This window comes from Schistocerca americana, chromosome 4 (assembly GCF_021461395.2).
Source record: "Schistocerca americana isolate TAMUIC-IGC-003095 chromosome 4, iqSchAmer2.1, whole genome shotgun sequence".
In the NCBI taxonomy this organism is placed as follows: Eukaryota; Metazoa; Arthropoda; class Insecta; order Orthoptera; family Acrididae; genus Schistocerca; species Schistocerca americana.
Window position 1 is genome coordinate 437,797,268 of NC_060122.1, and position 271,486 is coordinate 438,068,753.

Below are 271,486 nucleotides of genomic sequence, written 5' to 3' on the forward strand. Positions count from 1 at the left end.
TCACCTGTGAAGAACTGTTTGGAAACGCTCCACAATACAGCAAACTCTTCCAGTTTCCATATTTTGCGATGTCCTCCACATTTTTGTCAATATGAAACATCGCCTCTGTCTTTTATTTCAGTCATGTTGTGGGTGTAACTTACGTTCCACAATGCGATGTCCAGCTTTCAAAGAGAGCCAATGGATCCAAACGTATTAATGTCAGTTTAGCACTGGACACAGACCTCAAAATTATGATAGAAAAACCAAATGTATGGCGGTGTACAAAGCTGTAGTCATATACATGTTGCAGAAAAAAAAGAAGTAGTCCAGTAAAATCTGATCGAGTTCCCTGCAAAGTGACGTTAGTGAAGTTTTTATAGTCTGTAGTTTTACTCCGTTGGATGTTATAAAAAATAACGATGAGAGAGAGAGAGAGAGGGAGAGAGAGAGAGACCGCGCTGTCAGCATTACATTGACGCACTTCTAGCGTAGTAATCACAGGAATACTGTATAAGAGATCAGGACATGTACAGGGGTATATTTATTTACGGTCATTTGATATCGATGAATTGTAGGTATAACGCTGATGAATTTCTATGTGCAGTCCGCATACACTCTGCATGGTTGTGAATTTCCTCCTGTACGTTAGTGTACTCTATTTGTCGTTATGACAGCTCTCCACCTAGTCAGTGACATGTGCATGACTAGACAGCTTTCCAACTAATGGAACAGTGCTGTCGGAACGTGATGGAATTTCTAGAGAATTAGCAAGGGTCTATGACCTGGCGGGGGCACCTCTTACTCGTAGAAATCATGTGTATTTAAACTGTCTATATCGAAGACTGGACGAGCCGTGACGCTCGGAGTGACCGCGTGGTTAGAAGTGTTATCTCATGGATTACGTGGTCCCTTCAGCCGGAGGTTCGAGTCCTTCCTGGAGCATGGGTGTGTGTGTTGTTCTTAGCCACAGAGTAACACATCTTTGTCTGTGTCTTAGCATAAGTTAGTTTAAGTAGTGCGTAAGTCTAGGGACCGATGACCTCAGCAGTTTGGACCCTTAGGAATTCACACACATTTGAACATTTTTTGAAGATCCGTGAGAACTCGAGAGGTAAATGAAACTCTGACGAAAATGGAGTTGGAAAGTCAGCTCTATACCGCTTTCTCTAAGTATTGTGGGCAAACACATTACAACCTCTCACTTACATCTCGTGAAGTGATTGCAATGAGAAAATTAGGGGCTAATACGAAGATTTTTAACGACTGACAATCAGCAACAGAAGTCCTATTTGTTGTTTTCTTGATAAATAAGAGACATCATTCTTCCATGAGTTGGCCTGTAATTGGATGGAGTGACATCTTAATAGGTAGACTAAATTTACATTTAAATCTATATGCATACTTCGAAAGTCATCGTATGGAGTGTGGCGGAGGGTACTCTGCACCACTACTTGTTATTTCCTTTCCTATTTCACTCGCAAGTAGAGCGAGGGGGGAAAGGCTATCTATATGCCTATATATGAGTGCTAATTTCTCATAAATTATCTTTCTGGTCCTTACACATGATATATGATGACGGCAGCAGAAACCTTCTGCTGTCGGTTCCAAACGTCGGTTTTCAATAATGTTCATCGAAAAGAACATCATCTTCCCTCCAAGGATTCCAATTTGAGTTACCTATCAAGTGTAATCCGACTGCAGGAAAAAAATTAGTCACTATATAGAGTGACTCTCGTGATCAGTTTAATGAATTAGTCAATCAGTTTGACATCACTGACGTGCTGCTGAGTGAGTGGAAGCGAGGGCGAGAGTACCACGGATATGATTCGCGAGTTGGAGCAGTAATCAGGTGCTTTCCGTTGCAGCGAGATCTTTTAACGAAATTTAAGTCTCCCACATACACAGGAAGAGATGACCATCGTAATAAAATCAGCTATATTACCGAATTTATAAAGTGGTGTATAGTATAAACTTGATATCTACAACTCCTCTGTACTGCTATCTTAAGAGACTTCGTATGTGACAAAGCATTTGGTTACTTTGAGAGTTCGAAAGAGAGGGGGCATTCTGTGACAGAGATAGAGCATGCTCTTAGCAGTCCGTCATGGGCCAAAAATGTTTTTCCACATTAAAAAGAGACATTTGTCTAATACTTTCTGGCCCATTTTGCACAGGTAAAATGATCATTGGATATAGTAGATAAGCCACCTCTGTTTCTTCTGTTCAAAATATCTGTACTAGAAATTTTAGAACATGGTGAAATTTGTCAATGTGGCACTCCAGTGGTTTGTTCAGATCCCTATCCGAATACAAAGTGTAAGAAACTGGATAAGGAACGTAATCATAGTCATTATCTATTACAATGGCAAGGCAATTAGCATTAGTATGTGTACCAATCTGAATGTGTACCAAAAATCTCTTGGAAGCAGCTTCAGTGGGTCTTGAGTGAGTTTACATGCTATTATGAAAATCCTCCATGGTACAGAACTGCTTCTGATAGCTTCATGCACAATTAAAAATGAATGTAGACTATTAATTATACGTATAAAATCTGTTATTGTTGAGTGGACCAGTTAAGTTCCCTCAGGGAAATCGTTTACTTGCTTTATGTACCAGCATCACTAAGTAGGGAAAGTCGTAAAATATAAACGCTTATTTTGTGTAAAAACCGGAACTTATGGTTGAAAATGGGTTACATTTCTTATAAGAGCATAACAAAACATTTCGCACGTTTTGTTGAGGAATCGCCACAAAAGTAATGCTGCCTGCCAGACTAATATTTTGTGTTCCACTCCTGTGGAAACGGTGGACTAAAAGACTCATCGTGCTACAAAAGAAATATTCATTGAAGAACTGTAATTTTGTTCCTTGTAAACAGAACTGTCAGTACGTTTCACTCGGTCACTTGTAAAAACGGTAATCATCGCAGCTATATTAGGAATTTCGGAGAAATCGGGTGTAATAGCAAAAGGCAAATTGTTTTCTTGTTAAAACCAATGCTTAATTTCAGCTATAAATGAGAAAAAATGTAATTGTCAACTCCACTCCACACAATGCGTAATAACAGAAACTCAGAGTACTGCCCTGAGTCACGTGACTTAGATCTTAGTTTCAGTGTAATGACGTCATGTGCAGTCTATGTTAGCCATTGTCTATGGCGCAAACTATGGCGTTAGAGCTGTATAAGAGTTAGATACAAGGAAGACGAGACCCAAATGTTGGATCCGAAAATAAATTTCGCACAGGGATAAATCAGGGGCCACAAACACGTTTATAAAAGAAATAACACTCGGAGACGAAGATGCTGTCTGGAATGGCAAACTGACCAACAGCTAAGGTGCGCGTCATTTATGTTGGCGGCCGAGTTTAGGTTCGTTCTGCGCATCTGACATCACAAAACGCAGTCAGCCAATGAACAGAGAATGACGTTGCCAGATCTCGACTGCAGTGCAGAGCATGGACGAGTGTCTTCAGTTTTAGAAACGTTCAGTCATAAATAAAGTAATAGAACAAAAGCAATGTCTTGACAGCAGACTTTCTTTTATAGAAAGTTTGGAAAAAGCATTGTTTGTACCAATTGCTTCATATTCTATTAATTAATTAAACCAAACAAGCAATAAGACTCCTAATTCAGGCGATAGCAAGGAAAGGTGTTTGTATCAATCTCACGAACCGCTTTTTCGCAATAAAGAACAGCGGTAATTGTTTATTTCCTATTGTACTTCGACAAAGTGTGAGTAATTCATAGTCATACCAACAGTGTTTGTCAGTATTTTGCGTGACGCCTTAGAGTCCTCATGGCGTGTCCAGTCAGACGAGCTGCGCTAGCGCAACAGTTCAGGTGTTGGGCTTCTACACGAAAGGTTATGAGTTCAAACCTATGTGCGGTGCTTAATATTTTCATTATTCAAAAACAATATCGAAGTGCCTTACTTCACAAATTATATTCGTTTGAATGCAATTTTTTGAAATTTCTAGTGCTTTGTCTCTTCATTAACCCTTTCGCTGCTGCAGACATGTACTCCCCGCATTCCGCGCTGTGCGCGATTTTGTCATCACTGCACTGCTCGCCTGTGCAGACACATGGTGTTCCCACTGCTTTAACACACTTATCATTCGATTTCACAAAAACTATTTGGCCCAAAAATTTGATTTTTACAAGTCTTCTTGAGTGATACCTTCCCCCCCATAAATGACTTAATTTTGTTTCGATGTTTAACACAGTTATTATGCAGCATTAAATGGAGTAAACCATTGCACGAAATTTTGAAGAGTTTGCAGAGGTAGAAATCCATAGCGCATACTTTCCGTATGGTCGATTTTAGTTGCCACAATGTTGAGAATGAAATGTGGACAAGATACCTAAATTTAATATAAAATTTACTGTATAACAATATCTCACTTAATTTAAGTACCACATAGGTGTCGTATGTAATATTGAGAAATATTCCGTCTTTCGCGACTGTAATAAAAGTTTTATTTACACCAGACGCATTTGGCTTTATTTTAAAGCACTTCAATCAATGAAAGGTATGGCACACACACAATGGTACTCATGTTCTCTTTCTTATTTTTGTTCCACAGTCGCAGTTTTACCAATGGTACTGAAATATATTCCTCTTCTGCTACTGTAATAAACGACTTATTTAGACCAGACGCGTTTCTCTCTTTTGAAGCATCTTCAGTGGACAGTATTTTGTCTCCTCCATTGCCAAGTCACCTTTCGTAGTTTTGTGCTGCGGTAACACAATATTCAACGTTTGTGTTGGCTGATCAGTGTTTTAGCAAATAAATTACGTTCGTGTGTGCCACACACAAAAATTATATTTGACATAGCTCAGAGCACTTCACTGATGGACGGTATATTCAAGTCCTAATGTTTTTGTAAGTCCACAGTTTTGTTTAATGTATTTTGTCTACTTCCTTTTGATTGATTGAAGTGCTTTAAAATAAAGCCAAACGTGCTCAGTGTAAATAAAACTTTTGTTACAGTCGCGAAAGACGGAATATTTCTCGATGTTACATTCGACACCTTTGTGGTACTTAAATGAGATATTGTTATACAGTAAATTTAAAATGAAATTTAGGTATCTTGTCTACATTTCATTCTCAACATTGTGGCAACTAAAATCGACCATACGGAAAGTATACTCTATGGACTTTTACCTCTGCAAACTCTTCAAAATTTCGTGCAATGGTTTACAATATTTAATGCTACATAATAACTGCGTTGAACATCGAAACAAAATTAAGTCATTTATGGGGGGAAGGTATCAGTCAAGAAGATGTGTAAAAATCAAATTTTTGGGCCAAATAGTTTTTGTGGAATCGAATGATAAGGGTGTCAAAGCAGTCGGAACACGATGTGTCTGCACAGGCGAGCAGTGCAGTGACAAAATTGCGCACGGCGCGGGTTGCAGGGAGCACGTCTTTGTAGCAGCGAAAGGGTTAATGCGGCCGTGGTGGCTTTACTTCATGAACTGCGCGCTTCCCCCTAAACGTAAGCTTGCGAACTATGCTATACTATGGTGCTGCTTCTATTGGCGCGTGTGTCGTGTGCAACTGGCAACGCAGCAATCTCCCGCGTCTGGGCGGGCATGCGCGAGCCGCCAAGATAAAAGAATTGAACTTTTTTTTATAGCATATAAGTATCATCTGCATACACGCCACTCTTCCAAGATTTTAGAATCTTTTTGTATTCATTAATATAGGCACTTCGAATAATTAATTTTTAGTTTAGCGGCTGCCACACCATACTCTGGAGCTATTTTCTGTATATAATCCACAACTGATACAATGTTTCGTCTCGCAAATCACGAAGTTTATACGACTCACTTTTTTTGGTTTGCGTGTATTAAGTTTATTCCTTTATTCATCCAAAAATCTTTTAAGATTGTGGAATACGTCACTGGTTTACACACTCCGCTGCAGAAAATCAAACATACGTTGCTGTTCTTGTAGTTCCAGAAGCCGTGAAAGTGTACCTGTCGACCACTGTTTTCACTTGTTTCAGTAATAAAACGAACACATACCGAGACCGAATGGAGTACAGCAGCAAAATTACTCCACGAAAGCTGCGACAGAATGCTTGTGTTTCGAAATACTGCCGCCAGGGAGCAGTGGCTGAAGGACAGTGGCACAACGAAGTACAATCGAGTTGAACTTTTTGTGCCATGACAAATGTGGCGTCTGTTAAGTTGACCACTAAAACTGGGAGTTCACACATGTAAATGCACTGCGACCGCAGTATGCCGCTAGCTGTGTAGCTGTGGCGACACTTTTGTTGCGTGTGTGAACCTGGCTTGTAGAGAAATCTATTGTGTTTTGTGTTTGCAGCTAGACTTAGAAAAATATTATCAGTGTGTCAGAGGAGGATAGGACGGTCTAAATGACCAAGGCAGTGGCTCCTTAAGCGACGACAGTTTTCGTATATTAATTTACTTCATGAGGTACACGGCGACCGGTGAAATTATTGGCGAACGGACATGGGGACATATTAATACGTATACTCTCATAGTTCATCATAAAACATGGCTAAATATTGATTTCACCACATGAACAGCTCATAACAGTATTGCGATTTCTGATAATAGGAATAAGTTGCAAAGAATTAAAACTTCTTACAGCATTGTTCAAATAAGCACTGAGCAAAATAGTACCTGATGCATGCGAAGCCATATGGCCTATATACTGTTCTGAAAAGTAATTTCATGAATTGAAATACGTATGTATTCAGTAGCAGCGATGGCGAGGCATGACAGAATATCTGACCAGAGAGTTATTTATCGTGGCTAGTCTGCGCTTGACGGCGCGAGTGTTCTGTTGCGAGACAGTAGTTGTACGTAGCGAGTCGCGAGAGCGTGTAGTTCAGTTGCGAGTTAGCAGTTGCCTGTCGGAGTTGTGTGTGAGGAGTCGGCGGGCGTCGACATAGGTCTCTGGTCACGATTCAGGACGAGGTATATTGTTAAATAAGGTAATGAAGCAGCATTGCGCACATCGGATAATGTAATGTATGTTAATTGTAACTAATTTGTTCAAGAAATGTCCCAATAATAATTTTGTTTTCAAAGCAATCGTTTTTAAGAAAAGACTCATTACAATTGAAACAATATTTCCTATGCTTTTCCTCCCAGAATCAATTTATCAGATTAATTATTGCACAGGGCCTAAGGTCAGCGATGCTGCCCCTCAATTTATCAGATTAATTATTGCACAGGGCCTAAGGTCAGCGCAGCTGCCCTTATAAAATTTATCAGGTTCATGTTAACGTTAATTTTGTGGGGACTTAACATTTTGCACATTTTTATTATCATTGACTTTTATTACTGTGGGAAGCTAACATTTGGCACTATTTGCAATTCTATTCAATTCTTTTCATTTTCATATTTTTACGGGGAGGTTACACTTAGCACGATGTCCAATTCACATTTAAACTTTTTTTTTATAAATTTTTGTGGGGAGGTTACACTAGGCGACATCCGGACCAGGATCGTATTTCTTTGAGAATCTTCTGAAAAGTAGTCAGATATCTGCTCTTATTAACTAAAATAAAATTAGCATTTGGCACAACGCTTTTACTAATTTTATGACTTTCTTTCCACAGATCATCGGCAATTCGTTGCTCTCTGTTGTATTTGTGTTTGTTGCTTTTTGCATTGTGCTTATTTCTTTTATGAATAATTGTGACTATTGTAAAAATGCCGCGAAAGACTGTGAATAGTGCATCGCCAAGTATAATGAATGAAATTACCGACTTAAACAAGTTCACTGATAGTACTTGTGACATGCAGTGTAATGATGACAATCCTGCGTTCACTGACAATCTGTGCGTTCCAACCACTAATGATGATTTTTATCTTAATGATGAACAAACGAACTCAATTGTCTCCTTAGTTAATTTGACGACAATTGATGACGCGGGGCGTTCTGTTGCAATGAGCGCTGCCCAGCTTAACACAACCAGTTCGCAAAATTCAGGTGACGAACGGACAAATTTTTCTAATGAAAATGAACAGGATAGTCAAAGTAGGACAGATTTACTTGATTCCGAAATAGTGACTAACTGTGCACATCCGACTAGCAAATCACAGAATATCCTAATGGATACAGAAAACGTGACAAATGCATATACAGCATCACACGGCACATAGAATGCAGCGGTTACTTTTGGCTTGAATCAAATTATGGCTGTATTGCTACAGTTTAAGACAGAACAAAACGAGATTACCAAACAACAGAGTGAAGACAACAAACAAAACAACAAAAAACTCAAACAATACTTTAATGAAAAATTAGACAACAATTCCAGACAGCTTAGTGAACAAATTAGAGACGTTGCCGCGCAGTGTCATGATACTAAGGAACAGTTACGCGAGGAAATTGAGGCTTGTTCATGAAAATGTAGCGAAGAAATTAGGTCTGTTGCTCAGGAATTAAGGGATACGCAAACAGCCACAACAGAAACACTTAGAGACGAAATAAGTGCAGTCGGTAAACAATGCTCTGAAAAAGCTACACAATTACGCGACGAGCTTAAGTTAATGACAGCAGAACTTTCGCGCACAATGGATGCAAACATTGACGCGAAATTCGACCAACAGAACACTCAAATTGACGAACGTTTTAATCTTCACCTACAAAACAGTAATACGCGTTTCCGCAAATTTATACAGGATCAAAATAAAGTAAAGCGTCAGGTCATGGAAACAATCACTGCCCAGAGACAAGAAGATAAACGTAAAATGTTTGCGAATGCAAAAACATATGTAGACAACAATATTGCTACAGTATCGGACGAAATTAATACTATTTAACAGTTGAACATAGAATTACGTGATGAAATTTCTGTTCTTAAATCAAAAACAGATACACACACAGCAGATATTCAGACAGTGACAGATTGATTCGAACAATTAGAACTAACACAGGATTCCGATGTGGTCAAAGCTGACGTTAAAAAACTGAACGAAACCACACGTAAAATGCAAAAACAGATTAATGCCTCTGACACTAAAACCGATGATCAGGTAAAAATACTGACTGAAAAATGTGATGAATTGGCCAGTCGTATTGATATTATTGAAAGTAATAATGACAGCAAATCAGACGATACTGCACCGATTTCGTTTAACCAAACACCTGAATTCCAAAATTTACAACAGACAATTAATGAGATAGATTCATCTAATAACACATTACGTAGAAAGTTGTCAAGTTTACAGCAAGAAGTAACAGAGATAAAAAATATTTCAGTTAATAACACATCACAGCAGACGCCACTTTTCGAACATTTGTCAGACTCACGCAGCACGTATAATTTGGGTAATCTACAGAGAGTACGGGACTTAGATTCCGAACAGACACAGACAAATAGATTCTCTTACAATCCTGAACCTATTCCATCATACAGAGACGATAATTTTGATTACAAACATTTTCTGTCAGTGAGAAAATTTAAAGTGTTTAAAAATGACAGAACACAGATTCACCCACTGGATTGGATACAACAATTTAGCTTTGCTTTTCCACTGACTTGGCCCGTAACGCATAAACTTGAATTTATTTTTAGTTTTTTGGAAGGCGAACCGGCAACTCGTATGAGACCAATCGCGAGACAATGCTATTCGGTAGAAGAGTTTCAGAATGCTTTTCTATCAGCGTATTGGTCGAAGACGACACAGCGTGGAATTAAAGATCAACTAATCAGTTTACCAAATTATGAGAACACAAATTTTCCTAGTGTCACGCAATTTTTTGAGCATATGGTCCAACAAAACCAGTACTTAAGTGAACCATATAGTGAATCTGCACTCATTCAATTATGTATTTATAAATTGCCACGATCATTAAGAGTGTCACTTTTAACGGGTCAGCAAAAAGAAAATATTTCTGCATTTAGGGATCTGTTGGAGCTTTTAGAAGTGCAGCAATCAGATTATTCCTTCGTAAAAAATTTTCATATAACAACCAAGGCCAACAAACTTACAGTAATTACGGTCAACCACGTAATTTCAATAGCAAAGGTAACAGACGCTTTAGGAACGACAACCACCACAACTTTAATAGCAGACAAAATTTTGATTATCAGTATCGAGAAAATTATCAGCAAGAAGAACCACATTTTAGTAACAGTAGAGATTTTTCACAACAACAGCAACAAAATCAGCCGGTTAGCATACCTAACCAACAATGTAATGCACAAGGTCAACCAAACTTTAATGTTTCGCCGCGTGGATGTATAGTCCCTGGTACAAATAGTAACGCACGGCAGCAAAGGAACAACTACGTACAGAAAATACAGTATTTCAATTCCTATCGCAATGCACCATATAGGAATGACTATTACGACAGACATAAAAACAATGTGCACAATTATCAGCGTATGTATAATAACAGTCGGTCTTACGAGCAGCAAAATGATCAGCAACAACATATTCTCATGAATGAACCCGACAGTAGGTATCATCCAGAGCGTAATACGTCTAGAAGAAATAATAGAACAGTTCAAATAGTCGAAATGGCACAGAATCGTCCTGACAATAATAACAGGTCAGATAGAATTTGACTAGATACTGTACAGATCGCATCTTCCAGTAACACAAGCACTACTTTTGACACGCAGAATGTTGTTCACGAAAATGTTATTACTTTTGACGACATCCGAGACACTCTTTTGCAGGAAAGACCAGTTGTTCAGAAAACCATTTCACACCCTGTCATCGAAATTAAAATTGATTCATCGAAATTTTCAGCAGTAATCGATTCCGGATCACCTATGTCAGTAATAAATGAAGAAACTTTTAACAAGTGTAACAAAGAGAATACCTATCCTACATTATCATTAGGCAAAACGAAAGTAAAAGGAGCAGTATCGAGTAAAGGAGTAGACGTTAAATTACAGACACATTTATCATTTTGCATTGCAGGTCACACATTTCACTCAAATTTTTGGATTATTCCGTTATTGACGACAGACATTATTTTAGGAACGAATTTTCTGGTACAGCACGATGCCATTATTGACTTTCAAAATTCCTATTTAATGTTGAAGGATGGAAATGTACAATTGGCTTTAGAATTTCAGCACTCACTATCTGCGGAAGAACAGACAATTAATCGCACAGAGGTCATTTCCGTATCACGTAGCATAGACTGTAATTCCACATTGTTCACAGAAACGTACGTACATAACTATAACACTCCAGACGAAGCTGACTACGACGTAATGCAGATGATTTCTGATAAAGTTAAACAAAGCAGTGCAAATACAGACGACGAACGCACGCAACTACACAAAATTCTTTTACAGCAAGCTCCAGTTTTTGACAACATTCCTGGTACTACGTCCGGTTTTATGTATGAATTTCAAGTCAAACAGCATGACACATTTAAAGCAAAGCATTATCCCATTCCATATATCCACAGAGAACAAGTTAAAAAAGAATTGCAAGATATGTTCGACCAAGGAATTATTGAACCAGCAGTTAGTCCGTACATAAACCCGCTACATATTGTTAAGAAAAAGGATGGCTCACTTCGGCTCGTACTTGATTCACGTCACATCAATGACATAATTATTAATGAAACAGATCGACCACAGACATTAGAGGAACTTCTACAGAAATTTCACGGTACGGCTATTTATTCTACACTAGATCTGATATCGGAATTTTGGCAAATTCAGCTCCATCCGAATTGCAGAAAATACACAGCATTTCTCTGTTTTGGTGACTGTTATCAATTTTGCAAATTACCATTCGGTTTAACTATTTCTTCTGCAGCTTTTATTCGCGGTTTGAACACAATACTTCCGACAGAACTTAAAGACAGAATTACAACGTACGTAGATGACATTCTTATTGCAGAAGCTAACTGGTCTGAACACAATGTGATTTTAGAACGACTGTTGCAAACTTTTCATGCACAAGGACTCACAGTTAATCTCAGTAAATCGCATTTTGGTAAAACTTCTATAAAATTTCTTGGACACGTAATTTCAGCAGAAGGCATTGTGCCTGATCCGGAAAAACTTCAAGCTCTACGTGACATTACTGTTCCTACGACGAAGAAACAACTACGCAGTTTTTTGGGTTTAATTAACTTTTTTCATAAATTTATTCATTGTTCTGCTTTAGACACCCCTGGATTATGTCAATTGACAGGAAACACAGTATTTGGTCCTGGGATAAGCAAGCACATTCTGAATTTGTGAACCTGAAAGAAGCCTTCTTGAATGCTCCACTTTTATCGCAGCCAGATCTTACCAGAAATTTTTCCATTGCCACCGACAGTTCTAACACCGCTTTAGGCGTACATATTTTCCAGGAAATTGAAGAAGATGGGTCTACAGTAATTAAAAACATCGCATTTGCAAGTCGCATTCTGTCACCTGCTGAACGAAATTATTCCGTTACCGAGCTGGAAACATTATGTGTTGTATGGGCATTTACGAGATTTAGGCACTTTCTTTACGGCAGACACACCACCGTATACACAGACCACAGAGCGATACAGTTTTTACTTTCAGCTAAATTTTCACACGACAGATTAAGTAGATGGAAGCTTTATTTACAAGAATTTAATTTCACAATTGTTCACATTCCTGGCACACAAAATGTTGTAGCAGACGCACTATCTCGTTCTCTCAGCAACAATCAGCAAGACATTGCAACCAACTTCTGTAAGGCAAATTTCGGCGTGGTGTACATTCAACAAGTTGCATTTGAAAATTTTATTTCGTCGTCATTACAGGACATAGCACACGAGCAGAATAAGGACAACGTATGGAAAGAGATTAAACACCTCTGGCTAGATAGGAATAATGTTACGATTAGAAACCATTACACTGTACGCAATGACATTCTATTTCGCCGCTCTCATCCTGACAGCAACAGTTGGTTATTATGCATTCCTGACGAGCTTGTTAACAAATTAATCTGGTATACTCATTTAAGTTATGCACATTACGGAGCTAGAAAATGTTTTCTTATACTGAGACAGAACTGTTATTTTACCAACATGGAAAAACGTATACGACGAGTTTTAGCGCCATGTAAAATTTGCCAGAAAGCTAAGTCAGACACGACTTCACGTATTCCTCCATTATATCCCATTGTACCTGTTAAATTGAGACATATGGCCGCTGTAGACATTTTTGGTCCAATTCCGAGAACTAATAGAGGTTTTTGCTACATCTTTGTCGCTGTTGAACTCACTTCAAAATTTGTTACTTTCACTCCGTTACGCAAAGCTACTGCTAAAACTGTTTCGAAAGCATTTGTAAAACATTTTTTATTTCATGTAGGGCATGTATTGAAAGTAATTTCCGACAATGGACCACAATTTCGATCTGCTATATGGACACGTATGTTATGAGCTAGAAACATTTCTCCGATATATATATCCAGGTACCATGCTTCTTCGAACCCTTGTGAACAATTAATGAAAGAAATTGGTAAACTGTGTAGAATACACTGCCACAAAAGACATATTGATTGGGACACACACATATTCTCATTCCAAGATGTAATTAATTCCATACCAAATGAATCCACTATGCTATCTCCGTCTGTTATACTGAAAAATGTTGAACCACCTAACAAAATTACAGAATTAATAAACTTTCCTACATCTCGTCGACTACGACACCATGAAATAATCGACATTGCGCTGAACTACATCAATCGTGCCGCAGAGCGCCGGAGAAGACAGCAAAAACAGGTTTGTACACGCCGTGACTTTCACATTGGACAGAAGATATTAGTACGTACACACTATTTATCCAGCAGAATAAAAGGTAAGTGCAGTAAATTTGAACTTCTATACGCAGGTCCATATTGGATTCGCAGCATTCCTCACCCCAATGTAGTACACGTCGAAACTCTGAGAACCAGAAAAAGTAAAGGCAACCATCATGTCTCCAATATTAAACCCTTTATTGAATGAAGGCACTTTGTGATTTAACATGCTATGATGCCATTTACTAATTTTTATGATCACTTATGCAATTATATTCACATGACTAATTACTGATGATTATTGTATTTTTTCTTAGCAAGTGCCCGGCAAGGTAAGGTTAGCAAGTCGCTTTTCTTGTCGTTACACATCAGACCGTGCATATTTTTCCAGATGAATTTACACATTTATGACCACTTATGCAATTATATTTATGTGACTACTTATTGATGATTATTGTATTTTTTCTTGGCAAGTTCCTGGCAAGGTAAGGTTAGCAGGTCGCTCTTCTTGTCGTTACATATCAGACTGTGCACATTTTTTTCAGAGAAACTTATGTATCTTATGAATAATTATGCAATTTTATCTAGTGACATATTAATTTTATTAAATTCTCTCTTCATTAAAGTCTTTAATTCTCGCCTCTACTAACTACACAACATACAAGGTGAACTCAAAGAAGGTCACATTTCTTGTCATCATTTTTTTTTATGTATGTACGATTGTTTTCATATTTTGTTTATATGCACTGTGAAATAATTGAGATATAACACACACCAGTTGACTTTGACATTTTGCCTTATGATATCTCAACATCGTGACTACTTTACTGTTACATTGTGATACACTGAGTACATTTTTGCCTCTGAATACTACAAAAGTTTTTCACATATTCTGTCATGGTATGCTGTATGCTCAATTATGTTATCATAAACCAGTCATTATTTAGTGAGTAAATGATATAAATGCAAGACATTAATCTTTGTTCATCAATTTCAGAAAGAAATGATGCGTGAAAGAAATAAATTAAACAGAAATGGGAATTTCACCTTCGGAATGAATGAAAGAAGATGCAAACCTCGTGAGGAAGAGTAAATGGATCAGGATTAACAAGCATTAACAAGAATATACTATACACATCGCAGAATAGCAGTCTTAACTAATTTTTTCTTTCAGAATACAAGGCGATTGATGCAGGCTGTCAGACAGAACTACACATCTTAGTTTTAGTGATGAAATATGCTAGAGATAAGGAATAGTTATGTAATGAGTAATGAAGTGATCTTTTTTGCAGATGATAATGAATGCTGATGAATAATGCTGACGAATATGCTACTATGGATAATGAAGTTTTTCTTTACAGGTGATGATAATAATGGAGTTATGATAATGAAGTGATGGATAATGAAGTTTTTTCTTTACAGATGAGGATATTGTTGAAGTTATGTATTTATGCTATGTAGTTATTTAAGTATTTGTTGCAGTTTGCTTTGACAGCAGGTGTTATATTGCATAGTATAATGACGGAAGGTTTTGGAAAGGATAGCTATGGAACACATTTTTATACACACTTCACTACCTGTTAATTCGAAGTTCACTACTTTTCAGCATAAAATGCATTTCTTCTTTCAGCTTAATAATCCATTTTTTGTATATTTTTGCAGGAGAAATTATTTATGAAATTAATGTGCTATAAGCAGTTGTTCATTAAATCTATGCCTTTATGAATGTGATTACATATACTCTACTTGTTTCATAATCTTGCAACAGCGGACTCATGACGGATGACGTTACACATTTTCATTTACAGCAACAACCCAGAAGCAAATTTTATTTCTTGCTTTCCCCTATAATTACCCAAAGCAATGGATTGCTAACAAAAAATGTATTACCAGTCTCAAATAATGATACCAGTTTAAGAGAGTTCTGAGTAATGCTGATCAGCTATGAATAATATGTCACTTGAATAATGAATGCTACTGATTACGGTATTGAAATGACCAATGATTAATAATGCTTTGTAACTAGGAAATGAATGCTACTAATTATGCTTTGTAACAAGGAAATGAATGCTACTGATTATGCTTTGTAACTGAGAAAAGAATGCTACTGATTACTGTATTTAGATGATTACTGTATTTAAATGACCAATGATTAATTAATAATGCTTTGTAACAAGAAAATGAATGCTACTGATTATGCTTTGTGACTGGGAAAAGAATGCTACTGATTACTGTATTGAGATGATTACTGTATTTAAATGACCAATGATTAATTAACAATGCTTTGTAACTAGGAAATGAATGCTACTAATTATGCTTTGTAACTAGGAAATGAATGCTACTAATAATGCTTTGTAACTAGGAAATGAATGTTACTAATTATGCTTTGTATCAAGGAAATGAATGCTACTGATTATGCTTTGTAACTGGGAAATGAACGCTACTGATTACAGTATTGAAATGACCAATAACAATGTTGTCTGTAAATCAATTAATGAACATTTTTCTGTAATACTACATACATGGTACAGAAATGTTCAATAACTGGGCTATGAATGCCGCAAACTACTAATGTAATTCCCAATGAAGACTAGTATGTGACTTAATGTCCTTCACTTTCTGACCTAACTACCCTGAATTACTGTAATATCCATTTGTCCTGTATATCCTCTTGATCATGGAGCAATATATTTGTTTTTTGCACTAATTCTACGTTGGTGTGCCTTGTAAGAGTGTGGTGTTGACACGACATGCTGTCCACCACCGTGATAGATGGAGACGTTATTATGGTTGCACTGTTTGGTGTACCTGATGTACTGCCAAAATGATAACATGGAATATTACTACGACATTTCAGTGTCTTGGGTACGCTGATAAATACTTCTGGGAAAAGAACTTCAGATTGTCTGACTTCGTGTTGTACTTCTGTGAAAAGATATGGACTTTCAGTGCAGCTGCTTGCAACCTAAAGTGCTACAACCATGATGCAATCCTTCCCTTTCCTATCCTAATTCTTGCAACATAGTGAAAATCATTTTTTTGCTAACATAATTTGTATTCATGGCCTATACATTTTTTTTCGAACTACAGTGCGTGTGCATTTTTGTCATTTTTCTAACATGATTTCTACTTATTGTATATACATTTTGTGATTTGCTGATATATTCTGAATTTCAGTGAGTGTGCACTTTTGTCATTTTTCTAACATGATTTCTACTTATTGTATATACATTTTGTGATTTGCTGATATATTCTGAATTTCAGTGCGCGTGCATTTCTGTTATTTTCTAACATGATTACTACTCATTGTATGTACATTTCGATTTGCTGATATATTCTGAATTTCAGTGCGTGTGCATTTTTGTCATTTTTCTAACATGATTTCTACTTATTGTATATACATTTTGTGATTTGCTGATATATTCTGAATTTCAGTGCGTGTGCAATTTCGTCATTTTCTAACATGATTGCTACTCATTGTATGTACATTTTGATTTGCTCATATATTCTGAACTACAGTGCATGTGCACTTATGTCACTTGTCAACACGATTTTTTGACATTATGTTTATTTGTTGTGAAAATACTAAAGAGTTTTTCAGTGCATGTGCACTTATGTAATTTGTTTTGTACTCATTGTATATATATATATATTGTACTTGGTGCATGTGCACCACATTTACTTCATGACCTACTTCTGAATATTCTGTGATTGTAAAGTTAATTAGTTAAGAAAAAAATTTGTTGCTCATGGCAAGTCCAAATGACGCACCATCGCTGCCAAATTTCCCCCCCCCCCCCAGTGGAGGGTTATGAAACACGTATGTATTCAGTAGCAGCGATGGCGAGGCATGACAGAATCTCTGACCAGAGAGTTATTTATCGTGGCTAGTCTGCACTTGACCGCGCGAGTGTTCTGTTGCGACACAGTGGTTGTACGTAGCGAGTCGCGAGAGCATGTAGTTCAGTTGCGAGTTAGCAGTTGCCTGTCGGAGTTGTGTGTCAGGAGTCGGCGGGCGTCGACATGGGTCTCTGGTCACGATTCAGGACGAGGTATATTGTTAAATAAGGTAATGAAGCAGCATTGCGCACATCGGATAATGTAATGTATGTTAATTGTAATTAATTTGTTCAAGAAATGCCCCAATCATAATTTTGTTTTCAAAGCAATCGTTTTTAAGAAAAGAATCATTACAATTGAAACAATATTTCCTATGCTTTTCCTCCCAGAATCAATTTATCAGATTAATTATTGCACAGGGCCTAAGGTCAGCGATGCTGCCCCTCAATTTATCAGATTAATTATTGCACAGGGCCTAAGGTCAGCGCAGCTGCCCTTATAAAATTTATCAGGTTCATGTTAACGTTAATTTTGTGGGGACTTAACATTTTGCACATTTTTATTATCATTGACTTTTATTACTGTGGGAAGCTAACATTTGGCACTATTTGCAATTTTTATAAATTTTTGTGGGGAGGTTACAGAATACAAGTCAAGTTTCTGAATTATATAATTATGTAACACTGTGACAAGGTCCAGAGCGAACTTTTACATTTTAGCTGCATTTTGAGGTCCATATATTCCAATATATTATAGGAGTGGCCAGCAAGAAGTCTTACATTTTGACTGAGATTTTCTATTCCCTGTCTGAAGTCTGCCAGCAAACGTTTGTACCAGCATATAAAATTCCATTTATTCTAGATACCAGATATTACATGAGAGAATATGTGTATTGACACACAAATATAAGAAGTTCTATGTTCCTGAAGACATTGCTGCTAAATGTTCATTTTTTTATTTTATTTACACCATTATTTACATCAACTCTGTGTTCTGACTGGTCTTTTCTGTAGAATACTTTTATCTTTATTTTATCTGCAATACCACAAAAGATTATGGCATAGAGCATTATTGAATGAATATTAATTTTAACTCCACAGCGATTTTCTTTTTAATTTCAGTTTTCCTGTATGTCGTGGGGTCAACTGCTCTTGTTTCTTCTATTAAGTAATAATAATCAACAGCTTTCTTATTTCAGTACAATATAACACAAACGTTTTATTCCACCTTTGAGCATATTTACATGCAACTGGTGTTGTCAGTCTTAACACAATAATAATAATAATAATAATATAAATTTGGACAAATGTCTACAGTATAATAATCCAAGATGTATACAATACATACTGTAAACTGGGGTGAATACGGACTCAGGTCTAAATAGGGACAGCAGTTCAGGAAAAAGTTTTATGTGTTATTAACGCAACGAAAAGTAATTTGTCTGCAGTGAGATCTGATGTCCGAAACACCTTATGAGTTTGTTTCTCTGAAGTACTTGGTTACTATCATCTTTGACTTATTTCAAAAATTGGCAGCCTTGTTCTAACTTCGTCATCTGTTTGTGTTGTTTTTGTTTTGGCGGTAAAACTTCAGCTGTAAGTGCTACATACTTTTGAGGAATCTTTTCAAAAGTTTCCAGGTAAATATTATCACTATGCACAAGAGACACGCTCAGAGATTTATGATACAATCATTTTTTAGTAGGTACTGTAATATATTTTCTATTATACTGTAACTTTTATTTTAACTTTCAGAGGTGAATAGGGACAGCATGGTTAGGAAATATCAGCATGATCCTAGAGGTCATCGCCACAAACATGTTACACAAGAGGACCTGGAAAGGACCATAGAAGCCATTAGAAAAGGGATGTCACTCCGAAAAGCTTCAGAAAATTTTAAAACTGCGAAATTTGCATTGCAAAGGTACAGCAAAATGTCTAAGCAGGAAATTGAAAACAGAAATAAGAAGCGAGGACAAACAGCTCTTGGTATGCCAACTGAAGTGAAGATTATGGAAAGTGTTGTTACTTGTGGAAGATGGGGGACATCCACTAAGCATGTTTGATGTACAGTGTTTTGTGAAGTACTATTTGGACACAGAAGGAAGAATAATAAAGGAATTTAAAAACAATCTTCCAGGTCCAGATTGGGCACAATCTATCATCGAGAGACACAAAGCTATTTCTCCACAAATACATCAAAATATATCCCAAAGCTGGGCTAAAATTACCTCACAGGATATTGTTCGTTATTTTGAATAGTTGAAAATAACTCTTAATGTTATTCACCCAGAACAAATATTAAATTATGATGAGACAAACCTGGTGGACAACCCTGGAAGGAAAAAACTTCTGTGCAAAAGACGCTGCAAATATCCTGACAGGATTATAAATCAAACAAAATCCAATGTAGCCTAAGCGTGTTGTTTGCTGCTACAGGCGATGGCACACTATTGCCACCTTACGTGATATATAAAGCTAAACACCTATACGATCTGTGGAGTGAAGGTGGTCCTGCTGGGGCAAGGTTTAACATAAGTAAATCAGGCTGGATGGATGGCAGCTGTTTCTTAGATTGGTTTGAGTCTATAATGATACCTTATTTCCGTTGTTTTGGGGGAAGAAAAGCCATTATTGGTGACAACTTGAGCTCTAATGTGTCTCCAGATGTCATTGATTTGTGCAAAAAACATGACATTGAGTGTGTTTTCTTACCATCAAACTCAACTCATCTTACACAACCTCTAGATGTCGCAATTTTTAGGGCATTGAAACAGGCTTGGCGAAAGGTTCTGGAGAACTGGAAAAGCAGAAATAACAAGTGTTCAAGAATTGATAAGAAGTACTTTCCTCGACTTTTGAAAGAAACCCTTGACATGTTATAACAAACTATAGGATTTGTTCAGGTTTCAAGAAGACTGCTGTTTATCCTTTCAATGAGGACCAAGTTCTTGGAATGTTGCCATCTGAAGAAAGTGGAGAAGGCAGCGCTGGCACTATTAATGACAGCCTGGTTGAATTTTTAAAGAATCAAAGGGGGCTTGATGATAATTTGCCAAAACGAGGTAAAAAAAGGAAACTGAACGTACCACCTGGCAGGAGTGTTCATGTTCATGACTTGTCGAATTCAGTGAATGAATCTGAAGAAGATAGTGGTGGTGACAACAGTGATCACAGTTATGAAAAGAGAGAAGACTCCCCACCTACTCAGAAGCCAGAAGAACTGTCTACTGGTAGGGTATTACACAATGGGAATTGGGTGAAAGTGAAATTTGAGAGCGTAAAGGGGGCTCCAAAATATTTTATTAGTAGAATTACTGAAGTTGTGCTTGAAGGAAAAACATATGTGGAATAGTAATCAATATGGTTTTCGTGCAAAGCGAAGCACAGAAACTGCAGTCATAGACTACACCCAACAAAATAATTAAAAATTTGGAGAAAATCAAAAGTGTAGTAGGAATCAATTTAGATCTATCGAAAGCTTTCGATACGGTCTGCCATGAAATCCTCCTTGATAAGCTGGAAGCGGTAGGTATTAGAGGAAGAGTTAAAATGTGGTTTGAGTCATATCTCAAAAACAGATATCACATTGTAGAGCTCACCACTGTAAATTCAAATAAAAAAAGAAGACTAGTTTCAGAAGCAAAAGAAGTTCCTTTAGGAGTACCCCAGGGCAGCATCTTAGGGCCACTACTCTTTCTCATATATCTCAATGATTTACAGTTGTAATATGATCCAACCAAAATTGTACTATATACAGATGACAGAAGTCTGATAGTGAGCGACTTCAAAAACTCGTTACAGTCAACTACTGACAAAACCCTAAAAAGTATTGAGACTTGGTTCAGTGCTAATAAACTTACACTCAATGCAAAGAAAACAAATTACATACAGTTTGGTAAAATGATTCAGGGTGAAGACATTAATCTAGAACTGGATAACAGACTAATAGAGAGAGTGCACTTTGCAAAAGTGTTAAGAATGCATATAGATGAAGTTATGAATTGGTAACACCATGTAAAATTTCTTACACACAGACATAACTCAGCCTGCTTTGCACTGAGAGTTATTGCAGATGTTTGCACTCTAGAAGGCATCAGAATGGCATACTTTGAATACTTTCATTCTGTTGCCTCATTTGGAATAGTGTTCTGGGCTGGCTCAAAATCTAATTTGAAAGACATTTTAATTTTACAAAAACGGGCTGTTCGAATAATTACCCACAGTCCGACACAAGCTCACTGCAGACCTCTTTTCAAAAAGTTAGGAATACTTACTCTGCCATCAGCCGATATACTTAAATGTGTACTCTTAACCAAAGCTAATCTAAGCAATCTCCACACAAATGCAGACTGTCACAACTGTAACACAAGGAACAAGAATGATCTCCACATACAACAAGTAAGAAGAACACGAACTCAGAAGCATGGAAGCCACATGGGCATTAACCTCTATAATGCACTGCCTCAGTACATTAAAGATTTAAAGAACAATACAAATTTTAAATTGGAACTGAGAACATTTTTAATTAATAAATGTTGCTACTCAATAAATGAATATCTTGAAGACCAAGAAAATGACTTTACAAACTAACTCCAAAATTTTTTATCATTGTTTGTTTCAGCTTTTATTATACTTTACCATCTATAGAACTAGTTATATATTGTTATTGAGGAACAAATTACTATAAACCATTTATGTGGAAAGAAACTGTAAGTTTGCTGTCATTTATTACAGACAATTTAATTTTGTACATTCTATATTTTAATTTCTATGTATGACAAATCCAATTTTAGACAATTTAATTTTCTATATTCTATATTGTCAATTTCTATGTATCACAAGTCCAATATCGTTTGTATGATGACATGGATGCTAAATAAATAAATCATTTTTGAGACAAAACTCCAAAGACGATAGTGTTTATGTTTTCCCAGTTGTAGAAGATGTATCTGAATTTGGCTCTATTCAAGTCATGAAAGAACCGTTAATAAGACGAGGCAAACATATGTTTAAATAATGTTTTAATATTCTAAAGTATTAAAGGTTAATTTTTATTTTTAAAAACCTTTTTATGTGTCGCTTTTGCCCCCTGTGCCTGTTGCAATAGGGTTCTGTGGGTTATATTTATCACTGTCCCGATTGACCCCTACCAAGTGGTAAATAGGGACACTTTATAATTGCTAATAACTACAAATTATGTTGTTGTTGTTGCTGTGGTCTTCAGTCCTGAGACTGGTTTTATGCAGCTCTCCATGCTACTCTATCCTGTGCAAGCTTCTTCATCTCCCAGTACATGCTGCAGACTACATCCTTCTGAATCTGCTTAGTGTACTCATCTCTTGGTCTCCCTCTATGATTTTTACCCTCCACGCTGCCCTCCAATGCTAAATTGGTGATCCCGTGAAGCCTCAGAACATGTCCTACCAACCGAACCCTTCTTCTAGTCAAGTTGTGCCATAAACTTCTCTTCTCCCCAATCCTATTCAATACCTCCTCATTAGTTATATGATCTACCCATCTAATCTTCAGCATTCTTCTGTAGCACCACATGTCGAAAACTTCTATTCTCTTCTTGTCTAAACTATTTATCGTCCACATTTCACTTCCGTACATGGCTACACTCCATACAAATACTTTCAGAAACGACTTCCTAACACTTAAATCAATTCTCAATGTTAACAAATTTCTCTTCTTCAGAAACGCTTTCCTTGCCATTGCTAGTGTACATTTTATATCCTCTCTACTTCGACCATCATCAGTTATTTTACTACCCAAATAGCAAAACTCCTTTACTACTTTAAGTGTCTCATTTCCTAATCTAATTCCCTCAGCATCACCCGACTTAATTCGACTACATTCCATTATCCTTGTTTTGCTTTTGTTGATGTTCATCTTATACCCTCCTTTCAAGACACTGTCCATTCCGTTCAACTGATCTTCCAAGTCCTTTGCTGTCAAATTATATTAAACAATACCAAATATACCTAGTTTCCAAGTTGAATGACTATACCATCTTCCGCTTTAATTATTAAAAACTCATAATCAGATCGCATTTTCGGATTTATTATTTAAAAACCTGAAATTCTGCCCCTATTCACCCCAGTTTATGATATTTATGCCATCCCTGGCCTTAATTTTCCACAGACTTTTGCGACTCCTACATATTTCAATAAATTCATTTATGAACGCGCTAAAGCACTGACTTCAGCAACCGTTTTATGTTTCACTGTATACGCAAGTACGAAAGAAATTAGACTGAACAAACAGCTAATTCAAACATATTTCGCCCGACATATTTGCGGCGATCTCTCGTCCACACGTAGCAATTTGTCGCGCAGTCATAATTCAGTATGGATCCAGTTTTGCGCACTTTTCATGTCATTCTCACTCCACATTCTACGATATGTCTACGCATATTTTATTAGAGCCAGACATTTGCGAGGGGACTGCCGTTTACACAAAATAATTTATTGAAGGAAATTATTTTCCAAGACAGGAAAAAGATTTCCTTCAAAATTCACAGCGGCTGTCGATCCTTAAAAACACAAAATAATGTTGGTAACATCTGTGCTGTGCGGTGTGTGGAAGTTGTTGTGTCATTTTCCCACTGTGGTTTATCTTTGTTACTGAACATTTTTTTCCAGGGTAGCCAACATAAACAATTGAAGTTGTGCTACAGATTTCAAACATTGCATGGAACCACCGTACCGAGTGTAGGAGGAACTTTCAGTTCGCAGTGAAGGAATATGTTTTCAAATATTGTTTGACCCTCATATTTTAGTTAATTGTCTTGTTTCTGTTATATTATTCGATGAATATGTGGTAGTGCCCAATATTGGTGGTTAAGTGTTTGTATTTTAAAGGTGAACCCGTGACTAGCACACGCGTGTGGTTTGTTTCCAAAAGATTTTTATAAATATAAAAGGACATTATTTGCGAAAACTGACAATGAAGATAAAAATTAACGCAGATTTACTCCCTGTCAAAGGGCAGTACTTTCTGTTCAACGCCGGTAAGTTATATTTACAAAAGTCAGTTTTTGAAGCACCATTAATGTCATCTTTTTATAGCTGACAGAATGCATAAAAAGTGACATTTTTGTTATGGTTAGTGCTCTACAGATGCATTTCCTGGTTATTCAGGTACAGCTCCAGTGGTGCCTTACTTACCAACGTATGCCCGACAGCTTGGATTCTCCAGTGTAGTTGTTGGTTTAATCTACACGATACTGCCAATTATGGGAATGCTCGCCAAGCCATTACTTGGTGCTGTTGCGGACCATTTTCGACGTCAGAAAATGATGTTCATTCTCTGTGAAGTACTTGTTTTAGTAACGTTTTTTACTATACAGTTCATACCAGAAGTACCTGTCGAATCAAAATCTGTAGCAATATTTGACTGTGGAGAAGGGGAATCATTCATTAATGTGTGTGGTAACAAATCTTCAGACCAGTGTGATGCAGAACGAATTACAGAAGATGGTAGCTCAGGTGCTCTTCATTGTGAGGTTTGTAGAATATACAACCGCCTTTTGCATTTCTTACTTTGTTGTGTACAGTTCTGCTACGTTCTTTCTTTATGAGATAATCTCTTGCTCTTATATGCATACTTAGTGTTTGGAATTTAATGTAACTAATGTATACGATACCCCCCATGAACCATGGACCTTGCCGTTGGTGGGGAGGCTTGCGTGCCTCAGCGATACAGATAGCCGTAACGTAGGTACAACCACAACGGAGGGGTATCTGTTGAGAGGCCAGAGAAACGTGTGGTTCCTGAAGAGGGGCAGCAGCCTTTTCAGTAGTTGCAAGGGCAACAGTCTGGATGATTGACTGATCTGGCCTTGTAACAATAACCAAAATGGCCTTGCTGTGCTGGTACTGCGAACGGCTGAAAGCAAGGGGAAACTACGGCCATAATTTTTCCTGAGGGCATGCAGCTTTACTGTATGATTAAATGATGATGGCGTCCTCTTGGGTAAAATATTCCGGAGGTAAAATAGTCCCCCATTCGGATCTCCGGGCGGGGGCTACTCAAGAGGATGTCGTTATCAGGAGAAAGAAAACTGGCGTTCTACGGATCGGAGCGTGGAATGTCAGATCCCTTAATTGGGCAGGTAGGTTAGAAAATTTGTATACATGGAAGAACCCTGGAGATACTAAAAGGTATCAGATAGATTATATAATGGTAAGACAGAGATTTATGAACCAGGTTTGAAATTGTAAGACATTTCCAGGGCCAGATGTGGACTCTGACCACAATCTATTGGTTATGAACTGTAGATTAAAACTGAAGAACCTGCAAAAAGGTGGGAATTTAAGGAGATGGGACCTGGATAAACTGAAAGAACCAGAGGTTGTACAGAGTTTCAGGGAGAGCATAAGGGAACAATTGACAGGAATGGGGGAAAGAAATACAGTAGAAGAAGAATGGGTAGCTTTGAGGGATGAAGTAGTGAAGGCAGCAGAGGATCAAGTAGGTAAAAAGACGAGGGTTAGTAGAAATCCTTGGGTAAAAGAAGTAATACTGAATTTAATTGATGAAAGGAGAAAATATAAAAATGCAGTAAATGAAGCAGGCAAAAAGGAATACAAACGTCTTAAAAATGAGATCGACAGGAAGTGCAAAATGGCTAAGCAGGGATGGCTAGAGGACAAATGTAAGGATGTAGAGGCTTATCTCACTAGGGGTAAGATAGATACTGCCTACAGGAAAATTAAAGAGACCTTTGGAGAGAAGAGAACGACTTGTATGAATATCAAGAGCTCAGATGGCAACCCAGTTCTAAGCAAAGAAGGGAAGGCAGAAAGGTGGAAGGAGTATATAGAGGGTTTATACAAGAGCGATGTACTTGAGGATAATATTATGGAAATGGAAGAGGATGTAGATGAAGATGAAATGGGATACGATGCTGCGTGAAGAGTTTGACAGAGCGCTGAAAGACCTGAGTCTAAACAAGGCCCCCGGAGTAGACAACATTCCATTGGAACTACTGACGGCCTTGGGAGAGGCAGTCCTGACAAAACTCTACCATCTGGTGAGCAAGATGTATGAAACAGGCGAAATACCCTCAGACTTCAAGAAGAATATAATAATTCCAATCGCAAAGAAAGCAGGTGTTGACAGATGTGAAAATTACCGAACTATCAGTTTAATAAGTCACAGCTGCAAAACACTAACGCGAATTCTTTACAGACGAATGGAAAAACTAGTAGAAGCCGACCTCGGGGAAGATCAGTTTGGTTTCCGTAGAAATACTGGAACACGTGAGGCAATACTGACCTTACGACTTATCTTAGAAGAAAGATTAAGGAAAGGCAAACCTACGTTTCTAGCATTTGTAGACTTAGAGAAAGCTTTTGACAATGTTGACTGGAATACTCTCTTTCAAATTCTGAAGGTAGCAGGGGTAAAATACAGGGAGCGAAAGGCTATTTACAATTTGTACAGAAGGCAGATGGCAGTTATAAGAGTCGAGGGACATGAAAGGGAAGCAGTGGTTGGGAGGGGAGTAAGACAGGGTTGTAGCCTCTCCCCGATGTTATTCAATCTGTATATTGAGCATGCAGTAAAGGAAACAAAAGAAAAATTCTGAGTAGGTATTAAAATCCAAGGAGAAGAAATAGAAACTTTGAGGTTTGCCGATGACATTGTAATTCTGTCAGAGACAGCAAAGGACTTGTAAGAGCAGTTGAACGGAATGGACGGTGTCTTGAAAGGAGGATATAAGATGAACATCAACAAAAGCAAAACGAGGATCATGGAATGTAGTCGAATTAAGTCTGGTGATGCTGAGGGAATTGGATTAGGATATGAGACGCTTAAAGTAGGAAAGGAGATCTGCTATTTGGGGAGCAAAATAACTGATGATGGTTGAAGTAGAGAGGATATAAGATGTAGACTGGCAATGGCAAGGAAAGCGTTTCTGAAGAAGAGAAATTTGTTAACATCCAGTATAGATTTAAGTGTCAGGAAGTCATTTCTGAAAGTATTTGTATGAGTGTAGCCATGTATGGTAGTGAAACATGGACGATAAATAGTTTGGACAAAAAGAGAATAGAAGCTTTCGAAATGTGGTGCTACAGAAGAATGCTGAAGATTAGATGGGTAGATCACATAACTAATGAGGAAGTATTGAATAGGATTGGGGAGAAGAGAAGTTTGTGGCACAACTTGACCAGAAGAAGGGATCGGTTGGTAGGACATGTTCTGAGGCATCAAGGGATCACCAATTTACTATTGGAGGGCAGTGTGGAGGGTAAAAATCGTAGGGGGAGACCAAGAGATGAATACACTAAGCAGATTCAGAAGGATGTAGGTTGCAGTAGGTACTGGGAGATGAAGAAGCTTGCACAGGACAGAGTAGGATGGAGAGCTGCATCAAACCAGTCTCAGGACTGAAGACCACAACAACAACAACAATGTATAAAATACCATTTTTATGAAGGTATTCGTTATATCTCAGGCCATTTGACCAATTAATGTTGGAGACTTGTTATCAGAATTCTTTTATGTGAAGTTTGAGGTTACAGTGCAGATTATTGGTGCATTATTAGTGTTGGTTCAGGGGTTACAATGCTGCTATGGTTTCAGTGGATAATACTGGTACATTAATTAGTATTGGTATTGGCACTTTATTATTTATCAGACAACCCTTCCAGGTTGTAGAAGCAATGGTTAAGATATGCCTTCATTGCAGTATTGAATCCTGTAATACTGTTTACTGACTGTGTATTATTTTGGAATTTTCTAAATATCTTTTTTACTAGATGCAGAAAACCATTTGACAAAGCTTAGTTTATGTTCTGTGCATATGGAGATACATTTATTGTGTTGTGGATGTGTACATTTTTGGGGAAGAATGTGTTATTTTGAGTTGCATAATGCTTTGTGAAAATTGCAGTTTGTGTGTCGTATCTTCCACGATTGTGTTTTGGATACTGAATAGCTTAATAATGTTAGGGGAAGCTCCACAGAAAGTGACTCTGTACTTCAGAAGCAACTGAATGTTTACATAGTACACAATTTTGAGGCAGTCTGCTGGTGCAGTTTTCATGAATGCTCATCGCATAGTAGAATGTGCTCAATTTTTTAATGAGTTTGCCAATATGAATTTGCCACCTGACACTGCCCTGGATCCACAACCTGAGAAACTTTGTTATGTCAACTCTATGTACAACTATGTTTGACAAGTGGATATTTATAGTTTGTGGGACCTTTTCGTTGACATTATGGAAGTCCATTTCTACAGTTTTTTCTTCAATTGTGATTATCTGATAGTGTGCAAATCATCTTGCTATGCTATCTTCTTTGTTATATATTCATGTGGTAAGTTTTTTGTTTTTGCACTGATGAGAAAGCTTGTGTCATGAGCAAACTGATAATCATTTTGACTATATGTATTGGAGTGTGGGTCATTTACATATAGGAACAACAGCACTGATCCCTTTGCTGATCCATGGGGAACACCATATTTCACTTCTTGGTATTCTGGGTAATGGTTTGTAATTCTGTTACGTTCAGTATGTTATATTTCCACTATTTGTTTACGTTTGCAAAGGTTAGCTATGCCTCTGGCTTCATGGTCTGTAATTCAAATGTCTTTGAACACAAGGCATACACCAGTGATATATTGTCAATTGTCCCCTTTCTGGTAAATTTCGCTCAAGAATTCATAAATAGCAGGGCTGGTTGAGTGGTTCTTCCTAAACTACTAGTGTGCTATGGACAGAATTTGCTAAAACCTATAAGTCTTTCATGGAAAAATGCCTGTAAAATTATTGAGAAGCCAGACAACGAGAGTGACTGGCCTGTTATTGCCAACTTCTTCTATATTTCCTTTGTGGTATACTGGTTTCAATTTTTAGACAAGAAGGGAAAGTCCCTGATTCAAGTGAACTGTTGTGTAACTGTGTCAGTGATATTTTACAGGGACTTCGCTACACCATTTTACTGTTTTGTCAGGTATACCACCTGCACCCGAAGACTGTTGTTGTTCTTCTTCATTCATTGGGTATAGACACAATGAGGCATTGGCCCCTAACCTAGCTTGCGTTAATCATGAATGTCTCACACAGCACAAAGTCCCAAGTGACTGGAAAAAAAGCACAGGAGACTCCAGTACATAAGAAAGGTAAAAAAAAAAAAAAAAAAAAAAAAACAGACCCACATAATTACAGACCAATATCCCCAACTTCTGTTCTCTGCAGAATCCTTGAACATATTCTCAGTTTGAATATAATAATCTTCTTGAGACTGAGAAACTTATGTGCACAAATCGGCATGGTTCTAGAAAGCATTGCTTGGAAAAACTCAGCTTGCCCTTTTCTCATTATATGTTGAGAATTATAGATGAAGGGCAGCAGGCAGATTCCATATTTTTAGAGTTCTGGAAAGCATTTGACACGTTGCAGGCTGTTAACGAAGGTATGAGCATATGAAATTGGAACATAGATATGTGAGTGGCTTGAAGACTCCTTAAATAACAGAACTCACTATGTTGCCCTCAATGGTGAGTATTCATCAGAGAAAGGATATCATAAGGAGTGCTCCAGGGAAGTGTGATGAGCACGTCAAAAAAAGTTTTGCATCACCCCAGTTCCCATAACTCCTGAAGATAAGCATTTACTGTTTACATTGTATCACAGACACAGGCCCTTTGACTGTTCAGAGGTGCCACTAAACCTGCCCAAAGATGAAAACAACCACACACGAGCAACGCCTATTAGATGGAGGCATTCCAACAGCCGATCAGTTCCAGTCATTCCACCAGGAAGGAGGTACACAGTTCACGTTGTCTGTAGTTCAACCGTGCCTCGATGGTCAATACTGTGGTTTGATCGCGTCTGCATTGTTACTTTGTGCCAGGAAGGGCTCTCAACAAGGGAAGTATCCAGGCGTCTCAGAGTGAACCGAAGTTATGTTATTCAGACATGGAAGAGATATACAGAGACAGGAACTGTTGATGACATGCCTTGCTCAGGCTGCCCAAGGGCTACTACTGCAGTGGATGACCGCTGCCTACAGATTATGGCTTGGATGAATCCTGACAGCAATGCCACCATGTTGAATAATGCTTTCTGTGCAGCCACAGGACGTTGTGTTACGTCTCAAACTGTGCGCATTAGGCTGCATGATGCGCAACTTCACTTCTGACACCCATGGCGAGATCCATCTTTGCAGCCACAACACCATGCAGCGCGGTACAGATGGGCCCAACAACATGCCGAATGGACCGCTCAGGATTGGAATCACGTTCTCTTCACCGATGAGTGTCGCATATGCCTTCAACCAGACAATTGTGGGAGACCTGTTTGGAGGCAACCCTTTAAGGCTGAATGCCTTAGACACACTGTCTTGCGACTGCAGCAAGGTGGAGGTTCCCTGATGTTTTGAGGTGGCACTATGTGGGCCCGACATACACCACTGGTGGTCATGGAAGGTACCGTAATGGCTGTATGATACGTGAATGCCATCCTCCGACTGATAGTGCCACCATATTTGGTGAGGCATTCATCTTCAAGGACGACAATTTGCGTCCCCATCCTGTGCATCTTGTGAATGACTTCCTTCAGGATAACGACATCGCTCCACTAGAGTGGCCAGCACGGTCTCCAGACATGAACCCTTTTGAACATGACCGAGAAAAATTTGAAACAGTGGCTTACTGTTTACATGTCAGAAACTTTCTTTACGTCAGGCCCATTTCCAAATTTGCAATGCATTCCCATTGTATATCATTAATTCACATTTGTTATTACTTCTAAAATCCAGAGAGACTGTAGGGAAAAAAAATGTCGACCTCATTAAACAATTGAAGAAGCGTGCGTTTCTGCCCCTTTGGTAAAAATAACTTTGACTTTTGCGGATGACAGCTCTTCCTTATAGCCAACTACTTGGCTTTCATTGATAACAGCTGACCATGAATTTTCCACGTACTGAGTCTATCTTACATTTGCAGTGGCTTCAGTTTCCTTGCCCCTTACTTATCTACAACATAACATGTATACGTACTTAAAACATTATTGCTAAGAAAATACAAATTTATCCTTTACTGTTGTTCGGTACTGGATATTGGGCGATAATATTATACTAATGACCATCATTATCCCTGACAACAGGAAGACTGCACTTTGGCCCTTCACAGAACACCCTAAGTTGATTTCATTATCAACCACCTCCATTCCTATAATTATTATCACTTTTTATTATATCATTGTTATAAAAAATCCTCCCTTTGATACTTTTTAAGTATTCTTTCCAATCGTTCCCAACTGAAGAAATGGTGTAGAATTTTTCTGATGTTTAATTTTAAATTTCACTGACAGGGTCACCTTATACGAGGGTTTTCTAGAAAGTAAGTTCCGATCAGTCGCGAAATGGAAACCACAGTGAAAACCAGAAATATTTTATTTGCAACAGTTAGGTACACCTTCCACTAACTTCCCTGCATAGTTGCCGCTCCGACTTCTAGTCAACTTTCCAATATCCTCGTCATAGAAAGCAGCCGCCTGTGCTTTTGGACAGTTATCTGCACTGGTCTGCAGCTTGTCGTCTGTGGAAAAGTTTTGCCTTCATAGCCAGCGGTTCTTGTGAATAGAGATGAGACTCTTGGGGTGGGGGGGGGAGCCAATTACGGACTGTACTGTGGGTGATCAAACACTTTTCATCAAGAATGCTGCAGGAGCATCTTCATTGCCCCTGCAGTGTGCAGCCGAGAATTGGCATGAAGAAGGAACTGCTCGACAGTTGTGTTATTTTGGCTGCATGACACAGGCAAAATCTCTAACCAGGCCCTCATACTTGGTGGGAGACGATATTCCCTACACATCTTTATGTGCTCACTGTTCACTCAAAACTGAAAAGATCGACAGGCATACTAGAGACACTGCCCAACACATCTGTGCAAAGCTTTACCGGATTTTCCCAGTGGTTTCCATTTCGCGGCCGATCTGAACTTATTTTCTGGACAACCCTCGTACAAACTGAAAAAATTCCTGTAAAAAAGTTATAGTACATTCTCTTCGCATCATGATTGTTTCTGCCTCCTCCAGTTTCTTGTAGCAAATTATTGCAGGTTTTCTTTCATTTAGAACAGTTCTTCATAATTATTAATTCTAAACATATAGATTATTAACTTAGCACTGATATTGTACTCGTAGATAATATATTATTATATGGCTGTAACACTAGATTGATAGATTGGTGAACACATTACCATCTACTTCATGTATATCTAAATTCCCACAGTTGAATCTAGGATTCTCAATTTTCTTGGCATTGTAACTATGAAACATTATTGTATTTGCTTTTTGTTATGTTGAATTTATTCTTGAACTATATAATATGACACACACATGTTGTTGTTGTTGTTGTTGTTGTTGTTGTGGTGGTGGTCTTCAGTCCAAAGACTGGTTTGATGCAGTGCTCCATTTTACATACAGTAGATCTGCATGCCCTCAGGAAAAATTACAGCTGTAGATTCCTCTTGCTTCCAGCCATTTGCAGTACCAGCAAAGCAAGGCCACTTTTGTTGATGTTAAAAGGCCAGATCAGTCAATTATCCGGACTGTTGCCACTGCAACTACTGAAAAGGCTGCTGCCCCTCTTCAGGAACCATGTGTTTGTCTCCCCTCTCAGTGGATACCCCTCCGTTGTGGTTGCACCTATGGTACAGCTGTTTGTATCGCTGAGGCACGCAAGCCTCCCCACAAACGCCAAGGTCCATGGTTTAGGAGGTGTGGGGGGGATTACCCACATACAGATCTCAAAACTAAATATACTCAAGTGTGGGAGTATTATTGAGAAAATCAAATTAGCTTTTTGTGTCTATTACTATTTCCAGTCTTGATATCTGTACTCGAGAGCAATACTAGTTTTCCAGCCGATAACCCCATATACACAATTCACTTGTAAATACTTCTGTCCCAGAAACCTGTAAAGTTATCTCTTTTTATGCTCCACTCATGAACCAGATTTGAACTGATTCTGGGATCCATATGTCACTCAATTCTCACTGTGTACACCACATTATTTTGTCAGGCTTCCCACCTTTAACCAGAACAACTCACCTCCTGAATGTTATGTGCTTTACAGATCCTAGAAACACCATGCTCATTTCCTGAAGTGCAAACATCTCATACTATATCAAGACTTTCATCTTTCTGTGTAAACTGTTACTACAGCTACTTAAGTTGCCGGCACGGTAGCTCAGCTCAGAGGGCTGGCAACGCTCTGTAATAAAAAAACTGAGTGAACGGATCACCGAACAACCGGAACAGGTGTAATCAGACGTCCGCCACGAACAAAATTTCAACGAACAATATAGAACAAAATTAGATAAAAAAAAAAAACATTCGTTCTAATCCGTAATCAATCTCCCTTCCATGAACATCGAAATATTGGAGAGGCCAGGCCAATATTTTATGTATGCCTATAGAATTCCTTCCCAACTCTCCAGACTCTCCTGTGGTTAGACCTGCCTATTGGTATTTAGGAAATTCGCCTTCAAAAGTTTCATCCTTAGTTCCACTGCAGAACAATTCCCATTTCTTCTGGCACTTCCTCCAGAGATAGCTCCCTGCATCCATGAATTCCATCCAAGATTCTCTTATATTCCATGAATTATTGTAATACAGGGTGCAGCAGCGTTCATGGTAGGATATTAAAAACACACCAACAGGCAGGTAATTCATTTATTACCTCTTATGTCAATTAATAGTTAAAGGTATGCCATTTACCAGTGTGTAAGTCATTGTCCATTTATTTTTTGAGTGTGCCTCCTGTCAAATGATGCCCCCTCTGCACAACACATTAATCTAGGCGGCATTGGAAGCTTCCCATAACTTGGCGTAACATATTCCCTGGGACATTGCCGACTGCAGTTCTGATGCGATCCTTCAACACAGGAATGGTGGCCAGAATTTGCATGGATTTCTTGGGACAGACATTTCCTGGTATAGTAATTTCCCGTTTTGGTGACGTTTCCTGGCCGCCTCCCTCACCTGACCTTTCATGTTCAGACTTTTTCCTTTGGGACTACCTGAAGCAATAAGTGTTCTGAACATGTTGTGCCACCATTCCTGAGTTGAAGGATCACATCAGAACCACAGGCGGTGGTGTGGTTGCCTCCCATTTATGGTCAGGTCGGGTGTCGCCTCATTGTCTCATATGGGTTGACATCAATGCTGCATTTGTCTTCTCTCACTTGTGATCAAGTCAGGGGTTTCATCACCGCATTCTCATTCTTGTACTACACATTCCTAAATTTATATTGATCAGAAATAGTCTCCTTAACATAATTTCCAGTGATCCTTTGACAGTGTCACCAGTTTTGTAACTTCCCTATGTAATCCTTTTGCGCTTGATTTTTGCATTAGAAAGATTGGTCACAAAAAATCCCCTTGCCATGCACTCTATTACAGTTACTGCCTCGCTGATCTGCACTTCTCTTATTTGATTGAAAGATTTTAGTCTGACTAGTGCTCAATGATATTGACCATTTATCTGAGAGCTCTGGTCTCAAGAAAATTTCCAGTGACCACAAGTCACAAGCATGAATGCCATGCGATATTTCTTACTCTACAACAGGCACATGTATGAGAACGTAAATCCTCCAGTCTTACCCTTTCTGATGAACATTTTTTAAATATTTACCTCTTAACCGCATCTACTAGGTGTCTTTCTTGCAATTTCATTCAGTTTATTTAAGTAGAAGATGTTCACAAAATTTTGACTAGTTCTTTGATTTGTTATCTACTCACACTGAAAGGCAGTGATGTTCACCATTCCATAGTCAATGATATAATGTCCTCCCTCCATCTTTTTCATCATCAACAAGTTTCTTCCCAATAGCTTTTAGTTAGTAAGATGTATTTCTGAGCATGTAAATACATACACTATGTGATCAAAAGTATATGGACACCCCCAAAAACATATGTTTTTCATGTTAGGTGCATTGTGATGCCACCTACTGCCAGGTACTCCATATCAGCGACCTCAGTAGTCATTAGACATTGTGAGAGAGCAGAATCAGGCACTTCGCGGAACTCGTGGACTTCGAACGTGGTCAGGTGATTGAGTGTTGCTTGTGTCATACATCTGTACACGAGATTTCAACACTCCTAAACATCCCTAGGTCCACTGTTTCCGATGTGATAGTGAAGTGGAAACGTGAAGGGACACACAGCACAAAAGCATATAGGCCGACCTCATCTGCTGACCGACAGAGACCTCTGACAGGTAAATGACAAATGACACCTCGATTGGTGTAAGGTGTGTAAACATTGGACGATTGAACAGTGGAAAAATGTTGTGTGGAGTGAACAATCATGGTACACAATGTGGCGATGCGATGGCAGGGCGTGGGTATGGCGAATGCCCAGTGAACAACACCTGCCAGCGTGTGTAGTGCCAACAGTAAAATTCAGAGGCGGTGCTGTTATGGTGTGGTTATGTTTTCCATGTTTTTTTGCATGGCACTATCACAGCACAGGCCTACATTGATGTTTTAAGCACTTTCTTGCTTCCCATTGTTGAAGAGCAATTTGGGGGTGGTGATTGCAACTTTCAACACGATTGAGCACCTGTGCATAATGCACAGCCTGTAGCGGAGTGGTTACAGGCCAATAACATCTCTGTAATGGACTGACCTGCACATAGTCCTGACCTGAATCCTGTAGAACACCTTTGGGATGTTTTGGAATGCCATCTTCATGCCAGGCCTCACCGACTGACATCGATACTTCTCCTCAGTGCAGCACTCCGTGAAGAAAGGGCTGCTATTCCCAAGAAACCTTCCCGCATCTGACTGAACCTATGCCTGCGAGAGTGGAAGCTGTCATCAAGGCTAAGGGTGGGCCAACACCATATTGAATTCCAGCATTACCAATGGAGGGTACCACGAACTTGTAATGTCATTTTCCTCCTGGTGTCCGGATCACCAAGCAAATATAAATTTATGCTTTCTTGTGGCTCAGCACTGGATATTATTTGATACTCGTGACTGTCATTCCTGGTAAAAGGAGCATTCCGCTTTGGCCCATCAAAAACTCTTGGCCTGCCTTACACTGGCTGTGGCTGACCCCTAATCTGCCAGCGATTCATGATGCAGAATGTTGTCCAGCTATGTTCTTTGTGCTATCTTGTTTTTGAGCAACTTGAATACTCTTTGCCAAATGCATGCAGTAGGCAGAATGCCTAAGACCTCTGCCCACTGAGATTGTTACATACATACTCAGAGGCATCTCTGCTGCCCTACTACAATTTAGTCGTCACAATTTCACTTTGACACATTGTTTTTTGTGGATCGTGAAGATCCCTTAAATTAAAGACATAAATGTTATACACATTATTGCATTACCTTTTTTTTAGGCTAACCACGGCAACTGAAGCTCTCTTGGGACACATTTCTGTATTCTTTGTGTAGTTGCCTTTCATTGTTTCTGTTGCTTCCTTTAGGAAACAACATGTTTGTTACACCCCTTTTATTTTTCCTTTCTTTGATGTGTGTTATTCCTTCCTTCCTTGCCTAGTAGGTAACGTTGTCATTTGTACCATTATTCTCATATGATTTCTTTCAACTTTGATTACATTTTTAGTATGTGTGTTCAAAAATGAAATTATCCAAAACATTTACTATCCAGGATTACTTGTAATCTAACTTCTAGAGTCTGAGAATTCATACTATTAACTTGTTCTGTTAAGATTACTTCCTCTCACAGATTTGTATTACTGAATCTTATTTCTAAATTGCCGTTGCACTTGTGTAAACAATTTGAGATTAAAGACATATCTTCTCAACCCTTCTGTCACTCTCCAACTGTGTACATACTGTTTTGAAACATCAGTAATTTTACTGACAAAGGAGAGCTTTAATTTGTACAGATTGGAAACAGAAAATATTAATCAGTTGGTACAAAGGAATAGCATAGCATGAATGACTGTGTGTCTTACAAGGAATGCTAAGAAAAGTATATTTTTGTTTAACAAGGTGATAGGAAATTAAGTGTAGAGTAAGTGGGCAGTCAAAGCCTACAACATTCAGCTTGGAGGATGAAGATGTGGAACACAAATGGATTAAACCAGAGGCATTTCACAGTACACCATAAGCCCCCTCGAAACTACACAGATGGAAGCAGATACAAGCAAATACATCTTATGTCCATTGTTCTGGGAGTTTGAGCAATGTAAGACATACCGTATCTGCAAGGTATAAGGTAAATACCAGGTTTTCTTAACACCAGATATCCTTGACTATTTCAAAGAGCTCCCTGATCTTGCTGGGTGTGCAGAACAAACTGTTGATTTTGTGTTTTTCCAGGATTCTACTGATCTTAGCAGGAATAGGCCCTGCATATAGTAGAAAGGCTACCTTCCTAGTGTATTTTTCTTGTTCCTTCTCCATTGTGAGAAAGGCTACCTTCCTAGTCTCTTCTTCTTATTCATCTTCTGTTGTTAGTAACACTAAAGACATACCAGGCTATGACAGGCCACAAAATCAGCAATAGCAGAGCATTGTCTGGAACTTGAACACACCATGAATTATGACAGAACCAGGATCCTGGGTCAGACCCCCAGATTCTGGGACAGTATCATCAATGAATCTATTGAAATCAAGGTGGCGGAGAACCTGATCAACTGGGAAGCAGGATACCAGATCAGTACAACATGGAATCTGGCTTTGGAACTACTACAGAAATGCCGGAAAAAAATTCCCTTGTCTGAGAATGAACCTCAGATGACTGGGAGCATAATCACAGGAATCAGACCTCATATGGAGCACGAGGTGGCAACTACCTCCATGGGAGACAGCCACAGTTGTCACAGACAAGATAGGGAACAGCACCAACCACTCAAAACCCCAGGCACCGCACAACCAGGGAGCAGACATAATACGCAACACCAGGTGGCGGCTACCACCATAAGAGATTGCTGCAGCAGTGCGCAGACAACATAATATGCGACGCCAGCTGCAGCGTGATGTCACAGGAAGCACACCTTACAAGGGCGTACTGAATTCAGAATGCCAGGAGGATGACATGACCATGAGAGAAAGGTGCAGTAGTTGTGAATAGCTTAAGGAAGTTTTACAGTGATCAGCATCATTGTAGTGCTAGGGACACTTGGCGGGCACATACCTAATACAGAATGCCATGGGATGGCTGGCACCATGGGAGACAGCTGCAAGGGGTGCAGACAAAAGAGGAAATGCCTGAAGTCGAATACCACTGCAAGAAACAGCCCCAGCGGGTGTGGATGGCATAGCGGGCACTATCTAAGCATGAATATGCAACCCAGTCAGCAAAGTGACCAGTCTCACGAAACACTAGATGAAGATGCTGAGTTACAGTGTCTGGCAGTACACCCAATTCTGCGAGATGTCCGTAAATCACTTGGAAAGTCTTGTAAATTATTCACACTTATTTACTCTCGTGGAAATTTATTGTGCTTTCCCTTTTTAATAAAAAAAATTAAAAAGCTTGTGCTTTCACTTTGATCCTGCCTGAAGCAAGCATCTAATGAATTTACTGTATTTCTCTTGGCTCCAGTAGAACCTTTAGGTGCGTTGGCAGTTTTGTACTAGTCGTACCTCTTTTGGCTTGGCATTTGTGCTGAAATCCCTTCAATCTCAAAAGCACTTGTATATTCTTCTCTCAGCAACATTACATTCTTCCAGACCACTCCACCACTTATGCAACTCATGTCAACAACAACCAAATCGATCTGTATTGCTAACCCCGAAGACAAGAGAAACCAACGTCCATTTTATAATTTGCTAAAAGACTGACAACCAGTGGAATTCAAGCTAACACAAGGGAATGCAAAGCAAACACAATCTGTGGCATTTTCACTTGTGTTCACTTCAGTGAAAAAGAGCTTTAGACCAGATGGGACAATGAGGTCATGAGGGATAGGAAAGATCCAATGTGATCAGTACTCTTGTTAGTAAATTGCAAAGGAAGGAAAGGGAGCTTTGTCACAGATTTAAGCAAAGTTGAGGTCTTGGTGACACAAAAGCTGAATGGGGGAAAATGAGCTTTAGAAGAGCAATGTGAGGAGCTGTCAGTGCCAACTAATCTGACCAGAAGACTTGAGAGATATTGGTCTTACATAAAGTGGATCAAGATCATATGTTCACTCACTCACAAGGGGACCACATGGAAACTGGATTTTGTACCTTTGTTTTTGCATTTATGGTATGTGGAGTTCATAAATCAAATATCAGTTAGCAAAATCAGTTTGATGCAGGTCTCAAAAATTCTATAAAAAATCGGCTCTAAAGTTGGAAGCTTACCAACAATCATTAATATGCAAAAGCAAGGTTGATTTTTCTTGACAGGCCATGCAGATGTGTGGTAGAATGCTTGCCTATCACATATGTGCCATGGATTCAATTCTCATTCCTGGCAAAATTTTCAACTAAGGTTCCACGAACATTTCCCTAAAATGTAAAATATGTAAGAATGAAAAAGAATTTACTAATTTGTAATTTTTTTTATTCAAACAATCTTATATAAAGACTCAGTAATTAAGGATTTATATTTGCAATGAAAACTGGATTTTTCTGTTGTGTGATATATAATTAGAAATAAAAACCACATACACTTTTCATAAAAAAAGCAACTTGATATCTGTTAATTAGCCTATATTTGGAGAATTTTATGTTTAAATGACGTAGGTATTCAAACTAACGGGGAAGGGGGGGGGCGGGGGGGGGGGGGGGGGGAATGAGTGAAATGAGACTCAAAGCAGTGGTTATTAGTCTTGAACACTACTGATTTGTTTCCATCTTTAAGTATTTTAAACTTCGTGAAATTGTCAATAGAACATGCACCTCTATTTAAAAATTTGTGTTGGCCAGTAATCTAATCTAAAAAACCCAACATGGCAAGTGAGCCTTCTGCCACAAAGCCAAGTGGCCTGTCAAGAAAACTTGACCTTGCTTTAGCTTATTAATCATGGTTGGAAAACTTCAAAGTCAATTTCCTGGAGAATTTTTTTAGAGTTGCATTGAATTGTTTTGGGAGATTAATATTTGAGTTCTGAACTTCACATAACACAAATATAAAAAATTACAAAAATCCAATTGTCATGCGGTCCACTTGTCAGAGGCAATAATGACACCAGAACGGAGGGTGGCTGATAGGAGGTTAAAATATCGGATACAGTCTTCCAAAATTCTTTTACTGCATGTTCACAAGTTCATAAAACTTTAGTTTCACTCAGTCACTGTATGGATCCCAAAATGCCAGATATTGAGACAAATGATTGCAGGATAAAAAATCAACTGTAATCACTCAACAGTAGAAAGATACCTTGATCTAATGTGGTAACTGTAAGATTCTACACAAATGGTGCAGAAGAACCCTCCTCTCCTCCTAACAAAAATTTTATCATAGGACGTAGGGCAATGAGGTGTATCAAGTTATTGGGAAAAAAGTGCAAGACATGACCAGAACAGCCTAAAGTGAAATGACCACATGAAACTAGCTGTAGGAAAAACAGATGCCAGACTGAGATTCACTGGAAGAACCTTAAAGAAATGTAATTCATCCATGAAAGAAGTGACTTTGAAAACACATGCTCAGCCAATTTTTGAGTATTGGCTGACAGTTTAAGATCACCAGATTGGATTAGTGGAAGAGAGAGAGGAATCAATTGAAGTCTGGCATATTTTGTCATGAATTTGTTTACTGAGTGTGAGATAATTACAGCACACAACAAACTACAGTGGCATACTTTTCAAGAGAAGTGTTTTGCATTATGGAGAGGTTTGCTGTTAACATTCCACGGGAAGTGTGGTCCAAGAAGAGTTACTCAACGAATTTCTTCTTCTCTCATACATTTCTCTTAAGTGTCCTCAACAAGAAATTAAAACTCTTATGGAGGCTTACCAACAGTCATACTTTGTCTGCACCATCCACAGTTGGAACTGTGGTGTGGGAAATTGTATTGATACCAGAACCTTTTTAAGGTGATGGGGTGTAGATATACAAATTTTCTGACAAATTTAAAATATGTGGTATACTTGAACTTTAATGCAGAACCTTGAATTTTGCACACAGTGCTTTTACCTAACGAGTGATCCAGACAAGATTAATTTCCCTGCGGAGTAAAGATTGATTCTGTGAATGAAGATTGACTGATTGACTGACTGTTAAGTGACAGTTGAGACTGGATATATGAGGGCCCTGCTGAAAAGTGATTAGCATGCAAGCTGTCTGTGTTGATCTTGGGCTCTGAGATTCAGAAGCACTGAGACTGCTGTGGGTTTAGCTCAAGACAAGATTAAGTACTAGTTTTGCCATAGCCTTCAAGCCATGACAGGCTAGTGTATCGTGCATAGAGTGGTTGCAGATGCTAATGCCATGTGCAGATTCAAGGCATTGTGTTATTCCAGCCTAAATGAACATACGTTGTAAGTAGTTGTGGAGGGAAGGAACGCTGACAATGGCTTCAGGCTATGAGGCAAACCGCTCACTTCTACATCTGTACCTTACTACAGCAAATTGGGCTACACTGACAATTAAATGACCTTGGAAATCCATTTGTCTTATGCCTACAGTTAAGAAATTACAGACTTTTAAAATCCAAAGATAGGTTTGTGGAATTGGAAGGAATGTTAAATAAGATCAAATGGGATATAATAAGTTTATCAGGATTGTGGCAAAAAATTAAAAGTGAACATAATTTAAGTCAAGACATATGTCTTATTATAGAGAAACAAATCCCACTACAAGATTATGATGGAAGATTTTAATAAATGCAGATGTAGGACGAAAACTGAAAAAAATTCTCCGTTGGGAAACTACAGATGCTGCTGCTGATGTTGTCTTCAGTCCAAAGACTAGTTTGATGCAGCTCTCCATGCTACTCTATCCTGTGCAAGCCTCTTCATCTCTGAATAACTACTGCAACCTACATCCCTCTGAATTTGCTTACTATATTAATCTCTTGATCTCCCTCTATAATTTTTATCTCCCATGCTTCCCTCCAATACTAATTTGGTGATCCCTTGATGCCTCAGAATGTGTCCTACCAACTGATCCCTTCTTTTAGTCAGGTTGTACCACAACTTGCTCTTCTCCCCAATTCTATTCAGTACCTCCACATTAGTTATGTGATCTACCCATCTAATCTTCAGCAATTCTTCTGTAGCACCACATTTCATAAGCTTCTATTCTCTTCTTGTCTAAACTGTTCGTCATCCATGTTACACTTCCATACATGGCTACACTCATACAAATACTTTCAGGAATGACTTTGCACTTAAATCTAAACTCGATGTTAGCAAGTTTCTCTTCTTCAGAAAAGCTTTTCTTGCCATTGCCGTCTACAGTTTATGTCCTCCCTAATTCGACCATCATCAGTTATTTTGCTTCCCAAATAGCAGAACTAATGTACTACTTGAAGTGCCTTATTTCCTAATCTGATCCCCTCAGCTTCACTTGATTTAATTCGTCTACATTCCATTACTCTTGTTTTGCTTTTGTGGATTTCGTCTTATATCCTCCTTTCAAGATATTGTCCATTCTGTTCAACTGCTATTTCAAGTCCTTTGCTGTCCCTTGACAGAATTACAATGTCATCAGCAATCTTCGAAGTTTTTATTTCTTCTCCCTGGGACTTCAATTCCTACTCCGAGTTTTTCTTTTGTTTCCTTTACTGCTTTCTCAATATACAGATTGAATAACATTGGGGATAGGCTGCAACCCAGTCTCGCTCCCTTCTCAACTACTGCTTCCCTTCCATGCTCGTTGACTTTTATATCTGCCATCTGGTTTCTGTACAAATTATAAATAGCCTTTTGCTCACTTTATTTACCCCTCCCACCTCTAGAATTTGAAAGAGACTATTCCAGTCAACATTATCTCAAAGTCTACAAATGCTATAAACATAGGTTTCCCTTAAGGGTCAATATTGCCCCCTATGTTCCTACATTTCTCTGGAATCCAAACTGATCTTCCCCAAGGTCATCTTCTATCAGTTTTTCCATACTTCTGTAAAGGATTTGTGTTAGCATTTTGCAGCTGTGACTTATTAAACCGATAGTTTGGTAATTTTCTCACCTGTCAGCACCTGCTTTCCTGGGAATTTGGATTATTATTTTGTTCTTGAAGTCTGAGGATACTTCGCCTGTGTAATACATCTTGCTCACCGGATGCAAGAGTTTTGTCATCGCTGGCTCTCCCAAGGCTGTCAGAAGCTCTAACAAAATGTTGTATACTCCCCGGGCCTTGGTTTGACTTACGTCATTCAGTGCTTCATCAAATTCTTCACACAGTATCACCCCTTCTCATCTTCCTCTACACCCTCTTCCATTTCCATAACATTGCCCGCAAGTACATCTCCCTTGTGTAGCCCCTCTATATACTCCTTCCACCTTTCTGCTTTCCCTTCTTTGCTTATGACTGGTTTTCCCTCTGAGCTCTTGAGATTCATACAGGTGGTTCTTTTTTCTCCAAAGGTCTCTTTAATTTTCCTGTAGGCATTATCTATCTTACCGCTGGTGATGTATGCTTCTACATCCTTACATTTGTCCTCTAGCCATTCCTGCTTTGCCATTTTGCACTTCTTGGTAATATCATGTTTTTGACATTTATATTCCTTTTCACATACTTCATTTATTGCATTTTTATATTTTCTTCTTTCCTCAATTAAATTCAGTCTCTCTTGTGTTACCCAATGAATTCTTCTAGTCCTTGTCTACAGATATAATAACAGAAATGCCATGTCATTCGTTAGCAGATATGCCTAGAACAACAAAATTTATGTCCTTAACAAATTCTTGCAGAAGAAAACGAAATAAAATACAACTATTAGTGACAATGACTATATTTTTTTCTAACAAAGATACTTTACAGGCTGTTAAATGCTAAATCAATTTTGTACAGCTGATGATCATAGAGTCCATTGTAAGATGCAGAGTAAAAGTGTATACAGAGCTAAAAGAAACAAACTAGGCCCTAAACTTATCAGGCAAGAAGTAAGAACTGTAGGAAGTGAAAATAAAGTGAAAATTTATTTTAAAAAATAAGATATACAGGGTGTATATGCCGCAGGACAACCAGGAAATCTGGGTAGAATTCCAGGAGTTTTTCGCTGTTTTTCTTTTCAATAAAATTTTTGTTATTTTGACTGGTAAGAACTGATACTCTAACGAAGAATTATACTTTAGCCCACTACAACAGAATAATACTGCAGAAATAAAACATGAACGAGAGAATAACAGCAAAATAAAAATGTAGTTGCTAAGAAATTGCACCATTCACAACAACAAAACACAATGCACACGCAATTGTCTACCAACAGCAAAATGTGTCAAAGACTATGCAATACTTCGTAACAACAAACTGTTGTCAGTGCGTCTTTCTCTTGGGCTTCATTTTGATTAACATGGCATCACAACTGTTTACATAACTGTAATGGTCACGGAAAAAATATTGCGAATGGTGGTGGTTTGAGAAGTACTGCTTTCGAAGTAAATTTCCTTTTACGCAAGGTGAATTATTTGGTGTGTGAGAATGTGTGATGAATTTCTTAAATCAGTGAGCATTAGACTATTAGCCAATACTTAACATTGAGAACCAGCCACTTGAAGAATTTCAACTCCAGAAGGCCAGTCATTTATGTCATTATTTAAAATTTTACAGGCTCATTTGTGTTACTCTTAAAGAGTAACACATGGTGAAGAAGACCAAGTTTTGACATTAGTTTTTAATATTTATTTTAGTTTTTTCGCAGATTAAAAATCATACAATAATGATAGCTTAAAGTATAACTAGCCTTAAAAAATATATGAAGTGAGTTCTTGAGCAAATTCACACATAATTGACTTTTCTATGGAGAAGTCAAAGTGCTCGATGAAACATGTATTCAGGCAGGTAGCCCATGAAATGTTGGGTGCTCAGCAGTGAATTTATAACCACACTTGTGAGAAATATTCAGCTGCTGCAAGTTAAGCTGTGCTCTTAGGACCCTGCGTAACCACACCCTTGGAGGAGAGGGGGGCTCTTGTAGCTGTGCTGTTTGTATATTGATTTAAATCGTTAACTTTTCCTGTTTGTGTGTTCATGCTACCTAACAGTCATATTACTGTTGATCAATTACATCATGTGTCCTATGCTCTGAATAACTGCTGTCATTAGCTGGAAAAACCAAGTGACACGAGCTATGATAGGCATCATAATCTTGATTTCAGTGCTTCAGAAGGAATCGTGCTGTGTTTGGTGGACTCTCTGTTTATTCTTTTATGATACGAAAATATGCAGTTTAAATGTTGCCGTGCATCAAAGATCTTTCCAAAACGCATTTCATTTCCAAAAGTGCCGGGTAGTTCTAAGCTGGTGTATAAAACTCATGCCATTCACAGGTGTGATAAGTTTTACAGCTGCAAGGCTGTTACTTAACGTGAAAAAAAAGTACTTTCACCACACTGACATTGTAGTATATAGTGTATAGCGTAATTTTTTTCCTGTCTGTATATATACACTCTGGTTACATTAGACTGAATTAAGTAACAAGTTTAGCGTCATAGAAAACGTGGGTTGTGAGGGGTGAAGAAAGAGGTAAAATTACTTATCAAGTAGCAAAAGATGTTAAAGATATAAAGAAAGCAAAAGCAATTTCAACAGTGCAACATGTCAAAGCAATGAGGTAGGTGCAGTGTTTCTTGATTTCCAAAAGCATTTGACGCAGTACACACCTATGCTCATTGTCAAAAGTATAGTCATACGGGGCATCACATGAGATGTGTGACTGGATTGAGGATTTCTTGGTAGAGAAGAGTGTTTCAGACGAGCAATAATAGGAACACAATAACTGACTTAAACAAAAGTATTTGTAAGTGCCATGTAGAGCATTTGATACATTACATGAAAATTAAATAAGTGAAACAACTGAAAATGATAAATAATATGAAGAAAACAAAATGCCAGAAGTATTGGAGATGGTGCTGCCCACTGTCGAGTGTTTACTGCGAAATATTGCAGCCCGGCTATTGCTAGCCAGTTTCTTGTTAGTCATTGAAGCCTTTGTTACACGCCATTGAATATTTAGGTTTAGACCTTGCCTAATTTATGTTTGTGATTTGGATTGCTCTCTGGATTGTTGTACATACTTAAGATGACTTTGCTATGCTATGTGCTTGGTATGGTTATTCAATCACTTCGTGGACTCCACTGTCATTTACCTCCAGAACTGCCTGTTTCCTCCATGTTACTACCAGAGCAAGTTATCATTAACTATGTTCTACCTATGTGGAGAAGGATAGAAGACTGACCATCTTGAGTTTATAAAGAGATGTGGAACAAATGGTTTAAGCAAAAAGAAAAAGAAAAGACAAGGTAAAAAGGTTAAAAGAAAAAACACAAATTTTATAAATCAAGGAAAAAATTGAAAAAAATCTAAAAAAATTATGAAACTTAGTCAAAATGACAGACACATGATAGTGTGTAACTAGACCATTGAGAGACTGTTCCAGACAGAGAATTTATGTTTATGTAGAACATATTTAAGATGTACAAAATGATTTCAGGTTGAGATAGTTCAAGTAATGTCATTGTGAAGTGTGATTACACTGGACAACAATACAGCACGTACAGTGTTGTGCTGCTACCTGTTGCACCAACATGAAGATATACATAAATGCCAAGGTTCTCTTTAGACATACTGAGTCATCAATCAAGAACAAATATAGTGATATAAGTCATAACAGTAGCAAAGTGAGTCAGAAATCTTCAAACTGTTCAACAGTAGTTTTCTGTTTTCTGACTACACTACTACAGATTATATGGATTATTGACTGTGTCTGAGGAAACCATCCAGCCTTTCAAGAAGAATAGTCCTTGAGCTGAAAAGAAGTTGTGATGGAAAAAGGAAAAATACTGCCAAATTGACTCCCACAGTCCTGTGACCCAAGAGGATTGACTGAAATTTCTGGCATATGTCTTTGTCTCTTGCTCATGAGAGATTAGTTACCACTTTTTGAATTGGTGAGTGCTTCCACAACCAATGATTGTGTGTTTATTGAAATCAAATTATCCAGTTGCTAATTATGTTGCAGTTTTGTTAACTGATTGAGATTCAGTAAAAAGTTGTTCTCAAGAGTGATGAGTATTTTACTCCAGCTGGCAATGACATGCCATCTGAATTTAAACATTTTATTGTGTGCCCTTGCTGTCCTTGCATATACACTCAACACACTTGAGATTCATCTGTAATTAAGCTGAAATCGATTGTATGTATAAAACTACAAAATAACTGGCAACTGGTGCATTTGATTTCGGTATATGTATGTCTTTAAGGGAAAAACATTTCACACTTATTATCATTCGATACAAGATTGTAGCCTTCAAGAAAAGACAAACACATTAGGAGATGTCTAATAGTAAGGTGGATGTATTTGTTGGGTTTCATCTTTTCTCTCCTAATCATGATTAACTTGCCAGTAAATATTGTGCCTGGGCATGTGCCTAGTAATGCCATCACAAGAATTACATCATAGATACTGGTTAGAGAGAGGCAGCCACTGAGTTGTGTTTCCTTGATTTCCTCCCTATCTGGCTTTGCCTGTCAGATGGAAAGCAATCATCCAAAGTGGATGGTCCGTGGATCACGAAATGTGTTAGTGCTGGTGAATAGTCACACAGTAGTTATTTTGTACAAAACATTCGCAGTGCAGTAACTATGCCCACTGCTAACTGGATACATATTTCTGTCAGTTTCTTCACTATATGTAATGTATGCCTCTGTCATGAGAAATGTATTGCTTGTTTATAGAACTTTGTATACCTGATATACTTGTGGATTTAAAAAAAAAAAAAAAAAAAAAAAAAAAAAAACCTGTTCTTTATAACATGTTTTGTTCTACCATTACTACCAGCATATAGGATGGTGAATTTGGGTGTTGAGTGCTGGATAATTTTAAGAACAGATTATGATGTGCACTGTACTTTGAAACTTCTTAACCATACTCTTTTTAAATTATTGTTGTTAATAAACCTTCTGTTTCATGTCAGTGTAAAGTCATTACCATTTTTAAAAACAATAATTCTCTTATATGCTCATTTTCTAGCAAACATATACTGCTTTTATCTTTTCAAATTTAAAATATTTCCATGTTTGAAACTATTGATGTTTCCTTTACAGATGGCGTGTAGTGTAACAAACCCTGCAATATTTTCAGATATCTGTATGTACTGGAATGTGTCAGACTATTGCAAGAGTCAAAGGCCAAGAAGTGGTGTACTTGCTAATGACACTCTCCATATAACAGCTGTGGCAAGCTTAAATCACACAACTTCTGTGTATTCTTGTTTTTACTTCCCTGTGCATAAAGTAAAAACCATGAACAGTGATGTGTTAAATCCCTCGTGCAGTGCTGTGAGACATTTGACATGTAACACATATTGTAACAATACTGTGATTAATAATATGATAACTGTAAATGAAGAAATTGCAGATGTTGCTGGTCTTTACCAGTTTTGGCTGTTTTTCCTCCTCATGATTTTGAGTTGGGTCGGCATGGCAGTTGTAGTAAGTGTTGGAGATGCCATATGCTTTGGAATGCTGGGTAAGTTTTAATATGTTTGTAATTGAATAGAAAGTTTAAAAGAAAAGCTTTTAGTATTTATAAAATCTGTTGTAGATTTTCAGTCCAGGTCAAGCTTCCGCATAAATGCAGTGAGCCACATTATTTTTCTATTTATGTTATTCATATTACTTTTTTACAAATGTGTGGATATCTTTCACTGAATTTTGTAATTGTTCTTAGAAGAAGTCAGTTGTTTTGGTTTTCTTTTTTATTAAAATTACTGGTAATGGTTCATCACCCTATTCGACTATTCTCCTGGAGTATTGCTCGGTCATAATTCTTGTAGAAAATTAGTGAAATAGATATTAGTGTCAGTAGCATTGAGAAACAGTGGAAATTGTTAAAATTGAACAAAACGCCAGGGCCCCATGGAATTCCTATCCGATTCTGTAACCAGTTCGCAGCTGAGAGTTGGTGCTTGTGTTAACTGTAATCTGTTGTGGATCCCTTGAGCAGGAGAAAGGCCCTAGTAGTTGGAAGAAAGCTTAGGCCACACCTATCTACAAGAAGGGTAGCAGAAGTGATTCACAAAACTACCATCCAATGTCCCTGACATCCTTTTGTTGTAGAATCTTAGAACATATTCTGAGCTTAAAAAGAATCAGGTGTCTTGAATGAACAGAACTACGTCCACCACGTCAACCATTTTGGATTTTGAAAACATAGATCATGTGAAACCCAATTTTCACTTTTCTCACTTGACATCCTTGAAGCAAAGGATCAAAGCAATGAAGTAGGTGCAGTGTTTCTTGATTTCCAAAAAGCATTTGACGCAGTACACACCTATGCTTATTGTCAACAGTACAGTCATACGGGGCATCACATGGAATGTGTGACTGGATTGAGGATTTCTTGGTAGGGATGATGCAGCATGTTGTCTTGGATGGAATGCCATCATCAGACATAGGAGTAATTTCGGGTGTACCCCAAGGAAGCGTGTTGGGTCTCTTGCTGTTCTTGTTGTATATTAATGACCTTGGGGACAAAATTGTTAGTAGCCTCAGACTTTACCCAGATGATGCAGTTATTTACAACAAAATGTGGTCTGAACGAAGCTGCTCAAATATTTAGTCAGTCACCAATAAGATTTCAGAGCAGTGCAGTGACAAGCGGCTTGCTTTAAATGTTCATAAAATTAAAATTGTCCACTTCACAAAACAAAACAAATATAGTATCTTATTAATATAATATTAGTGAGTCACAATTGGAATATGTAAACGCGTATAAATACTAGGGTGTAATACCCATGGTCTTACTCATCTATGGCAGTGCAGAATTTTCTTGTTAAATCTGGGTGCCCAAGAACATTAGATTCAATGAGTGCTTCTGTACTAGTATTGAACTAATTAAAATACTTAGGAGACTGCTGCTGTGGCCGGCCGCTGGTGGCAGAGCGGTTCTGGCGCTACAGTCTGGAACCGCCCGACCGCTATGGCCGCAGGTTCGAATCCTGCCTCGGGCATGGATGTGTGTGTTGTCCTTAGGTTAGTTAGGTTTAAGTAGTTCTAAGTTCTAGGGGACTTATGACCTCAGCAGTTGAGTCCCATAGTGCTCAGAGCCATTTGACTGCTGCTGTGCTACTTTCTTTTTTAACAGGTTAGCTGCAGTTACACTGTTTAATGCTTGCTCTTTTACTAATTACCCACAACATTGTAATCAGCCTAGGAAAGATTTTAGTTCTTTGTGGGTTCTGGAAATTTCATTATTGCCTCAATTTGAGTTTGATTAGGTTGGATTTGTCAACTATTAACATATGACACAAAATGTTTATTCTCCTCTTCTGAATCTTATGTTTAAGAAGTTAATAGTTATGATACTGCAATACATGCATGTCTGAAGGAACATGAGGATCAGGCACTGTAGTGATTACAGCTATTATGAAATACATGAAATGTGTACGTAGTTGTGAATATAGACAACCTTCAGCTGTATAGTGGAATGATGACGTTGAAAATTTTTGCTGGACCGGCGCTTGAACCTGGGTGCTACTTTCTTTTTTAACAGGTTAGTTGCAGTTACACTGTTTAATGCTTGCTCTTTTACTAATTACCCTTATTTCGAGGCCAGACCCAAATTTCCACATATCATCATCCAAATGTCTGTAAGACAACCACTTGTGACAAAGGCTTCAAGTCTCTGCCCGGCACAAATTTACAATATTGTTGTTCGATTATGCAGCTGAAGATGGTCCATATTCACAATTGTGAATATGTTTCAAGTAACAGCTCTACTCGCTGCAATACAGTATTTATACGCCGGTACCGGGCAAGCAACTATCAATTAAAATGTCTCCCTGTATAGGGATAAACGTAATGAATGTATGAGCACAGGTTGAAGACACATGGACAGTGACATATGGAAGTTTGTGTCTGGCTCGGATAGCCAAAGCAGTTAAGGCAGTTGCTTGTGACAAATGGTAAATCTGGGTTCGAGTCTGGTCCGGCACAAATTTGCGATATTGTCTTTCCATTATACAGGTGAAGGTTGTTGATACTCACAACTGTGAATACATTTCATGTAGTTAATAGCTGTGTTGTTCTCTAAGAATTGGCTCATCCCTATGGGATGGTTCTCAGTTATTGCTTCAGATTCACAACATGTAAAATAACTTTTCCAGAAGCTCTTTTTCCGAAGAATTGATCTATAGCACTTGTAAACTGAGACATAAATACTTTCACCGAACCTTATGGGCACAACAAATGCATATGTAGTGGAAAAAATACGGAAGGTGACTCCACTGACAAAACATTTTGTGTGGTACTCATGAAAAGATGTGGTGTCAAAAGAAATTAAGGCATTCCTTCGTGTTATGAAAAAGGCTTTGAATTTGGAGACAGAATAATATGACTATTTTACTGAAAATTGCCTGGACCAAGCTCTATTTTTCAAATCGATTTTGGTGGCACAATGGATAGCACACTGGACTCGCATTTGGAATTATGGTTAAAATCCGTGTCTGCAGGTTTTCCGTGATTTCCCTGAAGAGCTTCAGGCCAATGCCAAGATGGTTCCTTTGAAATGGCATGGCACCCTTTCTCATCCTTGAAACAATCTGATTTTGTGCTCTATCTCTAATGACCTCAATGTCCTTCCTTCCATTCTTCAAGGATATTTTCTCTCATCCCCAACTTTTCTGCATATTGTGGAAGTTTCATTTAGTTTCTCCTATTGCAGCTCGAGAGAGGTGTACTAGAAAGGATGAAGTGAATAATTGCTAATAAATGTAAAATATTTTATGTACCAGGAAGGAATATGGCTATAGATGAGAGCACAGTTGGTTTTGGAGGTGGGATTTGGTCAAGTATTATAACTGAAGGAAGCCTGCAAAGTGTGGCCATTGAATTTTTTTGCCTCTGTGGTTTAGAAAATGATTACATGTTTTCTCACATTCCATATTATGGCAAGGCAATGACTGACAGCCATTTGATTTGCCATTTACTGTTTCAGTAGTGATTCATTTGGCACAAGATCTGCAAGCATACACAGCTGATACAGATTTTCACATTTACACTGAATGGTTCCACACTAAGCCTAAATTTGCTCAAGAACAACATAAAATGAAAATGCATACAGCAGGGACTGTTACGAGATCTAGAAAAGGTTTCCACCAGATCTCGAGAAGCAGTAGCTCCAGCAATATCATGTGTTGTTTCTGCCAATTTAATATACAAATTTTGTGTGTGTGTGTGTGTGTGTGTGTGTGTGTGTGTGTGTGCGTGCGCGTGAAGTTAGTGTATATGTGGAGTACATTCTTTGGTCCTGAAACACAGTTGATCACGGGTATAGAAAGAAGCAGAAACCTACAGTTTAAAAGTTTATATGAAGAGGCGACAGAACTCTCCAGTATTGTGCGTGTTACAGATTTACAAAGAGGTCATATGAATGGTGGACAAAATTACTCGTCTGGCTTGTTGAAATTGTAGTTGTAAACAGCTACATCCTGCAACAGATAAGAAGGAGAAAGGAGAGAAGATGCAGTGACTTCTTTCCTGTAGGAGAATTATCACATTGCTTATGGGCACTGTTAGGAATAAAATTCCAGGAAGAGAGGAAGGTCATCCTCTTCTGATGCTGAAGAGAGGCTGAATGGGGAAAATGCATTTTATAATGCAAAACAAAAAGAAATCTACAAAGGATTGTATGGTCTACATCAAAAGAAATGAAAAAGGTGGGAGGGAAGAAACTACACTACTGTTTGGAAAAAGTGAAACACCAAGACCGAGAGATGTAATCACAGTGAAATTTATTCCAATGATTAGGGACATGACACTACACAAATAGTTAGCATTACAGACCTGTACATCCTCTGTAACTGTGGAAATTCAGTACACTGTAGCATCATCACGTACTACTGTCGGAGCCACTAGATCATATCATGGAATCAAAGAGCGTCTGGTGAATACTCTGCCTTGTGATTTGTAGGTGCACCCCCTTTCTTTCATTAATACATCTCCATCATGTTCATTATTCCAGTACTGAATGAATCTGGCAGTGTAAGCTACTTCCTTACCTCTGAGAGATCATATTATATTTTTGTGATTTTGCTTTTCTTTCCCATTACAACAGGTACTTGTGATTCTTTCCTTCTGCCTAACCTGTTATCGTGTACTCCTCTCATGACCTATAAAATATTGCCTCCCTTGACATGCAATTTTGCATTCTGCACGTGGGTAGTTCTTCTCTAAAAGTTGCTGCCAAATCTAAGCCTTTCTCTTATTTTGTCACCTCTCATAACAGCTGGGCAGTTGCACGAGTAATGGAATGACAGTCAGTATTATTTTTGCACGTTAAGGATAAAAAAGGCCAAGCATCATCATAAAAGATGAAAGTTTTTGTTGTACTTTCTACATAAACAGAGAAATATGATTTTCTTATTGTAACAGTTAATGTTTCATTCATATAATGAGACTTCTGTAAAACATAAAAGTTCTGGTAATGGAATGATATAATTCACATATGCTTATTTTTTTCATTTATAATACACTAATTGAGGTCACATATTTCCTATAAAAATTCACAAAAATTCTGTTATGGAGAGGAATAAATGGGAAACAAGATGATACAGAAGATAAATGCATTAAACAAATATTTTATTAATGAAATTTAAAAAAAAAATCTCTGGCAATGGAATGACATTTAATAGTAATGGTATGTCACTTCACTTGAAAATTTCCAGTTTCCTTCTGCATTGTTGTTGCATGGGAAAAATGGTACCACACCACACTCTGAGTTACATTTAAACAGTCATGTTGATAAAAAAAAAACTGAAATAAATGTTGAGCACTTACCCACTTGTGTCCAACAACCTTTTTACATACAGTCACTGGCAGTCTAGTAATAAGAATTTCCAATAAATAACATTCATCTATGTACATTTAAATATTGAGATAATTATGAATATAATAGAGGGAAACATTCCACGTGGGAAAAATATATCTAAAAACAAAGATGATGTGACTTACCAAACGAAAGCTCTGGCAGGTCGATAGACACACAAACAAACACAAACATACACACAAAATTCAAGCTTTCGCAACAAACGGTTGCTTCATTAGGAAAGAGGGAAGGAGAGGGAAAGACGAAAGGATGTGGGTTTTAAGGGAGAGGGTAAGGAGTCATCCCAATCCCAGGAGCGGAAAGACTCACCTTAGGGGGAAAAAAGGACAGGTATACACTCTCACACACACACATATCCATCCGTACATACACAGACATAAGCAGACATTTGTAAAGGCAAAGAGTTTGGGCGGAGATGTCAGTCGAGGCGGAAGTACAGAGGCAAAGATGTTATTGAAAGACAGGTGAGGTATGAGCGGCGGCAACTTGAAATTAGCGGGGGTTGAGGCCTGGCAGATAACGAGAAGAGAGGATATACTGAAGGGCAAGTTCCCGTCTCCGGAGTTCTGACAGGTTGGTGTTAGTGGGAAGTATCCAGATAACCCGGACGGTGTAACACTGTGCCAAGATGGGGGTGATCCTCATTACCAACAAACACTGTCTGCCTGTGTCCATTCATGCGAATGGACAGTTTGTTGCTGGTCATTCCCACATAGAAAGCTTCACAGTGTAGGCAGCTCAGTTGGTAAATCACGTGGGTGCTTTCACACGTGGCTCTGCCTTTGATCGTGTACACCTTCCGGGTTACAGGACTGGAGTAGGTGGTGGTGGGAGGGTGCGTGGGACAGGTTTTACACCGGGGGCGGTTACAAGGGTAGGAGCCAGAGGGTAGGGAAGGTGGTTTGGGGATTTCATAGGGATGAACTAAGAGGTTACGAAGGTTAGGTGGACGGCGGAAAGACACTCTTGGTGGAGTGGGGAGGATTTCATGAAGGATGGATCTCATTTCAGGGCAGGATTTGAGGAAGTCGTATCCCTGCTGGAGAGCCACATTCAGAGTCTGATCCAGTCCCGGAAAGTATCCTGTCACAAGTGGGGCACTTTTGTGGTTCTTCTGTGGGAGGTTCTGAGTTTGAGGGGATGAGGAAGTGGCTCTGGTTATTTGCTTCTGTACCAGGTCGGAAGGGTGGTTGTGGGATGCGAAAGCTGTTTTCAGGTTGTTGGTGTAATGGTTCAGGGATTCCGGACTGGAGCAGATTCGTTTGCCACGAAGGCCTAGGCTGTAGGGAAGGGACCGTTTGATGTGGAATGGGTGGCAGCTGTCATAATGGAGGTACTGTTGCTTGTTGGTGTGTTTGATGTGGACGGACGAGTGAAGCTGGTCATTGGACCGATGGAGGTCAACGTCAAGGAAAGTGGCATGGGATTTGGAGTAGAACCAGGTGAATCTGATGGAACCAAAGGAGTTGAGGTAGGAGAGGAAGTTCTGGAGTTCTTCTTCACTGTGAGTCCAGATCATGAAGATGTCACCAATAAATCTGTACCAAACTTTGGGTTGGCAGGCCTGGGTAACCAAGAAGGCTTCCTCTAAGCAACCCATGAATAGGTTGGCGTACGAGGGTGCCATCCTGGTACCCATGGCTGTTCCCTTTAATTGTTGGTATGTCTGGCCTTCAAAAGTGAAGAAGTTGTGGGTCAGGATGAAGCTGGCTAAGGTAATGAGGAAAGAGGTTTTAGGTAGGGTGGCAGGTGGTTGGCGTGAAAGGAAGTGTTCCATCGCAGCGAGGCCCTGGACGTACATGTACACGATCAAAGGCAGAGCCACGTGTGAAAGCACCCACGTGATTTACCAACTGACCTGCCTACACTATGAAGCTTTCTATGTGGGAATGACCAGCAACAAACTGTCCATTCGCATGACTGGACACAGGCAGACAGTGTTTGTTGGTAATGAGGATCACCCTCATCTTGGCACAGTGTTACACCGTCCGGGTTATCTGGATACTTCCCACTAACACCAACCTGTCAGAACTCCGGAGATGGGAACTTGCCCTTCAGTATATCCTCTCTTCTCGTTATCTGCCAGGCCTCAACCCCCGCTAATTTCAAGTTGCCGCCGCTCATACCTCACCTGTCTTTCAATAACATCTTTGCCTCTGTACTTCCGCCTCGACTGACATCTCCGCCCAAACTCTTTGCCTTTACAAATGTCTGCTTATGTCTGTGTATGTACGGATGGATATGTGTGTGTGTGAGAGTGTATACCTGTCCTTTTTTCCCCCTAAGGTGAGTCTTTCCGCTCCTGGGATTGGGATGAATCCGTACCCTCTCCCTTAAAACCCACATCCTTTCGTCTTTCCCTCTCCTTCCCTCTTTCCTAATGAAGCAACCGTTTGTTGCGAAAGCTTGAATTTTGTGTGTATGTTTGTGTTTGTTTGTGTGTCTATCGACCTGCCAGTGCTTTCGTTTGGTAAGTTACGTCATCTTTGTTTTTAGATATATTGAGATAATTAGATTGATCCAGTTGCCACTTGATAAAATTCCCTAAACATCACCACAAATTCTTGTACAATTTTGATCATAAATGCTGTAAATGGAGTATTTTTGTGCTTCTCTAGGCTGAAATTTGGTTTGATTTCGTTTTGAGAGTGTATGAAATAAATTTATCAATGTTCAATAATCTTCACTAACATGCATTTCCTTCTAGATGGTTAAATATGAAATGAATTTTCTGTAACTCGTTGCAGGGCTTGGGTGATGTACCATAGAATTTCTTTAGGAGCAACACTGGATGTGTTGTTCCTTGTTGCTCAAGAATAATATATTTCTGTACAACATTATTGTTCATTTCAAATCTGGAATCCTGTCAAAGTTGGTTGCCGTTTATTTTGACAATATGTTTCTGCCCTGTAACATCACTAGAGATACTAAGTAACCTGTAACAGATAAATCACATTCACAAAATTCTCACAACCGAAAATTCTGGCAATTTACCTGCCTGTTTTATTACTGAAAGATTAAAGTGATTTCCGTAAAGCAGCTTTCTCACTTCAGTTCTTGGTTTCTGTCTGTGTACATTTGTTTCCACTTATTTGAACTGAGACCACTGCAATAACATGCCTAAAATTATTTTGCAATCCATGTCACTTATCAAGTTGAGCTTGCAGTTCTGTTCTTAAGAGTGTAGCCATCCGCATATTGCCCTTATTTGTTGTTTTCTTTGGATTCTGGCCTCCTCTTTAAAGATACATAATTACTAACCAATTCAGTCATTGAGCCAAGTGATCCAGTCCTTCAAAGTTGGAAGATAATTATGCTTTTTTCATTTTCTATTGCTTCTCCTCATTCAGATTCTATAAAAAGTTTTCTCTTTCCTTACCTCCTCGCTCCTTTTCCTCCACTAAAAAATGACATATAAACTCCATAATGTCTTCCATTTCACTCATTTTGAATCTAAATATGTTAACCCACTTATCCATTTGAAATAAATCATATACTGCTTAAAGATGTTGAATGAAACTTACGCTTTTAGAACAACCAATGGCCCATTTTGCTTTAACACCAATAAAAAACTTCATAATCTTTGTTAAACTGCTGTTAATGTTCATAAAACTGTAAAATACATCTGTCTCGCCCAACAGTTGATCCGAATCTCACTTCTGTGTTTTCAGAGGAATAATTTTCCTCTGTCAGTATAGTTTACAAATATAAAATTGATCTAACGCAGCAATATTTTGCTGTAAGTTCTTACTAAATTAATACATATGCTTGATAATAACTAGTCACTGCTGAGAAAATTTGTAACTTCAAATAATAATCGAAAGATATGACACTGGAATCTGTCTTCCAAACTTGCAGGTAATGAGAGGACAATGCCTTTGTATAGTATTTACTTTATGTGTATATAAGTGACAACTTCTGTAATCTTCCATACATTAGCCATAGCTAGAAAATTGTATTATTAGGATACTGCTAAAACTATACTTATATAAATGGTGATTTCTTCATGTTTGGGTCCACTGTCTTGATTTGATTTCTGAATAATGAAACTATTTTTAAAATATGTCCGTAACATGTCATTTCTATTATGCAAGATGCCTTTATTGCATCATGTATACGAATGACATTACTGGCAAGTTGTAGTCTGTGGGTGAGATTTTAACACAAATTTTAAAGAACACATCAGACAGAGTGAGAATTATCTGTCAACATTCAGTACACATCAGAAAGAAAACAGCCTCTCTGCATTAGATATAAACAAAACCTTGACAATTTTGCTTCGAGCTGATAAAGGGAAAAAGCTTACACATCTTGGAGGAGATATATGAACATCTCAAAAAGCAGTCACGATAAATGTTAAATGAGCAAACAGACTTGTGAAACAGAAAATTTTTACCCAATTTTAGTCATATTTTAAAGTTTATATAAATCAGTGATAATGAAGGACTACATTTATTGTCATGAAATGTGGTGGTGTTACAGGGCTGCATTTTGTTTTTGTGTGGGTGTGTTTTTTGTTGTTACCGTGGGACTGCTACGGTCGCAGGTTCGAATCCTGCCTTGGGCATGGATGTGTGTGATGTCCTTAGGTTGGTTAGGTTTAAGTAGTTCTAAGTTCTAGGGGACTGATGACCACAGATGTTAAGTCCCATAGTGCTCAGAGCCATTTGAGCCATTTGTTTTTTGTTTTATATTAATAGTGACACAAATGTTAATTTTAATTTACCATTTTAGTAAAATGACTGCAAGCGTCCATTATAGTAGAATATTAACAAAATGACTATATACTTTATGCATCAATAACAAATGTAAATGATTTTAGTATTGACAGTATTGTAAATAATTTTATGAGTTTACAGATTTGTGTGACATAAGATTTTTGGTCAGTGTAGGGACTGTTTTACCATAGCAGTGCAGTACAGGGATGTTGGGCCACTTTGTTTTGTGCGCTGGCAACCAGTGTAGAGACTTAAATATCCGCAGGATGGACACAGGTGGGCTGGCATGGATGCTGCAGCGGAATAAAATATAATGCCATCACAGAGTGTGCATGTGAAGTGCAGCATTGGCAGAGTCACTGACTCGAAGTGTTTACCTGTTGGCAGCGATAAGCCTGCCCAAGCTGATTTCAACTACCTTGGACCAGTCTCTCACTTCCCACTATGCTAGTGACAGTCGTGATCACGTTTATCTTTGTGCTAGTTTCCATGTGGTGTTGGGACACACTGCTCTCCCATAGATTGGCTGGCATATTGAGTTTTGTTCCCCCTTCTGGAGTTCAGCTCCTGGCCTTTCTTTTGCTCCATCATCGGCTCATATAGTTTATATTTCCACTGATAGTGACAGTTCATGGTGTTGCCACAGCCTGTGCAGATATAAATCTGAGGACATTGGACGTTCTTGCGCATGTGACAATTTTTTTTTCCCATAGTGTTTGATTGTGGCCACCATTGACATGGCATTTTTGCAATACTAGAAGGAGGAGTCATTCGTCCAATAGCAGCAACAAAATTTGCAGCAGGAACAGATCATGAACTACTCAAACAGAATGCAAAATTAGTCCATACCCACTCTGCACTGATAGTGAGTTGTTGATGGCAGAGAAGCTCCCTCCCTCACTACCCTCAATGGCATTTACTGTCTTCTACAAGTCTACGGAAAGGGGGAGAATTACCTGGGCTGGTTCTTGCTGCATTGCCAGGTAAGGCGTATTGTTGATCCAATTTATAAGGCTGCCTTGTTGTTATCCAGCAGTGTGGGATTATATGAATTTGTACAGGATTTGAATCCCTCTGTCGAACTTGAGAAACTTAACTGTGATGAACTTTGTCAGTTGCTCCTGCAGTATTTTGGTCATTGAATCCTTGGCTACACGGTTACATTTTAACCCACACCACAAGTGCTCTGGACAGCTATATGCGGTGTGGATTGCTGACCTGCAAGGACTCTCACCCAAGTGTTGTTTTGAGTGTGACTAACTAATTACGAATGTGCTCATCCAATTAACACCTGACCCGGAGATCCAAACAAGTGCATTGGCCTTGTCCACCCCCTTCTGTAGCTGAAGTGACAAAGCTTTTGCAATCACATGAACTTTTATAACAGTGGCAAGGGGTGTACTTTCTGATAACTGGCAGTTGGCAAAAGTTAGATGTGCATGGTAAACAGACCTGGGTGCCCTGTATGGTGAGCCAGGTGCCTTTTCCTTCTGCTGAGTCACCATGTATTAACATCATTGATGATTTGAGTGCGGTGATACGGCGCTGCCTGTCATTGTCCGCAGCAGGCTCAATGAGTACACATCAGTCGAGCTTCATAATCCATACTGAGCTTCATAATCCATACTTGTGAAATTTTTCATGTTCTCTGTGTTTCCACTCATTGGGCAAGCCTGCGATTGAGCCGCAATTGTCATGTGGTGCAATAGAGGCCATGTGTGAAATATCCCACAGAATAAGTGATTTTGGCAGCAGTCTTCAGAGGCCCTGTTGTTTTCTCTGGAACTAGAGTTTGTCTCCATGCCCTGAAAGCATCTCTCTGGCATATACTGCTAATGTCGGTAGTGTATAGATGACTGAATATCAGGTAGATAAAGGAGTGTCAGTCAGCGTAGTTAACTTTGATACATATAGGCTCTTAGGCTGCCCTGCTTTGCAATGGCCGCTATTTCGAGTTGTGTCTCTCAGTAAAGTGTATTCCTGTGAGAGGGCAATTCTACATCTCTGCACGTTTTAAGACTGTGGTAAATGCTCCATTGGCACAAAATATTTTTGACTGACGCCTTTCCTGTTTTTGGCTTCCAGATAGTTAACAACGGACAGAAAATTTTGAGGCACGCATGTCCCATAAGCAGTCAGTCAGTCGTTCAGAGCCAGATGGCACCATGTGTCTTTACAGCAATTTTAAACAGATGATCAGTGCCCACTGTGTTGCGGATTTGTATCCAATTCCACTACCAGAGGCATTATTGGTGAAGTTGTGATGGGGCCAGTATTTTTACGTGTTTCGACTTACACAATATGTATCTGCAACTGACATTGGATGCAGCTTCTGGAATTTCTTGGTACTCAACGCCCTCTTTGGGCTTTTCCAGTTTGATTGCTCGTGTTTTAGAGGCTTGTCTGCACCAGGAATTTATCAACGATATTTGTGGCTTTTGATTCAGGGCTTTCCTATTGGGTTAACTACCTCGATGACATGCAGATAGCCTAATTTGTTCTGCACGAGAGGAGGATTTACGAAATCTGCAGTCAGTCTTCCAGCGCCCTGTGGAGAAAGGTCTTTGTGGCAAATTGGAAAAATGCAGTTTTTTCTTGCCAAAGGCGTATTTCATGGGACATGGATTTAGCAAAGATTGTCTCATCCCTACGGATGAGCACGTCTGAGCCATTGTCAACTTGTCATTGCCCAAGAACCTGAAGGAGCTCTAGACCTTTTTGGGCAAGATTTCTTATTATGCTAAGTTCTGCCCTGTCCATGCACATTTGCCATCCTCTTAACAGCCCTCGCTGAAAGAGCTTCAAATTCATGTTGTCTGTGAACCGGGCCTCTCAGTCCCTCAAGCAATGTTTGTGCTCTACTCTTTGTTTGACTTTACACCAGGTAAATCATTGTCTGTGGCTGCCAATGCTTCTTAGTATGGCGCTGGTGGAGTTCTTTCTCATGGGAACCCAGATAGCTCCAAGCAGCCTATTGCTTATGCATTGAAGAAAATTTCTGCAGGGCAAAGTAACTACTCAGATGTGGAAAATTAGGTGCTGGCTATAATTTTCACCATAAAAGAATTTCACATATTCTTGTGTGGAACAAAGTTCTTACTCATCAGTTACCACAAGCCCATGGTTTCATTATTTGGCTCTCACTCTAAGCCAGATTGGACTGCCCACCAGTTGCACAGGTGACTCCTCTTTCTCAGCAACTATAGTTACAGTATTCGATATCAGCTTACTGCCCAGCCTGCTAAGGCAGAGATGCTATCATGGTTGCCAGCCAGTTATGATCCAGAGTGTGATCGACAGGAGGCTCTACTTTTTGCTTTGGATAATACCTTGCAGCAGATGTTGCTGGATTTTCCTATGTTTAGGGAGCAGGAGATTGCAGCCGCCAACCTGCTTTCTTGGAAAATCATTTCAGTAGTTCAGACAGGATGACTCAAGTGCACTCCTTCAGGAACAGCTTCAGTGTGGCGTATGTGTTTTCTGCTGTGGGCTCAGCTCAGCATTGTTCCATGGGGTCCTCATGCTTGCAAAGGAGAAGCGAAGTTACTGAATGGTCATATCTGTGACATCATGTCCTCACATATGTCAGTTGCTGTGTGCATCGCACTGGGATACATCTCACAATGAAGGCTTTGGCACAGTGTTACATATGCCTACTAGTGATTGTTCACGATGTTGAACACCTTGTGCGGCTTTCCTGACCTGTACACAGAATTGTTCCAATTAGTTGTGCCTGCGGCCCAGGGAGCCCCTGCTGCCATTGTCTCCCAAGCCCACCAGGCAGTGTGGTCAGTCACAGTGTCGGTCCTGTGGGATGCACTCAGTTGTGGCAGCATGTGCTCTCACTGCCATCCCCCTCTGTGCCTTCCAGCATTCTATCTTTGACTGCAGACTGGGGCACTAGTGGAGATGGCTCCCACAGTTGCAAGTGTGGAGCCCTGTGGAATTTGACCCATTGCCCTCCTCCCATAATTCGCCAAGGGTCAAGTCCTCACACCCACTGTTGCTGGTGGATCAATGTCACAGCAGCGTCAGCAATCTTTCAGCCCTTGAGAAGAGCTAGCTGCATTGGCATCACCTTCTATGGTGTTCGATCCACTGCTGGGGAGACTCTCACTCTCACCAGTCTTATGACGGAGATCACAGCAGAAGCCAGCTCATTTTTGACTGTGTGTGGCCTTTTCAGGGTGGAGAGATTTAGTATCCCCGCCAGTGGACATCAAGATAGGTGCAGGTGAGCTGATGTGGATATCACAGCAGAATAGTACTGAACACCATCATGGAGGGTACAGACGAAGTGTGGCATGGCTAGAGCCACAGGGTCTGTTCTTACCTCTCAGGACCGATAAACCTGCCCCATCAGTTCTTACACTGATTTCAAGTGTCTCAGACCAGCCCCTCACCTTGCACTGTGCTCTGTTTCTGCATTCTTGTGACTGCTGGTCGCATTTGTATTATCTCCATGCATTTCTCAATGCAGTGCTCAGAACCTGCTTTCCCGTAGATTGACTGGGTTGTTGTGTTTCATTGCAGCTTCCAGGGTTCAGCTCGCAGCTTTAGTGTCGAGCCACTGTCAACTTATATAGTTTACATTTTTCTTGACAGTGATGATTTAGGGCATTGACTCGCCTTGTGTAGATGAGGAGGAGACCATTTGTAGTAGCGGCATAAAAAACAGAAGTTTTAAAAGAGAGTTAATAAAACCTCAAAGCATCTCAGTAGTAGTTATGAGAGTCCACAAGTGCTGAACGCGAATGCTTCTCTATTCGGTAAAAGTCAACAAATTCCCCAACAGGTGCTACTCAGTTATTCATATGTTAGCAAATCTACTAAACAAGTAGTCCAATAACATGAGGATAAGGCTAGGTTTAATATGCTTCCATCATACAATGACTGACTTGTAGTGTGTCTAACATTTAAGTGATAAAATTGAATGTCATTGAAAGCATCAATGCATTTGACACTATTGTCTGTTGGATGCAAGAATCATTGATATTCCTTTGAATGGCATACGGTGCAGAAGTCTCTTTGCTGCACTTGTGATGACATCAGGAGCAGCTGAACTAAACTCAGCCCAAAAGGAATATCTCAGACAGGCATACAGAACAACAACAGAATTTAATCTAAAGAAACGGTGATTGCTAATAGAGATATCTTTAAACCTTCTGCTGTTGTGAACAGGGGTGCATGTCCTGCTCCACCCTTCCCCCGGTCCTATGTATGTTTTCACATGCACTGCTTGGGTTTTTCTACAGTGCTGTTAATAACTGTATGTGTACTGAACCACCAACCTCTCACTGCTGCTGACCAGTTACTTCTGTGTCTCGGAGCATAAAAAATTTTTGAGTATTTGTCAAACGACATATGTGCTTCTTTGCGTGCTATCACTCAGATATAGAAAAAAACAATAACTTGAGAATGGAAAGGGATATTGTTCTGCTCTCAACTTTAAATAAAATATCTTTATCTTATCTACATTTCATATATTGCAATGCATGAACTAAAATCAACAATACACAATGCATTTTTATCTCTACAAACTGTAAAATTTTGTGCAATGTTTTCCTTCATTTGATGCAGCGCGCTATCTATAATGGATAATATCGAACAACAATATCAGACTGTAGGATGTGCAAAAATAAATTTTTTTTCAGTGAATAGTTTCCTTAAAATTAGATGATAAGTATTTCATAGTAGCCAGCAAGTCCTCACGGACAGAACTGGGCACACCACACGCGACTGTTGCATCTGATATAAAAATCAGTAACTCAAGAATGAAGTGAGATATCTTTCTGCTTTCAATTTTAAATAAAACTTTCATATCTAATGTACATATCATTCACTGCAATGTATGAGCTAAAATCAATTGTATGCAAAGTTTACACAATGCTTTTTATCTTTGAAAACTTTTTAAAATAGTATGCAATGTTTTTCTTGAATTTCATGCAGTGCAGCAACTGTGATGAATAACGAAAATAAATTCAGTTCTTTATCAAATGAGGATATCTGACTGTAAGATGTGCAAAAATCTTTTTTTTTTTTTTTTCAACAAATAGTTTTCTTAAAATCAGATGAAAGTATTTCATGGCAGCCAGTCACCTCCCCTCACCACAGGTAGCAGCATTTGGTGAGCAGTACAGCCACAACAAATCCACACTCAGCACAGATCGCAGAGAGCATGCCTATAACAGTGAAAGGTTTAATTCTCTAGAAGCTGATAGTATCCCTCTTCCCACTAATGCGAAATTACAGCTGTACATTTATTTACTACTACAGTACAGGAGTTTCTTATCAGTCCACTAACTCTGATCAGAATTATTACTGACAAAATCTTGTTCCCTTTCACGCAGTAATGAATACTGATTATAGTAATAATGCTGTGAGTAATTTTAAATTCCATTATGTAATACTTTTATTGAGAATGGTGAAAGGTACGCAGTGCTGTGGTCACATGACTTTAGGTCCCTTTGCCGTTGTAGTTCAGCCGTCTGCAAAGTGTAATGTCTAAGCGTATTCTTTGGGAGCTGCGTGTTCCCGTGGTTTTGTAATGTTTGTGTATATGTATTACAAACCAAAAGGACAAGTTGTGCCATTAAATATATTTGACAAGGACCAGGAAGCCAGTTGTTAAAAGAATCTTTGCTTACCTGACATATTGCAAAATGTGTGCTTGGAAGCAGTTTCTGATGTGCAAGGCAATATATATAGACTTCCAGCACGCGTGCGCGCCTGTGCATGCTTGCTTGCTTGCGTGCGTGTGTGTGTGTGTGTGTGTGTGTGTGTGTGTGAGAGAGAGAGAGAGAGAGAGAGAGAGAGAGAGAGAGAGAGAGAGAGAGAGAGAGAGACCTAGGTATCCATGATGCAATTGATGCAATAAAGGCATCTTGCGTAGTATTGACAGCCTACAGTGGTTTTTAGAAAATGATGTCATCATTCAGAAGCTATATATGTACACGGTGAAATCCACTGCAGGATATAGAGTACCTAAATGGAAAAACAACTCCAATATTCTAAGTTCCACTGTGAACTGGGTCAAAGCAAACAGATAAGCACTGTACCAGCTGCATTCCAGCAATGATACAAGGACAGCGTGAGTAACAAAATATGGATATATATATATATAGAGATAGAGAGAGAAAGAAAGAGAGAGAGAGAGAGAGAGAGAGAGATGAGAAGTCAAATCTGAATACTGCGTTTACGACTTATCTTAGAAGCTAGATTAAGGAAAGGCAAACCTACGTTTCTAGCATTTGTAGACTTAGAGAAAGCTTTTGACAATGTTGACTGGAATACTCTCTTTCAAATTCTGAAGGTGGCAGGGGTAAAATACAGGGAGCGAAAGGCTATTTACAATTTGTGCAGAAACCAGATGGCAGTTATAAGAGTCGAGGGGCATGAAAGGGAAGCAGTGGTTGGGAAGGTAGCGAGACAGGGTTGTAGCCTATCCCTGATGTTATTCAATCTGTATATTGAGCAAGCAGTAAAGGAAACGAAAGAAAAATTTGGAGTAGGTATTAAAAGCCATGGAGAAGAAATAAAAACTTTGAGGTTCGCCGATGACATTGTAATTCTGTCAGAGACAGCAAAGGACTTGTAAGAGCAGTTGACCGGAATGGACAGTGTCTTGAGGATATAAGATGAACATCAACAGAAGCAAAACGAGGATAACGGAATGTAGTCGAATTAAATCGGGTGATGCTGAGGGAATTAGATTAGGAAATGAGACACTTAAAGTAGTAAAGGAGTTTTGCTATTTGGGGAGCAAAATAACTGATGATGGTCGAAGTAGAGAGGATATAAAATGTAGACTGGCAATGGCAAGAAAAGCGTTTCTGAAGAAGATAATTTTGTTAACATCGAGTATAGATTTAAGTGTCAGGAAGTCATTTCTGAAAGTATTTGTATGAGTGTAGCCATGTATGGAAGTGAAACATGGACGATAAATAGTTTGGACAAGAAGAGAATAGAAGCTTTCGAAATATGGTGCTACAGAAGAATGCTGAAGATTAGATGGGTAGATCACATAACAAATTATGAAGTATTGAATAGAGTTGGGGAGAAGAGGAGTTTGAGGTACAACTTGACAAAAAGAAGGGACCGGTTAGTAGGACATGTTCTGAGGCATCAAGGGATCACAAATTTAGCATTGGAGGGCAGCGTGGAGGGCAAAAATCATAGAGGGAGACCAAGAGATGAATACACTAAGCAGATTCAGAAGGATGTAGGTTTCAGTAGGTACTGGGAGATGAAGGAGCTTGCACAGGATAGAGTAGCATGGAGAGCTGCATCAGACCAGTCTCTGCACTGAAGACCACCACAACAACAACAACAACAACAACAACAACAACAGTGTTTAAAAACTGATAAAGAGTTTGAGAAAATAATAAATAGAAAGTAAAAATAATGATAATTACAATAATAAATGAGTGAGGGATTTTATGTTCAGAACATTGAGTTCAGGAGATGACTCCAATGTATCCCAGGATGGCACTATCTTCCTGGACTGCATTAACACCACTTTTTTTAATTGTAATACATATTTTCTTTATTTATTTACTCAAATATTTTCATTTTGTGTGTAAAGTAACTCTCTCTCTCTCTCTCTCTCTTCTCTTCCTCTGTTTTTTCACTGTCTCCTTTTCAAATTTTGATTTACCGTTGTGACCTCCTACGGTAAGATGCTCCCTCTTCATCTTTGTTTTTCCACCTCTTCACAGATGGTGTGCAATTCTCATACTGGGGTCTGAGTGACCTGCCAGTCCTTTCTAACATTTCCCAACCTGTCCTCTCTGAGGGAAAAAGCTAATTGTTCTGAAAGCTAGAATTAGTATTTTTCCTTTTAAAAGTGTATATTCACAATACTGGAATTTTTTCTCGTGTAGGTTAATATTGATGAAGTATATTTTCTGCCATACATCTTGTGCATAGATAGAATTGATTTATTATGCAACTCTTGAGATTTGTCTGCTCTGTGGGCTATATAGTGTGTAGGTGGTTCAATCACCGGGGTGGGGGGGCCTGTTATCCTTGATTGTCTTCCGTACTGCAAGAAAATGAAATCGACATAAGAAAATTTTTCTTGTATACTTAAAAGTCTGTCTCCTTGAAAAAAGTAATTATCATTTCACATTCCGTAACAATCAGATTTCTTCGGGGGGGGGGGGGGTGGGGGGTGGAGGGGAGGGGGTGGAGGGGGGGGGAGGATGGCTCTATATTATCAAATAATTTACACAAATTGATCGTGAAAAGTGTAGAGCATATACAGTCAGAACCTCACTCCAGAAATGTAGCTAGTCCTGTATAATATGTCACCTTTCTCATATCATGCTTCATATATCACAATGTTCTTATTACTATACAAATTTATTGTGAAGTATGCAAATATAGTTTAATATTTTCTTATAATTTTAATGATATGTGTCTCTTAGCCCATCTTTACGAATCTTTCCTTCATTTATTTGTTAAGAAACTAGATCCTACTTGCACAAACAATTCAGTACTGAACATTAAGAGACAAGTTACAGGCATACATCAAATATTGTTGAACAAGTGACAGAGAGAAAAATATTAAATATCTACTGTCTACACAAAAATTACACGTACTCATTAACTTATTGTTGTATCTGGTTGATAATTTTCTCTCTCTCTCTCTCTCTCTCTCTCTCTCTCTCTCTCTCGACCTCTGTCTCTCCAAAGATCTCATTTCTCAGGGTCACTCAGAAGTAATCCTTTGTCTTAAGTAATGTGTTTTTTTGGCTTAAGCTTATTTTCCATATTTTTATTCTGCAGGAGTCACATACACAATAGATACACCATTTCTCACTTGTTAAAAGAGTCTATAATGTTACACAACTACTGCCTGTCCGTTGACAGTTGATGTTAGTTATATATTGTTCACTAGAATGTGCCTACATAGAGTTCTTTTCCGCCATAAGAAAAAATATCTGTTTTCTTCATGTTACCATGGAAAATGAAATAAAAACATTCTGTTATAAGTTTTTGTTCCTTTGGGGCAAGCCCTCAAATGAGAAAGTAACATGTATTCTTCTCTTTGTAACATTAGTTCGGATTAGTCGAAATGCACACAAATACTTGTGAAGATACCCAGAAAAGTGAGAAAGATACTTAAAATAAGCTACAAAGCAAAGTGGAACCTCAAAATAGCTTGTGTTCATAGAATTCATTTGGTGCTACAAGGTGGGATGTATCTCTCAAAAGCCCCTCCCATGTGTCTTCTTGGGCTGAATACCATTACAGATGTATATGATTTACTTTAGAGATTTGTCATATGTAGGTCAGCAATGTTGACTAGCATTGTGAAATAATCTGGTATAAGAGAATGAAAGGTTGTCTAAATTATATGCAGAAACCAGACTACAGTTATGAGTTTAAGGGCATGAAAAGGGGCCAATATTGAAGAAGAGAGTGATACAAGGATTTCTAACCTGTCCACAATGTTATTCATTGAGCAAACAGTAAATAAAACCAAGAAGAAACTGAGAAAAGAAATTTATGTTCTGGAGAGCAAATAAATCTCTAAGGTTTGCTGGTGATAATGTAATTCTGTCTCAGAGTTGATTGGAATGGATTTTGCAACAGCAGTTACATTTGAAACCATACTGTCTGCAGCTCATGTAACAATTAGAACAGGAAGATTATGGCCAGTGCATTCAGTTTTGCATCATAATGCAGGAAGCACTTTAATATGAACACTTCACCTCCAAGCTTATGTTCATTGATGAAGCAACCTTCCATTTATCTGAAAAGGATAATCATGACAAGCTGAGTCTGTGGGCCACTGAAAATCCTCATAAAATAGTGGCAGATCAACAAGGCTCATCGGAGGTTGATATTTTCTGTGCAATGTCACAGAGAAAGCTGTCTGGGCTGTTCTTCTTCTTTGATAAGACTGTGAGGGTTACCTCTTGCCTGATATGTTGCAATTGTGGTAGATTCCACAACTGACTGCTGATTCCAAGAATTTCATCTTCCAACAAGATGGGGCACCGTGTCATTGGAGCATTGGTGTGCGTCACTACGTAATAGACAAACTTCTGCGTCGCTGGAGTGTGTGGTATGGTGCAGATGGTGTGGATCTGTTCCCTTGGCCCCTTAGGTCACCCTAACACCTTGTGATTTTTCCTTTTGGGGGTACTAAGGACTGTGTTTACATGCTCCCACTACCAAGAACATTGTGATAACTCAGAGAACACTTCAGTGCTACTGTGATGACCATTGACAGGATGTTGCTATATAAGGTATGGAACAAAATTGACTAATGTTTGGATGTATGTTGTGTGACCAAAGGGACACTCGTAGAACATTTGTAGAGTGCAAAATGCAAACTTGATGAGTTTGCAGTTTTATTTGTGCATCAATTTATTGTATTAATGAGTTTACAGTTTTACTTGTGCATCAATTGTATTTTTATAGGTAATAACAGGAAACATAGAGCTTTGAAAACGAATGAATCATTTGTAGTAGCCTTGTATATATCTTTTTTAATATGATTCTGCTTGTTTTCTCTTCTGTGAAATTTACATGAAATTTCTTCACTGTAACATTTCCAAATTTGATTGTGATTTTAAAATATCATTTTCTTTCTTTTTTCCCTTTGTTCATAATGATTACATCTGTAAGAGTAAAATATTGATTTATTTGCACTTTCTGATGTTGATGTGCACACAAAATTTAAAGTGGTATTTTGAAATCTAGGTTTTCATATGGGTGGACATTGATTTAATCAGCTTCTGAATTTATCTCTTTCAGGTGATCAACCATCAAACTTTGGTCAGCAGCGTTTATGGGGAGCTGTTGGTTGGGGAACGTTTTCAATCTTAGCTGGCATTTTAGTTGATGAATTTAGCAGGGGTCAAACGAAGAAAGATTATACAGTTGTGTTTTATATATTGCTTGTGATGATGGCACTGGATATTTTGGTCTCCTCACGCCTTAAGGTGAATTGTGGGCATTTTATTTGCAATATGACATTCTGCTTTTTACAGTTTCTAAATTGTTCTTTAATTTATTTCGCTGTTAATGTTCTGGGTAGAGAACAGTTTTTCATTTTTTGTTTTAGGAAGTGTAAAGTATGCTACTCCTCCTACATGTGGTGATTCCTATTTTCTACCTAGGGTAGTGTCATTTTGTTTCTGCATAGGGTAGTGTTATTATGATTGAAGGGATGAAAGAGTTATGTATTTAATATAGTAATAAACCTATGTGACATCATCAGTGTAGCCATTTGCATGAAATGCAAACAGAAAATGTTTGTTGTTGTTGTGGTCTTCAGTCCTAAGACTGGTTTGATGCAGCTCTCCATGCTACTCTATCCAGTGCAAGCTTCTTCATCTCCCAGTACCTACTGCAACTTATGTCCTTCTGAATCTGTTTAGTGTATTCATCTCTTGGTCTCCCTCTACAATTTTTACGCTCCACACTGCCCTCCAGTACGAAATTGGTGATCCCTTAATGCCTCAGAATATGCCCCACCAACCGATCCCTTCTCCTTGTCAAGTTGTGCCACAAATTTCTCTTCTCTCCAATTCTGTTCAGTACCTCCTCATTAGTTGTGATCTACCCATCTAATCTTCAGCATTCTTCTGTAGCACCACATTTCGAAAGCTTGTATTCTCTTCTTGTCTAAACTATTTATCGTCCACGTTTCACTTCCATACATGGCTACACTCATACAAATACTTTCAGAAATGACTTCCTGACACTTAAATCTATACTCGATGTTAACAAATTTCTCTTCTTCAGAAACGCTTTTCTTGCCATTGCCAGTCTACATTTTATATCCTCTCTACTTTGACCATCATCAGTTTTTTGCCCCCCAAATAGCAAAACTCCTTTACTACTTTAAGTGTCTCATTTCCTAATCTAATTCCCTCAGCATCACCCGATTTAATTCGACTACATTCCATGATCCTCGTTTTGCTTCTGTTGATGTTCATCTTATACCCTCCTTTCAAGACACTGTCCATTCCATTCAGCTGCTCTTACAAGTCCTTTGCTGTCTCTGACAGAATTACAATGTCATCGGCAAACCTCAAAGTTTTTATTTCTTCTCCATGGATTTTAATACCTACTCCGAACTTTTCTTTTGTTTCCTTTACTGCTTGCTCAATATACAGATTGAATAACATCGGGGAGAGACTACAACCCTGCCTCACTCCCTTCCCTAAATAGCCTTTCGCTCCCTGTATTTTACCCCTGCCACCTTCAGAATTTGAAAGAGAGTATTCCAGTCAACATTGTCAAAAGCTTTCTCTAAGTCTACAAATGCTAGAAATGTAGGCTTGTCTTTCCTTAATATTTCTTCTAAGATAAGTTGTAGGGTCAGTATTGCCTCACGTGTTCCAACATTTCTACAGAATCCAAACTGATCTTCCCCGAGGTCGGCTTCTACCAGTGTTTCTGTTCGTCTGTAAAGAATTCGTGTTAGTATTTTGCAGCTGTAACTTATTAAACTGATAGTTCGGTAATTTTCACATCTGTCAACACCTGCTTTTTTTGGAATTGGAATTATTATATTCTTCTTGAAGTCTGAAGGTATTTCGCCTGTCTCATACAGCTTGCTCACCAGATGGTAGAGTTTTGTGAGGCCTGGCTCTCCCAAGGCTGTCAGTAGTTCTAATGGAATGTTGTCTACTCCCGGGGCCTTGTTTCGACTTAGGTCTTTCAGTGCTCTGTCAAACTCAAACATGCAGTATCATATCTCCCATTTCATCTTCATCTACCTCCTCTTCCATTTCCATAATATTGTCCTCAAGAACATCGCCCCTGTAGAGACCCTCTATATACACCTTCCACCTTTCTGCTTTCCCTTCTTTGCTTAGAACTAGGTTTCCATCTGAGCTCTTGATATTCATGCAAGTGGTTCTCTTTTATCCAAAGGTCTCTTTAATTTCCCTGTAGGCGGTATCTATCTTACCCCTAGTGATATGCACCTCTGCATCCTCACATTTGTCCTCTAGCCATCCCTGCTTACCCAATTTGCACTTCCTGTCAATCTCATTTTTGAGACGTTTGTATTCCTTTTTGCCTGCTTCATTTACTTCATTTTTATATTATTTCCTTTCATCAGTTAAATTCAACATCTCTTCTGTTACCCAAGGCTTTCTATTAGCCCTCATCTTTTTACCTACTTGATCCTCTGCTACCTTCACTATTTCATCTTTCAAAGCTACCCATTCTTCTTCTACTGTATTTCTTTCCCCCATTCTTGTCAATCGTTCCCTAATGCTCTCCCTGAAGCTCTCTACAACCTCTGGTTCTTTCAGTTTATCCAGGTCCCGTCTCCTCAAATTCCCACCTTTTTGCAGTTTCTTCAGTTTTAATCTACAGTTCATAACCAATAGATTGTGGTCAGAGTCCACATCTGCCCCTGGAAATGTCTTACAATTTAAAACCTGGTTCCTGAATCTCTGTCTTACCATTATATAATCTATCTGTGACCTTCCAGTATCTCCAGGCATCTTCCATATATACAACCTTCTTTTATGATTCTTGAACCAAGTGTTAGCTATGATTAAGTTATGCTCTGTGCAAAATTCTGCCAGGCGACTTCCTCTTTCATTCCTTAATCCCATTCCATATCCACCTACTACGTTTCCTTCTCTTCCTTTTCCTACTATCGAGTTCCAGTCACCCATGACAATTAAAATTTCGACTCCCTTCACTATCTGAATAATTTCTTTTATCCCATCATACATTTCATCAATCTGTTCGTCATCTGCAGAGCTAGTTGGCATATAAACTTGTACTACTGTGGTAGCCATGGGCTTCATATCTATCTTGGCCACAATAATGCGTTCATTATGCTGTTTGTAGTGGCTTACTCGAATTCCTGTTTTCCTATTCATTATTAAACCTACTCCTGCATTACCCCTATTTGATTTTGTGTTTATAACCCTTGTACAGAAACCAGATGGCAGTTATAAGAGTCGAGGGACATGAAAGGGAAGCAGTGGTTGGGAAGGGAGTAAGACAGGGTTGTAGCCTCTCCCCGATGTTGTTCAATCTGTATATTGAGCAAGCAGTAAAGGAAACAAAAGAAAAATTAGGAGTAGGTATTAAAATTCATGGAGAAGAAATAAAAACTTTGAGGTTCGCCGATGACATTGTAATTCTGTCAGAGAAAGCAAAGGACTTGGAAGAGCAGTTGAATGGAATGGACAGTGTCTTGAAAGGAGGATATAAGATGAACATCAACAAAAGCAAAACAAGGATAATGGAATGTAGTCTAATTAAGTCGGGTGATGCTGAGGGAATTAGATTAGGAAATGAGGCACTTAAAGTAGTAAAGGAGTTTTGCTATTTGGGGAGCAAAATAACTGATGATGGTCGAAGTAGAGAGGATATAAAATGTAGGCTGGCAATGGCAAGGAAAGCGTTTCTGAAGAAGAGAAATTTGTTAACATCCAGTATTGATTTAAGTGTCAGGAAGTCATTTCTGAAAGTATTCGTATGGAGTGTAGCCATGTATGGAAGTGAAACATGGACGATAAATAGTTTGGACAAGAAGAGAATAGAAGCGTTCGAAATGTGGTGCTACAGAAGAATGCTGAAGGTTAGATGGGTAGATCACATAAGTAATGAGGAAGTATTGAATAGGATTGGGGAGAAGAGAAGTTTGTGGCACAACTTGACCAGAAGAAGGGATCGGTTGGTAGGACATGTTCTGAGGCATCAAGGGATCACCAATTTAGTATTGGAGGGCAGCGTGGAGGGTAAAAATCGTAGAGGGAGACCAAGAGATGAATACACTAAGCAGATTCAGAAGGATGTAGGTTGCAGTAGGTACTGGGAGATGAAAAAGCTTGCACAGGATAGAGTAGCATGGAGAGCTGCATCAAACCAGTCTCAGGACTGAAGACCACAACAACAACAAACCCTATAGTCACCTGACCAGAAGTCTTGTTCCTCCTGCCACCGGACTTCACTAATTCCCACTATATCTAACTTTAACCTAACCATTTCCCTTTTTAAATTTTCTAACCTGCCTGCCTGATTAAGGGATCTGCCATTCCACGCTCCGGTCCATAGAATGCCAGTTTTCTTTCTCCTGTTAACAACGTCCTCCTGAGTAGTCCCCCCCCCCCTCCTCCCCCCCTCCTCCCCCCCTCCTCCCCCTCCTCCCTGCCCCCTCCCCCCAGAGATCACAATGGGGGACTATTTTACCTCCGGAATATTTTACCCAAGAGGACGCCATCATCGTTTAACCATACAGTAAAGCTGCATGCCCTCGGGAAAAATTACAGCTGAAGTTTACCCTTGCTTTCAGCCATTCACAGTATCAGCACAGCAAGGCCGTTTTGGTTAGTGTTAAAAGGCCAGGTCAGTCAATCATCTAGAGTGTTGCCCCTGCAACTACTGAAAAGGCTGCTGCCCCTCTTCAGGAACCACACGTTTGTCTGGCCTCTCAACAGATACCCCTCCATTGTGGTTGCACCTACGGTATGGCTATCTGTATCGCTGAGGCACGCAAGCCTCTCCACCAATGGCAAGGTCCATGGTTCATGGTAGAAAATGTATGTCATTACATACGAAGGGCGTCTACATCACGAGACTTCAAGTTTTTAGACCAATACACCGATGTCACTTGACCAGACTTACTATCGTTTAATTTCAGCTAATCACATTGAATAAAACTTGTGATAAATCACTGTAAGGCTGTCAAGCTCTTCTGAATCAAATGGGCTACATCTAAAAACGAAAGTACTCAAAACAACTACATAGTTAAAAATAAGCAAGATTTGAAGCACATTGAAATCAGTTACTTTTAAAAAAGAAAACGTGTTTACAGAGTTGCCTTTAGCAACTTGTAATTCTCATTAGAAATACAAAAACTGTGAAGCTGCAAATTCACCAATGCAAACAGAAGCAGTTTACTGTCATATTTATTATTGGTGTGGCCTTTATTCCACTGACTAGTTTTATGCACTTCTCCAGATTAGTCTCCCCTGTGCAAGCCTCTTCATGTCTGCATAACTACAGCAGCCTACATCCATTTGAACTTACTTGTTGTGTTGAAACTTTGGTCTCTGTTATCTCCCATATTTCATTCCATCAATAATTCCTTTGACACCTCAGGATGTGTCCTATCAACTGGTCACATCTTTTATATGAGACTGTTCAATGCTAAGGCTTCCCACCAACTGGAGCTGTAGAGAAGAGGCTATGGATTAAGCCAGTACCTTCCTCATACTAATGCTGCCAACTGTTGAGAAGAGTTACAAAGGTGGAGGCATTTCTTTTCAGTCAACTAGGGGCGGTGGCAAGGGGAGGGGGGGCTTTAGCCCCCCCTCCCCCATAGAGTATCATATTACACTGGATAAAATTACTTTCAGGAATCAGCAAATATATTACTCAAACAGATTCAATCTTTTTTTTTATAATTACGTAGCAATATAGGTTGCAGTGTATTACAAACACATTTTAACAAAAGAATAAGAGTGCAAACAGCTTACTACCTAAACCAGTAAATATCATTTAACTTAAAATAGGTGTCTTATTATTTATTAATACACATTTCTTACCCTGAACTCCAAAACAGTTACCAAAAACGACTTTAAGCAACACCAAATTTTACCAATTTGTCGGTAGAGGACCCCAACTCTCCTTTTGTTAAGCCATATTCCATTCCCCCAACCCCCCCCCCCCCCCCCCACCTGTCCCCATTAACACCCCCCCCCCCTCCCCAGACCAACTTCTAGAATCGCCCATGCAGTCAACCCTCGTAGATATATGCCTTACACTTTTCAGCTTTTTCTTCTTTGCTTGGTACTGGCTTGCCTCCTGAGCTGTTGATGCTCATATAGCTGCTTCTCTTTTCTCCAAACGGCTTCAATTGCTGCATTGTTATGTGTGGTGTCACCGCCAGACATCACACGTGCTAGGTGGTAGCCTTTAAATCAGCCGCAGCCCGTTAGCATACGTCGGACCCGCGTGTCGCCACTATCAGTGATTGCAGACTGAGTGCCGCCAAACGGCAGGTCTAGTCTAGAGAGACTCCCTAGCACTCGCCCCAGTTGTACAGCCAACTTTGGTAGCGATGGTTCACTGTATACATAAACTTTCATTTGCAGAGATGACAGTTTAGCGTAGCCTTCAGCTATGTCATTTGCTACGACCTAGCAAGGCGCCATATTCAGTTACTATGTCTTCTGAACAGATAATATTGTGACTCATGTACCGTCAAGAGCGACGTTCATCATTAATTGATTAAAGTTAAGTATCAAACTAATTACGTCCGCTTTCTGAATTCTAATTCCTTGTCATGTTTCAGACCTCACGTCAGCATAGTTCTTCCCTCCTGACGCCAGCCTGCGTGAGCTAAAACGCGTGCATTTCGGCCTCCACTAGTAACACGGTGTTGGCTCTTCTGCCAACACAACATTATGTTTTCTCCTTTCATCAGTTAAATTCAGTAAAACCTGGGTTATACAGGGATGTCTATGAGGCCTTGTCTTTTTACTTCTGTGATTCTCTGCCGCCTTTCCTGTTTCATCTATCAAAGCTACCCATGTGTCTTCAGTTATATTCCTTTTCCTCTTTCAGTATTGCCCAATGATGCCTGTGAAACTGTCCACAAGCTGTGGTTCCTACAGTGTATTTGGGTCCCATCTACTTAATTTCCTGCCTTCTTGTCGTTCTTCAGCTCTAATCTGCAATTCATAACAAATAAATTATGGTGAATGTCAACATCTGCCCCTAGAAATGTATCGTAGTTGAAAATCTAGTTTCAAAATCTTGTCTTACCCTTACATAATCAGTCTGAAGTGATCTACTGTCTCCATGCCTGTTACACATATTCACTTCTTTCATGATTCTTAAACCAAGTGTGATTGAATGTTAAATTATGCAAGTGACTTCCTCTTTAATTCCTTTCCCCCAAACTACATTGTACTAGTTTTCCTTCTGTTGGTTTTCCTACTACCAAATTTCAGTCATCCATCACAGTTAAATTTTCATCTCCCTTAAGTACCAAATAATTTTGTTTATCTCATCATCTCATTACAATTTCTTCATCACCTGCAGAACTAATTGGCATATAAACTTGTACTGCTGTGGTGGGTACTGGTTTTGTGTTATTTGGCTACAATAATGTGTCCATTGTGCTGTAGCTTACTTGCATCCCTGTTCTCTTAATCGTCATTAGGTCTACCCCTGCACTCTTTTTTGATTTTGCGTTGATAATCCTGTACTGTCCTAACCAGAAGTTGTTTTCTTCCTGCCACTGCACTTAATGTCATTACACATAATGCATACTTGCAAGGCAGGATAGATACGTAAATCAATTATATTGCTCAAAGGTTCATTTAAAAAATTCATAGCTGGGGGATAATGTCATACCACTGTGGCTCTTACTTGAAAACCATCATTTCTATTATGGCAGTTATGAGTGTTTTCAGGTACCAGGTACAATAATGGATGAGCATGAGTTCTGCTGTCTGTGTTTTAGTAAAATCAGTTCATACTAACACTGAAAGAGCAGCTTGTGATGCAATGGAAAATGTAGGGGAAGAAAGTAGTCATTAACATGTTAACTGCAAATGATGCATTGTTTAAAAATCAGGGGTTGCCTTTGTTATCTTCAGAACATTCCTTTACATCTTATTTCGTAGTTTAGGTAAGCTTGGATATTTTTGTTTTAGTAATAGTTGGTAAATATTAACAGCATTGTCTTTCATGAATGATTAAAGTAAAATTTGCAAACATTTTTCAGTGTGTAACTTTTTTATTGAATTAGTTAGTGTCTGTATACATTTTTTCATTTAATTTTTGTCTGTATGGAAAGAATAAAGTCTAATGTGGTTTTCTGTTTGTTTAGTACACCCAGACTAAGCTGTCTGCTAGTATTATTCGAGATGTTGGGAGGCTTTTCACGGAAATCCGAATTGTTGTCTTCTTGATATGGACTATTGCTGTTGGTCTGTGCACTGCTATGGTGTGGCAGTTTTTGTTTTGGTGAGTGTGTAATTTTCTGTTATCAAACACAAATTAAATAGTAGTAGCTGACTAATGGCTATGAATTAAATAATTCTGAAAACTAATGGAAAGCCTATTTTATTATAATTCCATTTGCAGACCACCAGTCTTCATCAATGAGGTTATTAATTTCAGTCAATGATGATCACCTTCAAACCCATAGATATACAATACAGAAGTAGATTGATGCCCAAATATATTCAGATTACACAAATACAGAATCAAAAATCAATTTAACAAACGTGGAAACATTCCTGTAGCTGGATAGATGTGGTATACCAAACATATTGTGTCATTATGTTTATAGATGGTACAGTGAAAATGGTTACCCCCATAAGCATCATCACAAAGCCACAGAATCTGAGTATGTAAACCCCTCTACAACATACATGTTGACACTCTGAGGAAACAAGTTAGACTGCCATGCAACGACAAGTAACACATCTTGAATATAAACTGAATCTAAGCTTGTGTTAACACTCCTGTTGATCGACTTGGTCTCTTGAGTTTATGTTTTGATGCTAACTTTCTTTCTTTTTAGCCAAACACACATGTTATCAGTTGGTAATAACATGTACTGTGCAGAAAGTCTCCCATCATTAAATGTAAATAAGACAGTGACAGTTCTCCCGTATTAAGAGGTCACGAGGCATATATAAAGTTTTTACAATGACTTTTGTTGACAACAAATTTCATATTTATTTTTCACTATTATGTTGTATGGTGCTTTTATATTTTACAGCATGCCTGTGTGTCCTTCCTCAATATGTTTTTGTTTTTCATGTTGCTATTTGATGGCCTATATATTTCATGTGAGCTTTGTGTTGTAACAGTCCATTCATTTTTATATTTTACTCGGTTTTGACCACTGTATTTGACATTATTGGTGTGTGTTTTAGCTACATTTGCATAGCTTTTCTGATATACACAGTACATACATACTGAGGTTTTGATTGATCCTTAATTGGGCACATTTGCATGCCATATCAGATATTTTTTGGAGCCATAACCTACAATTTGTGATTGGCAAGTGGATTGTACGGTTTCGGAGTGTACAATCTAGTTTTGTTGTACTTTATGTATTAACAAACTTCAGAGCTTGTGTTTCAGTTGTCATTTGTATTGTAATGTAATATAAGTGTTGTGTAATTTTTGCAACATAGTTAATATTACATTTTATTAAAGCATACTTCCTCTTTTTAATTTTGAAGTATGTAAGCATAGTTGCACTAACTCCTGTCGGAAGTATATTGTACACTTAGTTCAAGAGAATACTGCTATTTAAATCTTGTTATCTGAGATGTAGCAGTGATATCTATTGTAACAATATCGGAGAAGGAAAGTTGCTACTCACCATATAGCGGAGATGCTGAGTCACGATAGGCACAACAAAAAGATTCACACAATTATAGATTTCGGCTTAAGGCCTTTGTCGGCAGCGCGCGCGCGCGCGCGCGCACACACACACACACACACACACACACACACACACACACACACAAACGCAACTTGCACACACGTCTGCAGTCTCAGAGAGCTGAAACCACACAGCGAGCAGCAGCACCAGTGCATGATGGGAGTGGCGACTGGGTGGGGGTAAGGATGAGGCTGGGGTGGGGAGGGGGAGGGATAGTATGGTGGGAGTGGCAGACAGTTGAAGTGTTGCAGTTTAGATGGAGGGCAGGAGAGAAGGTGGGGAGGGTGGAGGGGGTAAGTTGCGGAAAGGAGAGAAATAAAGAGAAATTAAAAGACTGGGTGTGGTGGTGAAATTATGGCTGTGTAGTGCCGGAATGGGAACAGGGAGAGGGCGGGATGGATGAGGACAGTGACTAACGAAGGTTGAGGCCAGGAGGGTTACGGAAACATAGGATGTATTGCAGGGAAAGTTCCCACCTGCGCAGTTCAGAAAAGCTGGTGTTGGTGGGAAGGATCCTTATGGCACAGACTGTGAAGCAGTCATTGAGATGAGGGATATTATGTTTGGCAGTGTGTTCATATATCTATTGTGCCAGATTGCAGATAAGGCACTTGTCGCTTTATGACAGTCTGATGTGTTTCCTCAAAGTGTCAACATAGATGTTGCAGTGGTGCTTAGATACTCAAATTTTATAGCTTTGTGGTGAAGCTTGCACAGCCAATCATTTTCATTGTAACATTGTAACTGTACTCCACTGCCCACTAATTCCTATGTGCACTGGCTAACTTGAAAACCATCCATTCACTCATCATATTGGCGCAAATTATTCAACATACTGCAGGTAGGGATTTGCGTAATAAAGTCACAACTGTCAAGGATCCAAGTTTCATAAAATTATTAGATTTATTTTCCTTATGACCGGCAGTAACGAGTTTAACCAACTTCCAAGGATGATGTGTATCCTATGCAAGAATGTAAGTAACCAGGCAGTATCTCAGCTATGTCCCCACTTACTCCAAAATCGTGAAAAATTGTGAAGTCCAGCCTGGTTCCAATTCAAATTAAAGTTCTCAGATGCTAACTGGCAAAAATCACAAGTCCAAATCCAGATTTATGGTAAAATTTCAGAGTTCCCAATCATTCCCTGGTGTCCACAGTTCAAAAATATTGCTGAATGTTCACTGGTGACATACATGTGAAAATTTTCTAATTCCACAACTCGACACTTAGAAAACTCTCAATACTTTCACAAGATGACATAATCGCTGCCCATACAAGTCACACGGAGACTGCTTGTGAATACAGCCCAAACCAGCCTGCACTGAGGCAAGATGGCGGCTGGGTATTTATACTATCGCATGGGTCACGTGTTAAATCAGGTATATTTGCTTCCAAAAATATAAATTTATTGCTGTATCAAGTGTTGTATGTGAAATCACTTCCAAATTTTACCAGCTTTTCAGTGCTGGTATGATTTTTAGTAAATGCACACTGGTTTTTGCATATAAATTACACTTTTAACATGAAAAACCTTACTTTTGGTGATAATATTGTTAACAAATGTAAACAATTAATTACAAACCTATTTCTACTGCCCTAACTATTTTTATTCTGTAATGCTGCTGTTAATTTTATGGTATAAATTAATCATGTGGCTAAATTTGCCGATTTTCAGCACGGAATACACGTTCCGGCCTATAGTTCAGAAATGTTAATGTTTTTTGCAATTTTGGTTTAATTCTCTAATAGGTCTCTACCAGATCTATCTATTGATTGACACTTTATTTATGAGTGTAGTTGTCACCAAGTTAAAATTTTGTAAGGTTCATACAGTTTATAAGTTGTTTAACACAGAATAAGTTAAAAACTATTCATCAAACCGAGGACGCACTTATGCCCTCATACTCGCTATAATTTTCCCTTTATTTCTGTTGTACTGGCTTTCCGGTATCTTACTGGGTTCACATTTTGTTAGAAGTTATCTGATTTTTCAGTCTTTAACATGACGCTTTAGTCTCACATTTTTCTCCCCAATAGCTTTTGAGCACTGAAAATACCGGCCAAGTACTTTTAGAGTGAGCAAGTCATCATCTAGTATCAGAATTTCTGATACATGATATCCAATCCAGTAGCAGAGCTCGAAGAGTGTCGACATCTAGCGGGCAAACTACAAAGCTGTTGCTGTTGTGGGCAGCCACACTCAGCCACCACATGGCTTGCTACCATCCCTCTTATCTCTCAAACATGAGCTTGCATGCCGACAACAGTCACATAGGGCATAACAAACTTCGTGTTCATGGCTGTGTGCACTCCTGAAGTTTAAAAGTTGCTTTCTTGGGGCCTGTACTGTCACACCATCTCTACATGTAACGGTGTGGTATGTTTAGTATACTACATCTCTCCACCTATGGGAATGTTTCCGCAATACTTAAATTTATTTCTGATTCTGTATTTGTGGAATATAGATATATTTATGTATCTCTGTACATATAATTTATAGGTCCGAAGATGGTCGTCATTGAAGTTAATAACCTCATTGGTGAACAACTTTTCTGTGGCTGGAATTGTAATAAAATAAATATTTCCTGGGTCGTGGGAGAACTCTACAGTGACCATGTCACAACTCATGGATGCTAAAAGTGGCAAAAGACGTTGAAGTTTTTCATAGTGGCTTCCTCGTATAAAATTTTCTTGATGTTCAGAACACAATCATATTGGAGCGAAGCTGTAAACTTTTGAAGATTTACAGTCTTTTTCATCAGGAGATGACAATCTACAGAGAGTAAAGTCTGCTTGCTTAATAGTGGGTGTCCAAGCTTGTCATTGTTCTGGTGATATCACAAGGAACTCTAGCTCCTCTTTTGGCAGGATTCTTCTGTGCAAATGCAGTAAATGGGCAATGTAACAATATGTCCTCCTTCCTCACTGGGCTGTAATTGAAGAGCGGAAAGTGAAAGAAGACCACCCCCAGCTTCACCTATTCACTTAACATTTACAATTTTGTTGGGAAGTGCCCTAAATCTACATCTACATCTACATCTACATTTATACTCCGCAAGCCACCCAACAGTGTGTGGCGGAGGGCACTTTACGTGCCACTGTCATTACCTCCCTTTCCTGTTCCAGTCGCGTATGGTTCGCGGGAAGAACGACTGTCTGAAAGCCTCCGTGCGTGCTCTAATCTCTCTAATTTTACATTCGTGATCTCCTTGGGAGGTATAAGTAGGGGGAAGCAATATATTCGACACCTCATCCAGAAACGCACCCTCTCGAAACCTGGCGAGCAAGCTACACCGCGATGCAAAGCGCCTCTTTTGCAGAGTCTGCCACTTGAGTTTGCTAAACATCTCCGTAACGCTATCACGGTTACCAAATAATCCTGTGACGAAACGCACCGCTCTTCTTTGGATCTTCTCTATCTCCTCCGTCAAACCGATCTGGTACGGATCCCACACTGATGAGCAATACTCAAGTATAGGTCGAACGAGTGTTTTGTAAGCCACCTCCTTTGTTGATGGACTACATTTTGTAAGCACTCTCCCAATGAATCTCAACCTGGTACCCGCCTTACCAACAATTAATTTTATATGATCATTCCAGTTCAAATCGTTCCGCATGCATACTCTCAGATATTTTACAGAAGTAACTGCTACCAGTGTTTGTTACGCTACCATATAATCGTACAATAAAGGATCCTTCTTTCTATGTATTCGCAATACATTGCATTTGTCTATTTTAAGGGTCAGTTGCCACTCCCTGCACCAAGTGCCTATCTGCTGCAGATCTTCCTGCATTTCGCTACAATTTTCTAATGCTACAACTTCTCTGTATACTACAGCATCATCCGCGAAAAGCCGCATGGAACTTCCGACACTATCTACTAGGTCATTTATATATATTGTGAAAAGCAATGATCCCATAACACTCCCCTGTGGCACGCCAGAGGTTACTTTAACGTCTGTAGACGTCTCTCCATTGATAACAACATGCTGTGTTCTGTTTGCTAAAAACTCTTCAATCCAGCCACACAGCTGGTCTGATATTCCGTAGGCTCTTACTTTGTTTATCAGGCGACAGTGCGGAACTGTATTGAACGCCTTCCGGAAGTCAAGAAAAATAGCATCTACCTGGGAGCCTGTATCTAATATTTTCTGGGTCTCATGAACAAATAAAGCGAGTTGGGTCTCACACGATCGCTGTTTCCGGAATCCATGTTGATTCCTACATAGTAGATTCTGGGTTTCCAAAAACGACATGATACTCGAGCAAAAAACATGTTCTAAAATTCTACAACAGATCGACGTCAGAGATATAGGTCTATAGTTTTGCGCATCTGCTCGACGACCCTTCTTGAAGACTGGGACTACCTGTGCTCTTTTCCAATCATTTGGAACCCTCCGTTCTTCTAGAGACTTGCGGTACACAGCTCTGTTAGAAGGGGGGCAAGTTCTTTCGCGTACTCTGTGTAGAATCGAATTGGTATCCCGTCAGGTCCAGTGGACTTTCCTCTATTGAGTGATTCCAGTTGCTTTTCTGTTCCTTGGACACTTATTTCGATGTCAGCCATTTTTTCGTTTGTGCGAGGATTTAGAGAAGGAACTGCAGTGCGGTCTTCCTCTGTGAAACAGCTTTGGAAAAAGGTGTTTAGTATTTCAGCTTTACGCGTGTCATCTTCTGTTTCAATGCCATCATCATCCCGGAGTGTCTGGATATGCTGTTTCGAGCCACTTACTGATTTAACGTAAGATCAGAACTTCCTAGGATTTGCTGTCAAGTCGGTGCATAGAATTTTACTTTCGAATTCACTGAACACTTCACGCATAGCCCTCCATACGATAACTTTGACATCGTTTAGCTTCTGTTTGTCTGAGAGGTTTTGGCTGCGTTTAAACTTGGAGTGGAGCTCTCTTTGCTTTCGCAGTAGTTTCCTAACTTTGTTGTTGTACCACGGTGGGTTTTTCCCGTCCCTCACAGTTTTACTCGGCACATACCTGTCTAAAACGCATTTTACGATTGCCTTGAACTTTTTCCATAAACACTCAACATTGTCAGTGTCGGAACAAAAATTTTCGTTTTGATCTGTTAGGTAGTCTGAAATCTGCCTTCTATTACTCTTGCTAAACAGATAAACCTTCCTCCCTTTTATTATATTCCTATTAACTTCCATATTCAGGGATGCTGCAACGGCCTTATGATCACTGATTCCCTGTTCTGCACTTAAAGAGTCGAAAAGTTCGGGTCTGTTTGTTATCAGTAGGTCCAAGATGTTATCTCCACGAGTCGGTTCTCTGTTTAATTGCTTGAGGTAATTTTTGGATAGTGCACTCAGTATAATGTCACTCGATGCTCTGTCCCTACCACCCGTCCTAAACATCTGAGTGTCCCAGTCTATATCTGGTAAATTGAAATCTCCACCTAAGATTATAACATGCTGAGAAAATTTATGTGAAATGTATTCCAAATTTTCTCTCAGTTGTTCTGCCACTAATGCTGCTGAGTCGGGAGGTCGGTAAAAGGAGCCAATTATTAACCTAGCTCGGTTGTTGAGTGTAACCTCCACCCATAATAATTCACAGGAACTATCCACTTCTACTTCACTACAGGATAAACTACTACTAACAGCGACGAACACTCCACCACCGGTTGCATGCAATCTATCCTTTCTAAACACCGTCTGTACCTTTGTAAAAATTTTGGCAGAAATTATCTCTGGCTTAAGCCAGCTTTCTGTACCTATAACGATTTCAGCTTCGGTGCTTTCTACCAGCGCTTGAAGTTCTGGTACTTTAACAACGCAGCTTCGACAGATGACAATTACAATACCGATTGCTGCTTGGTCCCCGCATGTCCTGACTTTGCCCCGCACCCGTTGAGCCTGTTGCCCTTTCTGTACTTTCCCAAGGCCATCTAACCTAAAAAACCGCCCAACCCACGCCACACAACCCCTGCTACCCGTGTAGCCGCTTGTTGCGTGTAGTGGACTCCTGACCTATCCAGCGGAACCCGAAACCCCACCACCCTATGGCGCAAGTCGAGGAATCTGCAGCCCACACGGTCGCAGAACCGTCTCAGCCTCTGATTCAGACCCTCCACTCGGCTCTGTACCAAAGGTCCGCAGTCAGTCCTGTCGACGATGCTGCAGATGGTGAGCTCTGCTTTCATCCCGCTAGCGAGACTGGCAGTCTTCACCAAATCAGATAGCCGCCAGAAGCCAGAGAGGATTTCCTCCGATCCATAGCGACACACATAATTGGTGCCGACATGAGCTACCACCTGCAGATGGGTGCACCCTGTACCCTTCATGGCATCCGGAAGGACCCTTTCCACATCTGGAATGACTCCCCCCGGTATGCACACAGAGTGCACATTGGTTTTCTTCCCCTCTCTTGCTGCCATTTCCCTAAGGGGCCCCATTACGCGCCTCACCCAAATTCTGCACGTTTATCAGCAGGCTTAAAACTCTGAGGCTCAGCTGTCAAATTTGTATGGGTGGCTGTGACATTGTGTCACTATTTACTTGCTAAGTTCTTGTCCTTGATTGTAAAATATTTAAAAAAAACATATCCTTACATCAACATGTACTCTCCCCCAACTTAACTTCTTTTGTTTAGTAATAAATTTCATCAAGAAATTGATGGGTTTGTCATAGAAGGCCCTTCATCTCTCTTGGTGGCCAACCATTTTACAGAAGATTTTGAGATGATGTTGGGCTGTGCAAGTTTTAAACCCGTCATCTTTTGGGACTATATGGAGGACACTTCCGTAGTGTGACCCAGTGGTGAGGAGAAAACTAATCAATTCTTGGACCGTTTAAATTCCATTTGTGGAAACATCCACTTTACCATGGAGCTGAAAAAGGACATGTTCCACTGTAGTATGGAAGCCATCTTTCATGTGGAACATGAATGGGTTCATGACTCATGTGGAGGAACTGAAACTCTTGGCAGGGCACAGCCCCTGTGCTTTTGTTTATAGGAAACACATTTCAAAGCCACTGTGTTATTGGGCTATGCCCTCCAGCGAAAGGGTGACTTGACTGGGGATGGAGCCAAGGGATGTGTTGCTGTGTTTGTCAATAACACACCACTCATCTGTTCTCTCCTTGGTTACGTACATACAAGCTGTAGCCATTGCATTTCAAGTGGCTGAGAAGATTGCTTTCTGCTCCCTGTGTTTACCTCTGCAGTATGCAATAGACTGGCCTCAACATAGAGACTGGGTATGGGGCTGGTCCTATGAGCACCCACGCCCAGCCAAATCCCACCATGACGGACAGCGTCAGTGATCTTCAAATAAGACAGCCTTGCTCACGCATACACCGTGCACCCATAATCTAACTGTGAGCAACGAAAGCCCTGCAAAACTGGAGCAGATTCACCCTTTCTGCCTTGCAAAATGTGTGCCTAAGGCATTTTATGATGTTCAGTGCCTTGAGAGTTCTGGCTTTGAGGGTGTGGGAACCACAAAAATTTGGAATAAAAAATGAGATCCAGAAACTTCACTGACATTCTAAAATGCAGAATGTTGTCTCTCACATACAAGTCAAGTAAATTAAAAATATGACAATAATGATTAAAATGAACATATGTACACTTATCTGCAGAAAACTGAAAACCTGTCTTTGCAGCCCACTCCTCTAATATCCACAATGTAAGATACAACTGATGGCTCACTGTTGTAGCTCTACAGAAGGAACAGAAAACAGCAAAATTGTCTACAAATAAGGAGCACAGTACAGTTTTCCTTACCGTAGATGTGATGTTGTTTATGGTAATGAGGGTAACACGTAAAACACTGCCCTGAGGGATACCATTCTCCTGCTCAACATGGTGGACAGCATATCACCAACTTGGATCCTAAAATACCGCCAAGACAGGGAAGACTGTAGGAAGATGGAGAAGTGCCCACAAAAGCTCCACTGATGCAGCTGTATGAGACTACTGTGTCTCCAAGTAGTACCGTATGCCTTACTGACATCAAATGATATGATGATACAGTTATGGTCACATAGGAAAGCCTGCTGAATAGCTGCCTCTGGCAGGGTTGGAGTGTCGACAGAGGACTGAGATCTCCAGAATCTACACTTAGAATGGCTAAGGAATTGCCTGTTCGTTAACAAGGCCAGACGGCAGTTAACCATTTGGTGCAGAGTTTTTCCTACATACCTCGTTAAGACGATACTCCTTACTACTGGGACACATGCAGTCCTTTCCTGGTTTGAAGAGAGGTATAAGAATTGCCTCGCTCCTTGAGTTGGGAGGTTGTCCATCTACCGCATAGGATTAAAACATTCGAGGTGGTTTTCTTTTGCTGCAACTGGTAAATGCAGTACCAGATTTGGTCATAACCGGTTGCAGTGTTACGAGTCTTAAACAGTGTTGATTCCAGCTCCCACATGGAGAAAGGAGGCTGTACGACTCAGAATTGTTGGATCTGAAATCCAACGGGCCCCTCTCGATAGCCGCACAGTAGTGACAAGACACCGGATCCTGGCTTGCATTGGCAGTAGTTTTGCACAGTGCTCAGCCACTGTCTGAGCAATGTGTCTGGGTGTTGTTCAGAGACGCCTGTTTCAGCACTCCTGGTACTGGTAAACAACTTTGTTAACTGGAAATCCTCCAGGTGGCTTCCCATTCTTAAGCAGAACAAGTGGAATGGTTGATAAAGGCCAGGAACGCTTGCCAAGATTGTTTCCTGCTCTCCTTAATGACACATTGAGCTTTGGCCCTCATGACTCAAAAGGCTCTGAGGTTGTCTGCTGTTGCCTGGCATTTAAACACGCCTGTTCTGGATTGCCAAATGGCACTCATCTGCCCACCAAGGTCACCTAGATGACCTGAGGGTACTGGAAGAGATAGGTCAGCAGCACAATGGATTACTCATGTGAGGCAGTCCACCATTTCCTGTACACTTTGGGGTGTTCAAGCACAGCACGCCGTCTGAACAATACCCAGTTAGCCTCACTGATTATCCCTTCCAGTGGCTTCTGTTTAACCAATCCTTCATCCGGTAGGTGGATCCACAGTGGGAAGTGCTCACCTGAATGAAGGTCATCAGCTTCTTCCACTGTGGTTAGTCTGCAAGGGATGGAGAGCAGGAAGAGAGGTCGATGCCTGAGGATGACCCAGTAGCAGCCGAGAAATGAGTGGGATTGCCTGTGTTGAGGATGCACAGCTCCTGAGACATCATGAGGTTCTCTAAGACTTGACTTCCAGGGGAATTCCAGTTTGAGACTCGTAATACATTACAGGCATTGAAATCACCCAGTGGGAGAAACAGATGGGGGAGTTGTTCAATAACACCTGCAACAGCTGTTATGTAAACACTATTTGGCCTTTTACATCAGCATGACTATGACCAAATTATCGGCTAGGATTAATGGGCATAGGCAGAAGGTGTAAACTGGCAACATGCAGTATCATGTTGCAGAGCATGCTCTACAACATGACAATCGTGACTTCTGTGCCTGTTTCACCACATGCACCATCTGGATTCTTCCTCCAGATACCTTGGTTCTCGCCACCCACCTGGCCTTAATTTACATTTTTTTTTCTTTTTCTGTCTCAGTATTTCTTCACAGTAACTACTCTTTTCTTTACTCCATTTTAGTTTTCTACATCTTTCATTGCCTTACCTGTCTGTTTTTTCACTGCCCCCCTCCCACCTCTGTTACGTACAATGCACTCAACTTTTCATTGTTATCATTGTTACTAACTCGTGCCTGATGTTTAAGCAGTAATCTCTGTCTTGCATATTACCCTGTCATCCACCTTCAAGCTCTCAGGTTTTCAAATCTCACCTGATTTAATTCTCTGTGATAGGTAGAATGACACTAGAGTGCATTAGTGTTGTCCCTGTTTATGTTGTTAACAATGTAGGTAGAGTATATAAGAAGTGTGAGTGGGGTCAGACGTTGAGTAATCACTGCAAGGAATTCAAAGATTCCTTGTACTCAAATGAGACGATGTTACCAACACCTGACAATATTTGAAAGGGGTCTCTTTGTGGTCCTGTACTTGGCTGGCAGGTTAAATTGTTTTGTGGGGCATTCAGATGTGTCACTGGCCCAATGGACTGCATGGGAACTGGAGGGCAGACAGACTCATCATCAAGGTTTTGGTCAGCACCTGCCACTAGAGAACAAATAATGGATCCCTGCAGCATTCTGTGTCATCCCACACCGTTGATCAGGGATTAGCAGTAGCCGTACTAGGGAATTACCATTGCGTGCGTAAGCTGACATTAACAGCTCAACACAAATGGCTACATCTGTAGTGATGCCTATGAATGGCTTTGCATTGTGTTCAGCAGTGAATCATGGTTCTGCACCAACTCGGATGACCATCGTCTTTGAAATTGGAGCAACCTGGAGAGAGGTCCCATTTTTCCAAATTTTGGAGAGTCACAGCAGTGTTACTCCTAGTATGGTGGTGTGAGGAGCCCTCAGGTACACCTTCAGATCATGGCTGGTGGTGATTGAGGGAACTATGATGGCACAACTGTACATCATGGACAACCCGCATCCTCATATATTACGTCTCATGCAACAGTATCACAGTGGCATTCTTCAACAGAATAATGCTCATCCACACATGACAGATTGAACAGTCTGCATGATGTTGAAGTACACCTGTGGCCAGCAAGATCTCCAGACCTGTCCCTGATAGAACATATGTGAAACTAGCTTCGACTCCAGCTCTGTTCCAGTGCCAGTATTAAGGACCAATTACAACAGTTGAGGGTCAGCTTGCCTCAGGAGAGGGCACAGTGGTGTTATGACACCTTCCCAATCAAATCAGTGTGTATTCGAGACCAGAGCAGGTGCAGTGTCATTCTGATAAATGGGCTCTTACTGCTAAGTTCTTTGTAAATTTTTGTAAATTTGGTTCAGTTTTGTAATACCTGAAATAACTCACAATCTCTGTCATCTGGTGAAGTTTCATTTTATTTTCTCCTCCACTTCTGGATGCTTCACTTTTTTGTCAGGCAGTACAATTACATTGTGTGATAATAATTATTGTTGTTATCACTGATTATATTAACTTGACCTATATCCAATTATGATGCCATGGAAGCTAATTTATTTATTATTCTGGCAAGTATGACCTTGTGTCATTGATACATAAGTTCTTTAATGGTGGTCTGTTTCATAGGCATATAGAAGATCTGGCAAAAAGTAGTGGTTGTGAGACGTATGAATGGGTCAAAACACTACAAGGTTTAATAAATGGAGTCCAGAGTTTTGGTGGAGAGCTACCATTTTTCTTCCTCTCAGGTAAGTATGTTTGGTTTCACTCTTTACATTGCATGATGTGTCTGCATGACTCAAATGGAGCCTTAGAAGAAATTTGAGTTTCTGATATACATACCTCATCTTTGGAGCAGTTTTCTGGCTTGTCAGTGGTGTCATGATCATGTTAAGTTATTTTCCTCTGGGACTCTAGTACCTGTGGCAGTGTTCTGAGTGACTGGTACATCTTTGATGAATGTGGCATTATGTTGATACGCCATCATATTATATTTGACAAAGTTACACTAGAGGCAGATTGTGCAGTGATGAATCAAAAGGTACAACCACATCCCACTGCGAGACTGGATGGTTCCTGGTGGTGTTGCAGGCCTACTGTGCAGTAAGAAAAGTGTATGAGTGGTGCAGAGATGATGTGAAATGCAAAGGGAGAAATCCACTGACCTAAGAAACTTACAGAGGACAAATTGTTATTGCCCAGCACCTGGCAATGAGCATCTTGGGAACAGCAAAGCTGGTCAGCTGTTCACAAGATACTGTCATAATCATTCGTAGAAAGTGGTTGAAGGATGATGAAACTGTGAGAGGGTGATAATGTATTGGACATTCGCGCCTCAGCACGAAATGTGGAGGTCAAAGGCTGATCCACTTTGTAAAGCAGGATAGCTGGTGAGTTGTGGCTGGTCTGACAGTTTACAATGCTGGCGCAAGTACAGATGTTTTGAAGCATACTTTTCAGCACGCATTGTGAAAAAGTGTCTCCACAGTGGATGACATCCGTGTGTTCCCATTTTGACCCAGTGGTATATTCAGTTACATTTGTGGTGTGTGCAAGATTGCCAAGATTGGTTCATGGACCAGTGGAAATTTGCCACCTGGTCAAATGAATTAAGTTTCTTGTTGCATGTTTTGTCCAGATATGCTGTGGTTCAGGTAAATGGATCCTCAAAACATGCACTGCACCATGGATGCAAGCCAGTGAGGGCAATTTTATGATATGGGGACATTCATCTTGGCTTCCTTGATACCTGTGGTAGTAATTGACAGCTGTGAACTCATCAGCTGATACTCGTATAAGAGTTTTCATTTTTCTCCTGTGTTTCCATTATTGCTTGGCAGTTCAGGCTTGGAGATGGCTATGATGGCATGAAACATGCATCCACATACATTACACATAATAGAGAGGGTGGAGGGTGTGGCTGTACCTACCAAAGTTTGCATCTCTTGGTGTTTTTAGTTTTGCTGTCTCCGATGTTCCTGTTCAAAATGTAAGACAGCAGCTGAAGTAGGTGTGGGTCAATTTTTACAATTTTCTGCTGAGGCGCTCCAATTACTTGGGTCAGTATTAAGACTAAGTCCTCCTTGAATTGGTCCTTATAACGCTTCAGAGGAGCACCACAGGGCTTTTTACCTGTGCTCATTTCACTATATAAAATTTGTCAAGGAAGTCACTTACCTCTCATCTGCTGGTCATGTCAAATCCATGTGAATTGGTGACCAATAATGGTGGCTTCTATACTACTCATCTTTACCTTCTCAAGAACTGTAATGTTTGATATGAAGTCACCCGATTTGATGTTCAAAATGTATCTAAGTTTCTGTTGGTTGAAGCATTCTAGTTTCTTAAGATCACAGCAGTATAGTTTCTAGGTTTCACAGCCATAGATCAGAAATGACAACTGCTCGATACACCATCAGTTTGGTGCATAGTGTCAGACTTTTATTTAGGAAGATCAATTGAATTGGTTTGAACATGTGCAGCATGTGTCCTATTCTCCACATCCTTTACCGACGAGCAGTTAGTTGATAATATACTGCCGAAATAGAGGAAGTGATCTACTTGTTCCAAATGTCTGCTGGAAATAGAGATACTGAGATTCTCAAAGGCAGTTCCAGGGTTTGGCTGTGCTATTACCTGCGTTTTTGAATGTTAATGGTCAGGCCAAACCATTTGTATGCAGTATTGAAACAATTTACAGAGAGTTGCAGCTCTGCGGGTGTATGAGCTGAAGAAGCTTTGTGATCAGTGTACTGTAGTTCAGTTACCTGAGTGATGCTTGTAAAGCCATTAAAGTGCAGTCTGGACTGATTAAATAGCCCTCCATCAAATCTGTATTTAAGTTCTACTCCTGCTTTGTTTACAGGCGACGCCTCATAAAGCATGGCTTGTAGGTACAGAGCAAACAACATTGGCATGAGGACACATCCTTGTTTGAGCCCGTTAGTAATAGGGAATTTGTCAGATGTTTCATGCTGGTATATCACTTACTCAGACATGTCATCATGGAAAGCTTGAATCAGTTTAACACAAGTGTTCAGGGCAGCCAAAATGTTTTAAGACCTTCCACATAGTTTTTCTGGGCACTGTGGGCTATGTGAATTTTAGTATAGACTACTTGCATCTCTTCATGCTGTACGTCTTCCGTGAAGCCAATAGCCACATTCAATCTGTGTCAGAAGGCCAGAATCATGCTACAGTGGTTTGAGAAGCACAATGATGCACTCTAGTTGGTTGCTTGGCCATCAAATCTGATTGGTTTGAATCTCATGGAGCACATCTGTGATGCCATCAGGTGTGAGCTCTAGGCCCACAAACAACCTTTTGTTAATTTACGGGAATTGCATGACCAGTATGTAGACACATGTTTCTAGGTACCTGTGGGAAACTACCATGGATCCCTTGCCAAATAGAATCACTACTGTATTGTGTTCCAAAGGTGGACCAATGCACTATTAAACAAGTGGTCACAATGTTTTGACTCATCAGTGTATACTCTCGTGTAACTGCTGCTTCTGTGACAATAACTGCAGGGATATCTGATGTCATGACAGCACAATGTGTTCAGAAAAGCTTCAGCTTCTGTACTCAGTATTAGAAGAAATACTGAAGTTATTCATGAAGGAGGTCATTAAAGAAAATAGTTAGTCTCAACAAAAAGTAACAGAAACAACATAAATAAAACCTTCATGGCAGATTTGTTATTTCAGATATCTTTCAAACTAACTGAATGCTAGGAGTGCTCTTAAGTGGTGGACAATAGCCTGTCTCTGAACCATTATCTGAAGCTTGCTGGAAATTCTGTAATAGTTTGAACAGTCTTACCATAGTTTTCAGTATTCCCTGCATTTAAACCGAAAAAGGAATAAGTGATAAGGTTTAACAGATGTATGGAAAAGGATTTTACTACTTTGAAAACACACATTGATTTTGTGTAATTATAGTCCCAAATACGCTGCTAAGTTTGATTGATTTTATTTTTACGAGAGGCCTATTTTGGCCAAATTGCCAACACCAGATTATCTGTAAGTAAATGGTACACAATTTTGGTACATTATTTCTAATTTTATAGTTAGTTATTAAATATATTTCATTATTGTACATTTTCATGTATTTCTGGTGATCTTGACACCTATGCAACATCAATGGTTATGTTTCCAGGGCTCTTGTGTGTCCAGCCGGATGCGATATTGAAGTCCCACGATATTTCGGCAAATAAACTTTCTGCTATTGTCAGCTGGTTCTGGCGGAATGGTCTGTCTGCTCATTGTCAGAGTTATTTATCTCCGTCAGCCCGACTGACCGGCTGGACACCCGAGAGCCCTGGAAACAACACATATGCTGGGAAAGCCTCCAATCACATATCAGTGGTTATGTCACTATTTGCTTGTTAATTATATTCCTTTGGTACTAATAATGGTTGGCTATCATCTTAACAGTTTTATTACTTTATGTAGTTGTCAGTTTATGTTCATTATCCCTTTCCACCCTGAACACCTTTTTTTTGAAAATGGTGAATAAAGTTGAATTCTCTGTATATTTGAGCATAGTAGACACTGGGAAAAATAATAAAAAAACTCTTCCATAAAAAATGTAGCGGGAAACAAAGCACAATCATGAGGGTCAGGTTTTATTTCACCAAAATTATCCTCTGCATTCCTGCTATTTGTTTGATATTATAAGTTACCTGAGGAACAGTTATGAATAAAAAATTATTCTTTCATTACTTTTATTTACTAGTTATTATAAAAAATGTTACATAGGTTGCAAATCATATTCCGTGGCAAAAAAATTAATAATAAATTTTATTTATTTTATTTTGTAACACAAAATCATGGTTCAGACTGCTTCACTTTTTGTGAAATAATTTGAAACAATTCTTTCCTTTTGCAAGATATAAGTACTGATTGCATTTTATGCTCTTTGTCTTTGTTCTGGAACTGCAGCGCTCATACTTACATTTTCATGGTGACAAAATATCATCCACTGTCGGCCATTGATCGTACCCATCATATCGCTTGTCCAAACCTGGTTTCGGATGGGGTTTGTAAACTTTTGCCTTTTGTGGAGATACTTAGCGTATCATCCAATGGTGTTTCAAACTCTTCAGCTCTCCTCTTTCTGTCTGGACTTGACAGAAGAGCCTCAGCTAGACACATTCTAAATTTCGACAGATCCATAATGTTCTTTTTGGCAGTCTGGTTTTCATGACAGTGCTCTCCGTAGAGAAACCAGCAGTTGACCACTGAAAGGTCTGTGAAATGCAGCAAGCACTTGAGTATCCATTTTCTGGTTCTGAACCATGTTCGGTAACACTCAACCTGCTGGTCATGAATGTCTACGCCACCCATATTGGCATTGTACTGCTGAATTACAGAAGGGCAGTCAACATCAAGATAGTGACCCTCCTGCTTACACCACCTTTGAACTTTACATTTTGACTCAATTCCAGCACAGGTGGATGCTATCACGACCCTCTGACTGTCCTGACACTCAGTAATTACTACAGCTTCATCTGCTCTAACATACGAATGATACTCTCCTCTTTTCATTCTTCCCACTTTCAAATTAACATTCTTAATTCTGTTTACCATTATTGTGCCAGTAGCCTCAATTCCTTTCTCCTTCAGCTTTGCTAAGAGAGGAATTGTGGTAAAGTACCTATCAAAATAAACAAAACTTCCTTGTGGGAGAGTCTGTGTTAGTCGTAAAATAACAGAAGGGCCTAATCCTAATGACTTATCACCCAGAGGTGTAGTAGCCCCCTGATAAATTTCAAAATCCAACACTATACCTGATGCTGAGGTCATGATAAAGTTTTTAAGACCTAAAGGCCTTGGTTTTCCTTTAACATATTGCTTCATTTTGCAACACCCAGTAAAAGGGATCATTTGCTCATCAATACTGTAGTAGTTAAAGCTACGAGGCAAACTGTAACATCACCTTCTTACTGTGTCGATCACTGGCTGAACTTTACACAGTCTATTAGTTTTAGCCTCTTCAGGTGGTTTTATAGTATCAACAAAGTGCACATTATTCCTGAGTGCAAGGAACCGGTCCCTAGACATAGTGTCACTAATAGCTGATAAAGAAATAGATTTCTTCCAGTACATGGGTAGTGTAGGATACCTTACGCACCCTATCATTAAATTTAATCCAAAAAACACCTTCAGTTCATTAGCTGTAGTCCCTAGGGATTTCCCTGTCTTTGCAACACTATACATATTTGTATATTTCGCTGCCTCTTCAAAAACTTTTCACTGAAATATTCACAGAAATATTCAGCAGCAGTTCCAATTGGTGAAGGACTCTAGAATTAAAAAGAAGACTTTTAGTAAGAAAATGGGAATGATACACGAAATAGATAACTCAGATCGCACCTCTTTGTCACTGACCTCAACAGCACTGTAATTAATGTATGGTGGATGAAACTTCTGAACAAAATTTGATCTCCGAAAAAGCAGTGGTCTGACACCTTCTGTGACACTGTGTGAACTCCTGCACTCTTCAGGAACTTCTTTGGCACTCAAATCATCATCAGACAAGTCATCTGCCTGCTGAATATTTGAAGGAGAAGGAACAAACTCGAATCCGAATCCTCTAATTGAGAACGGATTTGATTGTCTGATAAACCTGCATACAATAACGTGAACGTGCAAAAAACTTTCCCGTTCAAAACTGTATGAAAAGCAGTAATATAGGGAGGCCAATGACACAATCTACAACACCCACGCGAGGATGAAGTTACACAGTCAACACCTAACCCGCACAATCGTGCTAGTACAAATTTAACGCACAATTACTGTGCAAAGATATGAAGTTACTAATAATTATCAATATCACAACGTTGTACACACTATTACAAATAACCAGATCCAGCAAATCTCCAAAACAATTCAATTTAACTTAATTATGAGCTACTAACCAGGCGCCGGCATAATGCTCACTTCTCGAGCAACTTAAACAACATGTGCTGCAATCTGTTGGCGCCGAATGGCAACATAAACATGAGAAACGCGTAGCGCACAACCTGCAAGATCGTTGCAGGTCAGTAGGAAGCAAGGCAAGAGATTCAGTTTGTCGTAAAAAAATAAAAACCGAACCCGCAAGATCATGTGGGTTCGGGTGGAAACGGATATATCAGTAGTTTCGTAGCAGCTTATTTGACAGATAATCCAGTGATATTATATGCTTACAGGCAGTTCTGTTTATCATTGTTGGTCTTCTGGTATTAATCTTTGCTACAGTTATACTTTTTTTGTTTCTGTACATCATTTTTTTTTCTTTTTTAAAATTTCATCTATTTTTTAACTTCTGGTATTATTCACATATTTTGAAGATCCTATTACTTATTTTACTTGTTATTTATGTATCCATATAACATTGCTGGATACTGTCATTGTAATCTATTTTTTCAGATGAATTTTGGTATGGGCTGTGGTTAGTCCTGTGCATTTGTTTGTTATAAATGGAATTAAACATTTCTTTCTTGTTATTTTTTGTGCTATAATTTCTTTTTAATTTTCATAGGTATGTCTTTCTATCTGCTTGTTAACGGGTTTTCGAGTGATGCTTATTGTTACAGTATTGTTTGTTCAGATCTAAATGCTTTTGTGAATGCGTACTAATATTATAAATGCGAAAGTAAGTCTGTCTGTTATGCTTTCACAACCAAACAACTGAACCAATTTTGATAAAATTTGGTATGGAGATAGCCTGAATGCTGAGGAAGAACGTAGGCTACTTTAGAAAGTATACAGTACAGCATATTTGTTAATTTGAAGAATATAACACAAAATATGGAGCAATAATTACTCATTGAAAAAGCTATTTACTCTTTGACTTTTGAACTTTACTGTTTTTGTGAAAATACTTTTATTGTTATATGTCCTACATAATTCAATTCAGTGTAATGAGTATAATGTTTATACAGTCCTCTGTGTGTTTAATCCATACTTCCATGCTAATATTAGTCACAAACGCATCACATTTTAGCTGTTGAGCATCATGCATCACTCATAACTTCTTTGTTGCAGTAAAATTTGTATGAATCAAACAACGGAAAATCCAGGATAGAATGTAACAATATTAGAGAAGGAAAGTTGCTACTCACCATATAGCGGAGATACAGAGCCACGATAGGCACAACAAAAAGATTCACACAATTATAGCTTTCGGCCATTAAGGCATTTGTCAGCAATAGACACGCATACACACATGCGTGCACACACACACACTCATCAAACTCAACTTGCACACACGTCTGCAGTCTGACAACTGAAACCACACTGTGAGCAGAAGCACCAGTGCATGATGGGGGTGGGTACTGGGTGGGGGTAAGGAGGAGGCTGGGGTGGGGAAGGTGAGGGATAGTATGGTGGGGGTGGCAGACAGTTGAAGTGCTGCAGTTTAGACGGAGGGCAGGATTGAGAAAGGGGGGGGGGGGGGGGGGAAGTAGTGATAAAATAAACCTCTAGTCATGCTCTGAAATGAGAAATGTGCTGCCCACTAGCCTTCCCACCCCTCCTACAGTGACATTCCGCTGTCCATCAAACCTACACAATATACCGTATTTACGCGAATCTAAGCCGCACTTTTTTTCCGTTTTTTGTAATCCAAAAAACCACCTGCGGCTTAGAATCAAATGCAAAGCCAGCGAAAATTCTGGAAAAAGTTGGTGGGTGCCGCCACAACTTACTTCTGCCCATGAATATATGTAGCGCTACACAGGCATGCTTTGTAGGCACAAAGATAAATACTGGCGCCAAAACCTCTGCGTCAGTAAATAAATTAAAAAAAAAAAAAGGTGGCAGACGAGCTATTTTCTCCGCCCCGAGTTTCGACCACTGCATTTTCATACATTATCCAACGAAGTAAATACAAATTCCGCATGGTTCATCTTCGAACGTAGCAGCATTTCAATGTACTACGAAAATCCGACTGGAAAGACTGTTTGGGATGTTTGTCAATATGGCCAACTCGTTCTGAATTTTTTCCTATCTGTGAGAAGAGATGGTTGCTATAATAGGATCTTTTATAAGTTGTGAATCACATGCAGTATTCTTGTCACCATAAGAATAATACGCAAATAAACATTTTGCCATGTATTGTTTCATGTTTGCTGCTATCTCATTTAAATCCGGTCTGCCTAATAAACTACGAAACTAGAGTGAGACAACAGCAAACGCAGAAGAATATACATATCATGTCATGTTTATATTCGTATTATTCTTATGCTTAATAGTGATACAGTCAGAAATGAAGCACAGCAATTGACTAGATTTTTAAATTTAAGATGACTCTAATTTCTGTGTAGAATGTAATGTACTAAAGAGGCGCCTGCAAAGATTTTCAAACGGAGAAAAATTTTCGCTAAACTCTCATTCAGAACATCTTCTATCATACGCAGTCTATTATTTGGTTCTTGTTGATCATCATCAAAGAAAGCAGCAGTGTAAGTAACAACAAATAGCAGTTTCTTGCCATTGTTTCGCTAATTAGATGATTCCTCAAAAAAAAAAAAAAGCGGCGGTAGCGCGCACAAAAGCAAGCCATGCCGCGAGCGGCGACAGGCCGTAAACACGCACTATCAGAATGCGACAAACAATGCATGACACAGTACATTAACGCATTTTCAGCTTAGAATGATGTAAACACCTTTAACAAAGAAAACTGCACTTATCAGATCAAAGAAAAATAAGCTATCAATTCAAACCAGACGAAGCACGTGGAAAAGGAAGGGTACCCGTATAAATACGGACGGAGCGCCTGACGCATAGCAATGGCTACCTCGTAAAGCTTAACGGCTAACTTACGACTCGAACCAAACTACTGTAGCTGTATCGTCATTCATTCAACCTAAATTGTGTCTCCTATTACAATGGACCAACTTTGTTTCGATTTGGAGATGCAGCCTATAATTTTTCTCTCCCCTTGAATTTCGAGTCTGAAATTTCAGGTGTGGCTTAGATTCGGGAAAATATTTTTTCCTTGATTTCGAGTCTCATTTTTCAGGTGCGGCTTAGATTCGAGTGCGGCTTAGATTCGAGTAAATACGGTACTCATCCATCCTTACACAACCACTGCTCCCAATCCCTTACCTCATGGCTCATACCCCTGTAGTAGACCTAGATGCGAGACCTGTCCCATACATCCTCCTGCCACCACCTACTCCAGTCTGGTCACTAACATTACCTATCCCATCAAAGGCAGGGCTACCTGTGAAAGCAGTCGTGATTTACAAGCTAAGCTGCAACCACTGTGCTGCATTCTATGTAGGCATGACAACCAACAAGCTGTCTGTCTGAATGTATAGCTACTGACAAACTGTGGCCAAAAAACAAGTGGACCACTCTGTTGCTGAACATGGTGCCAAACATGATATCCCTCATCTCAGTGACTGCTTCACAGCCTGTGCCATAAGGATCCTTCCCACAAACACCAGCTTTTCTGAATTGCGCGTTTGGGAACTTTCCCTGCAATACATTCTACGTTCCGTAACCCTCCTGGCCCCAACTTTCGTTAGTCACTGTCCTCACCCATCCAGCCCCCTCCTTGTTACCCTGTTCCCATTCCAGCACTACACAGCCGTCATTTCACTGCCACACCCAGTCTTTTAATTTCTTTTTTTTCTCTGCTTTCCACTACTTACCACCCCCCCCCCCTTCCACCTTCTCTCCTGCCCTCCATCTAAACTGCAACACTTCAACTGTCTGCCACCCCCACCATACTATCCCTCCCCCTCCCCACCTAGGCCTCCTCCTCACCCTCGCCACTCTCATCATGCACTGATGCTGCTACTCGCAGTGCGGTTTCGGTTGTCTGAGACTGCAGACGTGTGTGTGTGTGTGTGTGTGTGTGTGTGTGTGTGTGTGTGTGTGTGCGTGCGTGCGTGCGTGCGTGTGCACGCGCGCGCTTGTGTGTATGTGTGTCTATTACTGATAAAGACCTTAATGGCTGAAAGCTATAATTGTGTGAATCTTTTTGTTGTGCCTATCACGACTCAGCATCTCTGCTATATGGTGAGTAGCAACTTTCCTTCACTAATATTGTTATAATTTGTATGAACAGCTTGTGGTCATGCTGTTACGGTTGCTGTATTACACTCATGGATTTCCAGGTTCAGTTCCCTCCCAGATCGGTTTTTTTCTGCTCGCGTCAGAATGTGTGCATTGTCCGCATCATCATTTTATCATCATTGATGTGCAAGTCATCGAAGTGGCATCAAATAAAAAAACTTACACCAAGCTCCCAAACATCCAAAGCAAGGTCTCCTAGCCAATAAAGCCATATGCACACCTAATTTCATTTTGTGGATATGCAAGCATAGCCATGGGTAACGGCTAGAATACAAAAACTACACAATCCTCCATCGTGTTTAATTCATGCCAATCCATACTTCGATACTATTATTATAAATTTGAAAGTAACTCTTGTTATGTTTTGACGATTAAATCGTTGAACTGATATCCATGAAATTTGGCGTGAGATAGTTTGAACCCAGATGAAGAAGACAATTTACTATCCAAAGTGTTTAGTACATCATATTTATTGATTTGAAGAATATAATGCTAAACATGGAACAATAATTACTCTTTGAAAAAGCTCTTTACTCTTTCACTTTTGAACTTTATTATATTTTTGAAAATACTTCTATTGATTGATGTGTTGTATGTAATACAATTCCACATAATCAATACAATGCTTGTTCAATTCCCGATGTTTTTAATCCATACTTCCATACTAATACCAGTATTATTAATTGAGAAAGTAACTCACTCTGTTACGTTCTCACAAGTCTACTGCTGAACAGATTCTGATGGTATTTTTTATGGAGGTAGCTTGAATACTGAGGAAGATCATAGGCTACTTTGTAAAGTTGTGTTTTTGAGTATTATTAACGTTTTAAAATATGATATATGTGTGTGGTGTGCAGACTGACACTATGATTAGTGACTATTAGTGTTTATAGATTGTTTTGTGACAGTGCAAATCCATTGTTATTGTGCATGTGGCTTGTAATATTGAGTTCCTACACCACTTGGCCGAGCCGGAGAGTTTTGGTGGAGATACAACAATAAAATTGGATGGTATGCCCGAGAACCATATTTAAAATTATTACTAGAAGCCTCGCAAACATAAGTCTGATTTAGCGCTTAGTTCTAAGACAACTGAAACTGCTAATCCAACAAACCTTGGACCAGTCTCATGCCCACTGGAACTTGGATGCAGAACGTCATTCAGCCTAAGAGCTACAGAGTAGAACAGTCACAAGCCTGTTGAATTTTAGATGCTGAGCGTCATATGTATCTTATAGCTTCCGAGACACTTGAAGACTCAGAACAGTGGTGTTATTTAAAGGCTGTATGACAGACAGAGAGATGTACCTTTACGTGTGGAATGAGGGAGACTTTTGGTGAGGATGCATTTCATTATGATCTATTAACTGTCTACATTAATCATAAATTAGTCATCACGGTGGGATAGATTAAAACTGTAGCACCATAACACATTAAAATGGATGAGAGAAAAGGTTGGTGTGTTTTGCTCCGGTGGCAAAATCTCACATCCGTACTATATGAACCAGAGAAACTCCTAAAAATGCTATTTCTGCAAGAATGCAATGAATTGAGGCATTTTTAAATACAATTAGAAAACATAACACATGATTTCAAATGAGACATAAATAAAATAATAGAAACATATTCGTTATGTACCTACGTAGCGGCACTGCATTCTTTGTTTATACATGAATCTCTACACCACTACATACACAGACATATCGCAAAATTCCTAGCTTATTTACTCACCCTCACTTATCATAACAAAAGTACTGATATCCAAGCGAAGCAGTGGGTAAGAGATAGTTTAGCTATAGTTAGACACCTGTGCGTGGTGAAAATTTTTGCCTGATCTCATCATTTTTAAAGAGCTATTTTGGCAGATTTTTTCCGATTTTTGTGTCATTTTGTCAATAATTTTGTTAAATTTTATTTCAAGTTTTCAGCAATAAAAGCTAAATAAAAAATAACACAGTATATTTGTTGTGAAACATCTTTCATTTAGGTAAATATTCCACAAAACTCTCAGAAAGACTAGGAATAAGAATAAGAATCTTTATTAGCCGTTCAGTATTTTCTTATACAATGGGCTTTGTCAACATGTTCAGTTATAGTATAAAGATGGTTATATTCTCATAACAATGTATATATAAATCATATGAATGTTAGTGTAGTACAATAGCACATGTTTGGAATTTTATATATTGTTAATTTTACAATAAAAAAGGAAACATTATACAAATTTATATTAAGTGGGGAGTATTCATGTTGATGACATTATGTCATTATCATATACATGTTGATAACACTATGTCATTATCCTAAGATATTGATGCAAATATAGAGCACTCGAAATAGGTCTATTATGCCTATATGTTAGGTATTGTTTTTCCAAATTTAGGTCCTACTACAGGCAGAGGTACCTTTCTCTATGTTAAAACAGCAAATCTGCCATATTACAATCTTTATATTCATCAACTGAGTAAAATGCTTTACCTTTGAGCCATTGACCCAGTGTTGTCTCAAATTTATTTTTAGATACTGTTTGTACAATTTTTGGGAGCATATTAAAGAGTTTGAGGCCTACGTATTTATAACTATTATGTATCTTGGACAATCTAGAGCAGGCTGTTCCAGCTTGTTGGCTCCGTTGTGAGCGCTCCCTGCTCCAGGGAGCCGTGTCGCTCGCTGTGACCATTCAAGTGGGTCGGCACGTGGCACCGCTGGCTGAGGCAGGCGGCAAGGCAAGTGCTTTGATGTGCCAGCTGCGTCTTAAAAGATCGACAACCTCATACTCTTAGCTGCTAAGACGTGGTGACATGCTACACCAGGAAATATGATGTTCAGGAAATAAATAAGAAACAACTGTTTCACAAGAAATTGCTTACTACATTTATTGGGCCTCTCTAGCTTGACATTTTCTTTTCATTAAAAGATCAGAAATATCGGGCCTCAAAGTGTTCGCAGTGTTAATGCGGAGGATGGCCTTCATTGTTGCATCCTGAAGAAATGATCGTTCCTTACTTTTTACTCTTGATTGCTGAGAAAAGCTGCTCACAACAATACATAGATCCAAACATGCACAAGATCTGAGCAGCATTGTTGTGAAGCTTGGGAAATGTTTTTGCTGTAATGAACGATACCATCAAGACAAATCCAACGTGTTGCAGTACCTCTCTTTCAACAAAGTTGAATTTTGCAAATCAATAATCTCCAATTGAAGTGACAATGACAAGTCGTCGGGGGAAACTGAAAAAGGAGTGCTCAACACCTTAAGTTCCATTTCCAAACTAGTGAGGTCTCGGAATTATGTTTCAAATGACATGATGAGCTGCTTTAACTTTGCTTGGTAGTCACTGAAAGTAGTACCTTCAGGTAGTTTTAAAGAACCAAGATGATTGAAGAACGTTAATGTCCATTACTCATCTGCCTCTCAAATAAACGTAACTTTTCCATGAACGCTTTGATCTGGTTGTGCATGTCAACGATTAGCTGCTCTTTCCCCTGCAATGACAGATTTAAATTATTCAGATGCATAGTTTTGTCAGATAGGAACACCAGGTGTGATATCAATTTTATATCTTTCAGACAATGCATTTCTTCGCCTTTCATTTCGAGAAGAAGGGATACTTCCTCACAAATGGCAAAGAAAACATGAAGAACTTTTCCCCGACTCAGCCAACGAACTGTACTGTGGTAAGGTATATCCCCATACTCCACCTCAATATCTTTCAGGAATCCTTTGAATTGGCGAAGATTCATACCGTGACGCCACACAAAATTCACACACTTCACGACATCTTTCATTACGCCACCTAGCTCTACTGTTTCAGCACACAGTGCCTCTTGGTGAATAAAACAATGAAGAGTCAGCATGTCTTCCCCAAATTCGTCCCTGAGTTTATTTTTCAAACGAGAAGCAAAACCTTGGTGATGCCCGATCATTTGTGGTGCACCGTGTGTCGCTACAGAATGGAGCTTATCCCATGGCAAATTCATATTGTCCACTGATTCACAAACGGCTTCAAAAATGTCACGTCCTGTTGCGGTGTAATCGAGTGGTACCACATCCAAGAGTTCTTCAGTTACTTACAGCTCTATGTCGACACCACGCACAAAGGCTGCAAGCTGATCACAGTCCGATATGTCAGTGCTTTCGTCAAGCGCTAGCGAAAATGCAACAAAGCTCTCCGCCTTTTTCCTGAGCTGTGTCTCTAAATTTGCTGTCATGTCTAGTATTCGATGAGACATTGTTCGCTTCGACAGGCAAACCCCTTCTATTGCCAGCACCTCCCTTGGAAACAAACATTCTGCAACTGCTACCATGCTCGATTTTATGAGTGGTCCCACCGAAATCGGCTTGTCACTCGTCGCAATGATGTGAGCAACCCTGTAGCTTGCTCGAATTGCAGATTCAGTAGTGTTTTTTTCCGCTCTCATTCACCTGAAAATTATAAACGCATTACAGAACACGAACTATGTTGCATGTTTTGATACCCTCTGTATTACGAAACCATTTTCAGACTTAGGTCTCTGGGTATGTTGTTCTTAAGCCTGGCTACCAGTTCTCTGTGTGCAACGCCTTCTACCTGATCGTAGTTCGCTGCGTGAAGACGTGTATAATGTCGTATATTGTACCTCTTCACTGAATTAAATACTTTATGACATACAAGACACTGCGGACGACCATCCCTGTCAATGAATAGAAAGGTATCCTCCAATAGAGGTACAGGGCTCCCACGGCTAGTCATAGCTGTCATTGAACACGGATTATTGCGTCAGTTGCGGCCAGGGGGCAGTGATTCGCTTTCCCCCTCCAAGCGCGCTCCGAGCTGCCGCAGTGAGTGCTCCGGAACGCTCCGGCTCCCTGGAGCTCGGTTGGAACAGCCTGATCTGGAGTATGGCAGATCAATTGTGTGGTTTCATCTTGTATTATGGGTGTGGATAGGTGACCTAAGAAGATATTGAGCTATGTTTTCTTTTACGTTTAATAAGCAATAATAGATGTACAAACAAGGAACTGTCATGATGTTAAGTTTTTTGAAATGTTCCCTGCATGTATCCCTAGGAGATAAACCCACTATACATCGAAGAGCTTTTTTTTTTTTTGCCATATAAAAATTGATACTGAATTGGGAGAATTTCCCCAGAGCAGAATACCATATGAAAGATGGATTCAAATTAATGATATCAATATAATGGAAGGAAACATTCCACGTGGGAAAAATTAAATATAAAAACAAAGATGAGGTGACTTACCGAACAAAAACGCTGGCAGGTCGATAGACACACAAACAAACACAAACATACACACAAAATTCAAGCTTTCGCAACAAATTGTTGCCTCATCAGGAAAGAGGGAAGGAGAGGGGAAGACGAAAGGAAGTGGGTTTTAAAGGAGAGGGTAAGGAGTCATTCCAATCCCGGGAGCGGAAAGACTTACCTTAGGGGGAAAAAAGGACAGGTATACACTCGCACACACGCACATATCCATCCACACATACAGACACAAGCAGACATATTTCTGCTTGTGTCTGTATGTGTGGATGGATATGTGCGTGTGTGCGAGTGTATACCTGTCCTTTTTTCCCCCTAAGGTAAGTCTTTCCACTCCCGGGATTGGAATGACTCCTTACCCTCTCCTTTAAAACCCACTTCCTTTCGTCTTCCCCTCTCCTTCCCTCTTTCCTGATGAGGCAACAATTTGTTGCGAAAGCTTGAATTTTGTGTGTATGTTTGTGTTTGTTTGTGTGTCTATCGACCTGCCAGCGTTTTTGTTCGGTAAGTCACCTCATCTTTGTTTTTATATTTAATATGAAAGATGGAGGTGGATATAAGCAAAATATGAATGCAGCAGTAAGTTTTGGCTGACATTATTCCTAAGCTTATAAAATAGGAACATAGCACGTGCAAGTTTAGAACAGATGTATGTAATATGTTTATCCCAGCTAAGTTTCTGGTCAATCATCATTCCTAACAGTTTAACAGACTTATTTTCTTTGTTTGATACCTTCAAATTAAAGAATATTTCCTCAGTTTTTATTTCATTTATGTATAGGGAGTTTGCACTAAACCAATGAACTGATTTTTCAAATATTATATTATTTTTTTCTCGTACAGATTCAAGAGTCTGTCCTGAATTGATAAAAGTTGTATCGTCCGCATAGAGGACTGTTTTACAGGATAAATACTGTGGCATATCATTAACATACACTACAAACAGGAAAGGCCCAAGTATGGAGCCCTGTGGCACACCCCTCTTTATTGTTTGTGGGTTTGACAGCTGCCCATTTACACTAACAAATTGTACTCTGTTGCTTAAGTAGGATTCTAATAATTTCAAGGTGTCCTCTTCCATGCTGTAGTGTCTTAATTTCATGATCAAAGCACTATCAGATACAGTGTCAAATGCTTTACTCAGGTCTAGGAGAGTAGCACAAGAGATTAATTAATTTTCAAAGCCGTCATACATATCACTAACAATATTTTCAGCCGCTTTAACTGTGGATAGTTTAGACCTGAATCCATACAGTGAGTTACTTAACAAGTTATTCCCCTCAAAATAGTGATTCATTTGTTGGTGAACACAGTCTTCGATTATTTTAGATATTATTGGGATTAATGAGATAGGGTGATAGTTACTTGGATTTGATTTATCTCCTTTCGTAAATATGGGAATAGTTACTGCTATTTCCAAACAGTCGGGAACAATCCCTTGCTGTAATATACGGTTAATGAGAGTTGTTAGAGGGGACAGAAGATCTCTTGATATCTTCTTTATGACAAAGTTTGACAGACCATAGAAGTCCTCTGCTCTGGAACTGCTTAGTTTGCCTATTGCTTTGCTAACATCATTTTCAGTTACTGTTGCCCAGCAGAATTTATGAACCAAATTCTTATTTGAACCTAAAAGAGGATACTATGCCTTCCACATTGCTGGGAGTCACAGTTGTTCTCGTGTCAGAAATTATATTACAAAATGTTGAAAATAACTTCTCACTATCTACATCACTGACTGGGGTCCACAAAGCCTTCATTGCAGAATCCACAAAATGGCCATGCTCTGATTTCAGGGAAAGGAGAATAGCAATCACATCAACATCTTTACCTGCTCTACAACAACAACTAGCAACTAAATCCCTAAACACTGTGTATGGTACTAGGTATTCTGACATTGAAAGTACTTGTAGAATGGTAAACTGCTTCATTAGCTGAGAGATTTCGACACTATCTAAATCACTTCTCATTATGTTTCTTGGGTCAAACAATTTGACGATAGAAGAATGGCAGTCTTTCCTGTGTCACACTCCATTAAGTGGTTCAGTTTCATCAGGTTTGCTCTACCCACAAATTTTGCCATGGATGTTAAATGTGCTTGCATTTGCTTTGGCAGTTTGAAGTGTGTGTGAGGTTGTCTCGAAAAAAATGTGTCCTCTAGTAATTTAAAGCTCTTTAAAAGGGCACAAAGTTTAGATAGTAGATCATGAATCAGTGGTATCTTGGTGCTCTCTAATGTCAGCAGCAAATTGCTCAACAAGAAAAATAACTAGGCACTGAATTTCTTTTCTTTGTTAGAGGTCAAGGCTTTAAAATAGTACAAAGCAACACTATTGTCTTAAACAGTTTCAGTGAATTCTACTATATCATTTAGATATTCTCCAAGGTACTGAAACCACAAGTTCCACTTGGTGATGACAGTAATAGGGAAAAGTTTATCTTTTGTGTGTTCACCTTCATATTTCTGAAAGAACTGAATGTATATGTTGTTCCTCTTTAAGCTATTAAGGAAGACGTGTTTTGCCTTTATTACACAATGGTTCAAATCACCGAGTTCCATGGCTCACATATTACCCGACAAATTTAATTTAAGGATCCAGCATTGCATGTGTACTAACCCTTCTGAAAGTAAAACCCAAATTGCATTTATACACTTGCCCACATAATGGGCTGAATGTGAAGTTATAGAAACTACAATTTGGTACTGAATTTCAAGTTTCAGAATTACCTGAACTGTACCAGCACTACAACTAAGTATTTTCATCAGAAACATGAACACACACTGTCCTTTTGTGTTTGTTGTTTCATCACAAAGAATTGAAACTCATTTTTTCACAGCTTCTTTTAATCTTTCCTCCTCCTCCTCCTCCTCCTCCTCCTCCACCTCCTCAATGATTCAGGTTACAGAATCTTCCCACTATCTTCCAGCTAAGGGCAAGACTACAGCACTTTAAAAATGTCAATAGACCTGATAGTAGAATAATATTTAACACCATTTAAGGAATTAAATTATTAACTTCCTTGTCTTTAATATGAATGACAGATCCAGCATGCATTACCTGTGCTAAACATCATTGAATGAGAAAAAGATTATAATGTCACAGTTACTTATTTTCCATGGGTTACTGAAATCGAATTGAAAAAACTTCTGCAGATATTCAATCATTATTTGTGCTGCATGTATTGTGCATGCAACTACATTTGTGTTCAGTGATTTCAGCTCACTAGTCTACATATTTTGCCACACCTATTAACCAAAAAAGTTATTAGTGTACTGCATATGGAACGCATATTCAGTTCAATTCAAATTTGCACGTAAATGTAGTAAGTGATATTACAAAGAGTTAAGGCTATTTGTTCAACTGTGGGGCTTCCGATTGCCAATGTAGTGACCATGCGGTATTCACGAGTCTTTGCAGCCAACCCGCACATGTGTGAATAGAGGGTTGCCAACTTTGATCCATCATCCCAAAAATTTTATGTTGTAAACATTATAAAAGCCTGACATGACAGTTTGGTTAGGTTGAGTAGATCACTCTGTTTCTACATTTTAAAATTCATGCCGTGTGACAGTTGGCAGCACAAAAAAGTGTATATTGCTGATTCACAAGGTGTCAGTCTCATTCTTGCTATAAAAGGAAGGGTAGTTTTTGGGGTAGGATGGTGGAATCTAGGCAAGTGTGAAAAAATTATCTTCACTTCCAGTTACATTTTGTTACACAAAACAATGTCTGTCTATTTTTAATAACACTAGGAAAATTGCTGCTCTAAAGGCCCGCAATTGAGCTGGCACCAATATAAGTTGAATTCACCTTTCTTCCCCTCCAAAAATGTGTAATATTACACAAACCTGGTATGTATTTGTACAGCCATTCTCTCCGCTTCGGATGATCAACTTTTTCCAATTGTGTATTAGCCTTGAGGAAAGATCGATTTATTGATAAAATAAATTTTTCTTTATCAGTTTTTACTCATTTTGCTACCGCGCTGATGTCTATGAGAGTAATTTATCTTTTGACACCTATTGCTGTTGGTACCTTCTCCTTGTTCTTCTTACGAAGAGGACTGGTATTAATATGTTTGAGGCATGTGTTCTTTTTCTGGCCCTCAATTAGCATATTGCAGTATTTGCACATAAGTATCTTTGCAGTTTTGTCAAAAATGTAAAATCTTTCTGATGAAAATTCTTTTTCTCAAGCAAAAACTGTTGCTACCTTATTAATATAGTGAAGTACAAAAACAAATCACAGAATATCAGAGTGAATGCACTGGCAGTTGGCAACAATTTTTCACATACAATACACGGCTACATCAAATAATGAGCCAGACATTGTTGAATATCATCCTTCCCTGTGCAGGAAATGAACTTAGCTATACTTGTTATGATGTCAGATATGGGTGATTCGGGAGGAACGTCACATAATTTGTGAAGCGATTCTACATGTTGGGGGAGAAGGGGGGGGGGGGGAGGGGGGAATTCAGTGAATATGTGTCTGATTTTCAGTTGTTACGGGAATGGAGATTACATACATCCATGAATGAATATGAAGACAAATGTGAATATTACTTAGCAAAATGCTGTGTAGGTGCTGTGAGTATTATTTAATTGAGCAAATCCATTGTGTCCGGGAATACCAACATGCCACCTACATTCGTACATTCATCCATGCAGAATATGTAGAGATGTTGTTTGTTTACGGTTAGCATAATGGCAGTGCCTATGCAGCTGTGACAGAATACAAGAGATATTTCCCTGATCAATTAACCCCCTGTGCCAGGGTATTTTCCAGGGTTTTTCAAATATCACTTGGGTGTGGAACACTACCCAGTGTACCCGTAACATCAGAACGTGAGGCCATCCAGTCAGTTGAGGAAAGAGAAGACATTATTGGAATGGTACAGTGAAGTCCCACTAACAGTACACTGCGCTTTAGCTGTCAGCTTGATATTCCACAAATACGAGTGTGGTGTACATTATGTTCGGAGGGTTTGTACCCATTCCATGTGCAGCCTGAGCAACATCTGCATCCAGGTGACTCAGTAAGTAAACAACAGCTATGTGAATGGTACTGTACAAAGAGATATCAGCAATACACTTTATTTACAGATGAGGCTACATTTACATGCAGAAGTATCAGGAACACCAGCAATTCTCGTACATGGGCGATGGAGAATCCACATGACATTAGGGAAACAAGATTCAAAGCTAAACAATGGAAAATCCAGGATGGAATATAACAATATTATGACTACGTCTTGTCGTGTTCTGAAATGAGAAATGTCCTGCGCACTATCCTTCTCACCCCTCCCACAGTGGTATTCCACCATTCACTGAACTTGCATGCCCTGTAATAGATCTAGATTTAAGACCTGTCCTATGAATCTTCCAACCACCAACTACTCCAGTCCAGTCACTAACATCACCTATCCCATCAGAGGCAGAGCTACCTGTGAAACCAGTCATGTGATCTACAAGCTAAGCTGCAACCACTGTGATGCATTCTATGTGGGTATGACAACCATCAACATGTCTGTCCGCATGAATGGCCACTGACAAACTGTGGCCAAGAAACAAGTGGACCACCTTGTTGCTGAACATGCTGCCAAACATGAACTCCTACATTTCAATGACTGCTTCACAGCTTGTGCCATATGGATCCTTCCCACCAACACCAGCTTTTCTGAATTGCACAGATGGGAACTTGTCCTGCAATACATCCTATGTTCCCGTAACCCTCCTGTCCTCAACCTTCGTTAGTCATTGTCCTCACCCATCCAGCCCCTTGTCTGTTCCCATTCCAGCACTACACAGCCCTCATTTCACCATCGCACCCAGTCTTTTTACTTCTCTCCTTTTCCACTACCCTCGTCCCTCGACCCCTCCCCTGCCCTCCATCTAACCTGCAGCACTTCACTATCTGCCACCCCTACCCTATTATGTTTCCCTCGCCCCAGCTTCCTCCTTACCCCCACCCAGTCGCCACTTCCATCATGCACTGGTGCTGCTGCTTGCATGTGTGTGTGTGTGTGTGTGTGTGTGTGTGTGTGTGTGTGTGTGTGTGTGTGATCTGTTTTTGATGAAGGCCTTACTGGCCAAAAGCTTTATTTGTGACAGTCTTTTTGTTGTGCCTATCTGCAACTCAGCATATCCACTATATGGAGGGTAGCAGCTTTCCTTTTCATTATAAGATTCAAAGTAAGGTTCTCAGTAAAGGTCTGGTGTCATATGATTGATGACCTGTTGATAAGCCATGTGTTCCTGCCAAATCACAAGACAGCTGTAGCATACGCACATTGCCTACAAGACCTTGCACAGACATGAGATTAGAAAAATGACAGCAAATGTACCTGCAGCATAATGGATTACTGATTCACTATACCAGACAAGTATCCCAGTATCTGAATAACACTTTTCCTCAACACTGGATTGGCTGTGGAAGACCCATTAACTGGCCTTCTGGATCACTCGACCTAACCGCAATTAGACTTCTGTTTATGGGGCTGTTTAAAGGGGGATGTGTATGCTACAAAGGTAGATACACGTGAAGAAATTGCCACTTGCATCACAGGTGCTGTTGCCCACATTAAAGCCCACCGAGATGATGTTCATCTACATCTACATGACTACTCTGCAATTCACATTTAAGTGCTTGGCAGAGGGTTCATCGAACCACAATCATACTATCTCTCTACCATTCCACTCCCGAACAGTGCGCGGGAAAAACGAACACCTTAACCTTTCTGTTCGAGCTCTGATTTCTCTTATTTTATTTTGATGATCATTCCTACCTATGTAGGTTGGGCTCAACAAAATATTTTCGCATTCGGAAGAGAAAGTTGGTGACTGAAATTTCGTAAATAGATCTCACCGCGACGAAAAACGTCTTTGCTTTAATGACTTCCATTCCAATTCGCGTATCATATCTGCCACACTCTCTCCCCTATTACGTGATAATACAAAACGAGCTGCCCTTTTTTGTACGCTTTCGATGTCCTCCCTCAATCCCATCTGGTAAGGATCCCACACTGCGCAGCAATATTCTAACAGAGGACGAACGAGTGTAGTATAAGCTGTCTCTTTTAGTGGACTTGTTGCATCTTCTAAGTGTCCTGCCAATGAAATGCAACCTTTGGCTCGGCTTCCCCACAATATTATCTGTGTGGTCTTTCCAACTGAAGTTGTTCATAATTTTAACACCCAGGTACTTAGTTGAATTGACAGCTTTGAGAATTGTACTATTTATCAAGTAATCGAATTCCAACGGATTTCTTTTGGAACTCGTGTGGATCACCTCACACTTTTCGTTATTTATTGTCAACTGCCACCTGCCACACCATACAGCAATCTTTTCTAAATCGCTTTGCAACTGATACTGGTCTTCGGATGACCTTACTAGACGGTAAACTACAGCATCATCTGCGAACAACCTAAGAGAACTGCTCACATTGTCACCCAGGTCATTTGTATACATCAGGAACAGCAGAGGTCCCAGGATGCTTCCCTGGGGAACACCTGATATCACTTCAGTTTTACTCGATGATTTGCCGTCTATTACTACGAACTGCAACCTTCCTGACAGGAAATCACGAATCCAGTCGCAGAACTGAGACGATACCCCATAGGCCCGCAGCTTGATTAGAAGTGTCTTGTGAGGAACGGTGTCAAAAGCTTTCCGGAAATCTAGAAATACGGAATCAACTTGAGATCCCCTGTTGATAGCGGCCATTACTTCGTGCGAATAAAGAGCTAGCTGCATTGCACAAGAATGATGTTTTCTGAAACCATGCTGATTACGTATCAATAGATCGTTCCCTTCTAGGTGATTCATAATGTTTGAATACAGTATATGCTCCAAAACCCTACTGCAAACCGACGTCAATGAAATAGGTCTGTAGTTCGATGGATTACTCCTACTACCCTTCTTAAACACTGGGGCGTCCTGCGCAATTTTCCAATCTGTAGGTACAGATCTATCGGTCAGCGAGCGGTTGTATACGATTGCTAAGTAGGGAGCTATTGTATCAGCGTAATCTGAAAGGAACCTAATCGGTATACAATCTGGACCTGAAGACTTGCCCGTATCAAGCGATTTGAGTTGCTTCGCAACCCCTAAGGTATCTACTTCTAAGAAACTCATGCTAGCAGCTGTTTGTGTTTCAAATTCTGGAATATTCCATTCGTCTTCCCTGGTGAAGGAATTTCGGAAAACTGCGTTCAATGTACAACACAGCATACCCTCCAACACATTTGACAAGTACATTGAGATGGCTTGGGGACTTCTTTAACACCTCTTGTAGGATGAATCAGTCATCGGTTCCACCATTGTCCTGTCCACCACAGTGCCTACATAGCATTTCAGTAAGTAATATTCACACTTTTCTTCATATCATTCGTGGATATGTGTATTCTTCAACCCACTCCAGTTCCATAATAATTGAAAATTATACACATATTTATAGGACTTTTTTGGTTTACTTTCACATGCAGAATCACATCACAAATTATGTGACATTCCTTCTGATTCACCTTGTATATCGAAGTGGTGTAGATTCAATTGTTATTGATATCCAGAGTTCATTGCCATCACTGAAATCGAATTTCTACCGTTAACCTCAGCTTCAGATGGTGTGATTCCACACAATGTCGTTGAATATTTTGTTATTTTGCTTTAAGGTAAATAGCTTTGCATTTTGAGCAAAATTTGTAAAATTTCATGATTTCATGCTTTTTGAAAAACGGGTGCCTCTAGCTATGATGTAACCTCTAGTAGTCTCATATCATATATATATATATATATATCCATTGTCCTCGTGTATAATTTTAAAAAAGTTTTCAATGCATTGTTTCTGTTTCAGGTCGGTTTGCTCAATTAGTGTTTTGGGTATTAATGTGTATGTAGATAGATATCTATCTCTTCCAGAATGTTCATTAGTGGTCCTTTTGGTGTTATATGTAAAATTTAAGTATCTTGTTCTGCATTATTTACTGTGCTGTTCGGTCTTTAGGTGGTGGGAAAAAGTAAATGGATTGTTGTCACTGTCTTTAACATGCCCTTGGTATCGAATGGTGAGGTGTCTACTCATCTTGATATGTGTAATATTTATTTCAGTCTTAGCGTTCACAACAAGCTATAGATTCCAAGAAACAATACCATAACCATATAGCATCAATGGAAAACCTGTCAAAAAGCAGATAGAAAGACACAACAATGAAAATTAATTTAAAAAATATAGCCCAAAAATAACCAGATAGAAATGTTTAATTACATTTATAATTGCATACAAACAAATGTGGGACTAAAGACTGACTACAATGAAATTTGTGTATGAAAAAAGATTACAGTCACAGTTTCCAGTGATGTCATATGGATAAGCAAATAATAAGTAAAATAAATAATAACTAAGAAAATATATGCAGTTATAAAAAGGAAAATATATTGATGTACGTTTAACACATGGAAAAAGAAAAAGTAGCAGAGATCAACAGCTACATAACAGCAGTGACAAACAGAACTGCCTGTAATCACACAATATCACTGTGTCAAATAAGATGTCATGAAAATACTGATATAAAGAATATAATCTGATAACTACATAAACTAATAAGTTGATAAGATGATCAACCATTACTATGAACAAAGGAATGTAATTAACAAGCAAATAGACAGTGACACAACTACTGTTATCACATGGATGTCAAAAACCATCAGACTTATGTAAAGCGGAGATGCTGAGTTGCCGATAGGCGCAACTAAAAGAATGTCACAAAATAAATGCCGAGTGAAGTGGCACACTGGACTCGCATTTGGGAGAACAGCGCAAACCTTCATCTGCCCATTCTGATTTAGGTTTTCCATTATTTCCCTAAATTGCTTCAGTCAAATGTTTGGATTGTTCCTTTGAAAGAGCACAGCCTACTTCCTACCCCATCCTTCCCTGCTCCGATGGGACTGATGACCTCGATATTTGGTCTCCTCCCCCAAACTAACCACAAAATAAGCTTTTGGCCAACAAGGCCTTTGTCAAAAATAGGCAACACACACACACACACACACACACACACACACACACACACACACACACACACACACACAAAATTGCAGCTCATATACACATGACCACAGTCTCTGGCAGCTGAAGCCAGACCAGGTCTGTTGTCTATTTTTGACAAAGGCCTTGTTGGCCGAAAGCTGATTTTGTGACAATCTTTTAATTGTGCCTATCTGCAACTCAGCATCTCCACTATATGCTGAGTAGCAACTATCCTTTAAAAATCCTGGATTTTCCATTGTTAGGCTTATGTAAAAATCCACAATAATGAAGCCCATTTAATAATTACCTACAAAATTAGAAATAAGTACCAAAATTATTTACGGTTTACTTACAGATAACCTGATGATGCAGTTCAGCCAAAGTAGGCCTATTGTAAAAATAAAACCAATCAAACACAGTATCCTTAAAAGACATATATTATGCAGTGGGCCCAGAAGAACATAAACTATTGACTCATATTCAGTTAACGTACCAAGGTCGTTTTGATGTCATTTTATAACAAGATACACCAAAGCTTTCACCTACAAGGATTGTTCGTAAAGTAAAGTTCCAATTATTTTTCACAATGAAAAACATGTTTATTGGCACTGAAAAATACATGTGTGAAAAGCTTAGACTTTTACCTATTTTTGAACACAATCGCCATTGAGATCAATCATGTTTGCATGCGGTGTGCCATCTTCTGTATGCCTGCATTGTAGAATCTCCCACCCATCACGAAGCTAGCTTAAAACCTCTTCTTTCAGCTCCTCTTTGGTTGTGAAATGCGTCCCTTTGAGGTAGTTTCCCATCCACATTTGTTGATTATATTTGTTGTGACACATGGAATGTGCAGACAAGCATTGTTCTGATGGAAAGTCACATGCTTCTTGAGCGTGCCTGTCCTCTTGTTTTGGATCATACGATGAAGTTTCTTCAACATTTCACAGTAGCGGTCCACATTGGTTGTTATACCAGTAGAAAGGAATTCACACAAGAGTAATCCCTTCCTGTCCCAAAATATGATCACCATCACTTTGCTGGCTGACGATGTTTCCTCAGACTTCTCTGGCTTCAGTGATGCTAGATGTTTCCACTGCAAGGATTGTTGTTTCGTTTCCAGTGTTGTGTAGTGGACCCAGGTCTCCTCCAAAGTGACAAGAGTCCAAGATTCCTTGCCATCAGTTGCATAAGCCTTAAGAAATTCCAGTTGAAAGAAAAGCAGCACTCAGTCACTATTTTTAAGAAATTAACCTGGTATCAACACTGCTAGGAGTGTCTTCCTCAGAATTTAAAACAGAGAATGGTCTATATTCTATAACATGGTCACAGAATTATGACTGAAAACGTATGATAGGGTATAAGTACGGAATCATCGTTAAAGACTGGTAGTACTTATATGTCGTTTTTAAAATAATAAATATGCCAAAATGGCATTAGTCACAAAGATATTTAAGATAAAGAAAACTATGATGGCGAGCCACTAAGGGCTGCTCGTTATTTGCTTGGTGCAGGTTGCAAAATGCACTGAGGTGCCTGCATTAACAAATGAGGCCAGGTGAACACGGAACTGCAATGAGCGCGCCATCTAGTAGCCGTAGATACAATTAGGCTACTTCACATTGAAATATAGGCAGAAATGATTATAAATAATAGTATTTGGTACATAACGGAAAACAATGGTTGTTTGATAGTGGCATACAACATAACATTTTGTCTACATCAAAGCTTATAACAGTAAGATAAAACATCATTATGAAAATGTAGATAGGACTGAATGACAACTTGAAGCAAGCAACATTGACGTGAAATGCAGCCAAGAAACATTTGATAACTGAAAAACATAGGACTACCTTAGAAGGAAAAGAACATTTCGGCAAACTGCACAAGGAGACCTGAAGTCAGATATCGAGTAATGGCTTTATACCTTTGAAAAATTTTTTGTTACATAGCTGTAGCTGTTAGTTAAGGATGAGGGTATCATTTTGAGTAAAATGCTTGAAAATCTCTAATTCTTCTAGAATATCTAGTCTATGCCCTTTCTTTTCGGTCTGCAAAATGTTGCTATGCAGATGGCGTTAGGTGAATGACCTGTAATTAGAAGATGGTTGGCAAAAGACGAATTTTGGGGGCTCGTGTCATTTTTTTTCTTAGCAAGTGTTCTTTATATCTGGTAGTGAAGGCATGTCCTGTTTGTCCTATATAGTAAGAGGGGCAAGTATTACAGACAATTTTGTAGACACCAGAATTTTGTAAAGAGAAACACATAGAAACTAAATTATGAATGAAGTTTTTTTTCGAATTGTTATTAGTAGAAAAAGCAAAGTTGCAATCGTATTTCTTTCGAAGAATGCGTTGAATCTGATAAGAGATAGGCCCCACGAAACGAATAGAGAAATATCATTTTGAGTTAGTCTCAATAACAGAAGTGCCTAGCATAGTAAGTCTTTTAGCATTTTTCTTTTTAAGGACGTCATCTACTATGTTGGGTCTATACTCGTTGTTAACTGCTATTGTTTTAAGTAAATTGATTTTGTCGTTGAAGTTTTCTTTAGAAAGTGGGATGGAAACAGCTCGGTGAACAGCAGAATGAAAGAAGACTTTTTTATGCGAATGTGGATGAGTAGAAGATGCAGGAACGATCTGGTTGGTATGTGTTACTTTACAAAAAATATTGAAAGAAATTTTATTTGTTTCTGAAGTATGCATCGAGTCAAGGAAATTTAATTGACAAGCCTCATTTTCAAATTCGATAGTGAAAGAAATTTTCTCATGAAGATCATTGAATAGATTAAAGATACGATCAACACCATCAGCGGGTCCTTTGTAGATGATTATAATATCATCAACATATCTGGAATAAGAAAGAATGCATAGTGACGCAGCTGGAAAACAATTAAAACATTTTTTTTCTGGGGAGTTGATGAAAATATCAGCAAGGATACCAGCCGACAGATTTCCCATAGCGAGACCGTCGGATTTCTCGTACAAATGTCCATTAAATTCGAAATAGTTGTACTTGACTACAACTGAGATGAGATTCATGAAGTCTGTGATTTGTTCATCTGAAATATCTTTTTTGAACCGACATAAATTTTTTTCTACAATTAGCAGCGTTTGCTGTACGGGGACTTTAGGATAAAAATTTTTGATACTGAAAGAAATTAACTTGGTGTCTGAACTGCATTCTAAATCTTTTATTTTTTGGACTAAGGTGTGATTATTTGGGATGGAAAAATTGTTCACAAAAACAAATGATTTTCTCAGAGTTTCATGTAGAAATTTGGCCAGATCATGGTATACACTATTTATACTATTAGATATCATGCGTATTGGATGATTAGGTTTGTAGATTTTAAATTGAGACTGAAGTTTTGGGGGCTGAGGGTTCATTTTAATGAGCATTTTCTTCCGAAACGGTCTGAGTAGGAAATTTGCGCTGTTGATGGCTGTCCTGACCTCTTTTTGTAAAACTGGAGTCGGATCCTCGTGTAGTCTCGAAATATTATTTTCATTAAAGAAATCTACGGTTTTGGAAATATATTCAGAGTTATAAGCAATAACTAAAGAGCACCCTTTGTCTGACTTAGTAATTAGGGCTTCTGCTTATTTAAGTTTATTATTAATGGAAACGACCAATTTTCTATCATTATGTGTAATGTTATAAATAGGGGCTGTATTTTTCATGAAAATGCTAGCTACGTCGTAAGCAATACGAGTTTGACAAGCATTATCTATTTTTTTTACTATGGGGACCAACTTTAAGATCTAAAAGCACTTTTTCAATCACATTTCTATCTGACAAGTTGGGCAAGAAATTATACTTCAGCCCTTTTTCCAGCAGGATAGTTTCATTTTGTGTAAAAATAATGTTAGTTTTCTTCAGAAATCTTTTGTAAAAAGTGTGACGGTTTTTTATTTTTTTTTATTTAGTGTACGCTGAGGACTCTTTTCGCTAGGAAACAGTCAGAAAAGCTTGCTGAGATTCTTTTCATGCTTCTGTATTATGCCTAGTTAATAAGTTTCTAAATGTTCATTAATTATCGTCCAGAAATCGTCAATATTAAAATTGTAATTAATATGAAAAATGTTTGTCAGTTCTAAGTACAGGTAATAAGCTTCTTCGTTAAGAAGATCTTTTTTGGCATATAGCCTTTTAATTCCATCAGATAAGAGGTTTTTCATGAAAGGTCTGAAGGATTTAGGATTTTTCTGACAAACTGCAAATTTAATATAAGCTTTCGCATAGGTAGGGACTAAACCCCTATTTTCACATTGTTTATTAAAATTAATGGCCACACTTCTATTTATTATTTTCTTTTTTAAAACTTTATATTTGGTGGCAGCATTGGATGCTTGGGCAGGCAAGAATCGCAAAATTTTGGACGCAGCTGCACGTTCAGAGACCGTGAGTGGTTACGATTGAAACTAACACCGCCCTCAGTCACTATTTTTAAAAAGTTTGTTAAACTTATATTAACTTTGCTGTTTGTAAGAAAAATACTAAATCCTTCAGACCTTTCGAGAAAAATCTCATATCTGATAGAATTAAAAGGCTATATGCCAAAAAAGATCATCTTAACGAAGACGCTTATTACCTGTACTTAGAACTGACAAACATTTTTCATATTAATTACAATTTTAATATTGACGATTTCTAGATGATAATTAATGAACATTTAGAAACTTATTAACTAGGCGTAATACAGAAGCATGAAAAGAAACTCAGCAAGCTTTTCTGTCTGTTTCGTAGCGAAAAGAGTCCTCAGCGTACACTAAATAAAAAAAAAGGTCACACTTTTTACAAAAGAATTCTGAAGAAAACTAACATTATTTTTACACAAAATGAAACTATCCTGCTGGAAAAAGGGTTGAAGTATAATGTCTCGCCCAACTTGTCAGATAGAAATGTGATTGAAAAAGTGCTTGTAGATCTTAAGGCTGGTCTCGATAGTAAAAAAAATAGATAATGCTTGTCAAACTCGTATTGCTTACGATGTAGCTAACATTTTCATGAAAAATACAGCCCCTATTTATAACGTTACACATAATGATAGAAAATTTGTCGTTTCCATTAATAATAAACTTAAAGAAGCAGAAGCCCTAATTACTAAGTCAAGCAAAGGGTGCTCTTTAGTTATTGCTTATAACTCTGAATATATTTCCAAAACCGTAGATTTCTTTAATGAAAATAATATTTCGAGACTACACGAGGATCCGACTCCAGTTTTACAAAAAGAGGTCAGGACAGCCATCAACAGCGCAAATTTCCTACTCAAACCGTTTCAGAAGAAAATGCTCATTAACATGAACCCTCAGCCCCCGAAACTTCAGTCTCAATTTAAAATTCACAAACCTAATCATCCGATATGCCCGATATCTAATAGTATGAATAGTGCATACCATGATCTGTCCAAATTTCTACATGAAACTCTGAGAAAATCATTTGTCTTTGTGAACAATTTTTCCATCCCAAATAGTCACACCTTAGTCCAAAAAATAAAACATATAGAATGCAGTTCAGACACCAAGTTAATTTCTTTCAATATCAAAAATCTTTATACTAACGCCCCTGTACAGGAAATGCTGCTACTTGTAGAAAAAAATTTACGCCGGTTCAAAAAAGATATTTCAGATGAACAAATCACAGACTTCACGAATCTCATCTCAGTTGTAGTCAAGTACAACTATTTCGAATTTAATGGACATTTGTACGTGAAATCCGACGGTCTCGCTATGGGAAATCCGTTAGCTGGTATCCTTGCTGATATTTTCATCAACTCCCTAGAAGAAAAATGTTTTAATTGTTTTCCAGCTTCTTTCTTTCTTATTTCAGATATGTTGATGATATTATAATCATCTACAGAGGACCCGCTGATGGTGTTCATCATATCTTTAACCTATTCAATGATCTTCATGAGAAAATTTCTTTCACTATTGGATTTGAAAATGAGGCCCGTCAGTTATATTTCCTTGACTTGATGCTTACTATAGAAACAAATAAAATTTATTTCAATATTTTTCATAAAGTAACACATACCAACCAGATCGTTCCTGCATCTTCTACTCATCCACATTCGCATAAAAAAGTCTTCTTTCATTCTGCTGTTCACCGAGCTGTTTCCATCCCACTTCCTAAAGAAAACTTCAACAACGAAATCAATTTACTTAAAACAATAGCAGTTAACGAGTATAAACCCAACATAGTAGATGACGCCCTTAAAAAGAAAAATGCTAAAAGACTTACTATGCTAGGCACTTCTGCTATCATGTCTAACTCAAAATAATATTTCTCTATTCCTTTCATGGGGCCTATCTCTTATCAGATCCAACGCATTCTTCGAAAGAAGTATGATTGCAACTTTGCTTTTTCTAATAATAACAATGTGAAAAAAAACTTCATTCGTAATTTAGATTCTATGTGTTCCTCTTTACAAAATTCTGGTGCCTACAAAATTGTCTGTGATACTTGCTCCTTTTACTATATAAGACAAACAGGTCATTCACCTAAAGCCATCTGCAATAGCAACATCTTGCATACCGAATAGAAAGAGCGTAGACTAGATATTCTAGAAGAATTAGAGATTTTCAAGCATTTTGCTCAAAATGATACCCTCATCCTTAACGAACAGCTACAGCTATGTAACAAAAATTTTTTAAAGGTATAAAGCCGTTACTTGATATCTGATTGCGGGTCTCCTTGTGCGGGTTGCCGAAATGTTCTTTTCCTTCTAAGGTAGTCCTATGTTTTTCAATTATAAAATGTCTCTTGGCTGCATTTCACGTCAATATTGTTTTGTACAAGTTGTCATTCAGTCCAATCTACATTTTCATAATGATGTTTTCATGTGTTATCTTACTGTTATAAGCTTTGATGTAGACAAAATGTTATGTTGTATGCCACTGTCAAACAAACATTGCTTTCCGTTATGTGCCAAATACTGTTATTTATAATCATTTCTGCCTATATTTCAATGTGAAGTAGCCTAATTGTATCTACGGCTACTAGATGGCGCGCTCATTGCAGTGCCATGTTCACCTGGCCTCATTTGTTAACGCAGGCACCTCAGTGCATTTTGCAACCTGCACCAAGCAAGTAACGAGCAGCCCTTACTGGCTTGCCATCATAGTTTTCTTTATCTTAAGTATCTTTGTGACTATATTTTATAAATGACACATAAGTACTGTCAGTCTCTGATTATGATTCCGTACTTATACCCTATCATACATTTTTAGTCATAATTCTGTTCCATGTTATAGAATATAGACCATTCTCTGTTTTAAATTCTGAGGAAGACACTCCTAGCAGTGGTGAAACAAGGTTAATTTGTTAAAAATAGTGGCCAAGGGCTGTTTTTCTTTCAGTTGTAACTATTCGCAGTCTCTGAACGTGCAGCCATGTACAAAATTTTGCTTAAGAAATTCATTGGCTACTTCCACATGTTTATGTTTGTGGTCTTCCTTAAGCATTCTTGAGACCCTCTTACACAAATCTTTTCATTCCCCAAATGTTCTGTCAAAATTTTGTCTGTGCTCGTCTCACTAATACCAGGGATTCCCCAAATGTTCTGTCAAAATTTTGTCTGTGCTCGTCTCACTAATACCAGGGATCATCTCGCAGATCTCCCAAATTGTCAGCATTGCTTCTTCCACTTTTGCAATCGTTTCATCTGAAACTGATGGCCGTCTTTGAATTCTCTGCACAATTTGCAACCATGTTGTATGCTCATACATGTTTCTCTATAGAATTTAAACAGTTGGGAATGAATGTTCACCGGCGCAGTTATTTTTGCACAAAAAGCGTAATTCACACCTGGCGTGAGAGGCTTTTCAGTATAGTCCATCTCTTCATCACTGCAAATGTTGGGACTCCCCAGAATCCTAGGTTCCAATGCATTACAAGATGTAATGATGGACTCCTCATCAGAGTTACCACCTCTGTATCCATTGTACAAATTTTCCATTTTGAGATTTGAAGTTGTAAGTTGAGAGCAGGAAATCCAGGGTCGTCCTTGAATTCCTAAAATGAGACCAAGGAAGAACTTTACAGTTTTTTTTCAAAAAACTTGATGGGGAGTTTGTTCTCACCTAAACTAAGAGAACCTAGTTTGAGGGGATAGGATTGGGATTAACAGTGAAGTATCTAATCTCTTATGTGAATATACTGCTGGTCCTGTAATGAGATCAATCTACCTCATAGCTGTTAACTATTGTGCAGCAACTGTGTTTCATATTGTTACATATGTATATTATTTGACCAAAATTTTATTTCTCGCAATTCTTTTCAGAGCATTTGTCAATAAACTCTTAAGCTCATCTGGGAAAGTAGTTTTCTAAATCCAGTCTGCTGTGTCAAAGAGCATGTTCTGTGACTGTGGCACAATTTTGTAGAACAAGTAATAATGATCCTTATGATAAAATGCCATGTATACTCTATCTATCTGTGGTTAATGACTAATGTGTAATTTTTATTTCACTGCTTTAATATTGTTCCTAAATAAAAGGTATATTTTCCTTTACCTAACTGAACAGTAAACTGAGTGTAACAAATATCAATTGGTGACTTAATTGTTTCAGGGCATATATTACGCAAGATTGGTCACATACATGCAATGTCTCTTGTTTTACTGGCATTTGGAGTGCGCTTTATTCTGTATTATTTTCTTACAAATCCATGGTGGTGCTTGCCAATTGAACTTTTCCAAGGTCTTACATTTGGAATATTTTACTCAGCCATGACTTCATATGCAAGTATTGTTTCACCACCTGGAACAGAAGCAACAGTGCAAGGTCTTGTTGGTGCATCATTTGAAGGAATAGGTAAGTCATGTATAGTTACAAACAATTAATATTTGCACGTTCATAATACAGTGTTATCTCTGTGCGTCTTTATATCCAGTATATATTCTACACCTGTTTCTTTGATGGTATATAGTATTGTACATATTAGCATTGCTTCATTACTTTTCTCAACATTGGACGGTTTCTGTTACTGAACATACTCCGAAACATTATAGTAATGACAGATGTAGGTTCCCCCCCCGGATCAAGCAGTCCGATTTCTCACTGCCCACTCCTGCGCACCTATAACAGGCCTGTGCCTGCATTGCCACATCTCTTCTGTGATCCTCTTTGAAAGCCTGTACAACATACGGTGAAGATAATGTTATACTATTAATCATTGGTGTCTCTTCTTTTCCAATCATAATGTCTGCCTACTTTGGTGCACGCTCTAGTTTCTGATTTCTCCCTTCAGGACTACTCCAAGGGTCTTGGGTTGTTATCTATGGTCTCCCTTTCTGATAAATGTACAGTCCCCAGAATTTTCCCAGTTAACTGAAATCATGTGTTCACTCTTAGTACATCTGGTTTTGTTTGTCTACTGCATAGTAATTGCCCTAGATGCAATTAGTTGATGTGACCAAATCCAGAGGTGTGTTATTTATTCTTTGTCCAAGTAACACAATATTTATTTTACTATTGACAAATATTGTCATGGTTTGATCTGCTATCCAATATGCAACGTGGAAATTCCATTTGCGTCATTCTGAATTTCCTATATAGTTCAGTCTTATTTACTTGAAGATAGCAGTGCTGTTGGTAAATATTCTAAGTGTGCATCTTTCACTGATAATATTAATCAGTGTGTACAGAGTGCAACAGTTAAACTGGAACAAGAGTAAGTTCTTACTTTCTCCAATGGCCCCCACAGCTCCTTTGTCTTTACTGTTTGGTGCTGTACTTGCCATTGTTGTTTTTGACTGATGCCATTGTTGTTTTTGACTGATGCCACTCCACGTCCCCAGGATACACGGTTTTACCATCACAAGACATTACCTTTTCCATAGCCAAGTTGGCTGAAAACCAACCACATTCTTCCTGGTAGTTACATCTAACAATATCCTCTTCCAGAACAACTGCTACATAAAAAAATCACTCATAAATAAACCTGCAAAGTTGGTATTGTTAGATTCATTGATATGATATCTTTATAATCTGAATTCAAAGTGAGACCAGGCTATGGCTTTTCTCTAATTCTATTTTCATATTGCTCTTTGACTCTGGATGATTGGCTACAACCTCACAGCCCACTCAATGAATACCTCTCCCTTGAGAAATAGTGGAGTGGTAAGATGCTGAACTCACATTTGAATAGGTGGCAATTTAAATCCTCACTTGGCCACCCAGATTTAGGTTTTCCTAACCACTTTAAGGGAAATGTTGGGATCATTCCTTTGAAAATAACATGGAAGATGTGGCCAAATTCCTTACCCATCTATCCTCAGTCTAAGCTTGTGCTTTGTCTCTCTTAATTTTGTCCACAGCTCGTAGTTTAGTCTCTCTTAATTTTGTCCACAGCTCGTAGTTTAGTGGGTAGCGTTGCTGCCTCTGGATCACGGGGTCTCGGGTTCGATACCTGGCCAGGTTGGCGATTTATCTCTGCCCGGGGACTGGATGTTTGTGCTGTCCTCATCATTTCATGATCATGATGATGATATCATCATCATCATCATTCGTCCCAGTGGCTAGATTGGATTGTGAAGAAATTGGACTGCGTAAAAATAGGGACTTTGTATGGGTGCAGATGACTGCTCGGTTGACGCCACAAATCGATCATCATCATCTCTTAATTTCCTTCTCAATGTATGTGTGAGCCCTAATCTTCCTTCTTTTTCTGTTCACATTGAACATGTCAGTCAGTAAAAGTAATTCCATTTTGACAGCTGTCACCCATTATATGCCAAAAAGTCACTCCTATATTGCCAGATCGCTTGTGGTGCCTCATCTGCGCTGAGAAACAATCACTCTTCAAGCATCGGTTAGGCTTCTGCAGACTGACACTTTTGTCACAATGTTCAAAAATGGATCTCCCACATGATTGCACACCTGAGATGTGACACAAAGGATCAGAGATGAGACACAAAGGATCACCCTCATTTTCACAGAATATTACACGTGACTGTAATGACTGTACAGCATGCTCTGTCAAAGCTTTGTCTCTCACTTGCTGAGTCCTAAAATGAGGAAGCTCCTTTTAATTACCCTTGCCATCTGTTCCTAAGCAAAATTACCCTTCCCGCCCTACTTAAATTATGACCTCCCTCTCTCTCTCTCACTCCTGAACCTATACATCTGCCCATGGATCATACCATCAATGAAGACACGGAGGTCAAAAGTGTCCCATAAACCTCTCCCTATTCCATCTCTGTCACTAGCATACCATCTCTGTTACTAGCATTTTAGAAAAGGACTTCATTTGAAGGAAATTATATCACCTGTTTAGTTTACAGCTGCTGTACAACATTTTAAGGGAGTATGGCCGGGAACAAACTAAGTCACCCAGTTGTGGATCACACTGCGGAGCATTGTGTGGTGTGGTGTAGCTGTTGCTTCAAACATGGTTGCTGTTAGATATGTACAATAGTAGTTTCATCATGAAATTATAATGAAATCCAGACCTTTAGCTGCTTGCAGGCATTGATAAATGTCAACGGGGACAGTTGATCTGGCAGCTCTCGAAGAATGAAATTATAATGAAATCCAGACCTTAAGCTGCTTACAGGCGATGATGTTATGCTTCCTATGTTTATGTTCTGTGTTCCATCACCAGAGCACCGTCTGCTTAAAATTTCGGAGGTATTGCTTTATTTAATGAGAAATTCGATTATAATAGCAGTTTAAACCTCTTTCCTGTCACTTGATTGCATGTGGAGAGGGAGAGTGGTCGATCCCCCATTACTTTGTGTTGTGATGTGGCTGTATGTCGAGTAGCACATCAGCTCAGTACAACTGGGCCAGTGCAGTATTGGAGACAACGATACAAATAAATAATCTGAGTATAATAACAGCGTTTAGTTGAACACTCAGACAGAACTCTGGTACAAATGGACACAAACAGCACTTCTTGGAGCAGGTGACCTCCAATAACTAAGTCAGTACAAGCCTGATAGTGCTTCTTAAAAGTTCATATCTACCAAGTTATATTCTGAGATGACTTCCTGGAGGTCTACTGTACTGGTGGTGGTTCCACTCTCCATTGACTGCTGTAGATGGTAGCTCACTGGTTTCTTAGTGTGATCTCCATCCATGGACTGGTCATGTTGTGGATTGAGCATAGATTGGCTGTAGAAGCCTGGCAGCACTGGTTATTTTATAACACTGATGAATAAACTCAGTCCTCACAATTGGCAGCTGTCAGCCAGGATAACTAGATGCTTGCTCATTGTCCTTCCATGTAATGTGGTGTCCTCCACTGGGCAATTTGCATACATGGAAGATGTGGCAACATAGTGCCCCCTTGGGGCAGCTGTTTGTAGCAGTCTTGCTGAATGGCTATGCGTGCTGATTATGCAACCAGTGACACTGCTCTGTACAAAGGAATATTGTCTGGTGGGCACTGGAGGACGTAACATGTTGCTTCTTAACCTTTTTTGGTGTAGTCTGCACACACACGTGTGTGTGTGTGCGTGCGTGCGTGCGTGCGTGCGTGCGTGTGCGTGTGCACAGACTACACCAAAAAGGTTAAGAAACACACGTGTGTGTGTGTGTGTGTGTGTGTGTGTGTGTGTGTGTGTGTGTGTGTGTGTGTGTGTGTGTGTGTGTGTGTGTGCGCGTGCGTGCGTGCGTGCGTGCGTGTGGGTGTTGTGCGCGTGTGGGCGTGCGCGTGTGGGCGTGCGCGTGTGGGCGTGGGCATGGGTGTGCGCGTGCGTGTGGGTGTGCGTGTGCGCAGACTACACCAAAAAAGGTTAAGAAGCACACGTGTGTGTGTGTGTGTGTGTGTGTGTGTGTGTGTGTGTGTGTGTGTGCGCGCGGGCGTGTGTGTTGTGCGTGTGCCTGTGGGTGTGCGTGTGGCCGTGGGCGTGTGGCCGCGTGGGCGTGGGCGTACGCGTGCGGGTGCGTGTGTGCGCAGACTACACCAAAAAAGGTTAAGAAGCACACGTGTGTGTGTGGGGGGGGGGGGGGGGGGGGTGTCTGGGCGTGGGCGTGGGCGTGGGCGTGTGTGTGGGTGTGAGTGTGCGTGTGCGCAGACTACACCAAATAAGGTTAAGAAGCAACATGTTATGTCCTCCGTTGCCCAATAGACAATATCCCTTTGTACAGGGCAGTGTCACTGGTTGCATAATCAGCACGCATAGCCATTCAGCGAGACTGCTACAAACAGCTGCCCCAAGGGGGCACTATGTTACCACGTCTTCCGTGTGTGTGTGTGTGTGTGTGTGTGTGTGTGTGTGTGTGATAATAATAATTACTATTTGATGTGTGATCTCGGTGGATTTTTCTTGTTCAGAACTAGGTTCAGCACATATGCATGTTGTTTCTGTGCCATATTATATGTTGTATCACTTTGTTTTAGCTCCTCAACAGAAATTGCACCATATGGTGGCTACGTATGATGTTGACGTGATTGATTACTGTCAGTGTATTTTTTTCTGTGCACACTTGGAAAAAAGTAATTACCTTTGCAGATGAAGTATGAAAACATATAAATTGCAAAAGTATTTTTGATAAAATCTTCGCTCTAATATATACAGAAGACCAGAATTAGAAAACTTCTGATGTTGTATTTTGCCTACATTTGCAGTAAAATAAAATATTTTATGGAAATTGAATTTCATTTTGGTTCTGTTGCAGGAGTGTCCATTGGAAGTTTAATTGGAGGTGTACTGATAGATCAGTATGGTGGAGCAGATACTTTCCTTATATTTGGTATAGGTTCACTGATATGCTTCGTTTTGCATGTAATAGTTCAGTTCTGGCTGGGAGGAAAGTCAGACAAACTCCCTGAAGTTGGAGGTGAGTGACATGTTGATATGTGATACCAGTTACAGTAGAAAATAAGTAATCATTTAAAAAAATTCCTTGGTGACTTTTTGTCATCCTTTAATGGAGCCTTCCAAAATGATTACAGGTAGTATTTGCATCAGAGTGGCACTAAATATTTCAGTTGTGTGAAATACCATGAAGTAGAGCTTTATTTGAAGGAAAATATATTGATTTATAACAATGTAATATATGTCATGATTTATGTAACCATTGGTTCTTGTTGATTAGAATTTAAGTCAATCTATGCAAGTGTAATGTAGCATCAACATTTTGTACTGCTGGATGTCTTTCATATCGAAAAATCCCTCTCTTATTCTGATATTAATCAAGGTTCTTTTCTTACTAAAGGATTTAATTACTTCCTTTTCAAGGGAGCCCAACAGTATTGCATACATTTGTCCCTGTTACTAATGTTTTGTTATAAAAATGTACTGAATTGATTCATCTTGTCCTAGCCATGGAATACATAGCTACATTCAAAAAGCAGATATGTCACCTATGGTAGCCAAATAATTTCAATTTGGGGGATCTTCTTAAATGCTATCATCAGGAACACATTATGTATGAAATTCCTTTTGAACTAATAATTTTACTTTATTCTAGTAACTGTTTTTGTGCAGCTGTGTTTTACTTACTTCCAACTGCAAGCTTTATCTTTTATTGCTCTGTGTCGTCAGTTTTTTAATGTTTTGGTAAAATAGCTCCTACTTTTTTCTATCCATTGTATTATTGGCCAAGATCCCATTATTATATAATATTTTTGTGTCCAGCAAGTAAAAGTGTGTGTGTCTACTCCCTTAATTTCATATTTTTAAGGGAAAAGTCATTTGTGAATTTATAGCTACAGTAATGACAACCTCTGTTCAGTACCTTATATTCATCACCTGCAACTTGTATGCAACATCTGTCTGATACATAGTAGTTCTATGGCTTTGTCTAGTTCTTTTTTAACCATCTTTTTGTCCTTTAAGTAAAATGTGTAATATGTAATGTATTACTTAATGGATATTTTGCAGTTTTTAAAAGTACTGAAATGCTTAAATACACGGGTAGCTCTGAAGATTGCTCCCTGTACTACAATTCAAGATGTGCAGTTACATGACAATATATATATATATTTTTTTCCACATGATTTTACTTTTACATGACCTTCACTGTATCTGAAGGATAATATTCCTACAAAAAACTGTCTTCAGTTTGAAGGTTGGTTTGAACGATACAATGCATTGCTAGATATTATCCAATTGGTCATGACATGCTGTTGCCCTCATGCAACCAGCCGGTTATACACACAGTTTTACATAGAGTCCGAACCACAGTGAAACTTGGAATTTTTTAAGCAAATCATTGTTGGAAGGGGAAGAAATGATAAGTGATGGAAAAAAAATCCCAGGACTTAATAAATATTGCTCTGGATCTTTGGATTTGTAGTTTGACTCTTAGCCACTTAGCCATCAATCGACATGGTGAAAACAAGCTACATGGAAAAATTTTAATTGTAAATGGGTTTTCATTCAAATGGAATTCTGCACGTACTGACACATTCCTAAATTACACAAATGAAAAATTAGCACTCCTTTATAGTTGTCCCACATGAATAAAGTTTTATTCATATGTTGTATTGATTATAGAATGACATGTCATATTTACAGGATAATGCACCATTAGAGAGATTATCTTGAAGAGTATTTCTTACATAGCCTCCTCTAGCAGCAATGCAGTCCTGTAATCATGCATAGACAGGGTGTATACTCGTCTGGAGAAATGTGGGAATTTTTTGCATCTGAGAAAATCCTGAGATTTTCAGGAATTTTATATTGGTTTAGTTTTCAGTTAAATTTTTGTGATTCCAGCCATTAAGAACTGATATTCCAACAAAGAATTTTACTTTATCCACCTACTGCAGAATAATATTACAGCAGTGAAACATAAATGAGAGAATAACACCAAAATAAAATGTTAGCTGCAAAGAAATGTGACATTTACAAAACAAAACACAATTGTCAGTCAACAGCAAAGTGTTTCAGAGGCTTTAAGACAAAGACTACACAGTACTTCATAACAACAAACTGCTTTCAATGAATGTGATGTCACAACTGTTTACATTTCTAACAGGTTACAGGAAAGTATTGTGAATGGTGGTTTGAGAAGCATTATTTTAAAGTAAATTTCCTTTTACAAGAGGTGAATTATGTTGTGTGTGAGAGTATCCGATGACTGTCTTAAATCACAGAGTGTTTGACTGTGTTTAAAAACTTAACACTTTGAGGATCAAACACTTAGAAAAATTTTAGACCCAGAAAACCAGCCATTTATGCCAGTATTTAAAATTTTACTGGCACATCTGTGTTTGATACATCTTAAAGGGTAACACACACTGAAAAAGACCAGACTTCAAGGTTATTTTTTCGTATTTATTTTGGTTCTTTCATACAGTACAGATTATGCAGTAATGATGGCAAAAAATAATAGTTTGGTGCATAAGTTCAGTGTTTTTGTTTTTCATGTTGATGTTCCCATTGCTATGGGTTTATTTATGGATTCTCATTTTTTTTTTATTTGTGGTTCGCTGTTGCTAATTTGAGTTTGCATATTGTCATTTTGTCTCTTGGAGATAGTGAGTGGAGCTGTAAACACTAGAAAATGGAGTGCCTAGTGGAGAAATTGGAACATTTCTGACATATTGTTCTGTTTGAGTTCAGTGGAGGCACGACAGCAGCATAGGCTGCCAAAAACATTTGCACCATGTATAGGGATAATTCATTGGACAGAGCACGGTGAGAAAATGGTTTTCTTACATTAAGGAGGATTTTTTTTTACATAAGTGACTCTCCACTTGCAGGAAGACATTCAAGGTTTGATGAAGATCGTTTAAATGCATTAATCCACAATGATGCACGTCAGTGTACTCGACAAGTGACAAATATGGTGAACAGTGAGCATTCCATCTTCGTGAACATTTGCATGCATTGGGGAAGATTCAAAAATTAGGTCTGTGGGTACCACATGCTCTAAGCCAAAATCACAAAAGTCAGCTGGTGGCCATATGCGCATCTCTAATTATTCGAACATAATAAAAGGAAACATTCCACGCGGGAAAAATATATTTAAAAACAAAGATGATGTGACTTACCATACAAAAGCGCTGACAGGTCGATAGAAACACAAACACACACATACATACACACAAAATTCAAGCTTTTGCAACAAACTGTTGCCTCATCAGGAAAGAGGGAAGGAGAGGGAAAGACGAAAGGATGTGGGTTTTAAGGGAGAGGGTAAGGAGTCATTCCAATCCCGGGAGCGGAAAGACTTACCTTAGGGGGAAAGAAGGGGTATACACTCGCGCGCACACACACACACACACACACACACACACACACACACACACACACACACACACACACATATCCATCCACACATACACAGACACAAGCAGACATTTTTGGTGGAGAAATTCAGGAAAATTTCGAAAAACTACGTGTAAATGTATTAAAAGGAGTGGTTTTGTGGTGGCAGATTATGAGAATGAGGCTAACAATTGTCTGACGAAGAAATAATGACGTTAAAACCTGTGGGAAGCGGCTAAAAATGATCAATGATGTGGGAAAAATGGAAATGGAAATAAAGCAAAAGTTATTAGAACTAGCCGAAATGGTTGTTTAATAGGTGAAAGGAACTGTTTGTGAACTAGAAACAGTGGATTTTATAGCGGCGGTAGTGTTGAAAGCGTAAAAAAAATTTTTTGGTTATGGTTTGGAAGTGGGTTACGTATTATTGAGTATATGTAGGCGGGATAAAATTGTATAGTAGATTACGGTTAAAAGGAGAAGGTGAATACAAAGTGAACCTACTGGCAAAAACAGAAAGAGAAAATAAGACGACAGAAAAGATTTCGAAATGCAACAGTGACAATAACAAACGTGATTGTTGGGTTCAAATTAATGATATGAATATAATAGAGGGAAATATTCCACGCGGGAAAAATATATTTAAAAACAAAGATGATGTGACTTACTATACAAAAGCGCTGGCAGGTCGATAGAAACACAAACAAACACATACATACACACAAAATTCAAGCTTTCGCAACAAACTGTTGCCTCATCAGGAAAGAGGGAAGGAGAGGGAAAGACGAAAGGATGTGGGTTTTAAGGGAGAGGGTAAGGAGTCATTCCAATCCCGGGAGTGTAAAGACTTACCTTAGGGGGAAAGAAGGGGTATACACTCGCGCGCGCACACACACACACACACACACACACACACACATCCATCCGCACACACACAGACACAAGCAGACCGTTATCAATTGGCTTCTCACTCCCCATTAAAAGACCTTCATGCATCTGCAAAAGATAATGTTATACATCTGATGGAACACCAGTGATGCGGTAAACTACAATTTGCTTCCCTGAGGTGTAACTGTCACTACTCTCATTTATTGTCAACAACTGTCTTGTAGATGAAATATGAGAATGACAACAAGAAACACTGTGTGAAGTGGTGCTACTCCATGATATCACCTGTGTTCTGCTAGACTGACAAAAAATGCTATATGGGAGTTGGGTTGAGAAGTTATTCAGAACCCACCTTATTCACTTGACCTTGCATCCTCAAATTTTCACCTTTTGTGTTCTCTGTTGAACAACCTTCAAGGAACTTCTTTTCCAGACGAAAATGCATTCTGAACATGGTTCTGTGAGTTCTTTGCCTACTCTCACGGACTCTATAAGTTACTCCGGCATTGGCAGCCTATTCTAAATAGTGAAGGAGAATATACTATAGATAACTAAAGTGTGTGTTATGTGCATCTGTTGTGTTTATTAAACTTACGGAAAGCACTGTGAACTTAGGCAGAAACCTGACATAATTATCCTTCAAAAAAGGTATGAGGTGAGTTCTTGAGCAATTTAACATGTAATTGGCGTTTCTATAGAAAAAGTTGAAGTGCTCAATGGAACATGTATTCAGCCAGGTAGCCTATGAAATGTTGGTACACAGCAGTGAAATTTATTATTGTACCTGTCAGAAATATTCAGCTGCTGTAATGTAAGCCGTGCCCTTAGGATCTTGCTTAACCACACCCTCGGAGGAAAAAACCATCAAAAAATTTTTGACAGGGAAAATTTTATGTGAAAGCTCATCTTTTCTTGTAACGCTACTGTATGTATATTAACTGAAACCATTAACTTGTGTGTTCACACTACCTAACAGTGATATTACTGTTGGCTGACTACATCATGTGTAATAGCTGAATAATTGCTGTAATTAGATGGAAAGATCAAGTGACACGAATTATGATCTGTTGCTAAAGGCATGTCACACAGCACAGTCTTGATTTCAGTGCTTTGAAAACTATCATGCTGTATTTGGTAGAATTCAGATTTATTCTTTTGTAATGTTGCAATGCATCAAAGATATATCTGAAATGCATTACTTTTTGCTGGGTTTCATTCCCAAAATTACCGGGAATTTCTACACTGATGTATAAAACCTTTGCCATACAAAGTATTGATAGATAAGTTTGACACCTCCAAGGGAAAGTATTTTATCACTAGACATGGTAAAAATGTACTTTCACCCAGGGTCATGGACAGCAAAGGACTTGGAAGAGCAGTTGAATGGAATGGATAGTGTCTTGAAAGGAGGATATAAGATGAACGTCAACAAAAGCAAAACGAGGATAATGGAATGTAGTCGAATTAAGTCGGGTGATGCTGAGGGAATTAGATTAGGAAATGAGACACTTAAAGTAGTAAAAGAGGTTTGCTATTTGGGGAGCAAAATAACTGATGATGGTCGAAGTACAGAGGATATAAAATGTAGACTGGCAATAGCAAGGAAAGCGTTTCTGAAGAAGAGAAATTTGTTAACATCGAGTATAGATTTAAGTGTCAGGAAGTCATTTCTGAAAGTATTTGTATGGAGTGTAGCCATGTATGGAAGTGAAACATGGATGATAAATAGTTTGGACAAGAAGAGAATAGAAGCTTTCGAAATATGGTGCTACAGAAGAATGCTGAAGATTAGATGGGTAGATCACATAACTAATGAGGAAGTATTGAATAGGATTGGGGAGAAGGGGAGTTTGTGGCACAACTTTACCAGAAGAAGGGACCGGTTGGTAGGACATGTTCTGAGGCATTAAGGGATCACCAATTTAGTGTTGGAGGGCAGCGTGGAGGGTAAAAATTGTAGAGGGAGACCAAGAGATGAATACACTAAACAGATTCAGAAGGATGTAGGTTGCAGTAGGTACTGGGAGATGAAGAAGCTTGCACAGGATAGAGTAGCATGGAGAGCTGCATCAAACCAGTCTCGGGACTGAAAACCACAACAACAACATGGTAAAAATGTACTTTCACCCAGGGTGTAGTGTATTTTCACCATGGAAAAAGTGTATTTTCACCTGAGAGGAAGTTTATTTTTAAGCAAGAAATATGGGGAAAACCCGGGATGTCCTTTTTTTTCCCCCCCGCCCTCACATATACATCTTCACAGAGACAGTCATTCAGATGTCGTATGTCAGCTTGAGACATACGGTCTCCACTACTTCCACATGTTGTCACAATTAAGTAAGGGATTAAAGTGAGTCAGCTCACCGTGTCCCACATAAACTGAACAGGGCATTGTGCTGGCCAAATGAGTTGACAAATATCATCATCATTCATCCCCATTACAGTCAGAGGAAGGCAGTGGCAAACCACCTCCACTAGGGCCTTGCCTAGTACGCCGGTACGGGTCTCCCGCATGATCCCCTATGCTCTTCGGAGTATGGGACCTCATCATTGTCATCATCGTCTTATGCATCGAGTAATGGGTTAAGTGTGTGCACAAGCATCTTCCTGCTTGAAAACACACCACTCTGACTTTGCAGGAATGGCAGTGGAGTTAGTTGGAATGTGTTTTGAATGTGTTTTGCATTGTTCTGTTTCCCTGACATGTGACAATTAAGGGTAGGGTCATTGTTGCATATTGCTTGCCACACTATGATGCCCAGAGTTAGTTTTCGATTTTGTTCCCTGACTCCACTATTTGCCACTCTTGTGGACAACACCACACTCAAACACAACCATTGCTGCTACCAGAGCAGACCTACTCATATTACTGAAAGCAAGCTTCATGGTGGTAATATGTCATAAGAAATTTGTATGCCATTGCTTCTTCTCCAGCTTCTAGTGAACAATTCCTGGTATTGGAGCTGAGGCTCCCAATTTGTGCTTTTGTCTCTGTGCAAGTCAGCAGTGGCTACTCATCTGATGTGGTGGACGAACTTACCTACTAAATTAAGGGTTCTAACATTCCTTGAGCCAACCCTTAGAAAGCCAGATTTGTTTTTTCTGATGGCATTATCTTTCTGAGTAGTCCCCACCCAGAGGTTTGAGCAGGGGACTATTTTACCTCCAGAATGTTTTACCCTCTAGGGTGCCATAACCATTAAAGCACATAGAAGAACTGCATGAGCTCATGAAAAATAGTGACTGTAGTTTCCTCTTGCTTTCAGCAGTCCACAGTACCATCATGTTAATTTGGCCTCTCTATAGACACCTCTCCAACCTGGTTACTTCCACAGCACACCTATTATATTAGGGACTGCACCTAATGTAGATTTGAATTTGACAGTTTCAAGCTGAAGCCTGCCTCATCACTGAAGTTGAACAACAGTATACATAGTGACATTTCATGTAACTTCTTCTTTTTCCTCACCTTTATTCCATATCTCCACAGGCTTGACATGTTATTTATTGGATTCCGTAATGTTAGTGCTAGAGAGGAGTCTTTGCCACCTCTTACCCCGCACCCACGCCCCCTTCCCCTCCCCACCCCCTGTGTGTGATAGAATTTGTGTACCACAACTGCCTACATTTAGTGTTATCCCATATGAAATTTTGCAAACTTTTTAAAATGTTTGTTTGTTATGTATCTGAGACATGATGTTGTACCAGCCTAGTATTCACCTATTAAGACGTGGGAAACTGCCTAAAAAGCACATCCAGACTGGCCACCACACTGACCCTCATTGTTAACCCACCGGGCTGATTCAGTCTAGTGGAACTGTGCCTCCCTGAATCCCGGTAGTGGCTTGCTAAAGCACGTGGTTCTTGTAACGTTACCATATGATGTTTCAAGGTTCTAAGATATTATTATGTTACGTGGAGTTGTATTTCAGTACCCTGATCTCTCTCTCTCTCTCTCTCTCTCTCTCTCTCTCTCTCTCTCTCTCTCTCTCTCTCTCGGCACTCGGTAACTTTTGCGGGCAAGTGCTCTGCAGATTGAACTACCCATGTAAGATTCACAACCCATCCTTACCGTCTCACTTGCGCCAGCACCTTGTCTCATACCTGCCAAACTTCAAAGAAATTCACAAGAGAACTTCTGTGAAGTTTGCAAGGTTGTAGATGAGGTAATGGGGAAGAGAGGCTGTGAGGATGAATCGGCAGATGTAGCTCTGTCCATAGAACACTTATGAAATGCTAAGCGCCTGAGTGTGAGCCTTGATCCAGCACACATTTTTAATCTGCCAGGTTGTTTCGTATCAGTGCACTCTGCTGCAGAGTGAAAATTTCACTCTGGAAACATCCTCCAAGCTGTAGCTAAGCCATGTCTCTGCAATATCCTTTGTACCAAGAGTGCTAGTCCTGCATGTTTCGCAGGAGAATTTCTGTGAAGTTTGGAAGGTGCAAGAACAGGTACTGGAGGAAGTAAATCTTCGAGTGTGGGTCATGAGTTGTGCTTGTGTAGGTCAGTAGGTAGAGCACATGCCTTTAAAAGGCAAAGGTCCCAAGTTTGAGTTTCGGTCAAGTACACAGTTTTAATCTGCCAGGAAGTTCCATATCAGTGTGCACTCCATTGCAGAGTGGAAAATTCATTCGGGAAACATGCCCCATCCTTTCTTCCAGGAATGTTAGCCTTGCAAGTTTTGCAGAACAACTTCTGTCAAGTTTGAAAGGTAGGAAATGAGGTATCGTACATTGGTACATAGGGCGCACATCATTTGTGACAAAGAAAGCCTCTCAGATGAATTACACCACCTAAGAGAGGTATTTCGGAAAAACGGGTACAGTGAAACACAGATTAGCAGGGCCTTCAAGAGGAGACAGGCTGACAAATTTCAGGAAGACAAAGAGGAAGTTAACAAGAGACTCGCCTTTCTTCCATATTTGGGGCCCACATCAGCCAAAATCGGGAGGCTATTAAGAAAAACATAAATACCGTCTTCCGACCACCGCCGAAGACGAAAGAGCTGCTGGGCTCAGCTAAAGACCCACTCAAACTAAACACACCTGGTATATACAGCATTGCATGCGAATGTGGTGTGCAGTACATTGGTCAAACGCAGCGCTGCATCTCTAAAAGGTGCGAGGAACACATCAGGCATGTTCGACTTGGACAGATGGAGAAATCTGCTATAGCTGAACATAGCATCAAAGAAAACCACACCTTTGATTTCGAAAACACCAGGGTGCTGTGCCGAGCCGGGAGCTATTGGGATAGCGTCATTAAAGAATCAATAGAAATACGGGTCCACAAGAATCTTGTGAACAGGGACGAAGGCTATCAACTGAGCGCGGCCTGGAATCCAGCATTAGCCGCAATACGCCAGGAACGCAACAAGAACCGTCCAGCTCACGAGACGTGATCAGAATGCTCTGACGGAGGCACACATGGCGCACACGCTTCCCCCTCCACCCCTCCCGCCGGCTCCTCTGGACCCAGCCTCCCGCGGCCAGGTGGTGGGGGGCACACGGCAGGTATAAAGGGACCGGCATCCGCAAAGTCTCGGCACTTCGCCAGAAGATGATGAGTATGTCACTCGTCGAAACGTCGCAGTTTGAAGACACCGCCACCCGGCTGGAGGCCCGAGAACTCTTCGCCAGCTGTATACGCCGGGAAAGCATACATTCACAATTATACTTAGACATTTATTGACAAGTGGCACTTGCCATTGCAAATTTTGTTTTCCTCTCAGACGTTAAGTCTCATTTGATGCAATTTATCTTAGCTTTCATATGCTTCAGTTGTGAATCTGATTGTGCTAAGCATCAATGCTGGTTAGTACTGCCATCCAAGAAAACCTGTGTTAAGTTGATGTTGAACTTTAGCAGTTGTGTGGAGAGAAAGTTTAGCAGGTGCGAAATGGCTAGTTCTTCACATAGCAGTCCTTTCTGAGGAAGGGGTTGTTGAGTTTTTACGGGAGTCTCTTGAGTGAACATGAGAGTGACAATGATTTTGATGAAGATGGTAATTCATTTGTAAACAATTCGAGTGAAAATGGTGATGAAAATTGTGAAAGTCATGTGATTCAGCAGAAGATTGATGGAGAATGTGGAGCAACAATGACCGAATATACATATTTTTCTGGTTTTATCACTGAAACTAGTAATGTACTATCATAAGTAAATGGTTTCTTTCAGTTAATATTTACACACAACCTATTTCAACAAATAGCAGACAAAATGAATAGGTATGCTACAGTAAAAGTAGGGAAAGTGACACTACTTCCACAACATTCTGTGTGGAGAAACATTACCATGGAAGGAATGGAATGCTTCCATTGTGTGTTATTGAATATGGCATCACAAAAGTGTAAAAACTTGCAGGACTATTTTTCAAGAGAATTGTTACAGCTGCCTTCTTTTCAGACTGCTTTAGCCATAGACAATTTATGGAAATTTTTTGGGTCCTTCATGTTTCTAATCTGGAGAACGCTACACTGTCTACTCAGGTTCAGTCACATCTGAGTAAAGTGAAAAATGTGTTGGCTTATTTTCTGGCAAGTTTCTCAAAATTTAAAGACCTTATAAGTATTAAGCTGCTGATGAACCTACAGTATCATTCAAGGGTTGTGCAGTGCTCAAAATTTACAATCCTCAAAAATTAACAAAATGGGGACTCAGAATTTATGTAATTTTGGATACATCAAACAGTTATATTTGCAGTTTTGTATATTATTTTGGTGCATTGATTTGTCCAGACTTGAATTTTTCTGAATGCGTAATTCTTGAGTTCCTAGATATCAGAAATTCTGCAGGGCAGTCAGGGCATCTGTTGTAAACTGAGTGTTTTTGTACAAGTGTCACATTAGCTGCAGAACAGTTGAAACAGAATGTGCATCTCACAAGAAAGGAGTTCTTTGTCTAAAGAAGCATGAAGTAAAATGCCGCTGGAATAACAAAATCATGGTTCTGGCATGGCAGGATAAATGAACTGTTCTCATGGTTTCTAGAAGAATAAATAACTCAGTGTCACTTATAGAAAGGAGAAATGGAAAGGAAAGGGAAGGGAAGGGAAGGGAAGGGAAGGGAAGGGAAGGGAAGGGAAGGGAAGAAATAATGAAACCAAATGTGATTATTGATTATGCGTGGATGATGGGCAAAGTTGATTGATCTGACCATTTTATTTCCAGTTACAATCTTGTAATGGAAGAGTCTCAAGTAGTGGCAAAAACTGTACTTGTGGTGGTTGGAGGTAGGACTTGTAAACAGCTATTTGTTTCACAAGAATCAGTGAAAAAACAACTACTTTACAGTACTGTCCACAAAGAATCCCATAAAAATATTGTAACAGACTTAATTGATGAAAAAAGAAGACAAGGACAGAAACAGGGAAGTCATTCAACTTCTGATGATGAGGAACAATTATATGAAAAGTTGCACATTATCAATAAACACAGAAATTGTGCAATGTATTTTGGCAGAAAAAATAAAGGTGGCTGGTGAGAAACCATGTAGTACTGTGAAATATGCACATGAAACCCAACTTTCTTCTGTGAAGAGTGTTGCAAAAAATGTCAGACAAGGAAAACTTTAGTTTTTTGATGCTTATGTAAATATATTTGAATGTAAGAGCACATTTATGTTTTAATGTATAACCTAATTGTTGGTCAATGGTTTCATTGTTTCAACAAAGAGGCTCATGCAAGTCTCTGAGGTGCGCTTGCTGCCCAGACGCGGCAATTTAGATACACTAGACTCTTGCTAATCCGACCATTCCTTGCACATATGAGTGCTGGATTGGCGGAAGTGCCAGATTGTTGAGAGTCTCGTAAATGTAGTTTAAAACATAGGAATTGTACTCCATTAACTCCAAAGATACATTCATTCTCACAGAAAACTTAGCCATTGAGTGTGTACATGTACAGGTATTATCACTATGAAACATGTCCTAAAATTTTAGTTGTTGCAATGATGATGTGCAATCACAGTATGCTTTACCACACAACAGGTTTACAAGCATTACAATGGTACTGCATGTTTCTGAGTGTTGCATAATGTACTCCAGGAAGATGTCTACAGCTTCAGCACCAATTATGTGAAATATATTTATGTTCTCTGCTCCTTTATCATCTTCATTGCTTTCATCCTAACTTTCATGTAAGCTTTTGTTCATCTCTTTGTCTGTTAAAATTTGGTCATAAGTAATTGCTCATCCAACATTGTACTCAACAGCAGTGGCTTTCTGCATAGAACCTCAGTTCAACCTATGTCTAATTTAGGATTTTTTGAGTTTATGCTTGCTTTAGCATAATGTGTTTCCTTTCAGATTATATAATACTGAACCGTAAAGAAAGCCACAATTGCATACATGTGTAGTATTGTTTAACATTGTAATTAATTAACAACATTTTTTACATAAGAATTCATTATTGCAAGTGTCATTTCTGCTTGAACAACTTTGAGGCTGAATGTGGCCTGGACTACTGAGAGCCAGATTAGTGAGGGTTTAGTGTAAGAGCACACAGAGATGCCCTTTGTCTGCAGTACAAAGTGCAAAGGGTTAATCAGTCTGACTGAGTCAAGCAGTGTACTATTAATACAGTATTCAAACATTGCAGGACTGTCTCTTTTACTCATCTGCATGAACTTATATTAACCCACATTTAAAGCAAGCTGTCATTCATTTGGCCAAAATTCTGTCAAAGTCATCCTGAATTCCCCTAAAGTCACTCAAATGACTTTTTCTCCAAAACAGGATAGACCAACCTTGCTTCTAATAATATCCAGATGATCACTTACTGTCGTTGTTGTAGTCTTCAGTCCGAAGACACTACTACATCCAGTGCAAGCCCCTTCATCTCCATATAACTACAGCAGCCTAAGTACTTTCAAACCGGCTTGCTGTATTCATCTCTTGGTCTCCCTCTCCCTACACTTCCGTCCTATATTAAACTGGTGATATCTTTATGTCTCAGAATGTGTTCCATCAAGCAGTCCCTTCTTTAGTCATGTTATGCCACAAATTTCTTTTCTCCCCAATTGTATTTATTTCATACTCATTGGTTAAAAGACCTACCCATCTTATCTTCAGCACTCTTTAAGTAGCACCACATTTCAAAAGCTCTGTTCTCTTCTTGTCTGAACTGTTTATAATCCACATTTCACTTCCATACAAGGCTACACTCCATACAAATACCTTCAGAAAACACTTCATAACACTTAAGTTTATATTTGATGATGTTAACAAATTTCTCGTCTTCTGTAAAGCTTTTCTTACCCTTGCCAGTCTACATTTTATATTATCTCTACTTTGGCCATCATCAATTATTTTACTGCCCAAATAGCAAAATTCATCTACTACTTTTAGTGTTTTGTTTCCGAAGATAATTCCATCATTTAATTCCCTGATTTAATTCTACTACATTCCATTACCCTCGTTTTGTGTGTCTTAATTTTCATCTTACATCATACTTTCAAGATGCAGTCAGTTCTCTTCAGCTGCTCTAGTAAGTCCTTTGCTGCCCCTGACAGAATTACATTGTCATCAACAAATCTCAAAGTTTCTGTTTTTTCTCCCTGAACTGTAATTATTTCTCCAAATTTTTCTTTGGTTTCTTTTACTGCTTGCCCACAAACAGATTGAATAACATTGGAGATTGTAACCACAACCCTGTCTCAATTCCTTCCCAGCCGCTGCTTCCCTTTTTACGCACCTTGACACTTATAACTACTGTCTGGTTTCCGTTCAAGTTTTGTAAAACATTTTGCTCCCTGTATTTTACTCCTGCTACCTTCAGAATTTCAAAGAGAATATTCCAGTCAACATTGTCAAAAGCTTTCGTTAAATCTACAAATGCTATAAATGTAGGTTTGCCTTTCCGTCACATAACTTCTAAGATAAGTCATAATATTTTTACATTTCTGTGGAATCCAAACTGATCTTCCCCAAGGTCAGTTTCTACCAGTTTTTCCATTCTCTTATAAATAATCTGTGTTGGAATTTTCCAACCATGGTGTATTAGGCTGCTAGTTCAGTAATATTCACACCTGTCAGCAAGTGCTTTCTTTAAAATTAGAATTATTACATTTTTCTTAGAGTCTGAGGGCATTTCAATTGTTTTGTACATGTTGCACACTATGTGGATAGTTTTGTTATGGCTGGCTCTCCCAAGGACGTTAGCAATTCTGAGGGAATGTCCTCTACTCCTGAGGCCTTGTTTCAACTTAGGTCTTTCACTGCTCTGTCAGATTCTTCTCACAGTATCATATCTCCTATCTCTGTTGCTCTACTTTCTCTTTCCTTTCTATAATATTGGCTTTAAGTTCATCTTTCTTGCATAGACCATCAATAGACTTTCCACCTTTCAGCTTTCCCTTCTTTGCTTATTAATGGTTTTGCCATCCGAGCTCTTGATATTCATGTAGCTGTTTTCACTTCTCTATACATATTTTTAATTTTCTTGTAGGTGGTAGGTATCTATCTTTCCATTACTTAAATATATTTCTGTGTCCTTACATTTGCCCTCTAACCATTTGTGCTTGGCTGTTTTGTATTGGATCCTCTACTGTCTTCACTGTTTCATCTGTCAAAGTTACCCATTCACCTTATACCGAATTCCTTTCTCCTCTGTCAACTAATGCCTAATGCCCCCTTCAAAACTCTCAACAAACTCTTGATTCTTTCAACTTACTCAGGTACCATTTCATTAATGTCCTACTTTTTTGCCATTTCTTCTGTTTTAAAGTACTGCTCATAACCAATAAATTGTGGTCAGAGTCCACATTTACTGCTGCAGATGTCTTGCAGATCAATTCCACGTATATAGTCTTCTTCTATGAATCTTAAACCAAATTCCTACTGTTGAATATCAATCCTCCATCATAATTAAAATTTCCTTTACCTTACCTATCTGAATAATTTCTTTTATCTTATCATATATTTTTTCAATCTCTTCATCATATGCAGAGCTAGTTGGCATACAAACTTTTACTACTCTACTTTGTGTATTTTCTTGGCTAAGATAATGCATTCATGATGCTGATCATAGAAGCCAACCCTGATTCCTATTTTCTTATTCATTATTAGACCTGCTTCTGTGTTACTCATATTTCATTTTGTATTTATAACCCTGTACTCACCTGACCAGAAGTCCTGTTCATCCTACCACAGAACTTCACTAATCTCACTATCCATTTTCCTTTTTTCGTGATGATGACATACCCTTAGTCCCACCTAGAGATCTGAATGGGGAACTATTTTACCTTCAGGGAATTTTCCTGAAAGAGCATGCCATCATCATTTAATCAATTTCTGACTCCCATGATGAAGTCTAATGGAAGCTGTAGCAGAGATGTAAATGCTAGTGTGCACACACTGCTGAATCATTAAACCTTTATAGGTGGTGCAGCGGTCAAGTCACATGTTGAACCACATGTGCACTGCCTCAGTGTGAGCAATTAGGCAGTAGCAATCAGTGAGATGTTTTTGTTTCAAGCTGACATTGTTGTAAGGATGTGACAGAGTTGCAGAAAGGTGCAGTAGTGTTTGGCTATGCCCATAGACATATGCTATTTGAAGTTGTTGGATTTTTTGGTGTTTCATGGCAGGACTGTTCAACATGTCTACAAGCAGTGGCTATCAAACACAACATTAGAATTGTGTTCCAGAAAAGATTCTGACTAACAGGGATCGGTGATATGTTTCATGGGTTGTGGCTCAAAATTGCTTCCAAACTAGGCAGGAATTGCTGCAGGCTGTGAATTAATGCCCATCCCAAGCTGTTAGTGAGAGAACATTGGGACAAAAGTGCATGCCTCGAACATTTGGAATCTGTCACCTTGCCAGAGGCAATTGTTCACACAGGCACATAAAGACGATAAAAGCAAAGTTCATCAGTCTGGAAGAATATGACCTTAACACTCCAGTATCTTGTTACATCTTGGTTGGCCTGCAAAGTAACCTGACTCGAATCCCATAAAAAATCTGTGCGACATGTTGGAACAATGGGCAAAAGGTCAACATCAACACCCCTGCAATTTAGTGGAATTGGATGTGATGCACCTGAACAATCTTGTGGATTCACTCCCTAACTGAATCCAGGTGGTTATCAAGTTCCAGAGTGGAATGTTATTAAATGATGCTTGTAATGAATCCTCTAGGGCTGACCATTTTTTTGTCTGGTGAGCTTATATTCTTCAGTATACTAATATAGGTTGAATCAAGTCTTGTTTTTTTTTTTTTTTTTTTTTTTTTTTTTTTTTTTTTTTTTGAGTTGTTAATACAAATTTTGTTGAAGCCAAGTCAAAAGCTCCCTCAAAATACATATGTCCCACACAGAATGGTCATTCTTACCTTATGCTCTGTTCTATTGTTTTACTTGCCTTGCGAAAGGCAGTTTGTTTTTTTTGTCTGGTTAAAGTGAGTTTCTTTCTATGCAGTTGGTGATACTTTGAGTGAATATCGTGTTCATTATTTAAAAGAAGGTGATAATTCTGTAGTTATTTGTCTTATCTTTTTTGTTTCACATAATGAAGAATAAATTCACACTGTTGCAATTTTGGAGAATTGTCATGTTCTGGAGATATTCAATAAACAATTTTGTAAGTTTCTTTGTTACCAACTTTAACCATTTCTATTGAAATACCATCATCTTTAGGCACATTTCCTTTCTTCATATCTCCTAAATGATATGTTTTCCCAAAATATTTCAGAATTAATGCCCTTATTAATTAAATATTATAATATCTTATTAATAACTGTTATATAATTTATTGTATTTTAATAGAAACCATGTACCTGGTGCATCACATTTTAATTGCAGAAGGGTTGCTTGTCTGAAACTGCTGTTCAGACATTAACTCGCCAAAAGTGGCAAACCTTAAACAACAAAAATGTTGCTGGTTATTATTTTTTGTGTTGTGTCCAAAATATTTGATTGTGCAGATTATGATACTCCCATAGAAAAGATTAAATTCTATGGTATCAAAGGCACTACAAGCAACTGATTTGAAAAGTTCTTGACAGAAAGGTGCTGAAAGTGGTGTGATGAATATTCAAGCAATTACAATGGAATAAAAAATTGGTGACTGGAGAAAAACAACTTATGAAATCCCATTGTGTTTGGATTCACTCTTATTCCTTATAATTGTGAATGACCCTTTACTTAACATATACCTAGAAGAGTTGGCACATTTTTTTGGAGATAACACATGTTATAAATAACTCTCGGAAAGAGACAGCATCAGAAAAATTTTAACAATGCTGTACTAAAAATCAAAGGAAAGTGATGATCAGAAAGTGAAAGCTAAAAATATAGACTACATCCCTAGAATTGTCTTCGTATGCATGATGGAGAGGGTCAGACACTACGTCATTGCTTAAACTGCACAGTAATTACATTCAGGGAGTGGAATATTGAGCCATGGTGCACCCCTTATGAGCATCTTTGGCTGCTTTATTAGCCACTTCTGAATTCACATCCACATATGTTAATTCTGAAGATGGCAGGAAATGATTTTAAGTTTCTTGATATAAGTCTTTCACCAATGTCACAGAGCTTTCTACCCTTACTCCAGGAACCAATAATACACAAACCATTTAATAACTTTTTCTATTTTATCTTGAAATATGTTAATAAATAATTTTTGGTGACAGAGTTCAGTCTTATGGCCAACTTATGTATTTTTACGATGTTCTGCAGCACTGACTAGATGAAAGGCATGGGATTATTAACAACAGTTTTGTACATCGAGTTGTCTGACAGCTGCAGAAAATTCTGTAAAACCTGGACTCCTTGCAGACATTCTCAAATGCCTCTATGGAACCCCACCTGCACTTTACAACCCCACCTTCTATCTACTTTCCAAAATACACAAGACAATCAAACCAACCATCCAATTGCAACAGGCTTCAAACCATGTACCATACATATCTCAGCTGCAGTGGACCATTGTCCTATCCTACGTTGGAGATACAATCCACTTCTAGGACACCTCAAATAAATCACCATCCTTTCCTTCAGAACCTACCTTGTCACCAACAAGGGGGTTGTGCTCTACAGCAACATCCCACATACACTTGAGGTCTAAACCCTAAAACACTCTCTCTCCAAACATCCATCTGAAAGTCACAAAAACCTGATGTATAGTCAACCCAATTAACTTCATCTTTATCCATAATAATTCACATCTGACGGCTGAACCTACAAATAAATTAAGGGGGACATATATGGAAACCAATATACCAGCCTTTTCATGAGCCTCATGGGAAAGGCATTCCTCAATGCTCACAAGTTGCCACTTCCCTGGCTCGGTACAGATTTGTTGCTGATAACTTTATATTCTGGAGTCATGGTTAATGACAACTTAACAGCAACTTCTTAACTCTTCTTCCCAGCTCAGATTCACCTACTCCTTTCCCAGGTGCAAAGCCACATTCCTGGACACTGAACACCATCTCACTGTAAATTATATCTGAAAATCAGCCCATACAAAAAAGCTATAAGCAACGATCTCTCTCTTTTGAGAGCTGCCACCCCTCCACGCCAGACAGTGTCTTCCACACAGCCTGGGCACCCATGGTAAATGTATCCCTCTACACCTGTCCCAGCAACCTCTTTCAGGCTGCCCTCTGTCCTTGCTGACTCAAAGAGCCTGCTCACAAACAAATCTCCTAGATAGCCCCCACCTCACAGCAACCACCTCTCAGCTCATCACTTCTCAGTCCCACAGCATCGAAGTTCCCCTGCTCTTGGTCCCTCATCCTTTCAGTAACCCCCGGTGCTCTCATCCCCCCCCCTCCCCCTGACCCATCCTCTCAGTCCCCCCCTCCCCCTGTCCCAACCTCTCAGTCCCCCCGCATCACCTGTCCCAACCTCTCAGTCCCCCCGCATCACCTGTCCCAACCTCACGGTCCCCCCCTCCCCCTGTCCCAACCTCACGGTCCCCCCCTCCCCCTGTCCCAACCTCACGGTCCCCCCCTCCCCCTGTCCCAACCTCTCGGTCCCCCCCCCTCCCCGTGTCCCAACGCCTCGGTCCCCCCCTCCCCCTGTCCTGTCCTCTCGGTCCCCCCCCTCCCCCTGTCCTGTCCTCTCGGTCCGCCCCTCCCCCTGTCCTGTCCTCTCGGTCCGCCCCTCCCCCTGTCCTGTCCTCTCGGTCCCCCCCTCCCCCTGTCCTGTCCTCTCGGTTTCCCCCCTCCCCCTGTCCTGTCCTCTCGGTTTCCCCCCTCCCCCTGTCCTGTCCTCTCGGTCCCCCCCTCCCCCTGTCCTGTCCTCTCGGTCCCCCCTCCCCCTGTCCTGTCCTTTCGGTCCCCCCTCCCCCTGTCCCGTCCTCTCGGTCCCCCCCTCCCCCTGTCCCGTCCTCTCGGTCCCCCCCTCCCCCGTCCCGTCCTCTCGGTCCCCCCCTCCCCCTGTCCCGTCCTCTCGGTCCCCCCCTCCCCCTGTCCCGTCCTCTCGGTCCCCCCCTCCCCCTGTCCCGTCCTCTCGGTCCCCCCCTCCCCCTGTCCCGTCCTCTCGGTCCCCCCCTCCCCCTGTCCCGTCCTCTCGGTCCCCCCCTCCCCCTGTCCCGTCCTCTCGGTCCCCCCCTCCCCCTGTCCCGTCCTCTCGGTCACCCCCTCCCCCTGTCCCGTCCACTCGGTCCCCCCCTCCCCCTCCCCCTGTCCCGTCCACTCGGTCCCCCCCCTCCCCCGCCCCCTGTCCCGTCCTCTCGGTCCCCCCCCTCCCCCTGTCCCGTCCTCTCGGTCCCCCCCCTCCCCCTGTCCCGACCTCTCGGTCCCCCCCCTCCCCCTGTCCCGTCCTCTCGGTCCCCCCCCTCCCCCTGTCCCGTCCTCTCGGTCCCCCCCCCTCCCCCTGTCCCGTCCTCTCGGTCCCCCCCCTCCCCCTGTCCCGTCCTCTCGGTCGCCCCCTCCCCCCCGTCCTGTCGGTGCCCGCCCCGTCCTGTCGGTGCCCCCCCCCCCCCCCGTCCTGTCGGTGCCCCCCCTTCTCTCGGTGTACCCCGCCCCCCGTCCTCTCGGTGTCCCCCATCCTCTCGGTGTCCGCCGTCCTCTCGGTGTCCACCGTCCTCTTCGGTGTTCCCCCACCGTCTCGGTCCCCCATCCCCCTGTACTGCCATCTCGGTCCGCCGTCCCCCTGTACCTTCCCCCTGTACCTTGCCTCATTTGCATGAAAAATTATTTGAGCAATGATTCCTGCTACATCCATTAGAGCACAGAGTACAACCATTGGCCATCTTCTTGTCACCCGTGCAACAGAATACACACTTCCCAGTTGATCGACTGTATTGACTCCTCCCTTTGTTATATTCTAATCCAAAACTATCTCTGGTTTACCTGTAGTTTCGTCAGTGAGTCCAAAATTGTGCATAGTTGAAAGGAATATACTGGCCTTGTTTTGTTTCAGCACATACAAAACTAGCATCATAACATTTTGAAAAGCAAATAAAGAGAAGTGAATAGCCCTACATTTCCCAGGTAAAATTCTTGTGGGGTCTCATGTTGTTTTTGTCAATGTAAAATGCATGTTAGCCACCATATACTTCAATATTATTATTGAAAAAGGTTTTAGCATCTGTTAAAAGAAAAATCTTTATCCTGTACTTCGATGGTTTGTTCAGGATATACTGAACAAAAGAACGGTGACCCCGGAAAGCTTTCAACTTTTTGTCTGCTGTCACAAATTGTCCCACACTATAAGTGTTCCTGCAGTTTACCAAACAGGCATCCAATATTTGCCTTATTGCAGCAAGTTTATAAGTTACTCTTCTTCTTGCTTTGTACTCTTGTTGTAAAAATGGATACATCAAAAAAGGAACAGAAACCTTCTGTAGCTCATAACAGCTCTCATAATCTCCATACCAGTACCATCAATGACATATGTTTGGTTTGCTTTCTTAGTCCCCATGAGATACAGCAATCCCAGCAATGCTGTTATTTCACACCATGTAGTTTCCTTAGCATCCCTTTTTCTGGAATATTGTTCACATTCGCTCTTAGATTGAATGTATAGGTTCGTGTATTTTACGATTTCTCAGTCATTTCCAGCATGAGTATTGTCCATAAAGCCTCTGTTTCACTTGTGACCCCTCTGGCAACACGTGTAGGCCCAGGGAATATTTTAACAATATTCTTTCTTTTTGTTTTCGAAGTCACATTGGGGCACATTTTATTCCATTTACATGTTTTGACCCTCCCAATAACAATACCATCAGTGGAGACGCTTTTCACATTCATCACCTGAATCGTGGACTTGATCAGGATCTGAATCGTGGTCACTTCGTGTGATAAATTCCTCTTCGCCTTCAGAGTCATCAACGTTTTCATTGTATGATACAGTGTTGAACTCTGGATCTTCATTGAGTAACAAATCATGCTCGTTTTCTGTCAGCTTTGATCTTGTCCTGCACAGGGATATACCGCTTATTACGTGTTATCTTTGCTGTTAAAAAGGAATGAAATAAAAGTAAAAGAAAAATTACTTACATGACCGGACGCATGGTGTGCTTTGTACCAATAAGGTGACACACTCGCAGTTTATTTTAAATTACTGTAGCTCACGTGAACATATGACAACACAATTTCTCACTGTTCTAGCTGAAACAGTACTGCAGGAATAGGTAAGGCCTGCTATTGTAAAACAGCAATGGAACTGTGCACGACAATGTTATTTGCGCTTGGCACACTCTATACACAGGCACGCCTGCTCAAGGTTCAAATGGTGAAATTTTCAGTTGCATATTTCTTGCATGACTACTGTAATGTTATTAAATGAAACCATAATTCTATTTACAGTCAAATTATTCACCTATCAGAGTTACCCAATGCAATCTGAATCTTTTTGTTTTATTTACTACCGGTCTTTGTCCTTTGTTATCTACCAACACACAAGTGTCTTCAAGATATTGTATTTGCAAATTTGCTTTTGTTATTTGTATGATATATTTAAAAATGTGTTTTAAGAAAATATAATTTCTTTAATGAGGTGTTATATCAAGAAGTGGAGTAACAGCAGATAGTCCATCATCACCAGAAAGAATATTGAAGTGGTATGTACTCTTAGTTGTCAGAGCAAGATGGCATGAACATATAGTGTAGCAGGCATGCTGCATGGTAAAACCATTAACCTACTATCAGTCTATCATAGCAGTTGTTTGTATATCAAGGTTTTGCTCAACTTGTTCTTGCATTTAACACAGTTTGCTAAAGAAATTCCAAGGCACATTCTTTTCAGAGCAGTTTATGGATTAGGCCATTTATAAGTTTACTGACTTCCTATTCTGGGTTGTGTTCTGTAATTCCATTTGAACCATACATTTTATGGAATCTCATGGCCACTGTGTTTGTGTCAGTAGGGAGAGGAGTTGTTCCAACTTATCAACAAGAAATATATTTCTATAGAAATAATGGAATGAGTGAAACTAACCACTCACCATGAAGTGGAGGTGTTATACAGTAAATTGGCACATACCCAATAACTGGAATGAGGTAGCTCAGCTTAAATTCCTTTATTCTTCAGGGCACATACAACTATAATGTCAGAGAGCAATAGAAATGAAAATTTTTAAGATTAGCTACAAAGTTCTAGTTCTTGATATATGCCCATCTGTCATTCTAAGCCTCCATTATGTAGTGAATGTTTATCTTTATGTACTCTGTTGCCTTTCTTGTAAAGGCAGCATAGTGCCTTGTATAGTAAATGATGCAAGGTGGCTAGAGAGTAAGAAACTGTGTTTATAACTGAACATGGAAGAATAAATATTGTCATAAAATAATTAAGGAAGAATGACAAGAGGACAGAAAGAATGGTGGAAAATAACCTTCAGTAAGAAAATTCAGTGGTAAGGCTAACATAGTGTTCTCAGATGTAAAACTTACATTCAGGTAAGCAGCTAAGATTTTGATGACTACAAGGCTTGAAGAAGAATATTCTGCAAAGAATGGAAATATTATACATTTATATGGTTGAGTAAAGTCAGGTAATTCAGTGTATCCGGTCTGTCTTTAGAAAATATTGCAGCTGCAGTTCAGCTTCTTTATCTTTTTCATTTTTATACAAGAACTATGTACAGCTATTAAAGAGAATGGAAAGTGAAAATATTCTGTTAGGACCATCCTCCGTTCATATAAGCACAACCGTTGAAAAGAGGTATACCGTATTTACTCGAATCTAAGCCGTACTTTTTTTCCAGTTTTTGTAATCCAAAAAACCGCCTGCGACTTTTAGAATCGAGTGCAAAGTAAGCGGAAGTTCTGAAAAATGTTGGTAGGTGCCACCACAACTAACTTCTGCCCTCGAATATATGTAGCGCTACACAGGCATGCTTTGCAGGCACAAAGATAAATACTGGCGCCAAAACCTCTTCGTCAGTAAATAAATTAAAAGAAAAGGTAGAAGAATGTAAACATTATGCCATGTATTCTTTCGTGTTTGCTGCCATCTCATTTAAATCCTGTCTGCCTAATAAACTACGAAACTAGAGTGGGACAGCAGCAAACACGGAAGAATATATATATCGTGTCATGTTTATGTTCATATTATTCTTATGCTGAATAGTTATTCAGTCAGAAATGAAGCACGGCAACTGACTAGATTTTTAAATCTAAGATGACTCTAATTTCTGTGCAGAATGTAATGTATTAAAGAGGTGTCTGGGAAGATTTTCAAATGGAGAAACATTTTCGCTAAACTCTCGTTCAGAACATCTTCTATCATATGCAGTCTATGTTCAGAACATCTTCTATCATACACAGTCTATTATTTGGTTCTTGTTGATCATTATCAAAGAAAGCAACAGTGTAAGTAACAACAAATGGCAGTCTCTTGCCATTGTGTTGCTAATAAGACAATTCCTCTATATTTTTAATTGTAAGCCGTGGTAGCGCGCACAAAAGCAAACCATTCGGGAGTGGTGACAGGTCGTAAACACACATTATCAGAATGCAACAAACAATGCATGACACATTACAATAATGCATTTTCAGCCTAGAGTGATGTAAATACCTATAACCAAAGAGAACGTCACTTATCAGATCAAAGCAAAATAAGCAATCGATTCAAACCAGAGGAAGCATGTAAAAAAGGAAGGGTACCCGTATAAATACAGACGGAGCACCTGACACACAGCAATGGCCACTTGGTAAAGCTTAACTGTTAAGCTTATGACTCAAACCGAACTACTGTAGCTGTATATTCATCCATGCGACGTCGATTGTCTCTCATGTTAGAAGGGACCAACTTTGTTTCGATTTGGAGGGTCAGTCTAAAACTTTTCTCGCCCCTTGAATTTGAGTCTCAAATTTCAGGTGCGGCTTAGATTTGGGAAAATTTTTTCTCCTTGATTTTGAGTCTCATTTTTCAGGTGTGGCTTAGATTTGAGTGCAGCTTAGATTCGAGTAAATATGGTATGTATGCAAGTTTATGAGTGGTGTTTTTGGGGTGTAAGTGTAGCAGGTTACTTGCAGTCCTCCAGCACAGAGACAGTACCACTGTTGTTGAGAGCTGTAAGATGCATTACAACCATTTGTATAAAATGCGGTGTGCTCAGCAGCCATGTGTTGCATAGGAGGAGCCTTTTCCATACACTTCTTCAACATGTGCATTGCTTTTTACTATCATGTTTTGTGTGAGTCAAAAGTCCATGATAGGACGTATCCATTTAACTTGCTATTGATTATTCTACTGCCTGAACTTGCACACACACTCGTATTCCATACTTTGACTTTCACAGATAATTCACTCATTTTTGTCTTTCCGCATCGTTTGAGAGCTGTTCACCATGTGAGCATCTCATAACCAACTTTTCTGGTCACTTGTGCATGCAAGTGATCTCTCTGTGATGTTACTCCCTTGTTGCTAGTACAGTGCCCTGTTTGGATTATTTCAGGTGTTGTAATTTTCAGCAATGATTGTGCGCTGTTTTGACATAGGTACGCATATGTTTCACATTTTGTCCTCCAAAAACTTACACTCATGTTGTAATTACTGTAGTTTGTCTATGTTGTACTCACTACATGTACATTGGGGAACTGAAAAGTACTTTTTTGTGATATTGGCATAGAAGATTGATACTTTTTGCCATTTAATAGATCCTGTACATCAGTCAGTAAAGGAAATATTCTGGTATGTAATTTTATTTCTGGTCTCTTCCTGATTTTCTGTACGAAGTTCTGTACACTTCTTTTTACAGGACACACACAACCCATCATCAAAAAGTGGGTAGTGTGTGTTCACACTTGAATCATTTGTGCCTGTTCACATTAGTGATCGAAACTGGTTTTCTCAGTGTTCACTCTTATCAACCACCAGCATTTTGACAGTAATTTTTGTCACTCTTTGTTTTTCTTTGCTGTACTACTTTTTTATCTTCTACCAATACCATATGTTTCCTTAAGTAGTAGTGACAAATGTTAAGTGCCTCAGGGAGACGAGCATGCATCACTGTGGTACAGATTCACCAGATCGGGGCTTTAGAATTGTCACCAAACACCTGTTATCATAACCTTGTAACACACTTCAGCAATCATTGTTGGATGTGATAATGTAACAAAGAGGCACAAAATTTTATAAAAAAACAAAATTTTATGAAAAATAAACTGAATGTCAAAGTGTTCAGCTGCAACGCTAACTGTCAACCTTGGAGGCACTTACCACACCCTTCTTGTATAAGAGTTGCCCTATAAGCTTTTACAAGTGACCTCTAAATGACACTCCTAAGATGTCACATTGCCATTGTTGTAAAATTTGTTTTTATTGAAACAATGACAGCTCAGAAGTTGAATAAGAAATATGTTTACAGTGAGCATTTAAAGAAACAGCATTGTGAAGGAAATAGAATTTTCGCTTCAAGAGTTTCATAGTATGACTATTTTACAGTTTGCGTTAAAGACGTAACTCAATAACAATGTCTCAAATTGCTTTGCTCAGCTTTTGGTTATCAGCTACCTTCAGAAAAGATTATGTACAGTTGGTTTGTAGAATTTTTTCACGGTTGTACTTCTATCAGTGATGAATGCTGTCCAAAATTGTTTTTTTGCTCCAACATTTCAATGGTAGGTACAACATGGTGGAGGAGGATTAGCATTTGACTTACCATGAGATTAGGATGCCCTTAAGTATATTGCTAACTGAACAACATTTGATTTTGCTGACTGAAGCTCAAAAATGGGCTGTAGCCAATTGATGTAAGGAAATGCCTAAAAATTTAGACGGAGTTAATATGAAATCTGTACACAGCATCATAATTGGAGATGAAACATAGATGTGCTCATATGAATAAGACACCATGCAGTAATCAGTTGTTTGTATGTTCCTAGATGAACCAAAACCAACAAAAGTAGTTTTTACTGCAGCAACTGCTTTGGAGGATATAAGAACAGTTAATGCTAAATGGTATACAACAATTTGTTTGCCACAAGTAATGGATGAAATTGAGAAAAACAACAGAAAATGTCACATCATTCTTCGCAGTGGCAATGCCAGTTGTCACCATTGCATATCAACCAAGTGATTTTTTGATGAAGAAAAATGTGGAATTATCATCTCATTGCTCCATATTCACCTGACCAACTTTTTTAAGACTGATTTTCTCCACATCAAGAAGCTGTTGAATCCTTTCAAAATAATGTTTTTTAGGCATCAACATCAGAGAGGAAAGCAGCTTCCAGTATTGGCTACAGTGCATGCAAAAGCATGTAAATTTTAATTATGAGTATTCTGAGAAACAAGGAAGTAATTTGAATCAAAATAATGTTGTTCATTCATTGCATTTTTTAAACTGTTAAGTATGGGACCACAGTTATAAGTATGAGGTATGGTTTCTTCATTATACAGCTTCTCAAGGGCAAAGATTGACAAATTTTTTTATATCAAAATTTACTATGAGTGGACATTCACAGGTGTATCTATACCTAGCAACCAAAATCACTGAAATAGATAGATCTCTGGTATCTGGCACATCAAAATATGAGGAGCACTCAGTAATTCATCACAAAACTGTGTTAGTAAGAAAAATACTGAAAAGTATTAGATGAAACATTTTGTGAATTGAAGTTGATAACCTTGGTTACAAATTCAGTCCACTATATGAAACAAATAAAATCAAGCCTTAACCTGTTTTGATAATTTTAAAATGTCAGCTCTTCTTATAATATGTATACTAGAAGAACAGGACTTTGTCATTTTGTTTCAAATTCCTGTTAGTGAACCCTTGTTTCATCACTGGTTATAACAGAATTTGATTAGTTAAAACTTTCCATTACAAACTGTTTCATCAGTTTAGGACAAACAAGAAGCAGTGTATCAATGGACTGAGTCAACTGTTTTGGAACCATTCTCAAATAACTTGTCATGAATAATTGAATGTACAGACACAAATCAGTAATTGTCATAATTCTTGTATGACTGTCTTCTATCTCTTTTAAACTGTTCAGTCTACTGAGCCTTTACACATTTTCACTGTGCTGAACTGACCCATGTCCACAAGAGTAGGCCACCCACCTGCTCTTATGGACATGAGTCAGTTGTTACTTAACAGCGTAATAAACTGAAAACTGTTTTGAAACCAAACAAACATTAGTGGAACAAAATGCAATTTGTTTGCTTTACAGTCTGAAATAAAAATTCAGTGATGCAATTCTCAAATAAATATTACTTTATGTCAAACCTTCAGATAAGAAAAATCTTATCGCTGAACATTTCTCTCTTGGTCTACATATTTTGAGAGGAGCTGACGTTTTGAAGTGAACAGAGGTCATGTTTGCTTTCATTTCTTTCAAATAGCTGACTAAATTTGTCCCCAAGATTGTCAACTTGCCCAACAGAAAGTTTCATCCAGTTATAATAATCAGTAGTTTTTCCATAATGGTCTTGTTAATTAGTGTATTCCATTACATATTTATTGTAATAAAAATGGAAGAAAATTTAATGAATAACAAATCATCTTATTCAAGATTAGCAAAATAAAACTGATCACAGCCAGTTCTTGTGTTTGAACTCTTTTTGGGTCAGTACGGTTTTTATTTGCTATTGAGCCCTTTTCGTGCCATCTTTTCCACTAAGTTTTGCATTGGAGACTTTGCTGGAGGATTTGTCAAAACACTTCCAACTGTAAACTCTTCCAAAAGCAGTTACATATATTTCTCACAAGTTACACTTTGCATAACATTCAACAGTAAACACACATTGTTTTATTATGAGCACTGTTTGGTGTTGCATTCGGCTGGTCACTAAACACATCTGCTACTCTCACTCACTCATGTGTAACAACAAAGTGGGATATTCGGGAAAGAGTGTGCAGATGAGGATGGGCAATCATGACAGCAGTCGATTGGTGTACTGAATTCAGCATTTCCTGTGATGGATGGTTCTATGCTCCATTGCAAGGGTCATATATAAATATTTTTTGGACTAGTTATATTTTGCGCCCCCCCTCCCCCCCCCCCCCCCCCCCCCTCCTGGTTGTACACATTGAACTTGAGAGCCTGATGGTGATTCTGAAGTTCGTAAAATAGATTTATATGACCACCCTGTGAAAAAAAAAAAAATTGGAAAACCCAGTTACAATACAGTTGCACAACACACTGATTTCCAGAAAATATGTTGTGACACGCAAGCATATAGTGAACATAGGAACAGTGCATGAACAAATGGTGTGATTGGGTGAAATAGTCTGTAGTTCCGAGAACGACATCTGTGAAAATGTCAGAACCCTTCCATATTAAATTACCTGTGAAATTCAGTTTATCTCTACAAATATATTAAGAGTGGATTTTTCTATCTAAAGTTTAACACTATTTTGACAACCCTGTGAGATGTTTTAATTGCTAAAGGTTTGGGTGCACCTCTAAGAATGTGGAGGGGCTGTGGGTAGCAGTATGTCAGTACAAAAATAAGGTACACCATGTCCATGCCCTCAAATGTGCATCAGCTTGTCAGGACACCTTCCCTTTTAGAGCAGAATTATCTAATCTTTCTGAAGTACAAAAATACTGAAGTTGAGGATGACAGAATACATATTGTATACTGAAACCAGAAAACAATAACATTTACATAGTGGCTCGAACTAAAACTACATTCTAGATGCTTAATTTATTATGTTTAAATTAATTGTGGAATTGCTGGAGCAGGTTAGATATGAAATTCATGAAGTCTGGCTTTGCTACTACCATGCAGCTGTTGTCAAGCTCTTAACCAGTCTATTCAAGACTTGATTTTTACCAGTTATTGTATCATAAAAATAATCCCTTCTGGTATGCACTGATGTTATTGAAAAAATGGAGTATCTGATAAAGAAGTAATGAAGGTTTATGGGAAACATTGTGGCCAGTTGTGTAATTTGTGTGCTTGCTATTAGCTCATTAAAGTAAAAAGATTCATGTCCCAATCCATCTAAATGTGGGATACAATAAGCTCCAGCTGATGACACCACAACAGAGTCAAGTATATCTTCTGGAGACATGGAAGCAAATTATATTTTTCCCATTCATACAGAGGATTATTTTTTCATGTGCATGTGTACAGGATATACATGCCTGACAGGAGGCCTCTTATTCCAGTCTGTGTTGTGATGCTTTTTCTTAACTGTATTTTAAAATAATTTAAAAAAAAAAAGGCAACCTACAAGATATGTGGACATACACAAACTATTTTATGTGGTAAGGAGGGGGGGGGGGGGGCTGTGGAAGTTTAAAATTATGTGTCGTATCGGGATTTTACACTAAATTTTGATGTTAGCCATTTGATTATGTTGCTGAGTGAAGACACACCATTCTTTATTTTGAATGATTTTCTTTTAGGAGACTATGGATGTACAATATGCTAATTTATGCCTTGCATGTGGTTGGTTTTTCCTTTATGTTAGATTATTTTTAAACACTGGTACTATAGATGTAGCAGAGTATTTCTGATCTTTCTCAACCACCACCACCCCTCCCGGCCTGTTCATTTGAATTGTGATTTATTTGTTGAAGAGTCTGAAATTACCCAAAATCTATTAATGTGGAGGAATTCAGTTGATACAGAATGGATTTGGAGGCAACACGGTTAAAACACTGGTCTCCCTTTTGTGAAAAACAGTGTTCCAGTACTGAGTGGTTTGTACAGATTTAGGGTTTACATTGTTCTCATAAATTAAATGAGGTGAATCTGAAAGATTCCTATGAAAAGATGGTGTATTTTGAACAATCCCAAAATATTCCAGTCAATATATTTTTATTTGTGTGCCTATTTCCTCCTAGCTACTTAGCAAAAAATAATTCTGCCCTGTGTGTGTGTGTGTGTGTGTGTGTGTGTGTGTGTGTGTGTGTGTGTGTGTGTTTTCCAACAAGTTTCATTTCAGTGTATCTCAGCATACTGGTATGTCAGGGGTTTCCTCTAATCTTTAATCAGCTGCATGTTTTCACTACTTTATTTACAGAGTCTAATTTGATATGTTCTGTGTGTGTGTGTGTGTGTGTGTGTGTGTGTGTGTGTGTGTGTGTTTTTATTTTTTTTATTTTTTATCTCTTTTGAGCAGTTGCCATTTGTGGCTTGTCCTCTCCTGTGCTACCATAATCACCATTGTAAATCATATCTGATTTTTACCTCAGTTATAAATATTCCTTGTGTCCCTGTATGAAGTAAGCCACAGTTACACAACCACAAGATTGTTAAACATACACACAAAATTCAAGCTTTCGCAACCAACGGTTGCTTCATCAGGAAAGAGGGAAGGAGAGGGAAAGACGAAAGGATGTGGGTTTTAAGGGAGAGGGTAAGGAGTCATTCCAATCCCGGGAGCGGAAAGACTTACCTTAGGGGGGAAAAAAGGACAGGTATACACTCGCACACACACCCATATCCAACCGCACATACACCATGGTGTATACCTGTCCTTTTTTCCCCCCTAAGGTAAGTCTTTCCGCTCCCGGGATTGGAATGACTCCTTACCCTCTCCCTTAAAACCCACATCCTTTCGTCTTTCCCTCTCCTTCCCTCTTTCCTGATGATGCAACCGTTGTTTGCGAAAGCTTGAATTTTGTGTGTATGTTTGTGTTTGTTTGTGTGTCTATCGACCTGCCAGCGCTTTCGTTTGGTAAGTCACATCATCTTTGTTTTTAGATATATTTTTCCCACGTGGAATGTTTCCCTCTATTATATCCATGACTTACCAAACGGGAAAGCATTGGTAGATAGGCACAATAAAATAAAATAAATAAAAAAAAAAAAAAAAAAAAAATGCGCACACGCACACACACACAATTTCAAGCTTTCGCAACCCACGGTTGTTTCATCAGGAAAGAGGGAAGGAGAGGGAAAGATGAAAGGATGTGGGTTTTAAGGGAGAGGGTAAGGAGTCATTCCAATCCCGGGAGTGGAAAGACTTACCTTAGGGGGGAAAAGGACAGGTATACACTCGCACACACACACATTTCCATCCACACATATACAGACACAAGCAGACATGTTTAAAGGCAAAGAGTTTGGGCAGAGATGTCAGTCGAGGCGGAAGTGTAGAGGCAAAGATGATGTTGAATGACAGGTGAGGTATGAGTGGCGGCAACTTGAAATTAGCGGAGATTGAGGCCTGGTGGATAATGGGAAGAGAGGATATATTGAAGGGCAAGTTCCCATCTCTGGAGTTCGGATAGGTTGGTGTTAGTGGGAAGTATCCAGATAACCCGGACGGTGTAACACTGTGCCAAGGTGTGCTGGCCGTGCACCAAGGCATGTTTAGCCACAGGGTGATCCTCATTACCATCAAACACTGTCTGCCTGTGTCTATTCATGCGAATGGACAGTTTGTTGCTGGTCATTCCCACATAGAAAGTGTCACAGTGTAGGCAGGTCAGTTGGTAAATCACGTGGGTGCTTTCGCACGTGGCTCTGCCTTTGATCGTGTACACCTTCCGGGTTACAGAACTTGAGTAGGTGGTGGTGGGAGGTGCATGGGACAGGTTTTACCCCGGGGGCGGTTACAAGGGTAGGAGCCAGAGGGTAGGGAAGGTGGTTTGGGGATTTCATAGGAATGAACCAAGAGATTATGAAGGTTAGGCGGAAAGACACTCTTGGTGGAGTATATATAAAGATGATGTAACTTACCAAACGAAAGTGTTGGTATGTTAATAGACACACACACACACACAAAATTCAAGCTTTCGCAACCCACGGTTGCTTCATCAGGAAAGAGGGAATATGAAAGGATGTGGGTTTTAAGGGTGAGGGCAAGGAGTCATTCCAATCCCGGGAGTGGTAAGATGTCATTATTTTCTTTCCTCCCTAATGTTGCAATTTTAATGGCCAGCATTGTATATGCGGCATGTAAAATGAATCATTACACAAGAATTCTAGAAAAGTTTTGCAAGCAACCTGTAAAAATAGGATTAACTAACTAGCAAATGAAGCATTTGATACTCTATTCATAGACATTATGATCTTACAGGAAAACAACATCTTTACTAATTATAAATTCTTTGTTGACTTGGGAGCAAATGTGAAGATGAAAAGATTACATTATAAACTGGCATTTCATTATTGTGACTTGCATTTTGGATGGATTCGTGTCAATAATAGTGACATTTGTTAATTTCCAAATATAACATTTTCATGGTTGTAAGTTTCAGAGATGTATGGTAATATTGTAGGATAACTGACCTTGGTATCTTTTTATTGTCATAAAATGTATGTAATAAATCTAATGTACAACTGCTGAGACCAAAACCAAAACTGACAACAAGTGAAGCTGTTACTGGAATTAGTTGCTTCTTTCCGAAACCAGCAGTTATGGGATCACCTGACACAAATGGGATCAGATGGGAGTGAGCTTGATTCTCTTTGTGAACATGCAGGTGAATGGAAAACGATGGTATTTTCGTGAGAACCAAATCGTGATTTTCTTGAAAACTGTAACATTCTCCAAGTGCAGGAAAGAAGGTTGCAAAAAAGGAAATTCAAATTAATACATATATGTCTTATACTGTTGATCCATTAAAAGGTTTCTGATATTAATAGCGGAATGACAATAATAATGACATGGTATAGATTATAACATTTACTTAGCTTCAGTGATTAAGAAATATGATTTGAACACTGAAGAATGAGGGGCAGTCATGCCTTTTATCACAGAAGACCATCATCAATGGGAAAGAAACATATAATATTTGAAACCTAAAACCTTATGAGACTTAAAAGCAGGACTTGCATAGAAACCCAGACCCTTGAAATGCTCCTACTGGTGTCCTGCCCAACTCATAGCAATCCAGTAGTGCCTCTCTCAGATCATATTTATCTTAACTGCATAATCGGAAGTAACTTACAATTTTTGCAACTGCTCTTTACTAATAGACTGTAGTAATCATAATTGTTCTCTGCTTTTCATTTCCTGTGAGACTGTGCAGGTTGAAATTTTGCCCATGACATTTTAGTGTTAAATTAACACACATTTTTAATAAAGAGAAGAGGCACAGTCTAAGTTCAGAGTTGTGAGGAAAAATGATGAAATATATTGATAATTCAGCATAACAATAAATCCTCAGGTCATAGGAAGAACAGAGGAAACAAGGTGGTAATTATCACTAGGAATGGATGGGAATAGTAGCAAAGCTACAGAAGAAAATTGAATAGTCAACTCAAGTGAAAGACTGATCTTATGAGGAAACATCAGTGCTAATTGTACTTTGTTTACACACACACACACACACACACACACACACACACACACACACACACACACACACACACATACTTTTCATTATTATTTCATAGGTAAACTGAATGTAAGTAAAAGAATCTTTCATTTTGTTTGTATTAGAAATAGTTAACAAATGTAGTTATTAACTGGTACTTACAAACAACATAAATGTTGACTTGGATTATGAGCATTCAGCAGAAATATTGAGCTACATAGTTTGTCTGTGTATAACATGCATCCTCCCGTAAATAAATTTCTACTAGAAGCAGTAAGTTGGCCAAAATGAAAGGAAGGTCCTAACTACAGTTAGAGACAATTGATTGTTATCATGTAATCTCATTTATCCAGGAGCTCAACTTTTATCACTGCTGAATACAGATTAGATAACAGTTGGCATAATAAATTACTTAACTTGCAACAGTTTCTGACATAGTAGTGTTTTAGTGCACATGTTTATGTGTTTATTCCACTTTAATAAATACATTTGTGTATGAAACTTAGAATAAGGACTTTCTGTTTATGATTAATGAATAGCCATTTGTGCTGTGGAATAAATAAAAATGTATTCCTCAGTGTTCTTTACCTTTTCACCTTTGTTTATCACATCTTATATTAGTTATTTTGTTATATCCTTTCTGTAATTTTTACTTGCCTTACTTTATTATAATATGCCTTCCATACTGATAATGATATGAGGTGAGAATGCACCTCCCTTGTTTATTAGGTAGTGTAATCCACAAAGTAATGAACTGTTTTCGTCTGAGTACTGTTTGTGCTCTCTCTCTCTCTCTCTCTCTCTCTCTCTCTCTCTCTCTCTCACACACACACACACACACACACACACACACACACACGAATGTGGCTAGAGAATTTTAATACAGTCCCTTGGATATGCCATCACAGTATTTAAGATAACTCAGTCAGACACAGAATCCTGACCAGTGGACGCATTAAAAGTAGAAAAAGGAGCGATTCCTACTTTCAGAACTGTCAGTTCTTTTAACAGAGAGACAAAAGGGTTATGTTGGGGGAGAGAGGTTGAGATGAACCCATCAGTTGTCAGAAAGAGGACTAGTTCTTAATGTGTGTATCATCAGTACTGAAATTTTACCTTTTATAGGTAAGTATTGGCTAGCAATTATTTCTCCTTGTAATATTACAGTTTTGTCAGGTGAATTCTCCTTTGATATAGAGGGATATTTGAAGAGTAAGGGCCATTATGTTATAAAAAATATTAACTAGAAAGAGTTTTTATTGCCAGTTTTAGTTTGCTACAAACATTCAATTTTCCATGTGATCGCAGTTCACTTCTAAGCTCTTTCTGTAACAGTGCATTAGTTTCATCAATGTCCTGTGCATACAAGTTCTCCATCTGGGAATGGAACCAGTTGATGATAGCAGTCACGAGTTTGGGTCATCTTCAAATCATTATCCACCAATCTATTGTTTCAAATGCAGGATGAAGTAATAGTCATTGGTTACAAGGTTGGGACTGTAGGATAGGTGGCCAAAAAGTTCCCAGAGACAACATTAAATTGTTTCATTGGTATGGGCAGTGGTGTGTACAGAAGCACCCTTGAGGATGTGACAGTTTCCCACGTTGACAACTTTGCCTTACCTCCTCCGTTTGGTGACTATTTTGCAGTACAATTTTTGACCCACATTCCATGAAATCAATCAGAGGGCTGTCCTTTTTGTGCCAGAAACAGTAGCCATCATTTTTCAAATTGAATAAGGAGATTACTGGAATGTTTGCCATTTTGAGAAGTTGGTGCCACTGGACTCAACGCTGTTTTGATTCTGTATTGGTGTAGGATATCCATGTCTCAATTCCCATAACAGTGTGACAGAACAAAGAAGTTCCATCTTGTCAGCAGTTTCCCCGCTTGACAGCTCTGGATATTTGTCTTTGTTTGTAAGCTTATTTGGTACCCACCTTGTACACAGTTTGTGATATCTCAGCTTTTCCATGATAGTGGTGTGAGTAGTGGTGCATCCAACATGAGGAAATTCTTCACCTATAACACTGAGCATCAATTGTTGATCAAATCACAGTTTCTGGTCCACATACTGCTCAGCTTCACCCATCTGGATGTTGCGCGCCAATTTGCCCTTTATCACATCCATTTTTAGAGTCTTGATACCATTTCATCTCTCATTTCTGTTGGCTAATTTACTAAACTCGAATTCAGACTAAGCTCAGCAGCTGTAGATTGTCCTGCATACAAAATCAAAATACATTATGCTCCTTGGAATTGACAGGAGCAATGATTTTCAAAGCTGCTGCTGTTTGCTCTTACCCACAGTCAACTATCTTCTGAATCAAAACATTGATTCCTGTGGTCTCATAAATGATCATGGATAACACTACATCTGTGCAACTTTATTCTGAGGCTGACAATGTTTAAATATACTTTTGAAATATGCATCATTCTAAATATTCTTAGCCATTTTATAGTGATGATTTCATGTTGTTCTTTATTTTCTGCATCTTTACTTCACATTTATCTGCATCTTTATTCCATGTTTACTTCAGCTTGCCTCTGTCATCCATACACTTAAGAAGCACCGTCTCACATTGTTTCATTATTTACAACCATGATGGCCATATAATACTCACATCACATCTATGTTATTCCATTAAGCCTGCTTGTCCACATACTCTTGCTCCATCTGTGATGGGTAATTCATATTCTGGTTTTACATTACTTAAGACAGCCTGTATTCATTACAGTACAAATACATTCACTTTATACACCATATGTACTTGTAAAAACAAAACAAAAAAATAAAATTTGCAGTTCTTTCTAAATTATTGACTCAATTCTTATTTTTTGTGAATGGTAGTTTTGGTACAATAACAATGAAATCAGTAGCAGGTAAATAAAAAAAAATTGTTAACCTTTGTTTTGATGATTTTAGATTCTGAAAGCCCAAGATACGCTGCACCAAGTGAGGCAGTGATGATGCTGAGTGATCAGCAGGAAGCACCAGTTTCATGAGTGATGAGTGCTGCGCTGTGTGTTGAGAAGATATGGAGCCTACTTTTATAAGCTTGAGGCAGCTTATTGTGCTACTGTCTGTTGTCTCTGAACAGTTTATTTTTATATGGATAATTCCAGATGATGATGGACATCACATTATAGACAGTGAGATGCCAACGACTTGTAATGGGTATTTATTTCAAGTCAGGACTGTAAGTTCATTAACGGTGAAACATTTTATAATAGCTGTTGTTTCTGCAACAACAACAAAAATTTTATCTTGACTAGCGGTATAGATGAAAGATGATCCAAAGAATGCACTGTGTGTGGTATCATAGTTTTTGTATATACCTTCAGGTTCAGTATGAAAATAAGAACTTTAAATTTTTCTTGACATATAACAGAAATGTCAGCATTAAACATAAATGAAGAAAAGAAAATCTACTCATGTTCTACATCATATATTTTTCACAACATGAACAATGTCCCAAAAAATGGATGGATGTTTCCATAAATTCTAGACAAGAACATAGTGCATGTGCTGACACCAACTGTTTTTAAAGAAACAAAACGGGTAATAGTTTGTCAACTGTCCTTGTCATTCTCATAGTCATTCACCTTGTCATGACTGAAAAATGCATTGTCCTTATTTTTAACATGAACATTGGAATATGTGGGTACAATTGTACTTAATTGAAGCAGTATGTTCTTCATGGAAATTGATTTGGTTGCTACTTGTGATATTCATGTGTAAAAACTGTTTTAAAGTACAGGAATTAAGCTCTCTTGCACACTGCACCCAGTTATATGTGCATAATATTCTTTTGTTTTCTTCTTTGTTGTAAATTTTTGTCAGTTCTTATGTGTGCAGTATAGCACATAGGTCTGGTGATACCTTGTCATATTGGCCAGTAGTTATGAGAAAAAGGTTGCTCAGATTTTCCAAGCTTTTGTTTGTCTAACCTTCACAAACATGCAAATCATCCAGTGTAATATAATATAGATAAAAAATCTACTTACCAATCAACAACAACAAAGAGTGTCTTGTATAAGCAACAGTTCTCTTTTGTGCCTTTTTATCCCTAACCCAGTGTCTAGGCAATCTTCTTTGCTGTATGATTGTCACCGCCATCATTCAACCCTTTGCTCCCTCGTGGGAAATGAAGAATATTCTATGTACAAATGTGTAGTTTCATGACAAAGTATACTGATAAAATTTTCATGAGATTTCAGCTGTGTCAGGTGGTTGAATATCTATAAGATTTCAGCTTAGTGCTCCTTGGCCAAAAGATTGTGGATATTCAATCACTCAGTGTGACTGAAAGTCAGAGAAAATTTTATCAGAAGACTACTGGCACTCTCTATGTGAAAGCTGACGTTTCTTTGTAACAGTTTGTCTGAAACTTTCTGTTGCCACGTGGTAAGACTTTTTGTGGATAATGAGTTCAGTTATATTTCAAGTCATCATTATAACCAAGTTCCAAATTGCATGAATGTTGACAGTGATAAGGAGCTGGAGAAGAGCAATTGTAAGCAACCTCCTTTAGAAAAGTGGTAACTTTTATCCAGTGTTAAAACAGGGTGTTGCTGTCATGTGTAATGGATAATACAACTAATGTATTTATAATATTTGTGATTTTTCAGTTGAGTTCATTTAGTTTTGCTCATATGCAAATTCTTAAGACATTTCCCCTATTAGCTCTGCAAAATTCAGTGTCAGTTTAAGGATTCCAAAAAATAAAAAACTATGTGGCTGTCCCTTGTGTATGGTCAGTTTTCAATTCATCTCTACATGACCATTCAATCCAATTGACACAATACAAAAACGTAAAAATTTGGAAGTTTAATAAAGTCTTATTCCTTAACGTAATGAGGTGTTCAGAGAAGGATGGTATGGGCTATAATGACTGAAGGGATGTGGCTTCACTCATGAGAAACTGTAAGTAAAAAGAAATAGTAACCATACCATGAGATTAAACTGACCTGATATGTTAGTGAATTCAAAAAACATTTTCTGTAAATGAAGTTGTAATTGTTTCTCCAAGCATAAGGAAGAGCCAGTCCAGTACCTGTGATGTACCAAAAATTGCTTTATCACTCATTCGCCTTTAAAAAAAAAATGACATTTCTCAAAATAAATAGAATAGAGCATTCAGCAATGACTCTAAGTTGCAGTTATGTTATAGCCTGTCATAACAGGACAAGAAAATGCACATAATTAGTAAAACAGTCAGAATCTTTTCACCCTTCACTTGGCTCTCTGTGTTTGAAGGAACACTTTTTTAAGATTTTAATGAGTTAAAATTTTGTTGTTATTTGTACCTACGTAAGCAAAAGCAATTTGCTGCTGATAGCAGGATGTCGAGGAATTCGTAAGTGAAAAATGCTTCAGTCAAGAATAATTTTAGTGAGCTTTTATACAAGTCATGCAGAATGCACATAGACTACAATTAGTTTCTTGCCATAGATGAAGTACTGTGTCAGATTTAATGCTGTCTGTGAACATGAAAAAATATCTGTTCATGAACAAGAAAAAATATTTGTGTCTTATTGCTGTTATAAGTCATTAGCAATTATACACCGTTTACATATATTGAATCTAAATGGAGTTTGTTAAATTGCACTGACATCCATTGTTGGCCATAGGTTTCGCTACTATATTTTGTTCAGTTACAAACAAATATGCATGTAAACTATAGAGATCTAATAGTAATACATTTCATTAAGCTTTTATTCCTTTTTTTACACAGATGTGGGCCATATGAAAGTAAGAGTAACAGTTTTTAAAATGTTAATTTTTAGAAAAACCAAGTACATAATTTTAATTTACACACTTTCTGCCACTTGTCAACAGTCTCCATACCTGTCCACAGATTTTTCCATCATGCAAGTTTGAAAGTACTCTTGTCATAGAACTGTTCCAATTTCTCAAAGACTAACAAACAAAATACAAAATATAGTGGTAGTCAGTGGGTGCCAAGTCATGACTGTAGGGAGGATGTAGAAGAGTTTCTTCACCCAAATATCCTGACGTTCTCCACAGCGAAAGAGCAAAATGAGAAAGTGTGTTATCTTGGTGCAGGATGATCTTCTCAGAGCTCTTACCACAGAATGCACGATGGAGCTTCAAAAGTCTTGATACAGTGGGCAACATTTATGATTTGGCCACATTCAAGAAACTGAATCAGAATGCAACCCTGTTCATTCCAGATGACAGTGCCCGTTACTTTCCCAGCAGAAGTCACTGTCTTCAGTTTTTTCTTCAAAAATCCAAGGGGGCCTGGTGTTTTGTTTCAGGTAATAATGATAGAATGAGCTTTCATTACATCCACAACATTAATTAAAAAATTACCACCTTCATTTTGATATCTCTGAAGATTTTGGGTAATAGTTCTTTTCTGAATTTTGTGGTCCTCTGTCAGTAAATGTAAGACACAACAGGCACAAACTTTTCGACAACCTAAGCTTTGAATCATTTCTTTCTCTGCTCTGTGTCCTACTGCAAGATTTGGCATGATTTCATTCACGTAACACACCTGTCTTCTCTACCGCACCCATCAACCCTTTCCTTGCGTCCCATGGAGGTAGTTCAAGGATGAGTGCTACATGGCTCATCTTGGATGCTTATGTTTCCAACTTGGAAATGTTTCATCCATCTCCTAACACTGTTGGCTTACACCCATGCAGACATCTCCATACATAAATTGATGTCTGATAAGAATTTCAGCAACAAATTTTCCCATTTTAATGAGGAATTCAGTGACAGCAAGTTGTTGAAACAAAACATTGATGTCAGCCATTTTAGAAGTACTTCCCCTGGTTGCTCGATAGATCCTAATGATATGCAACGTGTGGTGTAAAATCTGTGGAATTCAATCCTGTTGTCATTTTGGTTACTTTTTTTACAGATGCTAATGATATCACAATATGGCAGCATGTGGTGTAAAATCTGTAGAATACGATCCTGTAGTCATTTTGGTTACTTTGTTTGCAGATCAGCATAAGTCACTAGTGCTTACAGAAAATTTTTGGTTATGTAGCATGAGTCCAAGAAAACATGTTTACAAAATTGGAACTGTCATATTAAGTATGGCAGAAGGCCTGTAATAAGTGGATTTTTGTCATCACTCAATGGATATAACAAAATGCAAGTGTTTGCAAAAGCTAATGTATGATGCCTACCTATCTCTGAACCCTCTTTCACAGAGACGATAATGAAAATAAATAAATATGTTTATGACTCGTGTCTCTTTCTACAAACTGTGTGTCTCTGGACTTATTATGTTTTAAAACATTATAACTGTAAATTTATGTTATAACTACTTACTGAAAAATTTAATGATGCAATACTTCGTCAGTAGTTTGTCCTTATTTCACAATGAAGTGGATGATTTTGCTTGTAGAGTATCTGAAGGTTGCTTCCATGAGATGGTTACACACAATTGAAAACCATAAATCACCAGATTTCTTTTCATGTTTTTCATAAAGTAGACCTATCCACTCTATCAAGAACCTATTCTGTACACATGATACTCAATGGAAAAAAAAGTAGAATAGATATACCTTCTTGCCAACTGAATATAAAATATTCTGTTTTTATTTTGTAATAGTTTAAAGTAGCTGTGATATCCTTTTTTAAGTGTACCTACTTCAGTGAACAAAGAACGTGGTGGCAATTAGTATGTGATGCCGTAGTATTATCAGTAGTTAACAGACTTGAAGAAGTAGTTGGTGTAATTTTAGTGGAAAACATTAAACACCTTTACTCACTGATCCTGTGATATTGCCAAAGAAGCAAAAAGATCAGAGACGGGCTCTAATAGAAAAATTATAATTTAATAATTGGTTGTCAATGTTCCTGTTGTCACACACTAAATGTTAAAATATTTATATTTTGAATTAGATGTTTTGTATTTTTGCAAATAAATTGTTTTTCAAACAGCTACTGGGATTAAAAAGTCTCTTCACCATTTCACTTCTGCATACATTTTTCCTTTGTATCTTTATCTATTGACAATAACTGTCCCAGAAAATTGTTGAATTGTTTTGACATAGTGTGCTGCTTTACAAAGTCCTGTAAACTTTATGAGTGAATATTTTTAATAAACAGTTCTACGCATTGGACACAAATTTAGGCATTAATTGCAAAAGAATTTAGAGGTTTATGAGGTAACAATAGAAATGGCAAAGAAAAAACATGCTGAGAGTTATTGTTAGGTTTATATATTAAAAAGTACTGACTCTATTATTGTAACGCCTAACATAAATGGTCTGTCATAATTAAAGCAAATAAAAAAAACATCAGCACCATAAATAAAGTAGCAGTAAGGAGATATTAAGACCATTACAAACAATTGGAAAGGAGTAAATGGTTAGTGAAACATCTAACAGACCTGACAAGTTTTACAAACATTGTATGAGGAAGTTAAAAGTACAGGGTTATTACAAATGATTGAAGCGATTTCACAGCTCTACAATAACTTTATTATTTGAGATATTTTCACAGTGCTTTGCACACACATACAAAAACTCAAAAAGTTTTTTTAGGCATTCACAAATGTTCGATATGTGCCCCTTTAGTGATTCGGCAGACATCAAGCCAATAATCAAGTTCCTCCCACACTCGGCGCAGCATGTCCCCATCAATGAGTTCGAAAGCATCGTTGATGCGAGCTCGCAGTTCTGGCACATTTCTTGGTAGAGGAGGTTTAAACACTGAATCTTTCACATAACCCCACAGAAAGAAATTGCATGGGGTTAAGTCGGGAGAGCGTGGAGGCCGTGACATGAATTGCTGATCATGATCTCCACCACGACCGATCCATCGGTTTTCCAATCTCCTGTTTAAGAAATGCCGAACATCATGATGGAAGTGCGGTGGAGCACCATCCTGTGGTACATTTAGCTCCCTGCTTGCTTTATTCGTCGACTTCCGCGAGCTACGCGTGAAACTTGCCCGCACGCGTCCAACCAATTCTTCGCTCACTGCAGGCCAACCCGTTGATTTCCCCTTACAGAGGCATCCAGAAGCTTTAAACTGCGCATACCATCGCCGAATGGAGTTAGCAGTTGGTGGATCTTGGTTGAACTTCGTCCTGAAGTGTCGTTGCACTGTTATGACTGACTGATGTGAGTGCATTTCAAGCACGGCATACGCTTTCTCGGCTCCTGTCGCCATTTTGTCTCACTGCGCTCTCGAGCGCTCTGGCGACAGAAACCTGAAGTGCGGCTTCAGCCGAACAAAACTTTATGAGTTTTTCTACGTATCTGTAGTGTGTCGTGACCGTATGTCAATGAATGGAGCTACAGTGAATTTATGAAATCGCTTCAATCATTTGTAATAGCCCTGTATTTATTGGAATATGTACCTTCTTGTACACTGACAGAACAGATGTGAAAATCAGTCACATTTTAAAAAATTGTTGCTAGCAAGGAAGCAGTAGTTTCTTTATTAAATAAATAAAGATAGAAAGGAAGAAATCATGTAGAATTTATGCTGTCTGGCAACAAACTGACCAATAGAAGTTATATATAACAAAGGTTAAATGAAAAAAATACAACACTTTTCTTCCATAAACTCATTGGTCCATTATTATTATTATTATTATTATTATTATTATTGCTTCTATTACTGTTAGCAGCATCCCTGAATATGGAAGTTAATAGGAATATAAAAAAAGGGAGGAAGGTTTATCTGTTTAGCAAGAGTAATAGAAGACAGATTTCAGACTACCTAACAGATCAAAACGAAAATTTCTGTTATGACACTGACAATGTTGAGTGTTTATGGAAAAAGTTCAAGGCAATCGTAAAATGCGTTTTAGACAGGTAAGTGCCGAGTAAAACTGTGAGGGACGGGAAAAACCCACCGTGGTACAACAACAAAGTTAGGAAACTACTGCGAAAGCAAAGAGAGCTTCACTCCAAGTTTAAACGCAGCCAAAACCACTCAGACAAACAGAAGCTAAATGATGTCAAAGTTAGCGTAAGGAGGGCTATGCGTGAAGCGTTCAGTGAATTCGAAAGTAAAATTCTATGTACCGACTTGACAGAAAATCTTAGGAAGTTCTGGTCTTACGTTAAATCAGTAAATGGCTCGAAACAGCATGTCCAGACACTCCGGGATGATGATGGCATTGAAACAGAGGATGACATGCGTAAAGCTGAAATACTAAACACCTTTTTCCAAAGCTGTTTCACAGAGGAAGACCGCACTGCAGTTCCTTCTCTAAATCCTCGCACAAATGAAAAAATGGCTGACTTCGAAATAAGTGTCCAAGAAATAGAAAAGCAACTGGAATCACTCAACAGAGGAAAGTCCACTGGACCTGACAGGATACCAATTCGATTCTACACAGAGTACATGAAAGAACTTGCCCCCCTTCTAACAGCCGTGTACTGTAAGTCTCTAGAGGAACGGAGGGTTCCAAATGATTGGAAAAGAGCACAGGTAGTCCCAGACTTCAAGAAGGGTCGTCGAGTAGATGCGCAAAACTATAGCCCTATATCTCTGACGTCGATCTGTTGTAGTATTTTAGAACATGTTTTTTGCTCGAGTATCATGTCGTTTTTGGAAACCCAGCATCTACTATGTAGGAATCAACATGGATTCCGGAAACAGCGATCGTGTGAGACCCAACTCGCTTTATTTGTTCATGACACCCAGAAAATATTAGATACAGGCTCCCAGATAGATGCTATTTTCCTTGACTTCCAGAAGGCATTCGATACAGTTCCGCTCTGTCACCTGATAAACAAAGTAAGAGCCTATGGAATATCAGACCAGCTGTGTGGCTGGATTGAAGAGTTTTTAGCAAACAGAACACAGCATGTTGTTATCAATGGAGAGACGTCTACAGACCTTAAAGTAACCTCTGGCGTGCCACGGGAGTGTTATGGCACCATTACTTTTCACAATATATATAAATGACCTAGTAGATATTGTCGGAAGTTCCATGCGGCTTTTCGCGGATGATGCTGTAGTATACAGAGAAGTTGCAGCATTAGAAAATCGTAGCGAAATGCAGGAAGATCTGCAGCGGATAGGCACTTGGTGCAGGGAGTGGCAACTGACGCTTAACATAGACAAATGTGATGTATTGCGAATACATAGAAAGAAGGATCCTTTATTGTATGATTATATGATAGCGGAACAAACACTGGTAGCAGTTACTTCTGTAAAATATCTGGGAGTATGCGTGTGGAATGATTTGAAGTGGAATGATCATATAAAATTAATTGTTGGTAAGGCGGGTACCAGGTTGAGATTCATTGGGAGAGTCCTTAGAAACTGTAGTCCATCAACAAAGGAGGTGGCTTACAAAACACTCGTTCGACCTATACTTGAGTATTGCTCATCAGTGTGGGATCCGTACCATATCGGGTTGACAGAGGAGATAGAGAAGATCCAAAGAAGAGCAGCGCGTTTCGTCACAGGGTTATTTGGTAGCCGTGATAGTGTTACGGAGATGTTTAGCAAACTCAAGTGGCAGACTCTGCAAGAGAGGCGCTCTGCATCGCGGTGTAGCTTGCTGTCCAGGTTTTGAGAGGGTGCGTTTCTGGATGAGTTATCGAATATATTGCTTCCCCCTACTTATACCTCCCGAGGAGATAATGAATGTAAAATTAGAGAGATTCGAGCGCGCACAGAGGCTTTCAGACAGTCGTTCTTCCCGCGAACCATATGCAACTGGAACAGAAAAGGGAGGTAATGACAGTGGCACGCAAAGTGCCCTCCGCCACACACCGTTGGGTGGCTTGCAGAGTATAAATGTAGATGTAGATGTATTACTGTCGCAGTCTGTTGCTAGACTTACAAAACTTAATACATGCTGAGATCTGATACAGTGAGAACAGATGTGAAGCATAATGCAGTACCTTGAGACAGTGTTTTTATTTAGAACAATCGCACATTTCATGGATAGAACAAGTTAGATCAGTTCAAGCAAGCTGCTGTGTAACTAGCTAACATAAAGCGAGTACTGTCAAGTTTGTTTGGTAACCAAATGAGAATTAATACACAGAAATTAATAGTCACAGAACTTCACTCTGCTGCAAGAAGAAATCGATGACAGCACTCCTAGCAGCCAGTGTACGAACCTTGTTAACAGCTCGTCGACCTGTCATCACTGTGACCTGCATCTCACTACACGATCCTCGTTGGGGAAAATGGGATGTCATTCTCAATCTGCACTGGGAACCTCGTCCAGGAATTGTGCCACCCGGAATATGTATGGCTTTGTGTTTGAGCCAGCGATGGTTCCAGTTGAGGTTGTTGAACTTCAAGCATAGGTTGCGGCTGGTTGCATTGAGCATTTGGTGTGACATTTCTTGCAAAATGAAAGCTGTCTTCACTCTATCAATTGAGACAGTGTTAAGCTAGCCATTGATGGGATTTTCTAATGTTCGTCCACTTTGGCTAAGGATACGATTCAGGATGTACTCGGAGGCATCAGTGCAGGTTTCACCCCATCTCTGCCCAACATTACATACTGACAGGTTTGAGTCTTGATGCACAAAGATTTGTGGAGTTCTGTGACGTGATGCTTGACATGGCCAGATTTGTGACATTCATTATCAAGTGAGTAATGAAACCTGATTCTTTTGAGATATCCAACATGATTGTACATAGGTTGATGACTTTATCAGGTAGTTGTAGAACTTCTCAGCCAGAGAAGCATCTTGGTTTGGCTCACAAATGTTATGTAGGCCGAGTAAGACTAATGGTAACACAGATGACCAATTTGACTCATGGCACAGTAGTGCAGCTTTTAACAGCTGGTGCCACCATTCAATCATACCATTGGGTAGCACTCGAACTGACATCCTCGGTCTGTTGCGATGTGGAGTAGGCAACCAACACGGGATACCCACTATGAAACAAAGACAATGGCCAATGTCTTGGGTGAAATTTTTCCACTGGGATGGCCTCTGGCCCGCCATTGGGTAAAACAGTCAGTCATTTCAAAAGATATCGTTGACCATCTGAAGGGGGTAATGGTTCTACCACATCATTGTGAACATTTGCAAATCGTGCTATTAAGTCATGAAAATCCCCTACTGGGGCATGTATATAGCGAGAAATCCTGCTGGATTGGCTTTGTGAACATACACGAGCTCAGGTTTGACAATCTTTTTGTATTCCTGACCATACAAGATGGCTAGTTATTATCTTTTCTGTTGCCTCAATGTCGGGGTGACATGGGTTGTGTAAGCTTTTGAAAACATGAAGATGCAAAAGAGCAAATGGTACAATTCAGAACTTCACAGTACAGTTTGACATTCATGCCTGGAACATCAGTAATTCTCAGTTCAAGACCGGATGCTGTGTCTTTTAAACATTTCTGTAGCTCCTGATCAGATTACTGCAACTTGGCTAGCTGCGTAAAGTCTACCATCACCATGATATCGCTCACTTGGGGAAGGCAGTGTGCCACTACGCAATCCATTCCTGACATGTAATGCACATCTATGGTAAATTGTGTGACAAACTCCAATTGATTATATTATCTTAGCCAGCTTTTGTCAGTATTTTGCCAAAAGGCATAGATGAGGGGTTCATGGTCTGTATAAATTGCAGATTCCCTCACTTCCAAATACATACAAAAACATCTTATGGACTCATAAACAGTGAGTAATTCGCGGTTGTACACACTCCATTTTTGTTGTGCTGGAGAGAGTTTATGTGAGCAAAACACAAGGGGGCTGCCAGGCATTGTGTACTTATTGATGTAGCAGAGCACTGATTGTGATTTGGCTTGTATCAACTGCAAGTGTGATAGTTGTTTCTAATTCTGAATGTGCAAGAAGTGCTGCATTTGCTATGCTTTGTTTAGCTGGAGTGAAAGCTGTGTTCATTGCGTATGTCCACTTTATCAGTGTTCTTCCTTTAACTTTAGGACCAGGCAATGCCATGGTAAGAAGCTCTTGAAGTTCTGCTAAATGAAGTAGGTGGCACCAATAAAGACTGAGAATTCCTAAGAATCTGGGCAGTTTTTAGTAGTCTGTGGGAATGGAATACGTAATATGGCTTCAACTTTTCTGGTAATCGCAAAGATCCCACTGGTTATATAAGGTGGGCCTGAAAATTCACTTCACAAAGTTAAACATGATGCTGTGTTTGTTTAGGTTTCTAAAACCTAGAGTAAGTCTTGCTAGTGTTTCTCTGCTGTTGCTGAAAAATGAGAAAATCATCGAGATATGCAAAACAATATGACAGCCATGTAGCACTGATTCTATGAATCTTTGCCATATCTGGGCAGCATTTCTTAATCCAAATATCATGAACAGGCTTTCGAAGAGGCCAAACAGCATGATGATAGTTGTCTTTGAAATATGTTTCTCAGTTACAGGAATTTGAGTATAGGCTTTCGCACACTCTATTGTACTAAATACTGTTGCACCAAGTAATGCTTGGTTATAGTCTCTCAATAGCAATATGGAGTAATGATCTGGTATTGTCCTAGTATTAAGAGCATGGTAATTCCCGCATGGGCACCATGCGCCACTCTTCTTTGGGACCAGGTGAAGAGGCAATAACCATAAGCTGCTAGGTGGACGAATGGTGCCTTCTTTCAGCATGGAATTAAATTTGGCTTTTGCAGTGGCATAACAGTTTGGAGCTAAGCATCTGGGTCTGCTTGAAATCGGTGGGCTTGCGTTAATATAATATATGGTGCTGTGATATACATCTTTTGGGGCACCTGGAGGATGCATGATACTTGGGAACAGCTCCAGTATCTCAGCGTATATACTGACTTTCAGCCAGTTCAGCTTGGCATTGTGTTCCATTGTGCTGCATCAAAACCCATTGGCAGAAAGGCTGATGATGCTGTCGACGAGGCATGTGTTGGCAGTAGGTGATAGTGCATTAAAAAGTCAGCCCCGGTGATTGGCTCCTTCACATCTGCCACAGTAGAATTCCACACAAACTCATGACTTAGTTGCAGACATAATGCCATGTGTTTCATTCCATAAGTCATGATGGTGGAGTTGTTAGCTGCAGAGAAGTGTAACAAGGTCGGTGGTCAATAGTTGTGTATCAGGCTTTGCTGCAAAATACATAGATCAGAACCAAAGCCCACTAAAATTTTCATCCTGCTTCGCAGTCTGTTATGAAGAGTGGCAGAGATGGCGACAAAGTCAGGTGCTCGCTACTTCAAGCTTGTTTACAATTAAGGAAAGAGCATGGTGAATTGCACTTGTGCACTTGGTCTCCGAACTTTTGATGATACCAGCAAGTGTCTAGCTGGGTGGTGTCATATGCTGCTGAGAAGTTTGTGGGGGAACAGCTTCTTGATCATTTCTGGAAATGCCCCCTAGCGTGCTCATGAGAGAGTAGTTCACTGCTTTGTTTATACAGTGCATTGACCTGGTTTGTGAGGCTGTTGTAATCTGCATGCATCACTACTGATATGCTGTACCATGTCATTGTAATGTAGTTACAATGCAGGAGGTCGGCACAGTTGCATGCTGAATGCTGTTCTCCACGATGTTTAGTGGCGTTTCCATTTTGGGAGCTATAATGGCTGTGCTGGCTGGTGACTACTACATAATGTGCAAAACAATGTATCTGGCACTGTGCACATGCCCACTTTGCTTCGTAAATGGCAGAGGTATTCAGATGGTTTTCTATCTCCAATGTGCTCCTGCATCAGTACCTGTCTCACTCATTCTTCTTGTGAAGCTGATTCTCTACAAAGTAACTCAACCTTTAGCTTTGTGTATGCTTCTGGTGTTGCGGTTATTACGTCTTGCACATCTGCTGTATAACGATGATCTAATTGGCTGACCATCAGTATGAATTTGGTGGAATCTGTAGTCACTCCAGTACAGAGAAAACTTGCCTCTACCTGTGTGAACCATAATGCTGGGTTGTGTAGCCAAAATGATGGTAGCCACACACTGCAAGTCTGGATACTGCAGGGTCACCAGTGTCGCAGTCTGTTGCTAGTCTTATGAACTTAGTACTTATACTGCAGCAAGAACAGATATGAAACATAATGGAGTATTCTGAGACAGTGTTTTTATTTAGGACAATCATATACTACCTGTATAGAACAAATTAGATCAATTTATAGAAAGCTGTTGTGTAACATCAAATGTAAAGTGAATGCCATCAAGTTTGTTTGGCAGCTAAGTGAGAATTAATGCACAGAAATTAATCTGATCACAGCACTCCTGGTAGCCAATGTGTGAACCCTGTTGGCAGCTTGTCGAGTGAATCAGGTGTCCACCTGACGTTGCTGTGATCTGCTGCATATTGCTACATTATTATTTCCTTTTTTTTGCGCCCTGCCATCCTTTCACTGTCCTTCATATGTTGCTGCATTTGTGTCTGTAGAGGTTTCAACACAGCTGAGCTATCAGGAACAAGGTGATCTTAAATAATGTATACAATAAAGTATGTGAAAACAATAAATTATGAGATGAAATGTGTAAAGAAGAATAAGCTACCATCACTCACATTGAAAGGAATATGTCACTGTATGATTCTAATTTATTCTCAATTAATCCCATTGTTATCTAGTAACTGGTATTTTTTTTTTTTTATCTTTGTAGGAACGTGGTACTGTTAAGACTGTGCATGCAGAGGAACTGCCTTAGACTGTGTGTTGGCTAAGTAATTCAAGTAAAAAGAAAGGAGCTGTATGAAATCAACAACACAACACTAAGATGAGATGATGATTGAGCATGTACAGAAGTCTACAATCTAGTCATTGTCAATCCCATGTTACATATACATGTATAAATGTAATTTTTTACTAGACTGAGTATGGAATTGTAGTATGTAGAAAATACATAATGGTTTGAGGTAACGGGAAAGATGAAAAGAAAAATTTAGAGATAGTTTTCGCAGCAGAAAGCAGAAGTGCTATTTGTGCAGCTTGTTTCTTAATGTATACCTTGACTTGTTCTACATTCCTGAGCATACTATATTTAGATGAATAAATGAATTAAACTTGAAACAGACATTTTCCAAGAAATTAGGCACTCAGAATACATTGATACCTATAATTGATTTGTATGATTTACTGGATGCATATATTCTTAAATTATTCTGAGTAGAGTTACATTCTCCTTCAGTTGACTTTGTTGCTTTGTTCCATGGTTATATATTAGATGCAATAAAGCTCACCGTACCTGGAGTATTCCTTACACGTGACCACTGGGTAAAGCCAAATCAGACCTGTCTTTTCCAGACATGGGCTGGTCGGTGCAACCAGTCTTCAATTAACACATGTTCCGTGCACTTTTAAGCAACCCCCGTCGAACACAGTGACAAGACACTGTGTGTTGCAGGAAATGGAGGTCTGACTTCACTGGCAGGATTACAAGGAAAGAAATGTCTATGAAAAATTGGGTGGGCAAAAAATTGCAGTGTCTGTCACCTTTCTAAGCCACATGTGACCCCGAGCGTGGCTGCTGAGCACTTTACGGAACTCATCCAGCAGTGGTTGAATTCAGTTTTGGGTACCCACAGTTCTTGTCCTAGTGATTGTTCAGTTTCATTAGTTTCCTGCTGTTATAAATTCTGCATTTGTTTGCGTGACCACTCTTGGCTGTTGCAGCAGAATGTTGCGTTTCATAAACTACAGATGTTTCATTAACTAAATCGTTCACAAGAGTTGGAGGTACCTCTTTATGGGAAAAAAAACCTTGACCTAAAATTGAGATATTTGTCAGCTATACGGACAGCTTTTGAGGCAATTAGTAGTCAGCAATCTGTGGCTCCTGCCACACCATATTTGTATTAGTCCTACCAAGGCCTTTGGGACATGTTTCTGTGCACTTTATAGTAACTTAGCTTTTTTGATGGAGACTCCTTCAGTTATTCTTTTAAAACTCTTAGTGGGATGGCGGGAATATGTGGAAAAACATACTGAAAACCGACAAGAAAACACAAGTGGTAAGTTCTCCCTATGAAGTCCCATCTGAACAGAAAGTCTGAGAATATTCAAGTTTATCATAGTAAAACCAGTAACCTAAATTTAATGATCTTAATAATGTCCTCAGCATAGATGAAGAGAGGGAAAAAAATCAGAATCGTGGTTGCTCCATCATGTAACACCAGCAACTTCAATGTGTGTAACTCTTATATGGAATTTTTTATATATTCCCAAAACAAACTTTCAGTCCTACTGTGGCTGAAAGTCCCTCTCCATTGATTACAAAGGAGGAATGGAGAACCAAGGCAATAAATAACTCCCATACCCCAATGAAATCTTGTGCAGGGCGTCAAGCTTCTGGCACAGAGAAACATTTATGTCTATTTGCAAGAAACACATTTCAAAGAAACTGACATTTCTTTACTAGAAGACTCCAGTAACCAATGGCAGAATGACCTTGGTGGTAGCAGCACTGAGAGTGGAATGGGTCACCTTTTCAGAGACAGGAACCTCAAGCAATTGCTTTAGCAATCCATGTCCTCCCTATGATTATTATGTATTCCATTTATCTCCATATCAAGCATTGAAAGAAAGCCTCTTGTGGACATGATAGAAGGATGAATTTATGCAGTGGCTGTGAATACGTTGTCTTTCCCTGAGTGTCCTTGCAATGTGTCCCATATTCTAGTAAGAACAAAGCAATTCATGAGAATAGAGAACTCTTTTTCAAGATTGGCTCTGTCTCTTTCTAATGGTGCATTCAGTTTTGACATCACAGTACACAAACCACCCAGAGCTGCCCGGATAGCCAAACAAGTTAAAGTGCTGCCTCTAGAGTGGGGAGGTGCACCAGTCCTGGTTCGAATCTGCCTGGTGGATTGATGATGGGAGTCATTGTACCAGCCAGCTTGAATGTGGTTTTTAGGCAGTTTCTCATGTCCCATTAGGTGAATACTGGAATGGTACCCAAGTCCCACCTCAGCTACACCTCCATCATCTTTTTCTGAACTTGACACTATTTTGTTGGAAAAATGATAAAAGAGTCTCTTGAAAACTGTACAGGGCCTATATTTATCCATTCTGAGTTGACTGGAAGCTGTATTGAATACCAACAAGGTATTTACACTGTATTGGGCAGTGTACTGTGTTTTTTTTTTTGGTGTTTCCAAATTTTTGCCTTTCTCATGTACCTGCAGATGCAACTTCATGAATGGTTATTTGTTCCCAATCCCTCATTTCCTATTCTGATTGCTTGGTTCAACAAAGGGAAATTTGCTTTTTCATTATTTGCTCCATGAAAATAGCATGAACAAAGGGGGAATTATGTGCAAGCAGTCAGCAGTATAGTGTTCACTGTCAAAAAGGCAATAAGTTACTGGTTCTTTGTGCATCATTTTTCTGTACACTCTTCATCTTCTAGTACTATCACAGTTTTATATGAATTGTAGGTAGCAGTCTGTATGAGATATATGGGTTTAAATTTTCTTATTAGTAATTTTGTGTTTATTTTTATTGTCCATTTCACCTTTCATCTTAAAACTGCAAACAGGAGACATTATTCGTAACTTAAAAATGTTTTATGGTTTTTGAGCTCTGATTTTGACAGTAAATTGACCTGAATGCAACACCTCCATAGCTGCCTCAGCAGATTGGGCATAGGGAACTGACAGTGCTTTACATGGCCTTCATGTGGGGCTGACAAGACTAACTGTGCTGTTTGTGGTTCAACAAGGAAATTCTATGTAATATATTTTATGCTGTCCATTGTAAGGGATCATGGCTGGCCACAAGTACTGAACACTGCAAATTGCAGGCAGTTCTCAGTAGCACATAACTGTATATGGAACAGTTCCTTAGAGAAAGTCTACAGTTTGTAACAAGAACAATCCAAACATGTCTGGCAGTATTAATCTGCACCATGCATTTGTAAAAGAAATATTTAATACTTTCCATTCTTATAAATATACTGGTTACAGTGAACCCAGAAGTAAAATCAAGTGTTTTTTTTATCTGAATTTTGTAATATATTCTATTACTTACAGTGAAATGTGTTTCACATAAAATGAGCTGTATGTAAAAAGGTGGTAGTGTGTGTGTTTGGGGGGGGGGGGGGGGGGGGAGCAGGAGGGGGTCGAATGTGTGCTGGACTGGGACTTAAATCCAGAACTTTGTCTTACCAGTGGAGATCCTGGTATCTGAGGGTGACTGACATCTTGCCCTCACAGATTCAATTTTGCCAGTACCTCTACTGTCCAAACTTCACACAGCTCTCTTGCACACCTTGCTGGAGTGGCACTCCCAGTTGAAGGTGTGTCATGGAGAAATGGTTTAGTCACAGCCTTGGGGTGGAACTCAGAACACTAAACCTTGTCTTTGTGGGCACTATTCTTACTCAGCAAGATTGATTAATTGTGTGCTTTCAGGTGTTCCGCTAAGTTCTTACTTTTTATGTACAATATTGTCACATCATAACCACAAGTTCAAAAGCAGGATCATGAGCGAAGTATAACGCACAACACTGAAAGCACATTTACTATGGACACAAACATACAAACAGAACGGGAACTGCCTCCTGGAAGGAGACTGCTGTTATGTTTTGAATCATTAAATATTTCAGAATAGGCAAACAAAAAATTTCAAGAAACTTCCAGAAATAATAAATACTGAATAACAAATATTTGTTGGTGGTTGGATTTGAGGTGGCAGCATGCCAAGCTAGTACACTAACCAGTACTCCACACTGCATGCGACGTTGCTCCTTCCTCTGGAGAAACAGCTACTCACTGTTCCAGAAGTCCTCATTGAAGTCAATTACAGCATCCTAAATCTAGATCTCTGTAGTGTTCCTCTGTATGGCAATGTTGGAGGGTCTTCTTATTTGCGTTGTGTTATCACAGCCTCTTCACTATATCGCTGCACTTTTGTCTTCTTGGTGAAGGGTCATAATCCTCGTCGGCATATGTGGTCTCGGGCAAGTGATGGAGGGTACAATACAGCCCAAAGCAATTTTCTTGTATCTTTACCAATTGCTCCACTTTCCATACAGGCATAAAAGTCCATACTAAGTCTTTCAGGCTGTATCTCACTGGCCGGTACTTGGCATTATAGTGCTCGCTCCTTCTCCTGGGCGTCCGAGGACCATATGCAAGCCAGCTGTCTTGCTTCTTCAGTCCTGGTGATGAGGTATTTCATGCAATCATCCAGAGTATCGTCTGGCTCAAACAGGACCAGTGTATCCATTGTTGTTTCGGCATTGTGACCATAATGGGAAAAGAACAGCATGTACATAACTAGGTCTACTTTGGGTCTTGGGATCTATTCCACAATGCCAGGTCTTGTAGGCAATGACATCTCGATCAGCGAAAGATTCAAGTCCAGGAAGGGAGGCGTGTCTTTCTTCCTTATGCTACAAGCAAGGGTTATGACATTCAGTACTGTATCCTAATCTTTCTGTTTGACATCTGTGTAGATTGGCAACATATCTCATAATGTCTTTTAAAGTATTTTGCGAAGCCATTCATATGTGGTTGTTATGCAGCTGTCATCCTATGGGTGATGTCAGTGTGAGATTATCTGTGATACTAGTTTCAACTGGAAAACCTCACCACGATCAGAGGTCATCACACAAGGTGCTCCATGCTTCAAATTGTCAGCTTCTACTAGGAACCTTGCAGATTCTGGGGCTTCAGCAGTCAGTGCAGTTAAAATGACACTTAGCAGGTGAGGTAGTAAATGCAAACTATTATCCGTTGGACCCCTTTTGTCGACTTTTGGGACCCCAGTGAGAGGTCGATTCCAGCTCAGCAGTATGGCACTGCTGCAACTGGAATTGGTATCAGATGTACCAGAGGCACTTGCGGCATGTGATTCAATCACTTTGCATTCCTTACGGTGGCTCACACAATGTCAAACAAATCAGCAGAGAAACTTCCTGGCAGATTAAAACTGTGTGCCCGACCGAGACTCGAACTCGGGACCTTTGCCTAAAGCTGTGAGTACGGGGCGTGAGTCGTGCTTCGGTAGCTCAGTTGGTAGAGCACTTGCCCGCGAAAGGCAAAGGTCCCGAGTTCGAGTCTCGGTCGGGCACACAGTTTTAATCTGCCAGGAAGTTTCATATCAGCGCACACTCCGCTGCAGAGTGAAAATCTCATTCTGGAAATCAGCAGAGACTTGGCCTGTGGTACATGCATCATCCTGAATCACAAGTGAGCAGATATTGGAGCACCTCGGGAGTAGGTGAGCTGGGATGATGGGCAACCATTTCTACCTCACGGCATCTTAGTTCCTCTTATACAATATTCCATTTAACTGGAATTCTCTTTTGTTGGTTCCTCCTCCTTCAAGGCTTTATGGTTTTTAGCACTGCTGGGTATTCAGTAGCAGTCTCATTTAATACTGTGATAAAAAGAGGTGTGCCACAGGGCTCCATACTTGGGCCCTTCCTGTTGTAGTGTATGTTAATGATATGCTACAGAATTTACCCCATAAAACAGTCATCTATGCAAACAATACAACTTTTATCAATTCAAGACAGACTCTTGAATCTGTACGAGAAAAAAAAATAATATTTGAAAAATCAGTTCATTGGTTATTGCAAACTCCCTATACATAAATGAAACAAAAACTGAGGAAATATTCTTTAATTTGAAGGTATCAAACAAAGAAAATAAGTCTGTTAAACTGTTAGGAGCAATGATTGACCAGAAACTTAGCTGGGATAAACATATCACATGTCTGTTATAAACTTGCACATGCTATGTTCCTATTTTATAAGCTTAGGAATAATGTCAGCCAAAACTTGCTGCTGCATTCATATTTTGCTTATATCCATCCCCATCTTTCATATGGTATTCTGCTCTGGGGAAATCTTCCCAGTTCAGTATCAATTTTTAGATGTCAAAAAAAAGTTCTTCGATGTATAGTGGGTTTATCTCCTAGGGTATATGCAGGGAAAATTTCAAAAAACTTAACATCATGACAGTTCTTTGTTTGTATATCTATTATTGCTTATTAAACGTAAAAGAAAACATAGCTCAATATTTCCTTCTTATTTCATCTGTCCACACCCATAATACAAGACGAAACCACACAATTGATCTGCCATACTCTAGATTGTCCAAGATACATAGTAGTTATAAATGTGTAGGCCTCAAACTGTTTAATATGCTCCCTAAAATGGTACAAACAGTATTTAAAAATAAATTTAAGACAAGATTGTAATATGGCAGATTTGCTTTTTTAACATAGAAGAAGGTACCTCTACCTGTAGTAGGACCTAAATTTGGAAAAAACAATATCTAACCTATGTCGAGTGCTCTATATTTGTATCAATATCTTAGGATAATGACATAGTGTTATCAACATGTATTTGATAATGACATAGTGTCACCAACATGAATACTCCCCACTTAATATAAATTTGTATAATGTTTTCTTTTTTATTGTGAATTTAACTCTATATAAAATTCCAAATGTTTGTTATTGTACTATGCTAACATTCATATGATTTATATATTGAATTGAATTGAACTGAATTTTATTTGATCCTGTAAGATTACATTGTTATGAGAATATAACCATCTTTATACTGTAATTGAAGTTGTTGACGAGGCCATTGTATAAGAAAATACTGAATGGCTAATAAAGATTCTTATTCTTATTCTTATGCTTATTCTTCAAACTTACCTGGTGTCCTTGTGTTTGTGTTCCCTTTTGTCTCTCACAATGACTCTGTACTCCTGAAGTCTCAGTGCCCATCTCACCATTTAGATTACGATAGATTAGATTCAATACTTGAATTGAATTGAATTGAACTGAATTTTATTTGATCCTGTAAGATTACATTGTGTACAGTAAATGTACGTGTAATATAGGACATGTCAAAGTATTAACATTCTTTATCAGTTATTTTTCTACACCTGTAGCTTACATTTTTACATCACTGATAATGAGTAACAATATATACAATTTTAATGGCATAAGTATTCTGCAACTCTGTAAAACTCTTTTTCAATGAGATAGTCTTTAAGTTTCTTTGGAAAGTCATTATGAAGTACACACTATCTTGCAGGTTTTTGGGCGTACTTCTTAGTAGTCTGATATCAAAGTACTGGGGTCCTTTTTCTAGCATTGTCAGTCGGTGGGGTATGCTCCATACTTCATTCTTCCTTCTTGTATTGTGGGTGTGTACACTAGCATTTGTAATCCAGTCCTCACTACCTTTGCCGGCCGAAGTGGCCGTGTGGTTAAAGGCGCTGCAGTCTGGAACCGCAAGACCGCTACGGTCGCAGGTTCGAATCCTGCCTCGGGCATGGATGTTTGTGATGTCCTTAGGTTAGATAGGTTTAACTAGATCTAAGTTCTAGGGGACTAATGACCTCAGAAGTTGAGTCCCATAGTGCTCAGAGCCATTTGAACCTCACTACCTTTTGTGATGTACATTATTGTTTTGTATATATACAACGATGAAAAAGTTAAGATACCTAAATTCTTGAAACAGTTTCTGCACGTTTCAGAGGTCTTTCTTCTTAAAATGGTCCTAATTGCTTTTTTTTGTAATGTGAACACTCGTTTTGTCTCTTGTTTGTTTGAGTTTCCCCACACAGTCACTCCATACTGTAAGTATGGTTCGAAAATTCCATGATGCACTGTACACAGAAGGTTCTTGTCTGAATACTGTGATAGCTGTATCATTAAGAATATGACAGAGCTCAGTTTCTTACAGACATTATTAATATGTTTTTTTCCATTTCAGTTTATTATCCATAAGAATACCTAAGAATCTAGCAGATTCTACTTCTTCCAGCCTTGTTCCATCAACCTCTAAATCCATGTCTACAGCCTTTTCCTTGTTTTTAAACGCTGCATACATAGTCTTTTTTAGATTTATAACCAGTTCATTTTCCAACAGCCATTGAGCTGTGACATTTGCAGATATGTATGCTCTTCTCTCAAGCTGTTCCATATTTTGGTCACTATTTAGTATTGTCATGTCATCAGCATACAATATTTTCTTTTCTTCCTCCTCAACACCTATATCATTAACAAACACATTAAATAACAATGGCCCCATTACCGAACCCTGCGGCACTCCATATTTGATGGATTTGGTTTCCGATTGGTACGAGTTTCCTGATGATACATACTGCTTGCGGTTGCACAAGTATGATTTTATCCATTCACCTGGTTGCCCCCGAATGCCATAGTTGCTTAATTTTTGTATCAGCATTTCATGGTCAATGGTGTCAAATGCCTTTGAAAGATCCAGAAACATTGCAGAGACAACCTTTTTCTCATCTAAGGACTGTAAAATGTATTCTGTTAGACTGGCAATTGCTGATTCTGTAGATTTACCCTTTCTGAAACCATGTTGTGAGGGTATGAGAATGTTATGTTTGTCCAAATAGTTAACTAATCTGGTATACATAAGCATTTCTCGGATTTTTGAGAAACCTGATATCACTGAAACTGGTCTGTAGTTGGTGGGATCATCCTTACTCCCTTTCTTGTATACTGGCACTACCTTCGTTATCTTCAGTTTTTCTGGAAAAATTGCATCTCTGAAAGAACAGTTTGCTATGTTCAGCAGTGGTGTTATTATCTCCTCACATACCAGCTTTATTACATGATTTGATATTTCATCATCACTAGCTGATTTCTTGGACTTCAGTTTCTGTATAGTTTTCCGGAATTCATCTTCTGTGACTGGTCTTAAGAACATAGTACTGCGTTATCTTTTTGGTACCTTAATACCCTTCTCTTTTTTACTATTTCTTTCCAATTTTAAGTTTTCTACTACACTGATATAGTTATTATTCAGTATGTTTGCTATTACATTGTACTAAAGATGTTGATATTTTGTTCACTGATGATCCTAATTTCTTTGGTTGTTTCTTTTGGTTCTGATACTGTGTCATTACTTCTGCAAAAGCTGATTACTTGTCGATGATGATCAGATATTTCTGTCTGAACTACATGTGACTCATAGTTACACATACTAGTAATTATGTTGTCAATAACTGTCTCACTTTGTGAAGTCACTCTTGTTGGCGCAGTTATTGTCACTTTCAGGTTATGCTGTATTAACAGTTCTTCAAAATTCTATCTTATTTTTGTGTCTTTTCCCATGTCAGTGTTGAAGTCTCCACATATAATAAGATTTCTCTTCATATTCATTCTCAATAAGCTAGCAATTTTTGTTCCATGGACCAAAAATGAGATGATTCTCATGAGTATGGAGCATGTCAGTAAGTATAACATGAAAAACATAGAACATTTCAAAATAATACTCACTTCTCTGATCATTTGTCAGGATATTGTCAAAATTTGTGAATACATTACAGTAAACTGGAACTGCTAATATTTACAGAATTAATACATTGTCAGAATGAAACACAGTTATGCACTTTTAATAAATTTATCATACACAAAATACCTAAGCTTGACAGTTGTGATCAGGTGATGTCAAAATTAAAATGTAACAGATATTCTTACTTAAGCTGGTGTAATAGTCTCTGTTAATACATCTATAGAGTAGACCCAGTGAATGTGCGGATCTCTTTGTTTATATATATATACACACCTAAAAACAAAGATGATGTGACTTACCAAACGAAAGCGCTGGCACGTCGATAGACACACAAACATACACACAAAATTCAAGCTTTCGCAACAAACTGTTGCCTCATCAGGAAAGAGGGAAGGAGAGGGAAAGATGAAAGGATGTGGGTTTTAAGGGAGAGGGTAAGGAGTCATTCCAATCCCGGGAGCGGAAAGACTTACCTTAGGGGGAAAAAAGGACAGGTATACACTCGCACACACACTCATATCCATCCGCACATACACAGACACAAGCAGACATTTGTATGACAAATGGACTGGATCAGACTCTGAATGTGGCTCTCCAGCAGGGATATGACTTCCTCAAATCCTGCCCTGAAATGAGATCCATCCTTCATGAAATCCTCCCCACTCCACCAAGAGTGTCTTTCTGCCCACCAACAAGCAACAGTACCTCCATTATGACAGCTGCCACCCATTCCACATCAAACGGTCCCTTCCGTACAGCCTAGGTCTTCATGGCAAACGAATCTGCTCCAGTCCGGAATCCCTGAACCATTACACCAACAACCTGAAAACAGCTTTCGCATCCCGCAACTACCCTTCCGACCTGGTACAGAAGCAAATAACCAGAGCCACTTCCTCATCCTCTCAAACCCAGAACCTCCCACAGAAGAACCACAAAAGTGCCCCACTTGTGACAGGATACTTTCCGGGACTGGACCAGACTCTGAATGTGGCTCTCCAGCAGGTATACGACTTCCTCAAATCTCGCCCTGAAATGAGATCCATCCTTCATGAAATCCTCCCCACTCCACCAAGAGTGTCTTTCCGCCGTCCACCAAACCTTTGTAACCTCTTAGTTCATCCCTATGAAATCCCCAAACCACCTTCCCTACCCTCTGGCTCCTACCCTTGTAACTGCCCCCCGGTGTAAAACCTGTCCCATGCACCCTCCCACCACCACCTACTCCAGTCCTGTAACCCGGAAGGTGTACACGATCAAAGGCAGAGCCACGTGTGAGAACACCCACGTGATTCACCAACTGACCTGCCTACACTGTGAAGCTTTCTATGTGGGAATGACCAGCAACAAACTGTCCATTCGCATGAATGGACACAGGCAGACAGTGTTTGTTGGTAATGAGGATCTCCCTGTGGGTAAACATGCCTTGGTGCACGGCCAGCACATCTTCGCACAGTGTTACACCGTCCAGGTTATCTGGATACTTCCCACTAACACCAACCTGTCAGAACTCCGGAGATGGGAACTTGTCCTTCAGTATATCCCCTCTTCTCGTTATCCACCAGGCCTCAATCTCCGCTAATTTCAATTTGTCGCCACTCATACCTCACCTGTCTTTCAACAATATTTTTGCCTCTGTACTTCTGCCTCGACTGACATCTCTGCCCAAACTCTTTGCCTTTACAAATGTCTGCTTTTGTCTGTGTATGGGCGGATGGATATGTGTGTGTTTGCGAGTGTATACCTGTCCTCTTTTCCCCCTAAGGTAAGTCTTTCCGCTCCCGGGATTGGAATGTCTCCTTACCCTCTCCCTTAAAACCCACATCCTTTCGTCTTTCCCTCTCCTTCCCTCTTTCCTGATGAAGCAACTGTTGGTTGCGAAAGCTTGAATTTTGTGTGTATGTTTGTGTGTCTATCAACCTGCCAGCACTTTCGTTTGGTAAGTCACATCACCTTTCTTTTTTTATATATATATATATATATATATAGGGAAACATTCCACGTGGGAAAAATATATTTAAAAACAAAGATGATGTGACTTACCATACGAAAGCGCTGGCAGGTCGATAGAAACACAAACAAACACATACATACACACAAAATTCTAGCTTTCGCCACCAATGGTTGCTTCGTCAGGAAAGAGGGAAGGAGAGGGAAAGATGAAAGGATGTGGGCTTTAAGGGAGAGGGTAAGGAGTCATTCCAATCCCGGGAGCAGAAAGACTTACCTTAGCGGGAAAAAAGGACAGATATACACTCGCACACACACACATATCCATCCACACATACAGACACAAGCAGACATATTTAAAGATCACGTATTATTGAGTATATATAGGTGGGATAAAATAGTATAGCAGATTACGGTAAAAAGGAGAAGGTGAATACAAAGTGAAACTACTGGCAAAAACAGAAAGAGGAAAATAAGACGACAGAAAATATTTCGAAATGCAACAGTGACAATAACAAACGTAATTGTTGGATTCAAATTAATGATATGAATATAATAGAGGGCAACATTCCACGTGGTAAAAATTATATATAAAAACAAAGATGAGGTGACTTACTGAACGAAAGCGCTGGCAGGTCGATAGACACACAAACAAACACAAGCATATATAAAAGGATGGCAGAGTTAATATTTTAAGTTTTCTAAATAATGGTTGACTTGGTTCTTTGTGATTTGCAGTACACGTATTTTGAATGAATGCTTTCTGTAATTTTAGTATCCGCATTATATTTGTCAAGTTACCCCAAAAAATAATACTATACCTAATAATGGATCAAAGTAGCTTGTATATGCTACTTTTTGTGTGTCCATGTCAGTTGCAGTTGATAATATTTGCATTGCAAATGCAAAGCTGCTCAGTTTTTTTTGCCAGGTATTCAATGTGTTACTGCCAGCTCAAATTTTTATTTTCATTTAAACATAAGAATTTAACTGAGTCAACTTTTAGTATACCTTGGTTGTTGTGTACAATCTTAATCTGCTCACATTTGAATGTTTGGTTTTGAAATGCATCACGTGAGTCTTAGATATGTTTAGATTAAACCCATTTAGCTGAAACCAAGTTTCTAAGGTAGTGAGGGTACTGATCACAGATTGTGAATTTTTTCCGAATCCTGATCTTCAACTAAGACCCAACTATCATCTGCAAACAATACTGATGGGGAGCTGATATTTAATGGTAAGTCATTAACATAAGAGAGAAATAGGACTGGGCCTAATATGAAGCCTTGTGGAACACCCTGAGCCCTTCCCCCCCCACCTCCCCCCCCACCCCCACCCCCAAGTCAGAAAAATAATATGCACCATTTGAAGAAATGCTAGCTCTTTGCTTTCTGTTGGATAAGTAGGATTTAAGCCCCTGTAGAGCACTGCCCCTAATGCCATACTTTTCAATTTTTTAAACAAGCAATGCATGGTTTACAGAATCAAACTCCTTTGTGAGGTCGCAGAAAATTCCTGCCACTTTATTTCTTGTGTCTAGTGGAGTACTTATTTTCTCAATGAAACTGTTAACTGAATCTATGGTGAGGACTGGGAAAATCAAGATAGGATAATAGTTTCCCATGATCTCTCTTGATCCCTTCTTGAAGAGTTGTTTGACTTCAGCATATTTCAGTACGTCTGGGAAACAGCCCTCTTCAGAACATTGATTTATTATTTGAGCTAGTGGGTTTGCAATTCTGTTGTGTACCACTTTAATAACTTTGATGGGTATTCCATCCCAACCTGCAGATTTTTTGTTTCTATATGTTAGAATAGCATTTTCTACATCCTGCACAGAAACTTTTAAGAATTTTGTAAAGTTTTCAAAGTTTGCACCTAGGCCAAAGGGATTTACTTTGTTGTGATAATCTGTTACATCTACATCAGACTTTGCTACATTTATAAAGAATTTATTGAAGTACTCTAGTATTTGAGTTGGACTTACAATAGTATTTCCTTCAATGTCAATTTTTGGAATTTCTTGGTTACAGGCTATAACACCCAACTCAGATTTAATGACTGACCACACAGCCTTTGTCTTACTTTTGTGATTTAAAATTGGCCTGTTATTTGCCAGTTGTTTTGCTGCTCTGACAACTCTTTTAAATCTGATTTTATAGAGGCTAATATATTTAATGAAATCAATACCTTTATTCTATTTTAGTTCTCTGGGCAGTTGCCTTTTCCTTACACTGGAAATTTTTATACCCTGGGTAATTCACTTTCCTGTATCTGTTATTTTATTGCTGCAGAGTCTATGTGGAAATGCTTTATTAAATACACCAAGAAAACTACTTAGGAATTTCTAAAGTTTTCGTCACTTGAGTTACAGTGATTAAAAGGCCATGTTTTGTCTTTTAGCTTCTCACTAAATGTTATCAAGTTTTCTTTGCTAAAGTTCTTGTTCATACGGGTTCTCATACGTGAAATGTTCCTGTCTGTGCCAGCTCAATGAACAATGCACAATGATCTGAAATACCTAGATCTAGACAAAATTTATACACATCTTCATGCACATAATTAGTTAGAACATTGTCAATAAATGTTGCTGATTGCCCATTATCTCTGGTAGATTCAAAGAAATTTTCTGTTAATTAGATAAGATTCAAACCAGTGGCCAGTGACACCCTAAATTTCTAATTTACTTAAGAGAATGCTGTGATTCACACAATCAAAAGCTTTTGACAGGTCACAGAAATTGCCCGTAGTCTCTAATTTGTTATCTAATAAATTAAGTACATCCTCACTGTAAGTGTAAATAACCTTTTCTATATCAGAACCCTTGGAACCCAAACTGTGACTTGGACAATATATTGTTCGCAGTTAGATGCTTAGGAAGATGCTTGAACTCAATGCTTTCAAATATTTTTGAAAAATTCATGGAGATGTGCTCTGTCTGCAACTAAATGAAAGGCAGTTTACTTTTTACTCCATGCATTTTGCTTCTTTCATTTGTGAAGCATATGCAGTGCCCTGTAATACATGTTTCTTTTTATACGTATGATAAATGTATTATGTAGTAGTTACAGTAGGTTAATATAATAGAAGGAAACATTCCACGTGGGAAAAATTATCTCTTTGTCTTTAAATATGTCTGCTTGTGTCTGTATGTGTGGATGGATATGTGCGTGTGTGCGAGTGTCTACCTGTCCTTTTTTCCCCCTAAGGTAAGTCTTTCCGCTCCCGGGATTGGAATGACTCCTTACCCTCTCCCTTAAAACCCACTTCCTTTCGTCTTCCCCTCTCCTTCCCTCTTTCCTGATGAGGCAACAGTTTGTTGCGAAAGCTTGAATTTTGTGTGTATGTTTGTGTTTGTTTGTGTGTCTATCGACCTGCCAGCGCTTTCTTACAGTAGGTTACTATGTTTCATTTTGTCATGTTTTTCTTTTGTTTTTCAGATAACAAACAACTTTTGTATCACAAATATTATGATGCTAAATTATCATTTGGTGTTACTTAAGATTTCCGGTCTTGTTAGTCCATAATTTAACATCATGATATTTGTGCTACAAAAGTTGTTTCTAATCTGACGAATAAGAGAAAAATATAACACAATGTAACATAGTGTAACCACTACATCATACATTTATTATATGTACAAAAAGGAACATGACTTACAGGGCACTAAAAATGCCCCATAAATAAAAGAAGCGAAATGTGTATGGCAAAAAGAAAACTGCCTTTCATTTAATTGCAGAGACAGAACACATCTACATGGATTTTGCAGTAACTAAGGAATGGCAGAAAATGAAAAAAATGATGAGTTTTGAAAAAGCTGGCAAAAGTGAAACTGGTCGATAGTTTGACGGTGTCTCTTTATCCCCCTTCTTGTAAAGATGCTTGGGTTCGACATATTTTAGCCACTCTGGAAATGTTCCACTGATAAGAGATTGATTACATGAAGAACTTAAGATAGAACTCAACTCACATGAATAGTCTTTGACTAACTTCATTAATATGTTGTTATAACCACTAGACTATGTTGATTTTAAGGATATTATGATGGATGGCACTTCTTTGTAAGAAGTGAGTGTCATTTCCATTTTACTGAAGTTATTTGTAGAGACTCAAGTCAGATATTCCATTGCACTGTTTACTGAACCTGATAACCCCAAGCTGTCAGTAACAGAATCAAAGTACTTGTTTAAGAGATTTGCGACACCAAAAGCACTTGTTACTAATGTCTCATTTATTTTTAGAGCCATCTGTTCCTCTTCCTTCCCAGCCCTGCCTGTTTCTGACTTTGCTATATCCCATACAATTTTTAATTTGTTGTGTGATGTAATAATTTTTTTCTGGATCACTTCCTTCAGTATTTTGTGGTACTCTTTGTAATACATTACATTGCTAATATTAGAGCTGTTTGTTACACACGATATCTTTATTCCTTGTGTAATCTGTGGTTTATTTTTAGACTTCTGTTTGGTTTGACGTATCTTTAAGGGGGGTAGGACGTCAAACGGGCTGACTTGGAGCAGGAGAGGCATCAAAGGAATTTTAATTTCCAGTGTCTATACTTTTACAAATAAATTAATAAAACTTTGTCAGCATCACCATGAAGAATTCAGGTTCACACTCATTGCAGTGGAACTTTGAAGACATGAAATTTTTTTTTTTTTTTTTACATGTGAAATTTCATCATCTTTTCACTTACTAATGGCTGTATTTGTTGCTATGGGTACACTTTTCCTCATAAGTTAGAGAGATTCTTCAATGAATTATGCACAGCATACATACCATACTTACAGGTGTATGAAACTCTATAATTTATTTAATTTATGAAAAAACGAATGAGCTGCTATATTTTAAAGTTCATGTTTAGAAAAAACATAAATTTTATAGTTAATTACCTCAATTTTTACCACAGTTTTTAGTAGATTTGGAAAATTCTAGAGTTTCATACACCTTTAAGTATGGTTTGTATGCTGTGCAAAATTCATCAAAGAATCTCTCTTACTTATGAAGAAAAGTGTACCTATAGCAGCAAATGCTGCCATTAGTAAGTGAAAAAAATGATGAAATTTCAGATGTAAAAAAATTTACTTCGTTATGTTTTCAAACTTCCACTGCTATGAGCGTGAATTCTGAATCCTTCCTGGTCATGCTGACAAAGTTTTATGAATTTATTTGTAAAAGAATAGACAGTGGAAATTAAAATGTCCTGTGGTGCCTCTCCCGCTCCAAGTTGGCCTGTTTGATGTCCTACCCCCCTTAAAGGAAAATAATTGTCAAGTGAGGAGATAACTTTATTAATAAATGCTTAGTATTTTCCATTTGAGTCAGAAGTATTGTAATCATCGATGTTTTGAGAAATCTCCTAAAATTCTCAACTTTGACTTACTTATTAACCTCCTTTACTCTGATTTAATAAATTTTATATCCTGACAAATTTCAATATTTAACATAAGATAGTGCATGTCATGATCAGATAGCCCATTTACTGTCGGTCTTGTGATACGACTTTTTCCCCTAGATTTTCTAATTAAGATATTATTGATTGCAGTCTCACACCATTTACATAAACTATTTGCAAAGTTCACAGTAGGAATTAAATTGAATGACAGTGTTAGTCATTGCAATAACTGTTCACTGACAGAGCTTTTCAGTAAATTCACATTAAAATCACAAGCAACTATTATTTCCTTGTATTTTACTGAGAGATGGCACAACAGAGCTTCCAGTTTTTTATGAAGAGGTTAAAGTTTTCTGAAGGTGTTCTGTATATACTTACTAATATAAAGGACTTATTATGAAATACTGCTTCTGTTGCACAAGATTCTAAGTGCTGCTCTGAGCAAAATTTATTAATATCAGTAGTCTTGAAATTAAAACAGTTTCTGACAAATGTGGCAACTCTCCTTTCTCCATATTTTCTCTGCAGAAATAAGAGGCTAACTTGAATCCTGAAACATTTAACATATGTGTACCAGTGGTCACATGACATTCGGAGAGGCAGATTATAACAACTGGTTTGCTCAACTGTAATTCTTCACCAAAAATAAACAACTCATTAAGCTGACCCCTCAGTCCTCAGATATTCTGATACAATAAGGGTAATTGATTTTGCACAGTGGCTGAATTACAGTTGGATGAACCTAATTTTTCTGTCAATTTTTTTAATATTCCAGTTTTAATCAGGGGCTGTGTTGCATGAATTGTGTACATTAAAATTTGCTTTCTGGCTGCCTGTCACAAGTGAATGTCATTTTCAACCTGTCTTTGAACATCTTTTGTTTCTGCCCTCCCTACCCTAAAAAAACTGTTGTTATATAATTTGTATTCACCGGTACTTTACCACATGTGATATTTCCTCCCACCCCATCCCCTTAAGTTATTTGTTATTAGCCCAGACAGTTTTCTCTTCCCTTTCCTGTAGAGGTGAAGGCCGTACCAAGTATAGTCCTCCTACTGATAGAGTCAGAAGGAAGCACACTGACATAAGACAGCATATGCGATCCAAGTGGCCATTTCACCCCTAAATTAACTCTCCTAGCAGAAAAGTTTAGAGGTGAGGCCTGTCATGACACCTCAGAGCAGACACAAGCCCAATACCAGTATGTCTCGTTGCTGAAGCTATTTTTACCAAGTCACCCTCCACTGAATAATTAGGGTCCCTGTCTGTGCTGTTGCATGCTCCACCCACTATTAATATGGTGTTTTCCTTCGTATTGCAAAGTGGACCTACATCCTCTATCCTCTATCACTTGACCCAGACTTACACTAGATTTTTTTTTAAAAATCTTGTGACTTGATAACCTGAACTTTCCCTCTTAATCTTCCCAGATCTTCTTTTGCCTTAGCTAGTTCCTCAAAGAGCAGCAGTATTCTCCCCCTGCTCCACTATCTTCCTATCTCTACAGCAAATACTACAAACCAATGAACCTTGCTTATTTCCCCAAGCCCCACGCCACTACAGTCACCCACATGAAAAAAACTGCAACAACCCTCACACCACACCCCGGATGTAACAGTCCTATGACAAGTCATATACTCCTCACTCATGGTAAACAGATTTTAGCTTTAGCCTAAATTAAACAAGAATAACTTCCTAGATGACTCAATTAATATATTAAATTTCTTAGAAAGTTTAGGCCTACAGTTTGGATACTAATCAAAACTTCCAGAGAAATGGAAGTGATTAACTCTGCATTGTTTAAATGACAAAACAAAAGTTAGCAAAGAACTGAACCTACTATATACAAACTTTTCACTTATTTCTGAACTTTTTCACTTTGACTACTTACTAGAACCTTAAGTGGATAGTGTGTAAGAATATACTAACAACACGAACTGTGCTTTATTCAAATAGTCACATAAGTTACAGCATATAACAATTTAAACAAAAACTAGGCCAAAATTTGTGCTTATGAAATGATTTCTTTTTCAGAGAAATGCACAAATAAAAGTGAAAGCCTCAATAGATAGCTTACACTAGGTACTAACTACCTTATTTATAATATAATATTGCTGTAATTGTTATTACACAATTAAACACTTATCTTTACAAGAGCTCTGAATGTACACAGCTCATCACCAAAGACACTATTACCGGATGACCCTCTGGATGCTTCAAAAAATAATGGTGATAACACAAACAACTGCTAGGCACTCTTTCTCAGTTGTAAAATACTTCACCTCAGAGTATTCTGGAAGAAACAGCTACCTCCTTTTCAACATCTTGCTGGATTTGCACTAGAACCACACCTATCCCATAACCATTAGTGTCAGTGTGTTCTCTCTTGACTTCTAACTGTGCAGTGTTAGGACTGGAGTTGATGTTAGCACTTCCTTAAGGACAAGAAAAGGACTTTCTTTGACCTCACTGCAGAAAAATTTGATGTCCTCCTGTTCTTGCATGGGACATACCTTTATACAGAAATCCTTTGTAAATTCATGGTAGTATGGTCATGAATATGGTGGAGACAAAAAATTTGCAACTTCTCTTATTTTCTCTGGATTGGAACAGATTCCACAATTAACTAGGTGCCCCAAAAGCTTTATTTTTTGGGCAATGAAGAAGTGCCTTCTCATAAAGACTGAGGTCTGCAGTCTGTACACGTTTCAACACCATTGTCAAATATCTTCGAAAAAATGACAGTATCATCAATATAGTAAAATCATGTTATCCATTTATGGTATCGAAGCTGGTTGTTTTGTCATATGTTCAATGCCAGCTGGAGCATTATGCAGTCCAAAAGGCATAACTTTAAACTCTTGGAGGCCATCAGAAGTTATGGAGGCAGTCTTTTCCCAATCAGCTTCGTCAACTTTCTTTTGCCTGTAGCTTTTCTTCATCCTCCTCCTTCTTAAGGATCACAGAAGAGGACTGAAGGTTCAATGATGTCACTCTGCAGCATCATCTCTACTTCCTCTCAAATTATCCTGCATTCAGCTGGTGACTCATTATACAAGCACTGCCTAATTGGTGGATGATACCCATTGTTTATTCGGTGTTTTACCATGGGCTCAGTGATCTGCCTTTTCTCTAGTACAGATCTGAAAGCATCTGAAAATTGGCACAGTTAGTGCCATTGACATTGTTCCTCTTTTGGCAAGTCAGAAGTGGTTTCCTCCCCTGCATTGTCTTTAGTGGTAGCGTAGCACAATTCCTCATTGCTGACACTAATCTGCCCTTCCTGGACTGGTTCAGCTGTCCCTATGCATGTTCCTTCAGGGATGGGTCATGGCTGCTCATGACAATTAATGATCCAAAGTTCTCCTTTACCACTTACAGTCTTTACCATCATTGCTGCCATTTAGATTATTTTGTGCATCTAAGTAGCTTTTTACAATTGGCAAAAGCTCCACAGTTTAATTTATCATCTCGATAGACAACTAGAACTCAGCTCATTGAAGAAGATGGGATAACAATGTCTTCAGTGGTAAACAACCACCTAGAGCAATTTTTATTACATATTCTTGTTAGAATAGCTGTGTAAATCTGGAGCTCTGATCTTCCACAGTTTGTGACTGCTTGTGATGCTTTCAAGAAGTGCCATCCAAGAATAACATTACGACTGCATTCTGCTAAAACATCAAATCCTGTGTTCTATCATTCATAGTTAACCTTGAAGTACATGTTCATGTCAGTTGGATGTATTTCCCATGTGTAACTTTCAGCTGAATTGGACTTGTATCACAGAACATAGCCTTCTTTAGCTGGTGATAATATGCATTCAACAATATAGAAAAAGAAATCCCAGACTTGACTAGTGCCTGGACAGGTTGGCTGGTGGTCATCAGTTATGACATGAGATTTCCTGACGTCTTGGTAACTGTACTCCATGGAGGATTTTCATCTTTGGTGCCCTGACCTCAACAGATGGTTGTGTTGCTTAGTTTTCCTGAATCCAGGGATGGATGAGTGGTCCTTAGCTCTGTACAGTGGTGGGGAATGGCTACTGCTTGTTGGGGAATGACATCATCCAGGGTACAGTGATTAGCTTGATACTACAGGTCGACTATAATCATCTGCAGTTGACTGGAATGAATAGGAGCGTTGTGATGATTGACATATTTCAGTGTAGTAGTTGTCAGTCATCTTCTTTCTCGGCAGTGGTGCACAACAGGTCCAGGGTGCCCACAAAGGAAACATACCAGTGTATTGTCCTCTTCCCTCCAAATGTCTGTTCTTCTGCAGAGTGGTACACTTGGTGAAGGAGTTGTTCCTACCTGCATTGGTCAGGCGCTGTGCTGTCATTTGATGGCTGTGACGTAAGTCCAAGTCAGTCAAGTCCATTCTTTTCTTGCATTCGATTGCTGGCAGAGACTGATACCAAAGATCTACACCTCTTCCTTAACACTCTCTATTACCCCCAAACATAGCCTTCATGGCTGCCATCTCTTGTGGGCTTGATCCAACATTTCTGAGAGCTACAAATTTCTGTATCTCTTCTCTTACTACTTGGCATATGAAAGAGGTGAGGTCATGGTGGTCTTCTACAACTGACATAGGGATCACATTCAGAAGTCTGTTGTATCTCTCTTATCCAGCTCTTTCTTTTTTCTGTTGCATTTCCTCAGTGTCCTGGCACCAACTGATGAATATCTCAATTCTTGTGACATTCTTTACCAGAATAGCTTGGTAGATTTTGTTGGCTTCTGTCACATTCAGATTCACAATATAGCCCAGAATTTATCCGAGCTATTGGCCTTCCTTTCATTGTCCTCAAATCACTACTGAGCTGTGCTGTCCAAACCATTCCACCTGTTCTATTTAGTGACTCAGTCAAATCCTTTCAGGCATTTTGTCAGTTACTGCCCAGCGTCTTCAGAAAAAACTGATGGATGCCTGACGTACAACTGACTTACAGCTGTTTTGACATCTGTTGGTCTCCTGAAGTGATGTATTGGTTGTATTCTGGTTCCCGTCCATGTAGGCTTGCCTAATTAGAGCCATTGTGGTGCAGATATTTTGAATATCCTGTTCCTCCACCAAACAATGTCACATAGTAACCACAATAAAATCCAACTCCAAAAGTAGGGTCAGCAATGAACACTTACACTGATAAGCCAAAATATTACAACTACTGCCCAGCGCAACATTGGTTGCTGCTTGTTGGTGTTGTGGGCACATGAAGTGTAACAAAAGTATGTAAGAAGAGCAGACACCAATGGGGGATCACATTAGCAGAGGTGTCGTCTGCAAGTGGGGAAATCCATTGAGATAAGTGACTTTGACAAAGGGCGGAGTATTAGTACACAGTGCCTGTGAACGAATATCTTGAAAATGATGAAGCTGGTTGAATGTTCCATGCTACTGTCATGAGCATCTATTGAAAGAGGTAGGAGGACAGTGAAACTACCACTACTACATCCTTACAGGATGTGGGATTCGGAGACTTGTCTGCTCTCTAAGATAGATTGTGATCTACAGCATCTCTACCAAAAGAGCACAATACTGGTGCACTCACAAGTGTTTTAGAGCAGGCCATTCATTCTACTTTGTTGAACATGGAGCACTGCAGCAGACCACCCCTACATGTTCACATGTTGACACAATGAGATCTTCACTTACAATTGCAATGGGTATGGAACCATCGGGATTCAGCTGTTGACCAATAGAAATGTGTTGGCTCTTCAGGTGAATCACATTTTTGGTACACTAGGTCAATGGACACAGGTTGGTGGAAGCAGTATTATGCTATGGGAGACATTTACTGCACTTACATGGGACCTGTGACAGTAATCAAAGATGCACTGACAGCTGCAAACCACCTGCATCCCTTCATGCTTGATGTCTTCCTCAATGGTGATGTCATCTTTCAGTGGTATAACTGTTATGTCTCAGAGCTAGAAGCATGCTACAGTGATTTGAGGACCATTATAGTGAACTCACATTGATTCCTCAGTGACCAAATTTCTGAATTACATGATGTGTGGATAGACATCTAATGCCACATATCTCCACAAACCTACTGACAAACTGTCAGATCGACAGATGACCACAGATGTTAAGTCCCATAGTGCTCAGAGCCAAACTGTCAGATCCCTGATATGCACAATCAGTGATGTATTTTGTTCCTAAAATGGACAGACAAGCTATTAAACAAGTGGCCATAATGTTTTGGCTCATCAGTGTATCACTGAAAGCATGTTTGTTACAGACACCAGCATATAGACAGAACAGAACTGCCTCCTGGATGGAAAGTGCTCCTGTTTATACCAGAACTGAATATTCCAGAATATGTAAACATTACAAACATAAGAAATTTTTAGAACTTTCCAGAAATGATAAATGCTAAATAACAAATATTAGCTGGTGATCGAATGTGAACAGGCGGCCCATGGCACACTAGTTAGCAACACTAACTGCTACTCCACATTGCATGCTACATGGCTCAGGACAATATTTTAATGACCAAGGTGAAGAATGGCACTGGGTACACCATCAAAGCATGTGAAGTGGAAACAACAACTCAGTTGAACACCTGTGGGCAAACCATTAAGGGGTAATGCCACTGGAATGGCCTAAAAAAAGTGCTTTCTTGTTCATTTTTTGGGAAGAAGGAAAAGTTATGGAGATATAATACTTGGCATGGTACCTATAATTAAGTATATTACAAAAAATTTTGTTGGAAAATATTACAAAATGGTGACACTGAGCAATTCTCCTGGGGTATGTTGAATTTGAGGCAAACTGTGGTAAACACTATAATTGGTGCCAATTTCAATCTGAAAAAAAATCTATGTAATCTACATGATTGTAGCTGGTGAACTACATAGGTGATTTGAGAACTACTGATTTCTGTGTAATTGTCAAATGTTTGAATAAAGTCATTTGACTTTCATTTAAAAAAGGACAGTCATTTGTTAGTAAATATGGCTTAAATTAACTAACTGAAAATCCCTTATGTGGTTTACTGGTTGTGGCTAAATTTTTGAATAAAAATATTGAAACTTGTTAGAGTTATGCTGTGTGCCATTTTGAAAAATCATATTCTGAGAAAAACACATTTGCAGTTATGAACTGTGTTATAGACATGAACAAATGAAAAACTTCTACTTTTAGAAAATTCTTACCATTAATTTGCTATCCCATGACTGTCCTGTCATACTGTTGCCATTGCACTCAAAATCACATCCACTAGTTTATCATAGAACAATTAAAATATTGGTCATGGCAGTTCCATGAATGCACAAAACTTTACAATTCCATTTAGTCCCACTCCAATCAGGCACATTGCTAGGAAGATTCAACAGTTGATTTCTTAAGCATTCTGTATAAACTTATTACTTTATACAACAATTTGTGGGCAGTTTTGACAAGCAACAATTATTGTGAAGCCTAAGCCTCAAAGACTTCGCTCTTGGAGTGTGATGTCTGCATGGTGTGTTTTACTGTTCAGCTGTTGAGAAATACCAGAGAAAACTGTCAAAAAATGTATAATAGCTCAATGAGTAATTCACATCAAAATCCTGGACGTCATCTCTCCATTTATTAGCAGAGGTGCTGACTCCTTCCAAATTTCTCTCAGACTCATTTCTGTGTTTGGGCACTTTGATGACAAACTGCATTGCCTCCACATTGGATATGATATTACCACACCTAAAGTCTTCTGACTGGTTTGATGCGGCCCACTACAAATTCCTCTCCTGTGCCAACCTCTTTGAGTCAGAGTGCACTTGCAACTTATGCCCTCAATTATTTGCTGGATGTATTCCAGTCTCTATCTTCCTCTGCAGTTTTGATCTCTGCAGCTCCCTCTAGCACCATAGAACAGATGTCCTCTCATCCTGTCCCTACTCCTTGTCAGTGTTTTCCACATATTTCTTTCCTCTCCAATTCTGTGCAGAACCTCCTCATTCCTTACCTTATCAGTCCACCTAATTTTCAATATTCACCTGTAGCACCACATCTCAAATGCTTTGATCGTCCTACGCTCTGGTTTTCCCACAGTCCATGTTTCACTACCATACAATGCTGTGCTCCAGATATACATTCTCAGAAATTTCTTCCTCAAATTAAGGTCTATTTTTGATAATAGTAGACTTCTCTTGGCCAGGAACGCCCTTTTTCCCAGTGCTAGTATGCTTTTGATGTCCTCCTTGCTCAATCTGTCATTTGTTATTTTGATGCATAGGCAGCAGAATTCCTTAACATAGGCAGCAGAATTCCTTAACATCATCTACTCTGTGACCACCAACCCTGGTTTTAGATTTCTCGCTTTTCTCATTTCTGGTATTTCTTGTTACTCTCAATCCATATTCTTTACTTATTAGATTGTTCATTCCATTCAGCATATTGTGTATTTCTTCTTCACTTTCACCCAAGATAGCAATGACATCAGTAAATCATATCATTGATATCCTTTCACCTTGAATTTTGATTCTACTCCTGAACCTTTCTTTTATTTCCATCATTGCTTCTTTGATGTACAGATTGAAGAGTAGGGGGGAAGACTACATTCTTGTCTTACCCCTTTTTAATCTGAGTGTTTCTTTCTGGGCCATCCACTCTTATTATTCCCTCTTGGCTCTTGTACATATTGTATATTACCCATCTCTCCCTATAGGTCACCCTATTTTTCTCAGAATTTCAAACACCTCGAACCATTTTATATTGTTGAACACTTTTTCCAGGTCAACAAAACCTATGAACGTGTCTTAATTTTTCTTTAGTCTTGCTTCCATTATCAACCGCAATGTCAGAATTGCCTCTCTGATGCCTTTACCTATCCTGGAGCCATATTGATTATTAGCCAACATATCCTCAATTTTCTGTTCCATTCTTCTGTATATCCTTCTTGTCAGCATCTCGGATGCATGAACTGTCAAGCTGATTGTGTGATAACTCTTGCACTCGTCAACTCTTGCAGTCTTTGGAATTGTGTGGACGATATTTTTCTGAAAATCAGATGGTATGTCATCAGACTTATACATTCTACACACCAAAGTGAGTAGTCATTTTGTTGCCACTTCCCCCAACGATTTTAGAAATTCTTTATTTATTTATTTATTTATTTATTCATCCGTGGAACAATAAATATTGTATGGATGTCATCAGTTTACAACACGTGAGCACACATTTACATTTACAATGAAACAGGTTTCTCATATTTTGTGTAGTTTTTATAACTAGTCATACACACATTTATAATTACATAATATTTTGGTGATAATGTCATATGTTGCTAATAATCTACATCTATGTTAAATATTCTTTTACAGTATAACAACTTTTACTTACTAAAAAGGTTTTAAGCTTTTGTCTGAAAGTGAGGGGCTCATTTATTTCTTTAATTTCTTGTGGTAATTTGTTATATAGTTTTATCCCATTATAAAATATACTTTTTTGCGTCTTTGCCTTGTTCTTTCTATCTAGATGGAGGTGGTGACAAGCTCTTGTTTCATGGTCATGTATTAGGCTGTTTGTGTTGTACATGTTGAGATTTTTCTTAATGAACATTATGTTCTGAAAGATATACTCACAAGAAACAGTTAGAATTCCTAGCTTTCTAAATAATTCTAGACAGTGGGCCCTGTTGTTGCTGTTTGTTATGATCCTTATGGCTCTCTTTTGTACTTTGAACACAGTTTGTATGTTACTGGCACTTGTTCCCCAAAACATGATCCCATAGCTGAGGACTGAGTGTAGATATCCGTAATATATTATTTTAAGACAGGTATTATTGCATACCGGTGCAAGGATTCTAAGAGCATAGCATGCTGTGGATAATTTCTTTGCCAAAATGTTGACATGGTTTGTCCATTTCAGTTGGCTGTCTACATTCATCCCTAAGAATTTGGTACTTGTTACACATTCTAATTCATTATTATTAACTTTTATTCTAGTGGCATTGTGTTTTTTGTTCAATTGGAAGTTAATATAGTTAGTTTTCTTTACATTTAGGGTTACTTTATTTTTCAATGACCAGTTGTGGACATCATTGAGAGCCTCGTTTGCTCTTTCTGACAGTTGTGTTGGATTTTCACCTGTTATTAGTATGTTGCTGTCATCAGCAAAAAGTATTTTTTCTCCATGTCTGATACTTTGTGGGAAGTCGTTAATGTATATAAGACACAATATTGGGCCTAATACACTTCCCTGTGGAACGCCTATATTCACATTTTCTGGGTCAGACAGGTGTTTTATAAGGGAATTGTTTGAAACTTGTGATATCTCAACTCGTTGAACTCTGTTTTCCAAGTATGATTTGAACCACTTCTTTGTCACACCTCTTATTCCTATTTGCCCTAATTTATGAAGTAAGATTTTGTGGTCAACTGTATCAAAGGCTTTGGACAAGTCTAAAAAGATACCACTTACATTTTTGTCTTTGTCCAGTGCTTCTAAAATTACTTTACTGAACTGTGCTATAGCAGATTGTGTGCCTTTTCTGGGCCTAACACCAAATTGGTCATTGGAAAGAAGATTATATTTATTCAGGTAATTTAGCAGTCTCTTTTTGACTAGTATTTCTATTATTTTAGAAATGATAGACAGTATAGAGATTGGCCTGTAGTTCTCTACATTTTCCACATCTCCGTTTTTAAGGATAGGTATAACTTTTGCTTGTTTTAGGTACTCCGGAAAGTATCCAGATTCGAAAGATTCATTAATTATGTCTGTTAATGGGCCCTTTATGGAGTCTATACAACCTTTAATTACGCAGACTGGGATTTCATCAAGTCCTACTGAAGTTTTATTTTTTAGTTGGTGTACTACTAGTGCCACTTCCCTTTCTGTAGTTGGTAAGAGCACCATTGAGTTTGTTGGCTGGTTCTGAGTAGGTAAATCATACATATCTGGAAATTTCTGCTGTAATTTTTTTGCAATACTACTGAAATATGAGTTTACAAAATCAGCTAATTTTTTAGGGTTACCTACTGGTACATCTTTGTTTTTAATGTGTGAATTGAGGTCCTTTTTAGCAGAGTTAGATGTTTCCTGTTTGACGATATTCCAGGCTGCTTTGCTCTTGTTTTCAGATTCAAGTAATATTTTGTTGTTTGAAAGTTTTTTTGCGGCTAGCGACACCTTTCTGTATATTTTCCTGTACTTTTTGTAGAATTGCAGAACTTCTGGGTTAGATTGATTATTTTCTATGGTGTTGAGATATCTAAGAGTTTCTGAGGATTTTTTGATACCTGTAGTCACCCATTGATTTCTCTTTGTAGTTTTAATTTGATAAAGAGTTTTGCCCCCCCATGAACCATGGACCTTGTCGTTGGTGGGGAGGCTTGCGTGCCTCAGCGATACAGATGGCCGTACCGTAGGTGCAACCACAACGGAGGGGTATCTGTTGAGAGGCCAGACAAACATGTGGTTCCTGAAGAGGGGCAGCAGCCTTTTCAGTAGTTGCAGGGGCAACAGTCTGGATGATTGACTGATCTGGCCTTGTAACATTAACCAAAACGGCCTTGCTGTGCTGGTACTGCGAATGGCTGAAAGCAAGGGGAAACTACAGCCGTAATTTTTCCCGAGGACATGCAGCTTTACTGTATGAGCATGGAGAGCTGCATCAAACCAGTCTCAGGACTGAAGACCACAACAACAAACAAAAGAGTTTTGGGAAACATCTCTTCAAATCTGAGTTAAAAATTGACATGAACTTGATAAATTTCTGATTTGCATTGGTTTCTGCATAGACTTCCCTCCAATCTTCATATTCTAGCTGGGATTTAAACTGATACAGGGCTGATTTGGAAAACATTCTTTTGTATGTACAAAGTTTAGGAGGAGTTTCTACATGAATGTTAGTTTTTAAAATCTGGCAGAGGTGGTCTGATAGGCCCAGGTTTTGGACAACAATATGACATTTTTTACTGTCAATATCTGTAGCTACATGATCTATAGATGATGAGGATTATTTCGTTATTCTAGTTGGACAATTAACAAGGGAGGATATTCCATAACAGCTTAGAATATTCACATATATGTTGCTAGCCTTATCAGGCTTCATCATATTAATGTTTAAGTCACCACAGATAATTACATTTGCTTTTGGTCCAGAAACCTTGTCTAAGCTTTGATTCAGTTTTGAGAAGAATATATCAATGTCTCCACCGGGAGAGTGGTACACACAAAATATGACTAATTTTTTTGCTATGCCAGGTCCTATTATTTCAACAGCGGAAAGTTCGAAATGTTTGTCCTCACCTAGATCTAAAAGATCATATCTAACTTTAAATGACATACCTTTTTTTACATAGATACATGAACCTCCACCATTCATTGAGATTCTGCTGTAGTAACATGCAAGGTCAAATGAGGCTAATACAATGTGTTCAATTTCCTTCCCTTTGCACCAGTGTTCAGCGATACACAAAATTTGGCTATCAAAATTTTCCAATTCTACTTCTAGCTGTTGTGCTTTGTTCTTTATGGCTTGAATGTTTTGGTGAAACACTGATAGGCATTTGTTTTCACTTATCTTGGCGGCGCCTTTCCCTTTAGACCTGATGCTAAAAAATCCTTTAGATGAGCTGGTGGCATGGTTATTCTTCTGTTGATGACAGTGGAGGTGAGTCTGTTGCCAGTTAGATTTGGAAGTTGGTGTGTCTGAAGGTATCTGCCTTATGTTAGTCTTGTAACTGAGGCCGGGTACCAAAAATCCTTGTTGTAGATTCCTCTGCTTGCAAGCATTTATCTCTTTCCCTGTTATGTGCTGTTGTTCACTGCTTTGCCCCAGCAAAAATCCTGGCTTCTCAAGGGTGGCTGCCTCCTTCTGAACCGAGCGAGGTGGCGCAGTGGTTAGACACTGGACTCGCATTCGGGAGGATGACGGTTCAATCCCGCGTCCGGCCATCCTGATTTAGGTTTTCCGTGATTTCCCTAAATCGCTCCAGGCAAATGCCGGGATGGTTCCTTTGAAAGGGCATGGCCGACTTCCTTCCCCGTCCTTCCCTAATCCGATGAGACCGATGACCTTGCTGTCTGGTCTCCTTCTCCAAAACAACCAACCAACCAACCTTCTTCTGGTGTGATGACTGCTCCTATTACCACTGCTGCTGCTGTGTGCTGTTGCAGTGAATGCCAGTGATTCTGGTTGCTTGGTTATTGATGTTGGATCTACTGCTTCTGCTGTTGCTGTGACTGCTAATGATTCTGGTTGGTTGGTTTTTGATGCTGTAACTATTGCTTCTGTTGTTAGTTCTGCTGCTGCTAATGTTGGTTCAGTAGTAGGTTCCTCTGTTGCTACTGTTTCTTGGATGGTCCATTTGCGTGCTGCTCCTGTTTTTGCTGGTGTTTCTGCTATTGGAGATTTATACCATCCCAGTTCAGTGGCTGTCACTTTGTAATTGCATTTAATTGCTTCCCTTATTAAGTTTCCTATCCTGGCCTTTCCGTTTCTGCTAAGGTGAAGCCCATGTTTCGTAAAACATTCTCTGTCAAGTGTGCTTGAGTCAATTAATTTCACATTGCTGAATAGCCTACAACTACTTTTAAGTTTCGCATTCATTCTGTGAATTTCCTTATTCACTCATGACCATTCAGGTAAATCATGCCTGTGGGTAAAGTTAACCAGTAAAATGTTTGTATTTGACAGTACTAGCAAAAGACTCAAGAGCTGTTTATACATTTTCATAGCATTGTTTTTGTAAATGTCTTTAGCTCCTGCGCAGATTACAACACTGCCCTGATTGTCATAGTTATATTTTACGATGTTTTTCGTCAGTTCTTTGAAACCAGCACCTGGTTTAACCATGCCTGTGACTGTCGTTGATTTACTATTTACTTGCAGTTCTTGAGAAATTCCTTTGGTGTGACTGTCTCCAAAGATGTCGACTTTTGATTCTTTCTTCTTTGTCACACATGTCGGTTTTTGTTTATTTGTATTTTCACTTTGCTGCAAAACGTCGTATTTGTTTTTATCGCAAAATGTGACAGATTTTATGGAGTTTGTTATTCTTTTAGTGGACAAGGAATTACCTTTTAGCGACACTTGTATCCACTCGGACGTTGTTTCACTGTCTTGCATCACTTCACTAGCATTTTGCATATCCTTATTGCAGGCATCACTACTATTCGACAGAACACTGTACCTGTTTTTATCTGTAATTATAATTTCATTTGCTGCCTTTGATGCCTGTCTATCGCTTCCTTTCCACTTCTCATAACTCACCAGGTTCCCGTTTTGTGACTTTATTGTTTTATCATTTAGAATATGGTGCAACTTCTTCAGCTCACAGTTTTCATTAGTTATATGCGAAATCTCGCGTCTTAGAACATCTACAACTTTTTGTAAACTTGAAATGTGTTTGTTTAGTTTTTCGATTTCACTTTTACAGTTTTCACAGGATTCCTTTTTTATGACAGAACAGTAACTTTTATTCACTCGTTCACTATGCATCACTACACTCGTCGCCATCTGATGGATAGTTATCTATCCCTTCTCCCTTATTTGATATTAAGTCCTCCAAAGCTCTCTTAAATTCTGATTCTCATACTGGACACCTGTTTCTTCTAAATTGACTCGTATTTCTGCTTCTATTACATCACATAAATATTCCCACTCATAGAGGCGTTCAATGTACTCTTTCCACCTACCTACTCTCTCTTCTGCATTTAACAGTGGAATTCTCATTGCACTCTTATTGTCACCGCCCTGGGTCAGTCCTTCTGACAACCATTTTTTAAAAATTTCTTCATATTTTTCATGCTGACATTTAATTTTAGCTCCCCTGCATTTCCTATTTATTTCATTCCTCAGCGACTTGTTTTTCTATATTCCTGAATTTCTGTGAACATTTTTGTACTTCCTTCTTTCATCAATCAACTGAAGTATTTCTGTAGTTACCTTCTTTGCATGTATGTTTTTCTTTCCAGCATCTATGATTGCCATTTTTAAAGATGTCCATCCCTCTTCAACTGTACTGCCTTCTGAGCTATTCCTTATTGCTGCACCTACAGCCTTAGAGAACTTAAATCATGTCTCATCATCCATTAGTTATTCTGTATCCCACTTTTCTTGTGTATTGATTCTTCCTGGGTAATGTCTTGAACTTCAGCCCAGTCATCATCGCTTCTACATTGTGATCTGAGTCTATATCTGCTCCTGGATATGCTTTACAATCCAGTACTTGATTTCTGATTTGCTGTCTGACCATGATATAATCTATCTGAGATCTCCCCATATCACCCAGTCTTTTCCAAGAATAACTCCTCCTCTTGTGATTCTTGAACAGAGTATTCACTGTTAGTAGCTGAAATTTATTACGGAACTCAATTAGTCTTTCTCTTCTCTCATTCCTTGTCGCCAGCCTGTATTCTCCTGTAACCTACCTTCTACTACTTCCCCTACAACTGCATTCCAGTCCCCCATGATTATTACAAGGGTAAGTCAATTATTATCCACAATGTAGTTATATTTTTGTTTATTTTGAAGTACTGTCATTTTTCATTGATGACGCATGCTTTGTTTATTTTTTGTTATATTTTTGCAATTTTCAAGCTGCTAGGTTGATTCGTTATCGCTGCCATGCTGTTAATCGTGGCTGCTCTGCTGTCTATTTGCACCAAAGAAGAGCAACATTCAGTGATCTGTTTTTTTGTGGTCGGAAGGCATATCAGGGGCCAAAATTCATCGAAGACTTTCTTTTACAGTATGGGAACAGTGTTTTGCCACAACAGAGTGTCTATGAATGGATTGAAAAATTCAGAAATGGTTGCACAAATGTTAAGCATGATGAAGGAGCCGGGCAACCATTTACCACCACAAATGAAGAAATCCTTGAGTGTTCATGTGAAATGATTCTCTTAGACAGACAATTAACTACTGACAAAGTGGCACATCATCTGCAAATTACTCACAGTTCTGCCTATGAAATCATCCACAACAGACTTGGGTTTCATAAAGTTTGTGCAAGATGGGTCCCAAAACAACTCACACAGTTACATAAACAAACACCTTGGACGTCTGCAAAAAACATTTGGATCACTATGGTAATGAAGGGGACAACTTCTTAGTCAGGATCATTATTGGTGATGAAACATGGATCCATTATAATGAGCCAGAGAGTAAACGGCAGAGTATGGAATGGAAACATCCAAATTCAACATGCAAGAAAAAGGTCAAGACCTAACCATCCGCAGGAAAACTGATGCTTATGGTTTCTTGGGATGCACAAGGTCCAGTACTGGAACATTATGGGGAAAGGGGCACAACAATAAACAGTGTATGTTACAGTGAGATACTTACTGCCAGGCTAAAGCCTGCAATTCAAAGCAAACACTGAGGATTACTGTCAAAAGGTGTTGTGCTTTTGCACAACAATGCCCGTCAGCATATTGCTGAGCACACTGCTGAAACGTTCCAGAAACTCAAATTTGAAGTACTGGATCATCCTCCATATAGTCCTGATCTTGCCCCTTCTGACTATCACTTGTTTGGTCCACTCAAACAGGCATTAAGGGGCCATTGATTTGCCTCGGACGCAGCAGTGAAAGAAGTGGTGCATTCCCGGCTCACAGCTCAACTGAGAACTTTCTTTTATGAGGGCATAATGAAGCTTGTACAATTATGGACCAAGTGCATTGAAACGTAAGGAGATTAGAAACTTCCTGACAGATTAAAACTGTGTGCCAGACCAAGACTTGAACTTGGGACCTTTGTCTTTTGCAAGCAAGTGCTCTACCAACTGAGCTACCCAAGCACGACTCACGACCTGCCCCCCCCCCCCCCTGCCTCACACGTCGAAAAGCATTGGAACTTGGCCACCTGTGTGAAAAGACATAAGAAAGTAATAACATTAAAAGAATGGAGAAAAGATCTTCTCTCCATTCTTTTAATGTTATTACTTTCTTATGTCTTCCCTTTTTTGCATTTTCTAATTTTCACGATTTGAATTTTTAGGCAGAAATCAATTCCGTGAATTGGTCCTTTTGTCTTGTTATGCTAGGTTGCTATGACAACACATAATATCTTCTTATCTCCTTTTCATCTCAAAATTCCTGTTTTCTTCTGTCTTTTCACACAGGTGGCCAAGTTCCAATGCTTTCGACGTGTGAGAGAGGGGGGGGGGGGGGGGGGGGGGCCGGCAATTCCGTGAATTGGTCCTTTTGTCTTGTTATGCTAGGTTGCTATGACAACACATAATATCTTCTTATCTCCTTTGCATCTCAAAATTCCTGTTTTCTTCTGTCTTTTCACACAGGTGGCCAAGTTCCAATGCTTTTCGACGTGTGAGGCAGGGGGGGGGGGGGGGGGGGCAGGTCGTGAGTCGTGCTTGGGTAGCTCAGTTGGTAGAGCACTTGCTTGCAAAAGACAAAGGTCCCAAGTTCAAGTCTTGGTCTGGCACACAGTTTTAATCTGTCAGGAAGTTTCTAATCTCCTTACGTTTCAATGCACTTGGTCCATAATTGTACAAGCTTCATTATGCCCTCATAAAAGAAAGTTCTCAGTTGAGCTGTGAGCCGGGAATGCACCACTTCTTTCACTGCTGCGTCCGAGGCAAATCAATGGCCCCTTAATGCCTGTTTGAGTGGACCAAACAAGTGATAGTCAGAAGGGGCAAGATCAGGACTATATGGAGGATGATCTGATCCAGTACTTCAAATTTGAGTTTCTGGAACGTTTCAGCAGTGTGCTCAGCAATATGCTGACGGGCATTGTTGTGCAAAAGCACAACACCTTTTGACAGTAATCCTCAGTGTTTGCTTTGAATTGCAGGCTTTAGCCTGGCAGTAAGTATCTCACTGTAACATACACTGTTTATTGTTGTGCCCCTTTCCCCATAATGTTCCAGTACTGGACCTTGTGCATCCCAAGAAACCATAAGCATCAGTTTTCCTGCGGATGGTTAGGTCTTGACCTTTTTCTTGCATGTTGAATTTGGATGTTTCCATTCCATACTCTGCCGTTTACTCTCTGGCTCATTATAATGGATCCATGTTTCATCACCAATAATGATCCTGACTAAGAAGTTGTCCCCTTCATTACCATAGTGATCCAAATGTTTTTTGCAGACGTCCAAGGTGTTTGTTTATGTAACTGTGTGAGTTGTTTTGGGACCCATCTTGCACAAACTTTATGAAACCCAAGTCTGTTGTGGATGATTTCATAGGCAGAACTGTGAGTAATTTGCAGATGATGTGCCACTTTGTCAGTAGTTAATTGTCTGTCTAAGAGAATCATTTCACATGAACACTCAAGGATTTCTTCATTTGTGGTGGTAAATGGTTGCCCGGCTCCTTCATCATGCTTAACATTTGTGCAACCATTTCTGAATTTTTCAATCCATTCATAGACACTCTGTTGTGGCAAAACACTGTTCCCATACTGTAAAAGAAAGTCTTCGATGAATTTTGGCCCCTGATATGCCTTCCGACCACAAAAAAACAGATCACTGAATGTTGCTCTTCTTTGGTGCAAATAGACAGCAGAGCAGCCACGATTAACAGCATGGCAGCGATAACGAATCAACCTAGCAGCTTGAAAATTGCAAAAATATAACAAAAAATAAACAAAGCATGCGTCATCAATGAAAAATGACAGTACTTCAAAATAAACAAAAATATAACTACATTGTGGATAATAATTGACTTACCCTTGTAATAATCATGGGGGACTGGAATGCAGTTGTAGGGGAAGTAGTAGAAGGTAGGTTACAGGAGAATACAGGCTGGCGACAAGGAATGAGAGAAGAGAAAGACTAATTGAGTTCCGTAATAAATTTCAGCTACTAACAGTGAATACTCTGTTCAAGAATCACAAGAGGAGGAGTTATTCTTGGAAAAGACTGGGTGATATGGGGAGATCTCAGATAGATTATATCATGGTCAGACAGCAAATCAGAAATCAAGTACTGGATTGTAAAGCATATCCAGGAGCAGATATAGACTCAGATCACAATGTAGAAGCGATGATGACTGGGCTGAAGTTCAAGACATTACCCAGGAAGAATCAATACACAAGAAAAGTGGGATACAGAATAACTAATGGATGATGAGACATGATTTAAGTTCTCTAAGGCTGTAGGTGCAGCAATAAGGAATAGCTCAGAAGGCAGTACAGTTGAAGAGGGATGGACATCTTTAAAAATGGCAATCATAGATGCTGGAAAGAAAAACATACATGCAAAGAAGGTAACTACAGAAATACTTCAGTTGATTGATGAAAGAAGGAAGTACAAAAATGTTCACAGAAATTCAGGAATATAGAAAAACAAGTCGCTGAGGAATGAAATAAATAGGAAATGCAGGGGAGCTAAAATTAAATGTCAGCATGAAAAATATGAAGAAATTTTTAAAAAATGGTTGTCAGAAGGACTGACCCAGGGCGGTGACAATAAGAGTGCAATGAGAATTCCACTGTTAAATGCAGAAGAGAGAGTAGGTAGGTGGAAAGAGTACATTGAACGCCTCTATGAGTGGGAATATTTATGTGATGTAATAGAAGCAGAAATACGAGTCAATTTAGAAGAAACAGGTGTCCAGTATGAGAATCAGAATTTAAGAGAGCTTTGGAGGACTTAATATCAAATAAGGGAGAAGGGATAGATAACTATCCATCAGATGGCGACGAGTGTAGTGATGCATAGTGAACGAGTGAATAAAAGTTACTGTTCTGTCATAAAAAAGGAATCCTGTGAAAACTGTAAAAGTGAAATCGAAAAACTAAACAAACACATTTCAAGTTTACAAAAAGTTGTAGATGTTCTAAGACGCGAGATTTCGCATATAACTAATGAAAACTGTGAGCTGAAGAAGTTGCACCATATTCTAAATGATAAAACAATAAAGTCACAAAACGGGAACCTGGTGAGTTATGAGAAGTGGAAAGGAAGCGATAGACAGGCATCAAAGGCAGCAAATGAAATTATAATTACAGATAAAAACAGGTACAGTGTTCTGTCGAATAGTAGTGATGCCTGCAATAAGGATATGCAAAATGCTAGTGAAGTGATGCAAGACAGTGAAACAACGTCCGAGTGGATACAAGTGTCGCTAAAAGGTAATTCCTTGTCCACTAAAAGAATAACAAACTCCATAAAATCTGTCACATTTTGCGATAAAAACAAATACGACGTTTTGCAACAAAGTGAAAATACAAATAAACAAAAACCGACATACACAGCCTTTTCAATAACTTTAGCAAACACTAATGGCATAGAAATAGGTCTAAAATTGTCTATATTATCCCTTTCTCTCTTTTTATAAAGTTGCTTTACTACTGAGTACTTTAATCGTTCAGGAAACTGACTATTTCTGAAGGAAAAATTCCAAATATGGCTAAATACAGGGCTAACATGTGCAGCAAAGTACTTTAATAATATGCTAGGCACTCCATCATATCCATGACAGTCCTTAGTCTTCAGTTATTTAATTATTGACTCAATCTCCCCCTTGTCTGTATCACAGAGGAGCATTTCAGACATCAATCGCAGAAATGCATCTGCCAAGAGTGTTATATTATTCCCTATAGAAACTAAATTTTCGTTTAATTCACCACCAATGCTCAGAAAATGATTGTTAAAATACTGTACATATATCTGATTTACCAATAACAGAAATATTTTTACTACAAACTGACTTTACGTCATTGACCTTGTGCTGCTGACCTGACACGTCCTTCACAACTGACCATATGGTTTTAATTGTATCCTGTGAATTAGCTATTCTATTTGCATACCACATACTCTTTGCCTTCCTAATAACATTTTTAAGCACCTTACAGCACTGTTTGTAATGGGCTACTGTAGCTTGATTGTGACTACTTCTAACATTTTGATATAATTCCAGCTTTGTTCTACATGATATCCTTATACCACTAGTCAGCCACCCAGGTCGCCTTTTACTGCTAGTATCCCATTTAGAACATTCTAATGGAAAGCAACTCTCAAGGAGCATGAGAGACGTGTTAATGAAAGCATTATATTTGGCATCTATGTTATCGGCACTGTAAACATCCTGCCACTCCTTTTTCTTGAACCATCATAGACAAAATTTGCATTGAAGTCACCACATATAACTAATTTCTGGTAATTCCTATAAACTGAATCAAGAACCCTCTCTAGCTTGAGCAGAAATGCTCTCAAGTCAGAGTTAAGGGCATGGGCGAACCCAGCGAGGGGCGGGGGGGGGGGGGGGGGGGGGGATGCAGCTGCCCCCCCCCCCACCCCGAAGATATTCGCAGTTTTTCACTACTTTACTGTTTATTTAATAAGAAATGCTGCATGTTTTCTCGGATTGTACAAGTGCATTCTTGTATTTAAAATGTTGTCTCGAGTCCTTGTTTCCTGAGACTAGTATGACCTGCCCCCCCCCCTTTCCCCCCCCCCCCCCCTAGTTCAGATCCTGGTTATGCCCTTGGTTAAGGGACCTATAAACAAGTTTAGTTTCACTAAATTCAACTGCCCCTGAGCAACATTCAAATATCTGTTCAGTGCAGTGCCGTGATATGTCTACGGACTCAAATGGAATACTGTTTTTATATACATGGCCACTCCCCCGCCCTGCAAGGAATTCCTTGAAAAACAGCCAGATAATCTGTATCCTGGTAAAGGAAGCCTCTGAATTGTCAAATTATTTAAGTGGTGCTCCGATATATACCTCTACCGTGCGAACCATGTGAAGTATTCAGAGAGTTATACTTCGAGTATATGCAGTAAGTTCGACCACCTGTCAGAGTTGAGTGGAGAGGAGCCACTTGTAGCTTTAGATGTAGGAAACATGCAGTAGTCTTCACAGCAGTTAGGGAGCCTAGGTCAGTTGCAAAGTCTAACAGAAAGAAGAGGGTTCTGCTGCTAGGGAGTAGTGACCTCTTCTCCAGCAGGTTGTAGTGAATCAGTTGACCAATAAACTGATACCACACCTTTTAGTAACTCTAAACTACATTTTTCACATGGTAAATACACTTAGCAACCCAGAAAACATGCTGCCCTGTTGGTATGGAGAATAGACAAAGACAGACAGGCCTAATCTGTGTAAAAGAAAAATCTGAAGGTGTTTTTTCACATGCTTTCCCCAAAGAGAGCCTCGTTAGTATTTATAGGTACACATTCACATGTATCTTTATCTGTTTCGCTGTATTTGCACTGAAGCAATTTTATTGTGAAAAAGGAAAAATAAATAATATTTTTAAAAATGTTATATTTTCCTGCTCCCTATTTATTTGTATACTATGAGGGTTGTACCAAAAGTAAGGTTCCCATATTTTTTACAAATAGAAAACATTGTTTATTGTTACTAATTTATACATCGTGGAAAAGCTTACACTTTTGTTTATTTTTCAACATAGTCTCCATTTTCTTTGACACACTTTTGAAGACGGTGCTCCACCTTTCAGTATTCCTAAGTCGAAGAAGTCTCATGCCAACCCGTTGATGAAGCATGTGACCACTGCTCGGACCTCATCATCATTCTTGAAGCATTTGCCACCTAAGTGTTCCTTTAGCTTGGGGAAGAAGTGATAATTGTTGAGGGCTAAGTTCAGGCTGTACGGGGGATGGGGCATAACAGTCCACCAAAATTTCTTCAAAAGCTCCTGTGTTTGACAAGTGACATGGGGTCAAGCATTGTTGTGAAAAGCACTACTCCCTCCATCGTCATCCTCTCTGGTGATTCTGGATTGCTCGCCGAGGTTGGGTCAATGTTTCACAATATCTGTCTGAGATTATTTTTTAATAAAACACCCACATTTTATCTCCCGTGACGATAGAGTCCAACAACTTCTCCTTGTTGCTCCTTGTGTCTGTCAGTCATCATCTGGGGGACCCAGTGAGCACACACCTTGTGATAACCCTACGTTTCTGTTAAAGTCCTTCCAATTGTGCCATGGGAAGCTTCAGGAATGCATTCAACAAGTTCACAGACAGTGACCCTCCGATCTTTGAGCAGCTTACTGTTGATCTTCTGGATAATCGCATCTGAAACCAGTGGTCTTCCACTCTGTTCCTCAAATACCCTGCACCATTTGTGGATGTGCTGAATGGACATGCACTCTTCACCATAAACCTCAGTCAGCTGCCGATGAATCTCCATGGGCAGTAACTTCCTTGCATGGAGAAACCGGATTACTGTTCGAACCTCACACTTGGTGGGAGTGGTGATCAACACTTCCATCTCTGACAGCTGCCAAGCAAATACTGAGTGATGTAGCAAACCATGGATGGGTGGGATCAAGAGTGGGGGAACCACTGCGCACGGCACTGTTGTCAGATTTAGCTTCGCACCTTCCCTCAAGGCTGTAGCTCATTAGGAACCTTACTTTTGGTACAACCCTTGTGCATTTGCTCCCACTAATTGCTGGAAATACGAATTTCCTGATGAATAATTACAGCAGTCAGTAGTCTAGTATCATTTCACCTTCCATATTCTGTGAGGCAAATGATAAATACATTTTCCCTTATTACACACACTCTGTGCAGTGTTGCACTGTGTTTAGCAAGTTTAAATCTTCATTGATTTATGTGTCTTTTTACATTCCATGAGGAGTGAGGTACAAGTGTTAGTTACATTAATTCTTACAAACTCACATTCATGTCTTTGCTGAATTAACCTCGCTGGATATAAGTGTGGCAATCAATAATTATACATATTCATTCTGCTCAATACTGCAACAGTTTTGCATGTAAGGCTTCAGGTCTGAGTCAAGTGGGAGGTATAAACAAAACACAAAGGTATTATAATCATTTTTAAATAGGGAAAATTTAATTATACATAACATTACAAGTCTTACAGCTAGCTTTCTGATAGCAAAATTGTCTTTATTTGTTCTTTTGTTTTTATACAAGGTTAATGGGTGATACCAAGGTCTCTCATTGTCTCTTCTATTTATTTGTCCCAAACAGCAACCCATCTGTGCATGAAGGTAGGTACAGTTACTGGATGCAGTAGGAGGCCGATACTATCATTTGGGGTTGTAATCTCCCCCTCTTAAAATTGTTGTTGTTGCTACTATTTTAGATGGTAATGTCTTTTCCAAAAACATGAGATAAGTATGATTTACAATCAACTTTTTACTTATCTTCTTTTCTCATGTCTAGGGGTCTGATTCTTGAAGCTGAAATTTTCACATTTTAGGTCCCCATGTTCCAATTGATGTAAATAATTTTGATGAATGCCTGTGCAGATTTTTTAAATATTTATTTACTTCTAATTTTACTATATCACACTGTCTTTTGAATTTTCACTTTAACAAAGCTAAAATTACGCTGTTCTTCCAAAATACAAAAACACATCCGATCACATTAGGGGCTTTCCACTCTGTGGTAATAACAATATTCATAAGGGTTTACAAAATTTTCGTGACAAATGAATTTCTATTAATTTATAAATGGATCCAGAAATAAACATAATAACCAGTACCAGACTGTGTAATTAACAATAGAAATTTTAAGTGTACCAAATATTTTGTAATTTCAAATGTTTCTATATAAAAAAACAGGTTTAACTGTACATACAGAGCTAGTACATATCAACTGTAACATTGAAAATAAACTAATTCAATTTCATACTTTTTAACTTGAAATATAACATATTGTATACAAAATTATATGAAATTTTGCAGATCAGCAGTTGAGATAATACCGGCCTGTCCAAAATTCGAAAATTAGTTCTGGTATTGACTACTTCTGTTGAGGAAAAGTAATGCTAGAGGTGGGGGGGGGGGGGGGGGGTCCATTTACAATATCCCCCTCACAAAATTTGGGAACAATGTGTTTACAATATTTTGTAACCTACTATAAAGTCTGCCAAACAGTGTACAAAATAATGCCAAAAGATAGAATACAGAGAAGTACCGTCAGATGGGGTGATTTTGGACACCGGGGCGAATTCGGACAGTATGGCTTATTTGCTCTTTGCTACTGCATAGAAACAAAGAGTTATCTATTTTAACGTCTGTGTGCCAGTTATTTTAAGTGCAAGATTGTATTTATCGCTTTCTGCAACTTTTATTTTGCATCAATTGTTTCCCTAGGTGAATAATTGATGAACAGTCTCAGTGTTAAAAATCCATGCATTATCGTAAAGTGGAAACTTTCTATTGTTGCACCAAGCGGGAAGTTATTGTAATTGTAATTGTCGACCCGCTCAGTAGCTAACAGCATTGATACAATTTCAGTACAAGTTTTTTGAGTTTCTCACGCAAAGTTATAAAATAACCACGGTTTTTGTAAAACTGTGTACTGTGTGGCGTGATTTCAGACAATTCCAAGAACGTATAAGAGCAGGAGAGGTGCTACAGTACGGTGTAATTATGGCCAAGAACTTTTAGATAAAGCTGTTCATGATATTCAGAGTGGTAAATTATCATACAGAAAAGCATGTGATTTGTATGATATACCTAAATCAAACCTAGAAAATAAAGTGCAGGAAGCACATCCGAAAAAAAAATGGGAGGACAGCAAGTGCTAAATAAAGAAGAAGATGAAATGTTGAAGCAAGGTATCTTGAGGGCTGCACATTGGGGATTTCCCTTCACTAAATTGGATATTACATATTTAATTAAAGGCTACCTTGATAAATCTAGCCAAAAAGAGAAGAAATTTCGTAATATCTTGCCAGGAGAAGAATGGGTGCATTTATTCCTCAAACAACAGTCAGAAGATCTTTCATTCACTTAAGCAAAAATATTAAATGAGCTCATGCAGAAGTGAACAACGAGACTGTTTATTTAAATTCTTGCAAAATAAAAACTTATCTGTCATATATAAAATTAATTATATCATTCTATATCACTTATTCATAACAAAGGGCTCCCTTAAACTGTGTAAAATGTCGCCAAAATCAAATAAGAAGCATGCAGAATTTAAAAATAAGGCAGTAACTGTCCAAATTTGCCCTCTATATACTGTAACTTCGGACAGAGATTTAAAAAACACATGTGTCCAAAATCACCCCAATCCATGGGATGACTTTGGACACTTTATTTAACTGCCTCAGATAAACATACCTACACATACACTTACTGGTTCTGGGATATTTTATCTGTTACACATATACCCTACCACTTCCATAACAATCAATTTAATCTAACAATATATACGAAAGTTACACTCAAAATAATGACAAAACCATCCAAAATCACCCTGTTTGATGGTATCTGATATGTAACATTTTACAGAAAGCATAAGAAAAATATCTACTATACAACTCATAATTAATACATATATCGGGACATGGCTTTCACATTTTCAGATCTGTGGAACATTCTGTCACAAGACGAACGATACAAAGTCAAAACTACAACATTACAACATTAAACTATAGATGTATGTGCAGAGACAATGTAAATTACTAGAGTTACAAATTGCAAATTCAGATCTATAAGTCACATCTCCAAAATCTTCAAAAGAAAAGAAAAAAAATCAGAGCCTATGTGTATGACGAGTGAGCCGACTTGAAAAACTCACAATGACGGATATAGACCAGAAGAATATACTCGGTCATGAGTAGGAATATAACACAAAATCAAGCAGCCACATAAACAGAGCATTTAAGGATATGTTGACTCATGAAAGTAGAAAATAATAAAAAAATATTAGGGCCTAAGCTTATGATGTGGGGACTGACCCATGAATTCAAACCACACTGAGTAGAGACCAGCAAAAATGTTTTGACAGAACAAAATGAATAAAGTTCACCATCATATATCAATAAGTTCAGCCATATGCAATGAGTAATTATAGGAAGCATCTAGCCTCAATCAATAATTGCATGCTCTCCTTGAGTACACAAATACGGTTGTGATGACCAGGGGTACCCACAACTCAAGTTCCAATGAGATACAATATTGTAGTACTCAGGATAAATAGAGGTAATCAGAGTCATGAATAGCTTTGAATGATGACATAATCGAGTTACTTGATGACCAAAATCTGTATGTGACATCAAAAATCTATACATCTTGTTATACTGTCTTTTCTCATAAATGTCTTCCACACTATTTGCTAATTGTTCATACAAACTAAGCTACATGCATAGAGACATAGAAGATTCATTTACAATTGATGAAAAATACATATTGATTTAAAGTTACATAATGAATTGGGAAGTTAATCCCCCTACTTGAAAAAACATACATTTATGAGGAATAACACTATCCCTGCCAGTGATGATTTTTCCAAACAAATAGTTCTATGAATTCTTCATATAGGATAATTTCTTGACTAACAATTTATAAATCTCAGTCACACACTGTTGTAGTTGACAGATGCTTGCATACATTACCCAGCAACTCAGATCTCTTGAAAACCAACTGGACCAGCAAAGGTACAGCCATACAGGAGTGTGGGGGTGGAACCACCCATATTTTTCAGTCTCCTCCCAAGATTTCTCATCACATGCTCCAACAGATAGATTGCCTCCTGTCTAGCATTCACATCAAATCTTGCAACGTTGTTTTTTGTCATAAGTATTCTGTTCTATACCTCCCTCCCATCACATGGCATAAGTTCTGCTTATTTATATCGAAAAAAAAGTATACAGAGTTTACATCAGACTGGATTAAAAAGTGTTCACACATTAAACTTGAATAAACAAAGCTAAATGCAATGAAAAATGAACTAGTAAGGTGATACACATAGATATACTAAGGTACTCTTCCTAATTTTTACAGCACAAAGTATGAAAATTTATTACTAGATGCTTAATGGCATTTTCCCCACTTTTCAGTTGTAAAAGGATCCACTCATTTAGTAGCATGGCATATATGTATCAAATTATAAAGCACAAATCTATTACAAAACATAATTATATATAGATGGAAACAAACTTTGCAATCCAGACATAGATGCTTTTTGCTCACAACTCAAGTGAACCAGAGAAGATATGCAAATAGACTCTTGACTTACACGCCTTTTCAGTGAATGTAGAAGAATTTAATCAGATGTTGAAGAAGGATTTGACTGTCATGACACACAACTGAGAGGCCCAAAACTATTACAGCAATATCACTATGAACATTCCTTGTTAAAGTCGAAGAATTCTTTTCCCTTTTGCTTTTGACAAGAATTAAATAGCTGCCAGCCATTTCATATAACTACTGCTACTACCTACTGTAAAATTTGGTAACTTAGAAATCAACAATTCTTCATCCTTACTCCAGTGCTCTATGAGATAAATGAGATCTACATTATGAATAACAGTTGAGCAGAAGACATCTAATTCTAAATGTTTCTTTCTTACAGACTGAATTTTCTGTTATAAATACAGATGTTATTTAGGTGGTTGCTGATTGGTCCATTTCTTCCTCAGTTTTGCACCCTTTGGAAATCTGAACACAGATATTTTATTCCCAGTCCAGTAGCTGCCAGTACAGCCCAGTACAATGCAACTTATTCACCATAGTTAGAGGAAAGCAAATGCTTTATGGTGGTGAAAGAGATGTATAGCAATAACAACACTTTCAGCAAGACACAGTTTGACAGCAGGACACTCACAGTAAAAAGGTATCACCATATTGCCAATGTACTCTTTAGCTAGTTTTCTAGATACAGCCCAGGTGATGACTGGCATTTTATTATTTGCATGTATGATTGCTGCTCATACTGGATAACTTCACCTATAAAAACTCCCTTAGCCTGCTGACATTAACAGTAAGATACTTATTTCTTTTCAGGCAGGTTACAACGTAAGGTGCCTTAGTTCGTACTACACGGAAGCACCAAAGAAACTGCTATAGGTGTGTGTATTCAAATACAGACACATGCAAACAGGCAGAATATGGTGCTGCAGTCAGCAACACCTATATAAGACAAGTGTCTGGTGCAGTTGTTAGATTCGTTACTGCTGCTACAATGGAAGGTTATCAAGATTTAAGTGAATTTGAACATAGTGCTATACTTGACACACAAGTGATGGGACACAGCATCTCCGAGGTAGTGGTGAAGAGGGGATTTTCCCATATGACCATTACATGAGTCTACTGTGAATGTCAGGAATATGGTAACACATCAAATATCTGACATGGCTGTGGCCAGATCCTGCAAGAACGAGACCAGTGGTGACTGAAGAGAATCATGCAACATGGCAGAGGTGCAGCCCTTCTGCACATTGCTGCACATTTCAATGCTGCGCCATAACCAAGTGTCAGCATGTGCACCATTCAATGAAACATCATTGATATGGGCTTTTGGAGCTGAAGCCCCACTCACGTACCCTTGATGACTCCACGACACAAAGCTTTATGCCTTGCCTGGGCCCATTAACATTGACATTGTACTGTTGATGACTGGAAACATGTTGCCTGGTCGGACGAGCCTTGTTTCAAATTGTATTGAGTGGATGGACATGTATGGGTATGGAGACGACCTCATGAATCCATGGAACCTGCATGTCAGCAGGGTATGATTCAAGCTGGTGCAGGCTCTGTAATAGCATGGAGCATGTGCAGTTGGAGTGATATGGGACCTCTGTTATGTCTAGATAGGACTATGATAGGTGACATGTACGTAAGCATCCTGCCTGATCACCTGCATCCATTCATGTCCATTGTGCATTCCACCAGACTTGAGCAATTCCATCAGGACAATGTGACACCCCACATGTCCAGAATTGCTACAGAGTGACTCCAGGAACATTCTTCTGTGTTTAAACACTTCCACTGCACACCAGACTCCCCAGATACGAACGTCATTGAGCATGTCTGAGATGTCTAGCATCATGCTGTTCAGAGGAGATCTCCACCCCCTCATACTCTTAAGGATTTATGGACAGCCCTGCAGGATTAATGGTGTCAGTTCTCTCCAGCACTACTTCAGACATTAGTCGAGTCCATGCCATGTTGTGTTGCAGCACTTCTGCATGCTCATGGGAGTCCTACACAAATTACACAACATCCTGGCCTGTTCCTAAGCCACTGACAGACCCAATCCCTTGTCACGGGGATATGATACCAGTGGAAGACCCATACAAGATCTGTCCAATTACCCATCCAGCACTGTCAAAGGCTTATCCTATCCAAGCAGAGGGGCACAGAAGGAACCTCCTAAAAGACTGAATAAAGATAGGGTGTCCTGGGAACACCATGCAGCCACCTAGTCCTAAAGCCAGTATTCCAAGGAGAAACATGAATATGAACAAAGGGTCCTTTTCAGAACCAACCTTAAAAATGAATTTCTGTCTGAAAATAAAGAACTTTTACTCTCTGACATATGCAGCAAATGCAAATGCGATATTGTAATCTTACAGAAAACCCATTTAGGAACACCTGATATCAGCTTCAGAAAGACCCCATGAACAATACAGAAGTGCAATATTCAGAAAGCCAGGCCTTATGGTTCAGTCAACAGTGATAACACGATAACACATGTAGATAAAATAGACATTTTAACAATCAAATTAAATCATGCACAGTGACGTCCATTTACAAGCAATCTGGGGACATATTTCAGGTTCAGAGTATTAAGTAACTTTCAAAACCACTCAATCAAGTTCATTATAAGAGATTTCAATAGTCACAGCACAACATGGGGCTATGAACAGACAGATTCCGATAGAGAAGAAGTCAAAAGATAGTCAAATGGTTCTGGACTCAAGCTTATACACAGTCCCAGATTACTAGCCTCTTTCAAGAGCAGATGATGAGGACATGGATACAACCATGACAGAATATTTGTAACACATCAGATAGCACAGCAATTAGTAAAGTTGGTAGAAGATGTACTACCAAGGACTCAACATAGACCATCATGCTGACCAGCTGTAGTGTGCTCAGATACTGTCGCATTTAATAGGTGGTTCAGCTCCAAGGAGGCACATTGGAGATTTTTCACAGGAGGACCACATGCCAAGATTGATGAGAAACTCCAGTCCCTAGCTCCTATGACACATTTATACAGCTCACCAGATGAATATATCAGAAACACATCCATAGAGGTTGCCAGAAGGAATACCTAGCTGGACTTAATGGCAACATACAAATAAACCTAGAAAAGTATAAGCAGCTTTACAATATCTGTCCATTCTCTGGAGACATCCTGGTGACTGGAAAAGAGTTGGTCTTAGTCTTATCCACTACCGGTACCATATTTACTCGAATCTAAGCCGCACTTTTTTTCCGGTTTTTGTAATCCAAAAAACCGCCTGCGGCTTAGAATCGAGTGCAAAGCAAGCGGAAGTTCTTAAAAATGTCGGTGGGTGCCGCCACAACTTAGTTCTTCCATCGAATATATGTAGCACTACACAGGCATGCTTTGTAGGCACAAAGATAAATACTGGTGCCAAAACCTCTGCGTCAGTAAATAAATTAAAAAAAAAAAAAAAAAAGGTGGAAGACAAGCTTTTCTCCTCCGCGCCGAGTTTCGACCACTGCATTTTCATACATTATCCAACGAAGTAAATACAAATTCCGTATTGTTCATCTTCGAATGTAGCAGCATTTCAATGTACTACGAAAACCCGACTGGCAAGAATGTTTAGAATGTTTGTCAATATGGCCAACTCTACGTTCAGAATTTTTTCCTATCTGTGAGAAGAGATGGTTGCTAATAGGAACTTTTATAAATTGTGAATCACTTGCAGTATTCTCATCACCATAAGAATAATACGAATATAAAAATTTTGCCATGTATTGTTTCGTGTTTGCTGCTATCTCATTTAAATCCTGTCTGCGTAATAAACCACAAAACTAGAGTGAGACAACAGCAAATGCGGAAGAATATACGTATCATGTCATGTTTATATTCGTATTATTCTTATGCTAAACAGTGATACAGTCAGAAATGCAGCGAGGCAATTGACTAGATTTTTAAATCTAAGATGACTCTAATTTCTGTGCAGAATGTAATGTACTAAAGAGGCGCCTGCAAATATCTTAAAACGGAGAAAAATTTTTGTTAAACTCTCGTTCAGAACATCTTCTATCATACGCAGTCTATTATTTGGTTCTTGTTGATCATTATCAAAGAAAGCAGCAGTGTAAGTAACAACAAGTAGCAGTCTCTTGCCATTGTTTCGCTAATGAGACGATTCCTCTCTCTCTCTCTCTCTCTTTTTATTTTATTTGTAAGCGGCGGTAGCGCGCACAAAAGCAAGCCATGCTGCGCTCGGCGACAGGCTGTAAACACGCAGTATAAGAGTACGACAAACAATGCATGACACAATACAGTAATGCATTTTCAGCGTAGAGTGACATAAACACCTATAACAAAGAAAACTGCACTTATCAGATCAAAGAAAAATAAGCAATCAATTCAAACCATATGAAGCACGTGAAAAAGGAAGGGTACCCGCATAAATACGGACGGAGCGCCTGACGCATAGCAATGGCTATGCTAAGCTTACGACTCGAACCAAACTACTGTAGCTGTATCGTCATTCATTCAACCTAAATTGTCTCATATTACAGTGGACCAACTTTGTTTCAATTTGGAGATGCGGCCAAAAACTTTTCTCTCCCCTTGAATTTCGAGTCTCAAATTTCAGGTGCGGCTTAGAGTCGGGAAATTTTTTTTCCTTGATTTCGAGTCTCATTTTTCAGGTGCGGCTTAGATTCGAGTGTGGCTTAGACTCGAGTAAATACGGTAATAGAATGGAGAATTGGTGTGACTTAGTCCCATCACTGGATATGAAACAGAACAGCAGAGAAGTCTGGAGCTATTCAGGAATCTCTGCAATGACCCACAAGCTCCAAAACACTTTAGACTGGTGTCTCCCAAACCAAATCTCCCTTCAGCTTCTATTCAATGGAAAAACCATTGACAGATTACCCTGGATTTCTATCATAAGATACCAGGTAAATGATCATAATTCACTTGAGGCACCTTTCACAATTGAGGAGCTACACATGGTAATAGACAAAGTGAAAAATAATATGGCAGCTGGCCAAGATGATTTAAGGATCAAACAAATTAAATACTTTGGGCCAAAGACTCTTAGGTGGTTAATAGAACTAATGAACAACTGCATCAATACCCTGCAGATCCACAGAGTCTGGAGAAAAGCAAGAGTGATAGCCCTATTAAAACCAGACAAGGATCCAATAGATGTGAACAAATTTGGTCCAGTATCTCTGCTGTGCCACCTAAGGCCCTTGAGAGAATGGTGCTGAACAGAATATCAAAACCTCTAGATGACAACCTAAAGCCTGTACAAGCTGGCTTTAGAACAGATCACCCAAGCACGGGGCGAATTTTGAATTTAACCAGGAACACTGAATACGGATCTCAAATAATAATAATAATAATAATAATAATAATATTTTATTGTCATTAAGCTTACAGAAGCAATAGACAACATCAAATTACAAAACATAAACAAAATTATATGCAGGAGTTATAAGTACAATATTACAATAGTTTTATAAATAGTCAATGGACAGGAGATACAATATATAAAGTGAAGTAGTACAACCAAATCAATTACAATGTACCAGTACAAAATTCAGGAAAAAGTCAGAATACAGAACACCAAGACAGGAAAACATATTATATACAAAGAAATATTACATCAGATTATAATAAGTGCCCTTTGCAACTGTGCAGAGAAACACAGCTACTAACAAATAGGTAACTAGAACTGCTAATGAAATAATTAATATTATTACCAGCTACTAACAAATAGATAACTGGAACTGCTAATGAAATAATTAATATAGTATATCGGGAGCAGCCAAAGTTTATAATATTATTTGTTTCTGACTGTAATCAAGAAATTCATCAAGGGAATAAAAAGGATGCTCGACCAGCCACTCATACAGTTTTGGCTTGATCATTTCAATAGGACAATCAAATTTACAAAGAGAAAATTTATTGTAACATTTCTAACCTATTATATGATAGCTTTTTAAAGACTTAGTTAAACGTTGAAAAGGTACATCAATGTGTTTCCTGTTTCTCGTATTATACGACTGTATATTTTCTCTTAATTGCTGGTTTGGCAAATTGATCATGGTATGTAGAACAACAGTGTGTGTGTGTGTGTATATATATATATATATATATATATATATATATATATATAAATAAAAACAAAGATAATTTGACTTAGACACACAAACAAACACAAACATACACACAAAATTCAAGCTTTCGCAACAAACTGTTGCCTCATCAGGAAAGAGGGAAGGAGAGGGAAAGACGAAAGGATGTGGGTTTTAAGGGAGAGGGTAAGGAGTCATTCCAATCCCGGGAGTGGAAAGACTTACCTTAGGGGGAATAAAGGACGGGTATACACTCGCACACACACACATATCCATCCACACATATACAGACACAAGCAGACATATTTAAAGACAAAGACTTTGGGCAGAGATGTCAGTCAAGGTAGAAGTGCAGAGGCAAAGATGTTGTTGAATGACAGGTGAGGTATGAGTGGCGGCAACTTGAAATTAGCGGAGATTGAGGCCTGGTGGATAACGGGAAGAGAGGATATATTGAAGAGCAAGTTCCCATCTCCGGAGTTTGGATAGGTTGGTGTTAGTGGGAAGTATCCAGATAACCCGGACGGTGTAACACTGTGCCAAGATGTGCTGGCCGTGCACCAAGGCATGTTTAGCCACAGGGTGATCCTCATTACCAACAAACACTGTCTGCCTGTGTCCATTCATGCGAATGGACAGTTTGTTGCTGGTCATTCCCACATAGAATGCGTCACAGTGTAGGCAGGTCAGTTGGTAGATCACGTGGGTGCTTTCACACGTGGCTCTGCCTTTGATCGTGTACACCTTCCGGGTTACAGGACTGGAGTAGGTGGTGGTGGGAGGGTGCATGGGACAGGTTTTACACCGGGGGCGGTTACAAGGGTAGGAGCCAGAGGGTAGGGAAGGTGGTTTGGGGATTTCATAGGGATGAACTAAGAGGTTACGAAGGTTAGGTGGATGGCGGAAAGACACTCTTGGTGGAGTGGGGAGGATTTCATGAAGGATGGATCTCATTTCTGGGCAGGATTTGAGGAAGTCGTATCCCTGCTGGAGAGCCACATTCAGAATCTGATCCAGTCCCGGAAAGTATCCTGTCACAAGTGGGGCACTTTTGTGGTTCTTCTGTGGGAGGTTCTGGGTTTGAGAGGATGAGGAAGTGGCTCTGGTTATTTGCTTCTGAACCAAGTCGGGAGGGTAGTTGCGGGATGCGAAAGCTGTTTTCAGGTTGTTGGTGTAATGCTTCAGGGATTCCGGACTGGAGCAGATTCGTTTGCCACGAAGACCTAGGCTGTAGGGAAGGGACCGTTTGATGTGGAATGGGTGGCAGCTGCCGTAATGGAGGTACTGTTGCTTGTTGGTGTGTTTGATGTGGACGGACGTATGAAGCTGGCCATTGGACAGGTGGAGGTCAACATCAAGGAAAGTGGCATGGGATTTGGAGTAGGACCAGGTGAATCTGATGGAACCAAAGGAGTTGAGGTTGGAGAGGAAATTCTGGAGTTCTTCTTCACTGTGAGTCCAGATTATGAAGATGTCATCAATAAATCTGTACCAAACTTTGGGTTGGCAGGCCTGGGTAACCAAGAAGGCTTCCTCTAAGCGACCCATGAATAGGTTGGCGTACGAAGGGGCCATCCTGGTACCCATGGCTGTTCCCTTTAATTGTTGGTATGTCTGGCCTTCAAAAGTGAAGAAGTTGTGGGTCAGGATGAAGCTGGCTAAGGTAATGAGGGAAGAGGTTTTAGGTAGGGTGGCAGGTGATCGGCGTGAAAGGAAGTGCTCCATTGCAGCGAGGCCCTGGACGTGCGGGATATTTGTGTATAAGGAAGTGGCATCAATGGTTACAAGGATGGTTTCTGGGGGTAACGGATTGGGTAAGGATTCCAGGCGTTCGAGAAAGTGGTTGGTGTGTTTGATGAAGGATGGGAGACTGCACGTAATGGGTTGAAGGTGTTGATCTACGTAGGCAGAGATACGTTCTGTGGGGGCTTGGTAACCAGCTACAATGGGGTGGCCAGGATGATTGGGTTTGTGAATTTTAGGAAGAAGGTAGAAGGTAGGGGTGCAGGGTGTCGGTGGGGTCAAGAGGTTGATGGAGTCAGGTGAAAGGTTTTGTAGGGGGCCTAAGGTTCTGAGGATTCCTTGAAGCTCCGCCTGGACATCAGGAATGGGATTACCTTGGCAAACTTTGTATGTGGTGTTGTCTGAAAGCTGACGCAGTCCCTCAGCCACATACTCCCAACGATCAAGTACCACGGTCGTGGAACCCTTGTCCGCCGGAAGAATGATGAAGGACCGGTCAGCCTTCAGATCACGGATAGCCTGGGCTTCAGCAGTGGTGATGTTGGGAGTAGGATTAAGGTCTTTTAAGAAGGATTGAGAGGCAAGGCTGGAAGTCAGAAATTCCTGGAAGGTTTGGAGAGGGTGATTTTGAGGAAGAGGAGGTGGGTCCCGCTGTGACGGAGGACGGAACTGGTCCAGGCAGGGTTCAATTTGGATAGTGTCTTGGGGAGTTGGATCATTAGGGGTAGGATTAGGATCATTTTTCTTCGTGGCAAAGTGATACTTCCAGCAGAGAGTACGGATGTAGGACAGTAAATCTTTGACGAGGGCTGTTTGGGTGAATCTGGGAGTGGGGCTGAAGGTGAGGCCTTTGGATAGGACAGAGGTTTCGGATTGGGAGAGAGGTTTGGAGGAAAGGTTAACTACTGAATTAGGGTGTTGTGGTGCCAGATTGTGTTGCTTGGAATTTTGAGGTTTTGGAGGAGTGGAGCTGGAAGTGGGAGACTGAGTAGGTGGGAGAGACTGGGTTTGTGTGCAATGAGAGGTGGTTGAGGTTTGCTGGAAAGGTTGTGAAGGGTGAGTGAGTTGCCTTTCCGGAGGTGGGAAACCAGGAGATTGGATAGTTTTTTGAGGTGAAGGGTGGCATGCTGCTCTAATTTGCGGTTGACCTGTAGGAGGATGCTCTGAATAGCCAGTGTGGATGTGGGAGAGGAAAGATTGAGGACTTTTATTAAGGATAGGAGTTGACAGGTGTGTTCATTGGCTGAGTTGATGTGCAGGTGAAGGATTAGGTGGGTGAGGGCAATGGATTGTTCAGTTTGGAACTGGTATAGGGACTGATGGAAAGAAGGGTTGCAGCCAGAGATGGGAACTTTAAGTGTGAGGCCTTTGGGGGTAATGCCAAATGTCAGACAAGCCTGAGAAAATAAAATATGCGAGCGTAATCTGGCTAGGGTGAAGGCATGTTTGCGGAGGGAATGTAAATAAAACTTAATGGGGTCGTTGTGGGGGTGTTGTGAGGGTGACATGGTATTAGAAGGTGGAAAGTGTAACATGAGGTTGAAATGAAAATGAAAGATAAAAATATATGGGGAGAGATAAGGGTGAACTAGAAAATAACTGGAGATCTGGTATGAAAAAATGCGAAAAAGTGTTGGTTAAGTTGATCCTGTGGTGAACTTGGGTTGGTATACAGCGATGTGCATGAAGGTTAGGTGGTTGTGTTGCCGCTAAAACACGTTAAAGGACGGAGAAATTCGGGAAAATTTCGAAAAAACGTGTAAATGTATTAAAAGGAGTGGTGTTGTGGTGAAAGATTACGAAAATGGGGCTAACAATTGTAAATAATGACGTTAAAACCTGTGGGGAGCGGCTAAAAATGATCAGTGATGTGCGAAAAACGGAAGTGGAAATACAGTAAAAGTTATTAGAACTAGCCGAAATGGTTGTTTAATACGTGAAAGCAGCTGTTATTGAACTAGAAACGGTGGATTTTATAGCAGCGGTATTGTTGAAAGCGCAAAATAAAAATTTTTTTGGTTATGGTTTGGAAGTGGGTTACGTATTATAGAGTATATATAGGTGGGATAAAATTGTATTACGGTAAAAAGGGGAAGGTGAATACAAAGTAAGACTACTGGTAAAAACAGAAATAGAAAATAAAGAGAAAGTAAGACGACAGGAAAGATTTCGAGATGCAACAGCGACAATAACAAACGTAATTGTTGGGTTCAAATTAATGATATGGTTATAATAGAGGGAAACATTCCACGTAGGAAATATATATCTAAAAACAAAGATGATGTGACTTACCAAAGACGATGGATCGGTCAGCCTTCAGATCACGGATAGCCTGGGCTTCAGCAGTGGTGATGTTGGGAGTAGGATTAAGGTTTTTTAAGAAGGATTGAGATGCAAGGCTGGAAGTCAGAAATTCTTGGAAGGTTTGGAGAGGGTGATTTTGAGGAAGAGGAGGTGGGTCCCGCTGCGACGGAGGACAGAACTGTTCCAGGCAGGGTTCAGTTTTGATGGTGTGTTGGGGAGTTGGATCATTAGGAGTAGGATTAGGATAATTTTTCTTCGTGGGAAAGTGATATTTCCAGCAGCACAGTCAGTACAGCCTCAATCTCCGCTAATTTCAAGTTGCCGCCACTCATACCTCACCTGTCATTCAACAACATCTTTGCGTCTGCACTTCCGCCTCGACTGACATCTCTGCCCAAACTCTTTGTCTTTAAATATGTCTGTAAATGTGTGGATGGATATGTGTGTGTGTGCGAGTGTATACCCGTCATTTTTTCCCCCTAAGGTAAGTCTTCCCGCTCCCGGGATTGGAATGACTCCTTACCCTCTCCCTTAAAACCCACTTCCTTTCGTCTTTCCCTCTCCTTCCCTCTTTCCTGACGAACCAACCGTTTGTTGTGAAAGCTAGAATTTTGTGTGTATGTTTGTGATTGTTTGTGTGTCTATCGACCTGCCAGCGCTTTCGTTCCGTATGTCACATCATCTTTGTTTTTATATATATATATATATATATATATTAACAGCAGTCATAACTTTAAGTTCAGCAAAGAAAGCAGGTGACTGGCATAGCTTTCATGAATCTGAGTGCAACCTATACATACTGTTTGCAGTAGCTACCAGAAAGATCATGGGAGGCGCACATCGGCACGGTATTTCACAGACAGTAGTTGCCGCAAGTAAAGTCCTGTCCACAAGAGGGCACGCGAGAATTCAGCTGCGCCCTCTGCCAGCGGAACAACAACAACTCAGGCAGCATGGGCCGTGCACAGTCAGTTCACATCGGGCATGCCTAGCAGACAGTTTCCGGTCTACACTATGTGAAGTGCGATGGAAAATGTGAATCGTGTTAATACACAATTGGTGATGAGTAGGGTCGTTCTTTCGCATGTTGTGTCGTTGTTCTGGTTTTGCAGTTTATCCACAGCATGGAGGATGTAGTGCGGGTTTTGGTTGAGCAGCAGACGGAGCTCATGGCCACCATGAAACAAGCGCTTCTAGCGTTGCTCTCCATACAGTCTGCTCCATCGCTGTTCCCTCCTCCCTTTCCCCCATATGACAAGACAGCGGAGGATTGGGACACATACGAACATCGCCTTCGGCAGCATTTCCAGGCATTTCATGTTGCTGATGCGGAGGTATGTCCTGCTCTTTTCTTGTCTTGGATATCTCCCTCGCTGTATCAAGTTTTGCGGCAGCTAGCGCCGTTGCAGGAACCCTCGTCCTTGTCTTTTGACGCATTGTGTTCATTGCTGTCTTCATATTATTGCCGCCGCACGCTTGTTGTGGTGGCTAGGGTCGAGTTCTATCAATGCAAGAAACAGCCCCATCAGTCTTACTGGGCAAGGGCCGCTACACTGCACGGTCTTAGTCGCAAGTGTCATTTTGTCACGGAGCAGTCGTGAGAGTCATATGCCCACGTTATGGTGTGTGACGTCATTGATCATTGTTTGTTCGGCCCCTGATAGGGAGGTCTGGAAACGGGCCCTGCAGTTGGAAGACCCTTCCCTTGAGGAAGTCCTGTCCATTGCTCAGTCGTATGAAGTCTCTCACGCCTCAGGTCAACAGTTGGAAGCGTGGTGCGAGGTCGCGGCAGTTCAGGGCGGCGTGGCCGCATCCACTGCGTCTGAGGTGGATGACGTGCAAGCGGTACAATCCGGCCATTAAGGTCGCTCCTGCACAGCATGTAAACAGAGTTCTGGCCACCGGCCCCTGTTACCGTCCTGTGCGTCATGCTATACAGGGTGTTACAAAAAGGTACGGCCAAACTGTCATGAAACATTCCTCACACACAAATAAAGAAAAGATGTTATGTGGACATGTGTCCGGAAACGCTTACTTTCCATGTTAGAGCTCATTTTAGTTTCGTCAGTATGTACTGTACTTCCTCGATTCACCACCAGTTGGCCCAATTGAAGGAAGGTAATGTTGACTTCAGTGCTTGTGTTGACATGCAACACATTGCTCTACGGTATTGGCACTAAGCACATCAGTACATAGCATCAACAGGTTAGTGTTCATCACGAACGTGGTTTTGCAGTCAGTGCAATGTTTACAAATGCGGAGTTAGCAGATGCCCATTTCATGTATGGATTAGCACGGGGCAATAGCCGTGGTGTGGTATGTTTGTATCGAGACAGATTTCCAGAACGAAGGTGTCCCGACAGGGAGACGTTCGAAGCAATTGATCGGCATCATAGGGAGCATGGAACATTGCAGTCTATGACTCACGACTGGGGAAGACCTAGAACGACGAGGACACCTGCAATGGATGAGGCAATTCTTCGTGCAGTTGACGATAACACTAATGTCAGCGTCAGAGAAGTTGCTGCTGTACAAGGTAATGTTGACCACGTCACTGTATGGAGAGTTCTACGGGAGAACCAGTTGTTTCCCTACCTTGTACTGCGTGTGCAGGCACTATCAGCAGCTGATTGGCCTCCATGGGTACACTTCTGCGAATGGTTCATCCAACAATGTGTCAATCCTCATTTCAGTGAAAATGTTTTTATGGATGAGGCTTCATTCCAACATGATCAAATTGTAAATTTTCACAATCAACATGTGTGGGCTGACGAGAATCCGCACGCAATTGTGCAATCACGTCATCAACACAGATTTTCAGTGAACGTTTGGGCAGGCATTGTTGGTGATGTCTTGATTGGGCCCCATGTTCTTCCACCTATGCTCAATGGAGCACATTATCATGATTTCATACGGGATACTCTACCTGTGCTGCTAGAATATGTGCCTTTACAAGTACGACACAAAATGTGGTTCATGCACGATGGAGCTCCTGCACATTTCAGTCGAAGTGTTTGTGTGTTTCTCAACAACAGATTTGGTGACCAATGGATTGGTAGAGGTGGACCAATTCCATGGCCTCCACGCTCTCCTGACCTCAACCCTATTGACTTTCATTTATGGGGGCATTTGAAAGCTCTTGTCTATGCAACCCCGGTACCAAATGTAGAGACTCTTTGTGCTCGTATTGTGGACGGCTGTGATACAATACGCCATTCTCCAGGGCTGCATCAGCACATCAGGGATTCCATGCGATGGAGGGTGGATGTATGTATCCTTGCTAATGGAGGACATTTTGAACATTTCCTGTAACAAAGTGTTTGAAGTCACGCTGGTACGTTCTGTTGCTGTGTGTTTCCATTCCATGATTATTGTGATTTGAAGGGAAGTAATAAAATGAGCTCTAAAATGGAAAGTAAGCGTTTCCGGACACATGTCCACATAACATATTTTCTTTCTTTGTGTGTGAGGAATGTTTACTGAAAGTTTGGCCGACCTTTTTGTAATACCCTGTATACATCATGATCGGTCAGAGTGCCCCCAGCATTGGGCCGTTTGTCGCAAATGTAATATAAAAGGACACGTTGCTAAAGTTTACCGCTCAGCCTCAAAAGTATTGAAGGAAGCAGGTACAGAGGAAATGGACATTGACAGGCTCCCGACGCATCGGCACGCAAACTCTTTATCGAGATGTCAGTTCGATCGCGCCGATTACAACTGCAAGTAGATACGGGTGCGGCAGTTTCCTTGTTGAATGCACAAACTTACTCCGACCTTGGGTTGCCCCCATTGGCGCCAGTTTACTGGCGTCTACGCAGTTGTGGTAAACAGGTCATTCCCCTACTGGGTCAATTCACTACCGACATTACTTACAAATCAGTCACTCCGCCTCTTACTTTTATTGTTGTCAGTGATGTGAGCACCATTAACCTTTATGGATTGGATGCCTTTCTAGCTTTTGGTTTTTCTATCGCCGACACCATACAGTTGGTCTCCGAAGACGTTCCCTATCAATCATTGATCTCTAACTTTAAGCATATCTACGAGCAGGGCTTGGGGCATGTTTCAGACTTTGAAGCTCACTTAACGTTGAAGGCGTCAGCTTGCCCTCGTTTTCTACACGTGAGGCAGATCCCCTTGGCTCTCCACCCTCAGGTAAAAGCAGAGCAAGAATGGTTGACAGCCCTCGGGGTCGTTCTTAACATTTCTTCTAGTGAGTGGGCTTCGCCCCTCGTTATTATCAGGAAACCCTCAGGAAAATTACGTCTTTGTGGCGATTTCAAGGCCACCATTAATTCGCAATTGGTGGTGGACACCTATCCCTTGCCTCGTTCTGATGAATTGTTCTCCGCTGTGGCGGGAGGCCAATATTTTTCGAAAATTGATCTTTCAGAGGCTTATCATCAGATACCACTTGATGAGGACTCCAAACGGCTGGCGGTCATCAACGCCCCGTTTGGCCTTTACCAATACCAGCGGTTGGCCTTCGGAATATCCAGTACCCCGGTGATATTCCAGCATTATCTTGAGCACGTCACATCGACAATCCCTCATTGATTAATTACCTGGACGACATAATTGTCACAGACCACAGCATGAAGGAACACTTGCACAGTCTTTGAACCATCTTTCTCAAATTCAGGTCTGTGGGCCTGCGTTGCAACCTGCGTAAGTCGAACTTCTTCCAGCCGTCCATTGAGTATGTGGGCTACACCATCTCTCGGCATGGCGTCCAGCAGCTAGGAAGTTTGGTCCAAGGTATCGTCAACCTTCCACGGCCCACTTCACTGAAGGAGTTACAAGCTTCTATAGGCAAGATTGCCTATTACCACCGGTTCATTCCCAGGGCTTCCACCATAGCCCACCCTCTATACTGCCTTCTGTGGAAGGGTGTTCCTTTTGATTGGTCACCTGCATGTGAGCGAGCGTTCACCTCGTTGAAAGGCCTCCTCACGTCAGCGCCTTGTTTGGCTACTTTTGACCCCAATAAGTCGTTGGTCCTGGTTACAGATGCTTCACAGTATGGGGTGGGGGCGGTCCAGGCCCATCACAAAGCAGACGGCTTTGAGCTGCCTGGGGTGGGGGCAGTCCAGGCCCATCACAACGCAGACGGCTTCGAGCTGCCGCTGGCGTTTGCATCTAAAACTCTTAGTCTCGCGCAGGCCCATTACTCCCAGGTGGAAAAAGAGCCTTTGGCCATTGTCTACGCTGTTAACAAGTTTCACCCTTTCTTGTATGGCACGAAGTTTCAGTTAATCACTGACCATAAGCCATTAATATCGTTATTTGGCCCCGCCTCTCAGTTTCCAGATGGGGCAGCCCACAGGCTGCAGCGCTGGGCCTTGTTCCTCTCTATGTACCATTATGACATTAATTTTTGCCCTACCAGACAGCATGCCAATGCCGACGCTCTTTCCCATCTTCCGGTTGGCCCGGATCCTAAATTTGATCGGGAGGAGATTATGTGTTTTCATTTGTATGTGGCGTCCCGCCAAGCGGTTGATGGCTTCCTGATCACTAATTCTAGAGTCGCCAGGAAGACGGCAGCTGATCCAGTTCTCCGACAAGTAGTTCACCTCGTTCAGCAGGGCTGGTCATCCCGACTTCCAGGCCGGGCCTCAGACCCTGTTCGTAATTATTTTGTTCTACGAGCCCGCCTCTCAGTCTTGGAAGGAGTTCTCCTTCTGGCTACCAAGGATACAGCTCCTCGCGTGGTTGTTCCTGCAAGTTTGTGGAGGGAGATCCTCACGTTATTACATGAGGGGCACTGGGGTGTTTCCCGTACTAAAACCTTGGCTCGCAGACATGTGTACTGGCCCAGTATTGACAGAAAAATTGAGCACTTGGTGGCTGCCAGTTACCAGTGTGCGAGCCAACAGGCATCTCCCAGGTCAGTGTTCTCTTCATGCCGCCTGCAACCCAGGCATGGGAACGTGTTCACATAGATTTTGTGGGCCCGTTTCTCACTGGCTTTTGGCTCATTGTCATTAGTGCTTATTCCTGATTCCCATATGTGGTTCACTGCTCCTCAACCACTTCAGAAGTTGCAATCCAGGCACTCGCAAAAATCTTTTCCGTGGAAGGTCTTCCAGTCACCCTGGTATCAAACAATGGACCTCAGTTTATTTCGCAGACCTTCCAGGATTTTTGTAGGCGCTTCGGTATTCGACACATTTGCTCTCCCCCCTTTCATCCACAATCGAATGGGGAAGCTGAGTGCATTGCACGCACATTTAAGATGCAGATGAAAAAGGATGTGCACGAATTTCCTGCGGAGGAGGCGTTGAAATTTTTCCTGACGACATACCGGACCACACCGATGGGAGAACGCAGCCCCACAGAGCTCCTCCATGGGCGCCAACCTAGGACTCTGCTGCACCTCCTCCGGCCTGGTCCTCACCAGTCTTCGCAAAATGGGTTACCCGGTTTTCCACTGGGTATGTTGGTCTGGGTACATGGGTTTGGTCGCAATCCATGTTGGGTTGCTTCGGCCCAACGCCTAACACCGGATTTTGTGATTGACATGCATAATGTTGTGGGCGATGTACATCCACCAGGACTGCAACACAATGCCTCTCACTCGTCGATTACACCGATTTCGCCAGACAATTTTGTTCCTGCAACAATAAGTGAGGTTAGGAGTGTGCATGACTCCAGCTATCAGACGCCTTTGTTCCCACTACTTGTGCCCTCCCTCGCTGATGGTGCAGCTACCTCTTGCGGATCTCCGTGCAGTATGGGATCAATGCCAATTTCTGCAAATGCTCCGTTGGATAACGTACCACCGCCAGCACAACGGTTTGCCACGCCTCAATCCGTGCAGTACCACGTAGATTCCTGCCACATGGCCGGAACTGCTTTGTTCACAGGTCAACCTCCTCAGCATTCGACCACGCCCGCACCTGCCTTGGTTCAGCATCAGCACATGCCTTCCTGCTTCGATACCTCAGCTTGCAACAGGAACAATGGCTTGTTATCTGTGCCTGACCTCCATCTCCGTCCTACTGCTACACCTCAGTGTTTTGTGCCACGACATTCACCTTACCCGCACACCGTTTTGAGTGAAGTGACTATGAACAGTGAACATTCAGACATTCCGCCCAACGTTCGACATCATTTTCCTCACTGTGCTTCTGGACAGCCCCCACCTCCACAGCCTCCCTGCAACACTGGTGGCTCTGACTCTGATCACACGTCAAGTTTTCCGCAGACTGGCACGCACTTTCTGACTTCGAACTTTTTCTCACCTCTCGCCCCCACCCCGGCTCCAGTCGAGCTTCCACTACTGTTCTCAGCACATATTGGTGCCTCATCCGCGTCGGTCTTCCATGACACATCAATCCGAACACACCCACAACGTGTCGAACTTCCGCACCCCAATTGACACATTACGGTGTCTAACCCGTGTCGGCCTTCTGCGTCGCGACAGATCGTACTCAACTACAACGTGTCACCTTCATGCTACCACCCGACCAGCCGTCGTCGCCACATACCCTGGAGACACATTCTCCTGGAATACTGCAGCAACAACAGCTCGTTTCAGGCAGTGCCCCGACAAATTCAATTCACGCTGTTCTTCCGATCGTTCTACAACGCTTACTGACGCTGCCGCCGTTCAAACCCGACAGGGCAACGACCTGGTTCAAAATTGTGGATGAAGTGTTCGAACATTTCAAACTCGACGAATCAACCAGATTTCTGTGCCTTATCACCCACCTGCACGACCAGGAGGGCTTGATTGCTGTCCTGGTCAATGCCCCGGACTCAGCTATCCGGCACACTCTAGCCAAAAAGACAGTTCTACGTCGGTTTGCATGCTCAACTGAGACAGCAACATGGCAAGTGCTCTACGTCGAGCAACTAGGCAACAACAAACCTTCACAACTTTGGAGACGGCTACGGGCCCTGGTCAGTGAAGATCTACTCTCTGACACAGCTCTCCTCGCCATCTGGACAGATAAACTACCTCCCCACACCAGCTTTGCTCTGGCTCAGAGGTCTCCCAACCTGTCGAGCAACGAATGACAATTGCTGCAAACTAACTACATGATGTGAATCTTCAGGTTTTCGCGGCGCAAAGACTGCTCCATTAAATTTCGGGAATGCAGCCGCATAAATTCTGCTTCTTCTTCTAATATTTCGGCTGTATATCTTTCAGCCATCTTCAGAGAGAGCCGTACGACTCTCTCTGAAGATGGCTGAAAGATATACAGCCGAAATATTAGAAGAAGAAGCAGAATTTATGCGGCTGCATTCCCGAAATTTAATGGAGTAACTACATGATGCATCACTGCTCTATTTCGCCAGCCACTGCCTACCTGGCAAGTCTCAGGTTCAGGCTCCTCGTCCCGCAGCCTTGGCCACACTATACCAACTGTTCCGCTCGCTCCGGGACACAGTATACAAACAGATGGGACGTCACCGGCTCCGCCCTCGGTCATGCCCCCTCCTGCAACTGAACCGGCTGTGGCCACTGAACCTCAGCCACCGTCTCTGCAACGAACTTTCCGCAGGAAATGCAGCCGCACTACCCATACTGTTACTTCCACACACGGTGTGGTGAGGCAGCACAGAACTGCAGACCACCCTGCTGCTACCCAAACGCAAATCGCAGGGAGGTCCGGGTGTCGCCTCCCGCGCACAACATGACAGGCACCTCCCAGTGCTCCATTCTGTCCGGGAACAATCGGATAATTATGGACGACTTTATATTAGAGACATTTCGTCAGGATACTTTTTCCTTGTGGACACAGGCGCTGATGTATCGCTGCTGCCTACGTCCTTAGTGTCGTTGAACATCTGCCCTCATCATACTTCACTGCAAGCTGTGAATTCTACTAAACTACAATGCTCGGGTTCAACCTCAGACGTCGTCTCACACTCCACAAACTGCAAACTCGAGTGGACTTTTTTAGTGTGCAATATTGAGGAACCTATACTAGGCATTGACTTCTTGTGACACCACAAACTTTCACTGTACCTAGTGCAAAACACCGTGTTTCATCACCCGTCTAAGACTCACTTCCCCTGTGCTCTGTCGAGCAAACCCCCACGTGACATGTCGGTCCGGGCTCATCTCATCCGTACATGCTCGGCCCTGTCGACGACATTACAAGAAACAATACACAAGTGCCTTATCGAGATTGAAAACGTCGCTCGGCCTACGCAAGGAAAACTTCGAGCTCTCCCTCTGGCTCCACGAAACTCAGCTCCAGCTTTCCAACACAGCAAAGGAATTACATACACTGCAACAAGGACAAAGCAAGGTCAGTAAGTGTGCCGAATCTGCTTGTGGTCCCAGCAATCGAGCCTCCATGTGCTTACCTCCCACTACCCCTCGCAACTGTGCTATCAAGTCCACCATAACTTGTACTGACAGTTCCACAGGACCAGACCCCCCTAACACGGCAGCATTTGACACTCGGCCGGACACGAGTGTGCATGCGCGACGATCGTCACGTGTTCCCATACTGACAGCTCCTACCCCTCCTTTCGTGGGCAGCACCTCAAACTATGCAACTTTGGCTCCTGCGCGCCGCCGTGCGACCGCCACTGACAACACAAACAGTGCACTCGCACCTAGCGCTTCGCCCGCGACCGTACTGCCACAGGCCGCGCCCTCGGGCAATGGACTCACTAATGCTTCACGAGCCCTACTGAGCTCACCCGACCATGGTGCCACTGCTTCGGGCTGGTGGACATCTTGTCACATTAACTTCTGGGACACTTCACCACCTTGGCTCCCGTCAGATCCGCCGAGTGGCTCCGAACACCATGACCTTGCCTCGCCCGCCCCACCCACCTCACATTGTAAACAAACTGCCTCTCGTGCCGCTGGCAACATTTCCGTCGTCACCAACGGCATGGTTCACAAGCTTCGCCTCACGCCAGGCCCCCCAATCTTCAGTAAACCACGTTGACTTTGTCCCGAGTGCCTCTCTGACCTCAAAAAGCAGATTTCAGAAACATCTAAGTTCCGGCATCATCGAACCCTCTGCCAGCAGCTGGTCTACACCCATTCATATGACACCCAAGAAAGACGGGTCCTGGCGCATGTGCAGAGACTACCATCGACTAAATGCGTGAACAATTATGGACACCTACCTCATACCCGACATTGCCGACTTCCCCAGTTCCCTCGCAGGTGCGACCACGTCTGTCATTGATTGCAAACGGGCTTACCACCAGATCCCCAAGGCTCCAGAAGACATCGAGAAGACATCACTCACCACCCCAATCGGGTTATTTCAGTTTCGATTCATGCCCTTCAGTCTGAAAAACACAACCCAGACCTGGCAATGCGTCATCAACACAGTGCTATTCGGACTAAAATTCTACTTTGCATATCTTGATGACATTCTTGTGTTCAGCTCCTCCATCAAGGACAACATTCGACATGTGCAAACTGTTATGGACACTCTCGCAGCAGCAGGCATCGAGACCAACCAAGACAAATTGCAGCTACATCAACCCGCTGTCACTTTTCTTGGTTTTCGGGTCTCTGCCAACGGCATTTCACCGCCCCCTGACAAAGTACAAACAATATTAAACCTACCCAGACCTTCGCCATTCAAAGAGCTCCGGAACTTTCTAGCGACGGTTAATTATTATCGCCATCTGCCTCGGGCAGTGGAGATTAAAGCTCCACTGACGGACGCCTTGGCAGGCACCAAGACTTCTGGATCTCGGCCCATTCCATGGACCCCTGCTATGACTGACTCTTTCACTGCCCTCAAAAATCTTCTTGGCGAGGCCTGCACCATCGTGCATCCTCATCCCAATGCGCAGCTTTTCATCACCACAGACGCGAGCGATACTGCCATCTGCGCTGTCCTTAGCCAGACAGTCGACGGCCAAACTTCGCCTCTGCAGTTCTTCTCGCGCAAGCTCACCAATGCACAACAGAAATATTCCACGTTTGACTGGGAGTTGCTTGCAGTCTAAGAAGTGATCAAGCATTTTAAGACCAACATTGAGAGACGCCCTTTCTATGTTTTAACAGACCACAAACCCCTGGCTGCGGCCATTTCAAACCCGCCAGCCGAGCCGCCTCCTCGCCGTTTCAGATACATGGACTTCATATCTCAGTTCACCACCGATGTCAGACACATAAAGGGTGCTGACAATATAGTTAGTGATTTCCTTTCATGAGTCGATGCTGTTCATTTGCTGTTAGACCTCTCTGAACTGCCTAACCTCCAACCTGCTGACAAGGACACACAAAACCTGATTTCAGACTCTACCTCTTCACAACACTTCATCCGCACCACGTTCCCTGACATTTCTGGTGAGCTTTGGTGCGACAACAGTATGGGCACGTTATGCCCCCTCATCCCAACCATGCTCTGTCGAGCTGTCTTCAACGCACTGCATAATTTAGCCCACCCCGGTGTTCATGCATCCGCCCACCTCGTAGCGGAGCGCTTTGTGTGGAGAAATGTCAACAAGGACTGCCAGCAATGGGCACGCTCCTGTGCGTCACGTGCCAACACTGCAAAGTACACAAGCACACTTCACCCCCCCCCCCCCTCAGTGCATTTTCGTTCCCTCCTGGGCGTTTCCAGCATATTCACATTGACATTGTCAGCCCTCCCCCCCCCCCCCTCTAATGGCTTTCGTTATGTTCTCTTGTCTATCAACCGAACAACTCGCTGGGTCGAGGCTGTTCCCCTACCCAATATCACGGCAGAAACTGTTGCTCGAGCTTTCATCGATTCATGGGAATCGCGTTTCCGATGTCCAGCTATCGTCACGACTGACCAGGGCACACAATGTGAGTCGGCCCTGTTCAACGGGATTTGTAACATCTGCGGCATCCAGCGCATCCATACCACAGCATATCACCCGCAAAGTAATGGGCTAGTCAAGTGCTGGCACCGCACCTTCAAGGCAGCTCTTCAATGCCACGACTCTCTTTGGACGGAGGCCCTTCCCCTTGTGCTACTCAGCATTCATGCGATCTATAAGGAAGACCTCAAAGGCACAATGGCTGAGTTCATATACGGCCAGAACATTGTTCTCCCCAGTGAACTTGTGAGCCCTTCCGCTTCTCTCCCTCAGTCTGACTTACCTTCCTTCATGGACCACGTCAGACGCCACTTCATCAACCTCCACATCCCTCCGCCCGCCAGCCATTCTTGCCCTAAGGTTCACATCTCTGAACAATTGAGAGTACATCATGTTCTGAGATGACACTGTCCATGCTCCCCTCCAACCCCCATATACTGGCCCCTACCGAGTCCTCCAGCGCTCAGCCAACACCTATGACATCCAGATAAAAGATCAGCTGCTACAGTCTCTCCCAACAGATTTAAGCCTGCTTATGTCAAGCCCGCTTCTACCCCCCTTCAGGCCACGACCATTCCACTTACTGTCGTGGCTCATGATGCTCCAACCACTCCCTCCATGTCGGACTTACTCTCTCAGTCGAGTGACTTCCAGCTCCAATCATCGAGCTCTTCTCCGACCTCGCCCTCTACTCCGGTCTCATGCACTCTGTCGAGTGATCACATGCTCCCCACGACGAGCTTACCTATGATCACACCCTCGCCACCGGGCCCTTCTCTGGTCCCTTCGACCTCTCACCCGTCGCCTGCCAGGCCCTGTCGAGGTTTCTCACCCCCTCTCACCCCCCCCCCCCATCTTGTACGTGCCCTCGCTCAAGGTGTTTGTGCCTGTCCCTCTGGACATAACCCATGACATCTCTATAATACTACGCGATGACACACTGTTCGTCGTATGTTTCCCTTATCCGGTGCTCATGACACAACCTCCGCCATTCCCTGCCACCTGGTGAAATTTGTTCCCCTCTCACCTGACGTCGACCTGGACATGCTTCATGTGTCCGCCATGCCCACCGGAGACATCGTCATCATCACTCCGTTCCTCCCACAAACCGCTGACCTACCTGTCGCCGCACGACCAGCATGCTCAGTACGACGCCTGGCGCGCTTCAACGACTTCCAGGTTCAGGGGTCGGAAATTCCTTCATGACATCTACCCACACTGCTCTCCAACGATGCTGTCAAGCTGACTGTGGTCCGGCTCCTCCGCGGACCATCCCTGCCGACGCCATGGTCACCCCCCTCACCCCCCCCCCCCCCCCCCCGGCCTCTCAGGAGTACTCCATACTGCGGGGGTGGGGGGGTTTTGTGGCGCCAATAGATCGACACCAGTATTGATCTGAACATCATCTTTGAACTGAGCAAAACATTATCTTTGTGTAGTCTGCCATCCAGTTCTGTGTAAGCCATACTTGTGTGATGAGGTGAATAAATGAACTCCTGATTATAAGGTGTTGTTTGGTGTATCTCACCTGAGCATCCACCTCACTTTCTTTACTATCATTGTAAATAGTGTCAGTAAATAGAGTTTGCGGAGTAGTACAAGGTATATAGAGAGATAGTGTCCCAGTAGAAACTAAGAGGACTAACAAGACTAACCAGAAAGAGAGAGGATTGAAATTTTCCCGAAGTTTTATGTAACTGGTAGAAATGTTATTGTAAAGGTGATGTGTTCTGAGGGAAAAGTGGATTGCCTTCCTAAAGAGTAAAAAGAAATTTTCTGGAGATAGTTGCAGTAATGAGTAATGAAGAGGCACAGTAATCGGCTAGGAGATTCAGTACTGTTCTATAAGAACTTTTTTTTTTTATTTTCCTGAATATTGTATATGAGAAGTGCAGCACCACAGAGGTGGCATGGGTTATCCTCAACTTTTTTACATGGGCTTTTGGTATTCTTTGCCAATAGTACTGTATTCCTTAGGTAAAGGTGTGTCTAATGTGAGGACTTTACTAAAGCCACAGAAGCTGGCAAGGATAATTTGCAGTAAGTTTATAAGGACTTTATGTAGAATAGATGGTTTTGGTATATAGTAGCATGTAAGAGGTGTCTCAAATCTACTGAAGTAGACATAAGTAAATTTTAGTAATGTGATAAAACTGTTTTCTCTTTTGGCATGATGTAGATAGGAGGTGCTACTAGACTGCAGGAGATGGACTGAATTGTTTTCAGTGCTCAGTAATTTTGTATTTATTTATGTAATGAGTAATGATGTTTTTCAGAGCTGCAGATGCTGGTGGAGATAACTTGGCAGGATATTTTATGATGTTATATTTTGTTCTTTGTGTACAGTAGCTTTTGTGTGAAGGCAAGCAGTGAATTTTGATTTTCTGAAAGAGGGATAAGAAAGAGCAAATTTGAATTAGCAATATTTGTAACAGTAACTCGCTTAAATTACACACAGATTTTGAAAATAAGATTTCAGTAGTAGTGCCAATTTTGGGTGTACTATTAAAATTTTTAAAAGCAGTTCATTCATTTTTCACCGAATTAATTAATACTAAATGTAAAGAGATGTTGAGTTTTGATGAGCTATGAATCTGTCTGAAAAAAAAAAGCTTTGAGTAAATAAGATATATATTGTGGAGGACAGTAACGTTTTTGAAAAAAAAAAAAAAAAAAATCATGGAATCAGCAATTGCGGACTAGAGTACATATGTGTGTTAGGATTAGGATGTAGAGACTGAGAATGGACACTGAGATGTACGGTATATTACAGGCACTGAGGGAGAACCCAAGGTTGAGACAGAGCTGGACGCTAAATACCAGTGATGAGCCATTTCGTGATTCCAGTGTATGTGCTTATGGCACATACTCATTTTTCTTCATTAGTGGAAATATTTGAACACCCCCCAAACAGTCAAGAGTAGATGACATAATGAAAAAAACAAAAGAAAACTACATATATATCTTCTTCATGAATGGTTTGAAAATTTAAAAATTTTGGAAAAAAAGTAGTGTAATAAGTAAATTTTAAAGGTTGAATTTGGTTGTAATCATTCTTTCAATAAGAAAGTATTAAATTGTTAAAGGATCCTGTAAGAACATTAGATGTGTTATTTCTTTTCAGCTGATGAAAAATAATTATCTTCCTTTGTAAAATTAATTTCCTGTACGTCATCAAGCCATAGCCATTAACAATTGTTGTAAATAGATATCTCTTGTTGTGATGTGATATAATTTAAATAATTTAATCAAATTAAATTTTTTTTTGTTGAGAAAACAGTTTAATGAAAAGTGTCAGTGTAGTTAAGGAAAAACATTACAGAAAAAACTGTAAGAAACATAAAAACATTATCAGGAAATTTTAGTTTCTGAGGGGGTGTGTAGCGTCGCAGCTATTACACGACTGGAGATTTTTGCAGTAAGTGTGTTACGTTATGGCAAGCTGTTTTGGGAACCTGCAGTATAGTAGCATTCGGTGGCAGCCGGCATGTGGCCTGCCATATGTGTCGCTAAAGCAGACCGTGAGAATGCTCACTGTGGTGCGTACTAAAATCACTTACTCACCTCACCTAAGAAACTAAATAACTACATTAAATATTAGCTATTAGCTGTTTTATTCCAAATTTGGTACATGACCTTTTGTTATTCAGACGAGCTTTGTGTCGAAATTTGATAGTGCTACCTATAATAGGGAATTAGATTAGGAAATGAGACACTTAAAGTAGTAAAGGAGTTTTGCTATTTGGGGAGCAAAATAACTGATGATGGTCGAAGTAGAGAGGATATAAAATGTAGACTGGCAATGGGAAGGAAAGGGTTTCTGAAGACGAAAAATTTGCTAACATCGAGTATAGATTTAAATGTCAGGAAGTCATTTCTGAAAGTATTTGTATGGAGTTTAGCCATGTATGAAAGTGAAACATGGACAATAAATAGTTTAGACAAGAAGAGAATAGAGGCTTTCAAAATGTGGTGCTACAGAAGAATGCTGAAGATTAGATGGGTAGATCACATAACTAATGAGGAGGTATTGAATAGAATTGGGGAGAAGAGGAGCTTGCGGCACAACTTGACTAGAAAAAGGGATCGGTTGGTAGGACATGTTCTGAGACATAGAGGGATCACCAATTTAGTGTTGGAGGGCAGTGTGGAGGGTAAAAATTGTAGAGGGAGACCAAGAGATGAATACACTAAGCAGATTCAGAAGGATGTAGGCTGCAGTAGGTACTGGGAGATGAAGAAGCTTGCACAGGATAGAGTAGCATGGGGAGCGGCATCTAACCAGTCTCAGGACTGAAGACCACAACAACAACAACAACCTATAATAGTTTCAGAGATATAAAAAATCTATTAAAAAAGTACTTAACCAACACTTAAGAAAATAAATTCAGATAGTAATAATAGCAGTTTATATTTATTTTGTTATTTGAAAACAGTAGTAGCATTCTTAGTGTGCTGATTTATTTTATAAAGATTTTCAGTTCTAAACTTTCGATAATTTTTCATTCGTAATGGAAACAACAGTTTTAAAGCTAATATCTATACTTTGTGTTAGGGTGAGAGTAAATGAAAGTGAATGTGTGTGTGTATGTGGGAAATATGTCAGATTTAAATTCTATACTGTGTTACACCTTACATAACTCGCAAGTGTTACGCCACCAGGACATCATGAAAAAACCTGTGAATCCCCCTAAATGGCAGATGACATATGTCTAAGAGCATTTGGTTTTTTAATAAGGCAGCCAGAAAGGTAGTAAGAGGATAATCAGTTCTAAAGTGCATTTCAAGTATAGTTTTCTCTTAGTTTTCATTTCGTTTGGTTCAGTGCAACATTTTGTTAATACTTGCAGCAGGAAATGACACAGATGCATTTGTGAATGTTGACTGGAGTAAAGCAGATTGAACACGAATATGATCATGAAAGATTAATCTGATTGGCTGTTCATTTTGATCAACCAATGAGAGTAAAGTCTTTTCCGCACATTGGGATGAGTTGTATGTCCTGAAACCAATGGCATTCAGTGAGCGGCAGTCGAGCAGCTGACCAGAGTGGAACGCTGCTCTATGCACCTGGCGTAGCTGCCCATCTGATAGCTCCTCGGAGTGGTCACAAATAAGCTGCAACTGGCGTAGATGCCAGTGATGCTCTTCTGAGTGGCACAAACCAGCGCAAGCCACTTAACGCTTCCAGGCCATAAGTGGCAAGAGTTTCGGCTCAACTTCCAGCAACTTCAGTTGCGAATCTCCCCAGCGGGATTCTCCCATTCTTTGGTAGGGTAATCTCGGTGTCAGGGGCCTGTTCACACCGGACAATCCCGCGCACTGTAGGCCGCTTTCTTCTACCCACGCTCTCTTCCGCCGTGCATTGCACACTGCACAGATAGGTCGTAGGGACCCCCTCTTCTGTAGGGACACGATACACTGCACTTTCACTGAAAAAGCAAATATTTCATTTCATAAAAAGAGCAAAATTGTCGTACATCCTTCCCTATCCAAATAAGATGTCTGATCTTTCCTGTGCTTCCCCACCACTTACCCGCAGCAAAGCTGCAGCCCAAGAGGCAGGAATGCCTTCTACTCCCGCCTGCATTTCTGTCCCACTGTCCATCTTCCAAGATCAGGTTGCCTTGAAGGACAAGCAGATTGCAAGAGCTGATCGCAGAGCTGATGGGCAGTGAACACCCGCAGACAGCAACACCCACACCACACACACAAGTGCCTGCTGAAAACTCGAAGGACATGCCCTCTCTTTCACCTCTGGAGGCCCAGGCACCGACAGAACTGGAGCCAGAGCTGACGGAGGACACAGCTAACACTGAAGTAGATGGACTGTGGCAGCAGGTCGGTCCAAGACGCAAACAGCCACCAAACACACAAACAAGCGAGCCCACAAACTCACGAGGCAATGGCCGAGTGCTGTTGTCTAATTAACAACAAAGGCAACACAGGGACCAACAAGAACAACCCTGTGACTGCAGCATCCACAAACACACAAGCAGCTACACAGAACCCAAACAATACCGTGGCTGGCTTCCCACCAGTCATCATACACAACTACAGAGACCTTAGTCTTCTAAACAAAGAATTTAATAAGAAACACAACCCCAAAACATACTACTCAAAACTCACTGGGGAACACATCTAACTGTACGTGGCAAACAAATCTGATTACTTGAATCTGCTGGAGTTTCTTAAAGAAAGGCAGGTAGAGCATTTCATGTACAAAACAATCCTTGAAAAGACACAGCAGTACATGATCAAGGGGATAGATTCACGAACCCCAACCAAAATAGTACACGAAGAACTCCCTGCTCTCGGGTGGGAGTGCTTTTGGGTAAACTGAATGTTAGAGTTCGGCACAGCAAGACCATCGCACAACTACACGGCAGAATTGGCTGACACGGCCAAGTCCCACGACCTGTTGAAGTTAAAATTGTTTCTTCATATGGTCATCAATGTAGAGATCTACAACATGCCGCGCACCCCCAACAATGCCACAACTGCCAGCGCTTTGCACACACGGGTATCCGATGCGGTCTTCCTCCCTGCCGCTGTATTTGCACTGGCAGTCACACGACCCAACACTGCAAACTCCCCCATACAGCACCTCGCACGTGAGCCAACTGTGGTGCTGCCCATCCGGCAAACTACAGGGGGTGCATTGCATACAAAGCAGCTCTGAGGCACAAAATAACCAAACACACTAAACCTACCACCATCACAGTTCCGAAACCGCCCCGGCGGCCAGTAAGAAGTGGAGTATCCTTCACTGGAGTGGTCGCTGGCAGCCCCAGCAGTGCGGGACTGTCAGAGGAGCCCCAGAGCTCAGGACACGCACAACAAACACCCCAGCAACAGACACACGACAGACAAACACAACACCTAACACCACATCAGCACCAGGCACACCACATGACACCAGCAACAACACCACCCTACTCCCTGAGATCACAGACTGCAACCCACCAAAGGCTACGGAAGACACACCAAAACAGGGACAACCACAGCATCAGAGGAGGAGAAGGAGAAACAACCTCAACAGGAGGAACACGACCACACCACAACAAGTACACAGGCAACAGGACACCAATACTCAGGAACACAGTCCGGACACCAACTTGACAACCCAGACAACACACCCACTCACCACAGAGAATACACAGGCGCCCACAACTGTCACACGAACAGCCGACACACAGGCCAGCCCTCACCAGACGCCAACACAGGAACAAGCGGCCGCTAACATGACCAACAACACACAGGCAGACATGCCCAACATTATGTCAACGCTCCAGAGACTAATGGAAACATTATTCCCCGGACGCACGACCAGCGAAATATTCGCAAAGATTATGGGGTGTGTCTCACAACTCTTCATGCAGTTCATGTCGAGCACACTCAACTGGACTAGCTTCCAAGCCACTATCACACCACTTTTTACACTACTACATGGATAATACGCCACAACAGCCCCGAAACGCAGATGCTAACACAAACTCACAGATCCTGTTTTGGAATGCCAACGGGATCACAAACAAAAAAGCCGAAATGGCCGCGTTCATGGAGCGAAAGGGTATCCGAATCGTTCTTGTGAACGAAACACTGCTTATGCCTCGCAAACAACTAAACATCCCAGGGTATTGCGTCTATCGTACCGACCGAACAGATGACAGGAGGGGAGGCAGCATGGCAATCATCATACACAGAGACATAGAACACATGAACATCGAGCTCCCTGCACTTGAAAGACTAGAGGCCATGGCCATCAGGGTCAAGTTCAACGGAACCAACACCGCACTGGTATCGATGTACAATCCTCCTAAAAACATCCAGAATGAAATTTTCACTCTGCAGCGGAGTGTGCGCTGATATGAAACTTCCTGGCAGATTAAAACTGTGTGCCCGACCGAGACTCGAACTCGGGACCTTTGCCTTTCGCGGGCAAGTGCTCTGCCATCTGAGCTACCGAAGCACAACTAATGCCCGGTACTCACAGCTTTACTTCTGCCAGTATCTCGTCTCCTACCTTCCAAACTTTACAGAAGCTCTCCTGCGAACCTTGCAGAACTAGCACTCCTGAAAGATACGATATAGCGGAGACATGGCTTAGCCACAGCCTGGGGGATGTTTCCAGAATGAAATTTTCACTCTGCAGCGGAGTGTGCGCTGATATGAAACGTCCTGGCAGATTAAAACTGAGTGCGCGACCGAGACTCGAACTCGGGACCTTTGCGTTTCGCGGGCAAGTGCTCTGCCATCTGAGCTACCGAAGCACGACTTAAGCCCGGTACTCACACCTTTACTTCTGCCAGTATCTCGTCTCCTACCTTCCAAACTTTACAGAAGCTCTCCTGCGAACCTTGCAGAACTAGCACTCCTGAAAGAAAGGATATAGCGGAGACATGGCTTAGCCACAGCCTGGGGGATGTTTTAATCTGCCAGGAAGTTTCATATCAGCGCACACTCCGCTGCAGAGTGAAAATTTCGTTCTGGAAACATCCCCCAGGCTGTGGCTAAGCCATGTCTCCGCTATATCCTTTCTTTCAGGAGTGCTAGTTCTGCACGATTCGCAGGAGAGCTTCTGTAAAGTTTGGAAGGTAGGAGACGAGATACTGGCAGAAGTAAAGCTGTGAGTACCGGGCGTTAGTCGTGCTTCGGTAGGTCAGATAGCAGAGCAATTGCCTGCGAAAGGCAAAGGTCCCGAGTTTGAGTCTTGGTCGGGCACACAGTTTTAATCTGCCAGGAAGTTTCATATCAGCGCACACTCCGCTGCAGAGTGAAAATTTCATTCTAGAAACATCCCCCAGGTTGTGGCTAAGCCATGTCTCCGCTATATCCTTTCTTTCAGGAGTGCTAGTTCTGCAAGGTTCGCTGGAGAGCTTCTGTAAAGTTTGGAAGGTAGAAGATGAGATACTGGCGAAGTAAAGCTGTGAGTACTGGGCGTTAGTCGTGCTTCGGTAGCCCAGATGGCAGAGCACTTGCCCGCGAAAGGCAAAGGTCCCAAGTTCGAGTCTCGATCGGGCACACAGTTTTAATCTGCCAGGAAGTCTCCTAAAAACATAATAACACACGATATCAGCACATTACTCAACATAGCACCACAGGTAATCGCCGCTGGAGACCTAAACGCAAAACACCCCAATTGGAACTCACGCATACGAACCTCCAACAGCAAGAAACTGTACGAACATCCACTAGGCCAAAAGTACATTATACTTGAGCCGGACGTTCCCACGTTCGTGCTTACACAGCCCTGACATAGGCCAGACGTGTTAGACATAGCCCTCATAAAGGGCATCACATGCACACTTAACTTTATGGTTGAAAACAATCTGGACTCAGACCACATGCCTGTAATACTGCACACAGAAGAAACACTGCAGGACACAGAACCATGCAGGATGCTTAACTACAAGTGCGTGAATTGGACACTGTTCAAGGAAATGCTTGATAGTCGTATTCCTGACACCCACGAAATTAACAACACACAGCAAATCGATGAGTTTGTGGAGGCTCTCACAACTGCCGTCCAAGACGCATTCCATATACAACACCAAGACAACACTTGACAGCCCTGCCCCAGGAGATCCTGGGCCTTATCTCAATGATGAACCACCTCAGGAGATACTGGCAGCGTACCAGGCGCCCGTTCTATAAATTGCACGTCAACAGACTCCAAGGGATAATACGGGGTAAAATAGAAACATTCAGAAATGAACAATCGGGACAGAAACTCACTGGGCTATATACCACACGTCCTGGGGTGTGGCAGCTGGCCAGACACTTCACCATGGAGAAACATTACATTCCCACGTTACAAGAGACCAGACGGCCCAGCCTACTCCGTGACGGAGGAGGCAGAGCTTATGGCCACAACACTTGCAGCATCTTTCATGGCGAATCTGGTTCTCTCAGACCCAGTATTCTCACTTGAAATGGACCAGGAGGTTACACGACTTGTAGCCCAGCCCTCGGGCAACGAAATTAGACGTACTAGCACAAATGAAATCACATGGGCTGCCAAGCACACCAATGCTAAGAAAGCCCCTGGGCCTGATGGCATTCAAAACCGTGTCGTCCAGGAGTTCACAGATAAAGCCGTAGAACACCTTACACACTTAATGAATGCCATCCTGAAACACCAACACTTCCCTGACTTTGGAGGCAGCCAAGGTCCTGATGTTCAGGAAGCCAGGGAGAGACCACTCCCTCCCACAAAATTACTGACCCATCAGTCTGCTGTGTTCGCTCAGCAAGATTGTTGAGAAGGTAATATTAAAATGTATCACTAGGCATTGCATCGCCAATGACACCCTAAGACCAGAGCAATTCAGCTTTAGGAATCACCACTCAACAACACAACTACTCCTCCGCGTAGTCGAACTTATAACACATGGCTACAAGATGAACAAAGCCACAGGGGCCATGTTCCTGGACATCGAAAAGGCTTTTGACCATCTCTGGCACAATGGACTCATACGCAAACTAAGCGAAACTGGTTTCCTGGACGGACTCGTACGTCTCATACACTCATATCTCACGAACAGGTGTTTGAACACTAACGTGCAGGATAAAGAATCAATACAACACGGTATCCAAGCTGGAGTAAGCCAAGGAAGCATCCTAGGGCCCATCTTGTTTAACCTGTACATTAATGACTTCTCAGCAACACAAAATACGACGTTAGCCATCTATGCGGATGACTCCGCCATCCTTGTGCAAGATTGGAACCGTCGAACATCAATTCACAAATACAGACAGCACTCAGAACAGCTGAGCCTTAGTTGGAGCAATGGCGTATTAAAGTAAATGTCGAGAAGTGCGAAGCAGTTCTGTTCACACATAGACTGAAACTACTGTGCAAACATCAACACTGTAGACCGATAACACTACATTCACACCCAATATGTTTCCGAGAGAAAGTCAGATACCTTGGTGTCTGGCTGGACTGGAAACTTACATGGAGGGACCACATCGAGTACGTTGCCAACCGAGCACACGCGAGGCTCAAACAGCTCTACCCAATGCTCAACAGGAAAAGCACACTGAATAGGAGGGTGTCGAGGTCCATATACATGACACTGATTAGACCTCTGATGATGTACGCAGCTCCCATCTGGGGAGATGCAGCTCTTACACGACTGCGCTGCCTGCAGATCATACAGCACAAGGTGCTACGAATCATTAGCAACAATCCACACTACACACACAACGTGGATCTTCACTTTGAATACCGCCTTGATACCCTAAAGGATGTATTCAAAAAACGGGCCACACGACTATACAGGAGCTCAAGACACTCCAACAATCCTTTCATCCTCACACTGGGAAACTACGATCACAACCATAGGTGGAAGCACAAGCAGCCAAAGACACTGCTAGCTAGGGCATAGCCACCTATGGTAAACTAACATACGCAAACAACCAACAAATGTCGGCAAGCCCCTGCATTATCAGCAACACTGACTGGTAACTACCAGCTGCTACTAGAGCCGACCAACAGGCCACAGCAGGGGCACCAACGAGCTCACCCACAGGCGCACAAACAATCCACCAAGATCACCTCACACTGTGCTACCGGTATATGACCTATTGGACACAAGAACGATAATAAACCTAACTGTTGCAGGTTGCTGACGCTGAACGAGGACTCTACACCAGCATCCAGCGCCAGCCTCCGAGCAGCTCAACCGCACAATGTCAAGGTATCGACATGCATGATACCCACTACTAACAAAGCCTATCCTTGCACGACCTATCACAGGCAGCAAGACAACCGCTACTGCTCTTACCACCCGACCCAACTATGCACAGGTTTTTTATCCTTTGCTCTTGCCTTGGCACTTTTTTTCCTCTGCCCATCAAACCACTACCCTTTGTTCGATTTCGACCCAATCTATCTCCAGATGAGCGCGTATTAATGGTTAACCTTAACCAGACGTACGCAAACATCACAGTACCCTCATCCTGCGACACCTCACTTTATTGAATACTAACCCTTATGCAGAGATGGCAGTAGACTTATTGTGTTGGCCATCATGCCGGTGTGGGCGTGGAGGGTCTCCACCTCTTGTAGAAAAAAAGCATTCAGTGAGTCGTGGACTAGTGCCCAGACAAGGAAGTCATGTTAGACATGTCCAAAAAAGGTATTTGTAAAATGAATAAGTGACTGTTATTTCGTGTTCAATTTATAATGCCGGGCAAGCAGATGCAGTTACGGACAGTTCTGTGACATTTGGGAGATTTTTGAGTGTTTGTTGTAGAGAAAACTGTGTGTGAAACTATTGGCCTTTGTGATGAATTCTGCGTGGCGTGTTCAGAATGCATTTACAGAACATTTTTGGCAAGCATCTCCATTTGAAGAATCCACTGAAAAAGACCAAGTGTGAAACTCATTTCGTAGCAGAGTATTGACTGTACTGATCTTGTAATATTTTGGGTTGGTCTTAGCACATTTCTGGATGTCTAGCATGTGGTATAAACTGCATGAACTAGAAGTGGATGTGCTATCTATGTAAATGTGGGCTTGTTGACAACATAACTAAAAGACAATAAAAACATTAGTATCGATAAGTGCACATTTAAAATGAAGGAATGAAGCATCCATTTTTGCCCATTAGTATTAGAGATTTACAGGTTTATTTTGTTACCCGAGTTACACGGACTTTGCGAACATAAGTACGGATGATGGTTTTCTTCAACGCTGCTTTTAACATCATCTACATAGTACCATTGAATGCAGAGCAACGGGTGGTGAACGAATGCTATACTGAGGTAGATGGGCATTATTTTTGCAGCTTGCTTCACTGAGAGTTAGTGAATAATTTTTTACCACTCTTCCACACTACTACTACATGAACAGAATTCCAGAGAGTGTTTTCCAACAGGATAACACTTGCCTGCAAACCGTTTTGTAATACAAGAAGCTCTAGAGAAAGTCAATGTATTGTCTTGGCTTGCTGCATCAGCAGACCTGTTCCAGTCTAGCACGTGTGGGACATCATCAGGCAACCATTCCAGCAGCATCCACAGATAGCATTCACCATTCCTCTATTGACTCACCAAATCCAATAGGCTGGAATTCCATCCAACAAACTGACATTTGGCATCTGTACAACGCGATGCATGCACGTTTGCATGCTTGCATTCAACATTCTGGTGGTTACACTGGTTGTTAATAAAACAGCATTTCACATTTGTAGTGATTATCTTGAGCTTACATTAATCTGTGATCTTGCAATTTTGATCACTTAAATATTTTACCTAGACAAATGTATTAGCGAAATATGATAATCCTACATTAATTATTTTTTGGTGTTATGATTTTTCCCATTGGTGTATTTATGGACAACGCTGGGTCTAGTTACACCCTAGATTGCTTCGCCTGTCAGTATTATGCTTCTTTACAATATTTTCTTTCGTTGGAATTGTGCTGGATAATGATTCCCTTCATTGTTATCTGTTTGATGATTTTCCCTTCATGTATAATCCTCACATTTCTTGTCTGACATACGCAAACCTTCGATAAATGTCATCAAGTCATTAACAATTAATCATACTCTACAGCAAATCTTTTACCTTGCATAAAAAAGTAATCCAATTTATTGGATCATCTAAATATTTAGACCTTGTTAAGTGCCACACTAAGTATTTCTTATAAGTTCCCCAACTATTTCTATCATCCTGTGAATCAAGAAGGTCAAGTGGCAATTTTTCTTTAGTACTAGGAGACCAAACTTCTTTTTAAATTTTTCCTGAAAATTTTTATTATGACATGAATTCTTCAGCATGAGCTGTTCTCCATCTTGGAGCATCACTGTCTAAATAACTTAATGTGACATCAATCATCCCATCTCTTGGGTACAGATTTAGTAAAATTACATAAATATGTGTGTAGTGTCTCTTCTGTTGGACATGTCTGGCAGAACTAACACCACACACTATTATGAGCCACTGGCCATGGATATCAATAGTCAGGGAATTTTTTTCCAATAGTGGGCACATAAGGGCACTGAAATTAATCAATGATACAAACTGAAAATTTGTGTCAGACCGGGACTTGAACCTGGATGCTCTAAATTTGTAGAACAGTTGCCTTAACCACTTTGGCCATTCAGATACACTTCTTGAGTGTCCCAAATTCCCAACTTTTCATACATCAATGCGGTGCCCCTGTTCATGTAGAAGTAACTTTTCTATAGGCTTGACAGCCAAACATGATTCCTCTAGTGCGGATGCACACCAAGTTTAGTTTCCTCTTGAGAGAATACAGCTTGCACTGTGAGTGAGTACATGGACAGGGACACTGTGCTGGTGTATGAAAAGTTGGGAATTTGGGTTAGCTGACAAGTGTGTCTCGATGGCCATGGTAGTTAAAGCAACAGTTCTAGAGAAGCAGAACATTCAGGTTTGAGTCCTGGTCTGGTACAAATTTTCAACTTGCATCATTGATTAATTTCAATGCCCTAATGTGGCTGTCATTGAAAAAATTTCCTTGAATATTTAGTAAATACTCTTAAGAAATACATGGGATAAAACTCCCCATCTGGCTTAAATCTTGGGAACTGTCTGGATAGACTAATTCCACTTCCCAGGTGTAATTCCTTAATCAGCTTGGAGTTCACACTCTATTCTACCTGTTTCCATATTGTAATGACATGTATCTAGAGACAGTTCAGTTTTTTCTTGTATTTTATTATTGACTGGGTCAACTACATGCTCCTCCAAACTAGCAAGTGCAGAGCCTGAAATAGTGGCTAGATCTGAATCTTTGCTTTGTTACAAAGCTTGAGTGCATGCAGTTTCATTATGTATTATATTAAATTCCTGCTCAGTTAATTCTTTCAACTGTTTGTAGTACTCATTCACAACTTTAAATTGATCTTTCACTTCATTTCACACTAAATTGCAGTTTAAATATTTATTTATTTATCTCCTCTGGAATTGTCAAAAGTTTTACCTGTAACTGTGATATGCTATTTTGTATTTCTTGCTTTCCCCATGTGCCTCATTGATATGCTATTATAGTGTGGTGTTTGATATTTTATTTAATTATTTAATACAGTTTCAGTATTCTCTAGTGATGTATTTGTTTGTCCAAGTTTCATGTTTGTTGTTTATATACTATCAGTTATCTCCTTTCGGTCAGTACTTAATGTGTGCTAAATGTCCTAAACTGTGCTGGGGCACCCTTGCCCGTTTTTCTTGTCTCCACGGGCATATAATGTCTACAGTAATGTGTGTTTAATAGGCCTCAGATTAATACTGTAACAAGGCTAGCTAAGCTGCTATAGTACACCAACAAGCTCTGGTTGCAAAATCATTTGCAATCTCCCCACATCATAAACATGAGCAGCAAAAGAAAGAAACTATTAGCAACTAACTAACTCAGCTTTTATACAGCTCACCAGAATCTTGCCGCATGTAGATGCCGACAGGAAACTTGATAAATGTACAGATCATAGGACATCATTGAAAATGGGTGTGTCGTTAATGCTAGTCACCACTGTAGGTTGTCAAACTGCAACTGTGACCTGTGACTGCTGTTGCGGTTTGGTTGTGGAATTATTACAGTCAAAGCCCTCTGATGTTGTAGTCAATCTTATGACTTGTGGACTAGTTATTTTCTTCTCCATCTTAACCATAGTCTAAGTTTTTAATAACTATTCATTGGCTACCCAGACTTTTTCAGAATCTTTGATTTGCAGTGCATGAAATTGATTTTGCATTGCATTATAATATTGGCTGTTGATCTTTGCAACTACTGACTACAGATATGAACTCCTGAAAACCTGTGTGTACTCAAAATTCACCAACTCTCCTGAAAATTTCAAATTTTTGTTTACTATTCTTGCTCTTTGTAAATTTTACTTACTACCAGCTTTATTTTTTCTGGGTTCTTTCACAATCAACTTATGTGATGGTCCACTGGTTCTTTACCGTCACATCAGGTGGAAAATTAAAGTCTGATCAGGAGCTAAGACTTCCTATTAATCAATCTAGATTATGTTACTACTTCAGCATACTCACCAACCTCTTCTGATCAAACTTCGTTTCTCAAAGTGCTGCTTAAAGTTAAGAGTAAAATTTCAACATTTTTTAAAATAATTAATTGTACCGTATATTGTACTCATGCTTACAACAACCACTAAATACAAAAGTACTTCTTCATTCAGAACATCACAATTATAATTATGTAACTAAGCCCAAAAACAGTCAATTTTATTTAACACATTCCAATTTAGTAAATGTATAACAAGTTTTCTCCTGTCCCTGTGACATCACAGTCATTGTCACAGCCGCTCTTCCTTTATGTGAGTATTATTCAAATGTTTTATGTTTTTTGTGTTATACTTTCTGACATGTTCCACACCCACGAGAACCATCTCATTTTTGGGGTCTATTGAATGAAAACTGAATCTAATCTAATCTATGGCTCACATTGTGTCTCCACCCGACAACATGGAGTAAACCGCCTGAACAGCGTGAACAGTGTACGTGGTACAAAGTCCAGGCTTGCAGAAATGCTGCGTCCATCCATTTCATAGTACAAGCGCATTAATAAAATGTACATCCAAACAGTGGATATCTAATTCATTATAAAAATAACCTTTCTATAGTGGCTATATCATTTGTCAGTTCAAAATATCCTTGTGCAACACATCACCCACCAAAGTGATAAGTTCATCTGCTCTGGTATTCATGTATCACACACCTGCCCGGGCAGCTGCTACTCATCCCTCCCACATTCCTAGCCAGCATAGCTGCCGCCTGCCTCTTAAGCCACTAGCTATTCGTCCCCAATCCATTTTCCTGCTTGCTAACTTGTGTGTGAGTGGTCCCCTGTTTTGGGCAGTTGGAACTTTCTTTCAAAATTTCATTCCATAGACTACAATAGAACTTTCGTTAGGATAGTAAAAAATTAACAATATCATGACTGCACATACTATAACTTACATGAATGAGAATTATGTTGTTTACTGCGAATATCACTTAGTGAGCATATGTAGTGACAAAAATGTCTATACATCAAGTATCTTAACAGACCTTCCATGATAGCTGATTACTAAGACTAGTTGAGCATACTTGGAGGTCCAAGGCATTGTGGTTAAGTGGTCACAGTGTTGGACTGTAAAGCAGATGAACAATGTTCAAAATTCCTTGTGCCAATTTTTTTATTTATTTTTCAAACAAAAGTATCAACTGTCCTTCTGGTCATTGAAATGTTTGTTCTCTTTCTGTAGTCTTTGCAAAGGCCTCTGTATATGTCTGCTTGTATCTGTATATGTGTGGATGGATATGTGTGTGTGTGCGAGTGTCTACCTGTCCTTTTTTCCCCCTAAGGTAAGTCTTTCCGCTCCCGGGATTGGAATGACTCCTTACCCTCTCCCTTAAAACCCAAATCCTTTCGTCTTTCCCTCTCCTTCCCTCTTTCCTGACGAAGCAACCGTTGGTTGCGAAAGCTAGTATTTTGTGTGTATGTTTGTGTTTGTTTGTGTGTCTATCGACGTGCCAGTGCTTTCGTTTGGAAAGTCACATCCTCTTTGTTTTTAGATATAAAACATATGTTTTGATAGAGCACAGGGAAAACTGTGCGATTGTGAAACTGTTATGTCGATTTGTTGCAGTTTATGTGACAGACTATTATATTTTCATCATTTCTTTGAGACTGATCACAACTACATTCATATGAAAACCTACACTGGGCAAGGAGGCGTATCTCACTCGCTCATCAGGCATACAAGTTAGGTGTGTTGATAAGAGATTTCTATCATGTGACACGCATACTGTCACTAATGTCATGTATGACACACCAGATGTGTTTTCTGGTGGAGGATTCGGTTGACTTGTCGCCTTGTCATCAAACATTGGCAGTTTTTCTTCCTTATATCTCCCCGTTGCAAATGGACATTACACCACAACACAGACACAAATTAGAATACATTTGCTTTGTAGTCCAACACCGTCACCGCTTAACCATGATGCTGTGGCTCTTCATCGGTCCTTGGTGTTGTACTTCTTGAGATTGGACTGTTCACTGTTTCTATTTTGCTTTTTTTATTCAGAGTTGAGTACATCATCTTCCTGTTTTCATGCCTGATCTGTGCTCAGTTTTTGACGGGCTGTCCACTGGGTCCTCTTACCGCTAAATCTGAGGAGGATCCAATAGGGAGTTTCCCTCATGAGAATGATAAGGGCCTAAAGCACATAACGGTCAATTGCAAGATTGTAACATTTATTCATGCTCCTGAAATCTGTTAATCTTATGGTGAGTCAGGTTTATCTGTGCTGTAGGTCCACATTGTATATACGAAAATTCATGAAATGCTGTATCACTGGTTTCTCTGATATTCACTTAAATGTGGGATCGACGGTGCTGTGCTTTAAGCCATTATGGATCTCAGTGCCCCATTTGTACTCTACTCAAGTGAGCATGTTGCTAGACATTACTACTCGAGTTTAATAATTTCCACAAATGCCACTTTACGTTTGGAGTTGGTTTTTACTGTGTGCCAACCGGCTTTCATGTACAGTGTAAACATGAACTATGTTGAATCTATTTTAAATGCTAACTGAAAAGTAAAGCTGTGAGGATGGGTTATGAGTCGTGCTTGGCTAGTACAGTTTGTGGTGCACTTGCCCATGAAAGGCGAAGGTTCCAAGTTTGAGTCTCTGTGGGAGACACAGATTTAATCTGCCAGGAAGTTTCGTATCAGCGCACACTCCACTGCAGAGTGAAAATCTCATTCTGGGAACAGGAAAGAAAGTTAGCAGGAAAAGTTAGCTGCAAAGAAACTAGGGCCTCCCTTTGACTGAGCAAGTGACAAAATCAAATAAGCGTGACTATAAGCGAACATTTAACAAGTAAGTGTACAGTTAGCCAAGTTATTGCATTGATGCAGCGTAAGAACACCTAGGAGTAAATTCGTGAACTAATACATCCGTAAGAGATCTTGTGCATCTGTCCGAAAACTCCCACTAACAAAAATGTAAAATAGATAGTTGCAAAAGCTTACACAATATTTTATTATTGTGCTTAATTGTGAACAAAGCAACAAAATTCCACGAAAAAAAAAAAAAACCCATTTTTTTTGTGTCAGATAAGTTATGCACATTATTATTATTATTCTTTCCTTTCTCAAATGTTATGTCTAGTTAAAAATGGAAAGTGATGCGGACCTTGATCAAGCGTGACTTCCTTTTAACTGCACGGTATATGTTACATTGCATTTAGGAACTTTTGGGTAATTGAACATGTATCAATAATTACAGATTTCTGTAGTTGTATATATATGTTTGGATGTAGCTGTATTGCGTTGATGTACTGGTGGATATTGTGTGGTATGACTCCTGTAGTTGATAGTATAATTGGTATAATGTCAACTTTATCCTGATGCCACATGTCTTTGACTTCCTCAGCCAGTTGGATGTATTTTTCAATTTTTTCTCCTGTTTCCTTCTGTATATTTGTTGTATTGGGTATGGATATTTCGATTAGTTGTGTTAATTTCTTCTTTTTATTGGTGAGTATGATGTCAGGTTTGTTATGTGGAGGTGTTTTATCTGTTATAATGGATCTGTTCCAGTATAATTTGTATTCATCATTCTCCAGTACGTTTTGTGGTGCATACTTGTATGTGGGAACGTGTTGTTTTATTAGTTTATGTTGTATGGCAAGTTGTTGATGTATTATTTTTGCTACATTGTCATGTCTTCTGGGGTATTCTGTATTTGCTAGTATTGTACATCCACTTGTGATGTGATCTACTGTTTCTATTTGTTGTTTGCAAAGTCGGCATTATCTGTTGTGGTATTGGAATCTTTAATAATATGCTTGCTGTAATATCTGGTGTTTATTGTTTGATCCTGTATTAAAATCATGAATCATTCCATCTCACTGTATATATTGCCTTTTCTTAGCCATGTGTTGGATGCGTCTTGATCGATGTGTGGCTGTGTTAGATGATACGGGTGCTTGCCATGTAGTGTTTTCTTTTTCCAATTAACTTTCTTCGTATCTGTTGATGTTATGTGATCTAAAGGGTTGTAGAAGTGGTTATGAAATTGCAATGGTGTAGCTGAAGTATTTATATGAGTGATTGCTTTGCGTATTTTGCTAGTTTCTGCTCGTTCTATAAAGAATTTTCTTAAATTGTCTACCTGTCCATAATGTAGGTTTTTTATGTTGATAAATCCCCTTCCTCTTTCCTTTCTGCTTAATGTGAATCTTTCTGTTGCTGAATGTATGTGATGTATTCTATATTTGTGGCATTGTGATCGTGTAAGTGTATTGAGTGCTTCTAGGTCTGTGTTACTCCATTTCACTACTCCAAATGAGTAGGTCAATATTGGTATGGCATAAGTATTTATAGCTTTTGTTTTGTTTCTTGCTGTCAATTCTGTTTTCGGTATTTTTGTTAGTCTTTGTCTATATTTTTCTTTTAGTTCTTCTTTAATATTTGTGTTATCTATTCCTATTTTATGTCTGTGTCCTAGATATTTATAGGCATCTGTTTTTTCCATCGCTTCTATGCAGTCGCTGTGGTTATCCAATATGTAATCTTCTTGTTTAGTGTGTTTTCCCTTGATTATGTTATTTTTCTTACATTTGTCTGTTCCAAAAGCCATATTTATATCATTGATGAATACTTCTGTTATCTTTAGTAATTGGTTGAGTTGTTGATTTGTTGCTGGCAGTAGTTTTAGATCATCCATGTATAGCAAATGTGTGATTTTGTGTGGGTATGTTCCCATAATATTGTATCCATAATTTGTATTATTTAGTATGTTGGATAGTGGGTTCAGAGCAAGGCAGAACCAGAAAGGACTTAATGAGTCTCCTTGGTATATTCCATGCTTAATCTGTATTGGCTGTAATGTGATATTATTTGAATTTGTTTGGATATTAAGTGTTTTCCAATTTTTCATTACTATGTTTAGGAACTGTATTAATACTTTGTATATTTCCAATATCTGTAGTAACCATGAGTGGGGTACACTATCAAAAACTTTTTGGTAATCAACGTATGCGTAATGCAGCGACCTTTGTTTAGTTTTAGCTTGATATGTCACCTCTGTATCTATTATCAGTTGCTCTTTACAGCCTCGTGCTCCTTTGCAGCAGCCTTTTTGTTCTTCATTTATAATTTTGTTCTGTGTTGTATGTGTCATTAATTTCTGTGTAATGACCAAAGTTAATATTTTGTATATTGTTGGTAGGCATGTTATGGGGCAATATTTTGCTGGGTTTGCTGTCTCTGCTTGATCTTTAGGTTTCAGATAAGTTATTCCTTGTGTTAGTGTATCAGGGACTGTGTATGGGTCTGCAGTGTAATTGTTAAATAATTTAGTTAGATGTGAATGTGTTGAGGTGAACTTCTTTAGCCAGAAATTTGCTATTTCATCATTTCCAGGGGCTTTCCAACTGTGCGTAGAATTAATTGCTCGGGTGACTTCATGTTGCAAAATTATCACTTCAGGCATTTGTGGTATCATATTGTATGAGTCTGTTTCTGCTTGTATCCACCATGCATGTCTGTTATGTTGTACCGGGTTTGACCATATGTTGCTCCACAAGTGTTCCATGTCTGTTATGTTTGGTGGATTGTCTATTTTAATGTGTGTGTTATCTATTGTCTGGTACAATTTCTTTTGGTTTGTGTTGAATGTTTGGTTTTGTTTCGTTCTATTTTCACTTTTTTTGTATCTCTCAAGTCGTTTGGCCAATGGTTGTAATTTATGCTTCTTTTCATCTAATTGCTCTATCGCTTCTTGTTGTGAGATTTTACCTAACCTTTTTCGTTTTTTGTCTGATATTTCATTTCTTATAAATTGTGTTAGCTGTCCGATGTCTTTTCTCATTTTACTATTCTGATCTGTAGCCTGTGTTGCCATGCTTGTTTTGTGGGTTTCTTCTGTGTGTTGGTTGGTTCTGATCTCTGTCTAGTCTGTACATTTAGTGTAGTGAGTGCTCCTACATAAACCAGTAGTTGTAACTCTTCCATAGTTGTATTTTCATTTATTTTGTTGTGTATGATTGTGTTGATAGTTGTTATTGTTGTTTCGACTTGTCGGTTATTTGGTGGTCTATGCAAGAATGGTCTAATGTCTGTATTTGTGTCTTTGTATTCTATATATGTCAACTGAAATTTTTCTTCTATATCTAACGAGTGTGTCACTTCATGTTCTATTTGTGCTTGTTCTGGTGGCTGTCTTAAGATTTCGTTTTCCTCTGATTGTTTAATTGATGCGTGTTGTTCTTTGTTTGTTTGCTCTGGGATGTTTGAGTCCATTACTGTATTTTCTTCTTCTTCTGATTGCACATTATTTTGTTCCAGTATTTGTTGTACTTGTTGTTTGATGTTTTCTAATTCTGGCTGGGGTATACTGTTATTTCTGATTATTACACGGATCTGATCAGCTAGTCATTGTTCTGTTAAAAATTTTAATTCTGGGTATTTGGTAATAAATGTTGTGTATACTTGTGATCTGTATCCAGTTGTGTTGGTTCCTAAGTTTATTGCTTGGTAATAACAGAACATGAGGTGTCGGTTAGCTTCATCTGACCATCTCATCCTCTGTCTTTGTTTTCCTTCTAGAGTGGTTGCAGGAAGCATGTCCTGCAAAACACCTCTATTTGGATTTAAATCATTTTCCATGTGGCTAGCAGTGTCGTTACCATTGTGGATGGGCATAGGGTTCAAGCGTCGTCCCCAACCATGACAGCGCTTGTCCGAGGCTTCATTAGTTCTGTCCTGAACCAACTAATCACACTAAAAGGGGGGGTTAGCCCTATTACTGGTTTGTTCTTTTCATCGCCTTTTATGACTGGGAGAACATACCGAAGGCCTATTCTTTTCCCGAGCCTCCACGGGGTTTATTATTATTATTGTTATTATTATTATTCCTGTTGTAGTTGTTATTGGAAGTGACTGTAGTTGTATAAACTATTACACAGCAGACA

The 271,486-nt window shown here is 39.8% G+C and overlaps 1 protein-coding gene across 2 annotated transcripts; it reads left to right on the plus strand.

Moving 5' to 3' along the window:
* The first annotated feature begins 24,250 nt into the window (after window positions 1-24,250).
* LOC124612664 (major facilitator superfamily domain-containing protein 6) lies at window positions 24,251-173,137 on the plus strand. 2 transcript variants are annotated; one of them, XM_047140988.1, is made up of 10 exons: window positions 24,251-24,572; window positions 24,703-25,067; window positions 48,710-49,133; window positions 70,979-71,166; window positions 79,047-79,183; window positions 91,775-91,896; window positions 126,094-126,336; window positions 131,149-131,310; window positions 153,530-153,593; window positions 168,135-173,137. In XM_047140988.1, coding segments are annotated over exons 1-10 (1,770 nt in total). In that variant the 5' UTR covers window positions 24,251-24,508; the 3' UTR covers window positions 168,136-173,137. The 2 variants fall into 2 exon arrangements, with proteins under 2 accessions (XP_046996944.1, XP_046996943.1); XM_047140987.1 differs by lacking the exon at window positions 153,530-153,593.
* Window positions 173,138-271,486: the final 98,349 nt, after the last annotated feature.

Excerpts from the sequence above, each read along its gene's own strand:
- LOC124612664 (XM_047140987.1), top strand. The coding sequence starts at position 24,509 with ATGAAGATAAAAATTAACGCAGATTTACTCCCTGTCAAAGGGCAGTAC. Across the intron at positions 24,573-24,702 it reads GTACTTTCTGTTCAACGCCG|GTACAGCTCCAGTGGTGCCT; the intron begins GTAAGTTATATT and ends CTGGTTATTCAG. Across the intron at positions 131,311-168,134 it reads CAAACTCCCTGAAGTTGGAG|ATTCTGAAAGCCCAAGATAC; the intron begins GTGAGTGACATG and ends TGATGATTTTAG.